Source organism: Cherax quadricarinatus, chromosome 74, assembly GCF_038502225.1.
Source record: "Cherax quadricarinatus isolate ZL_2023a chromosome 74, ASM3850222v1, whole genome shotgun sequence".
Lineage (NCBI taxonomy): Eukaryota > Metazoa > Arthropoda > Malacostraca > Decapoda > Parastacidae > Cherax > Cherax quadricarinatus.
Window position 1 is genome coordinate 22,481,559 of NC_091365.1, and position 288,358 is coordinate 22,769,916.

Genomic DNA, 288,358 nt, shown 5'->3' on the forward strand with positions numbered 1-288,358 from the left:
TGCTGTGATTGATACAACAAAAATTTGCTGGCAAAAATAATGGTACACAGTCTGCGAAAAAATTAGAGGAATGAGACACTGCTGGCATACGAAAAAAAAACACACATAGAAATAAATGGATAATTTAGTATACTGGGTGAATATCACTGCATGAAATACAATGACAATTACTGGAGATACAACGCTGAAAGAATACAATAAAAAAAAAAATGAATCACTTCACACAGAGTGACTGACTGGTACACTACACAATAGTACTTACTACAGACGAGTAGCATAAGAAAAAAAAAAAAAACACAGAATAAAAAAAATATAAGATAAGTGAAAACACTGAAAAATATTGTAAAAATAATGAGTCAAAGAATAACTGAAAACACAAGGTTTAGAGTACACAAGCAATTTACTATAAATGTCTCACACACGCAAATGTCTTTAAATGCAAGAAAAATGTCTCAAGAAAATTATCACTGAAGTCTGGAGTAGTAGACGGGCGATTACTGGTGATGGGGGCGGGTGGTAGGGTGTCCCGCGCGGTGATACTGACGCCTCCTACATTCACTGTTGTCGGAAGAAATGCGCGTTCTCGGGGAACTCACATAATTGGGTTGTCGTTGGCGCCAGCTACAATCTCTTGACCAATTATGTGAGCCAAAACAGTACTAGGACCCGGTACAAGGGTACAAACAACCACAGGTAGATGAGGTGTCTAGTGGTGGGAGTGACTCTGCTGGCGCTCACTGGCGCGGACTCCACTCTCTACCCACGAAGGTGGCTTAAGCCACTCTATGCCACAGGAATGGTGAAAACCACTCTTAGCATCCAACAGGGAGCACAAAGCGATATAGACAATACTTCAGAGGAACTTGGCTTACTTCTTACTGCGTGGCTTACTTCTCTCTCTCAGCTGGGTTAGAAGCTGGGTTGGCTGACTGGCTTACCCCACGAGAATGGCTGACTGGAAGACGTGTAACGATGCACAAAGCATGGAGGAGCAGTTGGATGACAGGAGACAGGCTGGATGATAGGCTGACTGGCGTTCACTTCCACAGTCTGGCTTACTGACTGGCTTAATTGCAAAATCCGGGTCAACCCCTCGGAGATTGAAGCAATTAGCACACGAACTAAGCCAGGAAGCTTGAAACGGCTGCAACAGGCTTGCAGGCTGGAGGTGGTGAGTGAGGGTAGTGGCTGGTGGTGGGTGGTTCACTTTTGACCCTGCCGCTACTCACAAAACAGCCTTTTAACGTCTTGAATTACCCTTAAAAACGTAAATCAACACTCCACACCGCTGTCACCATTTATCATGTGGGAGTTCGATACGTGGATTAGGTAAGAAATACTCACGTAGGCTGTTATTACGTATAATTGCAGTTATGTGGACAGAGCCCTTGCCAGCCGTACCTATCTCACTCGCTCCTCTCGTAATACTGACTGGCCGCCCACAGTACCCTATGTGAGGGGGGCCTTTGATACTGCTGAGGTCAGCACAATATGAATTCAGATAGTGACTCAGGCAGAGACGGTTGGTCGTTGAGTCAACGGTACCCTGGTTACTGGTAACTGGTTACTACTACTGAGACATGGAGCTGAAGTCTGCTTCAGACCATGCAGCTGAAGTCTGCTTCAGACCATGGAGCTGAAGTGTGCTTCAGACCACAGAGCTGAAGTCTGCTTCAGACCATGCAGCTGAAGTCTGCTTCAGACCATGGAGCTGAAGTCTGCTTCAGACCATGCAGCTGAAGTCTGCTTCAGACCATGGAGCTGAAGTCTGCTTCAGACCATGCAGCTGAAGTCTGCTTCAGACCATGGAGCTGAAGTCTGCTTCAGACCATGCAGCTGAAGTCTGCTTCAGACCATGGAGCTGAAGTCTGCTTCAGACCATGGAGCTGAAGTGTGCTTCAGACCATGCAGCTGAAGTCTGCTTCAGATCATGGAGCTGAAGTCTGCTTCAGACCATGCAGCTGAAGTCTGCTTCAGACCATGGAGCTGAAGTCTGCTTCAGACCATGCAGCTGAAGTCTGCTTCCGACCATGGAGCGGAAGTGTGCTTCAGACCACGGAGCTGAAGTCTGCTTCAGACCATGCAGCTGAAGTCTGCTTCAGACCATGGAGCTGAAGTCTGCTTCAGACCATGGAGCTGAAGTCTGCTTCAGACCATGCAGCTGAAGTCTGCTTCAGACCATGCAGCTGAAGTCTGCTTCAGACCATGGAGCTGAAGTGTGCTTCAGACCATGGAGCTGAAGTCTGCTTCAGACCATGCAGCTGAAGTCTGCTTCAGACCATGGAGCTGAAGTCTGCTTCAGACCATGGAGCTGAAGTCTGCTTCAGACCACGGAGCTGAAGTCTGCTTCAGACCATGCAGCTGAAGTCTGCTTCAGACCATGGAGCTGAAGTCTGCTTCAGACCATGGAGCTGAAGTCTGCTTCAGACCATGCAGCTGAAGTCTGCTTCAGACCATGGAGCTGAAGTCTGCTTCAGACCATGGAGCTGAAGTCTGATTCAGACCATGGAGCTGAAGTCTGCTTCAGGCCATGGAGCTGAAGTCTGCTTCAGACCATGGAGCTGAAGTCTGCTTCAGACCATGGAGCTGAAGTCTGCTTCAGGCCATGCAGCTGAAGTCTGCTTCAGACCATGCAGCTGAAGTGTGCTTCAGACCATGCAGCTGAAGTGTGCTTCAGACCATGCAGCTGAAGTGTGCTTCAGACCATGCAGCTGAAGTGTGCTTCAGACCATGGAGCTGAAGTGTGCTTCAGACCATGCAGCTGAAGTGTGCTTCAGACCATGCAGCTGAAGTGTGCTTCAGACCATGCAGCTGAAGTGTGCTTCAGACCATGGAGCTGAAGTCTGCTTCAGACCATGGAGCTGAAGTCTGCTTCAGACCATGGAGCTGAAGTGTGCTTCAGACCATGCAGCTGAAGTGTGCTTCAGACCATGCAGCTGAAGTGTGCTTCAGGCCATGCAGCTGAAGTGTGCTTCAGACCATGCAGCTGAAATGTGCTTCAGGCCATGCAGCTGAAATGTGCTTCAGGCCATGCAGCTGAAATGTGCTTCAGACCATGCAGCTGAAGTGTGCTCCAGGCCATACAGCTGAAGTGTGCTTCAGACCATGCAGCTGAAGTGTGCTTCAGGCCATGCAGCTGAAGTCTGCTTCATGCTGAGGGACTGACCACCTTAAGTTATTTCTCCAAGGTTGATATACTCATTACATCAACTATAACTGACTACTGCTCCAGCTTCCAACAACACATTCTCCCCTGAATTTGACTGAAGAGTCTACCACTAGGCGGAACGTTCCAGCAATGAAGATTCCCAACTATTGAACATGTCTTCCTCATAAACTTGTCGGTATTTTATATAATTTTCAATATACTATATTAATTTTTAAAGACCAGTGTGGGCGAAACGTCTTTGCAAACAAAATACCATAACCCTCATTGTTTTATTACAGTCAGGAAACATCTCAACTTTTTAACATATCACAACCCATCATAAATAAATGTGTTAAAACTGTATATGCATTTGATCAATATCATGAACTTACTTAAAATATTATAATTAATATATATTTACTCTCAATATCTGTCATCCTATCAATTGTTAATCATTCCATCGTGTCCAACCAGGATAATAATCAAAATTGGAATTCTTCTCCTCCAAATTTATTAAAGCCATATAGCATTAATTGATAGAATATTCAGTTTTTTTTTGTATTCTTTGTAACTCACTTAATGACTGTATGTACAGTTAGTGTACTGTTATTGACTTATTAATCTTAAGTTAGTTGTTAAGTTTGCCCGAAATTCTCTGCATATAAAGGGGCTTTTGGCATGTACACCCAATTGTTATACTCCTTCGTACAAGCAAATATCATGCTAAAATAAAATTATTATTATTATTATTATTATTATTATTATTATTATTATTATTATTATTATTATTATTGTTATTATTATATTACCGTTGTCTTCATGCATTTGGCGGGTGTAGGTGACAGTGATCTTGTGGATCATCAAGCATCTGGTACAGTGTCTCTAGATTGAAGGTCACAATTGTCGTGTGTTCAGTCACTTGCTGCCTCTCACTGTGTTAGTCTTCCTCTCTCGCACCTCTTTTCGAATCGTCATTAATTATTCGTATGAATCCCTACAATATGTTTGGCTCGGTCTCGGTCTCAGACCGAGCCGCTGGGGCGTTCACCCCCGAAAACCTCTCCCGGTAAACGTGCAAGCAAGAAGACATTTATTATGGAGAATTGGTATGGTGATACTGACAAGATGTCCTAAACTCTAATAATTCTTTTCCCACACGTTGATTATGGCTTCGTTTGTCTCATCCGAAGTGTTAAAAAACAAACAATTTACTGTAGGTTTTCTGTTCGTCAGAATCACTATTCTGACCCGGTCTTGATCAGCTGATCATTCGTCACTGGCTTCAGAGGACTGGTTTTGTACTAGTGTGGAATCGTCAATAGTACTAGTGCAGATTAGCAATATGGTGTCAAATGTCTATGTCTGCGGAGAGACAGAACTACTCAGTAGTGTAGACAATACCGGTGTTGAGTAGTTGATGTAGCAACACTCGGCTGCACACCCAACATCGCATCAATTCTTGCTTTTTGGTCGGCAACATCTCACGGTTTTCAATTCAAAATTACTTCGTACTTTAATGCAGAGTGCAGGTTCGACTCCTACTGTGGGCTATGTACGAATTGTAACGCATTCCAAAACCGTTTTCGAAGTTCACTGTATGAGGCAGGACGTGTTGAAATGAATTATCACAAGCCAAGTTCATCTGGGTATGGGGTCCACCACCAACCTTTGGCTAAGCGCCCGTACACAAATCTAGTGTGGTCTGGCTGTGTGGCAAACGTTCTGCACTCTTCGATGCAGAGTATGCAGGTTCGAATCCTGCTGTAGACTGATATATATATATATATATATATATATATATATATATATATATATATATATATATATATATATATATATATATATATATATATATATATATATATAGTGAGGCTCAAGTTAGAGTATGTAGGAAAGAGAGAAATTATTTCCCAGTAAAAGTAGGCCTTAGACAAGGATGTGTGATGTCACCGTGGTTGTTTAATATATTTATAGATGGGGTTGTAAGAGAAGTAAATGCGAGGGTCTTGGCAAGAGGCGTGGAGTTAAAAGATAAAGAATCACACATAAAGTGGGAGTTGTCACAGTTGCTCTTTTCTGATGACACTGTGTTCTTGGGAGATTCTGAAGAGAAGTTGCAGAGATTGGTGGATGAATTTGGTAGGGTGTGCAAAAGTAGAAAATTAAAAGTGAATACAGGAAAGAGTAAGGTTATGAGGATAACAAAAAGATTAGGTGATGAAAGATTAGATATCAGATTGGAGGGAGAGAGTATGGAGGAGGTGAATGTATTCAGATATTTGGGAGTGGACGTGTCAGCGGATGGGTCTAGGAAAGATGAGGTGAATCATAGAATTGATGAAGGGAAAAGGGTGAGTGGTGCACTTAGGAGTCTGTGGAGACAAAGAACTTTGTCCTTGGAGGCAAAGAGGGGAATGTATGAGAGTATAGTTTTACCAACGCTCTTATATGGGTGTGAAGCATGGGTGATGAATGTTGCAGCGAGGAGAAGGCTGGAGGCAGTGGAGATGTCATGTCTGAGGGCAATGTGTGGTGTGAATATAATGCAGAGAATTCGTAGTTTGGAAGTTAGGAGGAGGTGCGGGATTACCAAAACTGTTGTCCAGAGGGCTGAGGAAGGGTTGTTGAGGTGGTTCGGACATGTAGAGAGAATGGAGCCAAACAGAGTGACTTCAAGAGTGCATCAGTCTGTAGTGGAAGGAAGGCGGGGTAGGGGTTGGCCTAGGAAAGGTTGGAGGGAGGGGGTAAAGGAGGTTTTGTGTGCGAGGAGCTTGGACTTCCAGCAGGCATGCGTGAGCGTGTTTGATAGGCGTGAATGGAGACAAATAGTTTTTAATACTTGACGTGCTGTTGGAGTGTGAGCAAAGTAACATTTATGAAGGGGTTCAGGGAAACCGGCAGGCCGGACTTGAGTCCTGGAGATGGGAAGTACAGTGCCTGCTCTCTGAAGGAGGGGTGTTAATGTTGCAGTTTAAGAACTGTTGTGTAAAGCACCCTTCTGGCAAGACAGTGATGGAGTGAATGATGGTGAAAGTTTTTCTTTTTCGGGTCACCCTGCCTTGGTGGGAATCGGCCAGTGTGATAATAATAAAAAAATAGTATATATATATATATATATATATATATATATATATATATATATATATATATATATATGTATATATATATATATATATATATATATATATATATATATATATATATATATATATATATATATATGGATATATATATATATATATATATAAGTAGTCGATTTTTCCACTGAGCGAGGAACTTCCGGTTTGGGCTTTCCACGGAGCGAGGAACTTCCGGTTTGGGCCTTCTACAGAGCGAGGACTTCCGGTTTAGACCTTCCACTGAGCGAGGTATCCGGTCTAGGACCAGCAGCTGGAGGGTCACCTTTTCACACCTAGGTGTTACTTCCGGTTTTGACCATGACCTCGCCCTCGAGACTACCTCACCCTTGACCCCCCAACCAATACCCCCGCCCACGACCCCCCCCCCTTCGCGACCCCCCCGCCGTCGCGCCGCGCGCCCGCCCGCGCGCCCGCCCGCGCGCCCGCCCGCGCGCCCGCCCGCGCGCCCGCCCGCGCGCCCGCCCGCGCGCCCGCCCGCGCGCCCGCCCGCGCGCCCGCGCGCCCGCCCGCGCGCCCGCGCGCCCGCCCGCGCGCCCCGCCCCGCCCGCGCGCCCGACCGCGCCCTTCGCGACCCCCGCCCGTGCCTTCTACTGCGCCTTCTGCAGCGTCATCCGGATCGCCCCCGCGCCTCGAATTTTTTTTTCTTATGATCTCCTTGGATCAAGGTTTTTGGATTCTCCCCCCCTATGGGGTTTTCGAAATTCTCCATCTCCTTGGATCAAATTTTTGGGTACCCCTCCTTTCACCCCAAATTTTCTCGACAATACCCTGACTCCATCTCCTCAGATCAAATTTTTAAGGTTCCCCCTCCCACTTTCACCCCCCCAATCCCAAAAATTTCTCGATAATACAAGTTTTTGGATTCCCCCCCTATGGGGGTTTTGAATTTCTTATGATCACCTTGGATCAAATTTTTGGATTACCCCTCCCACTTTCACCCACCCCCAACCTCAAATTTTTCTCGATAATACCAAGTTTTTGGATTCCCTCCTATGGGGTTTTCGAAATTCCTCGGATCAAAGTTTTTGGAATCCCCCCTCTGGGGGTAAGCATTCAAAATAGACTCCTCCTATGGGGGCATGCTTACTACAGGTCTAAACATCTTCCCCTTATTATTTTAAAATGAACTAAAAGTTTCCGCTCATTAAGTCAAATGAACTAAGAAGGGTGTTTACTCGGCGGTCAGTGACGTCACGCGCACACAGGTTGAATCAGGTCGCCCCCTATGTCAGTGACGTCACGTGATGACCGCGCACACAGGTTGAATCTTGTCTACCCTTTTACCCACCCTCCCAAACCCTCACACTCCAACCAACACCTCACAATTTTCACTCATAACCCCCAATTTTTCTCGTTTTAACCCTTTTAGTTCATTAAAGTTAATAAGGGGACACATGCATCAGAAAGTCACCACATCGCTTACATCCACTTTCGTTAAATTCACTACTCACAATTTTACATATTACGAAGTTAAATACGCACTTTTACTTTGAACATCTTCAAAACACTCTCATAAATCATTTGAATACTCACAAAAAATACCTTTATACATTTCCAAACAACACTGAAATACTCCAAAAAACATCATTCGAACACCCCCAAATCACCTCTGAATACTCCCAGAACACCTTCATAAATACTCTTGCACATCATTTGAACACCTTCATAAGTACTCTCATAATCATTTGTACACCTTCAAAAAACACCTTTGAATACTCACATAAACACCCTTGAACACCTTCAAAACACCTTCAAAGCACTCTCATAATCATTTGAACACACTCAAAACACCTTTGAATAACCTCAAAACACCTTTGAACACCTTCAAAACACCCTTGAACACCTTCAAAACACCCTTGAACACCTTCAAAAACAACATTTGAACACACTCAAAACACCTTTGAACATTTCCAAAACACTATTTGAGTACTCCCAAATAAGATTTTACATCTCTAATTTATCTGCACTTTCATTAAATTACAACTCATCCCTCAGTCTCCAGACTAGGCATTTTCTCGTTTTTACCCTTTTAGTTCATTAAAGTTATTAAGGGGACACAATACATCAGAAAAAAAAAGTCACAAAAACTAACTCAAACACTTTACTTTGAACACCCCCAAAAACACTCTCATAATCATTTGTACACCTTCAAAAAACACCTTTGAATACTCACATAAACACCCTTGAACACCTTCAAAACACCTTTGAATAACCTCAAAACACCTTTGAACACCTTCAAAACACCCTTGAACACCCTTGATCACCTTCAAAAAACAACATTTGAACACACTCAAAACACCTTTGAACACCTTTGAACATTTCCAAACAACACTGAAACACTTCCAAAAAACACAATTTGAGTACTCCCAATTACACCACTGATTACTACTAAAACACCGCTGAATTCAATCAAAACACCCTTCAACACCTTCAAACACCCTTGAACACCTTCAAAACACTCTTGAACACCTTCAAAAACACCTTTGAACATTTCCAAAACACTATTTGAGTACTCCCAATTACACCACTGAATACTACTAAAACACCGATGAATTCAATCAAAACACCCTTCAACACCTTCAAAACACCTTTGAACACCTTTGAACATTTCCAAAAAACACTCTCATAATCATTTGAACACACTCAAAACACCTTTGAATAACCTCAAAACACCTTTGAACACCTTCAAAACACCCTTGAACACCCTTGATCACCTTCAAAAAAAACAACATTTGAACACACTCAAAACACCTTTGAACACTTCCAAAAAACACAATTTGAGTACTCCCAATTACACCACTGAATACTACTAAAACACCGCTGAATTCAATCAAAACACCCTTCAACACCTTCAAAACACCTTTGAACACCTTTGAACATTTCCAAAACACTATTTGAGTACTCCCAATTACACCACTGATTACTACTAAAACTCCGCTGAATTCAATCAAAACACCCTTCATCACCTTCAAACACCCTTGAACACACTCAAAACACCCTTCAACACCTTCAAAACACCTTTGAACACCTTCAAAACACCTTTGAACACATTCAAAACACTCATAATCATTTGAACACACTCAAAACACCTTTTGAACACCTTTGAACACCTTCAAAACACCCTTGAACACCCTTGATCACCTTCAAAAAACAACAACATTTGAACACACTCAAAACACCTTTGAACACCTTTGAACATTTCCAAACAACACTGAAACACTTCCAAAAACACCATTTGAGTACTCCCAAATACACCACTGAATACTAAAACACCACTGAATACACTCAAAACCCCACCAAAATCACCATAAACTAAGATCAACACCCACATCCCACAACACCCACAACCCACAACACCCACAATTTTTTCTCGTTTTATCTAATTTCATCAGAAAAAGTCCCAACAACAACCCACTTATAACATTTTTTTTTCGGTATCTCTAGTTCGACAACAACACCCACAACACCCACATCCCAGAACACCCATGAACATTTCCAAAACACTATTTGAGTACTCCCAATTACACCACTGATTACTACTAAAACACCGCTGAATTCAATCAAAACACCCTTCAACACCTTCAAACACCCTTGAACACCTTCAAAACACTCTTGAACACTTTCAAAAACACCTTTGAACATTTCCAATCAACACTGAAACACTTCCAAAAAACACAATTTGAGTACTCCCTATTACACCACTGATTACTACTAAAACACCGCTGAATTCAATCAAAACACCCTTCAACACCTTCAAACACCCTTGAACACACTCAAAACACCCTTCAACACCTTCAAAACACCTTTGATCACCTTCAAAAACACCTTTGAATACATTCAAAAACACTCTCATAATCATTTGAACACACTCAAAACACCTTTGAATAACCTCAAAACACCTTTGAACACCTTCAAAACACCCTTGAACACCCTTGATCACCTTCAAAAAACAACATTTGAACACACTCAAAACACCTTTGAACACCTTTGAACATTTCCAAACAACACTGAAACACTTCCAAAAACACCATTTGAGTACTCCCATATACACCACTGAATACTAAAACACCACTGAATACACTCAAAACACCACCAAAATCACCATAAACTAAGATCAACACCCACATCCCACAACACCCACAACACCCACAATTTTTTCTCGTTTTATCTAATTTCATCAGAAAGTCACAACACCCACACCTCCCATTTTTTTTTTCTCGTTTTAACCCTTTTAGTTCATTAAAGTTAATAAGGGGCCACACTACATCAGAAAAAGTCACAAAAACAACCCACTTATAACGTCTTTTCGATATCTCTAGTTCGACAACAACACCCGCATCCCACATCACCCACATCCCACATCCCACACACACACACACACACACATCCCTAACCTAGCCTAACCTAACCTAACTTATCCTAACATAACCTAACCTAACCTAACCTAACCTAACCTAACTTATCCTAACCTAGCCTAACCTAACCTAACCTAACCTTACCTAACTTATCCTAACCTAACTTAACCTAGCCTAACCTAACCTAACTTAACCTAACCTAACCTAACCTAACCGAACCTACCCTAACCTAACCTTACCTAACATAACCTAACCTAGCCTAACCTAACCTAACCTAACTTAACCTAACCCAACCTAACCCAACCTAACCTAACCTAGCCTAACCTAACTTAACCTAACCTAACCTAACCTACCCTAACCTAACTTATCCTAACCTAACCTAACCTATCTTAACCTTACCTAACCTAACCTAGCCGAACCTATCCTAACCTAACCTAAAATATATTAGAACAATTCCAAAATACATTAGAGTACTCCAGAATTACTTTGAACGACTCCATTTTTTTTTTGGATATTTCCAAATTAGTTTTGAAAACTTTATCGTAAAATCGAACATTATTTTCTTGTTGGTAAACACACTCAATGGTAGAAATATTTACTCGATTTCCGAATAGAAACACTTTCCTTGCTCTGAGAGACTCATTGTGGGTCACCCCTTCCCCCCCATCACCACTGGGGTAATGCGGTTCACACCCAAGGTAGATTTAAGATAATCATGAACACCTGTGCCAACTCAGGACAGACAGACGCCATGAAATGCGGGTAACATCCAAGGTAGAAAATCATCTCTTTCCAGACCAACTGTCTATCCTAACCTAACCTAACCTAACCTAACCTAACCTAATTCCTAACCTAACCTAACCTCACCTAACCGTACCTAACCTAACTCCATCAATCACCTCTATCCTAACCTAACCTAACCTAACCTAACCCAACCTAACTCCATCAAACACCTCTATCCTAACCTAACCTAACCTATCCTAACCTAACTCCATCAAACACCTCGAATACTACCTAACTTAACCTAACCTAACCTTACCTAACCTACCGAACCTAACCTAACCTAACCTAACCTATCCTAACCTGTCCTAACCTAACCTAACCTAACCTAACTTATCCTAAGCTAACCTAACCTAACTTATCCTAACCTAACCTATCCTAACCTAACCTAAACACTGACTAACTTTGAACCAACTCTGAACACCACTGATCTTCTTCAAAAAATGCTCTGCACATCATTTGAACACCTTCAAAAAAAACACCATCAAACACCTCCGAATACTCCCAAAAAAAAAAACACTACTGATTACTACCAAATCACCACTGAATACTACCAATCACCGTCAAAATCACCAGAAACTAAGTTTAACATCACCATCTAACATCCTTTTTATAGAAATCCCCTCAAATCACTATAACCAAGAACTCCCTCCCCATTTGGCGCATAAAAAAAAAGCATGAACACAAACCTAATACGCAAACACTTAGTACATGATCACCATCAACTGAAAACATATCTTATACACACACATAATATAACACAATCACCAACTACAATCACCCATGTTCACTTACCTCAAAATCACTAATATCACAGAAAACAATCATTTTTATAAACATTTCACACACACACACACACACACACACAAAAAAAAAAAAAAAAAAAAAAATAATATTTGACAATATCTAAGCGCACTCACCTCACTACCACCAACACACGATGTCTCACCTCACAGGACCGACGAGCTCACCTCCAGTGACGTCACACTCCCATTGTGTTACTTGGTGGTTGGTAACATCACACCTAACCCCCCTTGTTTCAACCTGTTGTACCCTACATTATCTAAGAACACTATATCCAAGACGATTACCAGATTTTATGATCCCCAACACCAAGATCACAGAAAACACACATTTTTATAATTATTCACACAAAAAATCACGATCACCAATTCCATATCATGTTTACCGTCATCTATCAACACTAATCACCAAGATGACCAAAAAAAAATCTAAGATCATGCATCTCAAAACTACTATGATCACTGAAAACACTTATTTTTTAAACATTCGCACAAAAATAAGACATACACAAAAATACCACAACACTTCCACCAACATCTATAACATAACATGAGCACTATAACATATCACTATCACAAAAAAAATAATACACAAACACCCACATATTATACATTTCAATTGGAAATTTAAGACATGAGACATACTCACCAAATCTAAGACATTCACCTCCAACTAAGACATACACATCACCCCTAAAACTTCCTTCCTTATTCATTCCGTATATCTCCTAGAGCTGTTTTAACCCCGACGGTTCCATCACGACGTAGGAGCCAGAGGAACCATCACCACTCCAACACCACCTACTACACTCTGGCTCCTACGTCGTGGTGGAACCGTCGGGGTTAAAACAGCTCTAGGAGATATACGGAATGAATAAGGAAGGAAGTTTTAGGGGTGATGTGTATGTCTTAGTTGGAGGTGAATGTCTTAGATTTGGTGAGTATGTCTCATGTCTTAAATTTCCAATTGAAATGTATAATATGTGGGTGTTTGTGTATTATTTTTTTTGTGATAGTGATATGTTATAGTGCTCATGTTATGTTATAGATGTTGGTGGAAGTGTTGTGGTATTTTTGTGTATGTCTTATTTTTGTGCGAATGTTTAAAAAATAAGTGTTTTCAGTGATCATAGTAGTTTTGAGATGCATGATCTTAGATTTTTTTTTTGGTGATCTTGGTGATTAGTGTTGATAGATGACGGTAAACATGATATGGAATTGGTGATCGTGATTTTTTGTGTGAATAATTATAAAAATGTGTGTTTTCTGTGATCTTGGTGTTGGGGATCATAAAATCTGGTAATCGTCTTGGATATAGTGTTCTTAGATAATGTAGGGTACAACAGGTTGAAACAAGGGGGGTTAGGTGTGATGTTACCAACCACCAAGTAACACAATGGGAGTGTGACGTCACTGGAGGTGAGCTCGTCGGTCCTGTGAGGTGAGACATCGTGTGTTGGTGGTAGTGAGGTGAGTGCGCTTAGATATTGTCAAATATTATTTTTTTTTTTTTTTTTTTTGTGTGTGTGTGTGTGTGTGTGAAATGTTTATAAAAATGATTGTTTTCTGTGATATTAGTGATTTTGAGGTAAGTGAACATGGGTGATTGTAGTTGGTGATTGTGTTATATTATGTGTGTGTATAAGATATGTTTTCAGTTGATGGTGATCATGTACTAAGTGTTTGCGTATTAGGTTTGTGTTCATGCTTTTTTTTTTATGCGCCAAATGGGGAGGGAGTTCTTGGTTATAGTGATTTGAGGGGATTTCTATAAAAAGGATGTTAGATGGTGATGTTAAACTTAGTTTCTGGTGATTTTGACGGTGATTGGTAGTATTCAGTGGTGATTTGGTAGTAATCAGTAGTGTTTTTTTTTTGGGAGTATTCGGAGGTGTTTGATGGTGTTTTTTTTGAAGGTGTTCAAATGATGTGCAGAGCATTTTTTGAAGAAGATCAGTGGTGTTCAGAGTTGGTTCAAAGTTAGTCAGTGTTTAGGTTAGGTTAGGATAGGTTAGGTTAGGATAAATTAGGTTAGGTTAGCTTAGGATAAGTTAGGTTAGGTTAGGTTAGGTTAGGTTAGGTTAGGACAGGTTAGGATAGGTTAGGTTAGGTTAGGTTAGGTTCGGTAGGTTAGGTAAGGTTAGGTTAGGTTAAGTTAGGTAGTATTCGAGGTGTTTGATGGAGTTAGGTTAGGATAGGTTAGGTTAGGTTAGGATAGAGGTGTTTGATGGAGTTAGGTTGGGTTAGGTTAGGTTAGGTTAGGTTAGGATAGAGGTGATTGATGGAGTTAGGTTAGGTACGGTTAGGTGAGGTTAGGTTAGGTTAGGAATTAGGTTAGGTTAGGTTAGGTTAGGTTAGGTTAGGATAGACAGTTGGTCTGGAAAGAGATGATTTTCTACCTTGGATGTTACCCGCATTTCATGGCGTCTGTCTGTCCTGAGTTGGCACAGGTGTTCATGATTATCTTAAATCTACCTTGGGTGTGAACCGCATTACCCCAGTGGTGATGGGGGGGAAGGGGTGACCCACAATGAGTCTCTCAGAGCAAGGAAAGTGTTTCTATTCGGAAATCGAGTAAATATTTCTACCATTGAGTGTGTTTACCAACAAGAAAATAATGTTCGATTTTACGATAAAGTTTTCAAAACTAATTTGGAAATATCCAAAAAAAAAATGGAGTCGTTCAAAGTAATTCTGGAGTACTCTAATGTATTTTGGAATTGTTCTAATATATTTTAGGTTAGGTTAGGATAGGTTCGGCTAGGTTAGGTTAGGTAAGGTTAAGATAGGTTAGGTTAGGTTAGGATAAGTTAGGTTAGGGTAGGTTAGGTTAGGTTAGGTTAAGTTAGGTTAGGCTAGGTTAGGTTAGGTTGGGTTAGGTTGGGTTAGGTTAAGTTAGGTTAGGTTAGGTTAGGCTAGGTTAGGTTATGTTAGGTAAGGTTAGGTTAGGGTAGGTTCGGTTAGGTTAGGTTAGGTTAGGTTAAGTTAGGTTAGGTTAGGCTAGGTTAAGTTAGGTTAGGATAAGTTAGGTAAGGTTAGGTTAGGTTAGGTTAGGCTAGGTTAGGATAAGTTAGGTTAGGTTAGGTTAGGTTAGGTTAGGTTATGTTAGGATAAGTTAGGTTAGGTTAGGCTAGGTTAGGGATGTGTGTGTGTGTGTGTGTGTGGGATGTGGGATGTGGGTGATGTGGGATGCGGGTGTTGTTGTCGAACTAGAGATATCGAAAAGACGTTATAAGTGGGTTGTTTTTGTGACTTTTTCTGATGTAGTGTGGCCCCTTATTAACTTTAATGAACTAAAAGGGTTAAAACGAGAAAAAAAAAATGGGAGGTGTGGGTGTTGTGACTTTCTGATGAAATTAGATAAAACGAGAAAAAATTGTGGGTGTTGTGGGTGTTGTGGGATGTGGGTGTTGATCTTAGTTTATGGTGATTTTGGTGGTGTTTTGAGTGTATTCAGTGGTGTTTTAGTATTCAGTGGTGTATATGGGAGTACTCAAATGGTGTTTTTGGAAGTGTTTCAGTGTTGTTTGGAAATGTTCAAAGGTGTTCAAAGGTGTTTTGAGTGTGTTCAAATGTTGTTTTTTGAAGGTGATCAAGGGTGTTCAAGGGTGTTTTGAAGGTGTTCAAAGGTGTTTTGAGGTTATTCAAAGGTGTTTTGAGTGTGTTCAAATGATTATGAGAGTGTTTTTGAATGTATTCAAAGGTGTTTTTGAAGGTGATCAAAGGTGTTTTGAAGGTGTTGAAGGGTGTTTTGAGTGTGTTCAAGGGTGTTTGAAGGTGTTGAAGGGTGTTTTGATTGAATTCAGCGGTGTTTTAGTAGTAATCAGTGGTGTAATAGGGAGTACTCAAATTGTGTTTTTTGGAAGTGTTTCAGTGTTGATTGGAAATGTTCAAAGGTGTTTTTGAAAGTGTTCAAGAGTGTTTTGAAGGTGTTCAAGGGTGTTTGAAGGTGTTGAAGGGTGTTTTGATTGAATTCAGCGGTGTTTTAGTAGTAATCAGTGGTGTAATTGGGAGTACTCAAATAGTGTTTTGGAAATGTTCATGGGTGTTCTGGGATGTGGGTGTTGTGGGTGTTGTTGTCGAACTAGAGATACCGAAAAAAAAATGTTATAAGTGGGTTGTTGTTGGGACTTTTTCTGATGAAATTAGATAAAACGAGAAAAAATTGTGGGTGTTGTGGGTTGTGGGTGTTGTGGGATGTGGGTGTTGATCTTAGTTTATGGTGATTTTGGTGGGGTTTTGAGTGTATTCAGTGGTGTTTTAGTATTCAGTGGTGTATTTGGGAGTACTCAAATGGTGTTTTTGGAAGTGTTTCAGTGTTGTTTGGAAATGTTCAAAGGTGTTCAAAGGTGTTTTGAGTGTGTTCAAATGTTGTTGTTTTTTGAAGGTGATCAAGGGTGTTCAAGGGTGTTTTGAAGGTGTTCAAAGGTGTTCAAAAGGTGTTTTGAGTGTGTTCAAATGATTATGAGTGTTTTGAATGTGTTCAAAGGTGTTTTGAAGGTGTTCAAAGGTGTTTTGAAGGTGTTGAAGGGTGTTTTGAGTGTGTTCAAGGGTGTTTGAAGGTGATGAAGGGTGTTTTGATTGAATTCAGCGGAGTTTTAGTAGTAATCAGTGGTGTAATTGGGAGTACTCAAATAGTGTTTTGGAAATGTTCAAAGGTGTTCAAAGGTGTTTTGAAGGTGTTGAAGGGTGTTTTGATTGAATTCAGCGGTGTTTTAGTAGTATTCAGTGGTGTAATTGGGAGTACTCAAATTGTGTTTTTTGGAAGTGTTCAAAGGTGTTTTGAGTGTGTTCAAATGTTGTTTTTTTTGAAGGTGATCAAGGGTGTTCAAGGGTGTTTTGAAGGTGTTCAAAGGTGTTTTGAGGTTATTCAAAGGTGTTTTGAGTGTGTTCAAATGATTATGAGAGTGTTTTTTGGAAATGTTCAAAGGTGTTCAAAGGTGTTTTGAAGGTGTTGAAGGGTGTTTTGATTGAATTCATCGGTGTTTTAGTAGTATTCAGTGGTGTAATTGGGAGTACTCAAATAGTGTTTTGGAAATGTTCAAAGGTGTTTTTGAAGGTGTTCAAGAGTGTTTTGAAGGTGTTCAAGGGTGTTTGAAGGTGTTGAAGGGTGTTTTGATTGAATTCAGCGGTGTTTTAGTAGTAATCAGTGGTGTAATTGGGAGTACTCAAATTGTGTTTTTTGGAAGTGTTTCAGTGTTGTTTGGAAATGTTCAAAGGTGTTCAAAGGTGTTTTGAGTGTGTTCAAATGTTGTTTTTTGAAGGTGATCAAGGGTGTTCAAGGGTGTTTTGAAGGTGTTCAAAGGTGTTTTGAGGTTATTCAAAGGTGTTTTGAAGGTGTTCAAGGGTGTTTATGTGAGTATTCAAAGGTGTTTTTTGAAGGTGTACAAATGATTATGAGAGTGTTTTTGGGGGTGTTCAAAGTAAAGTGTTTGAGTTAGTTTTTGTGACTTTTTTTTTTCTGATGTATTGTGTCCCCTTAATAACTTTAATGAACTAAAAGGGTAAAAACGAGAAAATGCCTAGTCTGGAGACTGAGGGATGAGTTGTAATTTAATGAAAGTGCAGATAAATTAGAGATGTAAAATCTTATTTGGGAGTACTCAAATAGTGTTTTGGAAATGTTCAAAGGTGTTTTGAGTGTGTTCAAATGTTGTTTTTGAAGGTGTTCAAGGGTGTTTTGAAGGTGTTCAAGGGTGTTTTGAAGGTGTTCAAAGGTGTTTTGAGGTTATTCAAAGGTGTTTTGAGTGTGTTCAAATGATTATGAGAGTGCTTTGAAGGTGTTTTGAAGGTGTTCAAGGGTGTTTATGTGAGTATTCAAAGGTGTTTTTTGAAGGTGTACAAATGATTATGAGAGTACTTATGAAGGTGTTCAAATGATGTGCAAGAGTATTTATGAAGGTGTTCTGGGAGTATTCAGAGGTGATTTGGGGGTGTTCGAATGATGTTTTTTGGAGTATTTCAGTGTTGTTTGGAAATGTATAAAGGTATTTTTTGTGAGTATTCAAATGATTTATGAGAGTGTTTTGAAGATGTTCAAAGTAAAAGTGCGTATTTAACTTCGTAATATGTAAAATTGTGAGTAGTGAATTTAACGAAAGTGGATGTAAGCGATGTGGTGACTTTCTGATGCATGTGTCCCCTTATTAACTTTAATGAACTAAAAGGGTTAAAACGAGAAAAATTGGGGGTTATGAGTGAAAATTGTGAGGTGTTGGTTGGAGTGTGAGGGTTTGGGAGGGTGGGTAAAAGGGTAGACAAGATTCAACCTGTGTGCGCGGTCATCACGTGACGTCACTGACATAGGGGGCGACCTGATTCAACCTGTGTGCGCGTGACGTCACTGACCGCCGAGTAAACACCCTTCTTAGTTCATTTGACTTAATGAGCGGAAACTTTTAGTTCATTTTAAAATAATAAGGGGAAGATGTTTAGACCTGTAGTAAGCATGCCCCCATAGGAGGAGTCTATTTTGAATGCTTACCCCCAGAGGGGGGATTCCAAAAACTTTGATCCGAGGAATTTCGAAAACCCCATAGGAGGGAATCCAAAAACTTGGTATTATCGAGAAAAATTTGAGGTTGGGGGTGGGTGAAAGTGGGAGGGGTAATCCAAAAATTTGATCCAAGGTGATCATAAGAAATTCAAAACCCCCATAGGGGGGGAATCCAAAAACTTGTATTATCGAGAAAATTTGGGGTGAAAGTGGGAGGGGGAACCTTAAAAATTTGATCTGAGGAGATGGAGTCATGGTATTGTCGAGAAAATTTGGGGTGAAAGGAGGGGTACCCAAAAATTTGATCCAAGGAGATGGAGAATTTCGAAAACCCCATAGGGGGGAGAATCCAAAAACCTTGATCCAAGGAGATCATAAGAAAAAAAAATTCGAGGCGCGGGGGCGATCCGGATGACGCTGCAGAAGGCGCAGTAGAAGGCGCGGGCGGGGGTCGCGAAGGGCGCGGTCGGGCGCGCGGGCGGGGCGGGCGCGCGGGCGGGCGCGCGGGCGCGCGGGCGGGCGCGCGGGCGCGCGGGCGGGCGCGCGGGCGGGCGCGCGGGCGGGCGCGCGGGCGGGCGCGCGGGCGGGCGCGCGGGCGGGCGCGCGGGCGGGCGCGCGGGCGGGCGCGCGGGCGGGCGCGCGGCGCGACGGCGGGGGGTCGCGAAGGGGGGGGGGGGTCGTGGGCGGGGGTATTGGTTGGGGGGTCAAGGGTGAGGTAGTCTCGAGGGCGAGGTCATGGTCAAAACCGGAAGTAACACCTAGGTGTGAAAAGGTGACCCTCCAGCTGCTGGTCCTAGACCGGATACCTCGCTCAGTGGAAGGTCTAAACCGGAAGTCCTCGCTCTGTAGAAGGCCCAAACCGGAAGTTCCTCGCTCCGTGGAAAGCCCAAACCGGAAGTTCCTCGCTCAGTGGAAAAATCGACTACTTATATATATATATATATATATATATATATATATATATATATATATATATATATATATATATATTAATGTATATATATTAATATATATAGATTATATATAGCAATGAAATCATGGAACAAGTGATTTTAAGTCATTTACCAAACTGCAGCAGGCCAGGACTCGACCCTACGAACCTTGTACAGCCTCCAGAGACACAACAATGCACGCATCACCTTATCACTATCGGTGGCGTAGTGGTAAGGTGATGAGTACATTGTTCTGTCTCTGGAGGCGGTACAAGGTTCTTAGGGTCGAGTCCTGTCCTGCTGCAGTTTGGTAAATGTTGCAACCCCTGAATGGGTTGCAATGTATATTATGTACATGTATTACATGTATATTACCTTTTCATATAATTTTATATTGCTTATATTTGCGATAATAGCTAAATCGTGAATATGTTGCTTTATATTATTATTTGACTTAGTTTACTTTTGTTAGGTAGGATGTAACATATTATTTTGTGCTCGTAGTTAGTCTTGATTGTCTAACTACTGTAATTATCGCTTGTGGCTCGTTACTCTGCCGGCTTCTCGTTGTTGCTGGGCAGCAACCATCCACGGAGCTATCACGTGATAGAGGGGGGTGTTCTCACCTCGCCTGAAGTATTCAGTCTGCTCTAGACTCGCTTGGTGGTTGGACGTATTCCAGACAAGAAGTGCCTAAATCTCCCTTATAGGCCCTTGTTGGAATATCGTCTCTGTCTCATTATTATTGTTGTTAGTTCTGGAGACTCTGTTCACAGAACATTGTATAGACTTAGTGATTTTCGACGTTGTACTGAGGTTGTGTGTCGCATAGACACTCTGAGTAACTCAGGTCCTGAGCTGTAGCTCCTGACCTAACTTGTACTGGTATCTGTGTACTGTCAGAGTCGGGTATTTTCTTATGCTGAACTTAGATTCAGTAGTATGGGAGTTGTGTGACTTTTGTGGAGGATCTGCTGATGGTCCCTACTTAGTGTCGTTATATTATCTCCTTGTTCCTGATTCTGTGTCGCAGTTGCTTGTTATATTGCTATTGGGCTTAGCATTCTTTTTATTGTTCAAGAAGACTGTTCTGACTGCCAGTTGGTCAAGAAGTTAGTTTATGAGAGGACTTTTTCAGTCACTGGTTAAGTCTAGTCGAGTCGTGAGACATAGCAAACTATTTAGAGCACTTATACACATACATACAAACTTGTACATATTTGTAATATCTTATTAAATGTTAATGTACCAGACGGTACTTAAGAATTATAAATGTGGTATGTGCTTTCAGCACAATAATACTGTAAACGAGAGAAGTGATTAATATTATTTTGATTATTGTGATTAATTTAATTTAATTTAATTTGATATACGCCTAGACAACTAAATTAATAAATTTATTAAATTTTAATTTCTCTAGTTAGTAGCCTACCAGTTGTAATCCTGAAGCACTATTTATTCTTACTGAATTCTAATGGACAATTGGACAAGGATACTGACTAATTGTTAAGAAAACACAGTAACAGGCTGGATGCTAGAAGGGCAGTTCTTTTTAGTATTCACTGGAGATCTCTAAGCTTTTAGAATCGCATTTTTTGTAACAGTAAATGATATATATATATATATATATATATATATATATATATATATATATATATATATATATATATATATATATATATATATATATATATATATATATATATATATATATATATATATATATATATATATATATATCGTGCCGAATATGTAAAACTGGTCAATTAGCAAGAACTCATTTAAAATTAAGTCCTTTCTAAAATTTTCTCTTATACGTTTAAAGATATATTTTTTTCATTAATGTTAATGTAAAAACGTTTAATTTTGCACCAAAAGAATCTTAGAAAACTTACCTAACCTTATTATAACAAGAACAATTTATTTTAGCCTAACCTAACTATATATATTTTAGATTTGCATACAATAATTTAATACTAAACAAACGCAGTGAAATATATTTTTTTCATTAGGTTCAGAATGATTTTGGCGAAATTATTGCATACACAAATTTTCACTTGTCCTATATGGCAAGATGAGCGTTGCTATTTAAGCCAAGATCGCAAGTTCTGCCTATTCGGCACGACATATATATATATATATATATATATATATATATATATATATATATATATATATATATATATATATATATATATATATATATATGTATTGTGTATGCGATAAATTAGACACATGTTCAACACTTTGGTATCTTTAATAAGAATATAAGAACATAAGTCCGTACAAAGGAGAAAGGTGAAGAACAGGAGGAACTTGTGGTAATCAGTCCCTCAGCCTTGACTAGCTGTGGTCAATCCATCAATCTTGAAAAGAATACATCATAAGTGCGGAGAAGTGGCTTATATACTGTGGACAGGTGAGGTGCAGCAGTCGTAGGTAGTATTACATTTGACAAATCCCAATGTGGAAGTAGGTATTGCCTGAAGGTTAGACAAGTGAAGAATTCCCTCGACTCAAGGCTGAGGGACTGATTACCTCAAACTCCTCTTGTTCTTCAATGCTCTCTTTTTTATGGACTGATGAAGCCACTGTGTGGCCAAACGTTTCCTCATTAAAGGTACACAAGTGCTGCACACATGTCTAATTTATCAACTTGTCGGTTCTCCGAACCATTTCTCTGCATTCCTGTCAGACTCAGCAACATCTTGGGATCTTAATACAGTGAATTCTTCACTTGTCTAGCCTTCAGGCAATACCTACTTCCACATCTGGATTTGTCAAATGTGATACCACCTACGACTGCTGTGGAGAAATTTTCTCCAGGAGGGGGGTATCAGCCCCCTTCAGCCCCTTCAGCCCCTTCAGCCCATTTCAGCCCTGAGGGGCCCAGCCCTCTCAGAAGGGGCAAATATCTTGTTTACTGCTACAGCGAGTAATTGATCCCAGATGCAGTACCAGTATACTACCTGTGGTCAAGCGACCGTTGCTCCTTGCAGTCCAGTGTTGCAGAGTGTATTTTAATAAGAGACAGTACATCTCTTACCTTAGCAGGACATTTAGGGAAAATCCTGCTCCCACTTTATTACCATAGTAAAGATAGTGGACATTGTTGTCTATGCTTAAGACAGCAAGAATCAAACATTCTGCTTTGCTTCATCGAGGAAGTGGCAAGGAAGCAAAAGTACTAGGTCAGCTTTTCCTTTGTGCTGGGGGCAGTGACGATGTGGGGCGTTGTGGCATCTTCAGATTACTTTTGACTCTACTGAGAGTGACACTGACGCCAGGATAACCAACAAAGAACGATCTGTGCGTTAGTGTGAACAAAGTGTCTCACAAAACACAATAAACACTTACAGAGAAGTGTGATCAGCTTCTTCAGTGATATTGTGTGAACAATTATTGATGAACAGTGTAACAACGAGTGTTGCGATCCAACAGAGTGTAGTGCGACATTCTTCAAAGAACACTATTCTTCAATCAATTCAACAGATATCCAGGCATAATTATGGGTCAGATACATATACCCAGGTAAGTGTTCTAACTTGTGATGAGCTACTATTGACTGCTCAGTTGAGTATAAAATCGTGAGTTAGTCACTTATCATAAACCCCGGTGATATGCGGACCTTTGAGTCCACACGAGTAAGTTTGTCAGCAATCAGTGAATGAAATATGCTGACATAACACCCCCTAGGGGTAATTTATAATCTTACAAATTATAAATCTTTACCGCCCGTTGAGAGATGACTTCGACAGCTTCTCAAGACCTCGTCTACAGGGGCGGCTGTGCAGGCGATGAGCTGTCTTTCTAAGTTAAGTTTCCCTATATTTAAACTTAGCTGGTAATGCCATTTCTCATCAACTGCTGCACCTCACTTACCTACAGTATATAAGCCACTTCTTCGCACATATGCTGTATTCATTTCAAGATTGATGGACTGATTACATCGACTCAAGGCTGAGGGACTGATTACCACAAGCTCCTCCTGTTCTTCACCTTTCTCTTTTGTATGGACTGATGAAGCCACTGTGTGGCGAAACGTTTCCTCATTAAAGACAACCAAGTGTTGCACATGTGTTTAATTTATTAACTTGTCGGTTCTCTGAACCACACACACACACACACACACACACACACACACACACACACACACACACACACACACACACACACACACACACACACACACACACACACACAAGGTAACAGAAGTAAGACACGAGAGAGAGGGTTGGGTAGATTGCGTTTTCCTAGACTGCAGGAAGGCCTTTGACACAGTTCCCCACAAGAGATTATTGCAGAAGCTGGAGGATCAGGCGCATGTAAAAGGGAGGGCACTGCAATGGATAAGGGAATACCTGACAGGGACGCAGCAACGAGTCATGGTACGTGAAGAGGTATCACAGTGGGCGCCTGTTACGAGCGGGGTCCCACAGGGGTCAGTTCTAGGACCAGTGCTATTTTTGATATATGTGAACGACATGATGGAAGGAATAGACTCTGAAGTGTCCCTGTTCGCAGATGATTTGAAGTTGATGAGAAGAATTAAATCGGACGAGGATGAGGCAGGACTGCAAAGAGACCTGGACAGGCTGGACATGTGGTCCAGTAACTGGCTTCTCGAATTCAATCCAGCCAAATGCAAAGTCATGAAGATTGGGGAGGGGCAAAGAAGACCGCAGACAGAGTATAGGCTAGGTGGACAAAGACTACAGACCTCACTCATAACACCGAGCACATCACCGGAGGCACACATCAACCAAATAACTGCTGCAGCATACGGGCGCCTGGCAAACCTGAGAATAGCGTTCCGATACCTTAATAAGGAATCGTTCAAGACACTGTACACTGTGTATGTTAGGCCCATACTAGAGTATGCAGCACCAGTCTGGAACCCACACCTGGTCAAGCACGTCAAGAAGTTAGAGAAAGTACAAAGGTTTGCAACAAGGCTAGTCCCAGAGCTCAAGGGATTGTCGTATGAGGAAAGGTTAAGGGAAATCGGACTGACGGCATTGGAGGACAGAAGGGTCAGGGGAGACATGATAACGACATACAAGATACTGCGAGGAATAGACAAGATGGACAGAGATAGGATGTTCCAGAGAGGGGACACAGGAACAAGGGGTCACAACTGGAAGCTGAAGACTCAGACGAGTCACAGGGACGTTAGGAAGTATTTCTTCAGTCATAGAGTTGTCAGCAAGTGGAATAGTCTAGCAAGTGAAGTAGTAGAGGCAGGAACCATACATAGTTTTAAGAAGAGGTATGACAAAGCTCAGGAAGCAGAGAGAGAGAGGACCCAGTAGCGATCAGTGAAGAGGCGGGGCCAGGAGCTGAGTCTCGACCCCTGCAACCACAATTAGGTGAGTACGCACACACACACACACACACACACACACACACACACACACACACACACACACACACACACACACACACACACACACACACACGCACACACACACACACGCGCACAAAGACAAACACGAAGACACACACACACACACACAGAGGAGACAGAAGGGACTCCAGAAAGACGAAGAGGTGGGGCACACCACCAAGTGCTGGACACAGTGCACACAACCGAGGAAGAAGTGAAGAGGCTTCTGAGTGAGCTAGATACCTCAAAGGCAATGGGGCCAGATAACATCTCCCCATGGGTATTGAGAGAGGGAGCAGAGGCGCTATGTGTACCCCTAACAACAATATTCAATACATCTATCGAAACAGGGAGATTGCCTGAGGCATGGAAGACAGCAAATGTAGTCTCAATCTTTAAAAAAGGAGACAGACATGAAGCATTAAACTACAGACCAGTGTCACTGACATGTATAGTATGCAAAATCATGGAGAAGATTATCAGAAGAGTGGTGGAACACCTAGAAAGGAATGATCTCATCAACAGCAGCCAGCATGGTTTCAGGGACGGGAAATCCTGTGTCACAAACCTACTGGAGTTCTATGACATGGTGACAGCAGTAAGACAAGAGAGAGAGGGGTGGGTGGATTGCATTTTCTTGGACTGCAAGAAGGCGTTTGACACAGTTCCACACAAGAGATTGGTGCAAAAACTGGAGGACCAAGCAGGGATAACAGGGAAGGCACTACAATGGATCAGGGAATACTTGTCAGGAAGACAGCAGCGAGTCATGGTACGTGGCGAGGTGTCAGAGTGGGCACCTGTGACCAGCGGGGTCCCGCAGGGGTCAGTCCTAGGACCAGTGCTGTTTCTGGTATTTGTGAACGACATGACGGAAGGAATAGACTCTGAGGTGTCCCTGTTTGCAGATGACGTGAAGTTGATGAGAAGAATACACTCGATCGAAGACCAGGCAGAACTACAAAGGGATCTGGACAGGCTGCAGACCTGGTCCAGCAATTGGCTCCTGGAGTTCAATCCCACCAAGTGCAAAGTCATGAAGATTGGGGAAGGGCAAAGAAGGCCGCAGACGGAGTACAGTCTAGGGGGTCAGAGACTACAAACCTCACTCAAGGAAAAAGATCTTGGGGTGAGTATAACACCAGGCACATCTCCTGAAGCGCACATCAACCAAATAACTGCTGCAGCATATGGGCGCCTAGCAAACCTCAGAACAGCATTCCGACATCTTAATAAGGAATCGTTCAGGACCCTGTACACCGTATACGTTAGGCCCATATTGGAGTATGCGGCACCAGTTTGGAACCCACACCTAGCCAAGCACGTAAAGAAACTAGAGAAAGTGCAAAGGTTTGCAACAAGACTAGTCCCAGAGCTAAGAGGTATGTCCTACGAGGAGAGGTTAAGGGAAATCAACCTGACGACACTGGAGGACAGGAGAGATAGGGGGGACATGATAACGACATACAAAATACTGAGAGGAATTGACAAGGTGGACAAAGACAGGATGTTCCAGAGATTGGACACAGTAACAAGGGGACACAGTTGGAAGCTGAAGACACAGATGAATCACAGGGATGTTAGGAAGTATTTCTTCAGCCACAGAGTAGTCAGTAAGTGGAACAGTTTGGGAAGCGATGTAGTGGAGGCAGGATCCATACATAGCTTTAAGCAGAGGTATGATAAAGCTCACGGCTCAGGGAGAGTGACCTAGTAGCGATCAGTGAAAAGGCGGGGCCAGGAGCTCGGACTCGACCCCCGCAACCTCAACTAGGTGAGTACACATACACACACACTCATACACACACACACACAAACATGTATATATATACACACTCACACACACACACACACACACACACACACACATATATATATATATATATATATATATATATATATATATATATATATATATATATATGTAAGATAAGATAAGATAAGATAAGATTTCGTTCGGATTTTTAACCCCGGAGGGTTAGCCACCCAGGATAACCCAAGAAAGTCAGTGCGTCATCGAGGACTGTCTAACTTATTTCCATTGGGGTCCTTAATCTTGTCCCCCAGGATGCGACCCACACCAGTCGACTAACACCCAGGTACCTATTTGCTGCTAGGTGAACAGGACAACAGGTGTAAGGAAACGTGTCGAATGTTTCCACCCGCCGGGAATCGAACCCGGGCCCTCCGTGTGTGAAGCGGGAGCTTTAGCCACCAGGCCACCGGGCTCTCCTATATATATATATATATATACATATATATATATATATATATATATATATATATATATATATATATATATATATATATATATATATATATATATATATATATATATATATATATATATATATATATATATATATATATATATATATTTATATATATATAAAGGTGGAATTTTTATGTAGTGTGTTATCTCATATCACGTGGAATGAGTAAGGTCACAAGATAGTGGTTGTATTTATGTCCTTAACCTACATGGACAGGTTGGGTAAATTCAGCGTTATATGTGAGTTTTACCAAAGTTACATTGCTGTTTAATTTCAGCGCAGAATTACATTGGCCCTTGAAATATTTAGAAAACTTTGATAAATTTCTCAAGAATATTGCATCGGTGTGTGACTGTTTAGTGGCGTCCCGTGAATTAAGTTTTGTTTATATTTGTGAAAATGGTGAATCTGACTTAACTGTCAAGCCTCCACTCAACTAATGTTGACAAAATATTTCACCATAGAATCCTTAGAACATTAATAGTGTTTCTAGAAATATCTAAAAACAGCTGTTCACATTGTTAAACGTATTGAAAATAACTATAAGCCATTGATTATATGAGCTTAGTGATTGTGACTTTAAGAGATTATTATTATTATTATTATTATTATTATTATTATTATTATTATTATTATTATTATTATTATTATTATTATTATAATCAAAAAGAAGCGCTAAGCCACAAGGGCTATACAGCGCTGCGTGACTTTAAGAGAGAAAAGATAATGTGTCAGTGATGCTATAAGATTTGATAACACTGATAACAAATATTCCTATCACTATAAGTGGATTTTGTTAGATAAAATAACTCCTGAGGTTGCTTACAAGAGATATGTACTGCCAAACATAACAGTTAGTTATACAAAAAGTTATTATTAATAAAAGCATAGTTTAGGATCGTTTAATAATGTGATAAACGAGACACTTGTGCAGCATTTGGGTATCTTCTGGAAACGTTTTCCCAACCTATGACGTCTTCAGTCAAATACAGAGAAAGGTGGAAGATGAGGGCTAGTTTGAGGTAATCAGTCCCTCAGCCTGGAGTCGATATGTTAGTTCATGAGGACTGATGGACTGACGACATCAACTCTAGGCTGAGGGACTGATTATCACAACTCCACCTTTCAATGTACTGCACTAAAGAAGTCTCTGGCTGTCGAAAAGTTAAACATGAGTGTCACATATCAACTTGTCAGTTACCTAAATCATTTAATTAAAACTTAATAATATATCCCAGACATTTACTGATAACACTTGACGGACGGAAGTTGGAGAATCTTGACACATCTGCCAACTGATGCTAGAAATGTTCAGAATATTTTGTGTGGGACAAGTTCGACTGGAATAGGTGGCCTTGAAACAGCAGTCAACTGTTGGCATTGATAATGGTGAAATTATGATAGACAAATATGTAAGTGAAAATAGTTGAGTGAGAGTACGAGAGCCTTCATACGGCGTCTGTGACTGTGGAAAAAAGACACATGTGCAAAGAAATCAATTATTGTGACAACGTTTCTCTATGTAGGCCTTAATAATGTTTGAATAAACTCAGTAGAATGCGAACATTTGTCACAAGAAAGGTTGTTCTTCACCTGTTTGTTATTCATTACAGTAGTACCTGCCTGCATGGACCACCACCTCTGCTACATTTACCTTCTCATAGCTTCTTATTTTCCGTATTACAATAATTTTCAGTGCCGCTAATTGAAACAATAATTTTTGCAATTACAGGATAACAATTGCGGTGAATGGTATACTTGCTTGAATACCCTACGGTTTACGTATCTTCTGTACGTACCTACCTCAGTGTCTGTCCATATTTTATTCAGTGTCAAATCTAAAATCGGCAGGGACTATACAGTGTTTGAATTATAAGAAGCAATCGAGTTTGATCATAGAGAAGGGGGGAAAGGATAGTTTAATTTTCGAAAAATATCTCTTCACCAGCACTTGGAGAATACCTGGAGAGGATTTCGGGGGTCAGTGCCCCCGCGGCTTGGTCTGAGATCAGGCCTCGTGGTGGATCAGGGTCTGATCAACCAGGCTCTTACTGCTGGCCGCACGTAAACTGACGTACGAATCACAGTCCTACTGGTCAAGTACTGACTTAAGGTATCTGTCCAGCACCTTTTTGAAGACAGTCAGGGGTCTATTGATAATCTCCCTTATGTATGCTGGGAGGCAGATGAACAGTCTTGGGCTCCTGACACTTATTGTGTTGTCTGTCACTGTACTCGTGGCGCCCCTGATTTTCATTGGGGAAATGTTGCATCTCCTGCCCAGACTTTTCCTTTCATAGGGAGTGATTTTCGTGTGCAAGTTTGATACTAATCCGTCAAGGATTTTTTAAGTGTATATTTTCATGTATCTCTCTCGCCTGCGTTTCAGGGAATACAAATCAAGGGACCGTAAGGAGAATTACCGATCATAGCATCTAGATGTAAGGTCAAACAGACCAACCTCCCAGACTTATTTTTGTAATTTCACGATTAAGAGACAATTATCTCACAGTATATAAAGTGAAGATTGAAACAGTTATCGACGATGGATTTCGAAGGAATAAGTGATATTTTAGGTCATTCTGGCAAATACCAAAAATACGTATTTGGCCTAGCCTGCATAGGCGCCATCTTTCCCGGCATGGTAGTCGTCTGCATGACTTTCGTAGGATATCCAGTCAAACACAGGTAAGTCATTCACGCTGTTTCTTAAGAGATATATACAACAAGATTTATGTATGAATATGTAGAACTTACGTTAATTCCCTGTTTTAAGGAAAGAACATTTTTAGTGAATAAGTATATTTAAACAGAGCAATCTTTAATGTTTACACTAATTTGTAGCAAACTGACAACAAGAACGAGTGTTTGAGGCCCTTTGCTAGGCTCTGAAATTGATGAAAATGAGTAGTAATGGATGGAAGCACAGACTAGTAAGTCCTGCCTAGCATATATTAGTAAGATCTGCCTAGAACAGACTAGTAAGGCCTGCCTAGCATAGACTTGTAAGACGTGCCTAGCATAGAGTAGTAAGACCTGCCTAGCATAGACGAGTAAGTCCTGCCTAGCATAGTCTAGGACGACCTGCCTAGTACAGACTAGTAAGACCTGCCTAGCACAGACTAGTAAGATCTGCCTAGCATAGACTAGTAAGATCTGCCTAGCATAGACGAGTAAGATCTGCCTAGCATAGCCTAGTAAGACCTGCCTAGCATAGACGAGCAAGACCTGCCTAGCACAGACTAGTAAGATCTGCCTAACATAGACTAGTAAGACCTACCTAGTATAGACTAGCAAGCACTGCCTAGCATAGATTGGTAAGACCTGCCTAGCATAGATTAGTAAGACCTGCCTAGCATAGACTAGCAAGACCTGCCTAGTATAGAATAGTAAGACCTGCCTAGCATACAAAAGTAAGCCATGCCTAGCATAGACTAGCAAGACATCTCTAGCATAGACGAGTAAGACCTGCCTAGCATACAAAAGTAAGACCTGCCTAGCATAGATTAGTAAGACCTGCCTAGTATAGACTAGTAAGACCTGCCTAGCATAGACTAGTAAGACCTGCCTAGTATAGAATAGTAAGACCTGCCTAGCATACAAAAGTAAGCCCTTCCTAGCATAGACTAGTAAGACATCCCTATCATAGACGAGTAAGACCTGCCTAGCATAGACTAGTAAGCAATGCCTAGCATAGATTGGTAAGACCTACCTAGCATAGACCAGTAAGACCTGCCTAGCATAGATTAGTAAGACCTGCCTAGTATAGACTAGTAAGACCTGCCTAGCATAGACTAGTAAGACCTGCCTAGTACAGAATAGTAAGACCTGCCTAGCATACAAAAGTAAGCCCTTCCTAGCATAGACTAGTAAGACCTCCCTATCATAGACGAGTAAGACCTGCCTAGCATAGACTAGTAAGCACTGCCTAGCATAGATTGGTAAGACCTGCCTAGCATAGATTAGTAAGACCTGCCTAGCATAGACTAGTAAGACCTGCCTAGTATAGAATAGTAAGACCTGCCTAGCATACAAAAGTAAGCCATGCCTAGCATAGACTAGCAAGACATCTCTAGCATAGACGAGTAAGACCTGCCTAGCATACAAAAGTAAGACCTGCCTAGCATAGATTAGTAAGACCTGCCTAGTATAGACTAGTAAGACCTGCCTAGCATAGACTAGTAAGACCTGCCTAGTATAGAATAGTAAGACCTGCCTAGCATACAAAAGTAAGCCCTTCCTAGCATAGACTAGTAAGACATCCCTATCATAGACGAGTAAGACCTGCCTAGCATAGACTAGTAAGCACTGCCTAGCATAGATTGGTAAGACCTACCTAGCATAGACCAGTAAGACCTGCCTAGCATAGATTAGTAAGACCTGCCTAGTATAGACTAGTAAGACCTGCCTAGCATAGACTAGTAAGACCTGCCTAGTACAGAATAGTAAGACCTGCCTAGTACAGAATAGTAAGACCTGCCTAGCATACAAAAGTAAGCCCTTCCTAGCATAGACTAGTAAGACCTCCCTATCATAGACGAGTAAGACCTGCCTAGCATAGACTAGTAAGCACTGCCTAGCATAGATTGGTAAGACCTGCCTAGCATAGATTAGTAAGACCTGTCTAGCATAGACTAGTAAGACCTGCCTAGTATAGAATAGTAAGACCTGCCTAGCATACAAAAGTAAGCCCTTCCTAGCAAAGACTAGTAAGACCTCCCTATCATAGACGAGTAAGACCTGCCTAGCATAGACTAGTAAGCACTGCCTAGCATAGATTGGTAAGACCTACGTAGCATAGACTAGTAAGACCTGCTTAGCATAGACTAGTAAGACCTGCCTAGTATAGACTAGTAAACCCTGCCTAGCATAGATTAGTAAGACCTGCCTAGCATAGATTAGTAAGACCTGAGTAGCACAGATTAGTAAGACCTGCCTAGCATAGACTAGTAAGTCCTGCCTAGCATAGACCAGTAAGTCCTGCCTAGCATTGACTGGTAAGATCTGCCTAGCATAGACCAGTAAGACCTGCCTAGCATACAATAGTAAGCCCTGCCTAGCACAGACTAGTAAGACCTGCCTAGCATAGAATAGTAAAACCTGCCTAGTATAGACTAGTAAGACCTGCCTAGCATACAATAGTAAGCCCTGCCTAGCATAGACTAGTAAGACCTCCCTAGCATAGACGAGAAAGACCTGCCTAGCATAGACTAGTAAGCATTGCCTAGCATAGACTGGTAAGATCTGCCTAGCATAGACTAGTAAGACCTGCCTAGCATAGACTAGTAAGCACTGCCTAGCATAGACTGGTAAGATCTGCCTAGCATAGACTAGTAAGACCTGCCTAGCATAGACTAGTAAGCACTGCCTAGCATAGACTGGTAAGATCTGCCTAGCATAGACTAGTAAGACCTGCCTAGCATAGACTAGCAACACCTGCCTAGCATCGACGAGTAAGACCTGTCTAGCATTGACTAATAAGACCTGCCTAGTATAGACTAGTAAGCACTGCCTAGCATAGACTGACAAGATCTGCCTAGCATTGACTAGTAAGACCTGCCTTGCATAGACGAGTAAGTCCTGCCTAGTATAGACGAGTAAGTCCTACCTAATATAGACTAGTAAGACCTGCCAAGTATAGACTAGTAAGACCTACCTAGCATAGACTAGTAAGACCTGCCTAGCATAGACGAGTAAGACCTGCCTAAGATTGACTAGTAAGACCTACCTAGCATAGACGAGTAAGACCTGCCTAAGATAGACTAGTAAGACCTACCTAGCACAGACTAGTAAGACCTGCCTAGCATAGAATAGTAAGACCTGCCTAGCATAGACGAATAAGGCGTGCCTAGCTTAGACGAGTAAATCCTGCCTAGCATAGACTAGTAAGACCTGCCTAGCATAGTCTAGTAACACCTGCCTAGCATAGATTAGTAAGACCTGCTTAGCACAGTCTAGTAAGATCTGCCTAGCATAGATAGTAAGACGTGCCTAGCATAGACTAGTAAGACCTGCCTAGCATAGACTAGCAAGTCCTGCCTAGCATAGACCAGTAACTCCTGCCTTGCATAGACTGGTAAGATCTGCCCTAGCATAGACCAGTAAGACCTGCCTAGCACAGACTAGTAAGACCTGCCTAGCATAGACTAGTAAGACCTGCCAAGTATAGACTGGTAAGACCTGCCTAGCATACAATAGTAAGCCCTGCCTAGCATAGACTAGTAAGACCTCCCTAGCATAGACGAGTAAGACCTGCCTAGCATAGACAAGTAAGCACTGCCTAGCATAGATTGGTAAGACCTGCCTAGCATAGACTAGTAAGACCTCCGTAGCATAGACGAGTAAGACCTGCCTAGCATAGACTAGTAAGACCTGTCTAACATAGACATAGGTCTTACTTACTCGTGCTGGAGGGGGAGAGGCAGAGGAGTCTTTAGGATTATAAAGCGATTTCACTGTTGTGTGCTGACTATAAATTGTTTGCCAAGGTGTTGGCACTATGGCCTTGCAGGTAGGTCAGTGCTTTCTGGACACTCCATTGTTGATGATTTTGTGGGAGACATGAGTCCGAGGGGGAGAAAGGAGGCTTTATTAGACCTCGACTGGTAGGGGGGCATATGACTCAGTTGAAAGGGACTCCATGAAAAGCATTCTCCTTAGGCAGTGGTTCAGGGATAAAATAGTGGAGGGGGGGTTGACACGTTGCTCGGAGGGGCTAAGGCTAGGGTTCAGATTAATGGTAGATTGAGTGGTGTTGTGGACATGGGGAGGAGTTCAAGGCAGGGGTGCCCACTGTCTCAGATGCTTTTTGCATATGTACAGCATCCTTTTTATAGGTTGGTGCAGGAAAGGGTTTTCGGTAGCATCGTGGGTGGGGGTGGTAGGGTTTACCCGGAGATTGTTTGATATGTTGACGACACAACGATATTGGTTATCAAATATACGAAGCTGGGCATGCTGGGAGGGGTAGTTGAGATGTATGGTAGGGCGACAGGTATGACAGTAAACGTGGGTAAATCAAAGGTTGAATGAGTGGGTGAGCTATGAGGTATGCGATTACTCGTAGTAACAAATGTGGATCAATCGTTAAAGATTTGTGGGATAGTGTATGCGGGAGATCGAGATGTGGCGAGGGAGGTTAATTCGGAGAGAGTGGAGAATATTGTGGTGAATAGATTGCAGGGGATGAGACCGTATCATTTATCAATGGTGCAGATGGCTATCATGGTCAATGTCCTCCTGTACAGTAAGGTGTGGCATGTTGCTAACGTTTACCCTCTCAATAGGAAGGTAATAGGTAGAATTCAAGCTAGGGTGTTTCGATTCTTAAGGTCTTCCAGGTATGACTGGCTGAGGAGGGAGGTGATTATGTTGCCAGTGAGACAGGAGGGATAAGGGTTGTTTGACCTTCGTAAATGTGTGAAATGCATGTATGTTAAGAGAGTGGTGATGTGTTCTGGAGCCTTGAAACATAGGTGCCTTTAGAAGGTGTATGAAGTGCTTTGAAAGACTTTTCGGGTTGGCGATTTTCGTGAATGTGAGCAGTTGTTGAAGGTGATGATGGCAGTTAGGGAGCTGAATTGGGCATTATTGGGATATGAACGGGTCCTGGTGGTGGTACTATACCCTGTGTATGATTGGGGAAGGATTTGGAGAAGGTTTATGAACTTAAGGTTACAGCCTATGGAATGTGAGGTGATGTTCAGTTTCTTACATGGAATCTTGCCGTTGGGTGTGGTGTTAGGGAATAAGAGGATGGTGGAGGCTGGAGTCTGTAGATTCTGTGAAGATGACGAGGTAAGTGGATGGTTCGCTTGTACTCACCTAGCCGTACTCACCTAGCTGTACTCACCTAGTTGTGGTTGCATGGGTCAATTCACAGCTCTTGGCCCCGCCTCTTCACTGGCCGCTACTGGGTCACTCTCCCTGCACCATGCGATTTATCATACCTCTGCTTAAAGCTATGAATGGATCCTGCCTCCACTACATCGCTTCCCAAACTATTTCACTTCCTGACTACTATGTGACTGAAGAAATACTTCCTGACATCTCTGATTCATCTGAGTCTTCAACTTCCAACTGTGTCCACTTGTTGCTGTGTCCCATCTCTGGAATATTCTGTCTCTGTCCACCTTGTCAATTCCTCTCAGTATTTTATATGTCGTTATCATGTCCCCTCTATCTCTCCTGTCCTCTAGTGTCGTCAGGTCGATTTCCCTTAACCTCTCCTCGTAGGACATACCCCTTAGCTCTGGAACTAGTCTTGATGTAAACCTTTGCACTTTCTCTAGTTTCTCTATGTGCTTGGCTAGATGTGGGTTCCAAACTGGGCCTAACGTACACGGTGTACAGGGTCCTGAACGATTCCTTATTAAGATGTCGGAATGCTGTTCTTAGGTTTGCTAGGCGCCCATATGCTGCAGCAGTTATTTGGTTGATGTGCATCTCAGGAGATGTGCCTGGTGTTATACTCACCCCAAGATCTTTTTCCTTGAGTAAAGTTTGTAGTCTCTGGCCACCTAGACTGTACTCCGTCTGTGGTCTTCTGTGCCCTTCCCCAATCTTCATGACTTTGTACTTAGTGGGGTTGAACTCCAGGAGCCAAATGTTGGACCAGGCCTGCAGCCTGTGTTTTAAATTCGGTGATGGGGGGGAGGACCTCTGTTTTGAGGGCGCTCAGCTTGGATGTGGTTGGGGCGCCGGAGATAGAGGCGGGGCGGCAGCGTACGTAGTTGTTGATTATATTTTTATCATGTGGATGTATCGGGAGGGAGGAGATGATTTGGAAAAACGGTGTTTGTATACTAGGGGCGAAGATTTATAGAACCATGTGTAGAAATAAGGTCGTGTATGGGAGTAAGTGGGGTTTAAGCTTCCCGGGTGGTTATGGGGACATCAGCATAGGGGGAATATTGGTGCTGTGCCCGGGGGGACAGCCCGTTCCTTGTGGGTACGAGCTCTGGGTGGGGTGGGTGGTTACAGGGAATGGTGAGAGTGGTGGGGTCGGTGGGGTTATGAGGTTCTTGGGGAGGTAGTGTGGAGGAGTTGGTCTTTTGGGAGTAGTTGGGGGTTCTTGTGAGGGAAGGGGAGTGGTTGGGGTGAGGGCAGGGAGTGGGGTGCATAGGAAGTTAGCTCATATGTTATGGCACAGTGTAACTGTTTCTTTATGGGTGTGCTGTATTGGTAAAATCGGATGGACGAGCTTGCAGTGTGTAAATAGGTATGTTGAAGTAACCATTGTAGGTGTAGCTGGCAGTAGGATGTTGTAAATGACTTGAGAGGATGCATTGTATATTGGGTTTCTTTATAATAATTATGGAATGGGTGTGTAAAAGCGTGAGGTGAGTAAATAAGGTTTTAAGGGTGAGATTTGTTATTTTAGGTTAATTTTCTCGTAACATTGTATTGTGTCTCGTAACATGTTATATTATCGAATATCTGTATGTGCATTTTATTATACGTAGCATTGGGCTTACAAGTACTGCGGCCTTCTGTGGCATTTCATTTGTTATTGTTGTTATTGGTAGGGTATGCGCTTCTAGGTAGGCGGACATTACGACATGATAGTAGGTGGTAACTACATTGTAGTTGCGAGCAGTGATAATGTATTAGGAGTTAGTACCTGGAGAGGGTTGTGTTTGTTTTTGTAACATATTTGAAATATAGGATATGTGACAGTATAAGGTCAGTTAGGTGGTGGTCATGAGTGGAACCTCTGCAGCCTGTGCTTACATAGTTATCCGTGTAGCTTATTATTATTATTATTATTAAAGATTTGCCGGTATTCTCCCGGCCCGGGCCTTTTCCAAGTGGTGGCCCGGCCTTGGCTCCCTCTTTAGGGAGTGTCTGAGACCTAAATCTCCCATGGGAGGAGGCACAAGTACCCCCTCATCTTTGGGACCAACTGTCCCCAGGCCTAGCCACAAGCTAGGCCTCTCTGGTCTGCCATCCCCGCCCCAAGGGGGCTAATGGGAATGACAGTCTTGTGAGCTGCAAGCTCTGGCTCAGGCACCTACCCTGCCCTAGAAGGGCTGGGCATGGTGTCGATCAAATGTGTAGCGTTTGTACTTCAAGGTTGAGAAGAAATTGATACTGGTATTTTTAGGTGCAGCAGATTATGTTGTAATTGGTGTTTTAAGTGTTTGTATAAGAGGTTTTTCCTCCATGATTTACAGTGATATCAATCACGTGATATTGAATTTGTTTTATTTTAACTTAGGTGTGTGGTGTCAGTATGTGATGACAACAATACTCATTACGAAGAAAAATTTGTCGAGTGGGCCATTCCAGAGGGTGAGAAGTGTCGTGTTCGGGAACTCGAGAACAACATTACTGACCAATGTAAACAAGATGTGTTTTCCAACTCTACTACGCACTGCTCTAAATGGGTTTATGATAATTCATTGTTCTCTGCAACTACTGTTTCTCAGGTTTGTGCGAATGATTGATATTTTGTTCAGGCATATTATTACAATTTGTTTATTAATATTATAGATTATGTTGTATGAAAAAAATAGGAGGATAGATGGGGTTATGAACCGTCACCATGGCAAGTGGCAGACCCAACGATGACTATACAAAATAATGGACAACTGCTCAAACCCAGCTCCTGGTACATATAAGTCCAAGTGCTGCTACATACTAGGACTGCGAACTGGCCTGCCACATACATGGCTACGGTGAAAAGCTCTGTTCCACAAGGCACAGTACTCGCTCCCATCTTGTTCCTCATCCTCATATCTGACATAGACAAGGATGTCAGCCACAGCACCGTGTCTTCCTTTGCAGATGACACCCGAATCTGCATGACAGTGTCTTCCATTGCAGACACTGCAAGGCTCCAGGCGGACATCAACCAAATCTTTCAGTGGGCTGCAGAAAACAATATGAAGTTCAACGATGAGAAATTTCAATTACTCAGATATGATAAACACGAGGAAATTAAATCTTCATCAGAGTACAAAACAAATTCTGGCCACAAAATAGACCTGGGAGTGATCATGTCGGAGGATCTCACCTTCAAGGACCATAACATTATATCAATCGCATCTGCTAGAAAAATGACAGGATGGATAATGAGAACCTTCAAAACTAGGGATGCCAAGCCCATGATGACACTCTTCAGGTCACTTGTTCTATCTAGGCTGGAATATTGCTGCACACTAACAGCACCTTTCAAGGCAGGTGAAATTGCTGACCTAGAAAATGTACAGAGAACCTTCATGGTGCGCATAACGGAGATAAACCACCTAAATTACTGGGAGTGCTTGAGGTTCCTGAATCTGTATTCCCTGGAACGCAGGCGGGAGAGATACATGATTATATACACCTGGAAAATCCTAGAGGGACTAGTACCGAACTTGCACACGAAAATTACTCACTACGAAAACAAAAGACTTGGCAGACGATGCAACATCCCCCCAATGAAAAGCAGGGGTGTCACTAGCACGTTAAGAGACCATACAATAAGTGTCAGGGGCCCGAGACTGTTCAACTGCCTCCCAGCATACATAAGGGGGATTACCAACAGAGCCCTGGCAGTCTTCAAGCTGGCACTGGACAAGCACCTAAAGTCGGTTCCTGACCAGCCGGGCTGTGGCTCGTACGTAGGTTTGCGTGCAGCCAGCAGTAACAGCCTGGTTGATCAGGCTCTGATCCACCAGGAGGCCTGGTCACAGACCGGGCCGCGGAGGCGTTGACTCCCGGAACTCTCTCCAGGTAATTCCAGGACTACAATTCGAGTCTCTTTCCATCCTTTTGTTTAATCACTGACTGTCCTTTATTTCGATTTGAGTTTATTAAGCAGAACTTTACTGTACACAGAGGCACAGTATTTTATTGATATAATATTATTTCTTTAACGATCATTAACAGATAAAAAAAATCCATCCCTTTAAGAACTTGTCCTTCACAGTGTGCCTTTAAGAACTTGTCCTTCACAGTGTACCTTTAAGAACTTGTCCTTTGTTACAAAAAACGCGATTCTAAAAGCTTAGAGATCTCCAGGTAATACTAGAAAGGACTGCCCTTCTAGCATCCAGCCTGTTACTGGGTTTTCGTAACAAGTAGTCAGTATCCTTGTCCAATTATCCATTAGAATTCATTAAGATTCAATAGTGCTTCCGGATTACAACTGGTAGGCTACTAACTAGAGAAATTAAAATTTAATAAATTTATTAATCATTAAGTTGTCTAGAGGTATATTATCAAATTAAATTAATCACAGCAATCAAAATAAAATCAATCTCTCGAGTTCAATATTATTGTGCTGAAAGCACATATCACATTTATAATTCTTAAGTACCGTCTGGTACATTAACATTTAATAAGATATTACAAATATGTACAAGTAAGTTTGTGTATGCGTGTAAGTGCTCTAAGTAGTTCACTATGTCTCACGACTCGACTAGACTTAAACAAGTGGCTGACAAAGTCCTCAAATAAACTAACTTCTTGACCGACTGGCAACCAGAACAGTCTGCTTGAACAATGAAAAGAATGCTAAGCCCAATAGCCATATAACAAGCGACTGCGACACAATCAGGATCAAGGAGATAATATAACGACACTAAGTAGGGACCATCAGCAGATCCTCCACAAAAGTTACAAAACTCCCATACTACTGAATCTAAGTTCAGCAAAGGAAAAACCCTGACTGTGACAATACACAGAAACCAGTACAAATTAGGTCATAAGCTACAGCTCGGGACCTGAGATGCTCAGAGTGTCTATGTGACACACAACCTCAGTACAACGTCGAAAATCACTAAGTCTATACAATGTTCTGTGAACAGAGTTCTACAGAACTAACAAGAATAATGAGACAGACAATCTGTCCAACCACCAAGCGAGTCTCGACCAGACTGAATACTTCAGGCGAGGTGAGAACCCCCCCCCCTCGATCACGTGATAGCTCCGTGGACAGCAGTCGCCCAGCAAGAAGCCGGCAATATAACGAGCAAACAGCGATAATTACAGTAGTTAGACAATCAAGACTTGAACTGAGCACATAATATGTTACATCCTACCTAACAAAGGAAACTACATCAAATAACAATATAAAGCAATACATTTACGATTTAGCTATTATCGCAAATATAAGCAATATAAAATTAAATGAAAAAGTAATAATTATATATATACATAATAATCATTGCAACCATTCAGGGGTTGCAACATCCTTCACAGTGTGCCTTTAAGAGCTTGACCTTCACAGTGTGCCTTTAAGAGCTTGACCTTCACAGTGTACCTTTAAGAGCTTGACCTTCACAGTGTGCCTTTAAGAGCTTGTCCTTCACAGTGTACCTTTAAGAGCTTGACCTTCACAGTGTGCCTTTAAGAGCTTGACCTTCACAGTGTGCCTTTAAGAGCTTGTCCTTCACAGTGTGCCTTTAAGAGCTTGACCTTCACAGTGTACTTTTAAGAACTTGTCCTTCACAGTGTACCTTTAAGAGTTTGACCTTCACAGTGTGCCTTTAAGAGCTTGACCTTCACAGTGTGCCTTTAAGAGCTTGACCTTCACAGTGTACTTTTAAGAACTTGTCCTTCACAGTGTGCCTTTAAGAGCTTGACCTTCACAGTGTACTTTTAAGAACTTGACCTTCACAGTGTGCCTTTAAGAACTTGACCTTCACAGTGTGCCTTTAAGAGCTTGACCTTCACAGTGTACCTTTAAGAACTTGTCCTTCACAGTGTACCTTTAAGAGCTTGACCTTCACAGTGTACCTTTAAGAGCTTGTCCTTCACAGTGTGCCTTTAAGAACTTGTCCTTCACAGTGTACCTTTAAGAACTTGTCCTTCACAGTGTGCCTTTAAGAACTTGTCCTTCACAGTGTACCTTTAAGAACTTGTCCTTCACAGTGTACCTTTAAGAACTTGTCCTTCACAGTGTGCCTTTAAGAGCTTGTCCTTCACAGTGTGCCACAGTGGGTGGCAGTGATTCTTCCTGAGCACCTTAGGATAATGTTGGAGTCCATGACCAAAAGTTCATTGATGGAATAATCTAATGGACTCTGAAACAAGACTTGCTTCCCCCAACAACTACAAACAGTCACACTGAAATGGCCCAGTAGTAGAAAATATAGCCTGAACAATGCTTCACAGTGTGTCAAGAAAGGATAGAACGTGCATCCTAGCAATGTGAGCTCTTCATGTAGGGGACTTCCTGTTGGCTGTTCCCAACTTCTCCTTTGGAACATGTCTCGACCAACAGACCATCCGCATTTGCATTGCCTTTCGTCTTGCCGCCCCTATTCTCGCCAAACACAGGTGAATTTGCAGCAGTGAATCAGCAGACTGATTCGGGTACCATGGTCTTATTTGCCATTGATCTTAGGAAAAGATTGCACGCATGAAGAGTTTAATAACATCATCAAGAGGAGCCTCACAATAATCGGATGCCCAGCAATAAGGGAGCCACCCCAACTGTGCAGATCTGATGGTAACCATAAGCATCTAGATGGCATTATCCTTCAAACTTGGGCAGATGGCAAGCAGGTGGTACGGGACTGCACTTGTGAATCTTAATTGGCTGATACCTATCTCCAATACACCAGGGAGGAAGAAGGGGCAGCTGCCAGCTTCAGGGAGTCCCAAAAATCTAGAAAATATGGTGTACTTGCCAATCATTATATGTTTATTCCCACAGGATCGGAGACCCTTGACCAATGAGGAAATAGTGAATCTGAGTTCCCTAAGGAACCAAGCAAAAGACTCATCAGGATAACTAGGGATCCAAGGGCGGCTAGTTTTCTGTTCCAGAAACTTAGTGCTGCAGTTCAGATGGGTAATGCCTGCTGTACCCTGGGTATGCGCCCCAGCACTGAGGAGCTGGATGATATTTTTGAAATGTAATCTGCGATAAACATGTAGCAGTATACACTTAACATGTATCCCACAAACCTCATGTACTGGATATATCATCTTCGTACCAGCAAAGTATCCTTTATGTCTTACATATCATAATATATAATACACCTTTTGGAAAAAATAAATTGTTAAGAGATAGGGTTATAGGCAAGTGGAATATTCTGGTTCACTAAATTAGGCTGTTAGTGCTGTTAAGGATATTCAGAAAATTCAGGAATTGTTAGTTATTGAATCATAAAGAATAACTTTAATATTAGAGATTAACAGATAACAGAGGTATATTAATTGATAGTGAGAATAGTGGCAGGAAGTACATAGGAATATATGTTGTGATCCTTCCGAGAACATACCTGGAGTTATACCTGCAGAGGGTTTCGGGGGTCAACGCCACCACGGTTTAGTCTGAAACCAGACATCGTGTTGGATCACGGTCTGAGCAACCAGGCTGCTACTGCTGGAAAACTGACGTACGCAACTGCACGCAAACTGACGTACGAACCACAGCCTGGCTGGTTACATACTGACTTCAGACGCCTGTCCAGTGCCTTCCTGAGGGCAGCCAGGGGTCATGAAGGCAACCAGGGGTCTTGAAGGCAGCCAGGGGTCTTGAAGGCAGCCAGGGGTCTTGAAGGCAACCAGGGGTCTTGAAGGCAACCAGGGGTCTTGAAGGCAGCCAGGGTCTTGAAGGCAGCCAGGGGTCTTGAAGGCAGCCAGGGGTCTTGAAGGCAACCAGGAGTCTTGAAGGCAGCCAGGGCCTTGAAGGCAGCCAGGGGTCTTGAAGGCAGCCAGGAGTCTTGAAGGCAGCCAAGGGTCTTGAAGGCAGCCAGGGGTCTTGAAGGCAGCCAGGGGTCTTGAAGGCAGCCTGGGGTCTTGAAGGCAGGATGGGGTCTTGAAGGCAGCCAGGGGTGTTGAAGACAGCCAGGGGTGTTGAAGGCAGCCAGGGGTGTTGAAGGCAGCCTGGGGTCTTGAAGGCAGCCAGAGGTCTTAAAGACAGACAGGGGTCTTGAAGACAGCAGGGGTCTTGAAGGCAGCCTGGGGTCTTGAAGGCAGCCTGGGGTCTTGAAGGCAGCCAGGGGTGTTGAAGGCAGCCAGGGGTGTTGAAGGCAGCCAGGGGTCTTGAAGACAGCCAGAGGTCTTGAAGGCAGCAGGGGTCTTGAAGGCAGCCAGGGGTTTTGAAGGCAGCCAGAGGTCTTAAAGGCAGACAGGGGTCTTGAAGGCAGCCAGGGGTGTTGAAGGCAGCCAGGGGTGTTGAAGGCAGCCAGGGGTGTTGAAGGCAGCCAGGGGTGTTGAAGGCAGCCAGGGGTGTTGAAGGCAGCCAGGGGTGTTGAAGGCAGCCAGGGGTGTTGAAGGCAGCCAGGGGTGTTGAAGGCAGCCAGGGGTCTTAAAGGCAGCCAGGGGTCTTAAAGGCAGCCAGGGGTATTGAAGGCAGCCAGGGGTGTTGAAGGCAGCCAGGGGTGTAGAAGGCAGCCAGGGGTCTTAAAGGCAGACAGGGGTCTTGAAGGCAGCCAGGGGTCTTAAAGGCAACCAGGGGTCTTGAAGGCAGCCAGAGGTGTTGAAGGCAGCCAGGGGTGTTGAAGGTAGCCTGGGGTCTTGAAGGCAGCCAGGGGTGTTGAAGGCAGCAAGGGATATTGAAGGCAGCCAGGGGTGTTGAAGGCAGCCAGGGGTGTTGAAGGCAGCCAGGGGTGTTGAAGGCAGCCAGGGGTGTTGAAGGCAGCCAGGGGTGTTGAAAGCAGCCAGGGGTTTTGAAGGCAGCCAAGGGTCTTGAAGGCAGCCAGGGGTCTTGAAGGCAGCCAGGGGTGTTGAAGGCAGGCAGGGGTGTTGAAGGCAGCCAGGGATCTTGAAGGCAGCCAGGGGTGTTGAAGGCAGCAAGGGGTGTTGAAGGCAGCCAGGGGTGTTGAAGGCAGCCAGGAGTGTTGAAGGCAGCCAGTGGTGTTGAAGGCAGCCAGGGGTATTGAAGGCAGCCAGGGGTGTTGAAGGCAGCCAAGGGTGTTGAAGGCAGCCAGGGGTGTTGAAGGCAGCCAGGGGTGTTGAAGGCAGCCAGGGGTGTTGAAGGCAGCCAGGGGTGTTGAAGGCAGCCAGTTGTCTTGAAGGCAGCCAGGGGTGTTGAAGGCAGCCAGAGGTGTTGAAGGCAGCCAGGGGTGTTGAAGGCAGCCAGGGGTGTTGAAGGCAGCCAAGGGTGTTGAAGGCAGCCAGGGCTGTTGAAGGCAGCCAGGGGTGTTGAAGGCAGCCAGGGGTCATAAAGGCAGCCAGGGGTCTTAAAGGCAGCCAGGGGTATTGAAGGCAGCCAGGGGTGTTGAAGGCAGCCAGGGGTGTTGAAGGCAGCCAGGGGTCTTAAAGGCAGACAGGGGTCTTGAAGGCAGCCAGGGGTCTTAAAGGCAACCAGGGGTCTTGAAGGCAGCCAGGGGTCTTGAAGGCAGCCAGGGGTCTTGAAGGCAGCCAGGGGTCTTGAAGGCAGCCAGGGGTCTTGAAGGCAGCCTGGGGTCTTGAAGGCAGCCAGGGGTGTTGAAGACAGCCAGGGGTGTTGAAGGCAGCCAGGGGTCTTGAAGGCAGCCAGGGGTCTTGAAGGCAGCCAGAGGTCTTAAAGGCAGACAGGGGTCTTGAAGACAGCAGGGGTCTTGAAGGCAGCCTGGGGTCTTCAAGGCAGCCTGGGGTCTTGAAGGCAGCCAGGGGTCTTGAAGGCAGCCAGGGGTCTTGAAGGCAGCCAGGGGTCTTGAAGACAGCCAGAGGTCTTGAAGGCAGCAGGGGTCTTGAAGGCAGCCAGGGGTCTTGAAGGCAGCCAGGGGTCTTGAAGGCAGCCAGGGGTCTTGAAGGCAGCCAGGGGTCTTGAAGGCAGCCAGGGGTCTTGAAGGCAGCCTGGGGTCTTGAAGGCAGCCTGGGGTCTTGAAGGCAGCCAGGGGTGTTGAAGACAGCCAGGGGTGTTGAAGACAGCCAGGGGTCTTGAAGGCAGCCAGGGGTCTTGAAGGCAGCCAGAGGTCTTAAAGGCAGACAGGGGTCTTGAAGACAGCAGGGGTCTTGAAGGCAGCCTGGGGTCTTGAAGGCAGCCTGGGGTCTTGAAGGCAGCCAGGGGTGTTGAAGGCAGCAATGGGTGTTGAAAGCAGCCAGGGGTCTTGAAGACAGCCAGAGGTCTTGAAGGCAGCAGGGGTCTTGAAGGCAGCCAGGGGTCTTGAAGGCAGCCAGGGGTGTTGAAGGCAGCCAGGGATATTGAAGGCAGCCAGGGGTGTTGAAGGCAGCCAGGGGTGTTGAAGGCAGCCAGGGGTGTTGAAGGCAGCCAGGGGTGGTGAAGGCAGCCAGGGGTGTTGAAAGCAGCCAGGGGTTTTGAAGACAGCCAAGGGTCTTGAAGGCAGCCAGGGGTCTTGAAGGCAGCCAGGGGTGTTGAAGGCAGGCAGGGGTGTTGAAGGCAGCCAGGGATCTTGAAGGCAGCCAGGGGTGTTGAAGGCAGCCAGGGGTGTTGAAGGCAGCCAGGGGTGTTGAAGGCAGCCAGGGGTGTTGAAGGCAGCCAGGGGTGTTGAAGGCAGCCAGTGGTGTTGAAGGCAGCCAGGGGTATTGAAGGCAGCCAGGGGTGTTGAAGGCAGCCAAGGGTGTTGAAGGCAGCCAGGGGTATTGAAGGCAGCCAGGGGTGTTGAAGGCAGCCAAGGGTGTTGAAGGCAGCCAAGGGTGTTGAAGGCAGCCAGGGGTGTTGAAGGCAGCCAGGGGTGTTGAAGGCAGCCAGGGGTGTTGAAGGCAGCCAGCTGTCTTGAAGGCAGCCAGGGGTGTTGAAGGCAGCCAGCGGTGTTGAAGGCAGCCAGGGGTGTTGAAGGCAGCCAGGGGTGTTGAAGGCAGCCAAGGGTGTTGAAGGCAGCCAGGGCTGTTGAAGGCAGCCAGGGGTGTTGAAGGCAGCCAGGGGTCATAAAGGCAGCCAGGGGTCTTAAAGGCAGCCAGGGGTATTGAAGGCAGCCAGGGGTGTTGAAGGCAGCCAGGGGTGTTGAAGGCAGCCAGGGGTCTTAAAGGCAGACAGGGGTCTTGAAGGCAGCCAGGGGTCTTAAAGGCAACCAGGGGTCTTGAAGGCAGCCAGGGGTCTTGAAGGCAGCCAGGGGTCTTGAAGGCAGCCAGGGGTTTTGAAGGCAGCCAGGGGTCTTGAAGGCAGCCTGGGGTCTTGAAGGCAGATAGGGGTGTTGAAGACAGCCAGGGGTGTTGAAGGCAGCCAGGGGTCTTGAAGGCAGCCAGGGGTGTTGAAGGCAGCCAGGGGTGTTGAAGGCAGCCAGGGGTGTTGAAGGCAGCCAGGGGTGTTGAAGGCAGCCAGGGGTGTTGAAGGCAGCCAGGGGTGTTGAAGGCAGCCAGGGGTGTTGAAGGCAGCCAGGGGTCTTAAAGGCAGCCAGGGGTCTTAAAGGCAGCCAGGGGTATTGAAGGCAGCCAGGGGTGTTGAAGGCAGCCAGGGGTGTAGAAGGCAGCCAGGGGTCTTAAAGGCAGACAGGGGTCTTGAAGGCAGCCAGGGGTCTTAAAGGCAACCAGGGGTCTTGAAGGCACCCAGAGGTGTTGAAGGCAGCCAGGGGTCTTGAAGGCAGCCAGGGGTCTTAAAGGCAACCAGGGGTCTTGAAGGCAGCCAGGGGTCTTGAAGGCAGCCAGGGGTCTTGAAGGCAGCCAGGGGTCTTGAAGGCAGCCTGGGGTCTTGAAGGCAGCCAGGGGTGTTGAAGACAGCCAGGGGTGTTGAAGGCAGCCAGGGGTCTTGAAGGCAGCCAGGGGTCTTGAAGGCAGCCAGAGGTCTTAAAGGCAGACAGGGGTCTTGAAGACAGCAGGGGTCTTGAAGGCAGCCTGGGGTCTTCAAGGCAGCCTGGGGTCTTGAAGGCAGCCAGGGGTCTTGAAGGCAGCCAGGGGTCTTGAAGGCAGCCAGGGGTCTTGAAGACAGCCAGAGGTCTTGAAGGCAGCAGGGGTCTTGAAGGCAGCCAGGGGTCTTGAAGGCAGCCAGGGGTCTTGAAGGCAGCCAGGGGTCTTGAAGGCAGCCAGGGGTCTTGAAGGCAGCCAGGGGTCTTGAAGGCAGCCTGGGGTCTTGAAGGCAGCCTGGGGTCTTGAAGGCAGCCAGGGGTGTTGAAGACAGCCAGGGGTGTTGAAGACAGCCAGGGGTCTTGAAGGCAGCCAGGGGTCTTGAAGGCAGCCAGAGGTCTTAAAGGCAGACAGGGGTCTTGAAGACAGCAGGGGTCTTGAAGGCAGCCTGGGGTCTTGAAGGCAGCCTGGGGTCTTGAAGGCAGCCAGGGGTGTTGAAGGCAGCAATGGGTGTTGAAAGCAGCCAGGGGTCTTGAAGACAGCCAGAGGTCTTGAAGGCAGCAGGAGTCTTGAAGGCAGCCAGGGGTCTTGAAGGCAGCCAGGGGTGTTGAAGGCAGCCAGGGATATTGAAGGCAGCCAGGGGTGTTGAAGGCAGCCAGGGGTGTTGAAGGCAGCCAGGGGTGTTGAAGGCAGCCAGGGGTGGTGAAGGCAGCCAGGGGTGTTGAAAGCAGCCAGGGGTTTTGAAGACAGCCAAGGGTCTTGAAGGCAGCCAGGGGTCTTGAAGGCAGCCAGGGGTGTTGAAGGCAGGCAGGGGTGTTGAAGGCAGCCAGGGATCTTGAAGGCAGCCAGGGGTGTTGAAGGCAGCCAGGGGTGTTGAAGGCAGCCAGGGGTGTTGAAGGCAGCCAGGGGTGTTGAAGGCAGCCAGTGGTGTTGAAGGCAGCCAGGGGTATTGAAGGCAGCCAGGGGTGTTGAAGGCAGCCAGGGGTGTTGAAGGCAGCCAGGGGTGTTGAAGGTAGCCAGGGGTGTTGAAGGCAGCCAGCGGTGTTGAAGGCAGCCAGCGGTGTTGAAGGCAGCCAGCGGTGTTGAAGGCAGCCAGCGGTGTTGAAGGCAGCCAGCGGTGTTGAAGGCAGCCAGCGGTGTTGAAGGCAGCCAGGGGTGTTGAAGGCAGCCAGGGGTGTTGAAGGCAGCCAGGGCTGTTGAAGGCAGCCAGGGGTGTTGAAGGCAGCCAGGGGTCATAAAGGCAGCCAGGGGTCTTAAAGGCAGCCAGGGGTATTGAAGGCAGCCAGGGGTGTTGAAGGCAGCCGGGGGTGTTGAAGGCAGCCAGGGGTCTTAAAGGCAGACAGGGGTCTTGAAGGCAGCCAGGGGTCTTAAAGGCAACCAGGGGTCTTGAAGGCAGCCAGGGGTCTTGAAGGCAGCCAGGGGTCTTGAAGGCAGCCAGGGGTTTTGAAGGCAGCCAGGGGTCTTGAAGGCAGCCTGGGGTCTTGAAGGCAGCCAGGGGTGTTGAAGACAGCCAGGGGTGTTGAAGGCAGCCAGGGGTCTTGAAGGCAGCCAGGGGTCTTGAAATCAGCCAGAGGTCTTAAAGGCAGACAGGGGTCTTGAAGACAGCAGGGGTCTTGAAGGCAGCCTGGGGTCTTGAAGGCAGCCTGGGGTCTTGAAGGCAGCCAGGGGTCTTGAAGGCAGCCAGGGGTCTTGAAGGCAGCCAGGGGTCTTGAAGACAGCCAGAGGTCTTGAAGGCAGCAGGGGTCTTGAAGGCAGCCAGGGGTCTTGAAGGCAGCCAGGGGTCTTGAAGGCAGCCAGGGGTCTTGAAGGCAGCCAGGGGTCTTGAAGGCAGCCAGGGGTCTTGAAGGCAGCCTGGGGTCTTGAAGGCAGCCTATGGTCTTGAAGGCAGCCAGGGGTGTTGAAGACAGCCAGGGGTGTTGAAGGCAGCCAGGGGTCTTGAAGGCAGCCAGGGGTCTTGAAGGCAGCCAGAGGTCTTAAAGGCAGACAGGGGTCTTGAAGACAGCAGGGGTCTTGAAGGCAGCCTGGGGTCTTGAAGGCAGCACGGGGTCTTGAAGGCAGCCAGGGGTGTTGAAGGCAGCAATGGGTGTTGAAAGCAGCCAGGGGTCTTGAAGACAGCCAGAGGTCTTGAAGGCAGCAGGGGTCTTGAAGGCAGCCAGGGGTATTGAAGGCAGCCAGGGGTATTGAAGGCAGCCAGGGGTATTGAAGGCAGCCAGGGGTATTGAAGGCAGCCAGGGGTATTGAAGGCAGCCAGGGGTGTTGAAGGCAGCCAGGGGTATTGAAGGCAGCCAGGGGTATTGAAGGCAGCCAGGGGTTTTGAAGACAGCCAAGGGTCTTGAAGGCAGCCAGGGGTGTTGAAGGCAGCCAGGGGTGTTGAAGGCAGCCAGGGGTGTTGAAGGCAGCCAGGGGTGTTGAAGGCAGCCAGGGTTGTTGAAGGCAGCCAGGGGTGTTGAGGGCAGCCAGGGTTGTTGAAGGCAGCCAGGGGCGTTGAAGGCAGTCAGAGGTGTTGAAGGCAGCCAGGGGTGTTGAAGGCAGCCAGGGGTGTTGAAGGCAGCCAAGGGTGTTGAAGGCAGCCAGGGGTGTTGAAGGCAGCCAGGGGTGTTGAAGGCAGCCAGGGGAGTTGAAGGCAGCCAGGGGTGTTGAAGGCAGCCAGTTGTCTTGAAGGCAGCCAGGGGTGTTGAAGGCAGCCAGAGGTGTTGAAGGCAGCCAGGGGTGTTGAAGGCAGCCACGGGTGTTGAAGGCAGCCAAGGGTGTTGAAGGCAGCCAGGGCTGTTGAAGGCAGCCAGGGGTGTTGAAGGCAGCCAGGGGTCATAAAGGCAGCCAGGGGTCTTAAAGGCAGCCAGGGGTATTGAAGGCAGCCAGGAGTGTTGAAGGCAGAGAGGGGTGTTGAAGGCAGCCAGGGGTCTTAAAGGCAGACAGGGGTCTTGAAGGCAGCCAGGGGTCTTGAAGGCAGCCAGGGGTCTTGAAGGCAGCCAGGGGTCTTGAAGGCAGCCTGGGGTCTTGAAGGCAGCAAGGGGTGTTGAAGACAGTCAGGGGTGTTGAAGGCAGCCAGGGGTCTTGAAGGCAGCCAGGGGTCTTGAAGGCAGCCAGAGGTCTTAAAGGCAGACAGGGGTCTTGAAGACAGCAGGGGTCTTGAAGGCAGCCTGGGGTCTTCAAGGCAGCCTGGGGTCTTGAAGGCAGCCAGGGGTCTTGAAGGCAGCCAGGGGTCTTGAAGGCAGCCAGGGGTCTTGAAGACAGCCAGAGGTCTTGAAGGCAGCAGGGGTCTTGAAGGCAGCCGGGGGTCTTGAAGGCAGCCAGGGGTCTTGAAGGCAGCCAGGGGTCTTGAAGGCAGCCAGGGGTCTTGAAGGCAGCCAGGGGTCTTGAAGGCAGCCAGGGGTCTTGAAGGCAGCCAGGGGTGTTGAAGGCAGCCAGGGGTGTTGAAGGCAGCCAGGGGTGTTGAAGGCAGCCAGGGGTGGTGAAGGCAGCCAGAGGGGTTGAAGGCAGCCAGAGGTCTTGAAGGCAGCAGGGGTCTTGAAGGCAGCCAGGGGTCTTGAAGGCAGCCAGGCGTGTTGAAGGCAGCCAGGGGTGTTGAAGGCAGCCAAGAGTGTTGAAAGCAGCCAGGGGCGCTGAAGGCAGCCAGAGGTGTTGAAGGCAGCCAGCGGTGTTGAAGGTAGCCAGGGGTGTTGAAGGCAGCCAGGGGTGTTCGAGGCAGACAGGGGTCTTGAAGGCAGCCAGGGGTGTTGAAGGCAGCCAGGGGTGTTGAAGGCAGCCAGGGGAGTTGAAGGCAGCCAGGGGTGTTGAAGGCAGCCAGGGGTGTTGAAGGCAGCCAGGGGTGTTGAAGGCAGCCAGGGGTGTTGAAGGCAGCCAGGGGTGTTGAAGGCAGCCAGGGGTGTTGAAGGCAGCCAGGGGACTTGAAGGCAGCCAGGGGTCTTAAAGGCAGTCAGGGGTCTTGAAAACAGCCAGGGATATTGAAGGCAGCCAGGGGTCTTGAAGGCAGCCAGGGGTCTTGAAGGCAGCCAGGCGTCTTAAAGGCAGACAGGGGTCTTGAAGGCAGCCAGGGGTCTTGAAGGTAGTCAGGGGTCTTGAAGGCAGCCAGGGGTGTTGAAGGCAGCCAGGGGTGTTGAAGGCAGCCAGGGGTGTTGAAGGAAGCCAGGGGTGTTGAAGGCAGAAAGGGGTGTTGAAGGCAGCCAGGGGTGTTGAAGGTAGACAGGGGTCTTGAAGGCAGCCAGGGTTCTTAAAGGCAGTCAGGGGTCTTGAAAACAGCCAGGGTAATTGAAGGCAGCCAGGGGTGTTGAAGGCAGCCAGGGGTGTTGAAGGCAGCCAGGGGTATTAAAGGCAGCCAGGGGTCTTGAAGGCAGCCAGGGTTCTTAAAGGCAGTCAGGGGTCTTGAAAACAGCCAGGGTAATTGAAGGCAGCCAGAGGTGTTGAAGGCAGAAAGGGGTGTTGAAGGCAGCCAGGGGTGTTGAAGGCAGCCAGGGGTGTTGAAGGCAGTCAGGGGTGTTGAAGGCAGCCAGAGGTGTTGAAGGCAGCCAGGGGTGTTGAAGGTAGCCTGGGGTCTTGAAGGCAGCCAGGGGTGTTGAAGGCAGCCAGGGATATTGAAGGCAGCCAGGGGTGTTGAAGGCTGCCAGGGGTGTTGAAGGCAGCCAGAGGTGTTGAAGGCAGCCAGAAATGTTGAAGGCAACCAGAGGTGTTGAAGGCAGCCAGGGGTGTTGAAGGCAGCCAGAGGTGTTGAAGGCAGCCAGGGGTGTTGAAGGCAGCCAGGAATGTTGAAGACAACCAGGGACGTTGAAGGCAGCCAGGGATGTTGAAGGCAGCCAGGGGCGTTGAAGGCAGCCAGAGGTGTTGAAGGCAGCCTGGGGTGTTAAAGTCAGTCGGGGTGTTGAAGGCAGCCAGGGGTGTTGAAGGCAGCCAGGGGTGTTGAAGGCAGCCAGTGGTGTTGAAGGCAGCCAGGGGTATTGAAGGCAGCCAGGGGTGTTGAAGGCAGCCTAGGGTGTTGAAGGCAGCCAGGGGTGTTGAAGGCAGCCAGGGGTGTTGAAGGCAGCCAGGGGTGTTGAAGGCAGCCAGGGGTGTTGAAGGCAGCCAGGGGTGTTGAAGGCAGCCAGGGGTCTTAAGGCAGCCAGGGGTATTGAAGGCAGCCAGGGGTGTTGAAGGCAGCCAGGGGTGTTGAAGGCAGCCAGGGGTCTTAAAGGCAGACAGGAGTCTTGAAGGCAGCCAGGGGTCTTAAAGGCAACCAGGGGTCTTGAAGGCAGCCAGAGGTGTTGAAGGCAGCCAGGGGTGTTGAAGGTAGCCTGGGGTCTTGAAGGCAGCCAGGGGTGTTGAAGGCAGCCAGGGATATTGAAGGCAGCCAGGGGTGTTGAAGGCAGCCAGGGGTGTTGAAGGCATCCAGGGGTGTTGAAGGCAGCCAGGGGTGTTGAAGGCAGCCAGGGGTGTTGAAGGCAGCCAGGGGTGTTGAAGGCAGCCAGGGGTCTTGAAGGCAGCCAGGGGTGTTGAAGGCAGGCAGGGGTGTTGAAGGCAGCCAGGGATCTTGAAGGCAGCCAGAGGTGTTGAAGGCAGCCAGGGGTGTTGAAGGCAGCCAGGGGTGTTGAAGGCAGCCAGGGGTGTTGAAGGCAGCCAGTGGTGTTGAAGGCAGCCAGGGGTATTGAAGGCAGCCAAAGGTGTTGAAGGCAGCCAAGGGTGTTGAAGGCAGCCAGGGGTGTTGAAGGCAGCCAGGGGTGTTGAAGGCAGCCAGGGGTGTTGAAGGCAGCCAGGGGTGTTGAAGGCAGCCAGTTGTCTTGAAGGCAGCCAGGGGTGTAGAAGGCAGCGAGAGGTGTTGAAGGCAGCCAGGGGTGTTGAAGGCAGCCAGGGGTGTTGAAGGCAGCCTAGGGTGTTGAAGGCAGCCAGGGCTGTTGAAGGCAGCCAGGGGTGTTGAAGGCAGCCAGGGGTCATAAAGGCAGCCAGGGGTCTTAAAGGCAGCCAGGGGTATTGAAGGCAGCCAGGGGTGTTGAAGGCAGCCAGGGGTGTTGAAGGCAGCCAGGGGTCTTAAAGGCAGACAGGGGTCTTGAAGGCAGCCAGGGGTCTTAAAGGCAACCAGGGGTCTTGAAGGCAGCCAGGGGTCTTGAAGGCAGGCAGGGTTCTTGAAGGCAGCCAGGGGTCTTGAAGGCAGCCAGGGGTCTTGAAGGCAGCCTGGGGTCTTGAAGGCAGCCAGGGGTGTTGAAGACCGCCAGGGGTGTTGAAGGCAGCCAGGGGTCTTGAAGGCAGCCAGGGGTCTTGAAGGCAGCCAGAGGTCTTAAAGGCAGACAGGTGTCTTGAAGACAGCAGGGGTCTTGAAGGCAGCCTGGGGTCTTGAAGGCAGCCTGGGGTCTTGAAGGCAGCCAGGGGTCTTGAAGGCAGCCAGGGGTCTTAAAGGCAGCCAGGGGTCTTGAAGACAGCCAGAGGTCTTGAAGGCAGCAGGGGTCTTGAAGGCAGCCAGGGGTCTTGAAGGCAGCAAGGGGTCTTGAAGGCAGCCAGGGGTCTTGAAGGCAGCCAGGGGTCTTGAAGGCAGCCAGGGGTCTTGAAGGCAGCCAGGGGTCTTTAAGGCAGCCTGGGGTCTTGAAGGCAGCCTGGGGTCTTGAAGGCAGCCAGGGGTGTTGAAGACAGCCAGGGGTGTTGAAGGCAGCCAGGGGTTCTTGAAGGCAGCCAGAGGTCTTAAAGGCAGACAGGGGTCTTGAAGACAGCAGGGGTCTTGAAGGCAGCCTGGGGTCTTGAAGGCAGCCTGGGGTCTTGAAGGCAGCCAGGGGTGTTGAAGGCAGCAATGGGTGTTGAAAGCAGCCAGGGGTCTTGAAGACAGCCGGAGGTCTTGAAGGCAGCAGGGGTCTTGAAGGGAGCCAGGGGTCTTGAAGGCAGCCAGGGGTCTTAAAGGCAGACAGGGGTCTTGAAGGCAGCCAGGGGTGTTGAAGGCAGCCAGGGGTGTTGAAGGCAGCCAGGGGAGTTGAAGGCAGCCAGGGGTGTTGAAGGCAGCCAGGGGTGTTGAAGACAGCCAGGGGTGTTGAAGGCAGCCAGGGGTGTTGAAGGCAGCCAGGGGTTCTTGAAGGCAGCCAGAGGTCTTAAAGGCAGACAGGGGTCTTGAAGACAGCAGGGGTCTTGAAGGCAGCCTGGGGTCTTGAAGGCAGCCTGGGGTCTTGAAGGCAGCCAGGGGTGTTGAAGGCAGCAATGGGTGTTGAAAGCAGCCAGGGGTCTTGAAGACAGCCAGAGGTCTTGAAGGCAGCAGGGGTCTTGAAGGGAGCCAGGGGTCTTGAAGGCAGCCAGGGGTCTTAAAGGCAGACAGGGGTCTTGAAGGCAGCCAGGGGTGTTGAAGGCAGCCAGGGGTGTTGAAGGCAGCCAGGGGAGTTGAAGGCAGCCAGGGGTGTTGAAGGCAGCCAGGGGTGTTGAAGGCAGCCAGGGGTGTTGAAGGCAGCCAGGGGTCTTAAAGGCAGTCAGGGGTCTTGAAAACAGCAAGGGGTATTGAAGGCAGCCAGGGGTCTTGAAGGCAGCCAGGGGTGTTGAAGGCAGCCAGGCGTCTTAAAGGCAGACAGGGGTCTTGAAGGCAGCCAGGGTTCTTGAAGGCAGTCAGGGGTCTTGAAAACAGCCAGGGTAATTGAAGGCAGCCAGGGGTGTTGAAGGCAGAAAGGGGTGTTGAAGGCAGCCAGGGGTGTTGAAGGCAGCCATGGGTGTTCAAGGCAGCCATGGGTGTTGAAGGCAGCCAGGGATGTTGAAGGCAGCCAGGGGTGTTGAAGGCAGCCAGGGGTGTTGAAGGCAGCCAGGGGTGTTGAAGGCAGTCTTGGGTGTTGAAGGCAGCCAAAGGTGTTGAAGGCAGCCAGGGGTGTTGAAAGCAGTCAGGGGTGTTGAAGGCAGCAAGGGGTGTTGAAGACAGGCAGGGGTGTTGAAGGCTGCCAGGGGTGTTGAAAGCAGCCAGGGGTGTTGAAGGCAGTCAAGGGTGTTGAAGGCAGCCAGGGGTGTTGAAGGCTGCCAGGGGTGTTGAAGGCTGCCAGGGGTGTTGAAGGCAGCCAGGGGTGTTGAAGGCAGTCAGGGGTGTTGAAGGCAGCCAGGGGTGTTGAAAGCAGCCAGGGGTGTTGAAGGCGGCCAGGGGTGTTGAAGGCAGCCATGGGTGTTGAAGGCAGTCTGGGGTGTTGAAGGCAGCCAAAGGTGTTGAAGGCAGCCAGGGGTGTTGAAAGCAGTCAGGGGTGTTGAAGGCAGCCAGGGGTGTTGAAGACAGCCAGGGGTGTTGAAGACAGCTAGGGGTGTTGAAGGAAGCCAGGGGTGTTGAAGGCAGCTAGGGGTGTTGAAGGCAGCCAGGGGTGTTGAAGGCAGCCAGGGGTCTTGAAGGCAGCCAGGGGTGTTGAAGGCAGCCAGGGGTCTTGAAGGCAGCCAGGGGTGTTGAAGGCAGCCAGGGGTGTTGAAGGCAGTCAGGGGTGTTGAAGGCAGCCAGGGGTGTTAAAGGCAGCCAGGGGTGTTGAAGGTAGCCAGGGGTGTTGAAGGCAGTCAGGGGTGTTGAAGGCAGCCAGGTGTGTTGAAGGCAGCCAGGGGTGAAGAAGGCAGCCAGGGGTGTTGAAGGCAGCCAGGGGTGTTGAAGGCAGCCAGGGGTGTTGAAGGCAGCCAGGGGTGTTGAAGGCAGCCAGGGGTGTTGAAGGCAGTCAGGGGTGTTGAAGGCAGCCAGGGGTGTTGAAGTCAGCCAGGAGTGTTGAAGGCAGCCAGGGGTGTTGAAGGCAGCCAGGGGTGTTGAAGGCAGCCAGGGGTGTTGAAGGCGGCCAGGGGTGTTGAAGTCAGCCAGGGGTGTTGAAGGCAGCCAGGGGTGTTGAAGGCAGCCAGAGGTGTTGAAAGCAACCAGGGGTGTTGAAGGCAGCCAGGGGTTTTGAAGGCAGGCAGGGGTGTTGAAGGCATCCAGGGGTGTTGAAGGCAGCCTGGGGTGTTGAAGGCAGCCAGGGGTGTTAAAGGCAGCCAGGGGTATTGAAGGCAGCCAGGGGTTTTGAAGGCAGCCAGGGGTGTTAAAGGCAGCCAGGGGTGTTGAAGGCAGCCAGGGGTGTTGAAGGCAGCCAGGGGTTTTGAAGGCAGCCAGGGGTGTTGAAGGCAGCCAGGGGTGTTGAAGGCAGCCAGGGGTGTTGAAGGTAGCCTGGGGTCTTGAAGAAAGCCAGGGGTGTTGAAGGCAGCCAGGGGTGTTGAAGGCAGCCAGGGGTGTTGAAGGCGGCCAGAGGTGTTGACGGGAGCCAGGGGTGTTGAAGGCAGCCAGGGGTGTTGAAGGCAGCCAGTGGTGTTGAAGGCAGCAAGGGGTGTTGAAGGCAGCCAGGGGTGTTGAAGGCAGCCAGTGGTGTTGAAGGCAGCCAGGGGTGTTGAAGGCAGCCAGGGGTGTTGAAGGCAGCCAGGGGTGTTGAAGGCAGCCAGTGGTGTTGAAGGCAGCCAGTGGTGTTGAAGGCAGCCAGGGGTGTTGAAGGCAGCCAGTGGTGTTGAAGGCAGCCAGGGGTGTTGAAGGCAGCCAGGGGTGTTGAAGGCAGCCAGGGGTGTTGAAGGCAGCCAGGGGTGTTGAAGGCAGCCAGGGGTCTATTGGTCCACTGGAACAATTTAGAAGTTCCCAGCAAAAATAAGCCCATTTAATTTTTTTAATTCCGAGCAAACAAACACATAATAACAATCTTCTGTATGCGTATTATCCACAATTGTAACGTAATCTGTTACGTCAGGTGACGTGTTCTTAGCGATCAGAAGAAACCGCTACGTCAGGTGACGTGTTCTTAGCGACCAGAAGAATCCGCTACGTCAGGTGACGTGTTCTTAGCGACCAGAAGAAACCGCTACGTCATGTGACGTGTTCTTAGCGACCAGAAGAAACCGCTACGTCAGGTGACGTGTTCTTAGCGACCAGAAGAAACCGCTACGTCAGGTGACGTGTTCTTAGCGACCAGAAGAAACCGCTACGTCAGGTGACGTGTTCTTAGCGACCAGAAGAAACCGCTACGTCAGGTGACGTGTTCTTAGCGACCAGAAGAAACCGCTACGTCAGGTGACGTGTTCTTAGCGACCAGAAGAAACCGCTACGTCAGGTGACGTGTTCTTAGCGACCAGAAGAAACCGCTACGTCAGGTGACGTGTTCTTAGCGACCAGAAGAAACCGCTACGTCAGGTGACGTGTTCTTAGCGACCAGAAGAAACCGCTACGTCAGGTGACGTGTTCTTAGCGACCAGAAGAAACCGCTACGTCAGGTGACGTGTTCTTAGCGACCAGAAGAAACCGCTACGTCAGGTGACGTGTTCTTAGCGATCAGAAGAAACCGCTACGTCAGGTGACGTGTTCTTAGCGACCAGAAGAAACCGCTACGTCAGGTGACGTGTTCTTAGCGACCAGAAGGAACCGCTACGTCAGGTGACGTGTTCTTAGCGACCAGAAGAAACCGCTACGTCAGGTGACGTGTTCTTAGCGACCAGAAGAAACCGCTACGTCAGGTGACGTGTTTTTAGCGACCAGAAGAAACCGCTACGTCAGGTGACGTGTTCTTAGCGACCAGAAGAAACCGCTACGTCAGGTGACGTGTTCTTAGCGACCAGAAGAAACCGCTACGTCAGGTGACGTGTTCTTAGCGACCAGAAGAAACCGCTACGTCAGGTGACGTGTTCTTAGCGACCAGAAGAAACCGCTACGTCAGGTGACGTGTTCTTAGCGACCAGAAGAAACCGCTACGTCAGGTGACGTGTTCTTAGCGACCAGAAGAAACCGCTACGTCAGGTGACGTGTTCTTAGCGACCAGAAGAAACCGCTACGTCAGGTGACGTGTTCTTAGCGACCAGAAGAAACCGCTACGTCAGGTGACGTGTTTTTAGCGACCAGAAGAAACCGCTACGTCAGGTGACGTGTTCTTAGCGACCAGAAGAAACCGCTACGTCAGGTGACGTGTTCTTAGCGACCAGAAGAAACCGCTACGTCAGGTGACGTGTTCTTAGCGACCAGAAGAAACCGCTACGTCAGGTGACGTAGGGATGGAGATTAAATCTTATAGTTTGTCTACAACCCGATGTGTGGGTGGGTGTGTGGGAGAGTGTGTGGGAGAGTGTGTGGGAGAGTGTGTGGGAGAGTGTGTGGGAGAGTGTGTGGGAGAGTGTGTGGGTGAGTGTGTGGGTGGGTGTGTGGGAGAGTGTGTGGGTGGGTGTGTGGGAGAGTGTGTGGGTGGGTGTGTGGGAGAGTGTGTGGGAGAGTGTGTGGGAGAGTGCGTGGGAGAGTGTGTGGGAGAGTGTGTGGGAGAGTGTGTGGGTGAATGTGTGGGTGAGTGTGTGGGAGAGTGTGTTGGTGGGTGTGTGGGAGAGTGTGTGGGTGGGTGTGTGGGAGAGTGTGTGGGTGGGTGTGTGGGAGAGTGTGTGGGTGGGTGTGTGTGAGAGTGTGTGGGTGGGTGTGTGTGAGAGTGTGTGGGTGGGTGTGTGGGAGAGTGTGTGGGTGAGTGTTGTGGGAGAGTGTGTGGGTGGGTGTGTTGGAGAGTGTGTGGGTGGGTGTGTGTGAGAGTGTGTGGGTGAGTGTGTGGGAGAGTGTGTTGGTGGGTGTGTGGGAGAGTGTGTGGGTGGGTGTGTGGGAGAGTGTGTGGGTGGGTGAGTGGGAGAGTGTGTGGGTGGGTGTGTAGGAGAGTGTGTGGGTGAGTGTGTGGGTGGGTGTGTGGGAGAGTGTGTGGGTGAGTGTGTGGGAGAGTGTGTGGGTGAGTGTGTGGGAGAGTGTGTGGGTGGGTGTGTGGGAAAGTGTGTGGGAGAGTGTGTGGAGAGTGTGTGGGTGAGTGTGTGGGAGAGTGTGTGGGTGGGTGTGTGGGAGAGTCTGTGGGTGGGTGTGAATGAGAGCGTGTGGGTGGGTGTGAGGGAGAGTGTGTGGGTGAGTGTGTGGGAGAGTGTGTGGGTGGGTGTGTGGAGAGTGTGTGGGTGGGTGTGAGGGAGAGTGTATGGGTGAGTGTGTGGGAGAGTGTGTGGGTGGGTGTGTGGGAGAGTCTGTGGGTGGGTGTGTGGGAGAGTGTGTGGGTGGGTGTGTGGGAGAGTGTGTGGGTGAGTGTGTGGGTGGGTGTGTGGGAGAGTGTGTGGTTGGGTGTGTGGGAGAGTGTGTGGGTGGGTGTGTGGGAGAGTGTGTGGGTGGGTGTGTGTGAGAGTGTGTGGGTGAGTGTGAGGGAGAGTGTGTGGGTGGGTGTGAGGGAGAGTGTGTGGGTGGGTGTGTGGGAGAGTGTGTGGGTGGGTGTGTGGGAGAGTGTGTGGGTGAGTGTGTGGGTGAGTGTTTGGGTGAGTGTGCAGGAGAGTGTGTGGGTGAGTGTGTGGGAGAGGGTGTGGGTGAGTGTGCGGGTGAGTGTGTGGGAGAGTGTGTGGGTGAGTGTGTGGGTGAGTGTGTGGGAGAGTGTGTGGGTGAGCGTGTGGGTGAGTGTATGGGTGAGCCTGCGGGAGAGTGTGTGGGTGAGTGTGTGGATGAGTGTGTGGGAGAGTGTGTGGGTGGGTGTGTGGGAGAGTTTGTGTGTGAGTGTGTGGGAGAGTGTGTGGGTGTGTGTGGGAGAATGTGTGGGTGAGTGTGTGGGAGAGTGTGTGGGTGAGTGTGTGGGAGAGTGTGTAGGTGGGTGTGTGGGAGAATGTGTGGGTGAGTGTGTGGGAGAGTGTGTGTGTGAGTGTATGGGAGAGTGTGTGGGTGGGTGTGTGGGAGAGTGTGTGGGTGGGTGTGTGGGAGAGTGTGTGGGTAGGTGTGTGGCAGAGTGTGTGGGTGGGTGTGTGGGAGAGTGTGTGGGAGTGTGTGTGGGTCCGTGAGTGGGAGAGTGTGTGGGTGAGTGTGTGTGAGTATGTGTGGGTGAGTGTGTGGGAGAGTGTGTGGGTGGGTGTGTGGGTGGGTGTGTGGGAGAGTGTGTGGGTGGGTGTGTGGGAGAGTGAGTGGGTGGGTGTGTGGGAGAGTGTGTGGGTGGGTGTGTGGGAGAATGTGTGGGTGAGTGTGTGGGAGAGTGTGTGGGTGAGTGTGTGGGAGAGTGTGTGGGTGGATGTGTGTGGGAGAGTGTGTGGGAGTGTGTGTGGGTCCGTGAGTGGGAGAGTGTGTGGGTGAGTGTGTGGGAGAATGTGTGGGTGAGTGTGTGGGAGAGTGTGTGGGTGAGTGTGTGGGAGAGTGTGTGGGTGGATGTGTGTGGGAGAGTGTGTGGGAGTGTGTGTGGGTCCGTGAGTGGGAGAGTGTGTGGGTGAGTGTGTGGGAGAATGTGTGGGTGAGTGTGTGGGAGAGTGTGTGGGTGGGTGTGTGGGTGGGTGTGTGGGAGAGTGTGTGGGTGGGTGTGTGGGAGAGTGTGTGGGTGGGTGTGTGGGAGAGTGTGTGGGTGAGTGTGTTGGTGAGTGTGTTGGTGAGTGTGTTGGTGAGTGTGTGGTTGGGTGTGTGGGAGAGTGTGTGGGTGGGTGTGTGGCAGTGTGCGTGGGTGTGTGGGAGTTTGGATGGGTGTGTGGGGAAGTGTGTGAATGGATGTGTGGGAGAGTATGTGGGTGGGTGTGTGGAAGAGTATGAGGGTAGGCGTGTGGGAGAGTTTGAGTATGATTGTGTGGGAGAGTGTGTGGTTAGGTGTGTGGTGAAGTAAGAGGGTGGATGTGTGGGAGAGTGTGTGGGTGGGTGTGTGGGAGAGTGTTAGTGGGTGTGTGGGAGAGTGTGTGGGGTGTGTGGAGTGTGTGGGTGAGTGTGTGTGAAAATGTGTGGGAGGGTGCGTGGGAGAGTGTTAGTGGGCGTGTGAGAGAGTGTGTGGGTGGGTGTGTGGGTGGGTGTGTGGGAGAGTGTGTGGGTGGGTGTGTGGGAGACTGTCGGTGGTTGTTTGGGACAGTGTGAGGGTGGGTGTGTGGGTATGCGTGTGGAAGTGTGAGGGTGGGTGTATGGGAGAGTGTGGGAGGGTGTGAGTTTAGGTGTGTGGGAGAGTGTGTTTGTGCTTGTGTGGGAGAGTGTGAGGGTGGGTGTGTGGAGGAATGTGAAGGTGGGTGCGTGAGTGTGAGGGTGGGTGTGTGAGTGGGTGTTTGGGAGAGTGTGAGTGTGGGTGTGTGGGAGAGTGAGGTTGGGTGTATGGAAGAGTGTGTGGGTGGGTGTGTGGAAGAGTGTGTGGGAGAGTGTGTGGTAGTGTGTGTGGGTGGGTGTGTGAGAGAGTGTGTGTGTGGGTGTGTGGGTGTGTTGGAGAGTGTGTGGGTGAGTGTGTTGGAGAGTGTGTGGTTGGGTGTGTGGGAGAGTGTGTGGGTGGGTGTGCGGGTGTGTTGGAGAGTGTGTGGGCGGGTGTGTGGGAGAGTGTGTGGGTGAGTGTGTTGACGAGTGTGTGGGTGAGTGTGTTGGTGAGTGTGTGGTTGGGTGTGTGGGAGAGTGTGTGGGTGGATGTGTGGCAGAGTGTGTGCGTGAGTGTGTGGGAGTTTGGATGGGTGTGTGGGAGAGTGTGTGAATGGATGTGTGGGAGAGTATGTGTGTGGATGTGTGGAAGAGTGTGAGGGTAGGTGTGTGGGAGAGTTTGAGTATGAGTACTCACCTATTTGTGGTTGCAGGGGTCGAGTCTTAGCTCCTGGCCCCGCCTCTTCACCGGTTGCTACTGGGCCCTCTCTCTCCCCGCTCCTTGAGCTTTATCAAACCTCGTCTTAAAACTGTGTATGGTTCCTGCCTCCACTACGTCATTATCTAGGCTATTCCACTGCCTTACAACTCTGTGACTGAAGAAATACTCCCTAATATCTCTCTGACTCATTTGTCTTCAACTTCCAATTGTGGCCTCTTGTTTCTGTGTCCCCTCCCTGGAACATCCTGTCTTTGTCCACCTTGTCTATTCCACGCAGTATTTTATATGTCGTTATCATGTCTCCCCTGACCCCTGTGTGGGAGAGTGTGAGGCTGTGTGTGAGAGTGTGTGGTTAGGTGTGTGGTAGAGTGAGAGGGTGGATGTGTGGGAGAGTGTGAGGGTGGGTGTGTGGAAGAGTGTGTGGGTGTGGAGTGTGTGTGGGTGAGTGTGTGGGAGGGTGTGTGGGAGGGTGTGTGGGAGTGTGTGTGGGAGTGTGTGTTGGTGGGTGTGTGGGAGAGTGTGAGGGTGGGTGTGTGGGAGAGTGTGTTGGTGGGTGTGTGGGAGAGTGTGAGGGTGGGTGTGTGGGAAAGTGTGTGGGCGGGTGTGTAGGAGTGTGTGTAGGTGGGTGTGTGGAAGAGTGTGAGGGTAGGTGTGTCTAAGAGTTTGAGTGTGAGTGTGTGGGAGAGTGTGAGGCTGTGTGGGAGAGTGTGTGGTTAGGTGTGTGGAAGAGTAAGAGGGTGGATGTGTGGGAGAGTGTGTTGGTGGGTGTGTGGGAGAGAGTGGGTGGGTGTGTGAGAGAGTGTGTGGGTGGGTGTGTTGAGTGTGTGTGGGTGGGTGTGTGTGGGTGTGTGTGTGGAAGGGTGTGTGGGTGAGTGTGTGGGAAAGTGTGTGGGTGGGTGTGTGAGAGTGTGTGTGAGAGTGTGTGTAGGTGGGTGTGTGTGGGAGTGTATGGGTGTGTGTGTGGAAGAGTGTGTGGGTGACTGCGTGGGAGAGTATGTATGAGTGTGTCGGAGTGTGGGTGGATGTGTGGAAGAATGTGTGGGTGGGTGTGTGGAAGAGTGTGTGGGTGGGTGTGTGGGTGTGTGGGAGAGTATGTGGGTGTGTGAGAGAGTGTGTAGGTGGGTGTGTGGGTGCGTGTGTGGAAGAGTGTGTGGGTGCGTGTGTGGGAGTGTGTGTGGGTGTGTGTGTGTGTGTAAGAGTGTGTGGGTGAGTGCGTGGGAGAGTATGTGGGTGTGTCGGGGTGTGGGTGGATGTGTGGAAGAGTGTGTGGGTGGGAATGTGGAAGAGTGTGTTGGTGGGTGTGTGGGAGAGTATGTGGGTGTGTGAGACAGTGTGTAGGTGGGTGTGTGGGTGCGTGTGTGGAAGAGTGTGTGGGTGGGTGTGTGGGAGTGTGTGTGGGTGTGTGTGTGTAAGAGTGTGTGGGTGAGTGCGTGGGAGAGTATGTGGGTGTGTCGGGGTGTGGGTGGGTGTGTGGAAGAGTGTGTGGGTGGTTGTGTGGAAGAGTGTGTGGGTGGGTGTGTGGGAGAGTATGTGGGTGTGTGAGAGAGTGTGTAGGTGGGTGTGTGGGTGCGTGTGTGGAAGAGTGTGTGGGTGTGTGTGTGGGAGAGTGTGTGGTTGGGTGTGAGGGAGAGTGTGTAGGTGGGTGTGTGGGAGTGTGTATGCGTGTGTGTGTGTGGAAGAGTGTGTGGGTGAGTGCGTGGGAGAGTATGTGGGTGTGTCGGAGTTTTGGTGGGTGTGTGGAAGAATGTGTGGTTGCGTGTGTGGAAGAGTGTGTGGTTGGGTGTGTGGGAGTGTGAGGGTTGGTGTGTGGGAGAGTGTGTGGGTGGGTGTATGGGAGAGTGTGGGAGAGTGTGTGTGTGGGTGTGTGTGTGTGGAAGAGTGTGTGGGTGAGTGCGTGGGAGAGTATGTGGGTGTGTCGGACTGTGGGTGGGTGTGTGGAAGAGTTTGTAGGTGGGTGTGTGGGAGAGTATGTGGGTGTGTGAGAGAGAGTATGTGGGTGGGTGTGTGGGAGACTGTGTGGGTGGGTGTGTGGGAGACTGTGAGGCTGGGTGTGCAGGAGATTGTGTGGGTGCGGTGTGGGAATGTGTGTGAGTGTGTGCTGTGGTAGTGGTCAGCAAAGTGAGCCTACGAAGGTGCAACAGGCTATTCCTCTTTCTTTGTGATTCAAAGCACACAGTTGGTTTCTAAGCAAATTTTTATGTTTTCTGTATGACTTCGGCCTTTTTGATAAAGTTGAGGTTTTTATAATTACACGGGTGCCTGTAAGAACTTTCTGGAACTTTTGAGGGATGTCTTTTAACATTGTTAATCAATCTAAGTAAAATTAACTCTGTTGACAACATCTGTTAATTGTGTTCATTCTGTTTGTGCAAGTTTTTTTCTTTATTTATTATTTGCTAATGTTCTGTATTTATATCACGAGTACCAGATAATCTCTCAGACAAAAATGCTATTCAAATTTCACACTTTCCATTCTTCAGTCTCATTTTGGCAGAGTTTATGTCAACTGCTTAGGATGCCATTTTTATCCTTGTAGTCAAACTGCACTCACGAAATGGCTTATGAAAAATACCTTGTAAGAAAAGAGAGTTGATGTTAGTTCCGTGTGGAGGAGCAAACCTTAAAAATATTGTGAGAAAAGAATATTATGCCACATATGCATGTTATATTCAGACAAATGTGATCTACACTGAAGTGCACATCATGCTTATTGTGATCTACACTGAGGTGCACATCATGCTTATTGTGAACTACACTGAAGTGCACATCATGCTTATTGTGATCTACACTTAAGTTCACATCATGCTTATTGTGAACTACACTGAAGTGCACATCATGCTTATTGTGAACTACACTGAGGTGCACATCATGCTTATTGTGATCTACACTGAGGTGCACATCATGCTTATTGTGAACTACACTGAAGTGTACATCATGCTTATTGTGAACTACACTGAAGTGCACATCATGCTTATTGTGAACTACACTGAAGTACACATCATGCTTATTGTGAACTACACTGAAGTGCACATCATGCTTATTGTGAACTACACTGAAGTGCACATCATGCTTATTGTGAACTACACTGAAGTGCACATCATGCTTATTGTGAAGTACACTGAAGTGCACATCATGCTTATTGTGAACTACACTGAAGTGCACATCATGCTTATTGTGAACTACACTGAAGTGCACATCATGCTTATTGTGATGTACACTGAAGTGCACATCATGCTTATTGTGATGTACACTGAAGTGCACATCATGCTTATTGTGAACTACACTGAAGTGCACATCATGCTTATTGTGATGTACACTGAAGTGCACATCATGCTTATTATGATGTACACTGAAGTGCACATCATGCTTATTATGATGTACACTGAAGTGCACATCATGCTTATTGTGAACTACACTGAAGTGCACATCATGCTTATTGTGATCTACACTGAAGTGCACATCATGCTTATTATGATGTACACTGAAGTGCACATCATGCTTATTATGATGTACACTGAAGTGCACATCATGCTTATTGTGAACTACACTGAAGTACACATCATGCTTATTGTGAACTACACTGAAGTGCACATCATGCTTATTGTGAACTACACTGAAGTGCACATCATGCTTATTGTGAACTACACTGAAGTGCACATCATGCTTATTGTGAACTACACTGCAGTGCACATCATGCTTATTGTGAACTACACTGAAGTGCACATCATGCTTATTGTGAACTACACTGAAGTGCACATCATGCTTATTGTGAACTACCCTGAAGTGCACATGAAACATATTGTGATGTACACTGAAGTGTGTTACACTTCAGTGTACATACATCATTTTCCGGATACGAATCCGAACGCATATTATTCCCGGCTAGGAGACAGGAGCAGGTGAGGTGTGTTTAGTTCTGTCCGACTCGGGTGGTGACGGAGGTGAAGTCATCATGTTTAGGCGGTAATTTTTGTAGTGTATACTATAGATGTTTGTGTTTAAGTGCTCTCATATTTATTTGTAAAGCCCTAGTATAGAGGGGCCTGTGTTTTGGAGAGTATTTAACGTTTCCACTGTAGGCTATGTAGCCTGCAGAAAGGGGGGTGTCTTGGAACCACCCCGTTCATAAATGTTCATTTATTTTGTTCAATTCAATAGTAGCAATGTACTAGTGAGTTAATGTGAACTGTAGTGTGGTGGTTTTCTTGGAGTAGATTGTAAGTTGTATATAAGTTACTGTTAATATTATATATATTTTTGTATAGGTGAGTTTGTTTGTCCTTCCATATACTATATTAATTATCTGCACTCATACTTAATTTGTATGAGTACATGCCGGCACGAGGTTCGCTGTGCTTTCAGAGTAATTTTACAACCCCTAGACAGCAGTGTAAGCAGCCTTTAGGAGCTAGGAATATTTTATTTAAGTTACGACATCAAAGTCGTAACAAGTGCACATCATGCTTATTGTGAACTACACTGAAGTGCACATCATGCTTATTGTGATCTACACTGAAGTGCACATCATGCTTATTGTGAACTACTAAATATATCTGAATGTTAATTTAAGCCAATTTTTTCGGTTATTTTTCTCTGTTGAGACTTTATGAAACACCACATTTTATTATCATGATTGGGTCCAAGTGTATGTTGGAGATCTCGAGTCCTACTGTATCATGTTAACTCACGTTAATATATGTTGGAGATCTCGAGTCCTACTGTATCATGTTAACTCACGTTAATATATGTATCATCAAGATGTAATTTTCTCTGTTAATTCAGGATGAACTTACTGTATTTTGTTATCATTGTTATTCTGTTAATAATTATTTAATATTTGTTATTCCCACAGTTTGACTTAACATGTGAGAGAACTTGGCTTGGTCCTCTTGCCGTCTCAGTGTACATGGCTGGTATGTTAATCGGAGCAATTGTTATCGGTGATTTTTCTGATCGCTTTGGAAGAAAAAAGGGAATGTTGCTTTCAGCACTTCTGATTGGTACTGGAGGGATTCTGAGTGCAGTGTCACCTAACTACTGTATGTTCCTGATCATGCGTTTCTTCACTGGTGCTGGAGGTATTGGACTCTTCCAGATCACGTTTGTCCAGGGTAAATACTTGCTCTTTTTTCCTTAGCCATTCTTGTAAACATTTCACAAATATATTTTTTTTCAGTTGTCAGTAATTTCCTAAATGTTTGTGAAGATCTGCTTTTTTTTTCTCATTTCCCTTTTATTTGCCTTTTTATTATTGACAAAGGTTTCCAACACTGCTCGATTTCGGAGCATTTATAAAATTAATTACAATGCTAATTATGTCAGAATACGTTCTTTATTTGCAGTATTTGATGAATTATTAAATCACATTGCCTGGTATTGTAAATAATGGCTTTCACTTATCGGTTTTTCGATTCCGTATATAAGTAGAACTGCAGACACATTCATCACCTTCAAAACTACCATTAGAAAACATTTTATCTCCCTGATACACCCCATCAACTAACTGCACGAATACCACCTGGTGGTTCACACTTACACTCACTCACCCATTTGACCATAAACAGAAATATTAATCTCAATCTTAAAATAGTGAATCCTATGATACTCCAGTACTGAAACTATGTACTGTGCCAAAACAAAAGCATTCACATTGCTAAACTCACAAACTAGTATTTAGTCACTTAGCCATAATACCAACTTACCTCATAATTTGTAATATTTTAAAATTAAGAATTAAACTAAGTCTGCCCGAAATGCCTAGCCATGCTAAGCGTTCTAGTGGTACACTCTGTAATCATTATTTAACTACATGTAAACCACACAATAACCAAATTCTGTAAACTCAGCATTGTAATCCTTATAGAGAATAAACTTTGAATTTGAATTTGAATTTGAATATATTAATGTTAAAGGGTTATCAGTGAGAGAGGAAGGTAATACGGAAGGTAGGGTAGTTGTCATTCGTTCACTTATCCTGACAGATTTTTTACACATGCACCAACTGGGAAAAAATACCGTGCTTGAAAACTGTGAAGAATCTCGGGGCCCAAGACTGTTCAACTGCTTCCCAGCATACATGAAGGGGATTACCATTAGACCCCTGGCTGTCTTCAAGCAGGCGCTGGACAGGCACCTACAGTCACTACCTGACCAGTCGGACTGTGGTTCGTATGTCAGTTTGCGTGTGGCCAGCAGTAACAGCCTGGTTGATCAGACCCTGATCCACCATGAGGCCTGGCCTCAGACCGAGCCGCAGGGGCGTTGACCCCCGAAACCCTCTCCAGGTAAACTCCAGGTATATATTTTTCGGGCCCTGGGAGTTACAAGGAGCAAAACAAGTTACGAGGATCAGCAATGGTGGGACACCACGAACTTTTTCCAGAGTTCTAGATGTGAACTACACTTCAGTGTACATCATGTTTACTGTGTTAAGGCACTAAAATATCAGTTTACTGAAGGTCATGGAAAGACTTCGTAGTCTGAGTTAAGGAGAAAAACAATCAAAATAGTGATCTAATATGATAGTTATTCAGGAGTTTGTACGACGATTTAAAAAGAAAGAAAATGGGAGTCTACCCAAAAATTCTTTCAAGTCTCGGACAGTGTGATTTAATGGAGATGAAAGAGATAGTAACTTGTATTCATCCACTGATGAGGCAGCGACTTCTGAGAGCAAGGCAGCTTCTACGGATCACGATGTTTTGAAGTTAGTTAATTTATTTTACCCAGAGGGAAGCGCTAAAACCGTAGGGGGTTCATGAAACACCAATATAATGAGAGAATCATATTTGACACAAGGAGTAAAACTTGTTCGGTTCCTTGGGTCTTGAGCTCCTCGCTGGCAAGGAAGTTCTCGACCCACGAAATTGTAATGACACGAATGCAAGCAAACCATACCACGGGTGGGGTTAGAATCCGCGATCAGAGAGTCACAAAACTCCAGACCGACGCACTAGCCAGTGGCTAGCGCGTCGGTCTGGAGTTTTGTGACTCTCTGATCGAGAGTTCTAACCCCACCCGTGTTATGGTTCCTTTTTTTTTTTAAGGAACCTCTCCTGAGGAGGAAGAAAATAACGGATGATTAAGTCCATGAACCAGTTACTGAGACTCTGACCACAAAATAGTTTGAGACAATGTTATTTAAATGTTTATCATGTAAGGGATTGTAGTCGACGTGTTTGCCAGTTTTAAATTATAACAATTAATTATTATAATGCAATCCATCAACCCTGTTTGTTTTTCCTTATAAAAAAAAAAAACAGTGGAGTACAATCATGGTTGTAATTATTAATGAACATCATTGCTTGAAAAATGACGGAATATAAATCAAGTGTGCCATGATTCTGTCTCCTCATAGGCCATCATTCAGTACCTGGACTATTTAAAAAATTAACGGAATTCAGATGCTTCCAAATCAATGGAAATATGCATTTTCTTCACCATATTGTTGCACTGTTATTTATCATCATCATCACTGTTCTCACCATCAAAGTGAAAACATGAGGGTTGAAGGACCTACTCCCTTTTATAATTAGGAACTTCTGCATCAGGCACAGACAAGGGGCCTGGAGGGAGCATAGATGGTATACCACATACAAGGGCCCTACCAGACCCATATGGGGCCAAGGCAAAGATGAGCACACTAGGAACAAATGAGAAGTCTGAAGATAATGAAGAGGCTATGAAACATGCAAAGATTCTAACAGACACCTGCTGGGGCCTGGAACAGCTCAGCAGGAAAGACAGTCCACTGGGCATAGGGGCCTCAGCCAGGGAAGGGCTTGAAGGAAGGAACGCTCTATTGGAAGGAACTAAAACATCTGAGAGGACGCAATGGGAGACACAGTGGGAGGATGAAAGGGCGAGATCAGTTTTTGTCTATGGGCTACAGGAAGTTGAAAGGGAAACTTATGATGAAAGGAAACAGGAGGAGAAAAAAGTTATTGAAGGTATCATGAAAGCAATGGGTGAGGGCGACATGACCCAGGTGACAATTTTTTGGAGAATTGGGTGGTTTGCAAGGGGACAGAAACGGCCTCTCAAAATAATTTTCAAGGCAGCATCAACTAGAACCATGATTCTGTAGGAGAAAGCACGACTGAGAGACAAACAAGAGTACCAGAGTATGTACCTCAAATGAGACAGAACACAAGAGGAAAGGTTGATACTGAAAAAGAGAGCACAAAAACGAAAGGAGGAACGAGAGGAAATGACAAAGATGAGCAGAAAAGCCCAGATGCAAGTGGAAGGGCAAACACACCCTCCAGAAACACCCCCAGAAGGACTCCAACCATGACAACCCCAAGGCAACTGAGTAATCTAAACCGACACTCACACACTGATCCCTCTGCCCCTACCCCCTACACCACAAACCCCACCCATACAGCAACCCCCCCATGGGAACACTGCCCCACCCCCACCACAACCCTCTGTAGGCACCCACCAGGGCTCCCAATCCCCCAACCCTAATCTTCTCCCAGGATCACAATATTAGAAAAGAAGTTGAAGGTTTGGTACATGAATGTGGATGGAATAACGAATAAATATGAGGAGTGGCATAAAAGAATCAATGAGAAGTCCCCAGACATCATAGCAGTCACAGAAACAAAACTCACTGAGACAATACCAGATGCAATCTTCCCACCAGGATATCATATCCTAAGGAAAAATAGAAAGAGCAGAGGGGGAGGAGGGGTTGTGCTGCTCATAAAAGACCGATGCAGATTTGAGGAACTGGAAGGCATGGACGAGACTGGAGGAATGGACTACATGTCATGTGGGTTTGATAACGTGGATGGGGTAAAAACACTCACATAGGCTGGTTAGAACATATAATTATAACGGAAAGTATGGGAAGCACCATCAGCCGCCCTGCCTCTCTCTGCTCTCTATCTCAGACAGACTCACCAGTGCCTAGAGGGTGAGAGGTTTTCAAAAACATGCTATGGTCAGCAGCAACGTGAATAACAGCCAGAGATTCACATAGACAGTTGGTAGTGAGTCATCTACTGGTAACTGGTTACTGGTAACTGGTACTACTGAGAGCTCGGCGACGCTAACGTATGTTATCCCGACATACAGCTAATTAGAGACGGCAGGTGTACGGCTTGGGCTGATTCTATACAATGTCAAAGTACACAACAATTGAACATTATAACATACATAAGTAGAATATTGAAATGGAAGCTTATGTAATTGATTATAATGAAACTTACTGTAATGAAACTGTAATACATTACAAGGTATGATATAGCACAACTCATCGAATGAAAGTCAACATTGGGATTACACAATAGAAGTGATAAAAAAATTTTTTTTTTTTGATCGATCGATCTGTATTCATGTGATCTACAGATTCTGAGGAAGAAATATATACAAAGAAAGAAGTGTTTAACAGAAAGGCAGACTTGGTGCACTCAAATCTAGACTGTTAAATCTCAGAATTTGGAGAGAACGTGAACACAAAAAAAAAGTTCTTGAATACTGATAAGTTGATGCTGTAATTATTTATCTATACAGGTTATTTACATTTAACCCCAACTCTGCTAGGGTGAGATTGACATATGCAGAATGGGTGTCATCTCTGGGAGAATCAAACTCTGTTGCACTGGCTAACTTATGCCGTATTTGAGGCAAATCTGAATTGGTAGTTACAAATGATACTTGAGGATTTCTCAATACCTGTCATGTACGTAGGGAATAACGACATTCAGGTTGATCGTCTGACTGAGTATTAGAGGTAGAGAGTACAGGATCAGAAGGATTGTCAGAGTCTGTCACATTAGTCTGGGTTGGAACATCATTATCATCACATACTAACTTCATGTGATCTAAATGCGATTCTTTATACTGACCAGTACTAATTTCTCTAACCTTATACTTATTACCAGTGATATGTTCAACTACTCGATGAGGACCAACAAACTTTTGATCAAGCTTAGGCATTGCAAACGTTTTGTTAAAGTTAGTCAGCATAACTCTCGAATCTACTTTGATTTTGGACGGCTTTGCTCGAGTGTTTGCGACTCTTGTAAATTCTGCTGTTGATTTATGAAGTGTTTCACGGATTCTTCAAAAGACGCTTTGAGCTAGGCTGGTACGAGTTGCTATGAAATCATCAGGGTTGTAATTAGGTTTCGGATTAGAATATAGCAATTCATAAGGCATGCGTTTATTTACACCGTACAGTGCATAATGTGGAGTGTCACCTACACAAAACATTGTAAGCAGAATTTATGGCACATTGAACATCAGGTATAACTCCATCCCAAGTTTCACTATTGGGGTTGATAGTGGCTCTCAAGACATCTAGTACTTTCTTATTGGTTCGTCCGCTAACCCATTGCTGGCAGGATGATGAGGAACAATGGTGGATTTAGAGATCTTGTACAAGGTACACAAATTTTCAAGAATCTCATTACAGAATTCACCTCCATTATCTCTTACTAGGGACTTAGGGGTGGTATGCCTGCAGATAATGCGTTCTTTAAACGCTTTAGCTACTGTCTCGGCAGTCTTATCTGCAATAGGGACTAACTCACAATATCTGGTGAAATTGTCTACTATACCACACAGATGTTTGTTGCCCTGGAGGGAACATTGGAAATTAGTTAACAAATCTAGCGCAACTCTTTCCCACGGTTCGCTAGTAGTTGGATACACTTGGATTGGATTAGGACCATTAGCATTACCTTTATGTTGCATGCAGACACTACATTTCTTAACATACTCAGAAATATCAGTTGCCATACGAGGCCAAAAGTATTTCAATCTGGCTTGTTTTACTGAACGATCCATACCAGGGTGTGCAACACCTGGTACATCGTGAACTAGCTGTAAGGCTACATTCACTAGTGACTGTGGAATTACTAACTGGTATACTCTTCTGCTAGGAGTACCCAACTCGGCTGTTCGATACAGTAATTCTTGGTTCATGACAAAGTCACTGATGGGTGCTGGTGGCTTCACAGTCAGAATAAGATCTTCCTGGAGCAGAAATCGAATCACACCAGACCACATGGGATCTGTTCGTTCTTATTGGAGGAATGAACAAACTCGGTGGAGTGGATGATTCTCCCCGGTTGAAAAAAATAGCGCAAACACGCAATATGAGCAAGCGAGAAAACGGATCTATCTCTCACTGCAAGCACAGGGGAAAAGAAATGAACACGGTCGACAATACTGGTATTCATTCTGAGTCGCACACAGTGACAAGAGGTATCAACTATAAGGAGACTACACTTACGAACGTTAACAACGTGTGAAGGTTACTCGAGAAACAACTTTTTACATTACACGGATTACTGTCAACGAGGATAGTTTCACCATCTGGAACACAAGGAACAACAGCAACACTCGAGTGAGTACACTAACCACAGAAACGTCTTTCTGCAACGGCTTGTGACATCAGCAAGAGATGGCATAACTCATTACAAGTAACGTTCTTCACAAAGCGTCCCCTGGAAGGAACGACTACTTGAACAAGTCGCCATTGCAGGGATAGTAGTCTCAGTATCCAGGGTTGTCTGAGGTTCCTCTGCACGATATTGTGGCTGGATTCCAGACAGGAGTGACAGTGTTACTAGTGCCGGACCGCTCGGCTACGTTAATAGGTAATTCACAGAGGAACTTAATCTGAACTTCACATTCTGCAGCACTTTAACAAGTCTCAGATACAAGCTGTGAGAACAAACACATTGTCTAAGAGCTAGATATTGTCTTTCAGTCAGTAAGGGAATATTAGGACTGTGGATTGATTCATGTTTACTTGGACCGGCATGGTACACTAAGTGAGCATTCGAAAGTGACTGGGACAGTCTGTCAGTCGATAAGAAACTAGGACTGATGACAGAAGCAGCAGTAGCCTGAGAGGTCTGAGTGTCGCCATTCACTAAATTATCACTTGAAGGTATGTGAGGCATAATGGCAAAGAAGTTGCACAAAAACAAACAAGGCAAAAATAATGAATAATAAAAATGATACAAAATACTAAAATTAAAATAAAAGAGATGTAACTAATTCTGCAGAAGTAATAAAAAAATGTCTAAGATACACTGCAAGAGGAAGGACAACCCAATGTAAGGGACTGCTGGACAAGATAAAAATATACATTGAAATTTACAAGTAAAAATATTACTGGAGGCTGAATTAAATGCAAAATGAGCTGTCTTACTCTTGCTAATAAAGAAATTAACTAATAAAACTGTAAATCAATGTAAAAAGTATAAAATAAAATCACTAAATTGTATGCAAAGAGAGATAACTGGGAAATTTAAATATTTTCTAAGAGTTCATAAACAAAATTAAAATATAATACAAAGACAATATGAGGAAAAATAATAAAATGAAAAACAGGAGACTCGAACAGTAATGAACTGAGAATAATAATGGGTAAAAATATCAATAAAAGAAAATAATTCACTGCAGAACAAGTGCAACAAAATAATTCACTGCAGAACAAGTGCAACAAAATAATTCACTGCAGAACAAGTGCAACAAAATAATTCACTGCAGAACAAGTGCAACAAAATAATTCACTGCAGAACAAGTGCAACAAAATAATTCACTGCAGAACAACTGCAACAAAATAATTCACTGCAGAACAAGTGCAACAAAATAAGGTGCAGAAATAATCACTGCAGTAATAAAGTTACACTGGGAAAATTTTGGTTAAATAATAAAAATAAAAATATGAAGAAAAACTGAACACTTTAACTCTTAATTGTAAATTAAACAAAACAATTTACTCAAACAGAGAAAAAGAAAACAGTTTACGTTAAAAAGAAATTAAAATTACACTAAGCGTGAATTTGTTCAAAGAAATATGAAAAACACTCACGTAGGCTGGTTAGTACGTATAATTGTAATGGAAAGTATGGGAAGCACCATCAGCCGCCCTGCCTCTCTCTGCTCTCTATCTCAGACTGACCCACCACTGCCTAGAGGGTGAGCGGTGTTCAAAAACATGCTATGGTCAGCAGCAACGTGAATAACAGTCAGTGATTCACACAGACGGTTGGTAGTGAGTCATCTACTGGTAACTGGTTACTGGTAACCGGTACTACTGAGATACACAGTAGGTATACTTCAGTCTGGGGAACATAAGGTAGTCATTGCAGTGATGTATAATCCACCACCGAACTGCAGGCTAAGAGAGGAATATGCAGAGAGCAACAGAGCAATGGTAGGCACACTGGCCGAGGTGGCAAGAAGAGCTCACTCGAGCAGAGCAAAGTTGCTGGTTATGGGAGATTTCAACCACAGGGAGATCGATTGGGAAAAACTGGAGCCACACGGGGGTCCTGAAGCATGGAGAGCCAAGATGATGGACGTGGTACTGGAAAACCTTATGCATCAACATGTTAAGGACACTACCAGAGAGAGAGGGAAGGATGAACCAGCAAGACTGGACCTTCTGTTCACTCTGAGCAGTTCAGACATCAAGGACATCACATATGAGAGGCCCCTCGGAGCTACTGATCACATGGTTCTGTGTTTTGAATACATAGTAGAATTGCAAGTAGGGAGCATAACAGGAATTGGATGGGAAAAGCCAAACTATAAAAAAAGGTGACTACACAGTTATGAGGAACTTCCTGCAGGAGGTTCAGTGGGACAGAGAATTGGCAGGAAATTCAGTAAATGAAATGATGGAATATATAACAACAAAATGAAGGGATGCAGAGGAAAGGTTTGTCCTAAAGGGAAATAGAAATAATGGGAAGACTAAAGAGAGTCCTTGGTTTACCCAAAGGTGTAGGAAGGCAAAAACAGAGAATGGAAAAGATATAGGAGGCAAAGGACCCAGGAAAATAGAGAGACTAGTCAAAGAGCCAGAAATGAGTATGCACAAATAAGGAGGGAGGCCCAGCGACAGTACGAAAACGACATAGCATCGAAAGCCAAGTCTGACCCAAAACTGCTGTATAGCCACATTAGGAGGAAGACAACAGTCAAAAACCAGGTGATCAGGCTGAGTAAAGAAGGTGGGGAACTCACCAGAAGTGATCAAGAGGTATGTGACGAGCTCAACAAGAGATTTAAGGAAGTATTTACAGTGGAGCCAGGAAGGCCTCTGGGTGGACAGAACAGAGGGGGACGCCAACAAGGAATATACCAACAAGTGTTAAATGATATACAACTGAGGAGGAGGTGAAAAAGCTGCTAAAGGACCTTGATTAATCAAAGGCAATGGGACCAGATATCTCCCCATGGGACCTTAGAGAGGGAGCAGAAATGCTGTGTGTGTCACTAACCAAAATCTTCAACACATCCCTTGAAAATGAACAACTACCTGAGGTATGGAAGATGGCAAATGTAGTACCCATATTTAAAAAAAAGGAGACAGAAAAGAAGGACCTAACTACAGACCAGTGTCACTGACGTTCATAGTATGCAAAGTAATGGAGAAGATTATCAGGAGGAGAGTGGTGAAACAACTGGAACAGAACAAGAGTGCAAACACTAACCAACACGGATTTGTGGAAGGCAAATCCTGTGTCACAAACCTTCTGGAGTTTTATGATAAAGTAACAGAAGTAAGACACAAAAGAGAGGGGTGGGTTGATTGCATCTTCTTGGACTGCAAGAAGCTCTTTGACGCAGTTCTTCACAGGGGATTGGTGCAGAAGCTAGAGGATCAGGCACGTATAACCGGACGGGTACTGCAATGGATCGGAGAATATCTGACAGGGAGGCAACAACGAGTCATGGTATGTGATGAGGTATCACACTGGGCACCTGTGACGAGCGGGGTCCCACAGGGGTCAGTCCTAGGACCAGTGCTATTTCTGGTATATGTGAATGACATGATGGAAGGGTTAGACTCAGAAGTGTCACTGCTCGCCGATAATGTGAAGTTAATGAGGAGAATTAAATCAGATGAGGATCAGGCAGGACTTCAAAGAGACCTGGACAGGCTGGACATCTGGTACAGCAACTGACTTCTCGAATTGAACCCTGCCAAATGCAAAGTCATAAAGATTGGGGAAGGGTAAAGAAGACCGCAGATGGAGTTTAGGCTAGGTGGCCAAAGACTGCAAACCTCACTCAAGGAGAAAGATCTTGGGGTGGGTATAACACCGAGCATGTCTCCGGAAGCACACAATCAACCAGATAACTGCTGCAGCACATGGGCGCCTGGCAAACCTGAGAATAGCGTTCCGATACCTTAGTAAGGAATCGTTCAAGACACTGTACACTGTGTACGTCAGGCCCATACTGGAGTATGCAGCACCAGTTTGAACCCACACAGGGTCAAGCCCGTCAAGAAATTAGAGAAAGTGCTTTTTCAAGCGAGCTTGAAAAAAGCTCCTGGAGAGCGAAACATTGCCACAAAATTTCACGTTAGTTGCACTTGTGTCCTTTTACTTCACATGTTTCTAACTTGTGGGTTTCTTGACAGAAATAACAGTGATGCTCAGATTACATTTTTTTGTATCATGTGTTTGGAATATAGTTTCCTCCTTTTTCAGTGTATATTTACTTAAATCCCCCCCAAAAAAGCATGGGCAATATATGCTCAATGAAAATCCGCAGCTGAATTTAAGCGTTGTATTTGAGATAAAAGGGTTAAAATCCATCTTCATATATCAAATTAATACAATGTAAGCAAGAAATACTTATAAATTGATGTAGTTTAATTTTTTTTTCTGTTTTTTACAGCAATAGAATTTACTGGAACTAAATGGCGCACATTTTGTGGGATCTTCATTGAAGTACCATTTGCTGTTGGTGAGGCCATGGCTGGGGTGCTGGCAGTCTTCATCAGGGACTGGCGTTGGCTACAAGTTGCTGTCTCTGCTCCTGCTTTCATCCTTGTTACTTACATTTGGTAAGAACTTCTGTTATATATAGCATAGGTCACTTTAAATTAATTTCATAAAGTAAATTATATTTTTCCGTTAGGGTCAGATCGTTTTATGGAGATTTATAGCAAAAATATATTTTCACTCTGCTAATTCGGAAAGGGTATTATTGCTATATAGGAAAAATTCAGTGATGTATATATATATATATATATATATATATATATATATATATATATATATATATATATATATATATATATATATATATATATATATATATATATATATATATATATATATAATATAAAAATATATATATATGCAAAGCAGCCACTCTGAAAGAATAGAGAAATTCCAAGCGCTTTCGTGACTACTCACATTATCAAGGAACTATGAAAGTAAAGCATCCAAGGAAGCTATATAAGGGGTCTGGCCAACACCTCACTATCAGAGGTGTTGGCCCGACCCCTTATATAGCTTCCTTGGGTGCTTTACTTTCATAGTTCCTTAATAATGTGAGTAGTCACGAAAGCGCTTGGAATTTCTCTATTCTTTCAGAGTGGCTGTTTTGCATATTCTGAAATCACCTGTTTACTGTGATCTTATTGTATATATATATATATATATATATATATATATATATATATATATATATATATATATATATATATATATATATATATATATATATATATATATATATGTCGTGCCGAATATGTAAAACTGGTCAGTTAGCAAGAACTCATTTAAAATTAAATCCTTTCTGAAATTTTCTCTTATACGTTTAAAGATATATTTTTTTCATTAATGTTAATGTAAAAATTTTTAATTTTGCACCAAAATAATCTTAGAAAATTTACCTAACCTTATTATAAGAAGCGCAATTTATTTTAGCCTAACCCAACTAAATATATTTTAAATACGTTTACAATAATTTAGTACTAAACAAACACAATCAAATATATTTTTTTCGTTAGGTTCAGAATGATTTTGGCGAAATTATTGCATACACAAATTTTCACTTGTCCAATATGGCAAGATGAACGCTGCTATTTAAGCCAAGATCGCAAGTTCTGCCTATTCGGCACGACACACACACACACACACACACACACACACACACATATATATATATATATATATATATATATATATATATATATATATATATATATATATATATATATATATATATATATATATATATATATATATATATAATGGCTGGATGTGAAAAGTGGGTTATAGTAAGCATATATGCACCTGGAGAAGAGAGAAGTATAGAGGAGAGAGAAAGATTTTGGGAAATGTTGAGTGAAAGCATGGGGGGTTCTGCACCAAGTGTGAGAGTACTTGTGGTTGGGGATTTCAATGCTAAAGTGGTTAAAAATGTTGTGGAGGGACTAGTAGGTAAATTAAAGATACAAAACATATCACTTCAAACTGCCAATATCCCAAACCCCTCCTTTAGAGTGCAGGCATAGTGCTTACCATTTCCAGGACTCAAGTCTGGCTATATAAAAATAACCGATTTCCCTGAATCCCTTCACTAAATATTAACCTGCTCACACTCCAACAGATCGTCAGGTCCCAAATACCATTCGTCTCCATTCACTCCTATCTAGCATGCTCACGCACGCTTGCAGGAAGCCCAAGCCCCTCGCCAACAAAACCTCCTTTATCCCCTCCCTCCAACCTTTTCGAGGACGACCCCTACCCCACCTTCCTTCTCCTACAGATTTATACGCTCTCCATGTCATTCTACGTTGATCCATTCTCTCTAAATAACTAAACCACCTCAACAACCCCTCTTCAGCCCTCTGACTAATACTTTTATTAACTCCACACCTTCTCCTAATTTCCACACTCCGAGTTTTCTGCATAATATTCACACAACGCATTGGCCTTAGACAGGACATCTCCACTGCCTCCAACCACCTCCTCGCTGCAGCATTTACCACCCAAGCTTCACACCCATATAAGAGTGTTGGTACTACTATACTTTCATGCATTCCCTTCTTTGCCTCCATAGATAACATTTTTTGTCTTCACGTATACCTCAACGTACCACTCGCCTTTTTTCCTTCATCAATTCTACGATTAACCTCATCCTTCATAAATCCATCCGCCGACACGTCAACTCCCAAGTATCTGAAAACATTCACTTCTTCCATACTCCTCCTCCCCAGTTTGATATCCAATTTTTCTTTATCTAAATCATTTAATACCCTCAACACCTTACTCATTTCTATGTTCACTTTCAGCTATCTACCTTTACACACATTCCCAAACTCATCCACTAACCTTTCCAATTTTTCTTTAGAATCTCCCATAAGCACAGTATCATCAGCAAAAAGTTACTGTGTCAATTCCCATTTTGTATTTGATTCCACATAATTTAATCCCACCCTTCTCCCGAACACCCTAGCATTTACTTCTTTTACAACCCCATCTATAAATATATTAAATAACCATGGTAACATTACACATCCCTGTCTAAGACCTACTTTTACCGGGAAGTAGTCTCCCTCTCTTCTACACACCCTAACCTGAGCCTAACTGTCCTCATAAAAACTTCACAACATTTAGTAACTTACCATTCCATATACTTGCATTTTCCATATACTTACAACATCTGCCACATTGCTCCTCTGTTCACTCTATCATATGCCTTTTCTAAATCCATAAATGCAATAAAAACTTCCCTACCTTTATCTAAATACTATTCAAATATATGCTACAATGTAAACACTTGATCTACACATCCTCTACCCACTCTGAAACCTCCTTGCTCATTCGCAATCCTACATTCTGTCTTGCCTCTATTTCTTTCAATAATAACCCTACCGTACACTTTTCCTGGTATGCTCAGTAAACTTATTCCTCTATAATTTTTACAGTCTCTTTTGTCTTCCTTCCCTTTATATAAAGGGACTATACATGCTCTCCGCCAATCCCTAGGTACATTTCCCTCTTTCATATATTTATTAAACAAAAATACCAACCACTCCAACACTATATTCCTCCCTGCTTTTAACATTTCTGTCATGATCCTGTCAGTTCCAGCTGCTTTACCCCCTTTCATTCTACATAATGCATCATGCACCTCCACCACACTTACATTCTGCTCTTCTTCACTCCTAAAAGATGGTATACCCCCCTGGCCAGTGCATGAAATTACCGCCTCCCATTCTTCGTCAACATTTAAAAGTTCCTCAAAATATTCTCGCCATCTACCCATCTACTAACTCCCCTACTCTGTTTTTAATTGACATATCCATTCGTTCCCTAGGCTTTCTTAACTTGTTTAAATCGCTCCAAATTTTTTTATTATTTTCATTCAAATTTCTTGACAGTGCCTCTTCCACTCTTTCATCTGCTCTCCTTTTGCACTCTCTCACCACTCTTTTCACTTTTCTTTTACTCTCCATATATTCTACTCTTTGTATAACACTTCTGCTTTGTACAAACCTCTCATAAGCTAACTTTTTCTCTTTTATCACACCCTTACTTCATCATTCAACCAATCACTCCTCTTTCCTCCTGCTCCCACCCTCCTATAACCACAAACTTCTGCCCCACATTCTAATACTGCATTTTTAAAACTATTCCAACCCTCTTCAAATCCCCCCCACCACTCGTACTTGCTCCAGCCCACCTTTCTGCCAATAATTGCTTATATCTCACCCGAACTTCCTCCTCCTATAGTTTATACACTTTCACATCCCTCTTACTTGTTGTTGTCATTTTCCTCTTTTCCCATCTACCTCTTACTCTAACTGTAGCTACAACTAAATAATGATCCGATATATCAGGTGCCCCTCTATAAACGTGTACATCCTGGAGCCTACCCATCAACCTTTTATCCAACAATACATAATCTGATAAACTACTTTCATTATGTGCTATATCATACCTTGTATATTTATTTATCCTCTTTTTCATAAAATATGTATTTCTTATTACCACACTTCTTTCTACACATAGCTCAATTAAAGGCTCCCCATTTTCATTTACCTTTGACACCCCAGATTTACCTACTACTCCCTCCACAACATTTTTATCTACTTTAGCATTGAAATTCCCCACCACAAGAACTCTCACACTTGGCTCAAAACTCCCCACGGATTCACTCAACATTTCCCAAAATCTCTCTCTCTCCTCTACTCTTTTCTTTTCTCCAGGTACATATACGCTTACTATAACCCACTTTTCACATCCAACCTTTATTTTACTCCACATAATCCTTGATTTACTACATTTATAGTCCCTCTTTTCCTGCCATAGCTTATCCTTCAACATTATTGTTACTCCTTCTTTTGCTCTAACTCTGTTTGAAACCCCTGACCTAATCCCATTTATTCCTCTCCACTGAAACTCTCCCACCCTTTTCATCTTTGTTTCACTTAAAGCCAGGACATTCAGCTTCTTCTCATTCATAACATCCATAATCATCTCTTTCTTGTTACTCGCACAACATCCACGCACATTCAGACTTCCCACTTTGACAATTTTCTTCTTATTATTCTTTTTAGTAATTTTTACAGGAAAAGGGGTTGCTAGCCCATTGTTCCCGGCATTTTAGTTGACTTTTACAACACGTATGAGTTACTGAGGAGAGATTCTTATTCCACTTCCCCATGGATATAAAAGGGAAAGTAATAAGAACAAGAACTATTAAGATAAAATCAAAGAAAACTCAGATGAGTGTGTATAAATAAACGTGTACATGTATGTGTAGTGTGACCTAAGTGTAAGTAGAAGTAGCAAGATGTATCAGTAATTTTGCATATTTATGAGACAGACAAAAGACACCATCAATCCTACCATCATGTAAAACAATTACAGGCTTTCGTTTTACACTCACTTGGCAGAACGGTAGTACCTCCCTGGGTGGTTGCTGTCTACCAACCTACTACCTATATATACACATATATATATATATATGTCTTGCCGAATAGGCAGAATTTGCGATCTTGGCTTAAATAGCAACGCTCATCTTGCCATATAGGACAAGTGAAAATTTGTGTATGCAATAATTTTGCCAAAATCATTCTGAACCTAACGAAAAAAATATATTTTATTGTGTTTGTTTAGTATTAAATTATTGTAAACGTATTTAAAATATATTTAGTTGGGTTAGGCTAAAATAAATTGCTCTCGTTATAATATGGTTAGGTAAGTTTTCTAAGATTCTTTTGGTGCAAAATTAAAGTTTTTTACATGAACATTAATTAAAAATATATATCTTTAAACGTGTAAGAGAAAATTTCAGAAAGGACTTAATTTTAAATGAGTTCTTGCTAATTGACCAGTTTTACATATTCGGCACGACATATATATATATATATATATATATATATATATATATATATATATATATATATATATATATATATATATATATATATATATATATATATATATATATATATATATATATATATATATATATATATATATATATATATATATATATATATACATGTATAATTGTACCGACGAACAAGCGGTATTGATTAATAACAACACTGCGACTAGCCAAGGTCTCGAACCCACGCTGCTTTGGCCTGCCTCACGGTGGGTGAAAACTCGTGACGCCTTAATCCACGGGACCACAGACTCCTTAAGAGCAGCGCATCCAGCGGAATTAGATGTTGTACTCGCTACCCAGACACACGTTGGTGTGGGTGACTCTAGGCTAATTTCATTCTAGTCCCGTTTGGCGTACTAGTGCAACGAGCAGTGTTTTATATTATTGTACCCACGAACAAGTGGTATTGATCAACAACAACACTGTGACTAGCCAAGGACTCGAACCCACTTGTTCGTGGGCACAATAATATAAAATACTGCTCGTTGTACTAGTACACCAAACAGGAAGTAGAATGAAATTAACCTAGAGTCAGCCACACCATCGTGTGTCCTTGGGTATAATAATAATAATAATAATAATAATAATAATAATAATAATAATAATAATAATAATAATAATAATAATAATAATAATAATAATAACAATAATAATCAAGCACGCTTGCTAGAAGTCTCAGTTCCTGGCACACTGAACTTTCAACCCGCTGGAAATAACGTTATTGCCTCATAAATTTCTGCTTCTTACAACATTAACTGCCCTACGATTGATGCCCTGGAGTGTGCTGCCCTATGATTGATGCTCTGGAGTGTGCTGCCCTATGATTGATGCTCTGGAGTGTGCTGCCCTACGATTGGGTTATCAGTAGGAAGGTTGATGCCCTGGAGTGTGCTGCCCTACGATTGGGTTATCAGTAGGAAGGTTGATGCCCTGGAGTGTGCTGCCCTACGATTGGGTTATCAGTAGGAAGGTTGATGCCCTGGAGTGTGCTGCCCTTCTTAGTACATAAACTGAGGCATTATCTCTGGGAGCGATTATTTTATCGCTGGTAATTATCCCAATTAATCTAAAGTATTAATTGTTGGGAGAATAATTAATTTTTTATTATCATAAACAAAACAGTAAACATGTGAATGTTTTCTTGTCATAATAAAAACACTTTTACTCAATAATGTTTCTGTATTAATTTACAGAAACTAATTCAATAAAGTATAAGTCAGTCTTACCTTCACATTCCTTGTATTACCTGAGATTAACTGTTATTCACCAGGGGCTGTATAGCCTCAACGGGTTTAGCACTTGCTAATATAATAATAAGTCTCACGGGCGGGGATAGAACCCACGATCTGATCGCGGGTTCTATCCCCACCCGTGGAATTTTTTTTATTTTGTCTTAAATAAGGTACTGTTAGTTACATTTTATTTTCACTTGCTTAAAGATTTTGGGTTTCTATAGGTTAATGCCGGAGAGTTTTCGATGGTTAGTTTCCCAGGGTCGCAATGACGAGGCCAAGAAAGTTTTAGAGAGAGCTGCCAAAGTCAATGATGTTGACATTCGGATACATCTGGGTGATGATGACAACATGGAGGTAATACATACTGAACAAATTATTGCAAATCACTAATATTAAAAAAAAAATACTGGGAGGCCTAAATTCTGCTTTATAAGAAGTAATTTATTTAGCTAATATATTTGTTTATACTATATACTATTTGACTCTTGTAATTTAGAAACCTTTCATTTTCACCTCAGATTTGTAATAATATCTGCCAGGTTCCCTCTTCAGCTGACACTGTGTTAGTCTCTAACATCAAGGAAGACCTGGAGAAGGAATGTCAACACGAAGGTACAACCATGAAGAGTGTGATTGACCTCCTCACGACTCCTAACATGAGGATTCGATCATTCAACTTGTTCTTCTGCTGGTATGTATGGCAAGTCTGAACCAGTACTGTATAGCAAGTCTGAACCAGTACTGTATAGCATGTCTGAACTTTACTGTATAGCAAGTCTGAACCAGTACTGTTTACCTGGAGTTTACCTGGAGAGAGTTCCAGGGGTCAACGCCCCCGCGGCCCGGTCTGTGATCAGGTCTCCTGGTGGATCAGAGCCTGATCAACCAGGCTGTTGCTGCTGGCTGCACGCAAACCAACGTACGAGCCACAGCCCGGCTGGTCAGGAACCGACTTTAGGTGCTTGTCCAGTGCCAGCTTGAAGACTGCCAGGGGTCTGTTGGTAATCCCCCTTATGTATGCTGGGAGGCAGTTGAACAGTCTCGGGCCCCTGACACTTATTGTACGGTCTCTTAACGTGCTAGTGACACCCCTGCTTTTCATTGGGGGGATGTTGCATCGTCTGCCAAGTCTTTTGCTTTCGTAGTGAGTGATTTTCGTGTGCAAGTTCGGTACTAGTCCCTCTAGGATTTTCCAGGTGTATATAATCATGTATCTCTCCCGCCTGCGTTCCAGGGAATACAGTTTTAGGAACCTCAAGCGCTCCCAGTAATTGAGGTGTTTTATCTCCGTTATGCGCGCCTTGAAGGTTCTCTGTACATTTTCTAGGTCAGCAATTTCACCTGCCTTGAAAGGTGCTGTTAGTGTGCAGCAATATTCCAGCCTAGATAGAACAAGTGACCTGAAGAGTGTCATCATGGGCTTGGCCTCCCTAGTTTTGAAGGTTCTCATTATCCATCCTGTCATTTTTCTAGCAGATGCGAGTGATACAATGTTATGGTCGTTGAAGGTGATATCCTCCGACATGATCACTCCCAGGTCTTTGACGTTGTTGTTTCGCTCTATTTTGTGGCCAGAATTTGTTTTGTACTCTGATGAAGATTTAATTTCCTCGTGTTTACCATATCTGAGTAATTGAAATTTCTCATCGTTGAACTTCATATTGTTTTCTGCAGCCCACTAAAAGATTCGGTTGATGTCCGCCTGGAGCCTTGCAGAGTCTGCAATGGAAGACACTGTCATGCAGATTCGGGTGTCATCTGCAAAGGAAGACACGGTGCTGTGGCTGACATCCTTGTCTATGTCGGATATGAGGATGAGGAACAAGATGGGAGCGAGTACTGTGCCTTGTGGATCAGAGCTTTTCACCGTAGCTGCCTCGGACTTTACTCTGTTGACGACTACTCTCTGTGTTCTGTTAGTGAGGAAATTATAGATCCATCTACCAACTTTTCCTATTATTCCTTTAGCACGCATTTTGTGCGCTATTATGCCATGGTCACATTTGTCGAAGGCTTTTGCAAAGTCTGTATATATTACATCTGCATTCTTTTTGTCTTCTAGTGCATTTAGGACCTTGTCGTAGTGATCCAATAGTTGAGACTGACAGGAGCGACCTGTTCTAAACCCATGTTGCCCTGGGTTGTGTAACTGATGGGTTTCTAGATGGGTGGTAATCTTGCTTCTTAGGACCCTTTCAAAGATTTTTATGATATGGGATGTTAGTGCTATCGGTCTGTAGTTCTTTGCTGTTGCTTTACTGCCCCCTTTGTGGAGTGGGACTATGTCTGTTGTTTTTAGTAACTGTGGGACGATCCCCGTGTCCATGCTCCATCTCCATAGGATGGAAAAGGCTCGTGATAGGGGCTTCTTGCAGTTCTTGATGAACACGGAGTTCCATTAGTCTTGCCCTGGGGCAGAGTGCATGGGCATGTCATTTATCGCCTGTTCGAAGTCATTTGGCGTCAGGATAACATCGGAAAGGCTTGTGTTAACCAAATTCTGTGGCTCTCTCATATAAAATTCATTTTGATCTTCGACTCTCAGGCTGGTTAGCGGCTTGCTAAAAACTGAGTCATATTGGGACTTGAGTAGCTCACTCATTTCCGTGCTGTCATCTGTGTAGGACCCATCTTGTTTAAGTAGGGGCCCAATATTGGACGTTGTTCTTGACTTTGATTTGGCATAGGAGAAGAAATACTTTGGGTTTCTTTCGATTTCATTTATCGCTTTTAGTTCTTCCCGCGATTCCTGACTCCTATAAGATTCCTTTAGCTTAAGTTCGATGCTTGCTATTTCTCTGACCAGTGTCTCCCTACGCATTTCAGATATATTGACCTCTTTTAGCCGCTCTGTTATTCTTTTCTGTCGCCTGTAAAGGGAGCGCCTGTCTCTTTCTATTTTACATCTACTTCTTATTATACATCTACTCCGCCTTGTGCATACATCGAGTGCCACCAAGTTAATCTGTTCTAGGCATAAGTTGGGGTCTGTGTTGCTTAGTATATCTTCCCAGTTTATATCGGTTAGGACTTGGTTTACTTGGTCCCACTTTATGTTTTTGTTATTGAAGTTGAATTTGGTGAATGCTCCCTCGTGACTAGTCTCATTATGTCGGTCTGGGGCTCCACGCATACATGTCTGAACCTCAATTATGTTGTGATCTGAGTATATTGTTTTTGATTTTTTTTTTTTTTATTATCACACCGGCCGATTCCCACCAAGGCAGGGTGGCCCGAAAAAGAAAAACTTTCACCATCATTCACTCCATCACTGTCTTGCCAGAAGGGTGCTTTACACTACAGTTTTTAAACTGCAACATTAACACCCCTCCTTCAGAGTGCAGGCACTGTACTTCTCATCTCCAGGACTCAAGTCCGGCCTGCCGGTTTCCCTGAATCCCTTCATAAATGTTACTTTGCTCACACTCCAACAGCACGTCAAGTATTAAAAACCATTTGTCTCCATTCACTCCTATCAAACACGCTCACGCATGCCTGCTGGAAGTCCAAGCCCCTCGCACACAAAACCTCCTTTACCCCCTCCCTCCAACCCTTCCTAGGCCGACCCCTACCCCGCCTTCCTTCCACTACAGACTGATACACTCTTGAAGTCATTCTGTTTCGCTCCATTCTCTCTACATGTCCGAACCACCTCAACAACCCTTCCTCAGCCCTCTGGACAACAGTTTTGGTAATCCCGCACCTCCTCCTAACTTCCAAACTACGAATTCTCTGCATTATATTCACACCACACATTGCCCTCAGACATGACATCTCCACTGCCTCCAGCCTTCTCCTCGCTGCAACATTCATCACCCACGCTTCACACCCATATAAGAGCGTTGGTAAAACTATACTCTCATACATTCCCCTCTTTGCCTCCAAGGACAAAGTTCTTTGTTTCCACAGACTCCTAAGTGCACCACTCACTCTTTTTCCCTCATCAATTCTATGATTCACCTCATCTTTCATAGACCCATCCGCTGACACGTCCACTCCCAAATATCTGAATACGTTCACCTCCTCCATACTCTCTCCCTCCAATCTGATATTCAATCTTTCATCACCTAATCTTTTTGTTATCCTCATAACCTTACTCTTTCCTGTATTCACCTTTAATTTTCTTCTTTTGCACACCCTACCAAATTCATCCACCAATCTCTGCAACTTTTCTTCAGAATCTCCCAAGAGCACAGTGTCATCAGCAAAGAGCAGCTGTGACAACTCCCACTTTGTGTGTGATTCTTTATCTTTTAACTCCACGCCTCTTGCCAAAACCCTCGCATTTACTTCTCTTACAACCCCATCTATAAATATATTAAACAACCACGGTGACATCACACATCCTTGTCTAAGGCCTACTTTTACTGGGAAAAAATTTCCCTCTTTCCTACATACTCTAACTTGAGCCTCACTATCCTCGTAAAAACTCTTCACTGCTTTCAGTAACCTACCTCCTACACCATACACTTGCAACATCTGCCACATTGCCCCCCTATCCACCCTGTCATACGCCTTTTCCAAATCCATAAATGCCACAAAGACCTCTTTAGCCTTATCTAAATACTGTTCACTTATATGTTTCACTGTAAACACCTGGTCCACACACCCCCTACCTTTCCTAAAGCCTCCTTGTTCATCTGCTATCCTATTCTCCGTCTTACTCTTAATTCTTTCAATTATAACTCTACCATACACTTTACCAGGTACACTCAACAGACTTATCCCCCTATAATTTTTGCACTCTCTTTTATCCCCTTTGCCTTTATACAAAGGAACTATGCATGCTCTCTGCCAATCCCTAGGTACCTTACCCCCTTCCATACATTTATTAAATAATTGCACCAACCACTCCAAAACTATATCCCCACCTGCTTTTAACATTTCTATCTTTATCCCATCAATCCCGGCTGCCTTACCCCCTTTCATTTTACCTACTGCCTCACGAACTTCCCCCACACTCACAACTGGCTCTTCCTCACTCCTACAAGATGTTATTCCTCCTTGCCCTATACACGAAATCACAGCTTCCCTATCTTCATCAACATTTAACAATTCCTCAAAATATTCCTTCCATCTTCCCAATACCTCTAACTCTCCATTTAATAACTCTCCTCTCCTATTTTTAACTGACAAATCCATTTGTTCTCTAGGCTTTCTTAACTTGTTAATCTCACTCCAAAACTTTTTCTTATTTTCAACAAAATTTGTTGATAACATCTCACCCACTCTCTCATTTGCTCTCTTTTTACATTGCTTCACCACTCTCTTAACTTCTCTCTTTTTCTCCATATACTCTTCCCTCCTTGCATCACTTCTACTTTGTAAAAACTTCTCATATGGTGACATTTCTTATCAGATCATCATTGTTAGTGAAGATGAGGTCTAGTGTATTCTCCAGTCTACTAGGCTCTATTATTTGCTGGTTTAAATTGAATTTTGTGCAAAGATTTAAAAGCTCGTGTGAGTGTGAGTTTTCATCAGAGCTGCCTCCTGGTGTTATTACTGCAACAATATTATTTGCTATATTCCTCCATTTTAGTTGCCTTAAGTTGAAATCCCCCAGGAGCAAGATGTTGGGTGCAGGAGCTGGAAGATTTTCCAGACAGTTGTCAATTTTTAACAGCTGTTCCTGGAATTGCTGGGATGTTGCATTAGGAGGCTTGTAGACTACCACAATGACAAGGTTTTGGTTCTCGACCTTTACTGCAAAAACTTCCACTACATCATTTGAGGCATTTAGCAGTTCTGTGCAAATAAGTGACTCTGCAATGTACAGGCCAACCCGCCCCTTTTGCCTGTTCACTCTGTCACATCTGTATAGGTTGTAACCTGGGATCCATATTTCGTTGTCTAAGTGATCCTTTATGTGGGTCTCAGTGAAAGCCGCGAACATTGTCTTTGCCTCTGCAAGCAGTCCATGGATGAAAGGTATTTTGTTGTTTGTTGCTGGCTTTAGACCCTGTATATTTGCAAAGAAGAATGTCATCGGACTGGTGGTATTGTTGGAACTGGGCGAGGATTTTTTTTCCGGCATTAGTATCTGTATCTGTTGGATTGGAGTGGAGTGTATAGCAAGTCTGAACTTCACTGTATAGCAAGTCTGAACCAGTACTATATAGAAAGTCTGAAACAGTCCTCTATAGCAACTATGAACAAGTACTGTATAATAAGTCTGAACTAGTACTGTATGGCAAGTCCGAACCAGTACTGTATAGCAAGTTTGAACCAGTACTATATAGCAAGTCTGAACCAGTACTATAAAGCAAGTCTGAACATTACTGTATAGAAAGTGTGAACCGGTACTGTATAGCAAGTCTGAACCACTACTGTATAGCAAGTCTGAACCAGTCCTGTATAGCAAGTCTGAACCAGTACTGTATAGCAAATCTGAACAGTACTGTACAGCAAGTCAGACCCAGTACTGTATAACAAGTCTGAACCAGTACTGTATAACAAGTCTGAACCAGTACTGTATAACAAGTCTGAACATTACTGTGTAGCAAGTATGAACCAGAACTGTATAACAAGTATGTACCAGTACTGTACAAAAAAGTCTGAATCTGTACTGTATAACATGTCTGAAACAGGTCTGTATAACAAGTCTGAACCAGTACTGTATAACAAGTCTCAACAGTACTGTATACTAAGGCTGAACAGTACTGTATAGCAAGTCCGAACACTACTGTATAACAAGTCTGAACCAGTACTGTACAACAAGTCTGAATCAGTACTGTATAACAAATCTGAACCAGTTCTGTATAACAAGTCTGAACCAGTACAGTATAGCAAGTCTGAAACAGTACTGTATAACAAGTCTGAACAGTACTGTATAGCAAGTCTGAACAATACTGTATAACGTCTGAACCAGTACTGTATAACAAGTATGAACCAGTACTGTATAACAAGTCTGAACAGTACTGTATAACAAGTCTGAACCAGTACAGTATAACAAGTCTGAAACAGTACTGTATAACAAGTCTGAACCAGAACTGTATGCCAAGTCTGAACCAGTACTGTATAACAAGTCTTACCCAGTACTGTATAACAAGTCTGAACCAGTACTAAATAACAAGTCTGAACCAGTACTGTATAACAAGTCTGAACCAGTACTGTATGCCAAGCCTTAACCAGTACTGTATAACAAGTCTGAACCAGTACTGTGTATCAAGTCTGAACCAGTACAGTATAACAAGACTGAACCAGCACTGTATAACAAGTCTGAACCAGTACTGTATAACAAGTCTGAAACAGTACTGTATAACAAGTCTGAACCAGTACTGTATAACAATTCTGAACCAGGTCTGTATAACAAGTCTGAACCAGTACTGTAAAACAAGTCTGAACCAGTACTGTATAACAAGACTGAACCAGTTCTGTATAACAAGTCTGAACCAGTACTGTATAGCAAGTCTGAACCAGTATTGTATAACAAGTCTGAACCAGTAAGGTATAACAAGTCTTAACCAGTTCTGTATAACAAGTCTGAACCAGTACTGTATATTAAGTCTGAACCAGTACAGTATAACAAGTCTGAACCAGTACTGTATAACAAGTCTGAACCAGTACTGTATGCCACGCCTTAACCAGTACTGTATAACAAGTCTGAACCAGTACTGTGTATCAAGTCTGAACCAGTACAGTATAACAAGACTGTACCAGTACTGTATAACAATTCTAAACAGTACTGTATAACAAGTCTGAACCAGTACTGTATAACAAGTCTGAACCAGTATTGCATAGCAAGTCTGAACCAGTACTGTATAGCAAGTCTGAAGCAGTACTGCATAACAAGTCTGAACCAGTACTGTATAACAAGTCTGAAACAGTACTGTATAACAAGTCTGAACCAGTACTGTATAACAAGACTGAACCAGTTTTGTATAACAAGTCTGAACCAGTACTGTATAGCAAGTATGAACCAGTATTGTATAACAAGTTTGAACCAGTACTTTAAAACAAGTCTGAACCAGTACTGAATAACAAGTCTAAACAGTACTGTATAACAAGTCTGAACCAGTACTGTATAACAAGTCTGAACCAGTATTGTATAACAAGTCTGAACCAGTACTGTATAGCAAGTCTGAACCAGAACTGTATAACAAATCTGAACCAGTACTGTATAACAAATCTGAACCAGTACTGTATTACAATTCTGAACAATACTGTATAACAAGTCTGAATCAGTACTGTATAACAAGTCTAAACCAGTACTGTAAAACAAGTCTGAAGCAGTAATGTATAACAAGTCTGAACAGTACTGTATAACAAGTCTGAACAAGTATTGTATAACAAGTCTGAACCAGTACTGTATAGCAAGTCTGAACCAGAACTGTATAACAAATCTGAACCAGGGCTGTATAACAAATCTGAACCAGTACTGTATAACAAGTCTGAACAATACTGTATAACAAGTCAGAACCAGTACTGTATAACAAGTCTGAACCAGTACTGTATAACAAGTCTGAACCAGTAATGTATAACAAGTCTGAACAGTACTGTATAACAAGTCTGAAACAGCACTGCATAACAAGTCTGAACCAGTACTGTATAACAAGTCTAAACAGTACTGTATAAAAAGTCTGAACCAGTACTGTATACAAAGTCTGTACCAGTACTGTATAACAAGTCTTAACCAGTACTGTATAACAAGTCTGAGCCAGTACAGTATAACAAGTCTGAACCAGTACTGTATAACAAGTCTGATCCAGTACTGTACAACAAGTCTGATTCAGTACTGTATAACAAGTCTGAATCAGTACTGTATAACAAGTCTGAACCAGTACAGTAAAACAAGTCTGAACCAGTACTGTATAACAAGTCTGAACCAGTACTGTATAACAAGTCTGAACCAGTACTGTATAATAAGTCTGAACCAGTACTGTATAACAAGTCTGAAACAGTACTGTATGCCAAGTCTGAACCAGTACTGTATAACAAGTCTGAACCAGTACTGTATAACAAGTTTGAACATTACTGAGTAGCAAGTCTGAACGAGTACTGTATAACAAGTCTGTACCAGTACTGTATAACAAGTCTGAATCAGTACTGTATAACATGTCTGAAACAGGTCTGTATAACAAGTCTGAACCAATACTGTATAACAAGTCTGAACAGTACTGTATAGTAAGTCTGAACAGTACTGTATAGCAAGTCTGAACACTACTGTATAACAAGTCTGAACCAGTACTGTACAACAAGTCTGAACCAGTACTGTATAACAAATCTGAACCAGTACTGTATAACAAGTCTGAACCAGTACAGTATAACAAGTCTGAACCAATACTGTATAACAAGTCTGAACAGTACTGTATAGCAAGTCTGAACAATACTGTATAACAAGTCTGAACCATTACTGTATAACAAGTCTGAACCAGTACTGTATAACAAGTCTGAACAGTACTGTATAACAAGTCTGAAACAGTACTGTATAACAAGTCTGAACCAGTACTGTATGCCAAGTCTGAACCAGTACTGTATAACAAGTCTTAACCAGTACTGTATAACAAGTCTGAACCAGTACTGTATATCAAGTCTGAACCAGTACAGTATAACAAGTCTGAACCAGTAATGTATAAAAAGTCTGAACCAGTACTGTATAAAAAGTCTGAACCAGTACTGTATGCCAAGCCTGAACCAGTACTGTATAACAAGTCTGAACCAGTTCTGTGTATCAAGTCCGAACCAGTACAGTATAACAAGTCTGAACCAGTACTGTATAACAAGTCCGAACCAGTACTGCATAACAAGTCTGAACCAGTACTGTATAACAAGTCTGAACCAGTACTGTATAACAAGTCTGAACAAGGTCTGTATAACAAGTCTGAACCAGTACTGTATAACAAGTCTGAACCAGTACTGTATAAGAAAACTAAACTAGATCTGTATAACAAGCCTGAACCAGTACTGTATAGCAAGTCTGAACCAGTATTGTATAACAAGTCTGAACCAGAACTGTATAACAAGTCTGAACCAGTACTGTATAACAAGTCTAAGCAGTACTGTATAACAAGTCTGAACCAGTACTGTATAACAAGTCTGAACCAGTATTGCATAACAAGTTTGAAGCAGTACTGTATAACAAGTCTGAAGTAGTACTGCACAACAAGTCTGAACCAGTACTGTGTAACAAGTCTGAACCAGTACTGTATAACAAGTCTCAACCAGTACTGTGTAACAAGTCTAAACAGTACTGTATAACAAGTCTGAACCAGTACTGTATAACAAGTCTATACAGTACTGTATAACAAGTCTGAACCAGTACTGTATAACAAGTCTGAACCATTACTGTATAACAAGTCTGAACCAGTACTGTATAACAAGTCTGAAGCAGTACTGCACAACAAGTCTGAACCAGTACTGTATAACAAGTCTGAACCAGTACTGTATAACAAGTCTGAACCAGTACTGTATAACAAGACGGAACCAGCTTTTTATAACAAGTCTGAACCAGTACCGTATAGCAAGTATGAACAAGTATTGTATAACAAGTGTGAACCAGTACTTTAAAAAAAGTCTGAACCACTACTGTATAACAAGTCTAAACAGTACTGTATAACAAGTCTGAACCAGTACTGTATAACAAGTCTGAACCAGTATTGTATAACAAGTCTGAACCAGTACTGTATAGCAAGTCTGAACCAGAACTGTATAACAAATCTGAACCAGTACTGTATAACAAATCTGAACCAGTACTGTGTAACAAGTCTGAACAATACTGTATAACAAGTCTGAACCAGTACTGTATAACAAGTCTGAACCAGTACTGTGTAACAAGTCTGAACCAGTAATGTATAACAAGTCTGAACAGTACTGTATAACAAGTCTGAACCAGCACTGCATAACAAGTCTGAACCAGAACTGTATAACAAGTCTAAACAGTACTGTATAAGAAGTCTGAACCAGTACTGTATGCAAAGTCTGAACCAGTACTGTATAACAAGTCTTAACCATTACTGTATAACAAGTCTGAACCAGTACAGTATAACAAGTCTGAATCAGTACTGTATAACAAGTCTGATCCAGTACTGTACAACAAGTCTTATCCAGTACTGTATAACAAGTCTGAACCAGTACTGTATAACAAGTCTGAACCAGTACAGTATAACAAGTCTGAACCAGTACTGTATAACAAGTCTGAACCAGTACTGTATAACAAGTCTGAACCAGTACGGTGTAACAAGTCTGAACCAGTACTGTATAACATGTCTGAACCAGTACTGTATAACAAGTCTGAACCAGTACAGTATAACAAGTCTGAACCAGTTCTGTATAACAAGTCTGAACCAGTACTGTATATCAAGTCTTAACCAGTGCTGCATAACAAGTCTGAACCAGTACTGTGTAACAAGTCTGAACCAGTACTGTACAACAAGTCTGAACCAGTACAGTATAACTAGTCTGAACCAGAACTGTATAACAAGTCTGAACCAGTACTGTATAACAAGTCTGAACCAGTACTGTGTAACAAGTCTGAACCAGTACTGTATAACAAGTCTGAACCAGTACTGTGTAACAAGTCTGAACTAGTACAGTATAACAATTCTGAACCAGTATTGTATAACAAGTCTGAACCAGTACTGTGTAGCAAGCATGAACCAGTTCAGTATAACAAGTCTGAACCAGTACTGTATAACAAGTCTGAACCAGTACTGTATAACAAGTCTGAACCAGTACTGTATAGCAAGTCGGAACAGTACTGTATAACAAGTCTGAACCAGTACTGTATAACAAGTCTGAAGCAGTACTGTATAACAAGTCTGAGCCAGTACTGTATAACAAGTCTGAACCAGTGATGTATATCAAGTCTGAACCAATACATTATAACAAGTTTGAACCAGTACTGTTTAACAAGTTGAACATTAAAATGGTATAAAATACCGACAGGTTGTTAGGTAAGACAAATATGCAACTGTTGCATATGTGTCTTACCTAACACACTGTTTAACAAGTCTGATCCAGTACTGTATAACAAGTCTGAACCAGTAATGTGTAACAAGTCTGAACCAGTACATTATAACAAGTCTGAGACAGTACATTATAACAAGTCTGAACCAGTACAGTATAACAAGCCTGATCCAGTACTGTATAACAAGTCTGATCCAGTACTGTAAAACAAGTCTTAACCAGTAATGTATAACAAGTCTGAACCAATACTGTATAACAAGTCTGAACCAGTACTGCATAACAAGTCTGAACCAGTATTGTATAACAAGTCTGAACCAGTACTGTATAACAAGTCTGAACCAGTACTGTATAACAAGTCTGAACCAATACTGTATAACAAGTCTGAACCAGTACTGCATAACAAGTCTGAACCAGTACTGTATAACAAGTCTGATCCAGTACTGTATAACAAGTCTGAACCAGTACTGTATAACAAGTCTGATCCAGTACTGTATAACAAGTCTGATCCAGTACTGTATAACAAGTCTGAACCAGTACTGTATAACAAGTCTGATCCAGTACTGTATAACAAGTCTGATCCAGTACTGTATAACAAGTCTGAACCAGTACTGTATAACAAGTCTGAACCAGTACTGTATAACAAGTCTGAACCAGTACTGGAGTTTACCTGGAGTTTACCTGGAGAGAGTTCCGGGGGTCAACGCCCCCGCGGCCCGGTCTGTGACCAGGCCTCCTGGTGGATCAGAGCCTGATTAACCAGGCTGTTGCTGCTTGCTGCTCGCAAACCAACGTACGAGCCACAGCCCGGCTGGTCAGGAACCGACTTTACGTGCTTGTCCAGAGCCAGCTTGAAGACTGCCAGGGGTCTGTTGGTAATCCCCCTTATGTATGCTGGGAGGCAGTTGAACAGTCTCGGGCCCCTGACACTTATTGTATGGTCTCTTAACGTGCTAGTGACTCCCCTGCTTTTCATTGGGGGGATGTTGCATCGTCTGCCAAGTCTTTTGCTTTCGTAGTGAGTGATTTTCGTGTGCAAGTTCTGTACTAGTCCCTCTAGGATTTTCCAGGTGTATATAATCATGTATCTCTCCCGCCTGCGTTCCACGGAATACAGGTTTAGGAACCTCAAGTGCTCCCAGTAATTGAGGTGTTTTATCTCCGTTATGCGCGCCGTGAAGGTTCTCTGTACATTTTCTTGGTCAGCAATTTCACCTGCCTTGAAAGGTGCTGTTAGTGTACAGCAATATTCCAGCCTAGATAGAACAAGTGACCTGAAGAGTGTCATCATGGGCTTGGCCTCCCTAGTTTTGAAGGTTCTCATTATCCATCCTGTCATTTTTCTAGCAGATGCGATTGATACAATGTTATGGTCTTTGAAGGTGAAATCCTCCGACATGATCACTCCCAGGTCTTTGACGTTGGTGTTTCGCTCTATTTTGTGGCCAGAATATGTTTTGTTCTCTGATGAAGATTTAATTTCCTCGTGTTTACCATATCTGAGTAATTGAAATTTCTCATCGTTGAATTTCATATTGTTTTCTGCAGCCCATTGAAAGATTTGGTTGATGTCCGCCTGGAGCCTTGCAGTGTCTGCAATGGAAGACACTGTCATGCAGATTCGGGTGTCATCTGCAAAGGAAGGCACGGTGCTGTGGCTGACATCCTTGTCTATGTCGGATATGAGGAAGAGGAACAAGATGGGAGCGAGTACTGTGCCTTGTGGAACAGAGCTTTTCACCTTAGCTGCCTCGGACTTTACTCTGTTGAGGACTACTCTCTTTGTTCTGTTAGTGATGAAATTATAGATCCATCGACCGACTTTTCCTGTTATTTCTTTAGCACGCATTTTGTGCGCTATTACGCCATGGTCACACTTGTCGAAGGCTTTTACAAAGTCTGTATATATTACATCTGCATTCTTTTTATCTTCTAGTGCATTTAGGACCTTGTCGTAGTGATCCAATAGTTGAGACAGACAGGAGCGACCTGTTCTAAACCCATGTTGCCCTGGGTTGTGTAACTGATGGGTTTCTAGGTGGGTGGTATCTTGCTTCTTAGGACACTTTCAAAGATTTTTATTGTATAACAAGTCTAAACCAGTACTGTATAACAAGTCTGAACCAGTACTGTACAACAAGTCTAAACCAGTACTGTATAAGAAGTCTAAACCAGTACTGTATAACAAGTCTAAACCAGTACTGTATAACAAGTCTAAACCAGTACTGTATAACAAGTCTGAACCAGTACTGTATAACAAGTCTGAACAGTACTGTATAACAAGTCTGAACCAGTACTGTATAACAAGTCTGAACCAGTACTGTATAACAAGTCTGAACCAGTACTGTGTAACAAGTCTGAACCAGTACTGTATAACATGTCTGAACCAGTACTGTATAACAAGTCTGAACCAGTACAGTATAACAAGTCTGAACCAGTTCTGTATAACAAGTCTGAACCAGTACTGTATATCAAGTCTTAACCAGTGCTGCATAACAAGTCTGAACCAGTACTGTGTAACAAGTCTGAACCAGTACTGTACAACAAGTCTGAACCAGTACAGTATAACTAGTCTGAACCAGAACTGTATAACAAGTCTGAACCAGTACTGTATAACAAGTCTGAACCAGTACTGTGTAACAAGTCTGAACCAGTACTGTATAACAAGTCTGAACCAGTACTGTGTAACAAGTCTGAACTAGTACAGTATAACAAGTCTGAACCAGTATTGTATAACAAGTCTGAACCAGTACTGTGTAGCAAGCATGAACCAGTTCAGTATGACAAGTCTGAACCAGTACTGTATAACAAGTCTGAACCAGTACTGTATAGCAAGTCTGAACAGTACTGTATAACAAGTCTGAACCAGTACTGTATAATAAGTCTGAACAGTACTGTATAACAAGTCTGAGCAGTACTGTAAAACAAGTCTGAACCAGTGCTGTATAACAAGTCTGAACGAGTACTGCATAACAAGTCTGAACCAGTACTGTATAACAAGTCTGAACCAGTACTGTGTAACAAGTCTGAACTAGTACAGTATAACAAGTCTGAACCAGTATTGCATAACAAGTCTGAACCAGTACTGTGTAGCAAGCATGAACCAGTTCAGTATAACAAGTCTGAACCAGTACTGTATAACAAGTCTGAACCAGTACTGTATAGCAAGTCTGAACAGTACTGTATAACAAGTCTGAACCAGTACTGTATAACAAGTCTGAAGCAGTACTGTATAACAAGTCTGAGCCAGTACTGTATAACAAGTCTGAACCAGTGATGTATATCAAGTCTGAACCAATACATTATAACAAGTTTGAACCAGTGCTGTTTAACAAGTCTGATCCAGTACTGTATAACAAGTCTGAACCAGTAATGTGTAACAAGTCTGAACCAGTACATTATAACAAGTCTGAGACAGTACATTATAACAAGTCTGAACCAGTACAGTATAACAAGCCTGATCCAGTACTGTATAACAAGTCTGATCCAGTACTGTAAAACAAGTCTTAACCAGTAATGTATAACAAGTCTTAACCAATACTGTATAACAAGTCTGAACCAGTACTGCATAACAAGTCTGAACCAGTATTGTATAACAAGTCTGAACCAGTACTGTATAACAAGTCTGAACCAGTACTGTATAACAAGTCTGAACCAATACTGTATAACAAGTCTGAACCAGTACTGTATAACAAGTCTGATCCAGTACTGTATAACAAGTCTGATCCAGTACTGTATAACAAGTCTGAACCAGTACTGTATATCAATCTGATCCAGTACTGTATAACAAGTCTGAACCAGTACTGTATAACAAGTCTGAACCAGTAGTGTATAACAATTCTGAACCAGTACAGTATAACAGGTCTGAACCAATACTGTATAACAAGTCTGAACCAGTACAGTATAACAAGTCTGAACCAGTACTGTATAACAAGTCTGAACCAGTACAGTATAACAAGTCTGAACCAGTACTGTATAACAAGTCTGAACCAGTACTGTATAACAAGTCTGAACCAGTACTGTATAACAAGTCTGATCCAGTACTGTATAACAAGTCTGAACCAGTACTGTATAACAAGTCTGATCCAGTACTGTATAACAAGTCTGATCCAGTACTGTATAACAAGTCTGAACCAGTACTGTATAACAAGTCTGAACCAGTACTGTATAACAAGTCTGAACCAGTACTGGAGTTTACCTGGAGTTTACCTGGAGAGAGTTCCGGGGGTCAACGCCCCCGCGGCCCGGTCTGTGACCAGGCCTCCTGGTGGATCAGAGCCTGATCAACCAGGCTGTTGCTGCTGGCTGCTCGCAAACCAACGTACGAGCCACAGCCCGGCTGGTCAGGAACCGACTTTACGTGCTTGTCCAGAGCCAGCTTGAAGACTGCCAGGGGTCTGTTGGTAATCCCCCTTATGTATGCTGGGAGGCATTTGAACAGTCTCGGGCCCCTGACACTTATTGTATGGTCTCTTAACGTGCTAGTGACTCCCCTGCTTTTCATTGGGGGGATGTTGCATCGTCTGCCAAGTCTTTTGCTTTCGTAGTGAGTGATTTTCGTGTGCAAGTTCTGTACTAGTCCCTCTAGGATTTTCCAGGTGTATATAATCATGTATCTCTCCCGCCTGCGTTCCACGGAATACAGGTTTAGGAACCTCAAGTGCTCCCAGTAATTGAGGTGTTTTATCTCCGTTATGCGCGCCGTGAAGGTTCTCTGTACATTTTCTTGGTCAGCAATTTCACCTGCCTTGAAAGGTGCTGTTAGTGTGCAGCAATATTCCAGCCTAGATAGAACAAGTGACCTGAAGAGTGTCATCATGGGCTTGGCCTCCCTAGTTTTGAAGGTTCTCATTATCCAGCCTGTCATTTTTCTAGCAGATGCGATTGATACAATGTTATGGTCTTTGAAGGTGAAATCCTCCGACATGATCACTCCCAGGTCTTTGACGTTGGTGTTTCGCTCTATTTTGTGGCCAGAATTTGTTTTGTTCTCTGATGAATATTTAATTTCCTCGTGTTTACCATATCTGAGTAATTGAAATTTCTCATCGTTGAATTTCATATTGTTTTCTGCAGCCCATTCAAAGATTTGGTTGATGTCCGCCTGGAGCCTTGCAGTGTCTGCAATGGAAGACACTGTCATGCAGATTCGGGTGTCATCTGCAAAGGAAGACACGGTGCTGTGGCTGACATCCTTGTCTATGTCGGATATGAGGAAGAGGAACAAGATGGGAGCGAGTACTGTGCCTTGTGGAACAGAGCTTTTCACCTTAGCTGCCTCGGACTTTACTCTGTTGACGACTACTCTCTGTGTTCTGTTAGTGATGAAATTATAGATCCATCGACCGACTTTTCCTGTTATTTCTTTAGCACGCATTTTGTGCGCTATTACGCCATGGTCACACTTGTCGAAGGCTTTTACAAAGTCTGTATATATTACATCTGCATTCTTTTTATCTTCTAGTGCATTTAGGACCTTGTCGTAGTGATCCAATAGTTGAGACAGACAGGAGCGACCTGTTCTAAACCCATGTTGCCCTGGGTTGTGTAACTGATGGGTTTCTAGGTGGGTGGTATCTTGCTTCTTAGGACACTTTCAAAGATTTTTATTGTATAACAAGTCTAAACCAGTACTGTATAACAAGTCTGAACCAGTACTGTATAACAAGTCTAAACCAGTACTGTATAAGAAGTCTAAACCAGTACTGTATAACAAGTCTAAACCAGTACTGTATAACAAGTCTAAACCAGTACTGTATAACAAGTCTGAACCAGTACTGTATAACAAGTCTGAACAGTACTGTATAACAAGTCTGAACCAGTACTGTATAACAAGTCTGAACCAGTACTGTATAACAAGTCTGAACCAGTACTGTATAACAAGTCTGAAAAGTACTGTATAACAAGTCTGAATCAGTACTGTATAACAAGTCTGAACCAGTACTGTATAACAAGTCTGAACCAGTACTGTATAACAAATCTGAACCAGTACTGTATAACAAGTCTGAAAAGTACTGTATAACAAGTCTGAATCAGTACTGTATAACAAGTCTGATCCAGTACTGTATAACAAGTCTGATCCAGTACTGTATAACAAGTCTGAACCAGTACTGTATAACAAGTCTGAACCAGTACTGTATAACAAGTCTGAACCAGTACTGGAGTTTACCTGGAGTTTACCTGGAGAGAGTTCCGGGGGTCAACGCCCCCGCGGCCCGGTCTGTGACCAGGCCTCCTGGTGGATCAGAGCCTGATCAACCAGGCTGTTGCTGCTGGCTGCTCGCAAACCAACGTACGAGCCACAGCCCGGCTGGTCAGGAACCGACTTTACGTGCTTGTCCAGAGCCAGCTTGAAGACTGCCAGGGGTCTGTTGGTAATCCCCCTTATGTATGCTGGGAGGCATTTGAACAGTCTCGGGCCCCTGACACTTATTGTATGGTCTCTTAACGTGCTAGTGACTCCCCTGCTTTTCATTGGGGGGATGTTGCATCGTCTGCCAAGTCTTTTGCTTTCGTAGTGAGTGATTTTCGTGTGCAAGTTCTGTACTAGTCCCTCTAGGATTTTCCAGGTGTATATAATCATGTATCTCTCCCGCCTGCGTTCCACGGAATACAGGTTTAGGAACCTCAAGTGCTCCCAGTAATTGAGGTGTTTTATCTCCGTTATGCGCGCCGTGAAGGTTCTCTGTACATTTTCTTGGTCAGCAATTTCACCTGCCTTGAAAGGTGCTGTTAGTGTGCAGCAATATTCCAGCCTAGATAGAACAAGTGACCTGAAGAGTGTCATCATGGGCTTGGCCTCCCTAGTTTTGAAGGTTCTCATTATCCAGCCTGTCATTTTTCTAGCAGATGCGATTGATACAATGTTATGGTCTTTGAAGGTGAAATCCTCCGACATGATCACTCCCAGGTCTTTGACGTTGGTGTTTCGCTCTATTTTGTGGCCAGAATTTGTTTTGTTCTCTGATGAATATTTAATTTCCTCGTGTTTACCATATCTGAGTAATTGAAATTTCTCATCGTTGAATTTCATATTGTTTTCTGCAGCCCATTCAAAGATTTGGTTGATGTCCGCCTGGAGCCTTGCAGTGTCTGCAATGGAAGACACTGTCATGCAGATTCGGGTGTCATCTGCAAAGGAAGACACGGTGCTGTGGCTGACATCCTTGTCTATGTCGGATATGAGGAAGAGGAACAAGATGGGAGCGAGTACTGTGCCTTGTGGAACAGAGCTTTTCACCTTAGCTGCCTCGGACTTTACTCTGTTGACGACTACTCTCTGTGTTCTGTTAGTGATGAAATTATAGATCCATCGACCGACTTTTCCTGTTATTTCTTTAGCACGCATTTTGTGCGCTATTACGCCATGGTCACACTTGTCGAAGGCTTTTACAAAGTCTGTATATATTACATCTGCATTCTTTTTATCTTCTAGTGCATTTAGGACCTTGTCGTAGTGATCCAATAGTTGAGACAGACAGGAGCGACCTGTTCTAAACCCATGTTGCCCTGGGTTGTGTAACTGATGGGTTTCTAGGTGGGTGGTATCTTGCTTCTTAGGACACTTTCAAAGATTTTTATTGTATAACAAGTCTAAACCAGTACTGTATAACAAGTCTGAACCAGTACTGTATAACAAGTCTAAACCAGTACTGTATAAGAAGTCTAAACCAGTACTGTATAACAAGTCTAAACCAGTACTGTATAACAAGTCTAAACCAGTACTGTATAACAAGTCTGAACCAGTACTGTATAACAAGTCTGAACAGTACTGTATAACAAGTCTGAACCAGTACTGTATAACAAGTCTGAACCAGTACTGTATAACAAGTCTGAACCAGTACTGTATAACAAGTCTGAAAAGTACTGTATAACAAGTCTGAATCAGTACTGTATAACAAGTCTGAACCAGTACTGTATAACAAGTCTGAACAGTACTGTATAACAAGTCTGAACCAGTACTGTATAACAATCTGAACCAGTACTGTATAACAAGTCTGAATCAGTACTGTATAACAAGTCTGAACAGTACTGTATAACAAGTCTAAACCAGTACTGTATAACAAGTCTGAACCAGTACTGTATAACAAGTCTGAACCAGTACTGTATAACAAGTCTGAACCAGTACTGTATAACAAGTCTGAACAGTACTGTATAACAAGTCTGAACCAGTACTGTATAACAATCTGAACCAGTACTGTATAACAAGTCTGAATCAGTACTGTATAACAAGTCTGAACAGTACTGAATAACAAGTCTGAACCAGTACTGTATAACAAGTCTGAACCAGTACTGTATAACAAGTCTGAACCAGTACTGTATAACAAGTCTGAACAGTACTGTATAACAAGTCTGAACCAGTACTGTATAACAAGTCTGAACCAGCACTGTATAACAAGTCTAAACCAGTACTGTATAACAAGTCTGAACAGTACTGTATAACAAGTCTGAACCAGTACTGTATAACAGGTCTGAACCAATACTGTATAACAAGTCTGAACAGTACTGTATAACAAGTCTGAACCAGTACTGTATAACAAGTCTGAACCAGTACTGTATAACAAGTCTGAACCAGTACTGTATAACAAGTCTGAACAGTACTGTATAACAAGTCTGAACCAGTACTGTATAACAAGTCTGAACCAGTACTGTATAACAAGTCTGAACAGTACTGTATAACAAGTCTGAACCAGTACTGTATAACAAGTCTGAACAGTACTGTATAACAAGTCTGAACCAGTACTGTATAACAAGTCTGAACCAGTACTGTATAACAAGTCTGAACAGTACTGTATAACAAGTCTGAACCAGTAATGTATAACAAGTCTGAACCAGTACTGTATAACAAGTCTGAACCAGTACTGTATACCAAGTCTGAACCAGTACTGTATAACAAGTCAGAACAGTACAGTATAACAAGTCTGAACCAATACTGTATAACAAGTCTGAACCAGTACTGCATAACAAGTCTGAACCAGTACTGTATAACAAGTCTGATCCAGTACTGTATAACAAGTCTGAACCAGTACTGTATAACAAGTCTGATCCAGTACTGTATAACAAGTCTGATCCAGTACTGTATAACAAGTCTGAACCAGTACTGTATATCAGTCTGATCCAGTACTGTATAACAAGTCTGAACCAGTACTGTATAACAAGTCTGAACCAGTAGTGTATAACAATTCTGAACCAGTACAGTATAACAGGTCTGAACCAATACTGTATAACAAGTCTGAACCAGTACAGTATAACAAGTCTGAACCAGTACTGTATAACAAGTCTGAACCAGTACAGTATAACAAGTCTGAACCAGTACTGTATAACAAGTCTGAACCAGTACTGTATAACAAGTCTGAACCAGTACTGTATAACAAGTCTGATCCAGTACTGTATAACAAGTCTGAACCAGTACTGTATAACAAGTCTGATCCAGTACTGTATAACAAGTCTGATCCAGTACTGTATAACAAGTCTGAACCAGTACTGTATAACAAGTCTGAACCAGTACTGTATAACAAGTCTGAACCAGTACTGGAGTTTACCTGGAGTTTACCTGGAGAGAGTTCCGGGGGTCAACGCCCCCGCGGCCCGGTCTGTGACCAGGCCTCCTGGTGGATCAGAGCCTGATCAACCAGGCTGTTGCTGCTGGCTGCTTGCAAACCAACGTTCGAGCCACAGCCCGGCTGGTCAGGAACCGACTTTACGTGCTTGTCCAGAGCCAGCTTGAAGACTGCCAGGGGTCTGTTGGTAATCCCCCTTATGTATGCTGGGAGGCAGTTGAACAGTCTCGGGCCCCTGACACTTATTGTATGGTCTCTTAACGTGCTAGTGACTCCCCTGCTTTTCATTGGGGGGATGTTGCATCGTCTGCCAAGTCTTTTGCTTTCGTAGTGAGTGATTTTCGTGTGCAAGTTCTGTACTAGTCCCTCTAGGATTTTCCAGGTGTATATAATCATGTATCTCTCCCGCCTGCGTTCCACGGAATACAGGTTTAGGAACCTCAAGTGCTCCCAGTAATTGAGGTGTTTTATCTCCGTTATGCGCGCCGTGAAGGTTCTCTGTACATTTTCTTGGTCAGCAATTTCACCTGCCTTGAAAGGTGCTGTTAGTGTGCAGCAATATTCCAGCCTAGATAGAACAAGTGACCTGAAGAGTGTCATCATGGGCTTGGCCTCCCTAGTTTTGAAGGTTCTCATTATCCAGCCTGTCATTTTTCTAGCAGATGCGATTGATACAATGTTATGGTCTTTGAAGGTGAAATCCTCCGACATGATCACTCCCAGGTCTTTGACGTTGGTGTTTCGCTCTATTTTGTGGCCAGAATTTGTTTTGTTCTCTGATGAAGATTTAATTTCCTCGTGTTTACCATATCTGAGTAATTGAAATTTCTCATCGTTGAATTTCATATTGTTTTCTGCAGCCCATTGAAAGATTTGGTTGATGTCCGCCTGGAGCCTTGCAGTGTCTGCAATGGAAGACACTATCATGCAGATTCGGGTGTCATCTGCAAAGGAAGGCACGGTGCTGTGGATGACATCCTTGTCTATGTCGGATATGAGGAAGAGGAACAAGATGGGAGCGAGTACTGTGCCTTGTGGAACAGAGCTTTTCACCTTAGCTGCCTCGGACTTTACTCTGTTGAGGACTACTCTCTGTGTTCTGTTAGTGATGAAATTATAGATCCATCGACCGACTTTTCCTGTTATTTCTTTAGCACGCATTTTGTGCGCTATTACGCCATGGTCACACTTGTCGAAGGCTTTTACAAAGTCTGCATATATTACATCTGCATTCTTTTTATCTTCTATTGCATTTAGGACCTTGTCGTAGTGATCCAATAGTTGAGACAGACAGGAGCGACCTGTTCTAAACCCATGTTGCCCTGGGTTGTGTAACTGATGGGTTTCTAGGTGGGTGGTATCTTGCTTCTTAGGACACTTTCAAAGATTTTTATTGTATAACAAGTCTAAACCAGTACTGTATAACAAGTCTGAACCAGTACTGTATAACAAGTCTAAACCAGTACTGTATAAGAAGTCTAAACCAGTACTGTATAACAAGTCTAAACCAGTACTGTATAACAAGTCTAAACCAGTACTGTATAACAAGTCTGAACCAGTACTGTATAACAAGTCTGAACAGTACTGTATAACAAGTCTGAACCAGTACTGTATAACAAGTCTGAACCAGTACTGTATAACAAGTCTGAACCAGTACTGTATAACAAGTCTGAAAAGTACTGTATAACAAGTCTGAACCAGTACTGTATAACAAGTCTGAACCAGTACTGTATAACAAGTCTGAACAGTACTGTATAACAAGTCTGAACCAGTACTGTATAACAGTCTGAACCAGTACTGTATAACAAGTCTGAATCAGTACTGTATAACAAGTCTGAACAGTACTGTATAACAAGTCTGATCCAGTACTGTATAACAAGTCTGAACCAGTACTGTATAACAAGTCTGAACCAGTACTGTATAACAAGTCTGAACCAGTACTGTATAACAAGTCTGAACAGTACTGTATAACAAGTCTGAACCAGTACTGTATAACAATCTGAACCAGTACTGTATAACAAGTCTGAATCAGTACTGTATAACAAGTCTGAACAGTACTGAATAACAAGTCTGAACCAGTACTGTATAACAAGTCTGAACCAGTACTGTATAACAAGTCTGAACCAGTACTGTATAACAAGTCTGAACAGTACTGTATAACAAGTCTGAACCAGTACTGTATAACAAGTCTGAACCAGCACTGTATAACAAGTCTAAACCAGTACTGTATAACAAGTCTGAACAGTACTGTATAACAAGTCTGAACCAGTACTGTATAACAGGTCTGAACCAATACTGTATAACAAGTCTGAACAGTACTGTATAACAAGTCTGAACCAGTACTGTATAACAAGTCTGAACCAGTACTGTATAACAAGTCTGAACCAGTACTGTATAACAAGTCTGAACAGTACTGTATAACAAGTCTGAACCAGTACTGTATAACAAGTCTGAACCAGTACTGTATAACAAGTCTGAACAGTACTGTATAACAAGTCTGAACCAGTACTGTATAACAAGTCTGAACAGTACTGTATAACAAGTCTGAACCAGTACTGTATAACAAGTCTGAACCAGTACTGTATAACAAGTCTGAACAGTACTGTATAACAAGTCTGAAACAGTACTGTATAACAAGTCTGAACCAGTACTGTATAACAAGTCTGAACCAGTACTGTATACCAAGTCTGAACCAGTACTGTATAACAAGTCAGAACAGTACAGTATAACAAGTCTGAACCAGTACTGTATAACAAGTCTGAACCAGTACTGTATAACAAGTCTGAACCAGTACTGTATAACAAGTCTGAACCAGTACTCTATAGCAAGTCTGAACCAGTACTGTATAACAAGTCTGAACAGTACTGTATAACAAGTCTGAACCAGTACTGTATAACAAGTCTGAACCAGTACTGTATAACAAGTCTGAACCAGTACTGTATAACAACTCTGAACAGTACTGTATAACAAGTCTGAACCAGTACTGTATAACAAGTCTGAACCAGTACTGTATAACAAGTCTGAACAAGTACTGTATAACAAGTCTGAACCAGTACTGTATAACAAGTCTGAACCAGTACTGTATAACAAGTCTGAACCAGTACTATATAACAAGTCTGAACCAGTACTGTATAACAAGTCTGAACAGTACTGTATAACAAGTCTGAACCAGTACTGTATAACAAGTCTGATCCAGTACTGTATAACAAGTCTGAACCAGTACTGTATAACAAGTCTGAACCAGTACTGTATAACAAGTCTGAACCAGTACTGTATAACAAGTCTGAACCAGTACTGTATAACAAGTCTGAAAAAGTACTGTTTAACAAGTCTGAACCAGTACTGTATAATAAGTCTGAACCAGTACTGTATAACAAGTCTGAACCAGTACTGTATAACAAGTCTGAACCAGTACTGTATAACAAGTCTGAACCAGTACTGTATAACAAGTCTGAACCATTACTGTATAACAAGTCTGAACCAGTACTGTATAACAATTCTGAACCAGTACTGTATAACAAGTCTGAACCAGTACTGTATAACAAGTCTGAACAGTACTGTATAACAAGTCTGAACCAGTACTGTATAACAAGTCTGAACCAGTACTGTATAACAAGTCTGAACCTGTAGTCTGACTGTATAACAAGTCTGAACCAGTACTGTATAACAAACCAGTCTGAACCAGTACTGTATAACAAGTCTGAACCAGTACTGTATAACAAGTCTGAACCAGTACTGTATAACAAGTCTGAACCAGTACTGTATAACAAGTCTGAACAGTACTGTATAAAAAGTCTGAACCAGTACTGTATAACAAGTCTGAACCAGTACTGTATAACAAGTCTGAACCAGTACTGTATAACAAGTCTGAACCAGTACTGTATAACAAGTCTGAACAGTACTGTATAACAAGTCTGAACCAGTACTGTATAACAAGTCTGAACCAGTACTGTATAACACGTCTGAACCAGTACTGTATAACAAGTCTGAACAGTACTGTATAAAAAGTCTGAACCAGTACTGTATAACAAGTCTGAACCAGTACTGTATAACAAGTCTGAACCAGTACTGTATAACAAGTCTGAACCAGTACTGTATAACAAGTCTGAACCAGTACTGTATAACAAGTCTGAACCAGTACTGTATAACAAGTCTGAACCAGTACTGTATAACAAGTCTGAACCAGTACTGTATAACAAGTCTGAACCAGTACTGTATAACAAGTCTGAACCAGTACTGTACGTTGGTTTGCGTGCAGCCAGCAGCAACAGCCTGGATGATCAGGCTCTGATCCACCAGGAGGCCTGGTCACAGACCGGTGGCGTTGACCCCCGGAACTCTCTCCAGGTAAACTCCAGTAATAACAAGTCTGAACCAGTACTGTATAACAAGTCTGACTACTGTATAACAAGTCTGAACCAGTACTGTATAACAAGTCTGAACCAGTACTGTATAACAATTCTGAACCAGTACTGTATAACAAGTCTGAATCAGTACTGTATAACAAGTCTGAACCAGTACTGTATAACAAGTCTGAACCAGTACTGTATAACAAGTCTGAACCAGTACTGTATAACAAGTCTGAACCAGTACTGTATAACAAGTCTGAACCAGTACTGTATAACAAGTCTGATCCAGTACTGTATAACAAGTCTGAACCAGTACTGTATAACAAGTCTGAAGTACTGTATAACAAGTCTGATCCAGTACTGTATAACAAGTCTGAACCAGTACTGTATAACAAGTCTGAACCAGTACTGTATAACAAGTCTGAACCAGTACTGTATAACAAGTCTGAACCAGTACTGTATAACAAGTCTGACCAATACTGTATAACAAGTCTGAACCAGTACTGTATAACAAGTCTGAACCAGTACTGTATAACAAGTCTGAACCAGTACTGTATAAAAAGTCTGAACCAGTACTGTATAACAAGTCTGATCCAGTACTGTATAACAAGTCTGAATCAGTACTGTATAACAAGTCTGAACCAGTACTGTATAACAAGTCTGATCCAGTACTGTATAACAAGTCTGAACCAGTACTGTATGACAAGTCTGATCCAGTACTGTATAACAAGTCTGAACCAGTACTGTATAACAAGTCTGAACCAGTACTGTATAACAAGTCTGAACCAGTACTGTATAACAAGTCTGAACCAGTACTGTATAACAAGTCTGAACCAGTACTGTATAACAAGTCTGAACCAGTACTGTATAACAAGTCTGAACCAGTACTGTATAACAAGTCTGAACCAGTACTGTATAACAAGTCTGAACCAGTACTGTATAACAAGTCTGAACCAGTACTGTATAACAAGTCTGAACCAGTACTGTATAACAAGTCTGAACCAGTACTGTATAACAAGTCTGAACCAGTACTGTATAACAAGTCTGAACCAGTACTGTATAACAAGTCTGAACCAGTACTGTATAACAAGTCTGAACCAGTACTGTATACCAAGTCTGAACCAGTAATGTATAACAAGTCTGAACCAGTACTGTATAACAAGAACCAGTACTGAATAACAAGTCTGAATCAGTACTTTATAACATGTCTGACCAGTACTGAATAACAAGTCTGAACCAGTACTGTATAACAAGTCTGAACCAGTACTGTATAACAAGTCTGAACCAGTACTGTATAACAAGTCTGAACAGTACTGTATAACAAGTCTGAACCAGTACTGTATAACAAGTCTGAACCAGGACTGTATAACAAGTCTGTACTGTATAACAAGTCTGAACAGTACTGTATAACAAGTCTGAACCAGTACTGTATAACAGGTCTGAACCAATACTGTATAACAAGTCTGAACAGTACTGTATAACAAGTCTGAACCAGTACTGTATAACAAGTCTGAACCAGTACTGTATAACAAGTCTGAACCAGTACTGTATAACAAGTCTGAACAGTACTGTATAACAAGTCTGAACCTGTACTGTATAACAAGTCTGAACCAGTACTGTATAACAAGTCTGAACAGTACTGTATAACAAGTCTGAACCAGTACTGTATAACAAGTCTGAACAGTACTGTATAACAAGTCTGAACCAGTACTGTATAACAAGTCTGAACCAGTACTGTATAACAAGTCTGAACAGTACTGTATAACAAGTCTGAACCAGTACTGTATAACAAGTCTGAACCAGTACTGTATAACAAGTCTGAACCAGTACTGTATAACAAGTCTGAACCAGTACTGTATAACAAGTCTGAACAGTACTGTATAACAAGTCTGAACCAGTACTGTATAACAAGTCTGAACCAGTACTGTATAACAAGTCTGAACCAGTACTGTATAACAAGTCTGAACCAGTACTCTATAGCAAGTCTGAACCAGTACTGTATAACAAGTCTGAACAGTACTGTATAACAAGTCTGAACCAGTACTGTATAACAAGTCTGAACCAGTACTGTATAACAAGTCTGAACCAGTACTGTATAACAAGTCTGAACAGTACTGTATAACAAGTCTGAACCAGTACTGTATAACAAGTCTGAACCAGTACTGTATAACAAGTCTGAACCAGTACTGTATAAGAAGTCTGAACCAGTACTGTATAACAAGTCTGAACCAGTACTGTATAACAAGTCTGAACCAGTACTATATAACAAGTCTGAACCAGTACTGTATAACAAGTCTGAACAGTACTGTATAACAAGTCTGAACCAGTACTGTATAACAAGTCTGATCCAGTACTGTATAACAAGTCTGAACCAGTACTGTATAACAAGTCTGAACCAGTACTGTATAACAAGTCTGAACCAGTACTGTATAACAAGTCTGAACCAGTACTGTATAACAAGTCTGAAAAAGTACTGTTTAACAAGTCTGAACCAGTACTGTATAACAAGTCTGAACCAGTACTGTATAACAAGTCTGAACCAGTACTGTATAACAAGTCTGAACCAGTACTGTATAACAAGTCTGAACCAGTACTGTATAACAAGTCTGAACCATTACTGTATAACAAGTCTGAACCAGTACTGTATAACAATTCTGAACCAGTACTGTATAACAAGTCTGAACCAGTACTGTATAACAAGTCTGAACAGTACTGTATAACAAGTCTGAACCAGTACTGTATAACAAGTCTGAACCAGTACTGTATAACAAGTCTGAACCAGTACTGTATAACAAGTCTGAACCAGTACTGTATAACAAGTCTGAACCAGTACTGTATAACAAGTCTGAACCAGTACTGTATAACAAGTCTGAACCAGTACTGTATAACAAGTCTGAACCAGTACTGTATAACAAGTCTGAACCAGTACTGTATAACAAGTCTGAACAGTACTGTATAAAAAGTCTGAACCAGTACTGTATAACAAGTCTGAACCAGTACTGTATAACAAGTCTGAACCAGTACTGTATAACAAGTCTGAACCAGTACTGTATAACAAGTCTGAACCAGTACTGTATAACAAGTCTGAACCAGTACTGTATAACAAGTCTGAACCAGTACTGTATAACAAGTCTGAACCAGTACTGTATAACAAGTCTGAACCAGTACTGTATAACAAGTCTGAACCAGTACTGTATAACAAGTCTGAACCAGTACTGTATAACAAGTCTGAACCAGTACTGTATAACAAGTCTGAACCAGTACTGTATAACAACTCTGAACCAGTACTGTATAACAAGTCTGAACCAGTACTGTATAACAAGTCTGAACCAGTACTGTACGTTGGTTTGCGTGCAGCCAGCAGCAACAGCCTGGATGATCAGGCTCTGATCCACCAGGAGGCCTGGTCACAGACCGGGCCGCGGTGGCGTTGACCCCCGGAACTCTCTCCAGGTAAACTCCAGGTAATAACAAGTCTGAACCAGTACTGTATAACAAGTCTGAACAGTACTGTATAACAATTCTGAACCAGTACTGTATAACAAGTCTGAACAGTACTGTATAACAATTCTGAACCAGTACTGTATAACAAGTCTGAACCAGTACTGTATAACAAGTCTGAACAGTACTGTATAACAAGTCTGAACCAGTACTGTATAACAAGTCTGAACCAGTACTGTATAACAAGTCTGAACCAGTACTGTATAACAAGTCTGAACCAGTACTGTATAACAAGTCTGAAGTACTGTATAACAGTACTGTATAACAAGTCTGAACCAGTACTGTATAACAAGTCTGAACCAGTACTGTATACCAGTACTGTATAACAAGTCTGAACCAGTACTGTATAACAAGTCTGAGTACTGTATAACAAGTCTGAAACAGTACTGTATAACAAGTCTGAACCAGTACTGTATAACAAGTCTGAACCAGTACTGTATAACAAGTCTGAACCAGTACTGTATAACAAGTCTGAACCAGTACTGTATAACAAGTCTGAACCAGTACTGTATAACAAGTCTGAACCAGTACTGTATAACAAGTCTGAACCAGTACTGTATAACAAGTCTGAACCAGTACTGTATAACAAGTCTGAACCAGTACTGTATAACAAGTCTGAACCAGTACTGTATAACAAGTCTGATCCAGTACTGTATAACAAGTCTGAACCAGTACTGTATAACAAGTCTGAACCAGTACTGTATAACAAGTCTGAACCAGTACTGTATAACAAGTCTGAACCAGTACTGTATAACAAGTCTGAACCAGTACTGTATAACAAGTCTGAACCAGTACTGTATAACAAGTCTGAACCAGTACTGTATAACAAGTCTGAACCAGTACTGTATAACAAGTCTGAACCAGTACTGTATAACAAGTCTGAACCAGTACTGTATAACAAGTCTGAACCAGTACTGTATAACAAGTCTGAAGTACTGTATAACAAGTCTGACTACTGTATAACAAGTCTGAACCAGTACTGTATAACAAGTCTGAACCAGTACTGTATAACAAGTCTGATAACCAGTACTGTATAACAAGTCTGAACCAGTACTGTATAACAAGTCTGAACCAGTACTGTATAACAAGTCTGAACCAGTACTGTATAACAAGTCTGAACCAGTACTGTATAACAAGTCTGAACCAGTACTGTATAACAAGTCTGAACCAGTACTGTATAACAAGTCTGAACCAGTACTGTATAACAAGTCTGATCCAGTACTGTATAACAAGTCTGAACCAGTACTGTATAACAAGTCTGAACCAGTACTGTATAACAAGTCTGAACCAGTACTGTATAACAAGTCTGAACCAGTACTGTATAACAAGTCTGATCCAGTGTACTGTATAACAACTCTGAACCAGTACTGTATAACAAGTCTGAACCAGTACTGTATAACAAGTCTGAACCAGTACTGTATAACAAGTCTGAACCAGTACTGTACGTTGGTTTGCGTGCAACAAGTCTGAACCAGTACTGTATAACAAGTCTGAACCAGTACTGTATAACAAGTCTGAACAGTACTGTATAACAATTCTGAACCAGTACTGTATAACAAGTCTGAACAGTACTGTATAACAATTCTGAACCAGTACTGTATAACAAGTCTGAATCAGTACTGTATAACAAGTCTGAACAGTACTGTATAACAAGTCTTAACCAGTACTGTATAACAAGTCTGAACCAGTACTGTATAACAAGTCTGAACCAGTACTGTATAACAAGTCTGAACCAGTACTGTATAACAAGTCTGATCCAGTACTGTATAACAAGTCTGAACCAGTACTGTACTGTATAACAAGTCTGATCCAGTACTGTATAACAAGTCTGAACCAGTACTGTATAACAAGTCTGAACCAGTACTGTATAACAAGTCTGAACCAGTACTGTATAACAAGTCTGAACCAGTACTGTATAACAAGTCTGAACCAGTACTGTATAACAAGTCTGAACAAGTACTGTATAACAAGTCTGAACCAGTACTGTATAACAAGTCTGAACCAGTACTGTATAACAAGTCTGAACCAGTACTGTATAACAAGTCTGACTGTATAACCAGTACTGTATAACAAGTCTGAACCAGTACTGTATAACAAGTCTGAACAAGTACTGTATAACAAGTCTGAACCAGTACTGTATAACAAGTCTGAACCAGTACTGTATAACAAGTCTGAACCAGTAATGTATAACAAGTCTGAAACAGTACTGTATAACAAGTCTGAACCAGTACTGTATAACAAGTCTGATACTGTATAACAAGTCTGAACCAGTACTGTATAACAAGTCTGAACCAGTACTGTATAACAAGTCTGAACTGTATAGTACTGTATAACAAGTCTGAACCAGTACTGTATAACAAGTCTGAACCAGTACTGTATAACAAGTCTGAACCAGTACTGTATAACAAGTCTGAACCAGTACTGTATAACAAGTCTGAACCAGTACTGTATAACAAGTCTGAACCAGTACTGTATAACAAGTCTGAACCAGTACTGTATAACAAGTCTGAACTACTGTATAACAAGTCTGAAGTACTGTATAACAGTACTGTATAACAAGTCTGAACCAGTACTGTATAACAAGTCTGAACCAGTACAGTATAAAAAGTCAGAACCAGTACTGTATAACAAGACTTAACCAGTACAGTATAACAAGTCTGAACCAGTACTGTATAACAAGTCTGAACCAGTACTGTATAACAAGTCTGAACCAGTACTGTATAACAAGTCTGAACCAGTACTGTATAACAAGTATGAACCAGTACTGTATAACAAGTCTGAACCAGTACTGTATAACAAGTCTGAACAGTACTGTATAACAAGTCTGAACCAGTACTGTATAACAAGTCTGAACCAGTACTGTATAAAGTCAAGTCTGTATAACAAGTCTGAACAGTACTGTATAACAAGTCTGAACCAGTACTGTATAACAAGTACTGTATAACAAGTGTACTGTATAACAAGTCTGAACCAGTACTGTATAACAAGTCTGAACCAGTACTGTATAACAAGTCTGAACCAGTACTGTATAACAAGTCTGAACCAGTACTGTATAACAAGTCTGAACCAGTACTGTATAACAAGTCTGAACCAGTACTGTATAACAAGTCTGAACAGTACTGTATAACAAGTCTGAACCAGTACTGTATAACAAGTCTGATACCAGTACTGTATAACAAGTCTGAACCAGTACTGTATAACAAGTCTGAACCAGTACTGTATAACAAGTCTGAACCAGTACTGTATAACAAGTCTGAACCAGTACTGTATAACAAGTCTGAACCAGTACTGTATAACAAGTCTGAACCAGTACTGTATAACAAGTCTGAACCTGTAGTACTGTATAACAAGTCTGAACCAGTACTGTATAACAAGTCTGAACCAGTACTGTATAACAAGTCTGAACCAGTACTGTATAACAAGTCTGAACCAGTACTGTATAACAAGTCTGAACCAGTACTGTATAACAAGTCTGAACCAGTACTGTATAACAAGTCTGAACCTGTATAACAAGTCTGAACTACTGTATAACAAGTCTGAACCAGTATAACTGTACTGTATACAAGTCTGAACCAGTACTGTATAACAAGTCTGAACCAGTACTGTATAACAAGTCTGAACCAGTACTGTATAACAAGTCTGAACCAGTACTGTATAACAAGTCTGAACCAGTACTGTATAACAAGTCTGAACCAGTACTGTATAACAAGTCTGAACCAGTACTGTATAACAAGTCTGAACCAGTACTGTATAACAAGTCTGAACCTGTATAACAAGTCTGAACCAGCACTGTATAACAAGTCTGAACCAGTACTGTATAACAAGTCTGAACCAGTACTGTATAACAAGTCTGAACCAGTACTGTATAACAAGTCTGAACCAGTACTGTATAACAAGTCTGAACCAGTACTGTATAACAAGTCTGAACCAGTACTGTATAACAAGTCTGAACCAGTACTGTATAACAAGTCTGAACCAGTACTGTATAACAAGTCTGAACCAGTACTGTATAACAAGTCTGAACCAGTACTGTATAACAAGTCTGAACCAGTACTGTATAACAAGTCTGAACCAGTACTGTATAACAAGTCTGAACCAGTACTGTATAACAAGTCTGAACCAGTACTGTATAACAAGTCTGAACCAGTACTGTATAACACTACTGACCAGTACTGTATAACAAGTCTGAACCAGTACTGTATAACACGTCTGAACCCGTACTGTATAACAAGTCTGAACAGGACTGTATAACAAGTCTGAACCAGTACTGTATAACAAGTCTGAACAGTACTGTATAACAAGTCTGAACCTGTATAACAAGTCTGACTACTGTATAACAAGTCTGAACCAGTACTGTATAACAAGTCTGAACCAGTACTGTATAACAAGTCTGAACCAGTACTGTATAACAAGTCTGAACCAGTACTGTATAACAAGTCTGAACCAGTACTGTATAACAAGTCTGAACAGACCGGGCCGCGGTGTATAACAAGTCTGAACCAGTACTGTATAACAAGTCTGAACCAGTACTGTATAACAAGTCTGAACCAGTACTGTATAACAAGTCTGAACCAGTACTGTATAACAAGTCTGAACCAGTACTGTATAACAAGTCTGAACCAGTACTGTATAACAAGTCTGAACCAGTACTGTATAACAAGTCTGAACCAGTACTGTATAACAAGTCTGAACCAGTACTGTATAACAAGTCTGAACCAGTACTGTATAACAAGTCTGAACCAGTACTGTATAACAAGTCTGAACCAGTACTGTATAACAAGTCTGAACCAGTACTGTATAACAAGTCTGAACTACTGTATAACAAGTCTGAACCAGTACTGTATAACAAGAACCAGTACTGTAAACAAGTCTGAGTACTGTATAACAAGTCTGAACCTGTATAACAAGTCTGAACAGTACTGTATAAGCAAAGTCTGACCAGTGTATAACAAGTCTGAACCAGTACTGTATAACAAGTCTGAACCAGTACTGTATAACAAGTCTGAACCAGTACTGTATAACAAGTCTGAACCAGTACTGTATAACAAGTCTGAACCAGTACTGTATAACAAGTCTGAACCAGTACTGTATAACAAGTCTGAACCAGTACTGTATAACAAGTCTGAACCAGTACTGTATAACAAACCAGTACTGTACAAGTCTGTCAGGCTCTGATCCACCAGGAGGCCTGGTCACAGACCGGGCCGCGGTGAACCTCCAGTAGTACTGTATAACAAGTCTGAACCAGTACTGTATAACAAGTCTGAACCAGTACTGTATAACAAGTCTGAACAGTACTGTATAACAATTCTGAACTGTACTGTATAACAAGTCTGAACCAGTACTGTATAACAAGTCTGAACAGTACTGTATAACAAGTCTGAACCAGTACTGTATAACAAGTCTGAACCAGTACTGTATAACAAGTCTGAACCAGTACTGTATAACAAGTCTGAACCAGTACTACTGTATAACAAGTCTGAACCAGTACTGTATAACAAGTCTGAACCAGTACTGTATAACAAGTCTGAACCAGTACTGTATAACAAGTCTGAACCAGTACTGTATAACAAGTCTGAACCAGTACTGTATAACAAGTCTGAACCAGTACTGTATAACAAGTCTGAACCAGTACTGTATAACAAGTCTGAACCAGTACTGTATAACAAGTACCAGTACTGTATAACAAGTCTGAACCAGTACTGTATAACAAGTCTGAACCAGTACTGTATAACAAGTCTGAACCAGTACTGTATAACAAGTCTGAACCAGTACTGTATAACAAGTCTGAACAGTACTGTATAACAAGTCTGAACCAACCAGTACTGTATAACAAGTCTGAACCAGTACTGTATAACAAGTCTGAACCAGTACTGTATAACAAGTCTGATCCAGTACTGTATAACAAGTCTGAACCAGTACTGTATAACAAGTCTGAACCAGTACTGTATAACAAGTCTGAACCAGTACTGTATAACAAGTCTGAACCAGTACTGTATAACAAGTCTGAACCAGTACTGTATAACAAGTCTGAACCAGTACTGTATAACAAGTCTGTATAACAAGTCTGAACCAGTACTGTATAACAAGTCTGAACCAGTACTGTATAACAAGTCTGAACCAGTACTGTATAACAAGTCTGAACCAGTACTGTATAACAAGTCTGAACCAGTACTGTATAACAAGTCTGAACCAGTACTGTATAACAAGTCTGAACCAGTACTGTATAACAAGTCTGAACCAGTACTGTATAACAAGTCTGAACCAGTACTGTATAACAAGTCTGAACCAGTACTGTATAACAAGTCTGAACCAGTACTGTATAACAAGTCTGAACAGTACTGTATAACAAGTCTGAACCAGTACTGTATAACAAGTCTGAACAGTACTGTATAACAAGTCTGAACCAGTACTGTATAACAAGTCTGAACCAGTACTGTATAACAAGTCTGAACCAGTACTGTATAACAAGTCTGAACCAGTACTGTATAACAAGTCTGAACCAGTACTGTATAACAAGTCTGAACCAGTACTGTATAACAAGTCTGAACCAGTACTGTATAACAAGTCTGAACCAGTACTGTATAACAAGTCTGAACCAGTACTGTATAACAAGTCTGAACCAGTACTGTATAACAAGTCTGAACCAGTACTGTATAACAAGTCTGAACCAGTACTGTATAACAAGTCTGAACCAGTACTGTATAACAAGTCTGAACCAGTACTGTATAACAAGTCTGAACAGTACTGTATAACAAGTCTGAACCAGTACTGTATAACAAGTCTGAACCAGTACTGTATAACAAGTCTGAACCAGTACTGTATAACAAGTCTGAACAGTACTGTATAACAAGTCTGAACCAGTACTGTATAACAAGTCTGAACCAGTACTGTATAACAAGTCTGAACCAGTACTGTATAACAAGTCTGAACAGTACTGTATAACAAGTCTGAACCAGTACTGTATAACAAGTCTGAACCAGTACTGTATAACAAGTCTGAACCAGTACTGTATAACAAGTCTGAACCAGTACTGTATAACAAGTCTGAACCAGTACTGTATAACAAGTCTGAACCAGTACTGTATAACAAGTCTGAACCAGTACTGTATAACAAGTCTGAACCAGTACTGTATAACAAGTCTGAACCAGTACTGTATAACAAGTCTGAACCAGTACTGTATAACAAGTCTGAACCAGTACTGTATAACAAGTCTGAACCAGTACTGTATAACAAGTCTGAACCAGTACTGTATAACAAGTCTGAACCAGTACTGTATAACAAGTCTGAACCAGTACTGTATAACAAGTCTGAACCAGTACTGTATAACAAGTCTGAACCAGTACTGTATAACAAGTCTGAACCAGTACTGTATAACAAGTCTGAACAAGTCTGAGTACTGTATAACAAGTCTGAACCAGTACTGTATAACAAGTCTGAACCAGTACTGTATAACAAGTCTGAACCAGTACTGTATAACAAGTCTGAACCAGTACTGTATAACAAGTCTGAACCAGTACTGTATAACAAGTCTGAACCAGTACTGTATAACAAGTCTGAACCAGTACTGTATAACAAGTCTGAACCAGTACTGTATAACAAGTCTGAAAAAGTACCAGTAACTACTGTATAACAAGTCTGAACCAGTACTGTATAACAAGTCTGAACCAGTACTGTATAACAAGTCTGAACCAGTACTGTATAACAAGTCTGAACCAGTACTGTATAACAAGTCTGAACCAGTACTGTATAACAAGTCTGAACCAGTACTGTATAACAAGTCTGAACCAGTACTGTATAACAAGTCTGAACCAGTACTGTATAACAAGTCTGAACCAGTACTGTATAACAAGTCTGAACCAGTACTGTATAACAAGTCTGAACCAGTACTGTATAACAAGTCTGAACCAGTACTGTATAACAAGTCTGAACCAGTACTGTATAACAAGTCTGAACCAGTACTGTATAACAAGTCTGAACCAGTACTGTATAACAAGTCTGAACCAGTACTGTATAACAAGTCTGAACCAGTACTGTATAACAAGTCTGAACCAGTACTGTATAACAAGTCTGAACAGTACTGTATAAAAAGTCTGAACCAGTACTGTATAACAAGTCTGAACCAGTACTGTATAACAAGTCTGAACCAGTACTGTATAACAAGTCTGAACCAGTACTGTATAACAAGTCTGAACTACTGTATAACAAGTCTGAACCAGTACTGTATAACAAGTCTGAACAGTACTGTATAACACGTCTGAACCAGTACTGTATAACAAGTCTGAACCAGTACTGTATAACAAGTCTGAACCAGTACTGTATAACAAGTCTGAACCAGTACTGTATAACAAGTCTGAACCAGTACTGTATAACAAGTCTGAACCAGTACTGTATAACAAGTCTGAACCAGTACTGTATAACAAGTCTGAACCAGTACTGTATAACAAGTCTGAACCAGTACTGTACGTTGGTTTGCGTGCAGCCAGCAGCAACAGCCTGGATGATCAGGCTCTGATCCACCACAAGTCGTTGACCCCCGGAACTCTCTCCAGTACTGTATAACAAGTCTGAACCAGTACTGTATAACAAGTCTGAACCTGTATAACAAGTCTGATCCAGTGCTGTATAACAAGTCTGAACCAGTACTGTATAACAAGTCTGAACCAGTACTCTATAGCAAGTCTGAACCAGTACTGTATAACAAGTCTGAACAGTACTGTATAACAAGTCTGAACCAGTACTGTATAACAAGTCTGAACCAGTACAGTATAACAAGTCTGAACCAGTACTGTATAACAAGTCTGAACCAGTACTGTATAACAAGTCTGAACCAGTACTGTATAACAAGTCTGAACCAGTACTGTATAACAAGTCTGAACCTGTATAACAAGTCTGACTACTGTATAACAAGTCTGAACAGTACTGTATAACAAGTCTGAACCAGTACTGTATAACAAGTCTGAACCAGTACAGTATAACAAGTCTGAACCAGTACTGTATAACAAGTCTGAACCAGTACTGTATAACAAGTCTGAACCAGTACTGTATAACAAGTCTGATCCAGTGCTGTATAACAAGTCTGAACCAGTACTGTATAACAAGTCTGAACCAGTACTGTATAACAAGTCTGAACCAGTACTGTATAACAAGTCTGAACCAGTACTGTATAACAAGATCCAGTCTGTAAACAAGTCTGAGTACTGTATAACAAGTCTGAACCAGTACTGTATAACAAGTGAACCAGTACTGTATAACAAGTCTGATCCAGTACTGTATAACAAGTCTGAACCAGTACTGTATAACAAGTCTGAACCTGTATAACAAGTCTGAACCAGTACTGTATAACAAGTCTGAACCATAACAAGTCTGATCCAGTACTGTATAACAAGTCTGAACCAGTACTGTATAACAAGTCTGAACCTGTATAACAAGTCTGAACTACTGTATAACAAGTCTGAACCAGTACTGTATAACAAGTCTGAACCAGTACTGTATAACAAGTCTGAACCAGTACTGTATAACAAGTCTGAACCAGTACTGTATAACAAGTCTGAACCAGTACTGTATAACAAGTCTGAACCAGTACTGTATAACAAGTCTGAACCAGTACTGTATAACAAGTCTGAACCAGTACTGTATAACAAGTCTGAACCAGTACTGTATAACAAGTCTGAACCAGTACTGTATAACAAGTCTGAACCAGTACTGTATAACAAGTCTGATCCAGTACTGTATAACAAGTCTGAACCAGTACTGTATAACAAGTCTGAACCAGTACTGTATAACAAGTCTGAACCAGTACTGTATAACAAGTCTGAACCAGTACTGTATAACAAGTCTGAACCAGTACTGTATAACAAGTCTGAACCAGTACTGTATAACAAGTCTGAACCAGTACTGTATAACAAGTCTGAACCAGTACTGTATAACAAGTCTGAACCAGTACTGTATAACAAGTCTGAACCAGTACTGTATAACAAGTCTGAACCAGTACTGTATAACAAGTCTGATCCAGTACTGTATAACAAGTCTGAACCAGTACTGTATAACAAGTCTGAACCAGTACTGTATAACAAGTCTGAACCAGTACTGTATAACAAGTCTGAACCAGTACTGTATAACAAGTCTGAACCAGTACTGTATAACAAGTCTGAACCAGTACTGTATAACAAGTCTGAACCAGTACTGTATAACAAGTCTGAACCAGTACTGTATAACAAGTCTGAACCAGTACTGTATAACAAGTCTGAACCAGTACTGTATAACAAGTCTGAACCAGTACTGTATAACAAGTCTGAACCAGTACTGTATAACAAGTCTGAACCAGTACTGTATAACAAGTCTGAACCAGTACTGTATAACAAGTCTGATCCAGTACTGTATAACAAGTCTGAACCAGTACTGTATAACAAGTCTGAACCAGTACTGTATAACAAGTCTGAACCAGTACTGTATAACAAGTCTGAACCAGTACTGTATAACAAGTCTGAACCAGTACTGTATAACAAGTCTGAACCAGTACTGTATAACAAGTCTGAACTACTGTATAACAAGTCTGAACCAGTACTGTATAACAAGTCTGAACCAGTACTGTATAACAAGTCTGAACCAGTACTGTATAAAGTCTGAAGTACTGTATAACAAGTCTGAGTACTGTATAACAAGTCTGAACCAGTACTGTATAACAAGTCTGAAGTACTGTATAACAAGTCTGAACCAGTACTGTATAACAAGTCTGAACCAGTACTGTATAACAAGTCTGAACCAGTACTGTATAACAAGTCTGAACCAGTACTGTATAACAAGTCTGAACCAGTACTGTATAACAAGTCTGAACCAGTACTGTATAACAAGTCTGAACCAGTACTGTATAACAAGTCTGAACCAGTACTGTATAACAAGTCTGAACCAGTACTGTATAACAAGTCTGAACAGTACTGTATAACAAGTCTGAACCAGTACTGTATAACAAGTCTGAACCAGTACTGTATAACAAGTCTGAACCAGTACTGTATAACAAGTCTGAACCAGTACTGTATAACAAGTCTGAACCAGTACTGTATAACAAGTCTGAACCAGTACTGTATAACAAGTCTGAACCAGTACTGTATAACAAGTCTGAACCAGTACTGTATAACAAGTCTGAACCAGTACTGTATAACAAGTCTGATCCAGTACTGTATAACAAGTCTGAACCAGTACTGTATAACAAGTCTGATCCAGTACTGTATAACAAGTCTGAACCAGTACTGTATAACAAGTCTGAACCAGTACTGTATAACAAGTCTGATACCAGTACTGTATAACAAGTCTGAACCAGTACTGTATAACAAGTCTGAACCAGTACTGTATAACAAGTCTGAACCAGTACTGTATAACAAGTCTGAACCAGTACCAAGTCTGAACCAGTACTGTATAACAAGTCTGAACCAGTACTGTATAACAAGTCTGAACCAGTACTGTATAACAAGTCTGAACCAGTACTGTATAACAAGTCTGAACCAGTACTGTATAACAAGTCTGAACCAGTACTGTATAACAAGTCTGAACCAGTACTGTATAACAAGTCTGAACCAGTACTGTATAACAAGTCTGAACCAGTACTGTATAACAAGTCTGAACCAGTACTGTATAACAAGTCTGAACCAGTACTGTATAACAAGTCTGAACCAGTACTGTATAACAAGTCTGAACCAGTACTGTATAACAAGTCTGAACCAGTACTGTATAACAAGTCTGAACCAGTACTGTATAACAAGTCTGAACCAGTACTGTATAACAAGTCTGAACCAGTACTGTATAACAAGTCTGAACCAGTACTGTATAACAAGTCTGAACCAGTACTGTATAACAAGTCTGAACCAGTACTGTATAACAAGTCTGAACCAGTACTGTATAACAAGTCTGAACCAGTACTGTATAACAAGTCTGAACCAGTACTGTATAACAAGTCTGAACCAGTACTGTATAACAAGTCTGAACCAGTACTGTATAACAAGTCTGAACCAGTACTGTATAACAAGTCTGAACCAGTACTGTATAACAAGTCTGAACCAGTACTGTATAACAAGTCTGAACCAGTACTGTATAACAAGTCTGAACCAGTACTGTATAACAAGTCTGAACCAGTACTGTATAACAAGTACTGAACCCGTACTGTATAACAAGTCTGAACCAGGACTGTATAACAAGTCTGAACCAGTACTGTATAACAAGTCTGAACCAGTACTGTATAACAAGTCTGAACCAGTACTGTATAACAAGTCTGAACCAGTACTGTATAACAAGTCTGAACCAGTACTGTATAACAAGTCTGAACCAGTACTGTATAACAAGTCTGAACCAGTACTGTATAACAAGTCTGAACCAGTACTGTATAACAAGTCTGAACCAGTACTGTATAACAAGTCTGAACCAGTACTGTATAACAAGTCTGAACCAGTACTGTATAACAAGTCTGAACCAGTACTGTATAACAAGTCTGAACCAGTACTGTATAACAAGTCTGAACCAGTACTGTATAACAAGTCTGAACCAGTACTGTATAACAAGTCTGAACCAGTACTGTATAACAAGTCTGAACCAGTACTGTATAACAAGTCTGAACCAGTACTGTATAACAAGTACTGTATAACAAGTCTGAACCAGTGCTGTATAACAAGTCTGAACCAGTACTGTATAACAACTCTGAACCAGTACTGTATAACCAGTACTGTATAACAAGTCTGAACCAGTACTGTACTGTATGGAACAGGCTCTGATCCACCAGTCTGAACCAGTACTCCAGTATAACAAGTCTGAACCAGTACTGTATAACAAGTCTGAACAGTACTGTATAACAATTCTGAACCAGTACTGTATAACAAGTCTGAACAGTACTGTATAACAATTCTGAACCAGTACTGTATAACAAGTCTGAATCAGTACTGTATAACAAGTCTGAACAGTACTGTATAACAAGTCTTAACCAGTACTGTATAACAAGTCTGAACCAGTACTGTATAACAAGTCTGAACCAGTACTGTATAACAAGTCTGAACCAGTACTGTATAACAAGTCTGATCCAGTACTGTATAACAAGTCTGAACCAGTACTGTATAACAAGTCTGAACCAGTACTGTATAACAAGTCTGATCCAGTACTGTATAACAAGTCTGAACCAGTACTGTATAACAAGTCTGAACCAGTACTGTATAACAAGTCTGAACCAGTACTGTATAACAAGTCTGAACCAGTACTGTATAACAAGTCTGATCCCTTACTGTATAACATGTCTGAACAGTACTGTATAACAAGTCTGAACCAGTACTGTATAACAAGTCTGAACCAGTACTGTATAACAAGTCTGAACCAGTACTGTATAACAAGTCTGATCCAGTACTGTATAACAAGTCTGAACCAGTACTGTATAACAAGTCTGAACCAGTACTGTATAACAAGTCTGAACCAGTACTGTATAACAAGTCTGAACCAGTACTGTATAACAAGTCTGATCCAGTACTGTATAACAAGTCTGAACCAGTACTGTATAACAAGTCTGAACCAGTACTGTATAACAAGTCTGAACCAGTACTGTATAACAAGTCTGAACCAGTACTGTATAACAAGTCTGAACCAGTACTGTATAACAAGTCTGAACCAGTACTGTATAACAAGTCTGAACCAGTACTGTATAACAAGTCTGAACCAGTACTGTATAACAAGTCTGAACCAGTATGTATAACAAGTCTGAACCAGTACTGTATAACAAGTCTGAACCAGTACTGTATAACAAGTCTGAACCAGTACTGTATAACAAGTCTGAACCAGTACTGTATAACAAGTCTGAACCAGTACTGTATAACAAGTCTGATCCAGTACTGTATAACAAGTCTGAACCAGTACTGTATAACAAGTCTGAACCAGTACTGTATAACAAGTCTGAACCAGTACTGTATAACAAGTCTGAACAGTACTGTATAACAAGTCTGAACCAGTACTGTATAACAATCTGAACCAGTACTGTATAACAAGTCTGAATCAGTACTGTATAACAAGTCTGAACAGTACTGAATAACAAGTCTGAACCAGTACTGTATAACAAGTCTGAACCAGTACTGTATAACAAGTCTGAACCAGTACTGTATAACAAGTCTGAACCAGTGTATAACAAGTCTAAACCAGTACTGTATAACAAGTCTGAACAGTACTGTATAACAAGTCTGAACCAGTACTGTATAACAGGTCTGAACCAATACTGTACTGTATAACAAGTCTGAACCAGTACTGTATAACAAGTCTGAACCAGTACTGTATAACAAGTCTGTAACAAGTCTGAGTACTGTATAACAAGTCTGAACCAGTACTGTATAACAAGTCTGAACCAGTACTGTATAACAAGTCTGAACCAGTACTGTATAACAAGTCTGAACAGTACTGTATAACAAGTCTGAACCAGTACTGTATAACAAGTCTGAACAGTACTGTATAACAAGTCTGAACCAGTACTGTATAACAAGTCTGAACCAGTACTGTATAACAAGTCTGAACAGTACTGTATAACAAGTCTGAACCAGTACTGTATAACAAGTCTGAACCAGTACTGTATAACAAGTCTGAACCAGTACTGTATACCAAGTCTGAACCAGTACTGTATAACAAGTCAGAACAGTACAGTATAACAAGTCTGAACCAGTACTGTATAACAAGTCTGAACCAGTACTGTATAACAAGTCTGAACCAGTACTGTATAACAAGTCTGAACCAGTACTCTATAGCAAGTCTGAACCAGTACTGTATAACAAGTCTGAACAGTACTGTATAACAAGTCTGAACCAGTACTGTATAACAAGTCTGAACCAGTACTGTATAACAAGTCTGAACCAGTACTGTATAACAAGTCTGAACAGTACTGTATAACAAGTCTGAACCAGTACTGTATAACAAGTCTGAACCAGTACTGTATAACAAGTCTGAACCAGTACTGTATAACAAGTCTGAACCAGTACTGTATAACAAGTCTGAACCAGTACTGTATAACAAGTCTGAACCAGTACTGTATAACAAGTCTGAACCAGTACTGTATAACAAGTCTGAACAGTACTGTATAACAAGTCTGAACCAGTACTGTATAACAAGTCTGATCCAGTACTGTATAACAAGTCTGAACCAGTACTGTATAACAAGTCTGAACCAGTACTGTATAACAAGTCTGAACCAGTACTGTATAACAAGTCTGAACCAGTACTGTATAACAAGTCTGAAAAAGTACTGTTTAACAAGTCTGAACCAGTACTGTATAATAAGTCTGAACCAGTACTGTATAACAAGTCTGAACCAGTACTGTATAACAAGTCTGAACCAGTACTGTATAACAAGTCTGAACCAGTACTGTATAACAAGTCTGAACCATTACTGTATAACAAGTCTGAACCAGTACTGTATAACAATTCTGAACCAGTACTGTATAACAAGTCTGAACCAGTACTGTATAACAAGTCTGAACAGTACTGTATAACAAGTCTGAACCAGTACTGTATAACAAGTCTGAACCAGTACTGTATAACAAGTCTGAACCAGTACTGTATAACAAGTCTGAACCAGTACTGTATAACAAGTCTGAACCAGTACTGTATAACAAGTCTGAACCAGTACTGTATAACAAGTCTGAACCAGTACTGTATAACAAGTCTGAACCAGTACTGTATAACAAGTCTGAACCAGTACTGTATAACAAGTCTGAACAGTACTGTATAAAAAGTCTGAACCAGTACTGTATAACAAGTCTGAACCAGTACTGTATAACAAGTCTGAACCAGTACTGTATAACAAGTCTGAACCAGTACTGTATAACAAGTCTGAACAGTACTGTATAACAAGTCTGAACCAGTACTGTATAACAAGTCTGAACCAGTACTGTATAACACGTCTGAACCAGTACTGTATAACAAGTCTGAACCAGTACTGTATAACAAGTCTGAACCAGTACTGTATAACAAGTCTGAACCAGTACTGTATAACAAGTCTGAACCAGTACTGTATAACAAGTCTGAACCAGTACTGTATAACAACTCTGAACCAGTACTGTATAACAAGTCTGAACCAGTACTGTATAACAAGTCTGAACCAGTACTGTACGTTGGTTTGCGTGCAGCCAGCAGCAACAGCCTGGATGATCAGGCTCTGATCCACCAGGAGGCCTGGTCACAGACCGGGCCGCGGTGGCGTTGACCCCCGGAACTCTCTCCAGGTAAACTCCAGGTAATAACAAGTCTGAACCAGTACTGTATAACAAGTCTGAACAGTACTGTATAACAATTCTGAACCAGTACTGTATAACAAGTCTGAACAGTACTGTATAACAATTCTGAACCAGTACTGTATAACAAGTCTGAACCAGTACTGTATAACAAGTCTGAACAGTACTGTATAACAAGTCTTAACCAGTACTGTATAACAAGTCTGAACCAGTACTGTATAACAAGTCTGAACCAGTACTGTATAACAAGTCTGAACCAGTACTGTATAACAAGTCTGATCCAGTACTGTATAACAAGTCTGAACCAGTACTGTATAACAAGTCTGAACCAGTACTGTATAACAAGTCTGATCCAGTACTGTATAACAAGTCTGAACCAGTACTGTATAACAAGTCTGATCCAGTACTGTATAACAAGTCTGAACCAGTTCTGTAAAACAAGTCTGAACCAGTACTGTATAACAAGTCTGATCCAATACTGTATAACAAGTCTGAACAGTACTGTATAACAAGTCTGAACCAGTACTGTATAACAAGTCTGAACCAGTACTGTATAAAAAGTCTGAACCAGTACTGTATAACAAGTCTGATCCAGTACTGTATAACAAGTCTGAATCAGTACTGTATAACAAGTCTGAACCAGTACTGTATAACAAGTCTGATCCAGTACTGTATAACAAGTCTGAACCAGTACTGCATGACAAGTCTGATCCAGTACTGTATAACAAGTCTGAACCAGTACTGTATAACAAGTCTGAACCAGTACTGTATAACAAGTCTGATCCAGTGCTGTATAACAAGTCTGAACCAGTACTGTATAACAAGTCTGAACCAGTACTGTATAACAAGTCTGAACCAGTACTGTATAACAAGTCTGAACCAGTACTGTATAACAAGTCTGAACCAGTACTGTATAACAAGTCTGAACCAGTACTGTATAACAAGTCTGAACCAGTACTGTATAACAAGTCTGAACCAGTACTGTATAACAAGTCTGAACCAGTACTGTATAACAAGTCTGATCCAGTACTGTATAACAAGTCTGAAGCAGTACTGTATGACAAGTCTGATCCAGTACTGTATAACAAGTCTGAACCAGTACTGTATAACAAGTCTGAACCAGTACTGTAAAACAAGTCTGATCCAGTGCTGTATAACAAGTCTGAACCAGTACTGTATAACAAGTCTGAACCAGTACTGTATAACAAGTCTGAACCAGTACTGTATAACAAGTCTGAACCAGTACTGTATAACAAGTCTGAACCAATACTGTATAACAAGTCTGAACCAGTACTGTATAACAAGTCTGAACCAGTACTGTATAACAAGTCTGAACCAGTACTGTATAACAAGTCTGATCCAGTACTGTATAACAAGTCTGAACCAGTACTGTATGACAAGTCTGATCCAGTACTGTATAACAAGTCTGAACCAGTACTGTATAACAAGTCTGAACCAGTACTGTATAACAAGTCTGATCCAGTGCTGTATAACAAGTCTGAACCAGTACTGTATAACAAGTCTGAACCAGTACTGTATAACAAGTCTGAACCAGTACTGTATAACAAGTCTGAACCAGTACTGTATAACAAGTCTGAACCAGTACTGTATAACAAGTCTGAACCAGTACTGTATAACAAGTCTGAACCAGTACTGTATAACAAGTCTGAACCAGTACTGTATAACAAGTCTGAACCAGTACTGTATAACAAGTCTGATCCAGTACTGTATAACAAGTCTGAACCAGTACTGTATGACAAGTCTGATCCAGTACTGTATAACAAGTCTGAACCAGTACTGTATAACAAGTCTGAACCAGTACTGTATAACAAGTCTGATCCAGTGCTGTATAACAAGTCTGAACCAGTACTGTATAACAAGTCTGAACCAGTACTGTATAACAAGTCTTAACCAGTACTGTATAACAAGTCTGAACCAGTACTGTATAACAAGTCTGAACCAGTACTGTATAACAAGTCTGAACCAGTACTGTATAACAAGTCTGAACCAGTACTGTATAACAAGTCTGAACCAGTACTGTATAACAAGTCTGAACCAGTACTGTATAACAAGTCTGAACCAGTATTGTATAATAAGTCTGATCCAGTACTGTATAACAAGTCTGAACCAGTACTGTATGACAAGTCTGATCCAGTACCGTATAACAAGTCTGAACCAGTACTGTATAACAAGTCTGAACCAGTACTGTATAACAAGTCTGAACCAGTACTGTATAACAAGTCTGAACCAGTACTGTATAACAAGTCTGAACCAGTGCTGGAATAATATTTTTCTCACCTTTCTTTAATTCGCTACAAATTACTAAAAATCTTTGTTTTATTGGTATTTATAACTTAGACAATATCTAAGAAAGAAAAAAAAAATAAATGAAATAATGTCAAACACATTTTGAGAATTTGTTTAGTTTTAAAAATTCTGTAACATTTAGAAAGTCCAATTCAGTGACGGTTCATGCGAAAGCCCAGACATCACAGTCTGACTGTCACTTTGAACTGTAATATTCTTAAGAATTTTTTTCCACAACTTTGGGCACTATACTTCTCACCTGAAGAAGTGAGTTATTGTGCTTTAAAAATAATAATAATAATAATAATAATAATAATAATAATAATAATAATAATAATAATAATAAAAATAATAATAATAATAATAATAATAATATCTTTATTTACTACCAGTACATGTACAAGGTATACAGGCCATAGCTGACATCAATGACATACTACTATATAGAAAGTCGCTTGTTATGCTGAGAATTTCCCGCAAATTCGGTCAGTTTTGTTCCAGGATGCGACCCACACCAGTCCTCTAACACCCAGGATGCGACCCACACCAGTCCACTAACACCCAGGTACCCATTTTACTGAAGGGAAACATAGACAACCGGTGTAAGGAAACGTCCGATATTTCCACCCCTTCGCCGCGAATCGAACCCGGACCTTCACCGTGTGAAGCGAGAGCTTTTGCACCAGGCCACGGGACACCACAAGTTAGTTAAACTCGTTACTTCTAACAGCCACATCAATTCCTAGATGCACTTTGTTGGCTGTATTTTGCAAAACATATTTCAGTAGTGTATAATTCAGCTTCTTGTAGATTATAGGAACGTCGTAGAGTCCGGCACAGGTTCCTGGTACAGATAACGTCAGTTATGATAAGTAGAAGCAAATACAAAGAATACATAATTACATGGAAAATATTATCACAATCTATTCAGTAAAAGACTAAGATTTAAACCATACCACTAGCGGGGTTAGAACCCGCGATCAGAGAGTCATGAAACTCCAGACCGACGCGCTAGCCACTGGACCAGCTGGATACAGTAAGATTCAGCCCAAAATTAGTTGATTCCCTGTACTAAGAAATACGAGAGTTGGAATTATAAACCAGTAAGAAAACTTTCTCTAATTATCTCACTGTGGTGAACATCCCAAAAAACACTTTAAGGTTGTAACTACTCAGAAGTTATGGTCTTAAGATGTCAACATCGAAAGTTTGAAGCCAGTCTGTCGTGCGTTCTTGCTTAATTTTGCACTAAAATACAAATATCAATTAATCCTCTTTTTTCTCTAAGATTCAACAGCATTTTAATTCTGAAGTCAATCACAAGACATCAACCAGTTTTATTAATGAATTCAATTTGATTAATAAAACTGACAAGCTATAATTTACAAAACCCAAAGGTGACACTTCGTTTCTGAAAAACACTTGATCACTAAAAGTTTGAAACCGACCAGAAGATGCATTCTCCCCAACAAATTTTTAATTACTAGTCAGAAAATTAGAAGTTCTGCCCCAATAAGCCTAAGCCCACAAAATTTATTATTTTTCATAAGATTCAACAGCCATTAAATATTGATGTCATTCAGAAGAATCAATTTGATGTTATTACAAATATATATATATATATATATATATATATATATATATATATATATATATATATATATATATATATATATATATATATATATATATATTTTACGGTAATTTGGTAATTTTTTTTACTAAGGTATTTGAAGTAGCAGATTATAGATCATAATAAAGATTATAGATCATAATACAGAATACAACATTGTATATATGGATTTCAAAAACTTTTTGTGATGCAGCGAGAGCTTTACTCTCACTTAACACACGGAGGGCTCGGGTTCGATTCCCGGCGGGGTAGAAATATTTCGACACGTTTCATTACACCTGTTGTCATATTCACCTAGCAGCAAGTAGGTACCTGGGTGTTAGTTAACTGGTGTGGGTGGCATCCTGGGGGACAAGATTGAGGACCACGATGGCAATAAGACAGACAGTCCTCGATGACGCACTGACTTTCCTGGGGTTAAAAATCCAAACGAAATCTTATCTTAACGAAAGTAGATGTACGAGGATTAAAAGAAATTTCATGAATGATCGATGCACAGAGAACACAGTTCACAGAGAACACAGTTTACAGAGAACACAGTTTACAGAGAACACAGTTTACAGAGAACACAGTTTACAGAGAACACAGTTTACAGAGAGCTTGTATGAGTTGGGAGATATCAGGAGATCTGTTGCTAGTGATGCTTCAATGGGACTGTTTATAATTTACATAAATGAAATAGACGAGGGAATAATAGCGGCATTAAAAAGAACTGAACTGAACTGAGAGAATAGGTATGACCCTTGTGGGGGGAGCGGGGAAGTGGGGATAGTGGAAGAAAAGGTTGGTGAGAGGAAGACTGTGAGGGGAAGGGATAGTACCAGGGTTAACCCAGTCGCGAGGCAGATAGTGGTTCAGGAGTTGTTGACGCGGCAAGGAGTGCTGATTAACTGGCAGGGGATATCCATTACGCGACTTTACAAAGCATTGGTGAAGGCTTGTATTCAAAACATGACGTTGTTAAAGGTCCACCCCGAATTAAAAGTTTACCGTGGACACTAAAACAGACCATCAAACAAATTCTGATGAAAACACTAGAGAGATACGAAACAATCGGGAATGATTGATGCAGTGGTCAGAGAAGTGGCAGGAGCCTTGACATATGTAAGGTTTAAACCCTAAGAAAATAAATAAACCATGATAATTACAAAGTAAACAATGTAGATTTAGGAGTCCTGGTTAGTGGCAATCTAAAGCCACAATAATTGTGCATAAGTGTTGGGCAATAAATATGGACTCGAGAAATTTTGGGCTTACATCAAGATGTAAAATTAATATGACTCCTCAGTTAGTGCATCAACTTTATCTTGTTAAACCACTTTTAGAATATACTGTACAGTTATGATCTGTTTTACGTGATAGATATAAATGCGCTTGAAAACATACAGTGAAGAATGACAATGTTGAAGATTGAGACACTTATGCAGCATATGGGAATCTTTATTCAGGAAACGTTTCGCCACACAGTGGCTTCATCAGTCCAATACAAAGAGGAAGGCGTAAGGAGAGGAGGAGTATGAGGTAATCAGTCCCTCAGCCTGGTATGATTACCTCATACTCCTCCTCTCCTTACGCCTTCCTCTTTGTATTGGACTGATGAAGCCACTGTGTGGCGAAACGTTTCCTGAATAAAGATTCCCATATGCTGCATAAGTGTCTCAATCTTCAACTTGTCGATTTTTCAAACCATTCATCACAAGAATGACAATGTTGATCCCATGTATCAGAAATCTTTCTGTGAGGCAGATTGAGGGGACTGAATTTAAACTCTCTGGAAATAGGAAGGGTATTAGATGTGTACATTTGGAATACAGAAATAAATAAAGGGATACAAATAACTTGCTAAAAATATCTAAATAATTCAGAACTCACACCAATGGGTTCTAAGTAGGAAAATTTACTAATTAAGTTAGAACATTAGGTAAGAGTCGTGGATAATTCATGTACCTAGCAGGTTGGTAAGGTAGACGTATGAGTGTGGGTGTGAGTTAGACCTACCTAGCATGTGCCAGTATGCCTATTACAGATCTCTCTTTATGTTCTAAGCTAATGTTATACCATCTGGTAAACTGGATGATCAAACTAGCACTTACACTCCACTAACAATACCAGCCATCATCTAGGTACAATATAATAGTGTTAAAAACATGAAGCTGAGCAGAAGAGGATTTCTCAAGTTAACTCAATGAAATCAAAATCTGCAAAGTAATGACCAGAGGACACTAGCACCTGTCGACTGTATCATAAACCCTCCCGTAGCTATATTGAAGCAGTGCTGAAAATTTTAAGTCAATTCAATAAAGCGTTCTGTTATAAGAATCCAGTGAACGGGTATGGTTCGAACCCATGGCACGTGAGTACTAAGACTCCTGGCCAGTGCGTAAGCTACTCGGCCTGGAGTTTTAGGACTTACTCAACATGGGTTCAAACCTTACCCGTTTCGTGGTTGGTTTGCAGTCGTGTTATTACGATTTCGTGAGACAAGATGGCGGCTTTAAGGGGACTTGAGGTAGAGTTCTCTACAACCGAACTTGAGGGAGATTCATTTGTAAAAACTCGCATTTATAGCTACAGTGGTGGCCCATGCTAACCTCCCTATGGTGTATTGAAGTATACTAAGTTGGATGAATCTTATAGCCAAATAGCCCAGTGGTTAACGCACTGGCCTGAAGTTTATGGACTCGCCTTGAGTTCAAATCCTACCCGTTCCGTGATTTGTTTGTAATACCGTTACTACGATCTAGTGAATCATATTATTAACGGAAACCTTAAAGAAAGTAAGAGCCCATAAGAATGGGCCGCTCTAGGACGAAATGGTACAAAAATAAGAGCTTCTGAATCTCACTTCATTTTAAAACGCCATTAAAATAAGAGCTTCTGAAATTCTCAAATTTCTTTTCTCTGTAAATTGAAATTCTCTTCAATCTTATTCGTAAAATAATTTTATTGTTGACTTGTTAAAGGAATTTAGTTTTCAATATTTTTCGAACTGGTTTCTATTAAGTGTAATAATTCAAATGTATCACTGAGATGTATCACTGAGATGTATCACTGAGATGTATCACTGAGATGTATCACTGAGATGTATCACTGAGATGTATCACTGAGATGTATCACTGAGATGTATCACTGAGATGTATCACTGAGATGTATCACTGAGATGTATCAAAGAGATGTATCACTGAGATGCATAATGAGATGTATCACTGAGATGTATCACTGAGATGTATCACTGAGATATATAATGAGATGTATCACTGAGATGTATCACTGAGATGTGTCACTGAGATGTATCACTGAGATGTATCACTGAGATGTATCACTGAGATGTATCACTGAGATGTATAATGAGATGTATCACTGAGATGTATCAAAGAGATGTATCACTGAGATGTATCACTGAGATATATCACTGAGATGTATAATGAGATGTATCACTGAGATGTATCACCGAGATGTATCACTGAGATGTATCACTGAGATTTATCACTGAGATGTATCACTGAGATGCATCACTGAGATGTATAATGAGATGTATCACTGAGATGTATCACTGAGATGTATCACTGAGACGTATCACTGAGACGTATCACTAAGATGTATCAGAGATGTATCACTGAGATGTATCACTGAGATGTATCACTGAGATGTATCACTGAGATTTATCACTGAGATGTATCACTGAGATGCATCACTGAGATGTATAATGAGATGTATCACTGAGATTTATCACTGAGATGTATCACTGAGATGCATCACTGAGATGTATAATGAGATGTATCACTGAGATGTATCACTGAGATGTATCACTGAGATGTATCACTGAGATGCATCACTGAGATGTATAATGAGATATATAATGAGGTGTATCACTGAGATGTATCACTGTGATGTATCACTGAGATGTATCACTGTGATGTATCACTGAGATGTATCACTGTGATGTATCACTGTGATGTATCACTGAGATGTATCACTGTGATGTATCACTGAGATGTATCACTGAGATGTATCACTGTGATGTATCACTGTGATGTATCACTGTGATGTATCACTGTGATGTATCACTGAGATGTATCACTGAGATGTATCACTGTGATGTATCACTGAGATGTATCACTGTGATGTATCACTGAGATGTTTGAAAAATATTGGATCCATTACAAGAATCATGGAATGAGTAATAACATTAATTATGAGGTAGCTGCACTTGCCAGTTGTTACACTAACCTGACCTTAGTAACCATGCAACATTAATTAAAATTTGAAGTTGATCAGATGAGGCCTCATGTTGAACTTTGCTGGAAGGAAAAAATACAGGCAACCACTTAGGGAAACCCCCATCAGGGAGTCCTATTTCTCCCCTGGCAATCACTTAAAGGAACCCCCTTCAGGGAGTCTTAATTATCCACCGGCAACCACTTAAAGGAACCCCCATCAGGGAGTCTTAATTGTACCCCGGCAACCACTTAAAGGAACTCCCTTCAGGGAGTCTTAATTGTACCCCGGCAACTACTTAAAGGACCCCACTTCAGGGAGTCTTATTTCTCCCCTGGCAACCACTTAAAGGACCCTCCTTCAGGGAGTCTTATTTCTCCCCTGGCAACCACTTGAAGGACCCCCCATCAGAGAGTCTTAATTACCCACCGGCAACCACTTAAAGGAGCCCCCTTCAGGGAGTCTTATTTCTCCCCTGGCAACCACTTAAAGGACCCCCCCTTCAGGGAGTCTTAATTATCTCCCTGCAACCACATAAGGAACCCCCTTCAGGGAGTCTTAATTGTTCTTCGGTAACCACTTAACCCCCTTCAGGAAGTCTTAATTATCCCCGGGATATTGACCAGCATCTCACTTGAGGGTGAGAAGTTGAGTCACATTACATATATCACTGGTAAGTCTGGCTGCAAGAGTAGAATGCTTGCTTTGTCTATCAGTGGATGCATTATCGAGGCTCTACTATTCCTGACGGTTATTGTTCCTTGAGAGATTAGCGTTCACATAACTTATTTTTTTATTTTTTGCTGCCTTATATTTTCTCTGTAGGTAATTCTTCTTCCAAATTTTTGATCAAAGAAATTAAAAACTCTCTCTGCACCTTCGGATCAGGTTTGATTAATCTCGCCTTCTTATCAGTGTCGTGCAGAGGTCTGGTGATGCCCGGCGCCACCGCCCCTTCGCCCCTCCCCCTCTGCATGCCTCTGCTTCTTACCTATCCTAATGAAAAGGTTCGGTATAATAACAGTAATATCCATGTGTTTTACAGGTCTGTCATCACTCTCGTGTACTTCGGATTATCCTCGAACACTAGCAATTTGGGTGGCAATGTGTTTGTGAACTTTATCGCCAGTATGCTTATCGAGATTCCATCCTGCATCTTCTCCTATTTCGCCCTTGACAGGTAATGGACTCATGCTTGGTGGGCGGGGGATGTGGCGGAAATGTGGTGGGATGTAACTCGATCGCTAGCGCACTCAACTCACACCGAGGTCTGGAATTAAATGGTATAAATACCGACACAATGGAAATATAAACACATATGCAGTTTAATGTGATCCTTTATTGACAACGTTTCGCCCACACAGTGGGCTTTTTCAAGTCACAAACAGATCTTCCTGGGATGGAAGGTACGCGAGTATTTATAGTCAGCTTCAGAAAGTTGAGGTCAGGTGGAGAATGCTGCATCTGATGATCTACCAAGTGGGGTTATGGAGTCTAAAATCTTGGGTAGCTTGGAAGGGAGATTGGATAAGTTTGTGAGCAGACCTTCTGCAGTGTTCTTCCATTCCTATGTTCTTATGTGGGATAGCAATGAAGAAGTTTGACTCACGAAATCGTAATGACACGATTGCAAACAAACCATACCTCGGGCGGGATTGAGCCCGCGGTCAGAGAGTCTCAAAACTCCGGACCGTCGCGTTAGCTAAAGCGACGGTCTGGAGTTTTGAGACTCTCTGACCGCGGGTTCAATCCCGCCCATGGTATGGTTTTATTTATGAAGAAGTTTCTTGGCAAGTTTCTCAGCTATGTTATAGAAGCCATTGCTCTGGTTGAAATTGTCGGATATAAAGACAAGCGATGATTCCAGGATTCTTCGATATTGAGTGTTGTCTTCTGTGGCGATAAGTCTTGAGTTTATGTAGTTAACTAAATGGTTGTGTGAATTGCGGTGTTGTACACAGGCATTCCTTCTATCGTCAGACCTGCTTGCGTATTGGTGTTATGAAATACGTGTTTGGAGGTCTCTTGATGTTTCGCCCACGTATAATTTGCTGCAGTCATTACAAGGGACAGGACAAGTTTCCATCCTCTGCAGGGGTATACATAATCCCTTGTAATGACTGCAGCAAATTATACGTGGGCGAAACATCAAGAGACCTCCAAACACGTATTTCATAACACCAATACGCAAGCAGGACTGACGATACAAGGAATGCCTGTGTACAACACCGCAATTCACGCAACCATTTAGTTAACTACAGAAACTCAAGACTTATCGCCAGAGAAGACAACACTCAATACCGAAGAATCCTGGAATCATCGCTTATCTTTATATCCGACAACTTCAACCAGAATAGTGGCTTCTATAACATAGCTGAACCACTTGCCAAGAAACTTCTTCATCGCTATCCCACATAAGAGCATAGGAATGGAAGAACACTGCAGAAGGTCTGCTCACAAACTTATCCAATCTCCCTTCCAAGCTACCCAAGATTTTAGACTCTATAACCCCACTCAGATGCAGCATTCTCCACCTGACCACAGCATTCTGAACCTGACTATAAATACTCGCGTACCTTCCACCCCAGGAAGATCTGTTTGTGACATGAAACGTGGACGAAACGTTGTAAATAAAGGATCACATTAAACTGTATATGTGTTTATATTTTCACACCGAGGTCTGGAGATCGAATATCCTCCAGTACGGCTGGAAAACATTAGGGACGTGTTTCCATAAGACACCTTCTGTCACTGTCCCTGTTCACCCATCAGTTTAAAATGGGTACCTGGGTGTTAGTCGACTGGTGTGAGTCGCATCCTGGGACAAAAACTGACCTAATTTGCGGGAAATGCTCAGCATAACAAGGGGCTTTCTATATAGTAGTATGTCATTGATGTCAACTATGGTGTGTGTACCTTGTGCATGGAGCAACATAAAGATAACTAGTTGAACACTTTGTCTACACATCAGTTTTGCAGACTAGGAGCTGTTATCCTATCTCAGCACAATACTAACTAAGGTATACTACCACCACCTAGGATACGACCTGCAACAATCAACTAACACCAAGTACCTACTTACTGCTATTTTAGCAGGGACAGCCAAACGTTTTTACCCTTGCCGGGGATTAAACCCCTAACATTCAGTATGGGAGCCGAGTGCAATGTCAACCGAGCCACTTGATCTTAAAAAAAATAAATCTGTAAATACTGAATATCTTATAAGAATATTTTTGGATCTAATATTCCTAAGAAATTCCAATGAAAACAATCAATGTTCCCCTATTCATTATTTTTTCCATTCTTCGTATAAAAACCAAATATATACGGCGAGGTATCAGATAAAATGTGACTTATATGCTGTACATCTAAATTAATTTTAAGGCCAATTACCTGTTTTAGAGGTTAAACCAACAGTGTGCTAATCTAAATGTGGTTTACAAACACTGGCTATAAAAACAGTGTTATATTAAGTTTGTTGTTCTTTAAATTAAACCATAATTCTCTTATTTTATTAGACAGTAAGAGGAAGAGCTATTTTATTTCTCTACTGATTGTAAATTCCTTGAGTAGTTTAGCACTTATTAGTGAATATTTTATTGATGATAATAATAATAATAATAATAATAATAATAATAATAATAATAATAATAATAATAATAATAATAATAATGGATAAATAAACACCAATGCAGTATATGATTCTTTATTGGCAACGTTTCGCCCACACAGTGGGCTTTATCAAGTCACAAAGAGATGTGTTTGTGTCTTGGTAAATCCCACTGTGTGGGCGAAACGTTGTCAATAAAGGATCTCATTATACTGCTTATGTGTTTATTTTCCATCGTGTCAGTATTTTATACCATTTATCTCCATTAATATTAATAATAACAACAACAATACTAATAATAACAGCTACAACAACAAAAACAACAACAACAATGTTGAGAGGGTTCGTGGAGATGTGATGGCTGGAGTTAAACACACTTGTTGGATGGTATCACTTATATTAGCAGAGTGTGAAAGGGGAGCCCAGACTGGCCTGTCCTATTGCCTGGTAGACCTAAGCGTGGAGAAAGAAAGCGTGATCACGGGAACGCTGCGCTCACATCGGCATCAATCGACGTCATACAAACTAGTCACTAGGCCTAGCAAGGGGTCATGTATGTAAAACATATGGATGGTACTAACTATGATACTCAGATAAGCTATACAAACATGTAGGGGATCAGCAACTATGCTGTCAACAAGAACAACAACAACAACAAGAACAACAACAACAATAATACTAACACTAATAATAATGACAATAATAATAATAATAATAATAATAATGACAACAAAAACATGTGGAGTTATCCACTGCAGAATTCTGGGTCCCTTATTATTCCTATGTTATGTCAACATGTCCATCAGTGTCAAGTACAAACTCTCATTGTATGCAGATGACAGTGCTCTGTTAGTGTCAGGTAAAGACCAACATGATATAGCTAAGGTATTAACACTGGAATTGAAGTCCTGCAGCAAATGGTTAGTAGATAACAAACTATCGTTACATCTTGGGTAAACTGAAGCCATACTCTTCGGCATGAAACAGAAACTGATATCGGTAAATAACTTTAATGTACAGTGTAATGAGGAGCCCATCACTTCAGTTTCCTCAGTAGAATATCTGGAAATCCCCTTTGTCCCATGCATGTCAGGAGAATTCAAAAGTAACAGTGTAGTACAGAAAGCGAATGCCAGACTGAAGTTCCTCGACACACAAGCACAGTGTCTACCTACTGAGGCTCGCATACAGTTGCTCTTATACAGTTTCATATGGATTACGCTTGCTCTTCATGGTACTCTGCCTTGGCAAAAAACTGAAGGATAGACTATAAATCACCCAGAACAAAATGGTAAGATTCATCCTGGACCTGGGACCAAGAGAGCATGTAGGCCAGGATGAATTACAGGATGTTGAAGACAGAGTAAAACAACTGAAGCTAAATCAAGTTTGTAAAATTGCTCACAAACAGTGTCCAGAATATCTTGCTGTCAATTTTGTCAAGGTTGGGAACCGCAGCAATCATAGTACTAGGGGGAGAGAGAGCACAACTTTGTAGTAGCCACAGTCAGTGGCCAGGCTTCGAACACCTTTTATTGTACAGCAATAAAGGAATGGAACAGACTACCCGCACATGTCAAAGCCAGTCATAGCATGAACCAGTTCAAGAAGAGTGCCAAAAGGTGTCTGATGAATGTAGCGACAGAATGGGAGGAGAATTATTTTTTTTTTTAGCTAACATACATGTAAATGTAAATAACTCTTTATATATCTCCTTGAGATAGAATAATAATAAGATATTATCTCCTTTATAGTATAATAATAAGATATTATCTCCTTTATAGTATAATAATAAGGTATTAAAAGGACCCCATTGGAAATAAGTCATTATTATTATCAAAAATTCGCCGGTATTCTCCCGGCCCGGGCCTTTTCCAAGTGGCGGCCCGGCCTTGGCTCCCTCTTTAGGGAGTGTCTGAGACCTAAGTCTCCCATAGGAGGAGGTACAAGTACCCCCTCATCTTTGGGACCAACTATCCCCAGGCCTAGCCACATTCCTCACCCTCACGGGGCTCGTAGGGAGAAGCTAGGCCTCTCTGGTCTGCCATCCCCGCCCCAAGGGGGCTAATGGGAATGACAGTCTTGTGAGCTGCAAGTTCTGGCTGAGGCACCTACCCTGCCCTAGAAGGGCTGGGCATGGTGTCGATCGAAATAAGTTACTCCGACTTTTGGGTTATCCCAGGTTCTTTACACATATTCTGCTATGTATGATAATCTATGTAACTGTATTTGTGCATACCTGAATAAACTTACCAACAACAACGTATGTTTAGGTAAAGAGTCATTAAAGATAATCAGTATAGTGTCTTTAGTCATAATAAGAGTACATGTGCAAGTGTCGTGAAGGTTATTACTGTTATTCCACAGACTGGGACGTAAGGGTTCGCTCTCCTTCGTGCTGTTACTTGGCGGATTCTCGTGCTTCATATCCGGGTTTATTCCAGAAGGTAAACTCTCTGGCAATACGGCAGATTCCATGCCCACACCATTGCCATTTCACTCATGTAAAACACACATTGTTTATTAGGCAGGTTCATTTGACATTTTTAATTTCCACTAGAAATGAAATAATACTTTAGTTCAGGATAAGACATTTTTTTTAGTTGACGTAAAATGATGAACTGTCAGTCTTAAAACAAATTACTGTGTATACACACACGCACGCATACATACATACGTACATATATACATACATACATATATGCATAAACCCCACCCCCACAGTAACCCTCAGTAACCCACACAATGTACCCTCTCCCCCCATCCCCCTAACCACAAACCCCACCCTCACAGTAACCAACAGAAACCCACAGACTGTACCCTCTATCCCCATCCCCCTCACCGCAACCCCCTCCCCCACTGTAAGCCCCCATAGGCCCTCTTCCCCCACATCCCACACCACAGACCCCACCCCAACACCAACCTCCTATAGGCCCCTGCCAGGGTACCTACTCCCCCTAACCCACCTCTCTCCCCAGACCACAGTTATTGAAAAGAAGTTGAAGGTTTGGTACACGAATGCGGATGGAATAACGAATAAATGTGAGGAGTGGCATGAAAGAATCAAGGAGTTGTCCCCAGACATTGTAGCAGTTACAGAAACAAAACTCACTGGGATAATAATAGATGCAATCTTCCCACCCGGATATCAGATCCTGAGAAAGGATAGAAGGAGCAGGGGGGGGGGGAGAGGAGGGGCTGCACTACTAATAAAAAACCGGTGGGGTTATCAAGAAATGGAAGGTATGGATGAGATTGGAGAAATGGATTACATAGTAAGTACAGTTCAGTCAGGGGAACACAAGGTAGTCATTTCAGTGATGTATAATCCACCACAGAACTGCAGGAGGCCAAGAGAGGAATATGATTAGTGCAACAGAGCAATGGTGGACACTCTAGCTGAGGTGGCAAGAAGGGCTCACTCAAGTAGAGCGACGTTACTGGTCATGGGCGACTTCAGTCACAGGGAGATTGATTGGGAAAACCTGGAGCCACATGGGGGTCCTGAAACATGGAAAGCCAGGATGATGGATGTGGTGCTGGCAAATCTCATGCACCAACATGTTAGGGATACTACCAGAGAGAGAGAGGGGAGGATGAACCAGCAAGACTGGACCTCGTGTTCACCCTGAGTAGCTCAGACATTGAGCACATCACATATGAAAGGCCCCTTGGAGCTAGTGACCACGTTATGAACTTTGAATACATCGTGGAGCTAAAAGTGGAAAGGGTAACAGGAGTAGAAAGAAAAAAGGTAAACTATGAAAGGGGGTACTACACGGGAATGAGGACCTCCCTGCAGGAGGTTCAGTGGGAACAGGAGTTGGTAGGAAAATCAGTAAACGAAATTATGGACTTTGTAACAACAAAATACAAGGAGGCAGAGGAAAGGTTTGTTCCCAAGGGTAACAGAAATAATGGGAAGGACAGAACGAGCCCTTGGTTTACCTGAAGGTGCAGGGAGGCAAAAACTAAGTGCTCTAGAGAATGGAAAAAGTACAAAAGGCAAAGGACTCAGGAGAATAAAAAGATTAGTCGACGAGCCAGAAATGAGTATGCACAGATAAGGATTGAGGCGCAGCGGCAGTATGAAAATGACAAAGCATCGAAAGTCTGACCCGAAACTACTCTACAGCCACATCAGGTGGAAGACAACAATCAAGGACCAGGTAATCAGGCTGAGGAAAGAAGGTGGGGAGCTCACAAGAAACGACCAGGAGGTATGTGAGCAGCTCAGCATGAGATTTCAAGAAGTATTTACAGTGGAGGCTGAAGGGACAACGGGAAGACAAAACAGTGGGGTACAGCAACAAGGGATATACCAACAAGAGTTGGATGAATTACACACAACTGAAGAGGAGGTGGAGAGGCTCCTAAGTGACCTTGATACCTCAAAGGCGGTGGGACAGGACAACATCTCTCCGTGGGTCCTTAGAGAGGAAGCAAGGACACTACGTGTGCCACTAACCAAAATCTTCAACACTTCCCTTGAAAGTGGGCAACTACCTAAAGTATGGAAGAAGGCAAATGTAGTCCCCATCTTTAAGAAAGGAGACAGAAATGAAGCACTAAATTATAGACCAGTGTCACTGACATGTATAGTATGCAAAGCCTTGGAAAAGATTATCAGGAGGAGAGTGGTGGAGCACCTGGAGTGGAACAAGATTATAAACGACATCCAGCACGGATTTATGGAAGGCAAATCCTGTGTCATAAACCTACTAGAGTTTTATGACAAGGTAGCTGAAGTAAGAAATGAGATGGAGGGGTGGGTTGATTGCATTTTCTTGGACTGCAAGAAGGCCTTCGACACAGTTCCTCACAAGAGATTAGTACAGAAGCTAGAGGAACAGGCACATATAACAGGAAGGGCACTGCAGTGGATCAGAGAATACCTAACAGGGAGGCAACAGCTAGTCATGGTCCGTGATGATGTATCACAGTGGGCGCCAGTGACGAGCGGGGTCCCACAAGGGTCAGTCCTGGGACCAGTGCTATTCTTGGTATATGTGAACGACATGACGGAAGGGATAGACTTAGAAGTGCCCCTGTTTGCAGATGACGTGAAGTTAATGAGGAGAATTAAAACAGACGCGGACCAGACAGGTCTACAAAGAGACCTGGACAGGCTGGATGTGTGGTCCAGAAACTGGCTCCTAGAATTTAACCCCATCAAATGCAAAGTCATGAAGATTACGAGGAGGGCAAAGAAGACCGCAGAGAGAATATAGGCTAGGAGGACAAAGGCTGCAAACCTCACTCAAGGAGAAAGACCTAGGAGTGAGTATAATATCGAGTACAACGCCAGAAGCACACATTAACCGGTTAACTGCTGCGGCATATGGGCGCTTGGCAAACCTGAGAATAGCGTTCCGGTATCTCAGTAAAGAATCGTTCAAAACTTTATACACTGTGTACGTCAGGCCCATACTAGAGTATGCAGCACCAGTTTGGAACCCACACATAGTCAAACACGTCAAGAAATTACTCGACGCCGCCACCAGCCTTAAAACGTTAAGCAAACAGTAACTCTACGCCGCCACCAGCCTTAAAATGTTAAGCAAACAGTAACTCGACGCCGCCACCAGCCTTAAAACGTTAAGCAAACAGTAACTCGACGCCGCCACCAGCCTTAAAATGTTAAGCAAACAGTAACTCGACGCCGCCACCAGCCTTAAAACGTTAAGCAAACAGTAACTCGATGCCGCCACCAGCCTTAAAACGCTGCATCCAGTTCCTCACTGAACGTTAACACGCACCATCATTCTTCATTATTTCTTTCGTCTGGTGCCCAACTTTGTGAAGCCCAATGATTTGAGCTATAGTTTCAGATGTTAAAGACTTCCTTTTACCATAATCAAACATGTATGGCCCCAATATCAAAGGGAACACTTCACAAAAGATGGGGCAGGTGAGAGAACAGTACTACATCTCTTTTCACCCCGGCAGCCACTTGAACAACGAGAAGTCACTGTGAAGTGTGGCAGCAGGCCGAGATGTCATGCTAATGGCTGCTACCCAACAGAATGCACTGACGAACCCCCCCCCCCGTTTGGTAGGTCTTTGATTTTCATCACAACATTGTGCCGAGGCGCTCACCCGGCATAATGCAGTGACGAGCACTGTACATACAAACAGGAATACAAGAGTCAGATGTCCACCGTGTCTGCCTCTGCAGAAACGTTGACGCAAAACTGAAGCTTTGAAATTAATTTAGACTTGGGTAATACCCACAGATGATTCTCAACTCAAGTTATTCCTGCAGTGTCACTATAACACTTGCACTCCAGGTTACACTCTAAAACAAGTAAAACATTGTTGAGTTCAACATTTACTCGTGAAAATGTTGACAAGTTCACAAACAGTTGTTTAAACTCCTGGACAACCTTGTGAACAATTTGCACATAATTACTGAACGTAAACATGCACAAAATAAATGAAATATAAGAATAATATTGCACAAGAAATGTCCCGTGGTCTGGTGGTTAAAGCTCTTGCTTCACACTGCGAGTATCTGGGTTCGATTCCTGGCGACGGTAGAAATATTGGGCGTGTTTCTTTACATCTGTGGCTAGTTGGTCCAGTGGACAATGCGTCGGTCTGGAGTTCTGAGACTCTTTGATCGCGGGTTCTAACCCCGCCCGTGGTATAGTTTACATCGGTTGTCTATGTTCATCCAAGAGTAATAATGGGTACCCGGGTGTTAGTCGACTGGTGTGGGTCGCATCCTGGGACATGAGTAAAAGAATATGAATGCTATTACTTGGGTAGCATAAAAAGAGATTAGACAAATAATTCTATTATAGGTTGGATTAGAGGAAACCTGTTTCAGTGTTCATCCTCTGTAATGTGCTTGTGTAGTATTAACAGGAGAGACTATGTGATGGCAGGGTTCATTGTTTTCTGTAGGATTTTGCTAAGACTTCAGAGATGGTGAAGCTGCCTTGGTTTTGTTTAATTGTATTAGAAACAGCTATTAGTGAAGATTCAAGGCACTGGCGTCTGCGGAAATTAGTTTCTTTGATCACTGATTGGGCGTCCCTGAATTTCATGAGATGATTGGTGGAATTTCGGTGTTGTACACAGGCGTTGTTCAGGTTATCGTTCGTAAATGCATGAATGTGTTCATTGAGGCGGGTGTCGAGGTTTCTTGCTGTTTCACCTACATAAATCTTGTCGCAGCCTCCACAGGGTATAGTGTAAACTCCTGTGTTGACTGGTACGTGGTGGTTGGATTTTGTCCTGGTCCTTTATTGAAGTGCTGGAAACGATGGCGACTCTATTGTTAGCTTGTGAAAGTACTTTAGAAACGTTCAGTGCAACCTGGCTGTTAGGAAGAATTATAACTGTGTTAGGAGTGGTATTTGTGCGTGGAGAATTAATGATCTGAAGAGCTCTTTTCTTGCAGTCTTTGATGAAAAGGGAAGGAAAATGTAAATCAGTGAAGAGTTGGTGAATGTATGTGCATTCCTCGTCAAGAAACTCAGGACTACAAATTCGGTAAGTTCTTAGGAAAAATCCGATGACGGTGTCTCTTTTAGTCTTAGTATCTTGACTGAAATAGAAGTGTGTGAGATCATTTTTATTGGTAGGTTTCCGATAAACTTGAAATCTTAGGTTGTTATCTACTTTGTGAATGAGGACGTCGAGGAAAGGTAGCTTGTCACTGGACTCTTCTTCTAGGGTAAACTGGATCGCCGGTTCAACTGTGTTGAGCCTTGCCTGAAGATTCCGTACATCAAAACGTTTGGGAGTTATTACGAGGACATCGTCCACGTAACGTAACCAAATGACGCTTGAGGGGATGATGCTGGCGAAGTGTTCGGACTCTAGGTGTTCCATGTATAAGTTGGCTAGGACGGCACTGATGGGGGACCCCATTTCCATGCCGTAGGTTTGTTTGTAGAGCTTGTTATTGAAAGAAAAACAGTTGAAATTAACGCAGAGTTCAATCAGGTCAACAAAATCTTCGGGAGGTAGAGGAAGATTAAAGTCTTGATTGACTTTACGTCGTAGAACATCGATGCCTGTGGTAGATACTTTAGTGAAGTGGAAAACCACGTCCAATTTGCTTAGTTTCTTGTTACGGATGGAGAGGTTACGGATGCGGTTGAGAAAGTCACCAGAATTCTTATGATGAGCGGGGTTGTTGGTCCCCAGAAGGCACAACCAACCTCCAACAGAAGATCAAACTCAATCGCAAACTTCAGTACCTCTGCACTAACAGTCGATGGAAGGAAATGGAAGGGAATCCCTGATAAACAACCTATCGTCACGCAACTTAACTGACTACGAGAAACAAGCACTGAGTCTGGGGACTCAAATTTACCACTAACATACGTAAACCTACTTCCAGAAGGGTTATATACAGGGCATTCTCACTGAAGCTTGTGTGGTAGGTACTTTAGTGAAGAGGGAATTCACGTCCAAACTGCTTAGTTTCTTGTTACGGATGGATTATTATTATTATAATAAAAAAAGAAGATGTTACGGATGGAGAGGTTCCGGATGGGGTTGAGAAGGTCGCCTGAATGCTTAAGATGAGTGGGGCTGATGGTCCCCAGAAGGCAGGAAATATGTTTGGCAAGAACTCCGGCTAGTTTGTGCGGTGCACTGCCTATATCTGATGTGATTGGTCTGAGAGGAATATTATGTTGATGGGTCTTGGGTAAACCATACATGTGTGCTGGTTTAGGGTTGCTGGGTAACAAGTACAGAAGTTTCTTCCTTTCTCTAGTGCGTTTGAGCATTTATCTGGTTTTGTATAGAAAATCTTTGGTGAGTGTTTCCCACTGTTGTGTGTTGATGGGTCCGTATGTAGACTGATCATTCAAAAGGTCCATCATTTTGGTGTTGTAGTCACTGGTGTTGAGTATGACGACTCCACCTCCTTTGTCGGCGGTGGTGACGATAATGTTTGGGTCGTTGGCGAAGTCCTTAAGGGCAGTGATATATCGTCTAGGATGATTGGTAGAAGAAGGTTCACATAAAGCTGCAGTGAGAATGCTCAGTATATAACCCTTCTGGAAGTAGGTTTGCGTATATTAGTGGTAAATTTGAGTCCCAGACTCAGTGCTTGTTTCTCGTAGTCAGTTAAGGTGAGTAACGATAAATTGTTTATCAGGGATTCCAGTCCATTTCCTTCCATCGACTGTTAGTGCAGAGGTACTGAAGTTTGCGATTGAGTTTGATCTTCTGTTGGAGGTTGGCTGTGCCTTCTCGGGACCATCAACCCCGATAATCTTAAGCATTCAGGCGGCTTTCTCAACCGCATCCGAAACCTCTCCATCTGTAACAAGAAACTGAGCAGTTTGGACGTGACTTCCTTCTTCACTAAAGTACCTACCACACAAGCCATCGATGTTCTACGATGTAAAGAAAATCAGGACCTTAATCTTCCTCTACCTCCCGGAGATTTTGTTGACTTGATTGGACTCTGTGTTAATTTCAACTGCTTTTCTTTCAATAACAAGCTCTACAAACAAACCTACGGCATGGGAATGGGGTCCCCCATCAGTGCCGTCCTAGCCAACTTATACCTGGAACACCTAGAGGCTGAACACTTCACCGATATCATCCCCTCAAGCGTCACTTGGTTACGTTACGTGGACGACGTCCCCGTAATAACTCCCAAACGTTTTGATGTACGGAATCTACAGGCAAGGCTCAACGCAGTTGAACCGGCGATCCAGTTTACACTAGAAGAAGAGTCCAGTGACAAGCTACCTTTCCTAGACGTCCTCATTCACAAAGTAGATAACAACCTAAGATTTCAAGTTTATCGGAAACCTACCAATAAAAATGATCTCACACACTTCTATTTCAGTCAAGATTCTAAGACTAAAAGAGGCACCGTCATCGGAATTTTCCTAAGAACTTACCGAATTTGTAGTCCTGAGTTTCTTGATGAGGAATGTACATACATTCACAAACTCTTCACTGATTTACATTTTCCTTCCTTTTTCATCAAAGACTGCAAGAAAAGAGCTCTTCAGATTATTAATTCTTCACGCACCAACACCACCCCTAACAATTATAATTCTTCCCAACAGCCAGGTTGCACTGAACGTTTCTAAAGTACTTGCACAAGCTAACAATAGAATCGCCATCTCTTCCAGCACTTCAATAAATGATCTAACCAGGATAAAATCCAAGCACCACGAACTAGTCAACGCATGGGTTTACACTATACCCTGTGGAGGCTGTGACAGGATTTATGTAGGTGAAACAGCAAGAAACCTCGACAACCGCCTCAATGAACACATTTATGCATTTAGGAACGATAACTTGAACAACGGATGCGTACAACACCGAAATTCCACCAATCATCTCATGAAATTCAGTGACGCCCAATCAGTGATCAAAGGAAGTAATGTCCGCAGACGCCAGTGCCTTCAATCATCACTAATCTCTGTTTCTAATACAATTAAATAAAAAAAAGGCAGCTTCACCATCTCTGAAATCTTAGCAAGAATCCTCCTGAAAATAGTAAACCCTGCCATCACATAGTCTCTCCTGTTAATACTACACAAGCACATTACAGAGGATGAACACTGAAACAGGTTTTCTCTATCCAGCCTCCAATAGAAATATTCTTCTAACCTTTTTTTATGTTACCCAAGTTATAGCTTGTATATCATTTTACTCATGTACAAGTTTATTGTTCTACCATATTGTATTACTACTACTACTACTACAACTTATATCACTACTACTGCTACTACTTCTACCACCACTAGTATTACACCTCACTCTAAGCCTATATTTACCCTCTGTGTCCATGTATTTTTTGTATCGGCTTGACAAAGCTCCTGGAGAGCGATACGTTGTCACAATAAAATGTCACATTAGTTACACTTGTGTCCTTTTACTTTACAGAATAATCACTTATGGTTGGTAGACACCAAACATCCAGGGAAGTACTGCCGTCCTGCCTAATGTGTGTGAAACAAAAACCTCTAACTTTTTGACACAATAGTAGCATTGCTGGTGTCTTTTTCTGTCTCATAAACACACAAAACAATATGTACAACTTACTATTTCTACTGGCACTTAGGTCACACCACACATGTACATGTACAGGTATATGTATACACATGTACACGTATATGTATACACTATCATCTAAATTTTCATATATTTTCTTAATAGTTTTTGTTCTTATCTATTTCTTTTTATCTCCATTGAGAAGTGGCGGGAGCAATGAGTCAGTAACCCCTTCTTCCGTATAAATTACTAAAAACAGTAATAGGAAAACTCCATAAAACTGGGATGTGTGTGGATGTGCAAATGATGTGAGATGATTGCCAATGTTATGAATGAAAAGAAGTTTGATATCCTAGCTCTAAGCGAAACAGGGAAATAGGGAGTAGGGGAGTTTCAATGGGTAGAAATTAGTGGGATAAGGCCAGGAGTATCTGAGAGAGTTAGAGCTAAAGAAGGGGTAACAATAATGCTGAAAGATCTTCTATGGCAGGATAAAAGCAAATATAAATGTATAAATTCAATGATTATGTGGCTTAAAATATGAGTTTGGTGCAAAAAGTGAGTTTTAATAAATGTTGACGCACATGGAGAAGAGAGAGGTGTAGAGTAGAAATAGAGATTTTGGCAAACGTTAAGAGTGCTTAAAGGATTTTGAACCAAGTGAGAAAGTAATTATGATAGGGGACCTGAATGTCAGTGGGAGAAATGGATATAAAGGGTTTGGTAGATAAGTTTTGGGAATCAGGGGGAAATGATAATGGGGGGGCCTTTGACTGAACTTTGGATAGAAAGAGGTTTGATATTAGGTAATGCATGTTTTAAGAAAAAAGGATAAGTATGTGAGATATTGTAGATGAATGGTTCAGAGAACCGACACGTTGATATGATATAGGATGTCATAACAGTAGTTTGCTGGACTATATATTGGTAGATAAATGATTGAGGGGTAGACTTCAGGATGTGCATGTTTATCGAGGTGCCACAGATATATCACATCATTTTTTTTAGTTTTAGCTACAGTGAGAGTAAAGGATACCTGGGATGCAAGGAGATTGACACAAGCAAGCAAGAGGTGAAGGCTTATAAACTATAGGAGGGAGATAACGTAAGATATAAGCAACTATAGGTAGAAAGACGGGCCTCTTAGAGTACAGGTTGAAGAAGTATGGGGTAGATGTAACAGTGCAGTGTTCATTAGACGTGTGTTGTTAGAGGAAAGTGGGTTTGTGAGGGAAGATGATCAGTTGGTGGAATTATGAGGTAAAGCGAGTAGTAAGAGAGAAAAAGTTACCATATGAGAGGTTTCTACAAAGTAGATGGGATATAAGGAGGGAGGAGTATAATGGAGAGAAAAGGAGAAGTTAAGTACAGGAATGTGAAAGAAGAGCAAATGTGAAAGTGGGTGAGATATTACTCAACCAGTTTTGTTGAAAATAAGAAAAAGTTTTGAAGTGAGATTAGTAAGTTGAGAAAACGTAGGGAACTAATAGATTTGGTAGTTAAAAAAAAAGAGAGAATTATTAGATGGAGAGTTGAAGATATCGGGAAGCTGGAAGGAATATTTTGAAGAACTGTTAAAGGCTGATTAGGACAGGTAAGCTGTGATTTCATGCAATAACCAGTAAGTGTAACATATTTCAGGGGTGAGGAAGAGAGTGAAGTGGGTGTGGGGTAGGTACGTTAGGCTGCGTGTAGAATGAAGGGGAGTAAAGCAGCTGGAATTAATGTGAAGACAAAAATGTTAAAAGCATGTCGAAATATAATTTAGAATGACTCACGAAATCGTAATGACACGATTGCAAACAAACCATACCCCGGCCGGGATTGAACCCGCGGGTTCAATCCTGGCCGGGGTATGGTTTGGGATAATTTGGAATGGTTGGTCCATTAATTTAATAAATGTATGAAACAGGAGCAGGCACTCAAGGATTGGAAGAGAGCATGCATAGTTCCTTTGTATAAAGGCTAAGAACAAAAAGGAAGTGTTAGAATTACCAAGGAATAAGCCTGTTGAGTTCACCTGGTGAGGTGTCTAGTAGAGGTATTACTGAAAGAATTCAGAATAAGACAGAGAACAGGATCACAGATAAACACGGAGCCTTTAGGAAGGGTAGGAGATGTGTAGATCAAGTGTTTACAATATGGCATATCAGTGAACAGTATTTAGTTAAGTGATAAGAGATTTTCTTAGAATTTGTGAATTTGAAAAAGGCATTGAACAGGGTGGATAGGGAAGCAACCTGTATGGAATAGGTGATAGATGACTGACAGCTGACGAAGCCACTGGACTGATGAATCCACTGTGTGGCGAAACGTTTCCTGAATAAAGATTCCCATATGTTGCATAAGTGTCTCAATCTTCAACTTGTCGGTTTTTCAAACCATTCATCATAACTGTCTGACACAGCAGCATCATGGGATCTTGTTACAAAGAATTCTTCAACACTTGTCCAACCTTTGGACGAAGACCTACTTCGACTAGTAGATGGTACCACTATGACCCCGCCTCCTCCTGCTTAGCCTCACCTGACTAGAGTATATAAGCCACGTCTACGGCCCTATGCTGTACATTCTACAAGATTGATGGACTGAACACATCGACTCCAGGCTGAGGGACTGATTACCTCAAACTCCTCCTCTCTTCGCACATTCTTTGTATTGGACTGATGAAGCCACTGTGTGGCGAAACGTTTCCTGATTAAAGATTCCCATATGCTGCATAAGTGTCTCAATCTTCAGTAAAGAGTTTATTGAAGGATTAGTGAGGCTCAGATTAGGGTGTGTAGGAGAGAGGGAGATTATTTCACAGTAAAAGTAGACCTTAGAGATGCGTGATGTCACTGTGGTTGTTCAATATATTTATAGACGGAGTAATAAAAGAAGTGAATGCTCGGAAAGTCGGAATTATCACAGATGCTTTTTGCTGATGACACTGTTCCGTTGGGAGATTTTTAAGAGAAGTTACAGAGGATAGTGGACGAATTTGGAAGAGTATGTATGAGATGGAAGTTAAAAGTGAAGATAGGAAAGAGCAATGTGATCAGATAACAAAAAAAAAAATATAAGAAATGAAAGAGTGGATATAAGATTAGAAAGTGTGTTTAGATATTTGAGAGTGAACTTGTCAGTAGATGAGTCCATGAGAGATTAGGTAAACCATAGAATTGACGAGGCAAAAATGTGAGTGGTGCACTGAGGAGTCTATAGAGACATAGAACATTATCCATGGAAGCAAAGAGGGAAATTTATGAAAGTATAGTGGTACCAATGCTCATATATGTGTGTGAAACATAGATGGTGAATGTTGCAACAAGAAGTATGGGGACAGAAGAGACGTCATGTCTGAGGGCAATGTGTTGTGTGAATATTATGCAGATATTCCGTAGCTTAGATATCAGGAGGTGCGGGTTACTAAAAGTATTATCCAAAAGGCTAAGTATGGGTTGTTGAGGCGGTTAGGATGTTTAGAGAGAATCGAACAAAACAGAATGACTTGGAGAGAATATAAATCTGTAGTGGAAGGCGGGGTAGTGATCATCATGGGAAAGTATGGAGTGAGAGGGCAAAGGTAGTTTTGTGTGTGAGTGCCTTGGACTTCCAGCAAGGGTGCATAAACGTGTTAGATAGGAGCCAGTGGTATTTATGACTTAACGTGCTGTTGGAGTGTAAGAAAAGTAAAATTTAAAAGGGATTGACGGAAACCAGTTAGCAGGACTTGAGTCCTGGAGGTCCAAAGTACAGTGCATGCGCTCCGAGAGAAGGGTGGAGATATGTTGCAGTTTTTGAAGTATAGTGTCGGTACGGATCTGGCAAAAGTGGTGATGGAAGTGTTTTTAATTTATCGTGTCACTCTGCCACAGCGGAAAACAGCTGATGTATTAAAACAATCTTTTCAAAACTGAATTGTTCAAAAAAACGTAATTAATCATTAATAAAATAACGCCCAATGACACTCGTAAAACCTGAATTTGCGTCAAGCATCTCCTGCAGCTCAGATTTGTGCTGCAGGATATGCTTGACGACATACCTTGTGACAATAGGATCATGGAATGGTGATCGACGTAATTTGCTTGTTTAAGATATTACCTAGAGCAGCACAGTTCCGAAGTATTCTTGAGGTTGAGCTCTACAGAACCACTCAAACAATGTGAATTTCCCCGTGAATCTATATTCACGGGGAAATATGACAGGCAAGGTGAAAGTGAGTTAATGGAGGTATGTGAGGTAAGCAAATTTCGTAGTGTACACTGTTAGTAAGCAAGTGGAATAGGAGACACTTAATGGGTAAAACGTATATAGCACAAAACATGAAGAATTAAATACATTTGCGACACCTGTATATCTTTATTTGAAGACTTTCGCAAACCTGTGGCTTTTTCAATTCAGTAGAGATATGACATACAAAAACAGTCGGAAATGAAATGATCAGTTCCTCAGCTTTGAAGACCTATGCACAGAAGACAGTGGAAGTTGAGGTAATCAGTCACACAGCTTGAAAGGCGATATTTATTATCTTACACTTGATGAGTCTGAAGCATAAACATGAAGATGGATACTTATGTACTGGAGTTAAATGAGGTGTAACAGTTCAAGTCACGTCAGAGGTGGGCGGGGCCCACTAGTGGAAGAAGATCATAACCAAGAGTTGGTCCAGAGGATAGTAATATGTTTGTAAGAGAAATCTTTGTAGATGAATGGTTCAGAGAACCGACATGTTGATAAATTAGACACATGTGCAACTCTTGGGTATCTTTATTGAGGAAACGTTTCGCCACACAGTGGCTTCATCAGTCCATACATAGGAGAAACTTGAAGAACAGGAGGAGAATGAGGTAATCAGTCCCTCAACCTTGAGTCGATGTGTTCAGTCCATCAATCTTGAGTAGAATACCAAGATTGATGGACTGAACACATCGACTCAAGGTTGAGGGACTGATTACCTCATTCTCCTCCTGTTCTTCAAGTTTCTCCTATGTATGGACTGATGAAGCCACTGTGTGGCGAAACGTTTCCTCAATAAAGATACCCAAGAGTTGCACATGTGTCTAATTTATCAAGAGAAATCTTATATACCAAGATTCCATGGCATTGCTTCATCAGACAAATATTATTAAAATAATGGTTTGCATGACTGACAGAATTAGGAATAGGACGCATGTAACACCTGAATATCGTAATTTGAAGAGTCTTTGATGTCGTGTAGACAATGAGGATTCTTATCCTTGCCCACCAGTGTTGCTCCCTCTCTCAGGTCTAGTTCAATATCCTAACTGGAGATACCACTGCCGCAAATCACAATGGGTGTAGAGAGGTGCGAGCAATGTTTACGTTTGCCTGCTGCCATTCCTGCTTGGCCGTTATGCGGGTGTTATGCTTGCAAAGCAGAATACAGAGCAATAGATTCCGCTATACAAATCACAATGACAGACCTGTAAGCAGGCCACAATAAGATTGTTAGCTAAATGGACACAGATGCAACTAATGTGAAATTTTATTGTTTCCACAATGTTTTATCACACAAGGTGAACATGAGTACTTGATGCACCCTTAAGCTTGTTCAGGAAGGAGGAAACATTAAACATAAACACTTTACATAAAAGTGGTGTATTACACCAGGACAGTGGTTTTCAGCCATGTTTTCCAGTGATGGCACCAGCCTCAAGTCTTATTCTGTCGCGCCCCTAGTTTAGTCTCTATTAGAACCGCTTCCCAATAATAATAATAATAATAATAATAATAATAATAATAATAATGATAATAATAATAATAATAAAAATATGCAGGCGCATAAAATACGCGTACTGAAGTTAAAATATACTGTTCGTCCAGAGGCACTATCTTTTGTTTTAATTTCAGACTGTCATAATTACGTATTTCCTATCTGTTGCACCTGTGTCTTATCAACACCTTCATATTGCATAACATAATCATAGGTTATATTTTGCACAGGTTAACTAGGAAGTTTTTAATAAAAATAAAAATTAAGAGATGATTTTAAGCTTAGTAGTCTGCATAATGTTATCGCACATTAATTAGAAATATTATGGAGTCGTTATTGGACTAAGATTTCTCCTTTTTTGCTTTAGTTGTAAACAAATGAAATGAAAGATTTTGCAATGTAATGAAAGATTCTGAAGTGAAATGGAAGATTCTGCAATGTTGAAAAACTAAACAGTTTTGCTGGCAACATTTAGAAATCGTATATGAATATTGTTTGTGAAACTGAATTGATCTGTAAATAAAATCTCCAGATTACATTTGGTTCATTTCAGTTCAAATCACTTCAGACAAGAATCATATAATACGTCCTTGGTGCTGGATAATCTTTATTTCACAAGTACATGTACAAGGTATACAAGTACATGTACAAGGTATACAAGTACATGTACAAGGTATACAAGTACATGTACAAGGTATACAGGTCTAGCTGACATCAATGACATACTACTATATAGAAAGTCCCTACTTATGCTGAGCATTTAGTGCAAATTAGGTTAGTTTATGTCCCAGGATGCGACTCACACCAGTCGATTAACACCCAGGTACCTATTTTAAACTGACGGGTGGGCAGGGACAGGGACAGCAGGTGTCTTATGGAAACACGTCCATAATGTTTTCCAGTCGTACCGGAGGAGATTCGATCTCCGGACCTCAGAGCGAGCTGAGTGCGCTAGCGATCCAGCTGTTACACTTAATTTTCTTGGTATCACACTGTCGTAATATCCGAAGTCCATATTAAACCTCCCATTTGATCTATTGTACACAGTCAACATTGGTTTAGAAAAACACGTAAGTATTACCAAGATATTTGCAGTCTACGTTACATCTTATGTATGGTTACTTCTGTCTTATAATTACCATTTGATTGTCCTTGAGATAACCCTTACTGATGGCTTCTTTCTTATAGAATAATTTTGTATTGACAATGGAAGCAATATACATAAACTTATAAACTATGTGTATTCATGTTATACTAAGGTAAACTTAACAGAGATAAAATATCTGGATAATACAAGTGCTAATGACAGACAACAACAGCTTTTGTGAATCAGATAATGCTTATCTTCCTCCTCAGTAATAATGAAATCTTTTTTTTTTTTAATGTTTCTTATAATAGGCTATGATTGGTTGGTGGTTTGCCTGAGCCTGGTAGGCAAGTTCGGAGCCGCTGCTGGGTTCGCCATCGTCTACGTCTACTCTGCCGAGCTCTTCCCAACTGACTACCGCAGTGTTGGTGTTGGTGCTTGTTCCATGTGTGGTCGTGTTGGTGGTATTGTGTCGCCACTCATTGCTTCTTTAGTAAGTCATTACGATTTTGTTTATTATTCACGTAAATTCTAAAGCCTTATGGATGAATATAATCATCCATGGGAATCTTTTGCAGGTATTACAACCCAGGGACAATGAGGCCTGTTATCCTGGGTGTAAAAGGCAGCAAAGAGCAGAACCCAGTTGAATGACTTTGAATTATATTTTCCTTCACCAAGTATTTACAAATATGTACACTATAAAATATATGAGGGTATACTAAAATAAGACAAAAATTCAGATCACCTCTAAAAAATATCCAAGAAATAGCTTATACTTTCAAAATAGGCGACTGGGAAAAATAATCAAAGTTTGAAAATTCCTTAATTATACAAAATAATGCATAGTTTAATGGAGAAAAAACTTAAATAACAGAGAAAAACATACCGCAAACAACCAAGAAAACTAAATGAATTAAAAAACACACAAAATACAACACAAGGAGTTCACAGTGAATAAACGCAGGTCTGACCGTGAAAGCCTACAAGGTGAGGGGTCTTAGGTGTACACAAACAACAGAAAGTGAAGAAAATTGGCGCATGCAAAAAAAAAAAAAAAAAAAAAAAAATGGTGCGGAATGTGAAAAATTGGTGCAGCTGTGTTTGTTCGGCATCCAGTTATTTGTTCGTGACCAGATGCAAAAATTTGGTGAAATTCTTGGTCGTGAACCGATTTGTTCGTGTTCGGAAGCATTCATGACCAAAGGTTCCACTGTATATGCAATAAGATCACAGTGAACAGGTGATATCACAATACATAAGCGCATTCTTGACTTCTCACATTTTAAAGGAACTATGATAATGTGAAAAGTTATGAAAGTGCTTAGAATTTTGCTATTTTTTCAGTGGTTGTTCTGCATAAATATATATATACGTATATAGGCAAAATACATTGACAAAAATGCAATATGGAGTAAAACAACATAGATAACAACTCAGAGGTACATCTCGAATACTCGTCCATCTCCCCAGCAGTGGGCCGCCTGCCCAGAATGCTGCAGGCATTTTCTCTCTGGATGGCGACACTGAGTCTCTGAAAGAGGAAGCTGGTCGCCCTGTGGTCCGTGGTTTCTGTGATGAGTTTTTCACCCAGCTCTTTGAGGAACTTTAGAGCACACTTGCCCCATGCTCCAAGGGTCTTTGACCCTCTTGGTATGAAGTTATAGCAAGTGGAAGGTCTTCATATTTGCGGGTCTTCTGGACCTCCCTGTGGCTGGCATCTACCCCCTCTTCAGCTAGGGAGTATGGCAAGTATGTGTCTGCCTGTGAAGGCTTACTCAGCCCTGTAACAACTTCAGTCAGTATTACTAAGGCTGGCTCCTCCTCAGGAAAATTAATGTATAGAAAAAGAACAAAAACTGACAAATATAAACACTTTATTATTTAGAAAATATAAAATATAAAACACTTAAATATGAAATATTGATCCTACATTAAAGAAAATGAAAAATGAAAAATATAAATGATATCTGAATTCAACGCTAATATATATAAAGCTTGGGTGTCTGGTGTTGGTGACACTGCGTGTTGTTGAAATCGTACCCGTTGCTGATGATGTGGGGGGGGGAGGGTCGCAGGTGTTGGTGACAACCCACCGGCTCGTTCTTCACAGAGTCTATAGCCGTAAAATAATCTATCCAGATGACAGGAAAGCAGGTTCTTTACCGCTGCAATGACGAGGGGTTATGTCCTGCAACTTCATGCAAGTGCACAGGTAAGTAGATAAAACATGGGACGTCTCAGAACGTTAGTCCGTCTCCTTCAATTCTACTCGTTGGTTGGCAGGTGACCCATTCTGTCATTCCAAGCTGGAAAGAGAGACAGGTTACTCACTGCTTAAGAAATTACTCTCCATGATAAGTACAATACCTAAAAGACATGGTGATTATTAAGACATTTAACATAGAGACAGACTGAAAGGACTAAGTTTATTATTGGTCAAAAGTAAAGCTTTCAACCAATAAGTCCACTAGAATATGAGCAGGCATGTACTTACAGTAGTGCTGGGAGCTGTGAGTCGAGTGATTACTGTTTGGCCGGAGCCCCACACGTCACCTTTCGAGGGGGGGGGGTAAGAGGGAGGGGAAGGGATAGCTGGAGCTAGACTGACCCTACCTTAACAAGTAGCCGGCAATCAAACTATCACTTTCGGGGTGGGGGGGAAAAAAGGGAGGGAATAGTGGGAGCTAGACTTACCCTACCTTAACAAGTAGCCGGCAATGAAACTATTGTTACTATATAATCCCTCGCTACTCCTATCTATTGAACTTTTCCCTCACACTCCCCCATACCAAGACTTATAGTCAAGGAGTGTAAGAAGAATAGGCGAGGAAAAAGTTCTAACACGTGGAAGTCGCGTAAGACAGCAAATCTTCTACTGACTGTCATGACTTAACTAGTCAGAGAAATAATTAGATGAACCGTTTCTAAAATGAATTCTTTTCCCAGTAAATAAAATTTAAGCTTGGACATACTCCACACAAGGGCTAAACATTTCTTTTCTATGCTAGAGTATCTCGTTTATGCAGGAGGGAAGTTTTAGATTTAATAAATATACAGGATCTAGGAGTGTGTGAATTTTGTGCAGTAAGCACGTGACACCTATTGCAAGAACTATACTTCTTTGTAACCTGAGAGTACATGCTTGGCCAAAAATAAGTGTGTTTGAGCTTATGCCACGTCTTACGATGGGCCAAGTGTTTGGTCACTGGCAAATAATGTGCCATTTGAAGAACAGTCTCTCGACATGGTTTAGGAACAACAAGGAGGGAATAATCTATCACTGAAGAATGAGATTTAAATACAGATTTATATAGGATACCATTAATATATTCAAACTTATGAGATACGTATCTCCCATGGATAACTTTGTTGTTAAAAGCTGGATTATGACAATCCCGAAGTGAAGGGCAATTGCGCTGTATATTGATAAAGTCATCCTTGGACATAAAATCTGGGAAAATAAAAGGACTTACGGTGGGAGTAGAGGTAGGAGAAGCCGGGGTTATGGTCTGAGCCCTAGTCAAGACATTGAGAGTGCTGGAGGCAATACCCTTACTTTCACCCGACGAGTGGACAGGAGATCCTGCTACCTCACTATCGAGAGCAGTATCATCTGTTTCCACCCCCAAATGAACAGTACGAGACAATGCAGCTTCCGGTGCAGAATTGTTAAGGGGCTTATTTAACTTGCAAGGAGGAAGAGCTGGAAAACTTAGATCCACGGGTGGTGACGAAAGATCCGCCTCTGAAGGAAGAATGGCACCTTTAATGTTACCCACTATTACAGAACAAATAATTGGGGCTAGTACCACATTAGTCCAACCGGTGAATCATTTAATTTTCAAGTAACAACGTATTGTAGAGAAAGTATTTTCACGACCCAAGTAATCTGAAAGAATAGAGGACACGAGAGGTTTTAAAGTAAGGGAACAGTTTGCTCGAAATTACGATGCACGTACATCCAGTGTCACGTAATATATCTGAGACTTTTATACCATTAACTGCTCCTGAACAGAAGGGTGCTTGGTCATTACCATCAACAAAACATCCTCCAACTTTCTCTATTTTCTTGGAAGGACAATCTGGACGTTTATGTCCGATACCACCACACCGATGACATGTTGGTATAATAGCTGGTGACTTTGCTTCTACTGTAGGCTTCTTAATCTTTGGTTCAGGTGAACCATTGCCCTTAAGGTTCGATCCTTTTAGGTCTTTATAGGAATTGTGAGCCTCAGCATACAGGTCAGCGGCCTCAGCAACTTCTTCAGCTTTAATCAGGTTACGTCCTCTAATGAATATTCTTATCTGGTGGGGAAGAGCTGTCAGGAACTGGTCAGCAACCATAAAGTCTCTAAGAGATTCATAACTGTGACCAATTTCTGAACTCTCTATCCAAAAGTCGAACAAACGAAAGAGTGTTACTTGTAACTGCTGAAAGTTTTGGCCATGCTGTAAGGTGGCATACCTGAAATCTTTCCTGTAAGAATTTGTGGTTTTTTGATATGCTTTAAGGATTGCCTTCTTCAGTAGGTTATAATTACATATGATATCCTGCGACAAAGTTGCATAGATATTCAAAGCTGTACCAGAAAATAACATTCCTAACCTGGTAGCCCAGGTGTCAGCAGGCCATTCACAGAGGGTAGCGGTATTTTCAAACCTGATAATGTATGAAGTAATATCTTCACCCTCTGTGAAGGGAGGGAAATTATGTGTTGGAATATGTGCATTAGCTGCTTGATGTTCAATTACTCCTTCCTCTAATTGTTGTTGTGTAAGAGTTAACTTTTTATTCTCTAATTCAAGGCGAGCTTTTTCGAGCTCGCAATCTTTTTCTCTCTCTCTTAACTCAAGTTCTCTAGCTTTTTCCTCACATTCTCTAGCTTTTTCCTCACATTCTCTAGCTTTTTCCTCACGTTCTCTATCCTTTGCTCTTTCCTCAAGTTCTCTTAATTTAACTTGTTCCTCACGTACTCTAGCTCTCTCCTCACAATCAAGTCTATCATGCTCCTTTTTGTCTTCTCTCTCTCTTTATAACTGTCTATCTTGGTTTTCTCTTTCGATTCTCTCTCTCTCTCCTTTTTCTCTTCTCTTTCGATTCTCTCTCTCTCTCTCCTTTTCCTCTTCTCTTTTGATTCTCTCTCTCTCCTTTTCCTCTTGTCTTTCCCTTTCTAACTGTCTCTCTTCTCTCTCAATTCTCTCTCTTTCAATTCTTTCCTGGATCTTAGCACTAATGAAAGATTCTAAATTTTTCCTTGTTATTCCTAACTTACTTCCAGCATTCATCCAAAACTGGTATTCCTCCATACTTGCAAGAATAACTTAAACTACCAGGGGAAAAATGAAAAGGGTATCAAAGAAAACGGAGGGTTCAATTCCTGCTCCGCTCAAACTGTAAATAAACCAGAGGGCTTGATCCCTGCTTCAATTAAACAATATGTATTAATGAAAACGAAGGGTTCTATGCCGGCTCTGAGCAAACAGTAAGTAGAATGGGGTCCCTTGACCATTCAATTTTCTCACCAACAAATCAAGAGTGTCCTACGACAGTTCCCTTGATATAATAAAGAGCTCAATGAAACAAATTGTCACTGGAAAATCTCGGGTCACTAGAGTCTAATCCTCAAAAGTGTTTCAAGCTCACACAAAAATAGGTGACAGAATTAACTAGTATTCCTGCCTTGACTTGACTTACAATAAATTGAGACTATAACAATCACCAAATCTTTTAAATACCTGTACTGTAGTCCTACCATAGAGAATGATTACTCATGGCTGGTGGTAACCATCTGTGGTATGCAGCGTTGAAGTTCAAATGGTAGATTCGTGATGGAGTTGAATCTTGATTCAGTCGAGCGAATGCTGGCAAGGTAGCCACTTGTGAAGGCTTACTCAGTCCTGTAACAACTTCAGTCAGTATTACTAAGGCTGGCTCCTCCTCAGGAAAATTAATGCATTGAAAAAGAACAAAAACTGACAAATATAAACACTTCATTATTTAGAAAATATAAAATATAAAACACTTAAATATGAAATATTGATCCTACATTAAAGAAAATGAAAAATGAAAAATATAAATGATATCTGAATTCAACGCTAATATATATAAAACTTGGGTGTCTGGTGTTGGTGACACTGCGTGTTGTTGAAATTGTAACCGTTGCTGATGTTGTGGGGGGGGGGGGTCGCAGGTGTTGGTGACAACCCACCGGCTCATTCTTCACAGAGTCTATAGCCGTAAAATAATCTATCCAGATGACAGGAAAGCAGGTTTTTTACCGCTGCAATGATGAGGGGTTACGTCCTGCAACTTCATACAAGTGCACAGGTAAGTAGATAAAACATGGGACGTCTCAGGAAGTTAGTCCGTCTCCTTCAATTCTACTCGTTGGTTGGCAGGTGACTCATTCTGTCATTCCATGATAAGTACAATTCCTAAAAGACGTGGTGATTATTAAGACATTTAACATAGAGACAGACTGAAAGGACTAAGTTTATTATTGGTCAAAAGTGAAGCTTTCAACCAATAAGTCCACTAGAATATGAGCAGGCATGTACTTACAGTAGTGCTGGGAGCTGTGAGTCGAGTGATTACTGTTTGGCCGGAGCCCCACACGTCACCTTTCAGGGGGGGGGAAGAGGGAGGGGAAGTGATAGCGGGAGCTAGACTGACCCTACCTTAACAAGCAGCCGGCAATCAAACTATCACTTTCGGGATGGGGGAAAAAAGGGGGGGAATAGTGGGAGCTAGACTTACCCTACCTTAACAAGTAGCCGGCAATGAAACTATTGTTACTATATACTCCCTCGCTACTCCTATCTATTGAACTTTTCCCTCACACTGCCAATGTGGCGGCACAGGTGTAGTCCCAGGAAATCTGCTTTCCATCCTTCCAGGGTTGCATAGTGGCTCCATCAGGATGCTTTTGACTTCCGTCAGACCTCTGTACTTGGGGTTCCTGTTGAGCTGGGCAATGGGCTGTGGCGAGGCTTCTTGTTATGATGTCATTGACCTCCTCATATCTGGCATACTTCCCTTCTGCTGTGTGACACACGAGACCATGAAATCCGAATTGATCAGCTGTCGCTCTGCCGCAAATACACCTATGTTCGGTGATGATGAGAACGGCTAGGCGAAGAGCAACACCAATCGTAATGGCCTGTGGGTCGAGTAGAGTGCCCAGGGAGGAATTGGGAACAGCTAGAAGGAAATCTCCTGTGTGGTGCCACAGCGAGGAGACGAGCTTTGTCCTTTCCTGAAGCTTTGGTGAGCAGTATGTTGGCGATTTTTTTCATAATCGGTTTGTCCAAGTGGGACTGTTTGTGCTCTTTGGGAGGAGCTGGTCTTCTGGAGGAGTCTGCAACGGTGTCCCACCGCATCGCTGCTTCAGTAAACCTGGGGTCTTGAGCTCCTACCACGTCTCTCAAGTGTTCAGGAACAATCTTCTTAAATAATGCACTGGAAGCCAAACACGAAGACAGAAAAGCAGGTAAAGCTACATGCGTTGCTTTGCGCACTCCTATACCGCCTGATCCCGTTGCCGATCCTCTAGTGACAGGTTCAGTGCCTTCTTCAAGGTTGATCTCAGCTGTGCGTCATATTCGTCGAGTGTTGGGTTGTCAAAAGAGGGTGCACACCTCAGGAAGTAACGTATATATATATATATATATATATATATATATATATATATATATATATATATATATATATATATATATATATATATATATATATATACATATATATATATATATTGTAACCACGTACGAGTGGTATTGATCAATAACAACACTGCACTAGCCAAGGATTCGAACCCATGTTGTACTGGCCTGCTAATTTCATTCTCAGTGAATGAAATTAGCTTAGATGCTCCCACACCTCCACATGCCCTCGGATGGCGGCCTAACAGCTAGCTCTGCTGGCTGCGCCATTCTTGTAGGGTTGGGTGGTCCTGTGGTTTAAAGCGTCATGTGGTTCTCGCTTACCATGAGACAGGTCAGTACAACATGGGTTCGAATCCTTGGCTAGCACAGTGTTGTTATTGATAATATATATATATATATATATATATATATATATATATATATATATATATATATATATATATATATATATATATTATTGGAACCACAAACGAGTGATATTGATCAATAACAACACTGCAACTAGCCAAGGAGTCGAACCCATGCTGCTTTGCCCGCCTCAAGGTGAGCGAAAGTCAGATGACGCTCTAGTCCTCGGGACCACACGAGCCTAGTAAATGATGCGCCCAGCCCCAAGGTAAGTGATGTACCCATCATCAGAGGACAAACGGTGGTGTGGATGCCTCCAGACTCTGTATCAGAGTACACTACTTTACCGTGGAGCTTGACCCCATTTTCGCCCATTTGCAAATTACTAAGCATTTCAAATTTCTTTCATTGTCTACTGCGTGTGGCAGGATTTGAAGAAATAACTTTGAAAACAAGTTTGGTGCTCCGGGGTATGAGGTATGGGGTAACATCGTCTAGCTCCGGCTAGGCTCCCATGCTTATCTGGGGTATGGCTCTGTGGTGAAGTACTGTGCACTCTGATACAGAGTTTGCAGGTTCGAGTCCTACTCTTAACGTAGAGACACTGTGTGTAAATAATTTCGCCTATATATATATATATATATATATATATATATATATATATATATATATATATATATATATATATATATATATATATATATATATATATATATTAGGAATTCGCAAGAGCAGGCGAAATATACACAAACATTGATCCTATACGATACATCCCTCTAGCGCCTGGAACCAATCTTGGGCGGAAAACATTATATACTGAGTAAAAAAAGGAGAATTAGTGTGCACTTCCTAGCAGAGTTTACTGCCAGAGGGGAATCATAGGCCTGTCCCGTGTGGAAAAATAATAATATTGAACTTTGTGTCAGAGGAAAGAAAGTCTCCCTGAAAACATTGAGTATACATAGTGTATAGTGTATACTACAGTGGCTCCCTAGTATATTGATGATAAAGGCTAAAGTGTCATTTGAAAACAGGTGAATTTGTAAATGAAGTGATAAGCCTATAGAGGCAGGTGCCAGAAGTCGCCAGAAACTTACCACAGGTCAGCTGTTTTTAATAATCTTCCTGGCCTGCTAGTGTACTCGCATATAATCTAGTGATACCAGTGAATAGCAGAATACAGTGTTGTAGTAGCAACTAACCAGTATTATAATGGTACTTAGTGAAGTGGAGTGACTTTCATTAGTTTCTTTTTCTTGAAATACCAGACGTTACTGTGAATTTCATATAACCTGTAGTTACCAGCGGTCGCAATATACACAACGAGAAGCAATTATTACTACAGAAAAAGCGCCCTTCCTCCAAAATTTGCACCAGTCAACTATAGTGATAATATAGCATTTATTGTGGTGGAGACGGAAAAAAAAAAAAATAGAGAAGCTAGATACAGCGATTGATAAACAAAGGTGGAGGCTCGACCGTTCGTCATTGTAGGAGTGCCAGCAGTCACCGGCTCTTCAACACGCAAGTTATACTTTTGTATCAATCAAATCACATATTACTCGGGTAGATAATTTCCAGTAGATCCTTCATGTGTTAGCTCAAATCACCGACCAGTATGGTTTAAATAAGTGACCCACTGATCAGATCAGATAGACTGGTCCGAACCCTTGACTGGTCCGAACCCTTGACTGGTCCGAACCCTTGACTGGTCCGAACCCTGGACTGGTTTCAAACGGTTTCGTTGTGCACCACCTAGCAGGTTATTAATAGAATATTCAAGAGGTTGCTAGTAGAATTGCAGTAAATCAACCATTCAAATCATTATGAAGCTGTGTGTAGTCTGTGGTCAGTCAAACAAACGGGCTTCCACATGCATAAATTGTCATTTCTGTGGAAATTGGTGTCACGCCCCTTGTGCAGATATCCAAGAACTAGCTACAAGCAGTATTAAAACAGGGAAGTGTTTTTGGGTATGCCCAAATGAGATAAATCTGTGGACTAAAATCACAAGGGTATTAAAAGAGGTCAACATCAAAGCTGCTTTCATAGAAAACCTGGAAGCTTTCTACAACAGATGGGAACATAAAAAGTCCGGGCTGAATGGTACTGCCCTTGATACTGGCCATGTAGTCAGAAACTGTAAGGCTGGAGATGATGTCCTGGTAGTCAGTAAATGGGGGGCTGATAGTGCTGTCCTGGGAGACAGTAATGGGGAAGCTGGAGGTGCTGTCCTGGGAGACAGTAATGGTGAAGCTGGAGGTGCTGTCCTGGGAGACAGTAATGGTGAAGCTGGAGATGCTGTCCTGGGAGACAGTAATGGGGAAGCTGGAGATGCTGTCCTGGGAGACAGTAATGGTGAAGCTGGAGATTTTGTCCAGGTAGTCGGGAATTATACGCAGGAAGGAATACATATGAATGACCGCATAGGGGACAGGAGCCATAGTAGGGAAACAAGTGTAGTCAAAGATAAGATAAAACCAATATTGCAAACTAGAAATACCGCAGGAAATAGCAAACAAGAGGACTCCACTAGCAATAGTGAGGATATATTACCAAAAACAAATGGTGGGAGCTCCATTGTTGGTGCTAGGGAGGATAGAAGTAAGACAGGGAAACATGCACCAACAGGGAATAGTCACAGAAACCCAAGGCAAACGGAAACCAAGCCTGTGCACATACTATGCACTCGGTATCTGCTGGCATGGGAAATCTGGAAAAACAGATGGGACGTGCAACTATGACCACCCTAGGAAATGCCATGCCCATATGACAACAGGAAAATGCAAACTCCCTTCCTGTAAGCTTTTTCACCCTGAACTGTGTACCTCTTCAGTACAGGAAAGACTGTGCTATAACTTAAATTGCCAGGCATACCATCTAAAGGGGACAAAAAGATACAAAACATCCAGGCCATGGGAAAACCTGGGTAGCCACAGCCACTCAAGAGGGAGAGGTTTTTTAGTGCCAGGAAGGAAAAAAAACTGGCAGGAAATGGCAGAAATCGTACACCAAATCCAGTCATTCCTGGAGTGGAACCACAGTCGATGGCCTCCACTCCAAACCAACAGATACAGATACTAATGCCGGAAAAAAAATCACCCCCCAGTACCAACAATACCACCAGTCCGATAACATTCTTCTTTGCAAATATACAGGGTCTAAAGCCAGCAACAAACAACAAAATACCTTTCATCCGTGGACTGCTTGCAGAGGCAAAGGCAATGTTCGCGGCTTTCACTGAGACCCACATAAAGGATCACTTGGACAACGAAATATGGATCCCAGGTTACAACCTATACAGATGTGACAGAGTGAACAGGCAAAAGGGGGGGGGTTGGCCTGTACATTGCAGAGTCACTTGTTTGCACAGAACTGCTAAATGCCTCAAATGATGTAGTGGAAGTTTTAGCAGTAAAGGTCGAGAACCAAAACCTAGTCATTGTGATAGTCTACAAGCCTCCGGATGCAACATCCCAGCAATTCCAGGAACAGCTGTTAAAAATTGACCACTGTCTGGAAAACCTTCCAGCTCCTGCACCCAACATCTTGCTCCTGGGGGATTTCAACTTAAGGCACCTAAAATGGAGGAATATAGCAAATAATATTGTTGCAGTAATAACACCAGGAGGCAGCTCTGATGAAAACTCACACTCACGCGAGCTTTTAAATCTCTGCACAAAATTCAATTTAAACCAGCAAATAATAGAGCCTACTAGACTGGAGAATACACTAGACCTCATCTTCACTAACAATGATGATCTGATAAAAAATATCACCATATCAAAAACAATATACTCAGATCACAACATAATTGAGGTTCAGTCATGTATGCGCGGAGCCCCAGACCGACATAATAAGATTAGTCACGAGGGAGCATTCACCAAATTCAACTTCAATAACAAAAACATAAAGTGGGACCAAGTAAACCAAGTCCTAACCGATATAAGCTGGGAAGATATACTAAGCAACACAGACCCCAACTTATGCCTAGAACAGATTAACTCGGTGGCACTCGATGTATGCACAAGGCTTATTCCTCTAAGAAAAAGGAGGAGTAGATGTAAAACAGAAAGAGACAGGCGCTCCCTTTACAGGCGACGGAAAAGAATAACAGAGCGGCTAAAAGAGGTCAATATATCTGAAATGCGTAGGGAGACACTGGTCAGAGAAATAGCAAGCATCGAACTTAAGCTAAAAGAATCCTTTAGGAGTCAGGAATCGCGGGAAGAACTAAAAGCCATAAATGAAATCGAAAGAAACCCAAAGTATTTCTTCTCCTATGCCAAATCAAAATCGAGAACAACGTCCAGTATTGGGCCCCTACTTAAACAAGATGGGTCCTACACAGATGACAACAAGGAAATGAGTGAGCTACTCAAGTCCCAATATGACTCAGTTTTTAGCAAGCCGCTAACCAGACTGAGAGTCGAAGATCAAAATGAATTTTTTATGAGAGAGCCACAAAATTTGATTAACACAAGCCTATCCGATGTTATCCTGACGCCAAATGACTTCGAACAGGCGATAAATGACATGCCCATGCACTCTGCCCCAGGGCCAGACTCATGGAACTCTGTGTTCATCAAGAACTGCAAGAAGCCCCTATCACGAGCCTTTTCCATCCTATGGAGAGGGAGCATGGACACGGGGGTCGTCCCACAGTTACTAAAAACAACAGACATAGCCCCACTCCACAAAGGGGGCAGTAAAGCAACAGCAAAGAACTACAGACCAATAGCACTAACATCCCATATCATAAAAATCTTTGAAAGGGTCCTAAGAAGCAAGATCACCACGCATCTAGAAACCCATCAGTTACACAACCCAGGGCAACATGGGTTTAGAACAGGTCGCTCCTGTCTGTCTCAACTATTGGACCACTACGACAAGGTCCTAAATGCACTAGAAGACAAAAAGAATGCAGATGTAATATATACAGACTTTGCAAAAGCCTTCGACAAGTGTGACCATGGCGTAATAGCGCACAAAATGCGTGCTAAAGGAATAACAGGAAAAGTCGGTCGATGGATCTATAATTTCCTCACTAACAGAACACAGAGAGTAGTCGTCAACAGAGTAAAGTCCGAGGCAGCTACGGTGAAAAGCTCTGTTCCACAAGGCACAGTACTCGCTCCCATCTTGTTCCTCATCCTTATATCCGACATAGACAAGGATGTCAGCCACAGCACCGTGTCTTCCTTTGCAGATGACACCCGAATCTGCATGACAGTGTCTTCCATTGCAGACACTGCAAAGCTCCAGGCAGACATCAACCAAATCTTTCAGTGGGCTGCAGAAAACAATATGAAGTTCAACGATGAGAAATTTCAATTACTCAGATATGGTAAACATGAGGAAATTAAATCTTCATCAGAGTACAAAACAAATTCTGGCCACAAAATAGAGCGAAACACCAACGTCAAAGACCTGGGAGTGATCATGTCGGAGGATCTCACCTTCAAGGACCATAACATTGTATCAATCGCATCTGCTAGAAAAATGACAGGATGGATAATGAGAACCTTCAAAACTAGGGAGGCCAAGCCCATGATGACACTCTTCAGGTCACTTGTTCTATCTAGGCTGGAATATTGCTGCACACTAACAGCACCTTTGAAGGCAGGTGAAATTGCCGACCTAGAAAATGTACAGAGAACTTTCACGGCGCGCATAACGGAGATAAAACACCTCAATTATTGGGAGCGCTTGAGGTTCCTAAACCTGTATTCCCTGGAACGCAGGAGGGAGAGATACATGATTATATACACCTGGAAAATCCTAGAGGGACTAGTACCGAACTTGCACACGAAAATCACCCACTACGAAAGCAAAAGACTTGGCAGACGATGCACCATCCCCCCAATGAAAAGCAGGGGTGTCACTAGCACGTTAAGAGACCATACAATAAGTGTCAGGGGCCCGAGACTGTTCAACTGCCTCCCAGCACACATAAGGGGGATTACCAACAGACCCCTGGCAGTCTTCAAGCTGGCACTGGACAAGCACCTAAAGTCAGTTCCGGATCAGCCGGGCTGTGGCTCGTATGTTGGTTTGCGTGCAGCCAGCAGCAACAGCCTGGTTGATCAGGCTCTGATCCACCAGGAGGCCTGGTCTCAGACCGGGCCGCGGGGGCGTTGACCCCCGGAACTCTCTCCAGGTAAACTCCAGGTATATATATATATATATATTTATATATATATATATATATATATATATATATATATATATATATATATATATATATATATATATATATATATATATATATGTATATATAAATATATAAATATCCATAAATATCCATAATTCTTCCTTTATTAATTAATTAAATGGAATAATATTCACAGAAATTGTAAAATAATGATTTCTTTAATTACTAAAGGTATAAACCATACCCCGGCCGGGATTGAACCCGCGGTCAGAGAGTCTCAAAACTCCAGCCCGTATATTTTGGGAAATATTTCAATTATTTTGGATTTATGTGGAAGTAAAGGGCAGATATTTTGCAACATTCCTAGAACTAACAAACTTTATTTTTTTGTGAAATAAAGATAAGACATTTAGAGGACTATGGAAAATTTTATAGGGGTGATTACTTGTACATACCTCAACATTACATGCATACGAGTAATCTCCTTGGGAGACAACAACTATATTGTTTACCGTAGTCACCCGTGTAGACATGTGAGAAAACTTAACCACCTCTGGTCACTGCAGGTGGCCCCTCGACCCTCACAATCTTATCCATATCTATCCGAGACCAGTATAAATTGGGTAACACCCTCAAGTACGGCGCTACTAATTAATTGTGGACTGTATAGATTATATTAGTTTAACTGAATGAAGGGAGGGGGGGGTAGGTTACACATGGATACACCCATCAAGGAAAAACACTTGTACATAATCCCACCACTTACCAGATATTCTCTGGTGGTCACTTGATGTAGCTGGATCACTCATAACGTATCCAATTACAACATACCTAACTGGCCAGTATCAGTCTGCTATAACTAGAAAGGTTACTTAACTGTGGGTGATTGATGCTCCTTATTTCCTCCATTTACCATCTCATTTCGATGTCCTGCTACACCGACACGGTTCTTATTCCAGCAGGACGAGGTATCCGTTGGTTTGTCCCGGTTTAAAAGTAGTGATTCCATAAAACTTCGCTATCCTCGGGACGAGAACCATGCGTTCACTCGGAGCAGGGCGATTTATTTCACTTCCTGCATTCTCTTAACTTAATGTTATTATCACTGATTACATTACCATTCACAAGACGATTTAACGTCTCATAATTATTATACACATTAGAGGTGACTCCATTAAGATCTGAGACCGATGAGTGAGGATTAACTCACGGGTAATTTCCCCTCGACACATTTCATGGTGGCGTACCCGTCATCCCCAGTCCTACTATTATCCACTCATTTTACCACTTTATTATGATGGTCACGTAAATCACGTTCTCTCACTCTTCACCAGGAACAGTTACGACACTTCCTATTAGGAAGTGAGGCCTATATTAATCCTTAGGCCGCCGTGAACGCCAATTTCCTGATCCCATGTTTCACAGCTTCCTCACTACATTCAAAACACTGCCGCCTCCTCGTGCCCCAGCTCGGCCTATACCCCCACACATCTGCGCAGGCGCAGTGGGAACCCAGTTAGTTCCATTCAAAATACAAATACATTTTGACCCAAATCAACACATTAAACACTTATTAGGCACTATAGCTTCGGAAATTAAATAATTTCCACACTGCGGCCGGGCGGAAGTCGTTGTTACCTGGAGTTTACCTGGAGAGAGTTTCGGGGGTCAACGCCCCGCGGCCCGGTCTGTGACCAGGCCTCCTGGTGGATCAGAGCCTGATCAACCAGGCTGTTGCTGCTGGCTGCACGCAAACCAACGTACGAGCCACAGCCTGGCTGATCAGGAACTGACTTTAGGTGCTTGTCCAGTGCCAGCTTGAAGACTGCCAGGGGTCTGTTGGTAATCCCCCTTATGTGTGCTGGGAGGCAGTTGAACAGTCTCGGGCCCCTGACACTTATTGTATGGTCTCTTAACGTGCTAGTGACACCCCTGCTTTTCATTGGGGGGATGTTGCATCGTCTGCCAAGTCTTTTGCTTTCGTAGTGAGTGATTTTCGTGTGCAAGTTCGGTACTAGTCCCTCTAGGATTTTCCAGGTGTATATAATCATGTATCTCTCCCTCCTGCGTTCCAGGGAATACAGGTTTAGGAACCTCAAGCGCTCCCAATAATTGAGGTGTTTTATCTCCGTTATGCGCGCCGTGAAAGTTCTCTGTACATTTTCTAGGTCGGCAATTTCACCTGCCTTGAAAGGTGCTGTTAGTGTGCAGCAATATTCCAGCCTAGATAGAACAAGTGACCTGAAGAGTGTCATCATGGGCTTGGCCTCCCTAGTTTTGAAGGTTCTCATTATCCATCCTGTCATTTTTCTAGCAGATGCGATTGATACAATGTTATGGTCCTTGAAGGTGAGATCCTCCGACATGATCACTCCCAGGTCTTTGACGTTGGTGTTTCGCTCTATTTTGTGGCCAGAATTTGTTTTGTACTCTGATGAAGATTTAATTTCCTCATGTTTACCATATCTGAGTAATTGAAATTTCTCATCGTTGAACTTCATATTGTTTTCTGCAGCCCACTGAAAGATTTGGTTGATGTCCGCCTGGAGCTTTGCAGTGTCTGCAATGGAAGACACTGTCATGCAGATTCGGGTGTCATCTGCAAAGGAAGACACTGTGCTGTGGCTGACATCCTTGTCTATGTCGGATATGAGGATGAGGAACAAGATGGGAGCGAGTACTGTGCCTTGTGGAACAGAGCTTTTCACCGTAGCTGCCTCGGACTTTACTCTGTTGACGACTGCTCTCTGTGTTCTGTTAGTGAGGAAATTATAGATCCATCGACTGACTTTTCCTGTTATTCCTTTAGCACGCATTTTGTGCGCTATTACGCCATGGTCACACTTGTCGAAGGCTTTTGCAAAGACTGTATATATTACGTCTGCATTCTTTTTGTCTTCTAGTGCATTTAGGACCTTGTCGTAGTCATCCAATAGTTGAGACAGACAGGAGCGACCTGTTCTAAACCCATGTTGACCTGGGTTGTATAACTGATGGGTTTCTAGATGGGTGGTGATCTTGCTTCTTAGGACCCTTTCAAAGATTTTTATGATATGGGATGTTAGTGCTATTGGTCTGTAGTTCTTTGCTGTTGCTTTACTGCCCCCTTTGACGACTTAAATTGCGTCTTCCTCCAGGAGACAATTCCAGCCCTTTCTGGATTGCGCTGCTGTTTTCCTAGTGGGTCTTACTACAATTTCTTCTTGCATTACTCGGTCAGTGTCTTCAATATGACTCGTGTCATTTTCCCTTAGATTTCCATCTGCACTGGATTGAACACCATTTAATTCTAAGGGAATTAATTTATTAATGGTACGCAAACTTTCCTGACCGTGACACAACACTTTGACGTTTCTGACAACACCTTGTGCATCTGGGTATAATGTAACTACCTTGCCCAGAAGCCACAATGTTCGATGCTGTTCAGCATCAATTAACACACTGTCACCTGGTTGAATGTTATGTCGGTTTACTGCCTCTGGTGCACCATAAAAGTGTTCACGTAGTGTAAGAAGATATTCTTTACGCCACACATCAGACCAATGAATAATTACCTTATTTAACATCATGAACTTGTCACTCAACACAGTCACGTTATTGTAATCCTCATCACTTCCCTCGGGATTATCTCTATAGATAGGTGCAGCTTCTAACCTTCGTCCGCATATTAGGTGAGAGGGAGTTAGGATCTCCGCATCAGAAGTGTCGCTCATGTATGACAGAGGGCGATTGTTTACCCAATTCTCTGCCTCCATTGCACGGAATTCCTCCAAATTAATTCTCTTCCTGTGTAGCACCTTACGAAGACATCTTTTCACTGTACCTATCATTCTTTCGTACAGTCCTCCCTGCCAAGGGGCTCTGGGAGTAATAAATTTCCAGACACACCCTCGCTGGGTCAACAAAGACTGTACATCATCACTCTTATTTAATTCCATCAAGTGTTGAGCACCCGCTACAAAATTGGTGGCATTATCTGAGATCATCAATCTTGGACAGGATCTCCTAGCTGCAAATTTCCGGAACAGCTGTATGAACTGTTCTGCAGACAAGTCCTGAGCCACTTCTAGATGAACAACCCTAGTAGCTGTACAAGTAAATAGACATACATACACCTTCAAGGGAACACCATCTGAAGTACCTGTTAAAATGATTGGCCCAATATAGTCCACTCCGGTCACATCAAATGGTTTTACCAACTGCACGCATTCCTTGGGCAATGGTGGAGGACCTGGGTACATGTAGGTTCTGGCATCCACCCGGCGACATATTACACACGACTTGATAACCCTTTTTACACTTTGCCGTCCTTGTGGAATCCAGAAGGTTTCCCGAATACAGTTTAAGGTATCCTGTACCCCACCGTGCATCACGTTATTATGGGCATTAAAGACAATCAAGGTTGTCAGGTGATAAGTTTTGGGCAGCAAGATAGGGTGCTTAGCATATTCCCCCAATTCAGCATTTTGTAACCTGCCTCTGCACCTAATTACATCATCCTCTAAATACAGCCCCAGCTTTTCTATTATTGAGCCTTTCACAATTTTTCCGTCCATCATTAATTTAATCTCATCCCTGTAGGTTTCTTCTTGTACCCTCTGTAGCCAGTATTTCAGGGGATGGGGAAAATTATATGAGATATTCATCTTATTTATAAATTTAAACACTAACCTTTTCACGCTAATCAGCTTGGGTAAGGAAGAATACCTATTCATGTCAATGGCTAAGGAGGGACTACTGACTGGAGCGGTGCTCACCATAATTTCGACAGGAGCAATATGTGCCTTTTGCACTGGCCAGTTAATTTTGTCCAACAGCCAACTTGGCCCTTTAAACCACGATAAAGCACCCACAAATTTTTCATAAGTCAAGCCTCGAGACAAGAAGTCAGCTGGATTCTCGTCACCAGGGATTTGATTAAAGGTTAACATATGCTGACCCAAACTGTTATATTTCTCCTGCATTTGATTGATTTCAGCGACTCTGTTTTGTACATACACAATCTTACTGTTACCATTACGAATCCATTGTAAGGATACCTCGTTATCAGACCAAATTACGGTGTCGCTGACATTTATCTCTCGCAATTTATTTCTTATATAATTGGCTAATTTGACACCTACATAAATGGTCGTTAATTCCAACTGAGGTAAGGTACGTGATTTGATTGGAGCCACCTTAGCCTTAGACATAACAAGAGAAATGGCACTATTACATTGAAGGTAAGCGACTGCTCCATATGCTAATTTCGAAGCATCGCAAAAAATGTGGAGTACATTTTCTCCATCTTGACTGGCCACATTACGTGGGAACTCCAACATTGGTAATTTTACATATTCACCTATTAGTTCTTCCCACCTTTCAACAAATTCCTCAGGTAGGGTTTCATCCCAAGCACACTTAAGCTTCCATGCTTCTTGTATCAACAATTTTCCTCTTGATAAATTAGACACATGTGCAACTCTTGGGTATCTTTATTGAGGAAACGTTTCGCCACACAGTGGCTTCATCAGTCCATACAAAGGAGAATCTTGAAGAACAGGAATAGAATGAGGTAATCAGTCCCTCAACCTTGAGTCGATGTGGTCAGTCCATCAATCTTGAATAGAATACGGCATACATGCGGAGAAGGAGCTTATAAACCGTTGGTAGGAGAGGTGCAGCAGTCATAGGCGGTGTCACATTTGTTCAATGTGGAAGTAGGTCGTGCCCAAGAATTAGGCAAGCGAAGAATTCCCAAGTATTAAGATCCCAAGAAGTTGCAGTGTCTGACAGGTTTGTAGATGAATGGTTCAGAGAACCGACATGTTGATAAATTAGACACATGTGTCTAATTTATCAACATGTCGGTTCTATGAACCATTCATCTACAAATTTTCCTCTTATTGTAAGTGGTAACACTAAGCCTAGTGGATCGAAGCATTTTGAAATTTCCGCAAGACTCTCTTGGTTAATTTATTGGGCATGCTGTAGTTATTAGACTTGAACGATAACAAGTCTCTCTCTGTGTCCCAAGTCAGTCCCAGCACATTACTATATTTAGACACTTCAACTCCAGGGTTGTCTTTATTTATTTGAGCCCTTAAACTGGACGAATTACTGTTCCATTCCCTCAGGGGCATATTTGCACCTTGCATTATTTCATTAGCCCTTTCATATATGCTCATTAGTTCCTCTTCAGTAGACGTCACCCCCAGGAAATTGTCCACATAAAATTGTTTACCCATTACTCCACTCAATGGACCACCCATACGCTTAAGGTGTGCATTTATCGTTGCCTGGAGTAGGAATGGACTGGAGGTAGCACCAAACAATACAATCCTGAAGCGAAAAGTCTTCAGGGGACTAAGTGGGTCACTAGGATTCTCGGGCCATAAGAACCTAGTGCAATCCCGGTCAGCCTCCTGCAGACCCACTCTCAGGAAAGCTTTACTTATGTCCACCGTAAAGGCATAATTCTTAACCCTGAAGTTTAATAATATGTCTCCCAGTTTTTCCGTCAACGACGGACCTGTCATCAAACAGTCATTCAAACTAGGTACATTTTTGTTACTCCTGGCACTACAATTAAACACAATCCTCAGAGGAGTGGTCTTAGAATCCTTCTTCACTCCGTGATGTGGCAAATAGTGACCATAAATCTGGGCTTGCTCGGGAGGTACCTCCTCTATGAATTTATTATTTAACTACTCATTAATTATATCATCGTAAGCAGTCAACAGTTCTGGTGTCTTGCTCAGTTCGTGGAGCTGAGCCTTTAATTGTCCATTCACCATCCGGTAATTAGTTGGTAGGTCTGGATGGTTCAGCTTCCACGGAAGTCTCACTCAGTATTGTCCAGATTCAAATTTAACATCCTTCTGGTATTGTTCTTGAGTAAAGGAATCATCTGGACTTTCTTCATTTACATTGATCCCTATGCTGTCCAATTCCCATAATTTATACACAGGTTCAACTTCATCCTCTATTGAAGTATATTTATACTGGAGTGATATTTCATGAGTAAGACACACCGTAACTGTAATTATGGCTTCCTCCAGTCATTCATTATCAGTGCGAGGAAGCCTGCCATACATCACGTGACCTCCTGCGGTCCTTAGAAGGGTGACTCCGCATTTCTTTGTCATACCCTTTACAAAGGTGGCATAATGGTCACTACCAATCGAAATATCTATTGGCCCCACAGAATCATTATTTACACCAGAAGGTGCCAAATTTACCTTACTTGAAAGCCTTTCAGTAGCGTTACCAAGCCCTATTGTAAACATTTTCTCTGGGAGCCTATCCACAATTACAGCATTAATACGTTTTCTCTCATTGCCCAGCCTGACAGTTACATAAACAGTGTCGTATGACTGGGCCTTCTTATTCGAGAGAAAGCCAGATAACTTGAGTATAGCAGGATCTCCCATTTGTACCTTCATCCCATTAAGGCAATTACGTGTGATCCCTGATCCAGTAATGCTGTTACAGTTTTGGATTTACGCCGTTTATCATTAATCACCACATCCAACACAGGTAAAGCTACCTCAGCTAGGCCATCATTACCGACCTTAGCTGCAATCTTTACGTTGGCTACTGTTGTGTCCGGGTTATTATCACTATCAGCAGTACTATTGTTACCATCATTACGATTAGATCCGCCCTTACACATAGCTATGTGGTGTCTTCCCTTGTTACACTGATAACAATGGTGCAAGTTAGCACGGCAATCCCTTACATTATGATTTCCTAGACACCTGATACATCTAGCGAGCTCTTCTAATCTTTCCACTTTAACATCCCATGAATTATAGGCATTACAGTTCTTAGAGAAATGAGTACCGTTGCAGAAGATACAATCTCTCCTTTCTTTGCCTGACGTCTTATCAACTGGGCTACCCTTATTGTGGTACTTCCTCCTCTTGCTTTGATGTGGAGAACCACTATTACTGGCCCCTGTCACTTGATATGTGCCTACGTAACCCCGTTTAGTAGGTGACTTATGATTATTGATATTGGGATAAAGTTTCCTTTTGTGGAACTTGACAGGTGCACTGGGGTCTGTAGACGTGGTATTCCTAGAGGTAATGGGTTGGCTGGTCTGCTGTTGGACAATTAGCTCCTGCAGGCCCACTCTTATTTCTTCCAACCCGAAGTAACCCTTGTGATATCTGTTAGATAGCCACTCTACTGTCTTGTGGTTCAATTTATTCTGAATCAAGGCACTCAACAACCACTCTGCTCCCTCCAGATCAGATTTATTACTCAAGGTCTTAAGAGTGCTTTCTAGTTTGATCCTAAATTACTGTAAGCTGTTGTGGTTGTGATCTGGAGTCTTCAAACTAGCCAAATTAGCTACTAGATCCAGCCTACTTTGCTCCAAGTTACCGTAAGTGACCTCCAACTAGTCAACTGCCTCACTATAGGAGTCACCCACATTTGGGAATGCTTGTATGAGAACATGCGCATCTCCCCTTACTTGTCCCTTTAAATAGCATAATTTGGTAACACTTGCAAGATCACTCCTATCATGTACGACTGCTTTAAAGATAGACCAAAACTCCTCCCAGTTTTCTCCCGGATTAAACACAGGCATGCATAATTCTGGGAGTTTTGGTAGACGCCTCTGATTTTCCTTACTAGGTTGACCAACAACATTGTTTACACCCTTTACCTTCTATAAATCCTTAGTTTTGCAGGACACAATGTTGTCCTCCACTTCATAATATTGATCCAGCAGCCGCTCCCTTTCAGCATCATCTGCACAATTCACCAGAAGATCGCTCTCACAGTCCTTATACCACAATTTATATGACTCATATCTACTTTCTAAGGCATCTAGGTGTAGCTTTAATTCATCAGGGTTTACCGTTTCTTGTCTCATTAACTCCATACACTTGTTGTATGATTTAGTAACATGACCCTTCCGAGCTTGTAGTGACGCTTTCTTTGCTTTGGCATCCATGGACTTGCCAGCTGCACTAACTTCTTCAGACCCAGCCATGGTTAGGGAATTAATAATCACCAATTATACAACTTAAGTAGACACCTTGTGAGAGTAATTCTTGCACTTTAATCTTGTATAAATCCTAGCCCCCCATGTGCTAGTAATTAATTGGACTTATTATCATCCACCACACGACCGATTAAATTTGTGTACCCTGTACCCACTTTCTTCAATCAGTCACTTAATTATTAAGAAATTAAATTAATTAATTTTTCACTGATTGCATCCAGTTCGAAGGACCAGCAGGCAGATATGGAAAATTTTATAGGGGTGATTACTTGTACATACCTCAACATTACATGCATATTAGTAATCTCCTTGGGAGACAACAACTATATTGTTTACCGTAGTCACCCGTGTAGACATGTGAGAAAATGTAACCACCTCTGGTCACTGCAGGTGGCCCCTCGACCCTCACAATCTTATCCATATCTATCCGAGACCAGTATAAATTGGGTAGCACCCTCAAGTACGGCGCTACTAATTAATTGTGGACTGTGTAAATTATATTAGTTTAACTGAATGAAGGATGGGGGGGTGTAGGTTACACATGGATACATCCATCAAGGAAAAACACTTGTACATAATCCCACCACTTACCAGATATTCTCTGGTGGTCACTTGATGAGGCTGGATCACCCATAACCGATCCAATTAGAACATACCTAACTGGCCAGTATAAGTCTGCTATAACTAGAAAGGTTACTTAACTGTGGGTGATTGATGCTCCTTATTTCCTCCATTCACCATCTCATTTCGATGTTCTGCTACACCGACACGGTTCTTTTTCCAGCAGGACGAGGTATCCGTTGGTTTGTCCCAGTTTAGAAGTCGTGATTCCATATAACTTCGCTATCCTCGGGACGAGAACCACACGTTCACTCGGAGCAGGGCGATTTATTTCACTTCCCGCATTCTCTTAACTTATTGTTATTATCGCTGATTACATTACCATTCACAAGACGATTTAACGTCTCATAATTATTATACACATTAGAGGTGACTCCATTAAGATCTGAGACCGATGAGTGAGGATTAACTCACGGGTAATTTCCCCTGGACACATTTCACGGCGCCGCACCCGTCACCCCCGGGCCTACTATTATCCACTCATTTTACCACTTTATTATGGTGGTCACGTAAATCACGTTCCCTCACTCTTCACCAGGAACAGTTACGACACTTCCTATTAGGAAGTGAAGCCTATATTAATCCTTAGGCCACCGTGAACGCCAATTTCCTGATCCCATGTTTCACAGCTTCCTCACTACATTCAAAACACTGCCGCCTCCTCATGCCCCAGCTCGACCTATACCCCCACACATCTGCGCAGGCGCAGCGGGAACCCAGTTGGTTCCATTCAAAATACAATTACATTTTGACCAAAATCAACACATTAAACACTTATTAGGCACTATAGCTTCGGAAATTAAATAATTTCCACAAGGACATTATACCTTTAGAAAGTCGTATTAACATTGTTCTCTCGGCACCAAGTGTCCAAACAACCTTACGTCGTCCCATATAGGAATAAATTTGGCCACAAGGTCATTTTCAGTTAATCAGTCCTTTTTCAATCTTTTCTCAGTTGTTGTTTGAGGTATATTTTTGATAAATATTTTCAAGAAAGAGTGAAAACACTTTGTCTTGTGCACCAAAATCGGAGGAAATCGGACGGTAAACAAAAGAGCTACAATTTTTTGACCGACGGCCCCCTTCAGGTCTAGCTCACAGGCCTTGTCTGATCCTCCAGGACTAGGGTTGTCAAGTACTCTAGTAACTCTATGACATTTCCTCAGGGTGCCTGGTTTGGGGTTCTAGCAAGTCTCAAGTATATCTTCAGGGGCGCCTGGTTGGTTAGCTCTAGCAAATCTCCAGCATATCCTAAGGGGGCCTGGATGCTGCTAAACCCCATAAGAATGTTTCTGGTTTAGTAATAAAAGCCTCAACAAATACTGTTATAAAAAATAGAAGATCTTACAAAAAAATAGGAAGGGACATAATTAACAAAAATACTAGTAGAAATTCATCACCTACAATGATATAATCATATAAAAAATTAATTTACTTTTAAAGACTATTAGTATAACACAAAAAAATAAGACATAAATAAGGTAAAGTGAAAACACAATACAATTTATAACATCAGATACAAAAGAATAGACACATTCAGGCATAAATTACATATATAAGAATGAATCAAATACATAAAATAAAACAGAATAACATGAAACACAGATCGATACCATGCCTAACCCTTCTAGGGTAGGGTAGGTGCCAGAGCCCGAGCCTTTAGCTCATAAGACTGTCATTCCCATTTGCCCCCTTGGGGCGGGGATGGCAGACCAGAAAGGCCTAACATGACTCTCGAAATCGTAATGACACGAGTCCTCAGGTCAAGAAGGGATCGTGGTCAGTGGCTGGACAGCAGGGGACGACGAAGTTGACGATCAAGAAGACGAATGGAAAGCCAGAAACGATGAAGAAGAAAGAGACTGCTGTGGAAACTCCTGTGGAAACCTCCAACGCATTCTCGGTGCTACCCGACGAATGTGAGTCGACTACTGGGATCGTCACGACGAACGACAACAAGGAAGGTAAGAATATTGTTGTTGTTGGGGATAGCCAGGTTAGATACATGGATAGGACATTCTGCTTGAAGGACAGGAGTAGGAGACAGAGGGTTTGCTTTCCTGGGGCTGGGATGGAGGACATTGTTAGCCGGCTTGACAACATCATGAACGGTAATGGGATCAATTATATTATTTGCCTCAGTGCTGGAGGCAATGATGTAGGCAAGCATAGAAGTGAGGATTTAGTTAGAAAGTTCAGGACAGCTATAGACATAATTAGGAAGAAGGGGGGGTGCCCTGTTATATGTGGTATTTTGCCAAGAAGAGGTGTTGGTAATGAATGGTTGTCCAGAGCAATTGGTATTAATTGTTGGCTGGATAAAGACTGTAAGGATAATGCAGTACCATTCATTGACAACTGGGACAACTTCTATGGCCGAAATGACATGTATGCCAGGGATGGGGTTCACTTATCCAGGGCAGGTGTGGGTTTTCTTGCTAACTCAGTTGAGGGGGTTGTTGGGACTTTAAACTAGGATTAGTTAGAGGTATGGGTTTAGAAATGATTAAAAACGGGTATGGATATATTGACTTATGCTCTGATATTAAGAATCTGATATTCACTTTGAGGAGGATATCAATGAACTCCAGGACGATTTGGACAAATTAATGTCTTGGTCTGAAAAATGGCAGATGAAGTTCAATGTGGATAAGTGAAAGGTACTTGCCCTTGGTAATGAAAATAACCCTCGAAGCTATAATCTAGGTGAAGTAGAGCTTGGTCATACAGAATGTGAAAAAGACTTGGGAGTCATGGTAAGCAGAAATCTAAAGCCAAGACAGCAGTGCCTTAGTGTGCGCAACAAGGCCAACAGATTACTTGGATTTATCTCAAGAAGTATAAGTAACAGAAGTCCAAAAGTTATTTTACAGCTCTATACATCACTAGTGAGGCCTCATTTAGATTATGCTGCTCAGTTTTGGTCCCCTTACTACAGGATGGATATAGACTCATTAGAGAACATACAGAGAAGAATGACTAAAATGATTTACTGTGTAAGGAACCTCCCGTATGAAGATAGACTCAAAGCCTTAAATCTCCACTCTCTGGAGAGTGCTGACCTGTACTTAACTCTGTGAAGAAGTATCTTGTTTGCTCCCGTGGACTGAACCAAGATGCCCTCCATCGAGCAACTTTACCAGCAACTTAAGGAAGAATTGAGGGCAGCGAAGATGGAGATACGGCGATTGACCGAGGAAAACAAGAGGATTCGTAGTAGTCCTCCTGTTTCGAGTCCTCAGGTCAAGAAGGGATCGTGGTCAGTGGCTGGACAGCAGGGGACGACGAAGTTGACGATCAAGAAGACGAATGGAAAGCCAGAAACGATGAAGAAGAAAGAGACTGCTGTGGAAACTCCCGTGGAAACCTCCAACGCATTCTCGGTGCTACCCGACGAATGTGAGTCTACTACTGGGATCGTCACGACGAACGACAACAAGGAAGGTAAGAATATTGTTGTTGTTGGGGATAGCCAGGTTAGATACATGGATAGGACATTCTGCTTGAAGGACAGGAGTAGGAGACAAAGGGTATGCTTTCCTGGGGCTGGGATGGAGGACATTGTTAGCCGGCTTGACAACATCATGAACGGTAATGGGATCAATCCTATTATTTGCCTCAGTGCTGGAGGCAATGATGTAGGCAAGCGTAGAAGTGAGGATTTAGTTAGAAAGTTCAGGACAGCTATAGACATGATTAGGAAGAAGGGGGGGCGCCCTGTTATATGTGGCATTTTGCCAAGAAGAGGTGTTGGTAATGAATGGTTGTCCAGAGCAATTGGTATTAATTGTTGGCTGGATAAACACTGTAAGGATAATGCAGTACCATTCATTGACAACTGGGACAACTTCTATGGCCGAAATGACATGTATGCCAGGGATGGGGTTCACTTATCCAGGGCAGGTGTGGGTTTTCTTGCTAACTCAGTTGAGGGGGTTGTTAGGACTTTAAACTAGGATTAGTTAGAGGTATGGGTTTAGAAATGATTAATAATGAGTATGGATATATTGACTTATGCTCTGATATTAAGAATCTTAATAGTAACTGTCATGGAGTAACTCTGGGTAATGATAATTTCAGAAATTGTGTAAAAACAAAGATGAATAGGAAAAATGTGCAGAAGAAAAAACATATGATGGTATTTTATGCTAACAGTCGAAGTGCAAGAAATAAAATTAATGAACTACGTTTGGTAGCATGTGCTGGTAACTTTGATATCATTGCATTAACTGAAACGTGGTATGATTTAAAGAGTCGGGATATGACTGCTGAGTGTAATATTCAGGGATTTAAGTTGTTCAATGTGGATAGATGTAATGGGAAGGGGGGAGGAGTTGCATTGTATGTTCGAGAAAATATTAATTGTTGCATAAAAACAGGTATAAAAATAGATGGAGCAGTAACAGAGTCTGTTTGGGTCGAGTTCGTGGAGGGTCAAGAAAAACTAATTCTAGGTGTAATATACCGACCTCCAGGCTTGGATCACGATAGAGGGAGACTTCTTTGGGACGAAATTGTTAGGGTTTCTGTACACAGTAACGTAGTCATAGTAGGGGACTTTAACTTTAGCCAAATTGACTGGAATTCTTTGATAGGTAATCTAGAGTCCAGTGACTTCATGGAAACAGTTCAGGACTGTTTTCTGAAACAGAGTGTAACTGAACCTACCAGGGGTAATAATTTGCTAGACCTAGTCTTGTCAAATAAGGAAACACTCGTGAATAATCTGGAGATCACTGAAGAGCTTGCCGCAAGTGATCACAAATCCATCACCTTTAGCATTAATCGGGAATGCAAGAATAATGATAATACAGTAAAAATCCCCGATTTTCGTTCTGCCGATTATAATGGACTTAGGGAACATCTGTCTAATCTTGATTGGGGTTATCTAGCTAATGATTTTATTGACGATAATCATACTTATGAATATGAAGGGATCTGCTTTTATGATTGTTTTCTTAATAATGTACACAGTGCCCAGAGTATATACATTCCCCAGAGAGAAATTAGGTCTAATAATAACGATCCCAAATGGGTTAACAGGAGGCTAAAGCATCTATTAGGGAGAAAAGGGGAATTTATAGGCGCATCAGAAGAGGAGAGGTTAACCTTACTGACCAATATGTTCAGCTTAAAAGAGAAGTAAAAAAGGCGATTAGAAAGGCTAAACGTGACTATGAAATTAGAGTCGCTAATGAATCAAAGACTAATCCAAAGGGGTTCTTTCAAGTGTATACCTGGAGTTTACCTGGAGAGAGTTTCGGGGGTCAACGCCCCCGCGGCCCGGCCTGTGACCAGGCCTCCTGGTGGATCAGCGCCTGATCAACCAGGCTGTTGCTGCTGGCTGCACGCAAACCAACGTACGAGCCACAGCCCGGCTGATCAGGAACTGTCTTTAGGTGCTTGTCCAGTGCCAGCTTGAAGACTGCCAGGGGTCTGTTGGTAATCCCCCTTATGTGTGCTGGGAGGCAGTTGAACAGTCTCGGGCCCCTGACACTTATTGTATGGTCTCTTAACGTGCTAGTGACACCCCTGCTTTTCATTGGGGGGATGGTGCATCGTCTGCCAAGTCTTTTGCTTTCGTAGTGAGTGATTTTCGTGTGCAAGTTTGGTACTAGTCCCTCTAGGATTTTCCAGGTGTATATAATCATGTATCTCTCCCTCCTGCGTTCCAGGGAATACAGGTTTAGAAACCTCAAGCGCTCCCAGTAATTGAGGTGTTTTATCTCCGTTATGCGCGCCGTGAAAGTTCTCTGTACATTTTCTAGGTCGGCAATTTCACCTGCCTTGAAAGGTGCTGTTAGAGTGCAGCAATATTCCAGCCTAGATAGAACAAGTGACCTGAAGAGTGTCATCATGGGCTTGGCCTCCCTAGTTTTGAAGGTTCTCATTATCCATCCTGTCATTTTTCTAGCAGATGCGATTGATACAATGTTATGGTCCTTGAAGGTGAGATCCTCCGACATAATCACTCCTAGGTCTTTGACGTTGGTGTTTCGCTCTATTTTGTGGCCAGAATTTGTTTTGTACTCTGATGAAGATTTAATTTCCTCATGTTTACCATATCTGAGTAATTGAAATTTCTCATCGTTGAACTTCATATTGTTTTCTGCAGCCCACTGAAAGATTTGGTTGATGTCCGCCTGGAGCCTTGCAGTGTCTGCAATGGAAGACACTGTCATGCAGATTCGGGTGTCATCTGCAAAGGAAGACACGGTGCTGTGGCTGACATCCTTGTCTATGTCGGATATGAGGATGAGGAACAAGATGGGAGCTAGTACTGTGCCTTGTGGGACAGAGCTTTTCACCGTAGCTGCCTCGGACTTTACTCTGTTGACGACTACTCTCTGTGTTCTGTTAGTGAGGAAATTATAGATCCATCGACCGACTTTTCCTGTTATTCCTTTAGCGCGCATTTTGTGCGCTATTACGCCATGGTCACACTTGTCGAAGGCTTTTGCAAAGTCTGTATATATTACATCTGCATTCTTTTTGTCTTCTAGTGCATTTAGGACCTTGTCGTAGTGATCCAGTAGTTGAGACAGACAGGAGCGACCTGTTCTAAACCCATGTTGCCCTGGGTTGTGTAACTGATGGGTTTCTAGATGGGTGGTGATCTTGCTTCTTAGGACCCTTTCAAAGATTTTTATGATATGGGATGTTAGTGCTATTGGTCTGTAGTTCTTTGCTGTTGCTTTACTGCCCCCTTTGTGGAGTGGGGCTATGTCTGTTGTTTTTAGTAACTGAGGGACGACCCCCGTGTCCATGCTCCCTCTCCATAGGATGGAAAAGGCTCGTGATAGGGGCTTCTTGCAGTTCTTGATGAACACAGAGTTCCATGAGTCTGGCCCTGGGGCAGAGTGCATGGGCATGTCATTTATCGCCTGTTCGAAGTCATTTGGCGTCAGGATAACATCGGATAGGCTTGTGTTAGTCAAATTTTGTGGCTCTCTCATAAAAAATTCATTTTGGTCTTCGACTCTCAGTCTGGTTAGCGGCTTGCTAAAAACTGAGTCATATTGGGACTTGAGTATAGGACGAAGATGAAGGAAAAAGTAGGACCTCTGAAATCTGGGAATGGACAGCTGACGGATAATGAACTGGAAATGTGTTCCTTATTTAATGACTATTTTTTGTCAGTTTTTACACAGGAAGATGTAAATGAGATTCCACTAATTAACAATTATTTAGTTCCTGATGAATTCAAGTTAACTAATATTACTGTCACGAGGGACATGGTTATTAAACAGATAGACAAACTGAAACAAAATAAGTCCCCGAGACCCGATTAGTTGTTTTCAAGGGTACTTAAGGAATGCAAGATGGAGCTTAGTCAGCCATTAACGAGTGTATTCAATGCGTCCATCCTTACCAGTGTTGTGCCAGAGATGTGGAAGATGGCTAATGTGGTTCCTATATTCAAATCAGGGGATAAGTCCACTCCTTCAAATTACCGTCCAATAAGCCTGACATCTATAGTGGGCAAGTTATTAGAATCAATTATAGCTGACATTATCAGAAGTCACCTTGAAGAGCATAACTTGATAAATGAATCTCAGCATGGATTCACGAGAGGTCGTTCCTGCCTGACAAACTTACTGACGTTCTTCAATAGAACATTTGAGGCAGTTGACAGTGATAAGGAATATGATATTGTTTATTTGGATTTTAGTAAAGCCTTCGACAGAGTACCTCACAAGAGACTCTTAAGAAAAGTGGCAGCTCATGGTATAGGAGGTAAAGTTCTAGCATGGATTGAGGCATGGCTTACCAATAGAAAGCAGAGAGTTACCATTAATGGAGTGAAATCTGAATGGGGATTAGTCACTAGTGGCGTTCCACAAGGATCAGTGGCAATATAAACACAAATGCAGTATAATGTGATCCTTTATTGACTACGTTTCGCCCACACAGTGGGCTTTTTCAAGTCACAAACAGAACTACCTGGGGTGGAAGGAACGCGAGTATTTATAGTCCGGCTGAGGTCAGGTGAAGAATGCTGCATCTGATGATGTACCGAGGATCAAGGATCAGTTTTAGGCCCTCTCTTGTTCGTAATTTACATTAATGACCTTGATGAAGGGATTACTAGTGACATGAGTAAGTTTGCTGATGATACAAAGATAGGCCGTATAATTCACTCTGAGGAGGATATCAATGAACTCCTGGACGATTTGAACAAATTAATGTCTTGGTCTGAGAAATGGCAGATGAAGTTTAATGTGGATAAGTGTAAGGTACTTGCCCTTGGTAATGAAAATAACCCTCGAAGCTATAATCTAGGTGAAGTAGAGCTTGGTCATACAGAATGTGAAAAAGACTTGGGAGTCATGGTAAGCAGAAATCTAAAGCCAAGACAGCAGTGCCTCAGTGTGCGCAACAAGGCCAACAGATTACTTGGATTTATCTCAAGAAGTATAAGTAACAGAAGTCCAAAAGTTATTTTACAGCTCTATACATCACTAGTGAGGCCTCATTTAGATTATGCTGCTCAGTTTTGGTCCCCTTACTACAGGATGGACATAGACTCATTAGAGAACATACAGAGAAGAATGACTAAAATGATTTACTGTGTAAGGAACCTCCCGTATGAAGATAGACTTAAAGCCTTAAATCTCCACTCTCTGGAGAGGCGTAGAATGAGGGGTGATATCATTGAAGTGTATAAGTGGATGACGGGCATAAACAAGGGAGACATTAATAAAGTACTGAGGGTGTCGAACCAGGTAAGAACCAGGAATAATGGATTTAAGTTGGATAAATTTAGATTTAGAAAGGACATAGGTAAGTACTGGTTTTCTAACAGAGTTGTAGATGCGTGGAACAGTCTTCCCAGTGGGGTGATAGAGGCTAGGACCTTGGGTAGCTTTAAGAAGAGACTGGACAAATATATGAGTGGGAGGGGCTGGGTTTGATTGGTGTTGGGGGGTGCGGGAGTTGTTTCTTGAGTAGCTTTAGGTAGATGTCGTTTTGATAAGGACCTGCCTCGTATGGGCCAGTAGGCCTTCTGCAGTGTTCCTACATTCTTATGTTCTTATGTTCTTATAAGTGGATGACGGGCATAAACAAGGGAGATATTAATAAAGTACTGAGGGTGTCGAACCAGGTAAGAACCAGGAATAATGGATTTAAGTTGGATAAATTTAGATTTAGAAAGGACATAGGTAAGTACTGGTTTTCTAACAGAATTGTAGATGCGTGGAACAGTCTTCCCAGTGGGGTGATAGAGGCTAGGACCTTGAGTAGCTTTAAGAAGAGACTGGACAAATATATGAGTGGGAGGGGCTGGGTTTGGTTGTTGTCATTGGGTACGGGAGTTATTTCTAGGGAAGCTTTAGATAGTAGTCGTTTTGATAAGGACCTGCCTCGCATGGGCCAGTAGGCCTTCTGCAGTGTTCCTCCATTCTTATGTTCTTATGTTAAACCATACCCAGGCTGGGATTGAACCCGCGGTCAGAGAGTCTCAAAACTCCAGCCCGTCGCGTTAGCCACTAGACCAGCTAGCCACAATAAGATTCGTCCAACTAGGTATATTTCTACACCATAGGAAGGTTAGCACAGGCACCACTGTGACCACAAATGCAAGTTTTTCCAGCTAGCGTGGCCGTGACGAACTCTAGCTCAAGTCCCTTCACTGCCGTCAACATGACTCACGAAATCGTAATGACACGATTGCAAACAAACCATACCCCGGCTGGGGTATGGTTTGTTTGCAATATTCCGGCTGGGGTATGGTTTAGTGGCTAACGCGACGGGCTGGAGTTTTGAGACTCTCTGACCGCGGGTTCAATCCCAGCCGGGGTATGGTTTCAGAGAGGCCTAGCTTGTGGCTAGGCCTGAGGACAGTTGGTACCAAAGATGAGGAGGTACTTGTGCCTCCTCCCATGGGAGACTTCGGTCTCAGACACTCCCTAGAGAGGGAGCCAAGGCCGGGCCACCACTTGGAAAAGGTCCGGGCCGGGAAAATACCGGCTAATCTTTAATAATAATAATAACATGAAACACAGGAGTGCATGAATGAAATAAGAGACAGGAAAATAAAAGACACCGAAAGACAGTTGTATAACTGATATAGAAAAATAGGTATAAAGCTAGTTTAGAGAATTTATAGCAAGACATAACAAGCATAAGTAGCAGATACTCAGTGAAACAGGACAAAATTCAGACAGTTTAGAAAGGTTTTAGTTTTAGAAGCAGAGGACATTAGTGGTAGATTACAGGTAGAAACAATTTTACTGTATATCACTAATAACAGCAGAAATCTGGTAAAGTAATAAAAGGAACACAGATTTAAAAACAGACTAAGACAGACTCATTCAAAGACAGAGCTAGGCTGGTAGAAACTAGTACAAAGACAGACCTAGGCTGGTAGAAGCTAGTACAAAGACAGAGCTTGGCTGGAAGAGGCTAGTACAAAGACAGAGCTAGGTTGGTAGAGGCTAGTACAAAGACAGAGCTAGACTGGTAGAAACTAGTACAAAGACAGAGCTAGGCTGGTAGAGGCTAGTACAAAGACAGAGCTAGGTTGGTAGAGGCTAGTACAAAGACAGAGCTAGGCTGGCAGAGGCTAGTACAAAGACAGAGCTAGGCTAGTAGAAACTAGTACAAAGACAGAGCTAGGTTGCTAGAAACTAGTACAAAGACAAAGCTAGGCTGCTAGAAACTAGTACAAAGACAGAGCTTGGCTGGTAGAAACTAGTACAAATACAGAGCTAGGCTGGTAGAAACTAGTACAAAGACAGAGCTAGGCTGGATATCTGGATATCTTTATTGTAGACGTTTCGCCATCCAGTGGCTTTATCAAGATACCCAGATGTTGCACATGTGTCTTAACTTTCATATTGTCGGTATTTTATACCTTTCTTGCACAACTTGTCAGACACTGCAACATCATGGAATCTTGGTTCAGAGGACATCTACAAGACCTTCACGGCTGCTGCAACTAACCCATCTCTTTGGGAAGGACCTACTTCCACTGGGGAATCCCGCTACCAGTGACTATGCCCTCGTTTGCTGCCGTCCTTATCCACTGACACCTATATAACCGCCAGTCTTCTTGCCTTTGCTCCAGATTCTCCTCCACCACGACGCTGTGAACACTAACTCCATGGCTGAGGGACTGATTACCTCATCTTTTGTATATAGTTCTACTGTCTCCCAATTATGACCTAGAATCTGTATTGATAAAGTCACTGGATGGCGAAACGTCTACAATAAAGATATCCAGATGTTGCACATGTGTCTTAACTTTCATATTGTCGGTATTTTATACCTTTCTTGCACAACAGTCATTTGGGTGAGGGTGAGTGTAAATTGGGGGGAATCACAGATATCGAGAGTAGGTCTAGTTTGTTTTTTGTGTATGATACAGGTAAACATCAAAATGGTATACAATACCGACAGGTTGTTAGGTAAGACACATATGCAACAGTTAGACAACTTTATTCCGAAACGTTTCGCCTACTTTCTGTATTCGACTGAAGAAGCCTACTGTGTAGGCGAAACGTTTCGGAATAAAGTTGTCTAACTGTTGCATATGTGTCTTACCTAACAACATGATACAGGTAAGAAAATATGTGGGTTTCATGTAGCTAGCTGACGGTGGGGTGTGTCAGGGAGATAAGATGTTTTTTAACGGTAGTTTGGAAAGGGATGGTTGTGTCTGCAGATCTAAAGTTTTCAGGTATGGAGTTCCACATTTTAGGCCCTTTTATGTACATGGAATTTTTGTATAGGTTTAGCCAGACACGGGGAATGTCAGAGAATTTTGTGCCTGGCGTTGTGCCTGTGGATCCTGTCACAACTATCAAGAAAGTGTTTTAGTTCAGGGTTAATATTGGAATTTATGATTTTGCAAATGTAAGTTGCACAGTAGTAAGTGTCGATGTTCTGTACAATAAGTAAGTGGAGATCTATGAAGAGTGGTGGGGGAGAAGGTGTTGCCTAGTATTGGATTGCGTGATAATTCTTACTGCGGCTTTCTGTTGGGTTGTTATTGGCTTTAGGTGTGTTGATGCTGTTGATCCCCAGGCACAAATAGCATAGGTGAGGTAGGGATAGATGAGTGAGTAGTATAGTGTGAGAAGGGCTGATTGTGGAATGTAGTAGCATGTTTTGGAGTGAATTCCAACCTTTTTGAATACTTTTTTGTTATGTGTTGGATATGGGTGCTGAATTTCAGGTTGCTGTCGAGGTGCAGTCCCTGGAATTTGTCCTCATTATGTTTAGCAATAAAAGTGTTGTCGATCTTAATGTTCAGTTGTGCATCTGCTCTGTTACCAAACATAACATAGAATGTTTTGTCAGTGTTGAGTGTACTTTTATTGGCTGTCATTCAAGAAGATATTTTTAGAAGCTCATCGTTAACAATGGTGTTGAGGGTAGCAAGATTTGGGTTGGAGATGACATAAGTCATGTCTTCAAGAAAGAGAATTGATTTCAGGTGTTGTGATACGTTGGGAAGATCATTGATGTATAAGAGGAAGAACAAGGGACCAAGGACACTTCCCTGCGGAACTCCAGTATCAAGTGGTTGTGTTGATGAAGTTGTGTCTTTAATGGTGACGTACTGATACCAATTAGTAAGGCAGGATTTGAAATCTGAAAGTGCATGGCCTCTTATACCATAGGAAGGTTAGCATAGGCACCACTGTGACCACAAATGCAAGTTTTTACAGACGAATCTCCAGCTAGCGTGGCCGTGACGAACTCTAGCTCAAGTCCCCTCAATGCCGTCAACATGACTCACGAAATCGTAATGACACGATTGCAAACAAACAGAGGTGCCTATGCTAACCTTCCTATGGTGTAGAAATATACCTAGTTGGACGAATCTTATTGTGGCTAGCTGGTCCAGTGGCTAACGCGACGGTCTGGAGTTTTGAGACTCTCTGACCGCGGGTTCAATCCCGCCCGTGTTATGGTTTTCATGTCTGTCTTCTTTTTTTAAAAATTGGGACTACATTTGCTGTCTTCCATACTTCCGATAGTCGCCCTGTGTCGATAGATATGCTGAAGACAGTTGTTAGTGGTACACAAAGCGCCTCTGTGTCCCCCCCAGGACTCATAGAGAGATGTTATCTGGCCCCATAGCCTTTGAGGTATCTAGCATGCTTAGCAGCCTCTTCACTTCTTCCTCGGTTGTATGTATTGTGTCCAACACTTGATGGTGTACCCCACCTCTCTGTCTTTCTGGAGTCCCTACTGTCTCGTCTGTGAACACTTCTTTGAATCTCATGTTGAGCTCCTCACATACTTCGTGGTAATTTTTTGTCACCTTCCCTCCTTCCTTCCTCAGCCTGATTACCTGGTCCTTTACTGTTGTTTTCCTCCTGATGTGGCTGTACAACAGCTTTGGGTCAGATTTGGCTTTCGCAGCTATGTCATTCTTGTATTGTCTTTGGGCCTCCCTTCTTACCTGTACATATTCATTCCTGAATCTATGACTGCTCTCCTTATTCTTCTGGGTAAATAACTAAAAAGGCACAATACCGTGACTGGAACGATACACAAATAACCCGCACATAAAAGAGAGAAGCTTACGACGACGTTTCGGTCCGACTTGGACCATTGACAAAGTCACACTAACCAGAGGTGGAGCTGGACGGCTATATGTAGGCAGGAAGAGGCCTCTTCCTGCCTACATATAGCCGTCCTGCTCCACCTCTGGTTAGTGTGACTTTGTCAATGGTCCAAGTCGGACCGAAACGTCGTCGTAAGCTTCTCTCTTTTATGTGCGGGTTATTTGTGTATTCTTCTGGGTCCTTTGTCTTCTATTCTTCTTCCATTCCCTAGATTTTGGCCTCCCTGCACATTTGAGTGAACCACAGGCTCGTCCTGGTTTTTTCGTTATTCCTGTTATCCTTGAGAACAAACCTCTCCTCAACTTCCTTGCATATTGTTGTCACATATTCCCTCATCTCATTTACTGACTTCCCTGCCAGTTTTCTGTCCCACTGAACCCCGTTCAGGAAGTTCTTCATGCCTGCATTGTCCCCTTTCTTGTAGTTTTACCCTTCCTGCTTCCCCCTCCACTTGTAACTCTACTATGTATTCGTAGCCAAGAACCACATGATCACAGTGGCTCAAAGTTCTCCCAATAGATTTCCTTGTGGTTGAAATCAGCCCTTCTTGCCACTTCAGCCTGTGTGTCAACCATCGCTCTATTACTCTCATCATACGCTTGGCTTGGCCTCCTGCTGTTCTGTGGTGGGTTATACATCACTGCAATTACCACTTTGGGGCCTCCTGACTGATGCGTTCCACAGGGATCAGTGTTAGGTAAGACACATATGCAACAGTTAGACAACTTTATTCCGAAACGTTTCGCCTACACAGTAGGCTTCTTCAGTCGAATACAGAAAATAGGCAGGAACAGTAGAGATATGAAGACGATGTAATCAGTCCATCACCCTTGTAGTCGTAGAATTTGAGGTTGTCAGTCCCTCGGCCTGGAGAAGTTCAGTTCCATAGTCAGGAACTATCTGAAGATCAAGCGACAGTGCGGAGACTTAAATACTGTCGGAAGGAGAGGTGCAGAGTAGTAGTAGTAGTTGTAGTAGTAGTAGTGAGAATGTGACCACTGAGAGATCATGTCCCTCTCAGATCCAACCCTTCTCACTTGAAAAGCTTGTCCAAGGTGTTTTCTGTACCAAGATGCCATGTGTTGCAGTGTCTGACAAGATGAACATCAAAATGGTATACAATACCGACAGGTTGTTAGGTAAGACACATATGCAACAGTTAGACAACTTTATTCCGAAACGTTTCGCCTACACAGTAGGCTTCTTCAGTCGAATACAGAAAATAGGCAGGAACAGTAGAGATATGAAGACGATGTAATCAGTCCATCACCCTTGTAGTCGTAGAATTTGAGGTTGTCAGTCCCTCGGCCTGGAGAAGTTCAGTTCCATAGTCAGGAACTATCCAGGCGAAACGTTTCGGAATAAAGTTGTCTAACTGTTGCATATGTGTCTTACCTAACAACCTGTCGGTATTGTATACCATTTTGATGTTCACAGGGATCAGTCTTGGGCCCGTTGTTGTTTATAATATATATCAATGATTTTGATGAGGTAATTACTAGTGATATGAGCAAATTCGCCGATGACACAAAGATAGGTAGGATAATTGATTCAAACGTAGATGTTATGGAACTTCAGGAGGATTTAAACAAACTCTATTCTTGGTGAGAAAAGTGGCAGATGCAGTTCAATGTAGATAAATGCAAGGTTCTGAAGCTCGGGAGTGCCCATAACCCTAGTACTTATAAGTTAAATGATGTAGAACTTAGCCATACAGATTGCGAAAAGGACTTCGGGGTTATGGTGAGCAGCAACCTTAAACCAAGACAGCAATGCCTAAGCGTACGTAATAAGGCAAATAGATTACTGGGATTTATATCAAGAAGTGTAAGCAACAGAAGTCCAGAGGTCATACTGCAGCTTTATACATCATTAGTAAGGCCTCACCTAGATTATGCAGCTCAGTTCTTGTCTCCATATTACAGAATGGACATAAATTCGTTAGAAAACATTCAGCTTAGGATGACTAAATTAATACATAGCATTAGAAATCTTCCTTATGAAGAAAGATTGAAGACTCTTAAATTACATTCACTTGTTAGACGAAGAATGAGGGGGGACCTGATCGAAGTGTATAAGTGGAAGATAGGTATTAATAAAGGGGATATTAATAATGTCTTGAGGATGTCTCTCCAAGAGAGAACCCGCAGGAATGGATTTAAATTAGATAAGTTTAGATTTAGAAAGGACATAGGAAAGTATTGGTTTGGAAATAGGGTAGTTGATGAGTGGAACAGTCTACCTAGTTGGGTTATTGAGGCTAGGACTTTGGGTTAACTGTAATAAACACTCGTAGGTCACGGAAAAAGTGTAAAATAAAGCGAATTTTTCGGGGGAAAAAAATATTTCCCGGGCACCTGGGGTGCTGCGCGCTTCGGCCTATATCTCGAAAGTAAGATATTTACCTATTTAGGGGCAATCCATCTTTATTTATGATTGAATTGACTTGATTTTCACAACAAACATAGAAGAATGATTGCTTTACAAGGTAGAGTGTACCTTTCTGAACTATCCCAAATATTTTTAGATTTATGTGGGCAACAAGACCGAACTCTTCCAACATGTCAAAAAAGTTATGAAACTTAATTTTTTTAGCATGAATATAAGGTTTATTTTAGAATTGGTACACTTACATTGATGGAATTAGAGGTGTTCTATCAGCAGCAAGTGTCAAAACCACTTTTCCAAGTACCGCTGAGTACAGCTCCGCTGCCAAATGCAATTTCTCGTAAATTTTGCATATTTCATTTCCTTTTTGACCGATATGCTTGAAACTTAAGCACAGGATACTCGATATAAGCTTCTAATAGTACACCAAAAATGAACGCAATCGGTTGAAAATTAAGAAATCGATATGTTTCAACTCACACCTCCCTTCAAATCTAGGTTGGATAAGTACATGAGTGGGAGGGGTTGGATTTGAGTGGGACTTGCACATCAGAGCTTATTTCTTGGGTGGCATTGAAAATTGGGTTTGGCAAATGTTTTGTTAGTGGGATGAATTGTAAAGGACCTGCCTAGTATGGGCCAACAGGCCTCCTGCAGTGTGCCTCCTTTCTTATGTTCTTATGTTCTTATGTGTGTGTGTGTGTGTGTGTGTGTACTCACCTATTTGTGGTTGCAGGGGTCGAGTCATAGCTCCAGGCCCTGCCTCTTCACTGATTGTTAATAGGTCCTCTCTCTCCCTGCTCCATGAGCTTTATCAAACCTCGTCTTAAAACTATGTATAGTTCCCGCCTCTGCTACGTCTCTTTGTATGCTATTCCACTGCCTGACAACTCTATGACTGAAGAAATACTTCCTAACATTCCTTTGATTCACCTGAGTCTTCAGCTTCCAATTGTGACCTCTTGTGTCTGTGTCCCATCTCTGGAACAATCCGTCTTTGTCCACCTTGTCTATTCTACGCAGTATTTTATATGTCGTTATCATGTCTCCCCTGACCCTCCTGTCCTCCAGTGTCGTCAGGCCGATTTCCCTTAACCTTTCTTCGTAGGACAATCCCCTTAGCTCTGGGACTAGTCTTGTTGCAAACCTTTGCACTTTCTCTAAATTCTTGACGTGCTTGACCAGGTGTGGATTCCAAACTGGAGCTGCATACTACAGTATGAGCCTGACGTAAATGGTGTACAGAGTCTTGAACGATTCCTTACTGAGGTATCGGAACGCTATCCTTGGGTTTGCCAGACGCCCGTACTCTGCAGCAGTTATCTGATTGATGTGCGCCTCAGGAGATGTGCTCGGTATTATACTCACACCCAGATCTATTTCTTTGAGTGAGGTTTGCAATCTTTGGCCACCTAGACTATACATTGTCTGCGGTCTTCTTTGCCCTTCCCCAATCTTCATGACTTTGCATTTGGCAGGGTTAAATTCAAGGAGGCAGTTGCTGGACCAGGATTGTAGCCTGTCCAGGTCTCTTTGTAGTCCTTTGTGTGTGTGAGTGTACTCACCTAGTTGTACTCACCTAGTTGAGGTTGCGGGGGTCGAGTCCGAGCTCCTGGCCCCGCCTCTTCACTGATCGCTACTAGGTCACTCTCCCTGAGCCGTGAGCTTTATCATACCTCTGCTTAAAGCTATGTATGGATCCTGCCTCCACTACATCGCTTCCCAAACTATTCCACTTACTGACTACTCTGTGGCTGAAGAAATACTTCCTAACATCCCTGTGATTCATCTGTGTCTTCAGCTTCCAACTGTGTCTCCTTGTTACTGTGTCCCCTTGTTACTGTGTCCAATCTCTGGAACATCCTGTCTTTGTGTGTGTGTGTGTGTGTGTGTGTGTGTGTGTGTGTGTGTGTGTGTGTGTGTGTGTGTGTGTGTGTATGTGTGTGTGTGTGTGTGTGTGTGTGTGTATGTGTGTGTTTGTAAGCCACTAAAAATTGACCTGTTATTTTATTAATGGTCAGAAGAATAGTAATTAGTAGTTTTAGTATTATTATTTTTCCGTGATTAGATGTCTGGTGGGAAGCCATGAATGAGTTACAGATTTCTGTTTTGCCTCAGTGAGCGTCCAGCCACGGTAAATGGTTTACGCAGCGCATCTCGTTGTAGACAGGTCTAAGATTGAGATGTTGAGCCCTGGATGTTTGTAATGAGCTGGGAAAGAGGAGTGGGTTATTTATGAATTTAAACGGTGATTAAATGTTGTGGTGGTGTAGGGCAGGAGCTTTTATGATTCCCTTGGGTGTAATTGAATTGTGAATGTAGCTAAAAAAATGCGATTATGCATTTTTATGAATAATTTATTGGGTGGTTAGGAAGTCAAATTTACGGGTTATTGCATAAAACAGAAGACATAATAAGAGGTTGATAACTTCTGTGGTAATACTAAGTGCCTATTAATTACTTTAAATTACAAACTACTTGTGTCTCTTATGATTATTTATGGGAAAGAGTATTGGATAGTATTTTCTACAGGATTACATTAGTATTTATGCTGGAATTCATATATTTGTTATTATAATAATATTTCTTGGTGACAGCTATCAATATTCCTTTAAATTATCCCCTGCTATATTAAATGATCATTAATGACAGTAATTAATGTTTATCAATAACTATTGTCATCTTACTGTTGCCAAACATTCAGTTTAGTGACAACAGGATTATTAATAATTATTGGTCTACCTGGAGTTTACCTGGAGGGTATCCCGGGGATCAATGCCCCCGCGGCCCGGTCCACGATCAGGCCTCCCGGTGGATCAGGGCCTGATCAACCATGCTGTTACTGCTGGTCGCACGTAGTCCAACGTACGAACCACAGACTGGCTGATCCTGCACCGACTTTAAGTATCTGTCCAGCTCTCTCTTGAAGGCAGCCAGGGGCTTATTGGTAATTCCTCTTATGCCTGGTGGGAGGCTGTTGAACAGTCTTGGGCCGCGGACACTTATGGTGTTTTCTCTTAGTGCACCAATGGCGCCCCTACTTTTCATTGGGGGTATTTTGCATCGCCTGCCCAGTCTTTTACTTTCGTAGGGAGTGATTTCTGTGTGCAGATTTGGGTCCATTCCTTCCAGGATTTTCCAAGTGGTGAACATTTATTTTGTATATGTAATCCTTATGTTATTAATACAACTAATATTTACTTCTTACATAATCCTGGCAATATTTAGTGGCAAAAATTAAACTCTCTAGAATATGCATTTCCAATTTAATAACCTTTAGTTAAGTTTTGATAACTGACTAAGTTACAATGGTAATGAACTATTTACATGTTTATATCTGTTCATAATCGTAAGGAGTTATTTATGCAGACATGAATTAGTTCACACATAAGTAAAAAAGATGGTAATGCTTTATTTACGGTGAGCAAAGTCAGGGTATTTTTCCAAAATGGTTTGCAATATACCACTGTGGATAAAATACTTTGACATTTCTTGAACATTTCTGAGTGAGTCGTCTCTGAATTCATTACGTTTATCGCACTCCAGTACATAATGACGTATGGTGTAACAACTGTCCATTTGGCAACTTTTATATTTCATTTGGTCTACATCTGGTGGTGGTGATTTAACGCCCTAAAGATACTGGTAATCCTGCTATAGCCGGGCGGTAGTGACATCCAAGAGTCTGCTTATTATGCTAGATGCACCATGGACATGTGGCTCCTACTTCATGATAGAATGATGACAGATGGACTGACTGGTGTCACTCTCCCTCATTCTTAAGTAAATGAAGTTCTTTTCGTATTATTTTTCTCAAACTGCTAACTGACAGCTCAGTATTATATACTCTCTCATTGAAGACTTATAACTTAAAGAATTCATGGGTTCTATTATGCATCGGATGACCTGTGTGAGACGGAATGCACAGAAAGTTCACTCCGATTCCATTGTAGACTATCCTACCATACCTGTGACTGGCTTCTGAAACAAGCATAACACAACTGATACTTAAGAAGTTCGGAACATTTATGGATGATAGAGAATCAGTTACCAATAAAGTATTAACCTTCGATACATGGACGCACTTGAGTACAAAGAGTATGGCAAACAGTTCAGTTTGAATAGTAGACGAACAGTTATCGATGTGTGCTTCAATTTCTTTATGAGCCATCACTGTATGACAACAATAGCATTACCAGCTTCTCCACTGGATTGGTGAGCAGAACCGTCAACGTAAATAATTTGAGAGTGTGCTGGGTGATTAGGTCATCAATACAGCTTAAGACATTCTGCTTGGCTTCAAGGCAAAGCTTTGTTTGTGATTTTTTTTTGGGGGGAGGAGGGGAGTGAATAGCGATTTGGAATTGGGTAATATCCCTTGGAGCGGGAAATTGCCACTGTTGCCTTACTTGACATAGATCATGTATATGGTTCATGTGGACGTCAATTACAGTTTTTCATGATCCGTCTGGAGTAGTGCTCACCAGTGCTGAGGAAAGTTCGGAGGGCTTCTGTGTAGGGGTTTGAATGGACTTACCTGATCATAGTGACCCCAGTGAGGACAGTTCTTTCAGTGACATGATCTCTGATGCTTGGAATATCAAGTTCTTTCCGCATGTTACAAAATTTGGCAGTACAAGGGCATCCTAGGCTGACTATTATTGCTTCGTTCTGCATTTTTCCAGCTCTTCAAGCTGACACAAGATCAAGTAGTGGTGCGGCATTATCCACCAGTGAACTAATATAAGCAAAATACATCATTTTCACATTTTTGACATTAGCACCATACTTGGGATGAAAACCTGCCACAGGTCTTTATTTGTATTGATGGCAAAGTCTTGATACAAAAAATCCACGTAATGGAACCTCTGAGCCTAGATACCTGTATCGAGTTACATATGGTAGTAGAGACCCATCATGCAACTGGATCCTGCTGACTGCGCCTCTCTGTCGAGGAGGAACCCTGTTAATATCTTGGTTTTCTCAGTAGAGATAATCAATCCCACTTCCTGACACGAGATTAGTGTTGGAGAATCCGGTGGTGTGAGTCATTATATCATAAGCAAATGCTTTAATAAATGCTATGCCTAGCCAGTCTGATCATATAATGATCAGGCTGGCTAGGTATAGCATAGGGAGGGTATCTCCCTATGAGATTCCTGATTCAAAGTCTTTAGTTACGCTTCTATGTCCGTGGAGCAATACAGTAGACTTTCTGTGGGACAGGTAGCTTTTAATCCAGCGGATTATAGCATAAGTATGGTCAATGATTGTAGTGTAGTAGCTGTCAGTGGTTATGCAATGATGCACGCTCTTCCATGCATGAAACCATACAACTGGTGAGACAGAAATTGTTTGATTCTCTGCATGAGACTTGAATATAGTAGCCACAGTATACAAATATAGCAGTCATAGCACTTGAATATAGTAACTATAGCACTTGAATATAACAGTCTCAGTATATCAGTATATTTGTTACATAGTAGTCATGGTGTTGATGTGTTGTGGGATTTGTAAAGCTGATCAGTATTTGCTGCTGCGTTCTAAGGTTTCATGATCGTGTCAAGGCTTTGACTGCTCCACTGGTGCTCTCATTTACTTGGACGCTGATAATGATAGGCTGTCTTTTTATTCATCATCATCATCATCATTGTCTTCATTTTTTTTCGTCATCTTCATTACCAATTATTGTTAAACTCTTGTGGGTCATTGATCACCTACAGTAAAATGGAGGCAAGGCAAAACCTTTGGTCAAAAATAAAAAACCGAAATTGAGTTAAAACGCGAAAGAAATTAAATACCACTTCTCTAGATCTGTCGCAGATGACTAAAGTCCCGGGTAGAATGTAGTACTGTAAACAACGTTTACATTATTACAAATATGATGCATAACATTCCACATGAAGGGCTTTTAATTCCTCTATTTATCAAATACAGTTTTGTAATCTACTGATCATTCTCAAAGACAGTAATCTACTGTTCACTTTTCTTTCAGAATATTTCATCGTCCACAGTAATTTTTATAATAGTGTATGCTATCTTTGTTGATGTTTTTAATGTAGCAAGAACAGATATCTGCGGCACTGCACCCAATACATTATTTTAACTAGCACTGACTCGAAGTATTTTATCAAGAATTCTTACTTCCTCCGCAGGCCGAAGTATACAAGCCTTTGCCACTTGTCATCTTTGGTGTGTTGTCCGCAGTGTCGGGTTGTCTGGTTGTCTTCCTGCCAGAAACTGTTGGCTGTAAATTGCCACAAACATTACCAGAAAGTGAAGCTTTTGGCACGTGAGTATTTTTCACAAATAAATGATAACTTTCGTGAACTGGATTGTGAGACTGGTACATAATAACCAATGTTTGTAAGTTATTTTCTCTATAATGTAAGAATGATTATTAGTGGACTTACGCTAAAATTCTAAGTGCGCTTAGGACTAATATTAGTTGTGAAAAAAAATAATTTTAACTCAAAATTTTGTTTGTGATAAGTTGTTAAATAAAGTATATTAAGTTTCTTTATAGGTTAAAGGTAATAAAATGCTTAAAATTACTACTAAGGTTCAATTATTCTTTTATCAAATATCATAATTAAAGGCGGATTATATGAATTATAAATTATGAATTATTTATGCAATGAAAATTTAATAGGAGAAATTGTAATGTTACTTTTGTGAACATCAGTGAGTGCTATTCTACAGTCATTTATAACTATTCTACAGTCATTTATAACTATTCTACAGTCATTTATAACTATTCTACAGTCATTTATAACTATTCTACAGTCATTTATAACTATTCTACAGTCATTTATAACTATTCTACAGTCATTTATAACTATTCTACAGTCATTTACAACTATTCTACAGTCATTTATAACTATTCTACAGCCATTTATAACTATTCTACAGTCATTTATAACTATTCTACAGTCATTTATAACTATTCTACAGTCATTTATAACTATTCTACAGTCATTTATAACTATTCTACAGTCATTTATAACTATTCTACAGTCATTTATAACTATTCTACAGTCATTTATAACTATTCTACAGTCATTTATAACTATTCTACAGTCATTTATAACTATTCTACAGTCATTTATAACTATTCTACAGTCATTTATAACTATTCTACAGTCATTTATAACTATTCTACAGTCATTTATAACTATTCTACAGTCATTTATAACTATTCTACAGTCATTTACAACTATTCTACAGTCATTTATAACTATTCTACAGCCATTTATAACTATTCTACAGTTATTTATAACTATTCTACAGTCTTTTATAACTATTCTACAGTCATTTATAACTATTCTACAGTCATTTATAACTATTCTACAGTCATTTATAACTATTCTACAGTCATTTACAACTATTCTACAGTCATTTATAACTGTGATGAATGGTTTGAAAAACCGACAAGTTGAAGATTGAGACACTTATGCAGCATCATGGGATCTTGTTACAAAGAATTCTTCAACACTTGTTCAACCTTTGGACGAAGACCTACTTCGACTAGTGGATGGTACCACTATGACCCCGCCTCCATCTGCTTCACGTCACCTCACTACAGTATATAAGCCACGTCTACGGCCCTATGCTGTACTTTCTACAAGATTGATGGACTGAACACATCGACTCCAGGTTGAGGGACTGATTACCTCATTCTCCTCCTCTCCTTACGCCTTCCTCTTTGTATTGGACTGATGAAGCCACTGTGTGGCGAAACGTTTCCTGAATAAAGATTTCCATATGCTGCACAAGTGTCTCAATCTTCAACTTGTCGGTTTTTCAAACCATTCATCACAACTGTCGGACACTGCAGCATCATGGGATCTTGTTACAAAGAATTCTTCAACACTTGTTCAACCTTTGGACGAAGACCTACTTCGACTAGTGGATGGTACCACTATGACCCCGCCTCCATCTGCTTCACGTCACCTCACTACAGTATATAAGCCACGTCTACGGCCCTATGCTGTACATTCTACAAGATTGATGGACTGAACACATCGACTCCAGGTTGAGGGACTGATTACCTCATTCTCCTCCTCTCCTTACGCCTTCCTCTTTGTATTGGACTGATGAAGCCACTGTGTGGCGAAACGTTTCCTGAATAAAGATTTCCATATGCTGCACAAGTGTCTCAATCTTCAACTTGTCGGTTTTTCAAACCATTCATCACAACTGTCGGACACTGCAGCATCATGGGATCTTGTTACAAAGAATTCTTCAACACTTGTTCAACCTTTGGACGAAGACCTACTTCGACTAGTGGATGGTACCACTATGACCCCGCCTCCATCTGCTTCACGTCACCTCACTACAGTATATAAGCCACGTCTACGGCCCTATGCTGTACATTCTACAAGATTGATGGACTGAACACATCGACTCCAGGTTGAGGGACTGATTACCTCATTCTCCTCCTCTCCTTACGCCTTCCTCTTTGTATTGGACTGATGAAGCCACTGTGTGGCGAAACGTTTCCTGAATAAAGATTTCCATATGCTGCATAAGTGTCTCAATCTTCAACTTGTCGGTTTTTCAAACCATTCATCACAACTGTCGGACACTGCAGCATCATGGGATCTTGTTACAAAGAATTCTTCAACACTTGTTCAACCTTTGGACGAAGACCTACTTCGACTAGTGGATGGTACCACTATGACCCCGCCTCCATCTGCTTCACGTCACCTCACTACAGTATATAAGCCACGTCTACGGCCCTATGCTGTACATTCTACAAGATTGATGGACTGAACACATCGACTCCAGGTTGAGGGACTGATTACCTCATTCTCCTCCTCTCCTTACGCCTTCCTCTTTGTATTGGACTGATGAAGCCACTGTGTGGCGAAACGTTTCCTGAACAAAGATTTCCATATGCTGCATAAGTGTCTCAATCTTCATTTATAACTATTCTACAGCCATTTATAACTATTCTACAGTCATTTATAACTATTCTGCAGTCATTTATAACTATTCTACAGTCATTTATAACTATTCTACAGTCATTTATAACTATTCTACAGTCATTTAAAACTATTCTACAGTCATTTATAACTTTTCTACAGTCATTTATAACTATTCTCCATCATTTATAACTATTCTACAGCCATTTATAACTATTCTACAGTCATTTATAACTATTCTACAGTCATTTATAACTATTCTACAGTCATTTACAACTATTCTACAGTCATTTATAACTATTCTACAGCCATTTATAACTATTCTACAGTCATTTATAACTATTCTACAGTCATTTATAACTATTCTACAGCCATTTATAACTATTGTACAGTCATTTATAACTATTCTACAGTCATTTATAACTATTCTACAGTCATTTTTAACTATTCTACAGTCATTTATAACTATTCTACAGTCATTTACAACTATTCTACAGTCATTTATAACTATTCTACAGACATTTATAACTATTCTACAGTCATTTATAGCTATTCTACAGTCATTTATAACTATTCTACAGTCATTTATAACTATTCTACAGCCATTTATAACTATTCTACAGTCATTTATAACTATTCTACAGTCATTTATAAGTATTCTACAGTCATTTACAACTATTCTACAGTCATTTATAACTATTCTACAGCCATTTATAACTAATCTACAGTCATTTATAACTATTCTACAGTCATTTATAACTATTCTACAGTCATTTATAACTATTCTACAGTCATTTATAACTATTCTACAGTCATTTATAACTATTCTACAGTCATTTATAACTATTCTACAGTCATTTATAACTATTCTACAGTCATTTATAACTATTCTACAGTCATTTATAACTATTCTACAGTCATTTACAACTATTCTACAGTCATTTATAACTATTCTACAGCCATTTATAACTATTCTACAGTTATTTATAACTATTCTACAGTCTTTTATAACTATTCTACAGTCATTTATAACTATTCTACAGTCATTTATAACTATTCTACAGTCATTTATAACTATTCTACAGTCATTTATAACTATTCTACAGTCATTTATAACTATTCTACAGTCATTTATAACTATTCTACAGTCATTTATAACTATTCTACAGTCATTTACAACTATTCTACAGTCATTTATAACTATTCTACAGCCATTTATAACTATTCTACAGTTATTTATAACTATTCTACAGTCTTTTATAACTATTCTACAGTCATTTATAACTATTCTACAGTCATTTATAACTATTCTACAGTCATTTATAACTATTCTACAGTCATTTATAACTATTCTACAGTCATTTATAACTATTCTACAGCCATTTATAACTATTGTACAGTCATTTATAACTATTCTACAGTCATTTATAACTATTCTACAGTCATTTATAACTATTCTAGAGTCATTTATAACTATTCTACAGTCATTTACAACTATTCTACAGTCATTTATAACTATTCTACAGACATTTATAACTATTCTACAGTCATTTATAGCTATTCTACAGTCATTTATAACTATTCTACAGTCATTTATAACTATTCTACAGCCATTTATAACTATTCTACAGTCATTTATAACTATTCTACAGTCATTTATAAGTATTCTACAGTCATTTACAACTATTCTACAGTCATTTATAACTATTCTACAGCCATTTATAACTAATCTACAGTCATTTGTAACTATTCTACAGTCATTTATAACTATTCTACAGCCATTTATAACTATTCTACAGTCATTTATAACTATTCTACAGTCATTTATAACTATTCTACAGTCATTTATAACTATTCTACAATCATTTATAACTATTCTACAGTCATTTACAACTATTCTACAGCCATTTATAACTATTCTACAGTCATTTATAACTATTCTAGTCATTTATAACTATTCTACAGTCATTTATAACTATTCTACAGTCATTTATAACTATTCTACAGTCATTTATAACTATTCTACAGTCATTTATAACTATTCTACAGTCATTTATAACTATTCTACAGCCATTTATAACTATTCTACAGTCATTTACAACTATTCTACAGTCATTTATAACTATTCTACAGTCATTTATAACTATTCTGCTTTTATAACCATTCTACAGTCATTTGTAACTATTCTACATTTATAACTATTCTACAATCATTTATAACTATTCTACAGTCATTTATAACTATTCTACAGTCATTTATAACTATTCTACAGTCATTTATAACAATCTACAGTCATTTATAAATATTCTACAGTCATTTATAACTATTCTGCAGTCATTTATAACTATTCTACAGTCATTTATAACTATTCTGCAGTCATTTATAACTATTCTACAGTCATTTATAACTATTGTGCATTTATAACTATTCTACAGTCATTTATAACTATTCTGCAGTCATTTATAACTATTCTACAGTCATTTATAATTATTCTACAGTCATTTATAACTATTCTACAGTCATTTATAACTATTCTACAGTCATTTATAACTATTGTACAGTCATTTATAACTATTCTAAAGTCATTTGTAACTATTCTACAGTCATTTATAATTATTCCACAGTCATTTATAACTAATCTGCAATCATTAATAATATTCTACAGCCATTTATAACTATTCTACATTCATTTAAATCTATTCTACAGTCATTTATAACTATTCTGCAATCATTAATAACTATTATACAGCCATTTATAACTATTCTACAGTCATTTATAACTATTCTACAGCCATTTATAACTATTCTACAGCCATTTATAACTATTATACAGTCATTTATAACTATTCTGCAATCATTAATAACTATTATACAGCCATTTATAACTATTCTACAGTCATTTATAACTATTCTGGAATCATTAATAATATTCTACAGTCATTTATAACTATTCTTCAGTCATTTATAACTATTCTACAGTCATTTATAACTATTCTGCAATCATTAATAATATTCTACAGTCATTTATAACTATTCTACAGTCATTTATAACTATTCTACAGTCATTTATAACGATTCTACAGCCATTTATAACTATTCTACAGTCATTTATAACTATTCTACAGTCATTTATAATTATTCTACAGTCATTTATAACTATTCTACAGTCATTTATAACTATTCTACAGTCATTTATAACTATTCTACAGTCATTTACAACTATTCTACAGTCATTTATAACTATTCTACAGACATTTATAACTATTCTACAGTCATTTATAACTATTCTACAGTCATTTATAACCATTCTACAGTCATTTATAACTATTCTACAGCCATTTATAACTATTCTAGTCATTTATAACTATTCTACAGTCATTTATAACTATTCTACAGTCATTTACAACTATTCTACAGTCATTTATAACTATTCTACAGCCATTTATAACTATTCTACAGTTATTTATAACTATTCTACAGTCATTTATAACTATTCTACAGCCATTTATAACTATTCTATAGTCATTTATAACTATTCTACAGTCATTTATAACTATTCTACAGTCATTTATAACTATTCTACAGTCATTTACAACTATTCTACAGTCATTTATAACTATTCTACAGCCATTTATAACTATTCTACAGTCATTTATAACTATTCTACAGTCATTTATAACTATTCTACAGTCATTTATAACTATTCTACAGTCATTTATAACTATTCTACAGTCATTTATAACTATTCTACAGTCATTTATAACTATTCTACAGCCATTTATAACTATTCTACGGTCATTTATAACTATTGTACAGTCATTTATAACTATTCTACAGTCATTTATAACTATTCTACAGTCATTTATAACTACTATACAGTCATTTATAACTATTCTACAGTCATTTATAACTATTCTACAGTCATATATAACTATTCTACAGTCATTTTAACTATTCTACAGTCATTTATAACTATTCTACAGTCATTTATAACTATTTTACAGTCATTTATAACTATTCTACAGTCATGTATAACTATTCTACAGTCATTTATAACTATTCTACAGTCATTTATAACTATTCTGCAGCCATTTATAACTATTCTACAGTCATTTACAACTATTCTACAGTCATTTATAAGTATTCTACAGTCATTTATAATTATTCTGCATTTATAACCATTCTACAGTTATTTATAACTATTCTACATTTATAACTATTCTACAATCATTTGTAACTATTCTACAGTCATTTATAACTATTCTGCAGTCATTTATAACTATTCTACAGTCATTTATAACTATTCTGCATTTATAACTATTCTACAGTCATTTATAACTATTCTGCAGCCATTTATAACTATTCTACAGTCATTTATAACTATTCTACAGTCATTTATAACTATTCTACAGTCATTTATAACTATTCTACAGTCATTTATAACTATTCTACAGTCATTTATAACTATTCTGCAGTCATTTATAACTATTCTACAGTCATTTATAACTATTCTGCATTTATAACTACTCTACAGTCATTTATAAATATTCTGCAATCATTAGTAACTATTATACAGCCATTTATAACTATTCTACAGTCATTTATAACTATTCTACAGCCATTTATAACTATTCTACAGCCATTTATAACTATTCTACAGTCTTTGTAGATGAATGGTTCAGAGAACCGACATGTTGATAAATTAGACACATGTGCAACTCTTGGGTATCTTTATTGAGGAAACGTTTCGCCACACAGTGGCTTCATCAGTCCATACAAAGGAGAATCTTGAAGAATATGAGGAGAATGAGGTAATCAGTCCCTCAACCTTGAGGGACTGATGGACTGATCACATCGACTCAAGGTTGAGGGACTGATTACCTCATTCTCCTCCTATTCTTCAAGATTCTCCTTTGTATGGACTGATGAAGCCACTGTGTGGCGAAACGTTTCCTCAATAAAGATACCCAAGAGTTGCACATGTGTCTAATTTATTCTACAGTCATTTATAACTATTCTGCAATCATTAATAACTATTATACAGCCATTTATAACTATTCTACAGTCATATATAACTATTCTGGAATCATTAATAATATTCTACTGTCATTTATAACTATTCTTCAGTCATTTATAACTATTCTACAGTCATTTATAACTCTTCTGAAGTCATTTATAACTATTCTACAGTCATTTATAACTATTCTGCATTTATAACTATTCTACAGTCATTTATAACTATTCTGCAGTCATTTATAACTATTCTACAGTCATTTATAACTATTCTGCAGTCATTTATAACTATTCTACAGTCATTTATAACTATTCTGCATTTATAACTATTCTACAGTCATTTATAACTATTCTGCAGTCATTTATAACTATTCTACAGTCATTTATAACTATTCTACAGTCATTTACAACTATTCTACAGTCATTTATAACTATTCTACAGCCATTTATAACTATTCTACAGTCATTTATAACTATTCTACAGTCATTTATAACTATTCTACAGTCATTTATAACTATTCTACAGTCATTTATAACTATTCTACAGTCATTTATAACTATTCTACAGTCATTTATAACTATTCTACAGCCATTTATAACTATTCTACGGTCATTTATAACTATTCTACCGTCATTTATAACTATTCTACAGTCATTTATAACTATTCTACAGTCATTTATAACTACTATACAGTCATTTATAACTATTCTACAGTCATTTATAACTATTCTACAGTCATTTATAACTATTCTACAGTCATTTTAACTATTCTACAGTCATTTATAACTATTCTACAGTCATTTATAACTATTTTACAGTCATTTATAACTATTCTACAGTCATTTATAACTATTCTACAGTCATTTATAACTATTCTACAGTCATTTATAACTATTCTGCAGCCATTTATAACTATTCTACAGTCATTTACAACTATTCTACAGTCATTTATAAGTATTCTACAGTCATTTATAATTATTCTGCATTTATAACCATTCTACAGTCATTTATAACTATTCTACAGTCATTTATAACTATTCTACAGTCATTTATAACTATTCTACAGTCATTTATAACTATTCTGCAGTCGTTTATAACTATTCTACAGTCATTTATAACTATTCTGCATTTATAACTATTCTACAGTCATTTATAACTATTCTGCAGCCATTTATAACTATTCTACAGTCATTTATAACTATTCTACAGTCATTTATAACTATTCTACAGTCATTTATAACTATTCTACAGTCATTTATAACTATTCTGCAGTCATTTATAACTATTCTACAGTCATTTATAACTATTCTGCATTTATAACTACTCTACAGTCATTTATAACTATTCTGCAATCATTAGTAACTATTATACAGCCATTTATAACTATTCTACAGTCATTTATAACTATTCTACAGCCATTTATAACTATTCTACAGCCATTTATAACTATTCTACAGTCTTTGTAGATGAATGGTTCAGAGAACCGACATGTTGATAAATTAGACACATGTGCAACTCTTGGGTATCTTTATTGAGGAAACGTTTCGCCACACAGTGGCTTCATCAGTCCATACAAAGGAGAATCTTGAAGAATATGAGGAGAATGAGGTAATCAGTCCCTCAACCTTGAGGGACTGATGGACTGATCACATCGACTCAAGGTTGAGGGACTGATTACCTCATTCTCCTCCTATTCTTCAAGATTCTCCTTTGTATGGACTGATGAAGCCACTGTGTGGCGAAACGTTTCCTCAATAAAGATACCCAAGAGTTGCACATGTGTCTAATTTATTCTACAGTCATTTATAACTATTCTGCAATCATTAATAACTATAATACAGCCATTTATAACTATTCTACAGTCATATATAACTATTCTGGAATCATTAATAATATTCTACTGTCATTTATAACTATTCTTCAGTCATTTATAACTATTCTACAGTCATTTATAACTCTTCTGAAGTCATTTATAACTATTCTACAGTCATTTATAACTATTCTGCATTTATAACTATTCTACAGTCATTTATAACTATTCTGCAGTCATTTATAACTATTCTACAGTCATTTATAACTATTCTGCAGTCATTTATAACTATTCTACAGTCATTTATAACTATTCTACAGTCATTTATAACTATTCTACAGTCATTTATAACTATTCTAAAGTCATTTATAACTATTCTACAGTCATTTATAATTATTCTACAGTCATTTATTACTATTCTGCAATCATTAATAATATTCTACAGCCATTTATAACTATTCTACAGTCATTTAAAACTATTCTACAGTCATTTATAACTATTCTGCAATCATTAATAACTATTATACAGCCATTTATAACTATTCTACAGTCATTTATAACTATTCTACAGCCATTTATAACTATTCTACAGCCATTTATAACTATTCTACAGTCATTTATAACTATTCTGCAATCATTAATAACTATTATACAGCCATTTATAACTATTCTACAGTCATTTATAACTATTCAGGAATCATTAATAATATTCTACTGTCATTTATAACTATTCTACAGTCATTTATAACTATTCTACAGTCATTTATAAGTATTCTACAGTCATTTATAACTATTGTACAGTCGTTTTTAACTATTCTACAGTCATTTATAACTATTCTACAGTCATTTATAACTATTCTACAGTGGTTTTTAACTATTCTACAGTCATTCATAACTATTCTACAGTCATTTATAACTATTCTGCAATCATTAAAAATATGCTACAGCCATTTATAACTATTCTACAGTCATTTATACCTATTGTACAGTCATTTTTAACTATTCTATAGTCATTTATGACTATTCTACAGTCATTTATAACTATTCTGCAATCATTAATAACTATTCTACAGTCATTTATAACTATTCTACAGTCATTTATAACTATTCTACAGTTATTTTAACTATTCTACAGTCATCTATAACTATTCTACAGTCATTTATAACTATTAGCAGATGTACGATCGAGTCATCTCCCATTTTAGTGTTAATTAGACACATGTGCAACATCTGGATATTTTTATTGTAGACGTTTCGCCATCCAGTGACTTTATCAATACAGATTCTAGGACATAACTGAAAGACTGAAGAACTATATACAAAAAAATGAGGTGATCAGTCCCTCAGTCTTGAGGGACTGATTGGTGGGAGGAGCACCGTAGTTTTCACGACTACGGTGATCTTCACACCAACTGCAAGGGACTAATTATCTCATCTTCTGTATATAGTTCTTCTGTCTTCCAGTTATGTCTTTGAATTTGTATTGATAAAGCCACTGGATGGCGAAACGTCTACAATAAAGATACCCAGATGTTGCACATGTGTCTAATTTTGATCTTGTCGGTAATGTCTACAATTCACGTATATTTCAGTGTTGAATAACCTACACGAATTTTACACTTCAATAACACTGGTCTGTATTTGGAATGTTTTAAATCTTTATTTTTATTCATGGTTGTGATCCTACATGTTCTTGGGCTGCTGATTGTAAATATCTGAACCATTTTGCTCTATCACGTAAGGATTTTGAATAAAATATAAATTAATGATAATAAAAAATGTAAATTTTTAATGAATTGTTAATTTATTAAAATTGGGCAAATAATTATGGAAAAACATATTCTCTTAGTTTTAAGAACATATGAATTCCAAATCAACATGAATCAAATCAAATGATTTTATTTAAAAAGATATATATGCTCCTCATTTGATGTGGAGTGGTGGCAGCAGATTTTTTTTTTGGTGTCAACTAGTGGTACAGTTTTCACGTTGTAATTTCCGGTAAGAAGCTGGTTCTTGGTGGTCAATCTTTATGTTCATAGTGGTGGCTGTCTGCCCTACTATCCCAAAGACACAGAAAACAGCGATACTTGGTGTATCCACCTTGATGACCTATTAAGAACTTAAGAAAGAAGGTCCAATTCTCCCACCGGCTTAAGCCAATGCCTTGACCTAGTGAGGTCAGACACGTCACTTAGGGGAGGAGCAGTGCATCTGACCTAGTAGCATAAACTAGTCAGGTCCAACTGACATCCACCCACACCCACTCATGTATTTTTCCAACCTATTTTTAAAACTACACAACGTCTTGGCGTCGATGATGGTACTCGGGAGTTTGTTCCACTCATCCAGAACTCTATTACCAAACCAGTGCTTCCCTATATCCTTCCTGAATCTGAATTTTTCCAGATAAAGGCATTGCTGCTAGTTCTGTCTATGTTAGATTTTTAGCATGCTATTTACATCCCCTTTATTTATTCTTGTTTTCTATTTATACACCTCGATCATATCCCTCCTAATTTTACGCCTTTCTAGAGAGTGCAGGTTCAGGGCCCTCAGTCTATCCTCATAGGGAAGATTTCTGATACATGGGATCAACTTTATCATCCTCCTCTGTACGTTTTCCAGTGCATTTATATCCATTCTGTAATACGGTGACCAAAACTGTGCAGCATAATCTAAATGAGGCCTAACCAAAGTTAACAAAAAAAGAAAAAAAGAAAAAGGCACAATACCGAGACTGGAACGATACACAAATAACCCGCACATAGAAGAGAGGAGCTTACGACGACGTTTCGGTCCGACTTGGACCATTTACAAAGTCACACTAACGAAAAGGAGAGCAGGATGGGTGTATATATAGGCAGGAGGTGGTAGTAGTAGTGGTAGTAGTCGAGGCGGAAGGTAGAAGTAGTGGGGAGGTAGTAAGAGGAGGAGGAACCAGTCAAATACTAAGAAAGAGGAGCACTGCAAGGGAGCTGGTGCCCACAGAGGGAAAAAGGAAGAACACCGAGGGGGGGGGGATAAATAAATAAAGAAGGAACAAATACACAGGGCAGAAGAAAGACAACCTGTGGCATGCAAAGAGTACGTAACCTTTATTCGGCGCATGGACACACCCTCATTTACAGGCTATCTCCCCCAACCAGCGAACCAGGTTGCTAAGAGTTGATGATGGGGCCCCATCGTTCAACTAGTGACCAGGTTCTAGCCAATAAGAAGGTGGGATTGACAATCGCAGAGGTTATGTGGATACCGCTCTCCTGTCTGCCCTTGTCATTCCCACTCTAGAGCTGGTTGAAGCACGGTCTGCTATCTTGTGGCTTCTATTTCTGCCTTGCTTACCGTGGAGTGCACTATATTTATCACTGTACATAGTGTACATATTGCTGTTATAATTGGTGAAGGATAATATAAGTCTAAACTTTTTCTACTGTGTTTATTTGCTCCCATTACACCTGGGATAACAGGCCATTTGAAATCCTAGGTTGTAATATGGGTAGCCTGTCCGAGAGCTGGACTTAGAGAAACGGTTGAGCTTAGGGTGAAGCTTGTAGCAGGAACATTGTGTAGCTTGCTGTTTCGCTTCGCTTTACAAATTTTGCGTGTCAGTTGCTTATGATCAGCCTTGCTATTGTGTGATCGTTCAGCAGCTCGCTACTAGCTTGTTCAGTGTGCTCGCTTCGCTACGGTCAGTCTTGTGTGCAGTCGGCTTTGCTTGTATGCGTATTCTGCAATCGTACTGTGCATAGCTAAGCGTGTTCTGCAAATTAACGTGTTACGTTGGGGTATTCGTACTGTGCATAGCGAATAACTTATGCCACCTAGACGAGTCAGACGCCTGGTGTCGGCATATACTTTGCATAACCTACCTAAATTGTCCCTACAGCGTTGTTGGCAAATTGCTCGTTCCATTGGCATTCCCTATAAACGCACTCTTACAGCTGCGCAACTGCGTTCACTTATTGCTGACATACTTATTGAAGAAGAGATGGCACATCAGACTCCTCCCTCTACGGGAGCTAGGGCAAAAACTACTATGTTCTCGCAGGAGGAAGATGATACACCTACGGAGCAAAATGGTCAGTATAGTGCAGCTGGGTTGTCTCAGGGTGAATCAGCGTCGTTGGCACTTCAGCTGGCAAAAATCAATCTTGAGCAAACTAGGGAACAGAGAGCATTCGCAAGGGAAGAATTTGATAGGGAAAGAGAAAGGAGGCAGTTTTCGCATTCTGTAAACGATTTCAGTTTACAAAAAGCAGTACAGCTTGTTCCCCGCTTCAATGAGGCCGAACCAGAGCAATTTTTCGAAAGCTTCGAAAATCAGGCTCGAGCCTTGAGGTGGCCGGAACAGCACTGGGCAGCGTTGGTTCATACAGCATTATTGGGTAAGGCACAGGAATTTACGTCGGTATTAACTGACGCTGAATTCTCTGATTATCAAGTAGTGAAGACCACAGTGTTGGGAGCATATACATGTATCCCAGCTAAATATCGTAAGACCTTCAAATTGAACAGGCGGCAGCTTGGTCAATCCCTGGTGGACTTTGTGAGACAGCAAACCAAAGCTTTTACCAGCTGGTATAAAGCGAGTGGTGTCTCTAACTTTGAGGAGCTGGTGCAGCTTATTCTGATTGATAACCTGCTGGAGTCTGTGGGACCAGAGGTTCGTGTCTTTCTGCAGGATCGTGACTTAACCACTGCATTGGAGGCGGCCAGGTTGGCTGATACCTTCGAAACGAACCGCTCCTTGTCCGAGCGGTCCCGTCTCTCTTTTCAACAGTCTGGCGTGAGCAGAGATCGACAACATTGGAGAATGAAGTGCCAGCCGGAGGGAGAGCGTCTACGACATCCAACCAAGTCACCTGGTGAGCCACGCTTCTCAACATATGGTCCCCCTGCGGAGAGGCAAACTACTTATGGAGCATCTCGACAACAATATCCAGAGAGGCACCAGCCAGAACGACACCACTTGCAACGTCATCAGGGAGTAAAGGGCAAGCCTGTCGTCTGCTTCAGGTGTAATAAAGTAGGTCATATCAGTTCCAACTGCTCCCAAAAACCTCAACCCATCGGGAAAATCTCTAATATCCCTAGTAACATGTCCCCTAGAGAAGTAGAAAAAGGTATGGCCCCTTATTATTGCGAAAGTCTTATTTCCCTTCAGGAAAACTCAGAACCAACTAAAGTAAATACCTTTAGAGATACTGGAGCATATTGCTCACTTGTCAGAGAAGGAATATTACCCCTTTCAGAGAATACTTCCTTGAATTCATCAGTTTTATTGGAAGCCTATGGAGGAACTATATATTCTGTTCCTTTGCATAAAATTTATGTACAGTGCAAATATTACACTGGGTACTTGACTGTAGGTATCTCAAAAGGATTTCCCATGAAAAATGCCATGTTATTACTGGGTAATAACATTACTACTGTTAGTTCGTGTCCTGAACCTATAATGATTAATGCTTCTCCAGTGTTGGCCATAACTCGGGCAACATCCCAAGGGCTGTCTGGGGAGAATGTTGACCTATCCTTGGACGACTCCGATCTCGGAATAGCCACGTTGTTTTATGAGACACACCGGCCGGAGTCTCGTAAATCAAGTGAACAGACCCCGATCAAGCCTTCCTATTCCCAGGTTGCAGGATTGCCAGATGTCTCTGTTTCCATGCCCGAGGGACTGTCCTTCCGGGAGGAACAACGTAAGGACCCTTCGTTAAAATTCGCTTTTGAGGCAGCCATGGGTAAATCCTCTTTGGGTCATCCAGTCAAGTATGAAGTTAAAAATGATTATTTGGTATGCACTGAGACTGGTAAGGAGACAGAGGGCCGGCAATTATACGACAGGTTAGTGGTTCCAACCAAGTATAGACCTCAGATATTAAATATAGCTCATAATACGTCATCAGGAGGTCACTTAGGAATTACAAAAACCTTGTATAGAATCACAAAAGAATTTTATTGGCCAACATTAAAGAAAGATGTGAAGAATCATATTAGGTGTTGCCGAGAATGTCAGCAAGTTGGAAAACCTGGACATTCTATTAAACCTGCACCTCTCCAACCCATACCTGCTGATGGAGAACCTTTTGCAGATTTAATTATAGATTGTGTAGGTCCACTACCTAAGTCAAAGTCTGGAAATCAGTATTTATTTACAATTATGGATAAAGTAACCAGATATCCTGAAGCGATCCCAATGCGTAGTATCAATACTAAAGCTATTCTCAAAGCTTTAACAAAATTCATTTCTTGTTTTGGCATTCCTAAAACTATACAAAGTGATCAAGGTACTAACTTCACTGCCAAAGCATTTAGGGAAGTATTAACTAGGTTAGGGATAATTCACAACTTATCCACTGCCTATCACCCTCAGTCCCAAGGCGCCTTGGAAAGATTCCACCAAACATTAAAAACAATGATGAGAAGTTTTTGCATGCACTTTCCGACAGATTGGGATGAATCTCTACCATTGTTGCTGTTCTCAGTACGAGAGACGGTGCAAGAGTCTACAGGGTATAGTCCGTTTGAGCTGATCTTTGGGCACAATGTACGAGGTCCTCTTCGGGTGCTCAAAGAAGGATGGATGGGAGAAGACGTAAGCTCAGCACTCTACAACCCGTCTTCAAGGTTGCAGGTGGCACGTGAGTTAGCCACGGCTAAGCTAAAGACAGCTCAAAGTAAGATGAAACAGAGGTATGACAGAAGTGCACAATTCCGCTCCTTCCATCCAGGAGACAAGGTGTTGGTGCAGGAACCTATACCTGGCCACACCTTGAAAGCTAGATTTACGGGACCTATGCAGATAGTAAGTAGATTATCTGATTTAAATTATGTGGTAGCTCCCATTGATAAGACCTCAAAAACAAAAACTTACCACATAAATCAAATCAAGGCCTTTCATACACCAGATAAAGTCCCAGTAATGACTCTGTCCTCTACCTCTGAGGACGACTCTGACTCTTTGCACTCTATCTCTGAAATTAATACTAAACTTTCAAATTCTGTCCTCCTCAAGGATCCTAGCCCGTTAATGGATGGATTATCTGAAATACAAGCAACCAATTTAACTGAGCTTCTACAGTCATATCCTAATATTTTTTCGGATGTGCCGAAAAAATGTACGTTAGGTTACCATGATGTAGATGTGGGAAAATCTAAACCAATTAAACTCTCCCCCTACAGAGCTAATCCTGAAAAGCAAAGGTTACTTCAGCAGGAAGTAGACTTCTTGTTAGAACATGGTTTAGTGGAGGAGTCGTCTAGTCCATGGGCTTCACCGTGCATCCTAGTAAAAAAGGCTGATGGAGGGTTTCGTATGTGCACAGACTACCGTAAAGTGAACGAGGTCACAATTACAGATGCTTACCCTCTTCCTCGTCTGGATGACGTAATTGACTTTGTGGGTAAGGCTACTTTTGTGTCCAAATTAGATCTCCTTAAAGGTTACTATCAGGTACCTTTGACAGATAAGGCGAAGGAAATCTCTGCCTTCGTGATTCCAGGAGGTCATTATCAGTATACAGTTACCCCCTTCGGAATGAAAAATTCCCCCTCTTCATTCCAGAAACTCGTCCATCAGGCTATTAAAGGACTTGAAGGCACGGCAGCATACCTAGATGATATTGTTGTGGTGTCTGATACTTGGGATCAACACCTACTTAGACTTAAAGCTCTGTTTGAGACCTTTAAGAATTCCCAATTAACAGTTAATTTGTCTAAATCTTCCTTTGGCCAGGCCACTGTCACTTTTCTAGGCCATGAAGAATCACAACACAAGGCTTATGCGTTGGACTCTCAGGCTGCAGCCCTACAATATTTTTATTAAATATATTGCCGGCAAAGAAAATGTGTTGGCAGACTCTTTGTCAAGAGTCTAGTTTAATATTTTATTTAGGTTAGGATGTATTTGTGGTAACCCCCCTTTCAAGCTCTTTTTTTTATCCCCTGATGTGGGGTTTTTTTTTAGTGAGGGGATACGGGCTACCGTCCGCTTGTATCTTGGACCTATGTTGGCTTATCTGACTGCTGTCTCACTCTGAGTTTAGGGTTTGGCTTTCAGGCACTAGGAAAGCTGAGCTCTATCTAAGAGTTGGATGGTGGAGAGGATAGGCGGTCCCATTATTTTGTGCCATGGCGGCACGGTTACCACTGGGAGGTGGCAGCCTAATCCTGAGCCTTCTCGGGGGTGGGGGTGTGGCATGCAAAGAGTACGTAACCTTTATTCGGCGCATGGACACACCCTCATTTACAGGCTATCTCCCCCAACCAGCGAACCAGGTTGCTAAGAGTTGATGATGGGGCCCCATCGTTCAACTAGTGACCAGGTTCTAGCCAATAAGAAGGTGGGATTGACAATCGCAGAGGTTATGTGGATACCGCTCTCCTGTCTGCCCTTGTCATTCCCACTCTAGAGCTGGTTGAAGCACGGTCTGCTATCTTGTGGCTTCTATTTCTGCCTTGCTTACCGTGGAGTGCACTATATTTATCACTGTACATAGTGTACATATTGCTGTTATAATTGGTGAAGGATAATATAAGTCTAAACTTTTTCTACTGTGTTTATTTGCTCCCATTACACCTGGGATAACAGGCCATTTGAAATCCTAGGTTGTAATACAACCCAAAGGAGAAAAAGGAAGGAGGAAAGGGGAAGAGGGAGGAAAAGAAGAAAAAAGGAGGAATCAAGTTAGGTCACGAGGGTTCTGAAGTTTGGAGCATTTTACAATGTAGTGGGAGAGGAAGGCATCTACAGAGACGAAGCCAGGACTAAGATTCATACAAGGAAAGTTGTGTATTAGGGGGGATTCAACCAGATGGCGACTGTTAAAGTTGGAAGTGCGGAAGACAGTTTTAGCAGAAGATCAGTCAATAGGATGACTGTGATCTCTGACGTGACAGAAAAGAGCATTGTTAGTGTCGACAAGCCTAACACTATTTTTGTGCTCCCTAAGTCTGTCAGAAAGAGATCGACCAGTTTCTCCAAAGTACTGAAGAGGACAGGAGGAGCAAGAAATAGAGTAGACACCAGGATCATCTGTAGAGGGAGGAGAGGTATGAAGGAGATTAGTGCGAGGAGTGTTAGTCTGGCGGAAAGTAAGCTTGATGTCTAAGGGACGGAGATAATTGTTGAGATTAGAAAGACCGGAAATATAGGGAAGGCAGAGGACAGAAGAGTTCCCAGGAGTAGAGAGTTTGGGAGAGAAGAAATTACGTTTAGCACGTGTGAAGGAAGAGTCGAGAGAGCGTCGCCGTAAGCTCCTCTCTTCTATTTGCGGGTTATTTGTGTAACCAAAGTTATATAGAGTTGAAGAACAACCTGAGGACTTCTGTTATTTATACTTCTTGATATGAAGCCAGGGATTATGTTATCTTTATTGCGAACACTAATGCACTGTTGTCTTAGTTTTAGATTATTGCTAACCAGAACACCTAAGTCCTTTTCACACTCCGTAATATTAAGATCTACATTGTTTAGTTTACATGTGGCATGGTTATTTTCTATCCAACATTTAGAATTTTGCATTTGTCTATATTAAACTGCATCTGCCACTTCTCCGATCACTGCATCAGTTTATTCAAATCATCCTGGAGTGCTCTAGTGTCCTCATTAGAATGAGCTGGACGGCCTATTTTGGTGTCATCAGCAAATTTGCTTATGTCGCTATTTATTCCCTCATCTATGTCGTTTATGTAAACTGTGAACAATTAGGGGCCCAGCACGGACCCTTGTTGGAGAACAATAACTTTTAAATCACCACAAATAAGAAAATTGTGATGATTCTGGTACTTGACTGCAGACATTAGTGTCTTCATATTTGAGTAAGTTTCTGACAGTTGGACAATACGGCCAACTGGTAAGCATTTTAATTGGTAATATATCACTTTCTCATTTACTTATGTTATACGAAAATAGAGAAGTAACTTTTTCGTATAACTTGACAACCTGATGTGATAAAGATGAATAAAAAAACACAATGAATCACTATTTCCATAAATACCGAGAAAGATACCATAGAGTCAATAAAAAAGTCATGCAGACCAGTGTTATAGACGACATACTTGACGGAGCCTGAATTAAGAAGCTAGACCAGACAGTTATGAGGCTAAAATTAACAAATAGACGGAAGAAACAGAAGGAACTAGACAGGAAGAAAACCTGAAATGGTAAATAAACTTGCATACCACATTATAATATAAATAATGACACAGCATCAATTCTAGCATCTGAAGAAAGGAGATACAAAAGGTTCTCTACCTGTTCTATATTTGATATTATTTAGATTCTAACATCTTTTTAACTATTAAGACAAATACGTTAGAGAGACGATCACAAACTATCATGGAGCATTATGAGTCATGCAGATCCTTTCACACTGAATTATTATATTAGTGGAAAGAGCTAAACCCATGAGGGTCAAGCAGAGCTGAATCGAAGTAAGGTTTGTGTTTTATAGTATTGACATGTGAATTATACTGTTTGCATTGATGTGTGCATTGATGTGCGCATTGAAGTGTGCACTGATGTGTGCATTGATGTGTGCATTAAAGTGTGCATTGATGTATGCATTGATATGTGCATTGAAGAGTACATTGATGTGTGCATTGATGTGTGCACTGATGTGTGCACTGATGTATGCATTGATATGTGCATTGAAGAGTAAATTGATGTGTGCATTGATGTGTGCATCGAAGTGTGCATTGATGTATGCATTGATATGTGCATTGAAGAGTACATTGATGTGTGCATTGATGTGTGCACTGATGTGTGCATTGATGTATGCATTGATATGTGCATTGAAGAGTACATTGATGTGTGCATTGATGAGTGCATTAATGTGTGCACTGATGTGTGCATTGATGTATGCATTGATATGTGCATTGAAGAGTACATTGATGTGTGCATTGATGTGTGCATTGATGTGTGCACTGATGTGTGCATTGATGTATGCATTGATATGTGCATTGAAGAGTACATTGATGTGTGCATTGATGTGTGCATTGATGTGTGTATTGATGTGCGCATTGATGTGTGCATTGACTTGTGCGTTGAAGAGTGCATTGATGTGTGCATTAATGTGTGCATTGATGTGTGCATTGATGTGTACATTGATGTGCGCATTAACGTGTGCATTGATGTGTGCATTAACGTGTGTATTGATGTGTGCATTAATGTGTGCATTGAAGTGTGCGTTGATGTGTGCATTGATGTGTGCACTGAGGTGTGCATCAATGCGTGCATTGATTTGTGCATTAATGTGTGCATTGACGTGTGCATTGATGTGTACATTGAATTGTGCATTAATGCGTGTATTGATGTATGCATTGATGTGCGGATTGAAGTGTGCATTGATGTGTGCATTAACGTGTGCATTGATGTGTGCATTAACGTGTGCATTGATGTGTGCATTGTGTGTACTGAAGTGTGAGTTGTTGTGTGCATTGATGTGCGTGTGAAGTGTGCATTGATGTGTGCATTGAAGTGTGCATTGATGGGTGCATTAATGTGTGCATTGAAGTGTGCATTGATGGGTGCATTAATGTGTGCATTGAAGTGTGCATTAATATTTGCATTGATGTGCGGATTGATGTGTGCATTGATGTGTTCATTGATGTGTGCATTAAGGTGTGCAGTGACGTGTGCATTGAAGTGTGCATTAATATATGCATTGAAGAGTGCATTGATGTGTGTGTTGATACGTGCATTGAAGAGTGCATTGATGTGTCCTTTGAAGTGTGCATTGATGTGTACGTTAACATGTGCATTGAAGTGTGCATTAATGTGTGCATTGATTTGTGCATTGATGTTTGAATTCATGCGTGCATGATGTGTGCATTGACGTGTGCATTGATGTGTGCATTGACGTGTGTAATAACGTGTGCATTGATGTGTGCATTAATGTAGGCATTGATGTGTGCACTGATACGTGCATTGAAGTGTGCATTGATGTGTGCATTTATGTGTGCATTGATTTGTGCATTGACGTGTGCGTTAATGTGTGCATTGATGTGCAGATTGAAGTGTGCATTGATGTGTGCATTAATGTATGCATTGATCTGTGCATTGATGTGTGCATTAATGTGTGCATTGATGTGCGGATTGAAGTGTGCATTGATCTGTGCATTGATGTGCAGATTGAAGTGTGCATTGATATGTGCATTGAAGTGTGCATTTATTTGAGCATTGAAGTGTGCATTAATGTGTGCATTGATGTTCGGATTGAAGTGTGCATTGATCTGTGCATTGATGTGTGCATTGAAGTATGCATTGATATGTGCATTAACGTGTGCATTGATATGTGCATTAATATGTGCGTTAATGTGTGCATTGATGTGTGCATTGAAAAGTGCATTATTGTGTGCATTGATGTGTGCGTTACAGTGAAGGTACACATATTAGAGTGAAGACGTGATATAGTGACATGTAGGTACACATATTATAGTGAAGACGTGATATAGTGACATGTAGGTACACATATTATAGTGAAGACGTGATATAGTGACATGTAGGTACACATATTACAGTGAAGACGTGATATAGTGACATGTAGGTACACATATTATAGTGAAGACGTGATATAGTGACATGTAGGTACACATATTATAGTGAAGACGTGATATAGAGACATGTAGGTACACATATTATAGTGAAGACGTGATATAGTGACATGTAGGTACACATATTATAGTGAAGACGTGATATAGAGACATGTAGGTACACATATTATAGTGAAGACGTGATATAGTGACATGTAGGTACACATATTATAGTGAAGACGTGACATAGAGACATGTAGGTACACATATTATAGTGAAGACATGATATAGTGACATGTAGGTACACATATTATAGTGAAGACGTGATATAGTGACATGTAGGTACACATATTATAGTGAAGACGTGATAGAGTGACATGTAGGTACACATATTATAGTGAAGACATGATATAGTGACATGTAGGTACACATATTATAGTGAAGACGTGATATAGTGACATGTAGGTACACATATTACCTGGAGTTTACCTGGAGAGAGTTTCGGGGGTCAACGCCCCCGCGGCCCGGTCTGTGACCAGGCCTCCTGGTGGATCAGCGCCTGATCAACCAGGCTGTTGCTGCTGGCTGCACGCAAACCAACGTACGAGCCACAGCCCGGCTGATCAGGAACTGCCTTTAGGTGCTTGTCCAGTGCCAGCTTGAAGACTGCCAGGGGTCTGTTGGTAATCCCCCTTATGTGTGCTGGGAGGCAGTTGAACAGTCTCGGTCCCCTGACACTTATTGTATGGTCTCTTAACGTGCTAGTGACACCCCTGCTTTTCATTGGGGGGATGGTGCATCGTCTGCCAAGTCTTTTGCTTTCGTAGTGAGTGATTTTCGTGTGCAAGTTCGGTACTAGTCCCTCTAGGATTTTCCAGGTGTATATAATCATGTATCTCTCCCTCCTGCGTTCCAGGGAATACAGGTTTAGAAACCTCAAGCGCTCCCAGTAATTGAGGTGTTTTATCTCCGTTATGCGCGCCGTGAAAGTTCTCTGTACATTTTCTAGGTCGGCAATTTCACCTGCCTTGAAAGGTGCTGTTAGAGTGCAGCAATATTCCAGCCTAGATAGAACAAGTGACCTGAAGAGTGTCATCATGGGCTTGGCCTCCCTAGTTTTGAAGGTTCTCATTATCCATCCTGTCATTTTTCTAGCAGATGCGATTGATACAATGTTATGGTCCTTGAAGGTGAGATCCTCCGACATAATCACTCCCAGGTCTTTGACGTTGGTGTTTCGCTCTATTTTGTGGCCAGAATTTGTTTTGTACTCTGATGAAGATTTAATTTCCTCATGTTTACCATATCTGAGTAATTGAAATTTCTCATCGTTGAACTTCATATTGTTTTCTGCAGCCCACTGAAAGATTTGGTTGATGTCCGCCTGGAGCCTTGCAGTGTCTGCAATGGAAGACACTGTCATGCAGATTCGGGTGTCATCTGCAAAGGAAGACACGGTGCTGTGGCTGACATCCTTGTCTATGTCGGATATGAGGATGAGGAACAAGATGGGAGCTAGTACTGTGCCTTGTGGAACAGAGCTTTTCACCGTAGCTGCCTCGGACTTTACTCTGTTGACGACTACTCTCTGTGTTCTGTTAGTGAGGAAATTATAGATCCATCGACCAACTTTTCCTGTTATTCCTTTAGCGCGCATTTTGTGCGCTATTACGCCATGGTCACACTTGTCGAAGGCTTTTGCAAAGTCTGTATATATTACATCTGCATTCTTTTTGTCTTCTAGTGCATTTAGGACCTTGTCGTAGTGATCCAGTAGTTGAGACAGACAGGAGCGACCTGTTCTAAACCCATGTTGCCCTGGGTTGTGTAACTGATGGGTTTCTAGATGGGTGGTGATCTTGCTTCTTAGGACCCTTTCAAAGATTTTTATGATATGGGATGTTAGTGCTATTGGTCTGTAGTTCTTTGCTGTTGCTTTACTGCCCCCTTTGTGGAGTGGGGCTATGTCTGTTGTTTTTAGTAACTGAGGGACGACCCCCGTGTCCATGCTCCCTCTCCATAGGATGGAAAAGGCTCGTGATAGGGGCTTCTTGCAGTTCTTGATGAACACAGAGTTCCATGAGTCTGGCCCTGGGGCAGAGTGCATGGGCATGTCATTTATCGCCTGTTCGAAGTCATTTGGCGTCAGGATAACATCGGATAGGCTTGTGTTAATCAAATTTTGTGGCTCTCTCATAAAAAATTCATTTTGATCTTCGACTCTCAGTCTGGTTAGCGGCTTGCTAAAAACTGAGTCATATTGGGACTTGAGTAGCTCACTCATTTCCTTGCTGTCATCTGTGTAGGACCCATCTTGTTTAAGTAGGGGCCCAATACTGGACGTTGTTCTCGATTTTGATTTGGCATAGGAGAAGAAATACTTTGGGTTTCTTTCGATTTCATTTATGGCTTTTAGTTCTTCCCGCGATTCCTGACTCCTAAAGGATTCTTTTAGCTTAAGTTCGATGCTTGCTATTTCTCTGACCAGTGTCTCCCTGCGCATTTCTGATATATTGACCTCTTTTAGCCGCTCTGTTATTCTTTTCCGTCGCCTGTAAAGGGAGCGCCTGTCTCTTTCTATTTTACATCTACTCCTCCTTTTTCTTAGAGGAATAAGCCTTGTGCATACATCGAGTGCCACCGAGTTAATCTGTTCTAGGCATAAGTTTGGGTCTGTGTTGCTTAGTATATCTTCCCAGCTTATATCGGTTAGGACTTGGTTTACTTGGTCCCACTTTATGTTTTTGTTATTGAAGTTGAATTTGGTGAATGCTCCCTCGTGACTAGTCTCATTTTGTCGGTCTGAGGCTCCACGCATACATGTCTGAACCTCAATTATGTTGTGATCTGAGTATATTGTTTTTGATATGGTGACATTTCTTATCAGATCATCATTGTTAGTGAAGATGAGGTCTAGTGTATTCTCCAGTCTAGTAGGCTCTATTATTTGCTGGTTTAAATTGAATTTTGTGCAGAGATTTAAAAGCTCGTGTGAGTGTGAGTTTTCATCAGAGCTGCCTCCTGGTGTTATTACTGCAACAATATTATTTGCTATATTCCTCCATTTTAGGTGCCTTAAGTTGAAATCCCCCAGGAGCAAGATGTTGGGTGCAGGAGCTGGAAGATTTTCCAGACAGTGGTCAATTTTTAACAGCTGTTCCTGGAATTGCTGGGATGTTGCATCCGGAGGCTTGTAGACTACCACAATGACTAGGTTTTGGTTCTCGACCTTTACTGCTAAAACTTCCACTACGTCATTTGAGGCATTAAGCAGTTCTGTGCAAACAAGTGACTCTGCAATGTACAGGCCAACCCCCCCCTTTTGCCTGTTCACTCTGTCACATCTGTATAGGTTGTAACCTGGGATCCATATTTCGTTGTCCAAGTGATCCTTTATGTGGGTCTCAGTGAAAGCCGCGAACATTGCCTTTGCCTCTGCAAGCAGTCCACGGATGAAAGGTATTTTGTTGTTTATTGCTGGCTTTAGACCCTGTATATTTGCAAAGAAGAATGTTATCGGACTGGTGGTATTGTTGGTACTGGGGGGGGATTTTTTTTCCGGCATTAGTATCTGTATCTGTTGGTTTGGAGTGGAGGCCATCGACTGTGGTTCCACTCCAGGAATGACTGGATTTGGTGTACGATTTCTGCCATTTCCTGCCAGTTTTTTTTCCTTCCTGGCACTATTATAGTGAAGACGTGATATAGTGACATGTAGGAACACATATTATAGTGAAGACGTGATATAGTGACATGTAGGTACACATATTATAGTGAAGACGTGATATAGTGACATGTAGGTACACATATTATAGTGAAGACGTGATATAGAGACATGTAGGTACACATATTATAGTGAAGACATGATATAGTGACATGTAGGTACACATATTATAGTGAAGACGTGATATAGTGACATGTAGGTACACATATTATAGTGAAGACGTGATATAGTGACATGTAGGTACACATATTATAGTGAAGACGTGATATAGTGACATGTAGGTACACATATTATAGTGAAGACGTGATATAGTGACATGTAGGTACACATATTATAGTGAAGACGTGATATAGTGACATGTAGGTACACATATTATAGTGAAGACGTGATAGAGTGACATGTAGGTACACATATTATAGTGAAGACGTGATGTACACATATTATAGTGACATGTAGGATATAGTGACATGTAGGTACATATTATAGTGAAGACGTGATATAGCGACATGTAGGTACACATATTATAGTGAAGACGTGATATAGTGACATGTAGGTACACATATTATAGTGAAGACGTGATATAGTGACATGTAGGTACACATATTATAGTGAAGACGTGATATAGTGACATGTAGGTACACATATTATAGTGAAGACGTGATATAGTGACATGTAGGTACACATATTATAGTGAAGACGTGATATAGTGACATGTAGGTACACATATTATAGTGAAGACGTGATATAGTGACATGTAGGTACACATATTATAGTGAAGACGTGATAGAGTGACATGTAGGTACACATATTATAGTGAAGACGTGATATAGTGACATGTAGGTACACATATTATAGTGAAGACGTGATATAGCGACATGTAGGTACACATATTATAGTGAAGACGTGATATAGTGACATGTAGGTACACATATTATAGTGACGACGTGATATAGTGACATGTAGGTACACATATTATAGTGAAGACGTGATATAGTGACATGTAGGTACACATATTATAGTGAAGACGTGATATAGAGACATGTAGGTACACATATTATAGTGAAGACGTGATATAGTGACATGTAGGTACACATATTATAGTGAAGACGTGATATAGCGACATGTAGGTACACATATTATAGTGAAGACATGATGTGATGTAGGTACACATATTATAGTGAAGACATATAGTGAGGTACACATATTATAGTGAAGACGTGATATAGCGACATGTAGGTACACATATTATAGTGAAGACATGATATAGTGACATGTAGGTACACATATTATAGTGAAGACGTGATATAGTGACATGTAGGTACACATATTATAGTGAAGACGTGATATAGTGACATGTAGGTACACATATTATAGTGAAGACGTGATATAGTGACATGTAGGTACACATATTATAGTGAAGACGTGATATAGTGACATGTAGGTACACATATTATAGTGAAGACGTGATATAGTGACATGTAGGTACACATATTATAGTGAAGACGTGATATAGTGACATGTAGGTACACATATTATAGTGAAGACGTGATATAGTGACATGTAGGTACACATATTATAGTGAAGACGTGATAGAGTGACATGTAGGTACACATATTATAGTGAAGACGTGATATAGTGACATGTAGGTACACATATTATAGTGAAGACGTGATATAGCGACATGTAGGTACACATATTATAGTGAAGACGTGATATAGTGACATGTAGGTAGACATATTATAGTGAAGACGTGATATAGAGACATGTAGGTACACATATTATAGTGAAGACGTGATATAGAGACATGTAGGTACACATATTATAGTGAAGACGTGATATAGAGACATGTAGGTACACATATTATAGTGAAGACGTGATATAGTGACATGTAGGTACACATATTATAGTGAAGACGTGATATAGAGACATGTAGGTACACATATTATAGTGAAGACGTGATATAGAGACATGTAGGTACACATATTATAGTGAAGACATGATATAGTGACATGTAGGTACACATATTATAGTGAAGACGTGATATAGTGACATGTAGGTACACATATTATAGTGAAGACGTGATATAGTGACATGTAGGTACACATATTATAGTGAAGACGTGATATAGTGACATGTAGGTACACATATTATAGTGAAGACGTGATATAGTGACATGTAGGTACACATATTATAGTGAAGACGTGATATAGTGACATGTAGGTACACATATTATAGTGAAGACGTGATATAGTGACATGTAGGTACACATATTATAGTGAAGACGTGATATAGTGACATGTAGGTACACATATTATAGTGAAGACGTGATATAGTGACATGTAGGTACACATATTATAGTGAAGACGTGATATAGTGACATGTAGGTACACATATTATAGTGAAGACGTGATATAGTGACATGTAGGTACACATATTATAGTGAAGACGTGATATAGAGACATGTAGGTACACATATTATAGTGAAGACGTGATATAGAGACATGTAGGTACACATATTATAGTGAAGACGTGATATAGTGACATGTACACATATTATAGTGAAGACGTGATATAGAGACATGTAGGTACACATATTATAGTGAAGACGTGATATAGAGACATGTAGGTACACATATTATAGTGAAGACGTGATATAGTGACATGTAGGTACACATATTATAGTGAAGACATGATATAGTGACATGTAGGTACACATATTATAGTGAAGACGTGATATAGTGACATGTAGGTACACATATTATAGTGAAGACGTGATATAGTGACATGTAGGTACACATATTATAGTGAAGACGTGATATAGTGACATGTAGGTACACATATTATAGTGAAGACGTGATATAGTGACATGTAGGTACACATATTATAGTGAAGACGTGATATAGTGACATGTAGGTACACATATTATAGTGAAGACGTGATATAGTGACATGTAGGTACACATATTATAGTGACGACGTGATATAGTGACATGTAGGTACACATATTATAGTGAAGACGTGATATAGTGACATGTAGGTACACATATTATAGTGAAGACGTGATATAGAGACATGTAGGTACACATATTATAGTGAAGACGTGATATAGTGACATGTAGGTACACATATTATAGTGAAGACGTGATATAGTGACATGTAGGTACACATATTATAGTGAAGACGTGATATAGTGACATGTAGGTACACATATTATAGTGAAGACGTGATATAGTGACATGTAGGTACACATATTACAGTGAAGACGTGATATAGTGACATGTAGGTACACATATTACAGTGAAGACGTGATATAGTGACATGTAGGTACACATATTATAGTGAAGACGTGATATAGAGACATGTAGGTACACATATTATAGTGAAGACGTGATATAGTGACATGTAGGTACACATATTATAGTGAAGACGTGATATAGTGACATGTAGGTACACATATTATAGTGAAGACGTGATATAGTGACATGTAGGTACACATATTATAGTGAAGACGTGATATAGTGACATGTAGGTACACATATTATAGTGAAGACGTGATATAGTGACATGTAGGTACACATATTATAGTGAAGACGTGATATAGTGACATGTAGGTACACATATTACAGTGAAGACGTGATATAGTGACATGTAGGTACACATATTACAGTGAAGACGTGATATAGTGACATGTAGGTACACATATTATAGTGAAGACGTGATATAGAGACATGTAGGTACACATATTATAGTGAAGACGTGATATAGTGACATGTAGGTACACATATTATAGTGAAGACGTGATATAGTGACATGTAGGTACACATATTATAGTGAAGACGTGATATAGTGACATGTAGGTACACATATTACAGTGAAGACGTGATATAGTGACATGTAGGTACACATATTATAGTGAAGACGTGATATAGTGACATGTAGGTACACATATTATAGTGAAGACATGATATAGTGACATGTAGGTACACATATTATAGTGAAGACGTGATATAGTGACATGTAGGTACACATATTATAGTGAAGACGTGATATAGTGACATATATAATTTACAGTACAGTTATAAAGGCAGATAAATTCCTCAGCATTCCACTGCCTCTTTTGTTTTTTTTTATTTTTTTCCGCAATACTAAAAGTAAGACAAATGTCTGAAGTTAATAAAATATTTATTATATTGGGAAGAATTTCATTTTCACTGTAGAAATTTGAATAAAAGTGTTGAGCAAAACTGGGAAATAGACGCCATTTTAAGGGGAAATTATGGGAAAAAAATAAAATAGATTATGGCTCTTTATCCACTCCATTTTTTACTATATAATTCTGCTCCTCATATAACAGATTTTTTAGGAATTTCTATAAATTCTTTTAGTAATTTCCTCTACGACATCCTGTTTTATTTACATTGTATTTATAATATACTTAACTTGACCCAATACGAACTCCTTTACCTTGGATCATACCTGATCACCTCACATTCGCTTTACTGTCGTGTGAGACCAGTGAATATAATGTAACTTTATGTTGTAATTTATAAATTAAGTAATTTTTCATATTTTTATTTTCAGTGATCAGTCTATATGGTTCTTCGCGTGTGTTGACAAACACCAGAAGAAGTCAACACGTGAAACAAACACAACATCAAGGGAAGTATGAGCGAAGGAAAAAGATCTTCGAAATCTACAATTAGACTTTAAATTGGATTAATAGTCTTAAATGTAATTAAGGCGAAATTGCATGACAAATTTAAAAATTATTATTTGTCCAGTGTATTATTAAATTCTTCCCAAAGAAGAATTTAATAATACACTGGACAAATAATAATTTTTAAATTTTCTTGGGTAGAATAGTTTGTTGGTGAGTTGCGCAAAGGAACCGTCCAGTTGGGCCGGCGCGCGTCAGGTGTTTAACCGTTGTGGGATCTGATAGTGAGGTGTTGGCCAGACCCCTTATATACCTTCCTTGGATGCTTTACTTTCATAGTTCCTTGATAATGTGAGTAGTCACGAAAGCGCTTGGAATTTCTCAATTCTTTCAGAGTGGTTGTTTTGCATATTCTGAAATCACCTGTTTACTGTGATCTTATTGCATATATATATATATATATATATATATATATATATATATATATATATATATATATATATATATATATATATATGTATAGAGAGAGAGAGAGAGAGATGTGTGTGTGTGTGTGTGTGTGTTTTATTATTAACACCTCAGCCGTTTCCCACCAAGGAAGGCTGACATGGAAAAGGAAACCTTTCATCATCATTCACTCTATCACTGTCTAGCCAGAGGGGTGCTTTACACTACAGTTATAAAACTGCAACATTAACATCCCTCTTTCAGAGTGCAGACACTGTACTTCCCATCTCCAGGACACAAGTCTGGCCTGCCTGTTTCCCTGAATTCCTTCATAAATGTTACCTTGCTCACACTCCAACAGCACGTCAAGTCCTAAAAATCGTTTGTCTCCATTTCTCTCCGATCTAACACGCTCAAACACGCTTGCTGGAAGTCCAAGCCCCTCGCACACATAACCTCCTTTACCCCCTCCCTCCAAACTTTCCTAGGCCGACTTGTACCACGCCTTCCCTCCACTACCGATTTATACTCTCTCGATGTCATTCTGTTTTGTTCCATTCTCTCTACATGTCCGAACCGCCTCAACAACCCCTCCTCAGCGTTGGTATTACTATTCTCTCATACATTCCTTTCTTTGCTTCCATGGACAAAGTTCTTTATTTCCATAGACTCCTAAGTGCATCACTCACCTTTTTCACCTCGTCAATTCTATGATTCACCTCATCCTTCACAGACCCATCTGCTGACATGTCCACTTCTAAATATATGAACACATTCACCTCCTCCATACTATCTTCCTCCAATCTGATATCCAATCTTTTGTTACCTAATTTTTTTTATCCTCATCACCTTACTCTTTCCCATATTCACTTTAACTTTCTTCTTTTACATAGCTTACCAAACTCATCCTGCAACCTCTGCAACTTCTCTTCAGAATCTCCCAAAAGCACAGTGTCTTCAGCAAAGAGCAACTGAGAGAACTCTCACTTTGTCTTAGATTTTTTATCTTTTAACCACACATCTCTTACCAACAACAATGGTAACATCACACATCCTTGTCTAAGGCCCACTTTTACTGGGAAATAATCCCCCTCTCTCCTACATATTCTAACCTGAGCATCACTATCCTCGTAAAAAGTCTTCACTGGTTTCACTAATCTACGTCCTATTCCATACATTTGAACATCTTCCACATTGCTCCCTTATCCACCCTGTCATATGCCTTTACAAAATCCATAAATGCCACAAAAACGTCTTTACCCTTTTATATATAATACTGTTCACCTATATGTTGCACTATAAACACTTGGTTTACTCACCCCATACACTTCCTAAAGCCTCCTTGTTCATCTGCTGTCTTACTCTCCGTCTTACATTTAATAATTTTAGTAATAACTCTACCATACACTTTACCAGGCATACTTAACAGACGTATTCCCCTATAATTTTTGCACTCTCTTTTGTCTCCTTTGCCTTTATACAAAGGAACTATGCATGCTCTCTGCCAATCCCTAAGTACCTTACCCTCTTCCATACATTTATTAAATAAGAGCACCAAGCACTCCAAAACTATATCCCCACCTGCTTTAACATTTCTATTTTTATCTCATCAATACCAGCTGCCATTCCCCCTTTCATTCCACCCACTGCCTCACGAACTTCCCCCACACTCACAACTGGCTCTTCCTCACTCCTGTAAGATGTTATTCCTCCTTGCCCTATTCAAGAAATCACAGCTACCCTATCTTCATCAACATTTAGCAACTCAAAACATCAACTGTCCTGATGATTCCATTTGTATCAGGATATATAGTCACAATTTTTCCAAGTGGCCATTGGGACCTCGGACCATATATCCTGATACAAATGGAATCATCAGGACAGTTGATGTTTTGAGCAAAGGTGTAGTGAATAAGCGGACAATAAATAAATTAGTACCGTTAGAATTACACAATGTTGAAAACAAAATTAGTGATTCTCCAGAAACCACACAGACTAAAGCTATTCAGAAAAGACAAGCAGCAGTGGTGACGAGTGAGAAAATTAAATTAATGTTAAGTGATGAATAGTTCACCTGCAGCGAACCTCCGCCGCCCCCCAGTGTGGAGAAAATTTCTCCAGGAGGGGGGTATCAGCCCCTTTCAGCCCCTTCAGCCCCTTTCAGCCCTGAGGGGCCCAGCCCTCTCAGAAGGGGCAAATATCTTGTTTACTGCTACAGCGAGTAATTGGCCCCAGATGCAGTACCAGTATGTGACGTGGCTCGACGCTCCATGCGGTCCTGTGTTGCAGAGTGTATTTTAATAAGAGACAGTACATCTCTTACTTTAGCAGGACAATTAAGGAAAATCCTGCTCCCACTTTATTACCATAGTAAAGATAGTGGACATTGTTGTCTATGCTTAAGACAGCAAGAATCAAACATTCTGCTTTGTCTCATGGAGGAAGTGGCAAGGAAGCAAAAGTACTATGTCAGCTTTTCCTTTGTGCAAGGGGCAGTAATGGCGTGGGGTGCTGTGGCGTCTTCAGATTACTTTTGACTCTACTGAGAGTGACACTGATGCCAGGATAACCAACAAAGAACGATCTGTGCGTTAGTGTGTACAAAGTGTCTCATAAACCACAATAAACACTTAAGAGAAGTGTGACCAGCTTCTTTAGTGATAAGATTGTGAACAATAAAGACAAATCTTGTGGAACATAGTGTACCAGTGTGCGTATTCCTAGACTATGGAAGACGTGGACATCCAAGGACACTTCAGATTCTATCAAGTCACCGATATCTGCCGAAGGTGTGAAGAACACCATAGCTCATGCTACAAGAGCAAGGTAGGTTACGAATTTCTTGTAGTACGGGGAACTGCGCAGTTCTTGAGTCGCAAGGAGTTTGTAATCAACCTATAGTCGGCAGTAAGGTGCGGACTTTTGAGTCCAAACAAGTATGTAATTTGTCAGCAATCAGTGAAGGAAATATGCTGACATAACACCCCCTAGGGGTAATTTATAATCTTACAAATTATAACTCTTTACAGCCCGTTGAGAGATGACTTCGACAGCTTCTCAAGACCTCGTCTGCAGGGGCGGCTGTGCAGGTGATGAGCTGTCTTTCTAAGTTAAGTTTTCCTATATTTTAACTTAACTGGTAATGCCATTTCTCAACACACCAGAACTGAGCTGCATAATCTAGGTGAGGCCTTACTAATGATGTATAAAGCTGTAACATAACTGCTGAACTTCTGTTGCTTACACTTCTTGACATAAATCTCAGTAATCTGCTTGCCTTATTATGTACACTTAAGCATTGCTGTCTTGGTTTAAGGTTATTGCTTATCATAACCCCCAAGTCCTTTTTGCAATCTGTATGGCTACGTTCAACATTATTTGGCTTATATGTTCTAGGGCTAAGGACACTTCCGAGCTTCAGAACCTTACATTTATCTACATTGAACTGCACCTGCCACTTTTCTGACCAGTCATTGAGTTTGTCTAAATCCTCTTGAAGTTCCCTGATATCTACGTTTGAATAAATTATCTTACCTATCTTTGTGTCATCGGCGAATTTGCTCATTTCACTAGTAATTCCCTCATCAAGATCACTGATATATACACAAATAACCCGCACATAAAAGACAGAAGCTGACGACGACGTTTCGGTCCGACTTGGACCATTGACAAAGTCACAGTGTGACTTTGTCAATGGTCCAAGTCGGACCGAAACGTCGTCGTCAGCTTCTGTCTTTTATGTGCGGGTTATTTGTGTATCGTTCCAGTCACGGTATTGTGCCTTTTTGTTATTTATCACTGATATATATTTTAAACAGCAACGGGCCCAAGACTGATCCATGAGGAACGCCACTTGTTACAGATCCCCTCTCGGATTTAACCTCATTTATGGACACTGCTTCCTGTCTGTGAGCCATGACTCGATCCATGACAGCACTTTTCCCTCAATGCCATGAGCTGCCACTTTCTTTGACAGTCTTTGGTGCGGAACTCTATGAAAAGCCTTACTAAAATCTAAGTATATATCAAATTCTTTATCGTGATCAACAGCCTCAAAAGCGACCACAAATCGTGCTTTGCTCAGTGGTGACCTGTACTTAGCAGTAGTGACCTATACTTAGTTCGAGTGGTGACCTGTACTTAGCTCAGTGGTGACAGTGGTGACCTGTACTTTGCTCAGTTGTGACCTGTATTTAGAGTGGTGACCTGTACTTAGCTCTGTGAAGATCTGTCCAGTGTGTTCTCCGTGAATCTGCACAAGATGTCCTCTCTTGAGCAACTCTACCAGCAGCTAAAAGAGGAACTTAGGGATGCTAAGCTTGAGATACGGCTATTGACAGAGGAAAAAAAAAAAAGAGGATTCGAAGTAATTCTCCTGTTGTGAGTCCTCAGCTCAAGAGAGGAACCTGGTCAGTGGCAGGCCAACATGGAACAAAGCTGAAAATCAAGAAGACTGTTGGAGTGGTGGAAATAACGAAGATCCAGGAGACGGCTGTGGAGACTTCCAACCCATTTTCGGTGCCAACAGACGAATGTGTGTTGTCTACTGGAAACATCGAAAAGAGTACCAAGGAATCATTGGAAGAGGAGGGTGAGTCGACATCCCATGAAACCCCAACGAAGACCATCGAAAACGTCACTACGAACTCCACCAGTGAAGGTAAGAACATTGTTTTAGTTGGGGACAGTCAAGTGAAATTTATGGATAGGGCATTTTGTCTTAGGGACCGGAAGACGAGGCAGAGGGTATGTTTTCTTGAGGCTGGGATGGGGGATATTGTTAGCCATCTGGACGATATCATGAAGGGTAATGGGAGCAATCCTATTATCTGCCTCAGTGTGGGAGGCAATGATGTTGGCAGATGTAGGAGTGAAGACCTGATTAGCAGGTATAAGACAGCAATAGAGACAATTAGGAAGAAGGGTGGGAACCCTGTGATATGTGGCATTTTGCCCAGGAGAAGAGTTGGAAGTGAATGGCTGTCCAAGGCAATTGGTGTCAACTGCTGGCTGGACAAACACTGTAAGGAAAATGCAGTAACATTCATAGACAACTAGGATCTCTTCTATGGCAGAAATGACATGTATGCCAGTGATGGGGTTCATTTATCTAGGTTTGGGGAGGGAGCACTGGCCAACGTAGTGGAGGGAGCTGTTAGGTCTTTAAACTGGAAATAGATATTGGTATGGGTTTTTGTGGGAAATCAATGTATTCTGAGTGTAGCGATAGAGTGAGCTTTAAGGAAACCAATTATAAGGAGAATAAGGAAGAGTTATTGGTGAACATAGGAAAGTCAATGTCATTAGGTGATAAGGAGAGTAACAGCATAGTGGAAGAACATAAATCAGCAGGAAGAAAAAAGAGAAGGGAGGGTTTCTGAAAATTATTATACTAACAGTCGTAGTGCGAGAAATAAGATGGACGAATTGAGATTAGTTGCAAGTGCTGGCAACACCGATGTTTTTGCCATAACTGAGACGTGGTTTAATGAGAAAAAATAGGGACATGCCTGCTGAATGTCACATTCAGGGTTTCAAATTGTTACAAGTAGACAGAGTATATGCATTCCCCAGGGAGAAATTAGGTCTAATAATAACGATCCCAAATGGGTTAACAGTAGGCTAAAGCATCTATTAGGGGAGAAAAGGGGAAATTATAGGCGCATCAGAAGAGGAGAGGTTAACCTTACTGACCAATATGTTCAGCTTAAAAGAGAAGCAAAAAAGGGGATTAGAAAGGCTAAACGTGACTATGAAATCAGAGTTGCTAATGAATCAAAGACTAATCCATAGGGGTTCTTTCAAGTGTATAGGACGATGGTGAAGAAAAAAGTAGGACCTCTGAAAATTGGGAATGGACAGCTGACGGATAACGAACTGGAAATGTGTTCCTTATTTAATGACTATTTTTTGTCAGTTTTCACACAGGAAGATGTAAATGAGATTCCAGTAATTAACAATTATTTAGTTCCTGATGAATTTAAATTAACTAATATTACTGTCACGAGGGACATGGTTATTAAACAGATAGACAAACTGCAAAATAAGTCCCCGAGACATGATGTGTTGTTTTCCAGGGTACTTAAGGAATGCAAGTTGGAGCTTAGTCAGCCATTAACGAGTGTGTTTAATGTGTCCATCCCTACCGGTGTTGTGCCAGAGTTGTGGAAGGTGGCTAATGTGGTTCCTATATTTAAATCAGGGGATAAGTCCATTCCTTCAAATTACCGTCCAATAAGCCTGACATCTATAGTGGGCAAGTTATTAGAATCAATTATAGCTGACATTATTAGAAGTCACCTTGAAGAGCATAACTTGATAAATGAATCTCAGCATGGATTCACGAGAGGTCGTTCCTGCCTGACAAACTTACTGACGTTCTTCAATAGAACATTTGAGGCAGTTGACAGTGATAAGGAATATGATATTGTTTATTTGGATTTTAGTAAAGCCTTCGATAGAGTACCTCACAAGAGACTCTTAAGAAAAGTGGCAGCTCATGGTATAGGAGGTAAAGTTCTAGCATGGATAGAGGCATGGCTTACCAATAGAAAGCGGAGAGTTACCATTATTGGAGCGAAATCTGAATGGGGATTAGTCACTAGTGGCGTTCCACAAGGATCAGTTTTAGGCCCTCTCGTGTTCATAATTTACATTAATGACCTTGATGTTAACAATCCCTCAATCGCCCTTCTAAATATCTTATAAGCCCAAAAAGTCATCTGAGCCTCCCCCTTGCCCTGTCTAACATAATATGTCCTGATCCTCCCCTTTGCCACTCCATCCCACCACGCCAACATATCCCCAACAGCCCCCACCTCTGACCACAACTCCCTCCACTATCCTGCAAACCCCTCCCTCCCCCCTCCATTTGCAAGGAGACGAATATTTAATTTCCAAAAACTCCTATGCCTCCTTGGCAACCCATCCCACCCCACGTCAACGAAAACCACCCGATAATCTGAATATGCTACTTCCACCACACACATCCTTTCTACCCTTGCATTCCACATTACATACAAGCAGTCCAGACGAGCAGCATACCCTCCCCACACAAACGTGTGCTCCACCTCCCACGCCTCACCCTTAGCCACATCCCACAACCCCACCGCATGCAAAAGATCCCCTAACACTACAGAGTAAAACCCGGCCCCTCGAGGCTCCACATCATTCCTTCTCACCACACAAATCCAGTCACCCCCCACAACCGCCACAGGAGGAAGCGAATGGAGGTGGTGCACTAACAAATCCCTTGCAAAGGCATTCTTCACACGTCCATCTTCCTCTGTGGGCCCATAGACACACACTAGCGCCACCCTTTCCCCCATCCACAGCCCATCCACTCGCACGACCAGCCCCTCCTCTCCTACCTCACTACAATACACAACCAATGGGCTGGTCTCTCGCAGAAGGATGGCAACCTCCCCTTTCAATCAAGTTGAATGCGCAACAAACACCTGAAATCCATCCAGTACTAACTCACACTCGGCTTTATAATTGTGTTCTTGCACGAAAGCCACATCCACTCCATACATACGAAGAAAAAACCACATACACTTCACTCTGTCTCACAACCCATTCACATTCACTGAGACACACTTCAAGCCAGCTGTACCTTGTACCCTTTCAGCGCTGACCCGCCTCTAGATGCCTGCCGGTGTCTACCACCATGCACACAACCAGGCACTGGAGGTCCTCCAGTATCCGCCACTGGGCCCCTTGGCCCCTTAGGGCTGCCCCATGCCACCTTTACCCACACCTTCTTGCCAGGTCTCTGCGCCAGGGTGAGGACATCAAAAGAGTCTGACAGTGCTGCTGCCCGTTTGTATGACCCTTCCTCTGCCTCCATAGCCACCCCCAGGAGGCCTTCGTTATGCACCACCGCCTCTACGGTGACTACATCCATCCCAGCAGCCTGCTTCTCGACCAGCTCCTCCACATCCTGGGACCATACACAAGACACATTCCCAAGGGGTATTCCAAGCCCCTCCTCTTCCACCTCACCAGGCGTGTCCAACAATCCCTTCAGCACGGTCACTAATGTGTCTTCCCCTCCCTCTTCCATGGCCATCCTACCCTCCTCACCCAGCATAACCAGGGCAACAGAGGAAGGTTCCCCAGGTAGAATCACACAAGACTCCTCAAGCAGCTCCTCTCACTCCACCTCTTCACTCCACAATGACCTCTTTGGATGTGTGCCCGACTCAGGCACAACAGTCACCTCCTGGGCGGGCACTTCCATTGGTCGTCGCCCTACGTCCTTCTTCCGCAAAGTGGTCGTACTCTCCACAAAGACGACAAGTGCGGCTTTGCTCAGCATAGGACACCATCACTTGCATACGAAAATCAGTCATCACTACATATGTCGGTATGGGGTGTTTCAAAATCATCTTCAGTGAGAAGGTACTTTCAAGTAGGCCAGCATATGCACCCTCCATCCACTTTCCAATGGTCGCCACATGTACTGTTCCATACCTGCTGAAAACATTCCGTAAATCAGTCTCATCGGCTTCAAAAGGCACGTTTTGCACCTTAACCGACGTGAAGTAACGTGACACGTCGATGAGCCTCACTGTGACTGCTGGGTTGAGGACCACACAACTATCTTGAAGTTTGTTCACCAACTGCTCGTAGACACTTGTTGTTCGGAGCTTAACAAATACCCTATAAGCCCCGTTAAGCGCCACTCCATAAAGTTCTTCATCAGATACTCCAAAAGTTTCCCTGATGATGGCCGGCAGGATAACAGAAGCTGTTTGGGCCGTCACAGCCCCACACACCAGATCAATACAGAGAGTGTTGATCCGCCTCCGTGCCTGCTGTGCCATATTGAGAAAATCCCTCCGAGGATTACTGGTGTGTAATAATGTTGACATTGTGTTTGTGCAGGAACACAATCATAAATTAGCCAGTGAGTTGCAGATAGATGGGTATGATGTGTATGTGGAGAATGCTATATGGTTGGAAGGTGGCATTGCCATCATGATCAGGGAGACTAACCCGTTTGTTGTGAGACATTGCGAGGATGGGGAGGGGAGGGTAATAACGGTGGAAGGTCTATGGGGAATGGAGAAGACAGTCTTCGTGTGCATGTATGGACCGGCAGAGAATGATGGGGGAGTAAAAACTACCTTTGTGAAGGAGGTATTAATTTACTATTTGTTGTCATTCCCTGAGGTGGCAGTCATAGGAAGGGATTGGAATTGCGTGATCCAGCGAAGGGATGTTAAACCCTGGGAAGTGGACACTTTTCTCGGATTTGGGAGATTTATTGACTGGGGTGGGATTAATGGACGTGACGGGGGGGGGGTGAGGTTGAGCATGCCTTTGTACGTCGTGGGCATACAGCGTGACTTGATAGTGTATGTGCCGCACACCGTCGCAGTCAAGAGCATGCTTATCGTGGATGAGGTGTTTTCCGATCATAGAGGGGTTCTCGTGGATGTAGGGTGGGAGGGATTACCTAGGAGTCGCAATTACTGGAAATTGAATGTTAATTTGTTGAAAGGGGAGGAGAGCAGCCAATCCTTTGTGACTTTGTCGGAGGGTTTGTGGGCGGGGACACCTGGGGATGGTGACTTGGTTCGGTGGTGGGATATGGTGGCTAAGACACGTATCTGGGATTATGTTTGGAGTGGGCCGGAAAATAATCAAATGTTGTATGGGCTTCAGGGGACAGTTACGTGATTGTTATGTGGGTGATAGTGCAAGATACCCTGTAGAGGAAATTGAGGATTTAAAGGAACGTATAAGGGGCTTGCACAATGATTTTTTTGATGGTGCACAGGTGGTGGGAGATTTGGAGGAGGTTCTCTATGGGGATCGGCCTTCGGCTTGAGTGTTGAGGGAACAGAGGCAGCGGAGAGCAGCCACAGAGATGATGGGGCTAACAGTGCATGCAAGGAGAGAAGGCTATCACAAGGGCCAAGTGTTGGTGATGACGAAGGGCATGAGCAGGTCTATAGATGTGTGGTTTAAGACCTACATGTCAGGCATTGGGATAAGTAATATAGCACTACGGGAAATCGGTAACAACATGCAGTGTGGGCTTAGTACACAAGACAGAGAAACATTGGAAGGGCCTATTTCGGAGTGTGAAATATGGCAGGCTCTGGCTGGGGCGAGCTTAGGTAAAGCACCTGGCACTGATGGGCTACTGAGTGATTTCTATGTAACAAACTGGGGCGTGATGAGAGCGTTTTTGGTACAGTTATTTAACATCTTAAAGGTTGACGGGGTTATGGGAGAATTGCAACGGACGGCAGTGGTGGTATTGGTGCCAAAAGGCGATCTATCAACAGTTCTGGACTATAGGGCCATTTCACTTATGTGCGGTGATTACAAGTTGTTCACGAGGATACTGGGGAACAGACTGAAAAAGGTGATGGACAAAGTTATAGACAGAGGACAATACGGGATACCAGGCAGGTCCATGTTTGAAGGCCATGGGATGATTCTAGGTTTCATAGAAAGGCAACACGTGTTGGGTGGGGGGTATATTTTAGCACTGGATTGGGCTACTGCATATGATAGTGTAGAAAGGGGAGCATTGTGGCAATTCATGCATTGGCTGAGGTTTGGGAATGAAATCATCTCTTGGGCACAGACTTTATACAAGGGGGCGACTATGTGTGTGCAGGTCAATGGTCGGTTAGGTGTGCCAGTTCAGATGGGTCGGGGTTTGAGAGAAGGCTGTCCCCTTTCACAATTATTATTTGCGTGTTTTCAGGATCCTTTTTATAGGGCGTGTGGGCTAGTGTTTTGGGGGGTTTGGGGGGTTATGAGAGCAATGGGTGGCCTGGTATTGTGGGTTACGTAGATGATACAATGGTCTTGGTATGGGGCGGTGTAGACTTACAGCAGGTGGAAGAAATCATGGACGTTTCTGGAGAGGCAACAGGGATGAGAGTGGTGACGTGTACTTAGCTCTGTGAAGACATGTTTGTGTGCTCTCTGTGAATCTGAACCAGGATGCCCTCTCTTGAGCAGCTTCACCAGCAGCTGAGAGAAGAACTCAGAGTTGCTAAACTGGAGATACGGCGATTAACGGAGGAGAACAAGAGGATTCGTAGTAATCCACCTGTTGTGAGTCCCCAGGTTAAGAGGGGAGCTTGGTCAGTGGCCGGGCAACATGGAACCAAGCTGAAGATTAAGAAAACGGTTGGAGAGGCAGAAACAACGAGAAACCAGAAGACTGCCGTGGAAACTTCCAACTCATTCTCGGTGCTACCTGACGAATGTGAGTGTTCTACTGGGAATGCCACAACGAGCACCAAGGAAGCATTGGCAGACGTGAGTGAGACATCCCTAGAAACCCCAACGAAGACCATCGAGAACGTCATGACGAATTCTACAAGTGGTGTAATGCTACCTGGCGAATGTGAGTCGACTACTCGGAGCATCACTACGGACGACGCCAAGGAAGGTAAAAACGTTGTTGTTGGGGATAGCCAGATTAGGTACATGGATAGGGCATTCTGTTTGAAGGATAGGAGTAGGAGGCAGAGAGTATGTTTTCCTGGGGCTGGGATGAAGGATATTGTTAGCCGTCTGGATGACATCATGAGAGGTAATGGGAGCAATCCTATTATCTGTCTCAGTGCTGGAGGCAACGATGTTGGCAGACGTAGGAGTGAGGACCTGATTAGCAGGTATAGGTCAGCAATAGAGATAATTAGGAAGAAGGGTGGGAAACCTGTCATATGTGGCATTTTGCCAAGGAGAGGAGTTGAAAATGAATGGTTGTCCAGAGCAATTGGTGTCAATTGCTGGCTGAACAAATACTGTAAGGAAAATGCGGTAACATTCATTGACAACTGGGACCTCTTCTATGGCAGAAATGACATGTATGCCAGGGATGGGGTTCACTTGTCTAGGTGTGGGGTGGGAGCACTGGCCAACGCAGTGGAGGGAGCTGTTAGGTCTTTAAACTAGGAATAGTTAGTGGTATGGGTTTTGGCGGGAAAACTGTGAAGTCGCAGGGTAGTAACATGAGTACTAGGAGAACTAGTAATAGGCAAAATGAGGAGGATATTGGAAAGCCAGTGGCACTAATTGACAATGACAGTAATAGGTTTAGTGGAATAACAGAAAGGAGCAGGAAGGGTAAAGAGATAGGAGGGTCATTAAATATTTATTACACAAATAGTCGCAGTGCTAGGAATAAGATGGACGAGTTGAGACTAGTTGCTAGTGCAGGTAACATAGATGTATTTGCCATTACTGAGACGTGGTTTAATTCAAAAAGTCGGGACATGCCTGCAGAATGTCACATTCAGGGTTTTAAATTGTTCCAAGTAGATAGAAGTATCGGGAAGGGGGGTGGGGTGGCATTGTATGTCCGAGATCGCTTGAACTGTTGCATAAAAACGGGTATTAAGTCTGAAGTAACTCATACAGAGTCTGTTTGGATAGAATTTTCAGAGGGACATGAAAAATTAATTTTAGGTGTGATATACCGTCCCCCAAATTTAGATAGGGACCAGGGGAGACTACTATGGGAGGAAATTGTTAGGGCCACAAGGCACGATAATGTAGTAATTCTAGGAGACTTTAACTTTAGTCATATTGATTGGAATTTCTTGACTGGGAATTTAGAATCATACGATTTCTTAGAAGTAGTTCAGGATTGTTTTTTGAAGCAGTTTGTGACAGAACCTACAAGGGGTAATAACCTGCTTGACTTAGTTCTGGCAAACAATGAATCCCTTGTTAATAATTTAGAAGTTTCAGAGGAACTGGGTGCTAGCGACCACAAATCAATTACATGTAGAATTGAATGGAAGTATGATAGTAGGGATAACTCAGTAACAGTCCCAGATTTTCGCTTAGCAGATTACGATGGACTTAGAGAACACTTATCATCTGTTGACTGGGGTAACCCAAAGAGCTATCAATATGACAGTTTTCTGAACACAATACATGCTGCTCAAAGAACGTTTATCCCTTATAAGGAAATTAGATCAAATAGAAATGACCCAAAATGGATGAATAATAGGCTGAAATATCTACTAGGGCATAAGAAAGGAATTTATAGGCGTATCAAAAGAGGCGAGGGTCATCTTATGAATCAGTATATTGACATTAAGAGGGACATTAAAAAGGGGATAAGAAAAGCTAAAAGGGACTATGAAATTAAAGTTGCTAGGGATTCTAAAACTAACCCAAAAAGTTTTTTCCAGGTCTATAGAACAAAAGTCAGAGATAAGATAGGTCCCCTTAAAAATAACTATGGGCATCTTACTGACAAAGAGAATGAAATGTGCTCGATTTTAAATAATTATTTTCTCTCGGTTTTTACACAGGAAGACACTAATAATATTCCGGTAATTAATTTTTATAGTGGATCAGAAGAAGATAAATTATGTAACATCACAGTCACTAGTGAAATGGTTGTGAAGCAGATAGACAGACTGAAGCAAAATAAGTCACCGGGTCCTGATGAGGTTTTTTCAAGGGTTCTAAAGGAATGCAAAATGGAAGTCTGTGAACCATTAACTAATATTTTTAATTTATCTCTTCAAACAGGTGCAGTGTCTGATATGTGGAAGATGGCTAATGTAATTCCTATTTTTAAAACAGGGGACAAGTCGTTACCGTCAAATTACCGCCCAATAAGCCTGACCTCAATTGTAGGCAAATTACTAGAGTCAATTATAGCTGAGATTATAAGAAGCCATCTCGATAAGCATAGCTTGATTAATGATACTCAGCATGGATTCACAAGAGGCCGGTCTTGTCTAACTAATTTATTAACTTTCTTCAGTAAAGCTTTTGAGGCTGTTGACCACGATAAAGAATTTGATATTATTTACTTAGATTTTAGTAAGGCATTTGATAGAGTTCCGCACCAAAGACTGTTGAAGAAAGTAGCAGCTCATGGCATTGGGGGAAGGGTGCTCTCGTGGATCGAATCATGGCTCACAGACAGGAAGCAAAGAGTGTCCATAAATGGGGTTAAATCCAAGTGGGGATCAGTAACAAGTGGCGTTCCACAGGGATCAGTCTTGGGCCCGTTGTTGTTTATAATATATATCAATGATCTTGATGAAGGAATTACTAGTGATATGAGCAAATTCGCCGATGACACGAAGATAGGTAGGATAATTAATTCAAACGTAGATGTTAGGGAACTTCAGGAGGATTTAGACAAACTCTACTCTTGGTCAGAAAAGTGGCAGATGCAGTTCAATGTAGATAAATGCAAGGTTCTGAAGCTCGGGAGTGTCCATAACCCTAGCACTTATAAGTTAAATAATGTAGAACTTAACCATACAGATTGCGAAAAGGACTTGGGGGTTATGGTAAGCAGCAACCTTAAACCAAGACAGCAATGCCTAAGCGTACGTAATAAGGCAAATAGATTACTGGGATTTATATCAAGAAGTGTAAGCAACAGAAGTCCAGAGGTCATACTGCAGCTTTATACATCATTAGTAAGGCCTCACCTAGATTATGCAGCTCAATTCTGGTCTCCATATTACAGAATGGACATAAATTCGTTAGAAAACATTCAGCGTAGGATGACTAAATTAATACATAGCATTAGAAATCTTCCTTATGAAGAAAGATTGAAGACTCTTAAGTTACATTCACTTGTTAGACGAAGAATGAGGGGAGACCTGATCGAAGTGTATAAGTGGAAGATAGGCATTAATAAAGGGGATATTAACAAGGTCTTGAGGATATCTCTCCAAGAGAGAACCAGCAGTAATGGATTTAAATTAGATAAGTTTAGATTTAGAAAGGACATAGGAAAGTATTGGTTTGGAAATAGGGTAGTAGATGAGTGGAACAGTCTACCTAGTTGGGTTATTGAGGCTAGGACTTTGGGTAGTTTCAAATTTAGGTTGGATAAATACATGAGTGGGAAGGGTTGGATTTGAGTGGGACTTGCACATCAGAGCTTATTTCTTGGGTAGCATTGAAAATTGGGTAGGTCAAATGTTTGTTAGCGGGATGAATTGTAGAGGACCTGCCTAGCATGGGCCAACAGGCCTGCTGCAGTGTTCCTCCTTTCTTATGTTCTTATGTTCTTATGTAATGCCATGAAGACTAAGTTCATGGCAGTGGAAAATTGGGACCAAATGAGTGGGGGCATGAGGGGTAAGTGGAGTGTGGCCGACCAACTTAAGATATGTGGGATTGTGTATGTTTGTGATCTGTTGGTGGCATGTGAGGTGAACTTGGTGAGGGCTGTGGATAGTGTGTTAAAAAGACTAGGAGGATTGAGGTCTGCACATTTCACGTTGCATCAAAGAGTAATTGTGACAAACGTACTATTATATAGTAAATTATGGCATGTGGTGGTCATGTATCCGTTAATGGGCCTAGAGGTCACGAAACTGTTGCATAGGGTTTATTGATTTATTTGGGGATCTGGCTGTGAGTGGTTAAGCAGAGGGGTAATTACTTTGCCAATTGGCCAAAGAGGGCTGGGGCTCATACCTCTGGAAAGAAGGATTATGAGTATTTACGTGAAAAGGAGTTTTCTGCTGGAGGGTGGGAATAAGGGAGGGGGTTGGGGGAAATCGAGAAAATGCATGCGTGCATAAAAGATTGGTGGGCGAGGAAGGATTTATGAGTAGGGGAGGCAATGTTGAGAGTTTTGATGGTGGCGAGGGATCCAGCTCGAATCAAGCTGCGTGCAATCCAGAGAGTGGGGAGGGGGTTGGAGGTGGCTGCTGTGGAAGGAGCATACCCGATGTATGCCTGGCGCGACATCTGGAAACGTCTCCGGAAGTTGTGCATCAGTCCAGGTGTACGAGAGATGATGTATCGCTTTTTACATGGGATTCTGCCGTCTGGGATCGTCTTATTTAATCGAAAGCTCAGGGAAGGTGAGGAGTGTCGAGCGTGTGGTGAACTAGAAGCCATTTTTCATGTTGTATATTTTTGTGAAAGCATAGGGAGGGTCATGGAATGGTTTGGAAGGGTAATTCGATTTATGGGAGCGGGTGGGTTGCAGGAATTGCAAGTGTTAAGTTTAGACATTGATGGGGTGGAAGCACAGGTAAAAAACACACTGGCATATCTGGTAACTGATTTCATGTTCACATCATGGACAATGAGAGATGTAGGAGCGGGTGAAAGAATAAAGGTGCTGGCAGCGACATTTTACAGATCTAAGTACCGCTATCGGGAAGTATATGGTAGGAGGTGGAACACTGAATTTACAGAGGCTTATAGGAATTTTCGGCTGCGTGATTTATGGAATTTGTAGGTCAATGGGAAGCAACGGGCTAGCCTCCCGTTCAGAGGTGTGTGGGTGTGAGTGGGTAAGCATGTAGGTGAGGTGCGTATAAATATTGAGTAATATAAGGAAGAGCGCGTGAGGAGAAGCGCATTTCACTGTTTGTATGACACCATTGTTTTATTTTAAGGTGTTTTTCCTTGGCTATGATAGGGACAGTGATGGAAACTTACGTTTACATAAATATGTAGGTGCGTGAGTATGTATGTATATATGTGTGCATCTGTACAGAAATGTACATAGATGTATTTATAAATGTATACATGTGTGTGCGAGGACATTTTTGAACAGGTGAATATACTGGGTGACATGGTGTAGCATATTTGTCATAAGATGCTTACCAAATATACATTAAGGTGTGGAGTATCATTTGTCCATAATTTGTTTTTCCATTGTGAAAATTGGACTAAATATAAGCTGATCTTCAGAAAATTGTTTTTGGATTTAATGTACAATTATTACAAATGTCTGTAACGTGACTATTGGCATAATATATATTGCAAGTGTAACGCCTGGTGAGGTGTATGTGTTGTAGCTGTACTTAGTAGTTAACATTATTGTGTCATGTAGGTACTGAATTTTATGTATTTTTATTCTACATTTTATGTGTAAAGAGGTACCACTTGTATTAGACCGTTGAATTAGCGTCTATTAATTTTGGTGTACGGGAGATAACAGGGAGCACACTTCACCCGGCAGGGTGGTCGGTGTGCGCACAGAATTGTCTAGATTCCATACGATGAACGCCTAAATTGGATGATATGAATATCAGTAGCGAGTTGTGAATGGTGTTGTATAGGATGTAATGGCAACGAGTCAGATTACCCTTGTAACCAAATGTGTAGAATAATTTGGTATGTTGTATAATATTCAATCCAAACCATACCCCCGGCCGGGATTGAACCCGCGGTCATAGTCTCAAAACTCCAGCCCGTCGCGTTAGCCACTAGACCAGCTAGCCACAATAAGATTCATCCAACTAGGTATATTTCTACACCATAGGAAGGTTAACACAGGCACCACTGTGACCACAAATGCAAGTTTTTCACTGCCGTCAACATGACGGCAGTGAAAAACTTGCATTTGTGGTCACTGAGGTGCCTGTGTTAACCTTCCTATGGTGTAGAAATATACCTAGTTGGATGAATTTTATTGTGGCTAGCTGGTCTAGTGGCTAACGCGACGGGCTGGAGTTTTGAGACTATGACCGCGGGTTCAATCCCGGCCGGGGGTATGGTTTGTTTGCAATCGTGTCATTACGATTTCTTGAGTCATGTTCACGGCAGTGAAGGGACTTGAGCTAGAGTTCGTCACGGCCACGCTAGCTGGAGATTCGTCTGTAAAAACTTGCATTTGTGGTCACTGAGGTGCCTGTGCTAACCTTCCTATGGTGTAGAAATATACCTAGTTGGATGAATCTTATTGTGGCTAGCTGGTCTAGTGGCTAACGCGACGGGCTGGAGTTTTGAGACTCTATGACCGCGGGTTCAATCCCGGCCGGGGGTATGGTTTGTTTGCAATCGTGTCATTACGATTTCTTGAGTCAGTTAATATTCAATGTATGAGGGGTCAATGTCATAATCGTGAGGTGTATGTTGGTGTGTCGTGTATATATTAAAGGTCAGAAGAACGGGGTTTATTTGTATAATGAGGCAATAGTGATAGTATACTTTTTGAGGGGGGACTGTAATTTTGTTTTGTATCATTATTATAATTATTCACAGGTGTGGGTGAGTATCGGTTGTGTAAGTTATAGACAGCGTTGTACTGTCATGATGTCTCATTGTAGTAACCCAGTACATTGAGTACTGGAACCATTACTTATAGTTCGTGTTTGGTTTCTTTGTTATACGTGTACCTGTTTATGTACAATGTCTGTATGAAGGATTTAATAACATATAAAAAAAGTGTAAAAATTAATGCATATTGCAGGCTTAGCGCTTCTCTTTGTTTATAATAATAATAATGCATATTGTAAGTATTTTGGTTGATGTAATGTATAATCTTGAGTAATCTTGTATTTAACATAGGTGCAAAGAGATATAATGCCTCGGGGATGAGGGACAGTTTGTGTCAGCACAAAGTTAAGAGTCCAGTGTGTATTTCGACAATGAAAATTTATAATTCTGTGGAAGAACAGACACTGTGTTCTCTTATTTATTTAATGTATTGTATTTTAAATAAAAAAAAAAATCCAAACCAATATTTTCCTATATCCTTTCTAAATCATACAAAAACCTAGCACATAACAAATACAAACTAAAAAACACTTATATATCGCAAAGAACATATTACTCAAGAATCATGTCATACAAGACTGATACACATCCAAAAATACAGAAACAAAGGCCCTTTGAGATTACACCTTCATTCATGAAATATATTATATAGATCATAACGAGTCCTCAAGCTCCACATCCACACGTGGCATGACAACCACAAGGTTGATGCATAATGCATCTATGAAAGCCAGGAAACCAGTCCATACCCACATTCACAACACTCTCACCTCCCCCCCCCCCCCCGTGGAGGCGAGCCCGCTGTGATCCCCTGACTTCCTCTCAACCTATGAAAACCCTTTAAAAAAAAAAAAAAAAAAAAAACACCCTTCACTCACTCATTATCATTCACAGATTCACGAGAATTCCTAACGTTAGGATTCTATGTCCCTCTGAGAAAACCTGATCCCACCTCCTCCAATACAATTCCCTGTTGCGACAACGTTCTATCGTACGATAGAACGTTGTCGCAAGAACCCTCCTCTGCTCTTCACTAACTCCTCTCCCCCTCATCACCCACGATATATATATATATACACACACACACACACACACACACACACACACACACACACACATATATATATACATATATATATATATATATATATATATATATATATATATATATATATATATATATATATATATATATATATATATATAAGTAGTCGATTTTTCCACTAGGGGGTGTATCCTGTTTTAGGGGGTGCGGCTGAGCGGTGTATCCGGTTTTAGGGGGTGCGGCTGAGCCGTGTATCCGGTTTAGGACCTTCCACTGGGCGGTGTATCCGGTCTAGGACCAGCGGCTGGGGGCCCTTCAAAGGATGCCGACTTTTCACACCTATGTGCTAATGACCTTGACCCTATGATAATGACCCTTCTGGACACGTATCCCCTTTTCACACCTATGTGCTAATGACCTTGACCTCTCCCTCGAGTCCACCCTTGACCCCCCCACGCCCACGACCCCCCTTCGCGACCCCCGCGCGCCCGCCCTTCGCGACCCCCGCGCCCGCCCGCCCACGCGCCCGCCCGAGCGCCCGCCCGCGCGCCCGCCCGCGCCCTTCGCGACCCCCCGCGCCCTTCGCGACCCCCGCCCGCGCCTTCTGCTGCGCCTTCTGCAGCGTCGTCCGGATCGCCCCCGCGCCCCGAATTTTTTTCCGATTTTTTTCGAATTTTTTTTGAATTTCATTTTCTTGTGTTCTCCATCTCCTCGGATCAAGTTTTTAAGGTTCCCCCTCCGACTTTCACCCCCCAACCCCAAAAATTTCTCGAAATCAAAGTCTCCATCTTCTCGGATCAAGTTTTTTGGATTCCCCCCTATGGGGGTTTCGAAATTCTTATGATCTCCTTGGATTGCCCCCTCCCACTTTCACCCCCAACCCCAAAAATTTCTCGAAATCAAAGTCTCCAATTCCTCGGTTCCCCCTCCCACTTTCACCCCGCATCCCCAAAAAATTTCTCGAAATCAAAGTCTCCATCTCCTTGGATCAAGGGTTTTGAATTTCTCCATCTCCTCGGATCAAATTTTTGAGGTTCCCCCTCTCACTTTCACCCCCACCCCAAAATTTCTCGAAATCAAAGTCTCCATCTCCTCGGATCAAGTTTTTGGATTCCCCCCTATGGGGTTTTCGAAAGTCTCCATCTCCTTGGATCAAGGTTTTTTGGGTACCCCTCCTTTCACCCCAAATTTTCTCGACAATACCATGACTCCATCACCTCGGATCAAGTTTTTTGGATTCCCCCCTATGGGGTTTTCGAAATTCTCCAATTCCTCAGATCAAGTTTTTGGATCCCCCTCTGGGGGTAAGCATGCTTACTACAGGTCTAAACAAGTCAAACGAACGAAGAAGGGTGTTTACTCGGCGGTCAGTGACGTCACACATACAAGCTGAATCTTGTCGACCCTTATAGCTCATTAAAGTTAATAAGGGGACATAGCAGTGACGTCACGCGATGACCGCGCACACAGGCTGAATCTTGTCGATCGTTTTAGTTCATTAAAGTTAATAAGGGGACACAGTGCATCAGAAAGTCACCACATCACTTACATCCACTTTCGTTAAATTCACTACTCACAATTTTACATATTACGAAGTTAAATACGCACTTTTACTTTGAACATCTTCAAAACACTCTCATAAATCATTTGAATACTCACAAAAATACCTTTATACATTTCCAAACAACACTGAAATACTCCAAAAACATCATTCGAACACCCCCAAATCACCTCTGAGTACTCCCAGAACACCTTCATAAGTACTCTTGCACATCATTTGAACACCTTCATAAGTACTCTCATAATCATTTGTACACCTTCAAAAAACACCTTTGAATACTCACATAAACACCCTTGAACACCTTCAAAACACCTTTGAACACCTTCAAAGCACTCTCATAATCATTTGAACACACTCAAAACACCTTTGAATAACCTCAAAACACCTTTGAACACCTTCAAAACACCCTTGAACACCTTCAAAACACCCTTGATCACCTTCAAAAAACAACATTTGAACACACTCAAAACCCCTTTGAACACCTTTGAACATTTCCAAAACACTATTTGAGTACTCCCAAATAAGATATGACATCTCTAATTTATCTGCACTTACACATTTCATTAAATTACAACTCATCCCTCAGTCTCCAGACTAGGCATTTTCTCGTTTTTACCCTTTTAGTTCATTAAAGTTATTAAGGGGACACAATACATCAGAAAAAAAGTCACAAAAACTAACTCAAACACTTTACTTTGAACATCCCCAAAACACTCTCATAATCATTTGAATACTCACATAAACACCCTTGAACACCTTCAAAACACCTTTGAATATCGTTTTTAAACTAATTTCATCACAACCCACTTATATCATCTTTTTTTCGGTAACTCTAATTCGACTACACTACCCTCATCAATTACCAACAAATTTTACTCGTTTTAACTAATGTCATCACTGTAACCAAGATTTTCACAAAAAAAAAACTCTATGACACCTAACACACACGCACACACACACCCCACAACACCCACAACCCACAATTTTTCTCGCTTTAACCCTTTTAGTTCATTAAAATTAATAAGGGGGCACAGTACATCAGAAAGTCACAACAACAACAACCCACAACCCACAACACCCACAACCCACAATTTTTCTCGTTTTAGCTAATTTCATCAGAAAGTCACAACAACAACAACCCACAATTTTTTCTCATTTTAGCTAATTTCATCAGAAAGTCACAACAACAACAACCCACAACCCACAATTTTTTCTCGTTTTAACTAATTTCATCAGAAAAAGACACAACACCCACAACCCACTTCACCCACAATTTTTTCTCGTTTCAACTAATTTCATCAGAAAAGTCACAACACCCCACATCACCCACATCCCTCAATTTTTTTTCTCGTTTTAACCCTTTTAGTTCATTAAAGTTAATAAGAGGACACACTACCTACAACATAGGGAAAACATTTTCACTCTTAACCCCAATTTTTTTCTCGTTTTAACCCTTTTAGTTCATTAAAGTTTATAAGGGGACATAGTACCTACATCATAGGGAAAACATTTTCACTCTTAACCCAAATTTTTCATCATCAGAAAGTCGCATTTTTTCGTTAATACCCACAATTTCTTTACAAAATACAACACAACATTATCACAAAAAACTAACTCAAATTTTTCTCGTTTTAACCCTTTTAGTTCATTAAAGTTAATAAGGGGACACAGTACATCAGAAAAAGTCACAAAAACTAACTCAAACACTTTTACTTTGAACATCACCAAAACACTCTCATAAATCATTTGAATACTCACATAAACACCTTTGATCACCTTCAAAACACTCTTGAACACCTTCAAAAACACCTTTGGACATTTCCAATCAACACTGAAACACTTCCAAAAAACACAATTTGAGTACTCCCAATTACACCACTGAATACTACTAAAACACCGCTGAATTCAATCAAAACACCCTTCAACACCTTCAAACACCGTTGAACACCTTCAAAACACCCTTGATCAGCTTCAAAAAACAACATTTGAACACACTCAAAACACCTTTGAACATTTCCAAAACACTATTTGAGTACTCCCAAATAAGATATGACATCTCTAATTTATCTGCACTTACACATTTCATTAAATTACAACTCATCCCTCAGTCTCCAGACTAGGCATTTTCTCGTTTTTACCCTTTTAGTTCATTAAAGTTATTAAGGGGACACAATACATCACAAAAAATGTCACAAAAACTAACTCAAACACTTTACTTTGAACATCCCCAAAACACTCTCATAATCATTTGAATACTCACATAAACACCCTTGAACACCTTCAAAACACCTTTGAATATCGTTTTTAAACTAATTTCATCACAACCCACTTATATCATCTTTTTTTCGGTAACTCTAATTCGACTACACTACCCTCATCAATTACCAACAAATTTTACTCGTTTTAACTAATGTCATCACTGTAACCAAGATTTTCACAAAAAAAAACTCTATGACACCTAACACACACGCACACACACACCACACAACACCCACAACCCACAATTTTTTCTCGCTTTAACCCTTTTATTTCATTAAAATTAATAAGGGGGCACAGTACATCAGAAAGTCACAACAACAACAACCCACAACCCATAACACCCACAACCCACAATTTTTCTCGTTTTAGCTAATTTCATCAGAAAGTCACAACAACAACAACCCACAATTTTTTCTCGTTTTAGCTAATTTCATCAGAAAGTCACAACAACAACAACCCACAACCCACAATTTTTTCTCGTTTTAACTAATTTCATTAGAAAAAGACACAACACCCACAACTCACTTCACCCACAATTTTTTCTCGTTTCAACTAATTTCATCAGAAAAGTCACAACACCCCACATCCCACAATTTTTTTTTCTCGTTTTAACCCTTTTAGTTCATTAAAGTTAATAAGAGGACATACTACCTACAACATAGGGAAAACATTTTCACTCTTAACCCCAATTTTTTCTCGTTTTAACCCTTTTAGTTCATTAAAGTTAATAAGGGGACATAGTACCTACATCATAGGGAAAACATTTTCACTCTTAACCCAAATTTTTCATCATCAGAAAGTCGCATTTTTTCGTTAATACCCACAATTTCTTTACAAAATACAACACAACATTATCACAAAAAACTAACTCAAATTTTTCTCGTTTTTACCCTTTTTAGTTCATTAAAGTTATTAAGGGGACACAATACATCAGAAAAAAAGTCACAAAAACTAACTCAAACACTTTTACTTTGAACATCACCAAAACACTCTCATAAATCATTTGAATACTCACATAAACACCTTTGATCACCTTCAAAACACTCTTGAACACCTTCAAAAACACCTTTGAACATTTCCAATCACACTGAAACACTTCCAAAAAACACAATTTGAGTACTCCCAATTACACCACTGAATACTACTAAAACACCGCTGAATTCAATCAAAACACCCTTCAACACCTTCAAACACCCTTGAACACCTTCAAAACACTCTTGAACACCTTCAAAAACACCTTTGAACATTTTCAATCAACACCGAAACACTTCCAAAAAAACACAATTTGAGTACTGCCAATTACACCACTGAATACTACTAAAACACCGCTGAATTCAATCAAAACACCCTTCAGCACCTTCAAAACACCTTTGAACACCTTCAAAGCACTCTCATAATCATTTGAACACACTCAAAACACCTTTGAATAACCACAAAACACCTTTGAACACCTTCAAAACACCCTTGAACACCTTCAAAACACCCTTGATCACCTTCAAAAAACAAGATTTGAACACACTCAAAAACACCTTTGAACATTTCCAAAACACTATTTGAGTACTCCCAATTACACCACTGAATACTACTAAAACACGCTGAATTCAATCAAAACACCCTTGATCACCTTCAAAAAACAACATTTGAACACACTCAAAACACCTTTGTACATTTCCAAAACACTATTTGAGTACTCCCAAATAAGATTTGACATCTCTAATTTATCTGCACTTACACATTTCGTTAAATTACAACTCATCCCTCAGTCTCCAGACTAGATATTTTCTCGTTTTTACCCTTTTAGTTCATTAAAGTTATTAAGGGGACACAATACATCAGAAAAAAAGTCACAAAAACTAACTCAAACACTTTACTTTGAACATCCCCAAAACACTCTCATAATCATTTGAATACTCACATAAACACCCTTGAACACCTTCAAAACACCTTTGAATATCGTTTTTAAACTAATTTCATCACAACCCACTTATATCATCTTTTTTTTCGGTAACTCTAATTCGACTACACTACCCTCATCAATTACCAACAAATTTTACTCGTTTTAACTAATGTCATCAGTATAACCAAGATTTTCACAAAAAAAAACTCTATGACACCTAACACACACCCACACCCCACAACACCCACAACACCCACAACCCACAATTTTTTCTCGTTTTAACTAATTTCATCAGAAAGTCACAACAACAACAACCCACAACACCCACAACCCACAATTTTTTCTCGTTTTAGCTAATTTCATCAGAAAGTCACAACATCAACAACCCACAACCCACAACACCCACATCACCCACAACCCACAATTTTTTCTCGTTTTAACTAATTTCATCAGAAAAAGGCACAACACCCACAACCCACTTCACCCACAATTTTTTCTCGTTTCAACTACTTTCATCAGAAAAGTCACAACACCCCACATCACCCAAATTAGCTAAAACGAGAAAAAATTGTGGGTTGTTGTTGTTGTGACTTTCTGATGAAATTAGCTAAAACGAGAAAAATTGTGGGTTGTGGGTGTTGTGGGTTGTGGGTTGTTGTTGTTGTGACTTTCTGATGTACTGTGCCCCCTTATTAATTTTAATGAACTAAAAGGGTTAAAGCGAGAAAAAATTGTGGGTTGTGGGTGTTGTGGGTGTTGTGGGGTGTGTGTGTGCGTGTGTGTTAGGTGTCATAGAGTTTTTTTTTGTGAAAATCTTGGTTACAGTGATGACATTAGTTAAAATGAGTAAAATTTGTTGGTAATTGATGAGGGTAGTGTAGTCGAATTAGAGTTACCGAAAAAAAGATGATATAAGTGGGTTGTGATGAAATTAGTTTAAAAACGATATTCAAAGGTGTTTTGAAGGTGTTCAAAGGTGTTTATGTGAGCATTCAAATGATTATGAGAGTGTTTTGGGGATGTTCAAAGTAAAGTGTTTGAGTTAGTTTTTGTGACTTTTTTTCTGATGTATTGTGTCCCCTTAATAACTTTAATGAACTAAAATGGTAAAAACGAGAAAATGCCTAGTCTGGAGACTGAGGGATGAGTTGTAATTTAATGAAATGTGTAAGTGCAGATAAATTAGAGATGTCAAATCTTATTTGGGAGTACTCAAATAGTGTTTTGGAAATGTTCAAAGGTGTTTTGAGTGTGTTCAAATGTTGTTTTTTGAAGGTGATCAAGGGTGTTTTGAAGGTGTTCAAGGGTGTTTGAAGGAGTTGAAGGGTGTTTTGATTGAATTCAGCGGTGTTTTAGTAGTATTCAGTGGTGTAATTGGGAGTACTCAAATTGTGTTTTTTGGAAGTGTTTCAGTGTTGATTGGAAATGTTCAAAGGTGTTTTTGAAGGTGTTCAAGAGTGTTTTGAAGGTGATCAAAGGTGTTTATGTGAGTATTCAAATGATTTATGAGAGTGTTTTGGTGATGTTCAAAGTAAAAGTGTTTGAGTTAGTTTTTGTGACTTTTTCTGATGTACTGTGTCCCCTTATTAACTTTAATGAACTAAAAGGGTTAAAACGAGAAAAATTTGAGTTAGTTTTTTGTGATAATGTTGTGTTGTATTTTGTAAAGAAATTGTGGGTATTAACGAAAAAATGCGACTTTCTGATGATGAAAAATTTGGGTTAAGAGTGAAAATGTTTTCCCTATGATGTAGGTACTATGTCCCCTTATTAACTTTAATGAACTAAAAGGGTTAAAACGAGAAAAAAATTGGGGTTAAGAGTGAAAATGTTTTCCCTATGTTGTAGGTAGTGTGTCCTCTTATTAACTTTAATGAACTAAAAGGGTTAAAACGAGAAAAAAAAATTGAGGGATGTGGGTGATGTGGGGTGTTGTGACTTTTCTGATGAAATTAGTTGAAACGAGAAAAAATTGTGGGTGAAGTGGGTTGTGGGTGTTGTGTCTTTTTCTGATGAAATTAGTTAAAACGAGAAAAAATTGTGGGTTGTGGGTTGTTGTTGTTGTGACTTTCTGATGAAATTAGCTAAAACGAGAAAAAATTGTGGGTTGTTGTTGTTGTGACTTTCTGATGAAATTAGCTAAAACGAGAAAAATTGTGGGTTGTGGGTGTTGTGGGTTGTGGGTTGTTGTTGTTGTGACTTTCTGATGTACTGTGCCCCCTTATTAATTTTAATGAACTAAAAGGGTTAAAGCGAGAAAAATTGTGGGTTGTGGGTGTTGTGGGGTGTGTGTGTGCGTGTGTGTTAGGTGTCATAGAGTTTTTTTTTGTGAAAATCTTGGTTACAGTGATGACATTAGTTAAAACGAGTAAAATTTGTTGGTAATTGATGAGGGTAGTGTAGTCGAATTAGAGTTACCGAAAAAAAGATGATATAAGTGGGTTGTGATGAAATTAGTTTAAAAACGATATTCAAAGGTGTTTTGAAGGTGTTCAAGGGTGTTTATGTGAGTATTCAAATGATTATGAGAGTGTTTTGGGGATGTTCAAATTAAAGTGTTTGAGTTAGTTTTTGTGACTTTTTTTCTGATGTATTGTGTCCCCTTAATAACTTTAATGAACTAAAAGGGTAAAAACGAGAAAATGCCTAGTCTGGAGACTGAGGGATGAGTTGTAATTTAATGAAATGTGTAAGTGCAGATAAATTAGAGATGTCATATCTTATTTGGGAGTACTCAAATAGTGTTTTGGAAATGTTCAAAGGTGTTCAAAGGTGTTTTGAGTGTGTTCAAATGTTGTTTTTTGAAGGTGATCAAGGGTGTTTTGAAGGTGTTCAAAGGTGTTTTGAGGTTATTCAAAGGTGTTTTGAGTGTGTTCAAATGATTATGAGAGTGCTTTGAAGGTGTTCAAAGGTGTTTTGAAGGTGTTCAAGGGTGTTTATGTGAGTATTCAAAGGTGTTTTTTGAAGGTGTACAAATGATTATGAGAGTACTTATGAAGGTGTTCAAATGATGTGCAAGAGTACTTATGAAGGTGTTCTGGGAGTACTCAGAGGTGATTTGGGGGTGTTCGAATGATGTTTTTGGAGTATTTCAGTGTTGTTTGGAAATGTATAAAGGTATTTTTGTGAGTATTCAAATGATTTATGAGAGTGTTTTGAAGATGTTCAAAGTAAAAGTGCGTATTTAACTTCGTAATATGGAAAATTGTGAGTAGTGAATTTAACGAAAGTGGATGTAAGTGATGTGGTGACTTTCTGATGCACTGTGTCCCCTTATTAACTTTAATGAACTAAAACGATCGACAAGATTCAGCCTGTGTGCGCGGTCATCGCGTGACGTCACTGCTATGTCCCCTTATTAACTTTAATGAGCTATAAGGGTCGACAAGATTCAGCTTGTATGTGTGACGTCACTGACTGCCGAGTAAACACCCTTCTTAGTTCATTTGACTTGTTTAGACCTGTAGTAAGCATGCTTACCCCCAGAGGGGGATCAAAAAACTTGATCCGAGGAATTGGAGAATTTCGAAAACCCCATAGGGGGGAATCCAAAAAACTTGATCCGAGGAGATGGAGTCATGGTATTGTCGAGAAAATTTGGGGTGAAAGGAGGGGTACCCAAAAAACCTTGATCCAAGGAGATGGAGACTTTCGAAAACCCCATAGGGGGGAATCCAAAAACTTGATCCGAGGAGATGGAGACTTTTGATTTCGAGAAATTTTGGGGTGGGGGTGAAAGTGAGAGGGGGGAACCTCAAAAATTTGATCCGAGGAGATGGAAAAATTCAAAACCCTTGATCCAAGGAGATGGAGACTTTGATTTCGAGAAATTTTTCGGATTGGGGGGTGAAAGTGGGAGGGGGGATCCGAGGAATTGGAGACTTTGATTTCGAGAAATTTTTGGGGTTGGGGGGTGAAAGTGGGAGGGGGCAATCCAAGGAGATCATAAGAATTTCGAAACCCCCATAGGGGGGAATCCAAAAACTTGATCCGAGGCGATGGAGACTTTGATTTCGAGAAATTTTGGGATGGGGGTGAAAGTGAGAGGGGGAACCTCAAAAATTTGATGCGAGGAGATGGAGAGCACAAGAAAAATGAAATTAAAAAAAAATTCGAAAAAAATCGGAAAAAAATTCGAGGCGCGGGGGCGATCCGGACGACGCTGCAGAAGGCGCAGCAGAAGGCGCGGGCGGGGGTCGCGAAGGGCGCGGGGGGGTCGCGAAAGGCGCGGGCGGGCGTGCGGGCGGGCGCTCGGGCGGGCGCGCGGGCGGGCGCGCGCGGGGGTCGCGAAGGGCGGGCGCGCGGGGGTCGCGAAGGGGGGTCGTGGGCGGGGGGGGTCAAGGGTGGACTCGAGGGAGAGGTCAAGGTCATTAGCACATAGGTGTGAAAAGTCGGCATCCTTTGAAGGGCCCCCAGCCGCTGGTCCTAGACGGGATACACCGCCCAGTGGAAGGTCCTAAACCGGATACACCGCTCAGCCGCACCCCCTAAAACCGGATACACCGCTCAGCCGCACCCCCTAAAACCGGATACACCCCCCAGTGGAAAAATCGACTACTTATATATATATATATATATATATATATATATATATATATATATATATATATATATATATATATATATATATATATATATATATATATATATACATTTATATATATATATGTCGTGCCGAATAGGCAGAACTTGCGATCTTAGCTTAAATAGCAACGTTCATCTTGCCATATAAGACAAGCGAAAATTTGTGTATGCAATAATTTCGCCAAAATCATTCTGAACTTAACGAAAAAAATATATTTCACTGCGTTTGTTTAGTATTAAATTATTGTAAACAAATCTAAAATATATTTAGTTGGGTTAGGCTAAAATAAATTGTTCTTGTTATAATAAGGTTAGGTAAGTTTTCTAAGATTCTTTTGGTGCAAAATTAAAATTTTTTACATTAACATTAATGAAAAAAATATATCTTTAAACGTATAAAAGAAAATTTCAGTTTTATATATTCGGCACGACATATATATATATATATATATATATATATATATATATATATATATATATATATATATATATATATATATATATATATATATATATATATATATATATAATATATATATATAAGTAGTGATGATTTTTACACAGCGGTCTCTTCTACAGAGCGGTCCCCCACGGTACAGTCTCCTCTGAGCGGACTCGCTTTTCACACCTTTATGCTAATGACCTTGACCCCACCCACGACCCCACCCACGACCCCCACCCACGCACCCGCCCGCCGCGCCCTCGCGCCCACCCGCCCGCGCCCTCGCGCCCGCCCGAGCCTTCTGCAGCGTCGTCCGGATCGCCCCCGCTCCCCGAATTTTTTTTCGATTTTTTTTCAATTTTTTTTTTTAATTTCATTTTCTTATGATCTCCTCGGATCAAGTTTTTTGGATTCCCCCCTCTGGGAGTAAGCATTCAAAATGAACTCCCACTTTCACCCCAAAACATTCCTCCTCCATCTCCTTGGATCAAGGTTTTCTCGATAATACAAAGACTCCAATTCCTCGGATCAAATTTTTCTCGAAATCAATAATACCAAGTCTCCATCTCCTTGGATCAAGGTTTTCTCGATAATACAAAGACTCCATCTCCTTGGATCAAGTTTTTGGATTCCCCCCCTCTGGGGGTAAGCATTCAAAATGGACTCCCACTTTCACCCCAAATATTTCTCCTCCATCTCCTTGGACTTCCCCCTATGTCAGTGACGTCACGTGATGACCCCACACACACAGACTGAATCTTGTCGAGCAGACAATAAAATGGGGGATAACACTATTTTATTATACAACCAATGCATTTCATATACATCCACCAAAAAAAAAATCATTGAAAAAGGTACAATTCATTGACTAAAATCAACATATTTTTCTCTTGAAGAAATTCTATGCATTTTTTTGTTTCTGGATCTTCTTCGTCATCTCCATCTCAGTATTACACATTTCATATACAACATAGGGAAAACATTTTCACTCTTAACTCAGAATAACCCAAATAATTCCACATTTTTTCGTTAATACCCACAACAATTCACAATTTCTTTACAAAAGATTCACTCTCCTCAAGTCTAGACATTTTTCTCGTTTTAACTATTTCATCAGAAAAAGTCACCACAACACTTACAAACACTTTTCGATAAATTCACTAGTCACAATTTTACATATTACGAAGTTAATACGCACACACATCTCACTTTACTTTGAACACCTTCAAAACACTCTCATAAACCATTGAATACTCACAAAAACACCTTTGAACATTTCCAAACAACACTGAAACACTTCCAAAATATCATTTTGAGTACTCCCAAATACACCACTGAATACTACTAAAACACCACTGAATACAGTCAAAACACCACCAAAATCACCATAAACCAAGATCAACATAACAGACTAACACCCATTTTCACACAAATCCCCTCAAATCACTATAACCAAGACGATTACCAATTTCTACGAGTACACTCACCTCCAACTAAGATATAACATGAACGCAAAAAACATGAACACAATCCAAACACACACGAACACTTATAACAGAATCACTTCTTTTTCGGTATCTCTAGTTTGACAACAACACCCACATCCCACAACACACACATCCCACAACACCCACAACCCACATCACCCACACCCGACAATTTTTTCTCGTTTTAACTAATTTCATCAGAAAAAGTCACAACAACAACCCACAACTTATAAACACTTTTTCGGCATCTCTAGTTCGACAACAACACCCACAACCCACAACACCCACAACCCACAACACCCACATCCCACAACACCCACAACCCACATCTCCCACACCCCACAATTTTTTCTCGTTTTAACTAATTTCATCAGAAAAAGCCACAACAACAACCCACAACTTACAACCACTTTTTCAGCATCTCTAGTTCGACAACAACACCCACAACCCACAACACCCACAACCCACAACACCCACAACCCACAATTTTTTCTCGTTTTAACTAATTTCATCAGAAAAAGTCACAACAACAACACACTTATAACGTCTTTTCGGTATCTCTAGTTCGACAACAACACCCACAACCCACAACACCCACAACCCACATCACCCACAACAACAACACACTTATAACGTCTTTTCGGTATCTCTAGTTCGACAACAACACCCACAACCCACAACACCCACAACCCACAATTTTTTCTCGTTTTAACTAATTTCATCAGAAAGAGTCACATCAACAACCCACAACTTATAACCACTTTTTCGGCATCACTAGTTCGACAACAACACCCACATCCCCCAACACCCCACAACCCACATCACTCACAAAAAACAACCCACTTATACCATCTTTTTTGGTATCTCTAGTTCGACTACATTATCCACAACCCTCATCACTTACCAATTTATTCACAATTTATTCGATACAAATTTTTCCCCTTCTTTTTACTGAATCCTAAATGTAATACACATTCCTCTTTACATTACTAAAATTCTAATAAAATCCTCTTCATACCCATCTCCTTGTATCCACATAAATTGATATTATACTCACAACAACTAAATCTCACTACCCAACTATTGCGACATGTTTCAACACCCTCCATTCTTTTCCAATATATCATAGCTTTTCAATTCTATAATTCCTTTTTTAAATTATTCACACATTACCTTTATTTTCAGTAAAATCTCCCCATATTTCATTAAATTTCTAATACAACCCTTCCCATACCCCTCTCCATCTCACCCGCATTTCTTCACATCCACTCACCCATCTCCCAACACACCTCTTCAGGACACACACAGAAATCACATTTCACATCCACAAATGCATCTCATCACCCATCTCAAATCCACTAAAATCACTGTAACCAAGATATTCACAAAACTCTATGACCACCTAACACACACACACACACACACACACACACACACACACAAACACACACACACACAGAGGCGGGGCCAGGAGCTAGGACTCGACCCCTGCAACCACAAATAGGTGAGTACAAATAGGTGAGTACCCACACACACACACACACACACACTCACACGTCTTATTTTTGTGCGAATGTTTAAAAAATAAGTGTTTTCAGTGATCATAGTAGTTTTGAGATGCATGATCTTAGATTTTTGGTGATCTTGGTGATGAGTGTTGATAGATGATGGTAAACATGATGTGGAATTGGTGATCGTGATTTTTGTGTGAATAATTATAAAAATGTGTGTTTTCTGTGATATTAGTGGTGTGGTCATAAAATCTGGTAATCGTCTTGGTTATAGTGTTCTTAGATAATGTAGGGTACAACAGGTTGAAACAAGGCGGGTTGGGTGTGATGTTACCAACCACCAAGTAAACACAGATGGGAGTGTGTCGTCACTGGAGGTGACCTCGCCGGTTCTGTAAGGTGTGACATCGTGTGTTGGTGGTAGTGAGGTGAGTGCGCTTAGATATTGTCAAATATGATTTTTTGTGTGAATGTTTATAAAAAATGAGTGTTTTCTGTGATATTAGTGATTTTTGAGGTAAGTGAACATGGGTGATTGTTGTTGGTGGTTGTCTTAGTTTTTTGTGTGTACAAGATATGTTTTCAGTTGATGGTGATCATGTACTAAGTGTTTGTGTATTAGGTTTGTGTTCAAGTTTTTTTTTTTTTTTGCGCCCATGGGGAGGTAGTTCTTGGTTATAGTGATTTGAGGGAATTTCTATAAAATGGATGTTAGCTGGAGATTCTAAACTTAGATTCTGGTGATTTTGACGGTGTTTTGGTAGTATTCAGTGGTGATTTCGTAGTAATCAGCAGTGTTTTGGGAGTATTCGGAGGTGTTTGATGGTGTTTTTTAAAGGTGCTCAAATGATGTGCAGAGTATTTTTTTGAAGGTGTTCCGAGGTGTTTTGGTGTTGTTCAGAGTTGGTTCAAAGTTAGTCAGTGTGTTAGTTATGGTAATGTCTCATGTCATAAGTGTATGAGTTCGCTTTTTTTTTTGTGCTAATGTTGTAAAGTCTGGAGAATGAGGGAGGAGTTTGGTGGATGAGATGTAATTTCGGTTAATGAAATGTGTAAGTGTGAATGCAAATTGGTGAGTGAGTTAGAGAAGACAAAATGTTATGTGATCTTAGTAAAAGTATAGATAGTTTTAGTGGTCTTCGTTATGGTGATGTTTTAAGAGAATGTGTACAAAAAAATGTGTGATCTTAGTGGTGGGGTTATAGAAATTGGTAAACGTCTTGATTGTGGTGATCTTAGATATTGGAGATATAACAGGTTGAAACAAGTAACTTCCTCTCGTTAAGTTAAATGAAGTAAAAGTGGGGTGTGACGTTGCTGATTGCCAAGTAAACAAAGGATGGAGTGTGATGTCATGGGAGGTATCCCTGTCTGTGCTGGTATGTGTTGGTGGTAGTGACGGGGGTGTATTAGATATTGTATGCAGTTGGTGATGAAATTAGTTAAAACGAGAAAAAATTGTGTGGTGTGGGTGTTGTGGGTTGTGGGTGTTGTGGGTTGTTGGTGTTGTGGGTATTGTTGTCGAACTAGAGTTGCTGAAAAGTGATTATAAGTCGTGGGTTGTTGTTGTGACTTTTTCTGATGAAATTAGTTAAAACGAGAAAAAATTGTGGGATGTGGGTGTTGTGGGATGTGGGTGTTGTGGATTAAGGGCGTTGTGGGTTGTGAGTGATGTGGGTTGTGGGTGTTTTTGTCGAACTAGAGATGCTGAAAAAGTGGTTGTAAGTTGTGGGTTGTTGTGGCTTTTTCTGATGAAATTAGTTAGAACGAGAAAAAATTGTGGGGTGTAGGAGATGTGGGTTGTGGGTGTTGTGGGATGTGGGTGTTGTGGGTTGTGGGTGTTGTTGTCGAACTAGAGTTGCTGAAAAGTGTTTATAAGTTGTGGGTTGTTGTTGTGACTTTTTCTGATGAAATTAGTTAAAACGAGAAAAAAATGTGGGGTGTGGGTGATGTGGGTTGTGGGTGTTATGGGATTGCTGAAAGGGATGTGTTTTATAAGTTGTGGGTTGTTGTTGTGACTTTTTCTGATGAAATTAGTTAAAACGAGAAAAAAATGTGGGGTGTGGGTGATGTGGGTTTTGGGTGTTGTGGGATGTGGGTGTTGTGGGTTGTGGGTGTTGTTTTCGAACTAGAGATACCGAAAAAGAAGTGATTCTGTTATAAGTGTTCGTGTGTGTTTGGATTGTGTTCATGTTTTTTGCGTTCATGTTATACCTTAGTTGGAGGTGAGTGTACTCGTAGAAATTGGTAATCGTCTTGGTTATAGTAATTTGAGGGGATTTGTGTGAAAATGGGTGTTAGTCTGTTATGTTGATCTTAGTTTATGGTGATTTTGGTGGTGTTTTGACTGTATTCAGTGGTGTTTTAGTAGTATTCAGTGGTGTATTTGGGAGTACTCAAAATGATATTTTGGAAGTGTTTCAGTGTTGTTTGGAAATGTTCAAAGGTGTTTTTGTGAGTATTCAATGGTTTATGAGAGTGTTTTGAAGGTGTTCAAAGTAAAGTGAGATGTGTGTGCGTATTAACTTCGTAATATGTAAAATTGTGACTAGTGAATTTATCGAAAAGTGTTTGTAAGTGTTGTGGTGACTTTTTCTGATGAAATAGTTAAAACGAGAAAAATGTCTAGACTTGAGGAGAGTGAATCTTTTGTAAAGAAATTGTGAATTGTTGTGGGTATTAACGAAAAAATGTGGAATTATTTGGGTTATTCTGAGTTAAGAGTGAAAATGTTTTCCCTATGTTGTATATGAAATGTGTAATACTGAGATGGAGATGACGAAGAAGATCCAGAAACAAAAAAATGCATAGAATTTCTTCAAGAGAAAAATATGTTGATTTTAGTCAATGAATTGTACCTTTTTCAATGATTTTTTTTTTGGTGGATGTATATGAAATGCATTGGTTGTATAATAAATAGTGTTATCCTGCATTTTATTGTCTGCTCGACAAGATTCAGTCTGTGTGTGTGGGGTCATCACGTGACGTCACTGACATAGGGGAAAGTCCAAGGAGATGGAGGAGAAATATTTGGGGTGAAAGTGGGAGTCCATTTTGAATGCTTACCCCCAGAGGGGGGGAATCCAAAAACTTGATCCAAGGAGATGGAGTCTTTGTATTATCGAGAAAACCTTGATCCAAGGAGATGGAGACTTGGTATTATTGATTTCGAGAAAAATTTGATCCGAGAAATTGGAGTCTTTGTATTATCGAGAAAACCTTGATCCAAGGAGATGGAGGAGGAATGTTTTGGGGTGAAAGTGGGAGTTCATTTTGAATGCTTACCCCCAGAGGGGGGGAATCCAAAAACTTGATCCAAGGAGATGGAGTCTTTGTATTATCGAGAAAACCTTGATCCAAGGAGATGGAGACTTGGTATTATTGATTTCGAGAAAAATTTAATCCGAGAAATTGGAGTCTTTGTATTATCGAGAAAACCTTGATCCAAGGAGATGGAGGAGGAATGTTTTGGGGTGAAAGTGGGAGTTCATTTTGAATGCTTACCCCCATAGGGGGGAATCCAAAAAACTTGATCCGAGGAGATCATAAGAAAATTAAATTAAAAAAAAAATTGGGATGGGGGTGAAAGTGGGAGGGGGAACTTCAAAAATCTGATCCGAGGAGATCATAAGAAAATTAAATTAAAAAAAAAAATGAAAAAAATCGAAAAAAAATTCGGGGAGCGGGGGCGATCCGGACGACGCTGCAGAAGGCGCTGCAGAAGGCGCGGGCGGGCGTGAGGGCGCGGGCGGGCGGGCGCGAACAAACACTGCATCATCCTACAAGCAAACAAACACTACATCATCCTACAAGCGAACAAACACTACATCATCCTACAAGCGAACAAACACTACATCATCCTACAAGCGAACAAACACTACATCATCCTACAAGCGAACAAACACTACATCATCCTACAAGCGAACAAACACTACATCATCCTACAAGCGAACAAACACTACATCATCCTACAAGCGAACAAACACTACATCATCCTACAAGCGAACAAACACTACATCATCCTACAAGCGAACAAACACTACATCATCCTACAAGCGAACAAACACTACATCATCCTACAAGCGAACAAACACTACATCATCCTACAAGTGAACAAACACTACATCATCCTACAAGCGAACAAACACTACATCATCCTACAAGCGAACAAACACTACATCATCCTACAAGCGAACAAACACTACATCATCCTACAAGCGAACAAACACTACATCATCCTACAAGTGAACAAACACTACATCATCCCACAAGCGAACAAACACTACATCATCCTACAAGTGAACAAACACTACATCATCCTACAAGCGAACAAACACTACATCATCCTACAAGTGAACAAACACTACATCATCCTACAAGCGAACAAACACTACATCATCCTACAAGCGAACAAACACTACATCATCCTACAAGTGAACAAACACTACATCATCCCACAAGCGAACAAACACTACATCATCCTACAAGCGAACTTACACAATCACGTATATTTAGTAATATTTTTCAAATATAATTTCCATTTTTAAGTAACAAACTTCTTCTACCATATAATAAAATATACATAGTCATTACTAATAAACATTAACTTAAACAAGTACTATATTCTTATTCTACAGACAGCAGCATTACTTGCGTCACCATCCTAACACTACTTAACACATTGTACAGGAACACGTCCTTATATACCCATCACGTCAATAATATTCATTGAACTTCACCGAAAGCTAATATACAACCCATACTGAGTACATGAAATTCTCTCTTACATACTGCTATATACACTTAATGTATGATAAAAATCACACACATTACATTATCTCATTATTAGCAGTACATTTGGTACACAGACATATTTATCACGCCCGCATGTCCTTTGCTTTGATACAACCACCAGTCCTGATAATACATTACAACCTATTCCAGATTTAACTAATCCATAACATACATCAGTAAACCATCCTGAGTATGACCGTATACTTTTCACATTCACACAAATATTGCTTATTTCAATGTCCATAAAAATCTTAACAACTTTTCCCATCCGAACCACCACAAACTTACTTAGAACACACTCCACAACTACGCTGCCATTTCACACCATATCAAGGAACTCCTCATACGTTCCCAAATTCTGAGACGAGCCCGGTGCAACCCCTGAAATTCCTAACACATCCCCCCCCCCTTTTTTTTTTCTCTCACTCCGCCAACAAACCTCTGACATTCATACTTCGATATCCTTCAGGAAAAGCCCTTTCCCATCTACTTCCGTATATCCCCCTATTACGACTAAGTGTTTTGTACATTGTTGCAGCCAATACCTTCTTTCGCACCACCCAATCCCCATTACCCCTCATGGCCCATGATACGAAAACAAAATCCGCTATGATGTACACCAAAGCACGCTGCACAGACTCTTCCACACCTCCCACATCTAAACTCAATGCCCTTAATACCGATATCCCTCCCCCACCCACCCTCCTCAAAATCCCACCCATCCACTCCCGTATACACTCCAAATTTTTACAAAAATATACTACATGAAAAGCTGTCTCCCTATCCCCACACGCCCTACATACGTCCTCCACCATCAACCCTCTCTCCCGAAGCACCACACCAGACGGCAATATTCCATGAAGGAAAAGAAACATTACCTCTCTCGCTCTTGGTCTGATGAGCACCAACCGCAACCTTACCCAAATGTCTCCCCATGCATACATTGGGTATATGCCCTCAACATTAGCAGTCACCCTCACCCCTACAGCACGCTCCAGAACACCCACCCGTATCCTAGACGGATCTCTAACATACAATAAAGCTCGCAGCACATCCTCACACTCTTTCACCTCTGATCCTACCCACCACCTTCGTGCCTCCTCATATAATGCTTGCACACCCTTCCCCACACGACCTTCCACTCGGAGAAACCCCCTCTTCAAATATATACACTTAACCCTTAATCTTATATCTATTAAACCCAATCCACCTTTGTCGACCGGTAGCATAACAACACTCCTACCCAACCAGTCACACCCAGAACCCCATATATAACGAAAAACCTTTTTTAGCATTCTTGTTATGTCCGGTCCTGCCAACGGATATACTGCTGCCACATGCCAGACATACTATATAACATTACATTCACCACTATTACACGCTGATGTATCGTCAAATGCATGGGTCTCAAAACATTTAACCTACCCACCAACCTATCCACTGCCCTCCCAGAATTAACCATCCGTGCCTCCCCGGCATTCCCCATATAAATTATCACACACACCAACGCACAGCTGTTTCCCATCTCGCCCTCCCTACCCAATTCCCTAAGACCAATAATTTCGATTTCTCCACATTCACTTTTAAACCTGTAACTCCTTCAAAACCACCAATCACATCCTCCACCTCATGTAAACTTTCCTCCCTGCTCATTAGAATTGTTGTATCATCCACATACCCTATTATTCCCATCCCTCCATTCTCCACACCACGATCCACCCCTAAACATTTCCCCACTGCCCTGTAAAAAGGGTCCTGTATACAAGCAAACAACAGTTGAGACAGAGGACAACCCTGCCTTATGCCTCTACCCATTGAAACCCACTCTCCCAATTTCCCATTCACCTGCCCACGTACACCTACCCTATTATACAAAGTCTCAATCCAATGCACCATCTCTTCCCGAAAACCCTACCTCCGTAAGATATGCCACAGTGCCTCTCTTTCTATGCAATCATACGCTGCCTGCCAATCCAATGCTAAGACACCTCCCCCCCTTTATTCTCCACCTCCATACTTTCCACAAAATCTTTTATTATTCCATGCCCCTCATACATCGTTCTCCCAGGCACCCCATACTGACCTCTCGCAACAACTCTATCTATCACGCACTTCAGCCTGTTCCCCAAGATTTTTGCAAATATCTTATAATCAGCACATAACAACGACAACGCCCTGTAGTTCTGCACTGTAGTAGGGCCTTCCCCTTTTGGAATCAAAACTACTACTGCGGTATGCTGCAACTCACCCATCCTCCCCTCACTTTTCATCACATTCATCAGGTTCACTAAAATATCCTTCAACACACTCCAATGCTTCACATAGAATTCACAAGGTAACCCATCTATATCTGGCGCTTTACCTCTCGCCATATTCTCCAATACTCTCCATACCTCCCCCTCTTCAATATCCCCTCCCAATGCCATATGATCACTTCCACTCAGCACACAAGATACATTCTCTCCCAATCTCTCTAAATCCTCACCGTTCACTCCTACACTCCACAAATATTTTCCAAACCAACTATCCAGAAAACCACTCATACCCTCAGTAGTTCGCAACTCCTGACCCTTTGTATACCCACCTAAGTTCTCGTGTACTACCAGCTTATCAATCTCCATTGCCAACCTGCGTCTCCGCTGGCCCCGTAACACACAGGCTGACGGCTTGTCACCCCAAATCGCCTTCTCCAACCCACCTTGAACCCTCGCCTCATCAAATCTCTCATTGTGCATATCTCTTATCTGCCACTTTAACGCTTCAATTTCCTCCATTGGATACACACCTACCACAGCACCCCTCTCATAACAACCCTGCAACTTCCCCTCTAAATACTGTTGAAGCCCATATGTCATCCATGCCGCATTCTTTCCCCTTCGCACATAATATTGCCTGATCCTCCTCCTCGCAACCCCATCCCACCACCCCAATAAATCGCTTGCACTCTTACCCCCACCCCATAAGTCCTCCCACAAACTTTCAAAATCCCCTCCCTCCACCCCCTCACCCAGTAGTCGTACATTCAGCTTCCAGTATCCCAAATATCTCTTAGGCAAACCGTCCCAATTTAAATCAGCATAAACCGCCCTATGATCTGAATAAACGACATTCACCGTCTGCACCCGCGTCACCCTCACACCCCTTGTCACATACAACCTATCTAGTCATGCAGCATAGCCCTTTCTATGAAATGTGTGCTCTATCTCACTATCCCTTCCATCAACTATATCCCTCAATCCTACACCTCTCAATAGATCCCCTAAACCTGCCAAAAAACATTGCATCATTAGTGCTTTTATTTTTCCTGTATCCAAATTGGCAGGGGTTGAGTATGTTTTGTGATATTACAAATGAATATAGTCTCCTGTGCACAAGTTTCTCGAAGATTTTGGATAGCAATGGTAAGTTCGATATTGGCCTATAGTTGTTTACATCTGTAGGGTCACCACCTTTATGTACTGGTGTAACCCTTGCTGTTTTGAGTAGTGTCGGGAAAGTGCTAGTTTCTAGTGACTTGTTAAAAAGTAATGTAATAGCATGTGAAAGGACATGGGCCGCTCACTTGTACAATAATGGTGGGACGTGAGACAGATTCCCTGAGTTATTTTTAAGTGACTTAATGATCGCGGTGACTTCCATGAGCTCAGTTGGTACAAGATAGAAGGAATTTGGGAAATTCCCATCTAGGTAGTCCTAGGCATGGGCATTGGTATGTGGGATTTTACTGGCAAGATTAAATCCTGTGTTTGAGAAGAAGTCGTTTATCTTGTTAGCTGTATCAATGGGATCCAGTGGTGTTTCATGAGGTTTAGTTAGGACAATACTATTGTTTTTTTTTTTAGTTTTTGGGTCCCCAGAACCTGGGAAAGTTTTTCCAGATCTCTTTTATATCTCCTCTTGTGTCAGTGAATCTGCTGGAGAAGACAGTTGTTCGGCTTTCTTTATTACTTTGGTGAGAACTGATGAATAGTGTTTAAGAATATCTTTGTGTATTAAGCCCTGTCTATATTGCTTTTCATATTGATGTTTCTTATCAATGGATTTCAGAATGCTGCTGGTTAGCCATGGGCAACCGAGCCGTTTATTCGTGATCTGTTTCGTTTTTATAGAACAATGTTTGTTGTATAGTCTAAGTATTTTGTTAAGAAAAATGTGTGTCCAATCGTCAGTACCATTGACATTGGAGAATTCTGTAGGCCAGTCAACAGTCTATAGGTCTGCTGTGAAATTCCTTATTGAGGCCTCGTCATCGAGTCTAAATGAAACTTTGTTGTATTCGAGTGGTGGCTTACTAATGTTTTGTTAAGAGGAAGGTTGGGTAGTGGTCAGTAGTGTTGTCTGTGATTATTCCTGATTTAAGGGGGGCTAGTATATTGGTCCATATATGGTCTATTATGGTTGCACTTGTCTCAGTCAGCCTGATTGGTTTAGTTATTGTTGGTATGAGAAGTGTGTTGTTCATATTGTTGATGAAATCAGTTACAGTCTGATCATCTGGTAGGCCAAGGTTGATATTGAAGTCTCCAGCTAAGAGAAAGTGGTGCTCGTTCATTTGTCTGTTTGTTATTAGTGCCTTCAGATTCTCACTGAAGTTTGGGATGTTTGTGTGGAGTATCCGGTAAATGGCACCGATTGTTATAGGCGAAGAGGACAATGTAAAATATTAGTTAACGGTTCACATATTTCAATTTTGCATTCCTGAAGAACCCTTGAAAAAAGATCATCAGGACTCAGTGATTTATTTTGTTTCAGACGGTCTATTTGTTTAATAACCATTTCATTAGTGAATGTGATGTTACATAATTTATCTTCTTCAGGACCACTATAAAAATTAATTACTGGGATATTGTTAGTGTATTCCTGTGTAAAAACCGAGAGAAAATAATTATTTAAAACCGAGCACATTTCATTCTCTTTTTCAGTACAATGCCCCAAATTATTTTTAAGGGGACCTATCTTATCCCTAACTTTTGTTCTATACACCTGGAAAAAAAATTTTTGGTTTAGTTTTCGAATCCCTAGCAACTTTATCTTCGTACTCCCGTTTAGCTTTTCTTATCCCCTTTTTAACGTCCCTCTTAATTAATGCCAATGTACTGATTCATAAGATGACCCTCATCTCTTTTGATTCGTCTAAAAATTCCTTTCTTCTGCCCTAAAAAATATTTGAGCCTACTGTTCTTCCATTTTGGGTCATTTCTATTCGATCTAATTTCCTTATCCTTTGTGCAGCATGTATTGTATTAAAAAAGCTGTCATACTGATAGGTCTCTTCGTTACCCGAGTCCACAGATAAGTGTTCTCTATGCCCATTGTTATCTGCTAAGCGAAAATCTGGGACCAGTACTGAATTATCCCTACTGTCATACTTCCATTCAGTGCTAAGGGTAATTGATTCGTGATCACTTGTGCCGAGTTCCTCTGTAATTTCTAAATTATTATCAAGGGTTTGTTTGTTTGCCAGAACCAAGTGAAGCAGGTTATTTCCCCTTGTAGGCTTTGTCAAAAACTGTCTCAAAAAAATAATCCTGAACTACTTCTAAGAAGCAGTTATATTCTAAATTTCCAGTCAGGGAATTCCAATCAATATGACTAAAGTTAGTCTCCAAGAATTACTATGTTATAGTGCCTTGTGGCCTTAACAGTTTCCTCCCATAGTAGTCTTCCTTGGTCCCTATCTAAGTTTAGGGGACGGTATATCACTCCGAAAATAAACTTTTCATGCCCCTCTGAAAATTCTATCGAAACAAACTCTGTATGCGTTTCTTCAGACTTAATACCCGTTTTTATGCAACAGTTCAAGCGATCTCGGACATACAATGCCACCCCACCCCCCTTCCCGATACTTCTATCTACTTGGAACAATTTAAAAACCCTGAATGTTACATCCTGCAGGCATGTCCCGACTTCTTTAATTAAACCACGTCTCAGTTGTGGCAAATACATCAATGTTACCTGCACTAGCAACTAATCTCAACTCCTCCATTTTATTCCTAGCACTACGGCTATTAGCATAATATGCACTGAAAGACCCTCCTTTTTCTTTAATCTTCCTGCGCATTTCTGTTTTTCTACTAAACCTATTACTGTCCTTGTCACCTAGAGCCGCTGGCTTTCCAATATCCACCTCGTTCTGCTTATTACTAGTTCCCCTAGAACTCATAATATTACTACACTGGGGCTTCACTGTTTTCTTGCCTAAATCCATACCACTAACTATTCCTAGTTTAAAGACCCAACAGCTCCCTCCACTGCAGTTGTCTGTGCCCTCACCCCCATACCAAGTTAAGTGTACCCCATTCCTGGCATATGTCATTTCTGCCATAGAAGAGGTCCCAGTTGTCAAGGAATGGTACTGCATTTTCGTTACAGTATTTGTCCAGCCAGCAATTGACACCAATTGCCCTGGGAAACCATTTGTTTCCTACTCCTCCCCTTGGCAAAATACCACTTATGACAAGGTTCCCACCCTTCTTCCTAATTATTTCTATTGCTGACCTGTACCTGCTTATCAGGTCCTCACTCCTACGTCTGCCAACATCGTTGCCTCCCGCACTGAGGCAGATAACAGGATTGCTCCCATTACCTTTCATGATATCGTCCAGACGGCTAACAATATCCCGCATCCCAGACCCAGGAAAACATACCCTCTGCCTCCTCTTCCTGTCCCTAAGACAAAATGCCCTATCCATAAACTTAAACTGACTGTCTCCAACTAAAACAATGTTCTTACCTTCACATGTGGAATTCGTCGTGACATTCTCATGGTCTTTGTTGGGGCTTCTGGGTGTGTTTCTCTCACGTCTGCCAATGCTTCTTTGGTGCTCATCGTGGCGTTCCCAGTAGATAATCCACATTCGTCAGGTAGCACCACAAATGAGTTGGAAGTTTCCAGAGTAGTCTTCTGGTTCTTCATTGTTTCTGCCTCTCTAACAGTCTTCTTGATCCTCAGCTTGGTTCCATGTTGTGCAACCACTGACCAGGTTCCTCTATTAACCTGAGGACCGAAAACAGGATTACTAAGAATCCTTTTGTTCTTCTCTGTTAATCGCCATATCTCCAGCTTAGCAACCCTAAGCTCCTCTTTTAGCTGCTGGTAAAATTGCTCAAGAGACAGCATCCTGGTTCAGATTCACTCAGAGCACACGAACAAGTCTTCAAAGAGCTAAGTACACGTCACCACTAAGCTAGGTTCACATCACCTCCTTTCCCCTTACCCTTCATGCTCATTTCTGTTTTTCCACTAAACTTATTACTCTCCTTGTCACATAGTGCCACTGGCTTTCCAATATCCACCTCATTCTGCCTATTACTAGTTCTCCTAGAACTCATAATATTACTACTCATGGACTTCACTGTATTCCCACCAAAACCCATACTGCTGACTATTCCTTGTTTAAAGCACTAACAGATCCCTCCACTGCAGTTGCCAGTGCCCCCACCCCAGACCTAGATAAGTGAACCTCATCCATGGCATAGATATCATTTCTGCCATAGAAGAGGTCCCAGTTGTCAATGAATGTTACTGCATTTTTCTTACAGTATTTGTCCAACAAGCAATTGCCACCAATTGTCCTGGACAACCATTTATTTCCAACTCCTCTCCTTGGCAAAATACCACATATGACAGGGTTCCCACCCATTTTCCTAATTATCCCTACTGCTGACCTATACCTGCTAATCAGGTCCTCACTCCTACTACTGACAACATCATTGCCTCCCACACTGAGGCAGACAATAGGATTACTCCCATTACTTTTCATGATGTCGACCAGACGGCTAACAATATCCCCCATCCCAGCCCCAGGAAAACATACCCTCTGCCTCCTCTTCCTGTTCCTAAGACAAAAGGCCCTATCCATAAACTTAACCTGACTGTCTCCAACTAAATCAATGTTCTTACCTTCAATTGTGGAATTTGTTGTGACGTTCTCGATGGTCTTCGTTGGGTTTCAAGGGATGTCTCACTCACGTCTGCCAATGCTTCCTTGGTGCTCATTGTGACGTTCCCAGTAGACAACCCACATTCGTCAGGTAGCACCAAAATTGGGTTGGTATTTTCCACAGTAATCTTCTGGTTCTTCGTTGTTTCTGCCTCTCCAACAATCTTTTAGATCCTCAGCTTGGTTCCATGTTGCCTAGCCACTGACCAGGTTCCTTTCTTAACCTGAGGACTCACAACAGGAGGATTACTATGAATCCTCTTGTTCTCCTCCGTTAATCGCCATATCTCCAGCTTAACAACTCTAAACTCCTCTTTTAGCTGCTGGTAGAGTTGCTCAAGAGAGGACATCTTGGTTCAAATTCACAGAGAGCACTCAGACAAGTCTTCACAGAGCTAAGTACAGGTCACACTGCCGAGAAGAAATACATAGTCCTTCCCACCAACTGTATTGCCAAACACATTTCCAACATTTCCAAAACCTCATTCCTAGTATCTACCTCCACATCCACCAAGATCAAAGACATTACCAGTAGACAGGACAATGTTCAATCCTATACAGGGATATACATAATCCCTTGTAATGACTTCAGGAAATTATACATTGGAGATACATCCAGAGACCTCCAAACACGTATTTCAGAACACCAGTACGCAAGCAGATCTGATGACCCAAGGAATGCCTGTGTACAACACCGTAATTCACACAACCATTTAATAAACTATAGAAACGCAAGACTTATCGCCAGAGAAGACAACACTCAATACTGAAGAATCCTGGAATCATTATTTATCTCTATATCCAACAACTTCAACCAAAACAATGGCTTCTGTAACATAGCTGAACCCTTTGCCAAGAAACTTCTTCATTGCTATCCCACATAAGAACATAAGAATCGAGGAACACTTCAGAAGGTCTACTCATATACTTATCCAATCTCTTTTAAAAGCTACCCAAGTTTTTAGACTCTATCACTCTACTTGGAAGATTTTCACATGCAGTTTTCTCCACCTTACCCATCATTCTCATCCAATAAATACTCACGTATTTTTCACCCAGGTAGATCTGAAACCAGGATTGCTGGTTTCTTTTTCTGTCTCATAAACATGCTAGATAACAGGGGTATCTTGCTACTCGTACTTACACTTTGGCCACACTTCACAGACACGCACATGCATATATATATATATATATATATATATATATATAATATATATATATATATATATATATATATATATATATATATATATATATATATATATATATATATATATATATATATATATATATATATATATATATTTATATATATATATATATATACCTGCTTTTCTGTCCTCGTGTATTGCATCCAGAGAGCTTGTAGCAGCGATTCTCCCTGAACATCTTAGGGACAAGATAGGTGTCCAGGACCAAAAATTCATTGACGGAGCAATGATCTGGGATAATCTAACGGGCTCTGGAGCCAGACCTGCTCCCCCCAACAACTACAAACAATCGCACTGGGATGGTCCAATAGTGGAAAATATTGCCTCAACAATGCTTCAGAGTGTGTCAGGGAAGGATAGAGCCCGCCTCCTGGCAGTGAGAGCCCCTCATGCTGGGGACTTTCTGTTGGCTGTTCCCAACTCCAGCCTTGGCACACGTCTCGACCCACAGACCATCCGCATCGGTGTTGCCCTTCGACTTGCCGCCCCTATTCTCGCCGAACACAGGTGTATTTGTGGCAGTGAAGCAGCAGACCGATTCGGGTACCATGGTCTTGTGTGCCGTAAATCCGAGGGAAAGATTGCAAGACATGAGGAGGTTAATAACATTATCAAGAGGAGCCTCACAACAGCTGGATGCCCAGCAGTAAGGGAGCCACCCCAACTATGCAGATCTGATGGCAGCCAGAAGCGTCCAGATGGTATCACCCTTCAAGCCTGGACAGATGGGAAGCAGGTGGTGTGGGACTATACATGTGCATCTACCTTGGCTGATACCTATCTCCAATACACCAGGGAGGAAGGAGGGGCAGCTGCCAGCTTCAGGGAGTCCCAAAAGTCTAGAAAATATGGAGAACTTGCCCATCATTATATGTTTGTTCCCATAGGCTCAGAGACCCTTGGCTCATGGGGAAAGAGTGCATCTAAATTCCTTAAGGAGCTGGGAAAAAGACTCATCAGGGTAACTAGGGATCCCAGGGCAGATATTATGTAATAAAATATTCCTATTAGTAAAAAAAAAAAAATATAAAAAGATGGGGTGGTAGGGGAAGTGGAATATTCAAACGGCTTCAGGAAGAAAATCAAATACTTTTCCTTGAAGCCTTTTTATATATATATATATATATATATATATATATATATATATATATATATATATATATATATATATATATATATATATATATATATATATATATATATATATATGTCGTGCAGAATATGTAAAACTGGTCAATTAGCAAGAACTAATTTAAAATTAAGTCCTTTGTGAAATTTTCTTTTATACGTTTAATATATTTTTTTCATTAATGTTAATGTAAATTTTTTTAATTTTGCACCAAAAGAATCTTAGAAAACTTACCTAACCTTATTATAACAAGAGCAATTTATTTTAGCCTAACCCAACTAAATATATTTTAGATTTGTTTACAGAAATTTAATACTAAACAAACACAGTGAAATATATTTTTTTCGTTAGGTTAAAAATGATTTTGGAGAAATTATTGCATACACAAATTTTCACTTGTCCTATATGGCAAGATGAGCATTGCTTTTTAAGCCAAGATCGCAAGTTCTGCCTATTCGGCACGACATATATATATATATGCATATATATACATATATATATATATATATATATATATATATATATATATATATATATATATATATATATATATATATATACATATATATATATATAAATATATATATATATATATATATATATATATATATATATATATATATATATATATATATATATATATATATATACATATATACATATATATACGTATATATATAAATATATATATACATACATATATATAAACATATATGTGTATATGCATATACTTACATATATGTATATATATATATATATATTTATATGTATATATATATGTACTTATATATATATATATATATATATATATATATATATATAAATATATATATATATATATAAATATATATTTAGATATATATATATATATATATATATATATATATATATATATAAATATATATATATATATATACATATATCTATATATATATATATATATATATATATATAATATATATATATATATACATACATCTAGGTTTTTCTCCTTTTTCTAAATAGCTCTTGTTCTTTATTTCTTCTATTGTCCATGGGGAAGTGGAAAAGAATCTTTCCTCCGTAAGCCATGCGTGTCGTATGAGGCGACTAAAATGCCGGGAGCGATGGGCTAGTAACCCCTTCTCCTGTAGACATTTACTAAAAAAGAGAAGAAGAAAAACTTTATAAAACTGGGATGCTTAAATGTGCGTGGATGTAGTGCGGATGACAAGAAACAGATGATTGCTGATGTTATGAATGAAAAGAAGTTGGATGTCCTGGCCCTAAGCGAAACAAAGCTGAAGGGGGTAGGGGAGTTTTGGTGGGGGGAAATAAATGGGATTAAATCTGGAGTATCTGAGAGAGTTAGAGCTAAGGAAGGGGTAGCAGTAATGTTGAAGGATCAGTTATAGAAGGAGAAAAGAGAATATGAATGAGTAAATTCAAGAATTATGTGGATTAAAGTAAAGGTTACATGCGAAAAGTGGGTCATAAAAAGCGTGTATGCACCTGGAGAAGAGAGGAATGTAAAGGAGATAGAGAGATTTTGGGAGATGTTAAGTGAATGTATAGAAACCTTTGAACCAAGTGAGAAAGTAATTGTGGTAAGGGACCTAAATGCTAAAGTAGGAGAAACTTTTAGAGAGGGTGTGGTAGGTAAGTTTGGGGTGCCAAGTGTAAATGATAATGGGAGCCCTTTGATTGAACTTTGTATAGAAAGTGGTTTAGTTATTGGTAATACATATTTTAAGAAAAAGAGGATAAGTATACAAGATATTATGTAGGCCGAAATGACAGTAGTTTGTTGGATTATGTATTGGTAGATAAAAGACTGTTGAGTAGACTTCAGGATGTACATGTTTATAGAGGGGCCACAGATATATCAGATCACTTTTTAGTTTTGGCTACACTGAGTGTAAAAGGTAGATGGGATACAAGGAGAATAGAAGCATCAGGGAAGAGAGAGGTGAAGGTTTATAGACTAAAAGAGGAGGCAGTTAGGGTAAGATATAAACAACTATTGGAGGATAGATGGGCTAATGAGAGCATAGGCAATGGGGTCGAAGAGGTATGGGGTAGGTTTAAAAATGTAGTGTTAGAGTGTTCAGCAGAAGTTTGTGGTTACAGGAAAGTGGGTGCGGGAGGGAAAAGGAGCGATTGGTGGAATGATGATGTAAAGATTAAGAGAGTAAGGGAGAAAAAGTTAGGATATGAGAAGTTTATACAAAGTAGAAGTGATGCATGGAGGGAAGAGTATATGGAGAAAAAGAGAGAGGTTAAGAGAGTGGTGAAGCAATGTAAAAAGAGAGCAAATGAGAGAGTGCGTGAGATGTTATCAACAAATTTTGTTGAAAATAAGAAAAAGTTTTGGAGTGAGATTAACAAGTTAAGGAAGCCGAGAGAACAAATGGATTTGTCAGTTAAAAATAGGAGAGGAGAGTTATTAAATGGAGAGTTAGAGGTATTGGGAAGATGGAGGGAATATTTTGAGGAATTGTTTAATGTTGATGAAGATAGGGAAGCTGTGATTTCGTGTATAGGGCAAGAAGGAATAACATCTTGTAGGAGTGAGGAAGAGCCAGTTGTGAGTGTGAGGGGAAGTTCGTGAGGCAGTAGGTAAAATGAAACGGGGTAAGGCAGCCGGGGTTGATGGGATAAAGATAGAAATGTTAAAAGCAGGTGGGGATATAGTTTTGGACTGGTTAGAGTAATTGTTTAATAAATGTATGGAAGATGGTAAGGTAACTAGGGATTAAGAGAGAGCATGCATAGTTCCTTTGTACAAAGGCAAAGGGGACAAAAGAGAGTGCAAAAATTATAGGGGGATAAGTCTGTTGAGTATACCTGGTAAATTGTTTGGCAGAGTTATTATTGAAAGAATTGAGAGTAAGACGGAGAATAGGATAGCAGATGAACAGGGAGGCTTTAGGAAAGGTAGGGGGTGTGTGGACCAGGTGTTTACAGTGAAACATATAAGTGAACAGTATTTAGATAAGGCTAAAGAGGTCTTTGTGGCATTTATGGATTTGGAAAAGGCGTATGACAGGGTGGATAGGGAGGCAATGTGGCAGATGTTGCAGGTGTATGGTGTAGGAGGTAGGTTACTGGAAGCAGTGAAGAGTTTTTACGAGGATAGAGAGGCTCAAGTTAGAGTATGTAGGAAAGAGGGAGATTATTTCCCAGTAAAAGTAGGCCTTAGACAAGGATGTGTGTTGTCACCGTGGTAGTTTAATATATTTATAGATGGGGTTGCAAGAGAAGTAAATGCGAGGGTCTTGGCAAGAGGCGTGTAGTTAAAAGATAAAGAATCACACATAAAGTGGGAGTTGTCATAGTTGCTCTTTGCTGATGACACTGTGCTCTTGGGAGATTCTGAAGAGAAGTTGCAGAGGTTGGTGGATAAATTTAGTTAGGTATGCAAAAGAAGAAAATTAAAAGTGAATACAGGAAAGAGTAAGGTTATGAGGATGTGAAGGCTTACTCAGCCCTGTAACAACTTCAGACATTATTACCAAGGCTGGCTCCTCCTCAGGAAAATTAATGAATAGAAAAAGAAATAATAACAGACAAACATAAACACTTTATTATATAGAAAATATAAAATATAAAACACTTAAATATGAAATATTAATCCTACATTAAAGAAAATGAAAAATGAAAAATATAAATGATAACTGAATTCAACGCTAATATAAAACTTGGGTGTCTGGTGTTGGTGACACTGCTTGTTGAAATCGTAGCCGTTGCCGATGATGGGGGGGGGGGGGTCGCAGGTGTTTGTTACAACCCACTGGCTAGTTCTTCACAGTATAGCCTTGAGTATTCTATCCTGATGACAGGAAAGCAGGTTCTTTACCGCTGCAATGATGAGGGGTTACGTCCTGCAATTTCATACAGGTGCACAGGTAATTAAATCCAAAAAGGGGAAGTCTCAGGACGTTAGTCCATCTCCATCAATTCTACTCGTTGATTGGCAGGTGACCATCTCTGTCATCCAAGCTGGAAAGATAGACAGGTTACCCACTGCTTAAGAAATCACTCTCCATGATAAGTACAATACGTAAAAGACGTGGTGATTATTACAACAGTCAACTTAGAGGAAGACTGAAAGGACTAAGTTTATTATTGGTCAAAAGTGAAGCTTTCAACCAATAAATCCACTAGAATACAAGGCAGGCATGTACTTACATTAGTGCTTTGAGCTGCGAGTCTAGTGATTACTGTTTGGAATGGAGCCCCACACGTCACCTTTCGGGGGGTGGGGAAGGAGGGGAAGGGATAGCGGGAGCTAGACTGATCCTTCCTTAACAAGCAGCCGGCAATCAAACTATCACTTTCGGGGTGGGGGGAAAAAAGGTGGGAATAGTGGGAACTAGACTTACCTTGCCTTAACAAGTAGCCTGCAAGCAAACTATCACTTTCGGGGAGGGGGAAAAAGGGGGGGGGGTAGCGGGAGCTGGACTTACGCTACCTTAACAAGTAGCCGGCAATGAAACTATTGTTACTATATCACTACTCCTATCTATTGAACTTTTCCCTCACAGAGGATAACAAAAAGATTAGGTGATGAAAGATTGGATATCAGATTGGAGGGAGAGAGTATGGAGGAGGTGAAAGTATTCAAATATTTGGGAGTGGACGTGTCAGCGGATGGGTCTATGGAAGATGAGATGAATCATAGAACTGATGAGGGGAAAATGGTGGGCGGTGCACTTAGGATTCTGTGGAGACAAGGAAC

The 288,358-nt window shown here is 41.4% G+C and overlaps 1 protein-coding gene and 1 long non-coding RNA gene across 2 annotated transcripts; both read left to right on the top strand.

Annotated features, from left to right (window-relative positions):
- Nucleotides 1–29,708: 29,708 nt before the first annotated feature.
- Nucleotides 29,709–235,412, top strand: LOC128700221 (organic cation transporter protein-like). Its single transcript, XM_070100826.1, has 11 exons — nt 29,709–30,001; nt 37,533–37,743; nt 66,224–66,482; nt 77,035–77,203; nt 84,011–84,143; nt 84,329–84,480; nt 138,544–138,678; nt 143,476–143,555; nt 159,212–159,393; nt 204,822–204,958; nt 235,262–235,412. The coding sequence occupies exons 1-11, from the start codon at nt 29,859–29,861 to the stop codon at nt 235,347–235,349; spliced, it is 1,689 nt and encodes a 562-aa protein (XP_069956927.1). The 5' UTR covers nt 29,709–29,858; the 3' UTR covers nt 235,350–235,412.
- LOC138854920 (uncharacterized) lies at nt 185,763–191,736 on the top strand. Its single transcript, XR_011394094.1, has 2 exons — nt 185,763–186,475; nt 191,166–191,736. It is a non-coding gene; the product is annotated as an uncharacterized lncRNA (long non-coding RNA).
- Nucleotides 235,413–288,358: the final 52,946 nt, after the last annotated feature.

Excerpts from the sequence above, each read along its gene's own strand:
- LOC128700221 (XM_070100826.1), top strand. The coding sequence starts at position 29,859 with ATGGATTTCGAAGGAATAAGTGATATTTTAGGTCATTCTGGCAAATAC. Across the intron at positions 77,204-84,010 it reads ATCCTTGTTACTTACATTTG|GTTAATGCCGGAGAGTTTTC; the intron begins GTAAGAACTTCT and ends GGGTTTCTATAG. Across the intron at positions 138,679-143,475 it reads TCCTATTTCGCCCTTGACAG|ACTGGGACGTAAGGGTTCGC; the intron begins GTAATGGACTCA and ends GTTATTCCACAG.